Consider the following 267,766-nt stretch of genomic DNA (forward strand, 5'->3'; position numbering starts at 1 on the left):
TTGCAGTCAGTCATTTCTTAAATGTCCTGTAAACATTATACTAATTTCCCTGGTAGATTTTTCCCAGAGAGCGTTGATTGATATGCCGTATCCATGGGTCATTTGGAAGCATACAAGACAAAGACTTCAGGCAGGTAAAGTGGCAGTGGAGTGGCTGGATGGAAGGAGAGATCCTACTTCCTGCATGACATCAGGCTCCCCATGCTCCACCGTTTACTGTTTAATTTGCTGACCATCTCTTAATCTTCTAAAAATAATTTGCTCTGTTTGGTTTGCTACACTGTTTCTCACTCCTCCTACTTTATTTGGTATTTAATGTTAGTGTTTCCCCTTGGTTGCACCATCCCAGATATGCCATATCCATAAAATGTTAATTAATATGTGAGAAGCCATGCTTCGTTGACTTTAGCAATAAGTTCAAACAATACAGTACGTTGGTAGCATTAAATTCAACTCTCTTAAAAAAAAACCTATTAAAACTGTAAGAGCTTGTTGTACTGGTAATAATTTATATAAAACGTTTTATTACCCCTAGCGTGTGTACTGTATGTTTACTTGTGAGAACGTAATGTCTTTATAATATAAAATAAATGGCTCATAATTGGGAATACTCGCTGAAAGCTCTCGCAAGTTCCAGCAAGTCTTAATCTGTCAGCGGCGTTAAAGAGCAACCTCTGCATTAATTCTGTTGGACGCACCTAGACAGTAACTACATAACCCCTCAATACTGGTTACCAAACATCCAGAGCCTGTTGAAGATGCCTCCATAGTTCTGTTTTTCCAAGACCAACTTTATTGAAAGAACAAGGATGTCACAAAACACGTAACAGGAGAGGGAGAGAGAGTGCAGGGGAAGTTAGACCAAAAGAGATGTTTCACTATCCAGTATGAATGATTTTATCTTGTGTGAAACTGCAGAACTGAGTCAGCATATATCACTATCTCACAACAAATAAATATATTCTGCTGTGAGTAACCATTATTCTTTTTCAGCAAAGCCTGTGATGTGACACCACTTTATAAACGTTTAACCATTTCCAGCATAGAATACAATGTCAACTGTGGACAGAAATGACCAGCACCTGATTATTATGCAGGAGAGATGGTCGGATGTGAATTATGGCAAAAGCTACTTTTAAAAATCATGATAACATTTAATTTCATGTTTTATTCCGGGATTATAAAACATAACGGTAGACTCTTCATAGGTTGACCATTAATTGCATGGTTAATGATCTGTCCTCCTGTCTGCATGTTGAAGTGTTCTTGAGCAAAACACAAAGCCCCAAACTGCCATCCATTGCCATAGGTTTGTGAGCTAAAGTTCCATTTAAAGCGCTATATCAGTGCAGTATGTTATAGTAGTATAGTATAGTATGTTAATAGCATCATATTAATAACAGTATATGAGATCATTTCATGAAATCGCAGATACCAGAAGAGACATATTCCCATCCACTCTTAAGATTTGTCACAATTCCTGTGATAATCAGATAGTTGCATTTCCCTGATGCACATTTTGTGTGTTGAACGTCTGAACCTTTTCCAGCTCCGCCTTTAGTTTATGTGCATCAGGTCGGTCTTCTGGCTTCTCAAGCAGCATTAACTTGATGATTTGATTCTGAAAAAAACAAAAAAAACAAAAAACAGTTGTAACAGTGCAAAGGCCTGTATGTCAGCCTCTCTGCTTCTCCATTAGTGAATATCATGATTAGCTGTCAGCCTGTGTGAAATACTGCTCCATGTGTCAAGTCAGTCAGTTATAATAACAATAATCTGGTAATCTACCTCTTGGGGAAAAGTCAGTGAGAAGTCTTTGGGGAGCTTCTGACTTCTGGCATTCGTCAAAACCTGGTAATCATGTAGTGATAAAAGGACATGTTAGTAAGTCTGAAATTCAAATGACGCACTTTTGAATGTTACAAATGAATAAAAGAACAGTTAAACAAGACATATTAAAAAAGGAACAATAAAATTCAATCTCATCTGCGGTACATTGCTTTTTTGTATTTAATATAAATGATATACATATTTTGTTAATATAACACACAATGTTATTGTTACATTCTGTTTATGAAAGACTCACCTTTCCTCTTTCATGGCCACTAGAGACTTTCCAAAGGAGTTCCAAGTATATCAAGCCCAGAGCAAATATGTCCACTTTTTGGTTGTAGGTCTTCTCCCTCTTTTGTGATAGAATAAAAACACAGTGTTGATAGAAGGCTCCAAAACTAGGTATGTTCATGGGGCTTCAGCTTTCAGCTGTTTTTTGCTGCTTAAATTAGCAATTAAGTTTTAAAATAAAAGTTGTAACATGCTGCTCTTTGACAGAATTGATTGAATCCTGAATAAACAATGACAATGACAGATTTGTCCCACATAGAAAGTAAAGATTTTTAGTACTATCATGCAGCGAAGGGCCGCAGGTTGGAGTCAAACCCCTGTCGCTGTGGCGAGGACTTTTAGCCTCTCTGTATATGGGGTGCCTGCTCTAACCACTGAGCCACTGTGTGAGCCTTTAAGCCCATATTTGTTAAAACAATAATACAGAAGATTTTAAAGTTATTGTCAGTTACGGCCATCTCACTTGTTCAGGAGCCATGTAAGATGGGGTTCCTCTTCTCTCAGTTCTGTCCATCAAAGCGTGATCATCATCATCTTTGGTGACCAGACCAAAGTCCCCAATCTTCACTTCTCCATCCAGTCCAAAGAGGATGTTATCAGGCTTTAAAGCAAAAAACAGACAGTAAAACAAATAGTAAACATGAAAAACACACAACAAACACACAAAACAGTGGATTTAGAGCTTGAAATAGATTTTAAAAAGGTAGCTGTGTTTGAACACGGGCTGTTTTGTTCGACTTATGGTCTTAAATCGGTCATGATCCAAAACAATCAAATTCATGTCAATTAATATATTTGTTGTGATTCTTCACTGTAGTGGAAAAATGGTTTATGTAGCATTTGATCATTATAATTCTTATTATTATTATTATTACTTGATTGGGTTTCAAAACCTGATCGTATAGAATTTTTCTTGAATCCTGACAGGAATAATATTTAATTAAGTTTAGAAATAATTAATTGACAGGACACGTCATAAATTTCAATCGCAAACATTTACAAGGCCGAAAATTATTAGTTAAGCAAATTCTTATTTGTTAAACCTTCAGTTCCTGCATGAATTGGAGAGCTCATCAATGAAAATGACCAGCCTGACTCGCAATGAACTAATGTAGAAAAAAACATTAAAGCAGTAATGAACTGTATATACTGCATCTGCATGTCTAAACCAGCGTTGCCTCAACACTCTGCAGCGTGGTCTCACCTTCAGGTCCCTGTGGATGTGCTTTTTGGAGTGAATATATTCGACTCCACTGACTATTTGCTGAGCAATGCTGAGACTTTCTTCTCTTCTCTTGGAGTCTCTTGTTTTCTCTTGAAGAGCGTTCTTCTCAGCAATCCACACTTTTAGTGTTTTGGTGTCACATAACTCCATCTGAATATAGAGGTACTTTACTGTTGAATTATCTGTAGACCTAGAAAAGAAAGAAAATATGTGACTGAATTACTTTTTTAACTCGGAAATAAAAAGTGAAGAGGTAAGTGTGTGGGACTTACTGGGGAGAGCTGTAGCTGCCAGCTGAGCTGCCACCTGAAATGTCCCATTGATATTCTACATCCTCCATCCAAACTGTGAAGTATCTGACAATGTTAGGGTGGAGGAGGTCTGATAATGCCTCCACCTCTCGAAGAGCTTTCCTAATCCAAAGGAGAATGAGACAATTAATCAGTAAACAAAGTCCTTACATAAATAATAGGGCTGTCCTCAATTAAAGAAATTCTTAGTCGACTAGTACTAAGATGATTGTGTCGCCTAATGAATTTGTTAAAACCGAGTTTCTCCATAAAGAATCATGCAAAAGCGCCACAGTCTTGTCTTTACCAGAGATGTGCTCATAAGTTTTTTTTGGAAACAAGCCATTCAATATGAAAAAAGCATTAGAAATTACTGATGGACTAAAGACATTTTGTTTACAAAGACCAAAACCACCACTACGTACTTACTCTTCAAGGCGTACAATCTTTACAGCGAAATACTTCTTCGTCAGTTTATTTCTTGCTTTGTAAACATGACCAAAGGCTCCACTGCCAAGATGCTCCATGGAATCATAGTCTAGAGTGAACCTGTCAAGATTAACACTATTGTTTAATCAAAAAGTAAAAAAAAAACCCTCAACCTTCTTAATTTTACATCATTTATTGGGAGAGAAGTTTAACATATGTATAAAACACACATGCTACAATGCAAACAAGTGTTTTTTCCATACCTTGACTGGACGGATGTCTCATTCTGACTACTTCCCATATTCTTGTCTTTGGCAGCATCCTTAGGGAATTAAATAATAAAATAGATTTTAAAATCTGAACCCTGCTCTAATTATTAAATTGTACTAGGACATAACAAACAGCCAGACTTGCAGCTCTTCATTTTCCTTTAGAAGACAAACAGAACTTTCCTGCTCTCGTAATACAATTATTATTCTGTTGCCCTCTCCACATGTTACAATATACTGTATGAGGGTGGGTTTAAGATTGTGTTTAGAATTTGAGATTGAATGTGCAGACCTGATCCCTGGAAGAGTTTGATGAATCAGTGAATATTCCTGAACTTGTACCCGACATGCTTTGTGACGATGCAAGAGACCCCCTAGGAGAATATAATAAAATAAGATGCATGAGTGCGGCCTTTTCAGCATTAAGCTCTACAATCGGTTTAAATACTAAAGTCAATAAGTTCCTTACAGTGAAGTTGATGACGCTGACATCATAGGTGGTTCGCCCCCTTCGGACACTGTTGATCTGACGGACACCTAAAATGCACAAAATGTTAGACATAATTATTCAATGTAATCTTTCATGTCAGTTAAATAATTTCATTTAAAAGTTTCAAAAGTAGCTGGAGCTTATATCTGCTGCCACCTGTTACTAAAAGGACATATATTTAACTACAAGTGTTAAGCGTACTGTGAAAATAAAAAGTTTTTTAAAAAGTGCCCAAAAAAAGAAAAGAGAAGATCCTTAAATGTTTTATGGCCAGGGTTTTCAAAATAAAAGCACATATGCTGGGGTGAATATCGTCCCTGTGAGCAGTTTGACATTAGAGGCGGAGTAGAAGCATCTGGGAAAATCGCTGATGAGACTTCTACTTTTATACCAAACTACTCTCATTGGGAACAGCTGTATTTGACTGCATTTTAGCTTGGTGCACCTAATAAACTACCAACTGAGTAGGCCTACATATTGTATGAGTTTAAAGAAGTATAAAATATAAATACCTTGCTGTCCCAGTCGGTCTGTTCTTGAAGAGCAGACCAGGCCAGCCGAGCTGCATTTTGTTTGGCTTCCTTGGCAGACTTACCCTCACCCACAGGGTAGTCCTTGTCGTTGATTTTTAATTTGTAGAAAAATCTGTGTTGTGTTTTAAAAAGGAGAAGATAGATTAGATCATTATGGTAACATTTCTATATATAAGATGATCAGTTACAGAGGTTTAGGTTCATACTCACTGAGGGCAATGAGGTGGACCACATCTCCTCTCTTCAACGAATGTATGGCAGCGGCTTGTTTTCTGACAGTAGTTGTTAACAAGTCCGATGTAATTTGTCCCTGTTAAGCTGCTGTCTTTCACACTGAGGTCTTTTGCCCTATCACTGTAACAAACAAGTAACATTACACATGGATGAAGACATGAAAATTAAACAACGCACTGCTGTTGTGATTTACTCACCAGATGTCAGAAACATTTTTATTTAGTTCCTCCTTTTGTTGAGCTGATGGATGGTTGGAATTCTCCTCTGCGGTCTTAAAAATAAAAAATAAATTGAGATGGTTTATACAGTGGCCTGCTGAGTATGTGACACCCCACATCACCATAGGATTTTAGGTCGGATTGGTCTTTCACTTAAAATACCTACAATGCAACATGCTCTAGTTAGGCAAAGAAGATCAATTATCTTACTGTGTCAACTGAGACCTGATGTGCACTCCCGAACAAGCATTTCAGAGCATTTTTAGCTGCATTGTGCTTGGCTTCCTTCTTGGTTGTCCCCACACCATTGGGATAGACTTTACCGTTTAGGACTACCCTCTGGGTGAATCTGTAGAGGAATTGTCAAATATCTGTTTTAGGTAAGATGACTTGAAATTATGTTAATGAGGTTGGGGTTCATTCAATTACGGTACATGAATCTGCACACTACCATATTCCCAGGACATAACTGATCCAGCAGGCCATTACAACCACGTTATCTGCTGCAATTTAAAAAGTTATCAAAACATTTTCTTCTTTACAAACAATATAAAGTTGTGAGTCACTTAGGCAAATATGTGAGCTGACATTACGCTGTCTAAATCATACAATGCTGCTTGATACAGTACATTCATTCTGTATTTAGTCGGTTGTCTCTAACTAACAAGTAGGCTAGTGTTATGGTAGTGTATGGGTTGTAAAATATCCCCAAGCCAACAACATCTCAGGCACTTTTGGAGCATTATCAAGCAGTTTTAACATTCAATCAAATCACACTCCTATCTCTAGTTACATTTTAAACATCCAAAGTACCATTTCTCCCAGTCAAAATTGATTTCTTACTTGTCAAAATGATAATTTCAGACAACCACAACATCATTCTTACTGGTACAAATTACGTCATTTTTGCCATTGAGGAGTATTGTGCTTTTTAAATTCCAGATATTCACAATTATATTTTGAATATCGAGAATTTACATCATCAGGATAACTGTACTGTAATTCTTACTAGGAAAATTGTAGTTGTAAATATCCCTAATGTCAGTTTTTCATTTGGTATAAAATGGGAGTTCTTCCTTGCGAGAATTACATTACAGATATCCAGAACCTGGATATCTAAAAGACAACAGATTCTCGTGTCTACAGAACCTCAGTAACTTAGACTTTTGCAGAGTTTAGTTGGTTTATGCATGGGCTTATGTAAACAGTGTTTCCTCGACGCCTCCATATGACGTCACGTCAGCGACTCCTCACGCCATGGTCAATGGTTTACAGATTAACCATGAAATTTAGGGCAAGAAGTTGGAGATTTATTGAACCACAAGCACTAGCATCATTATCAGCCGGTCCTCCATGACTCATCACCCGCACAACCATTTTGGTTGAGCACTCGAGCTTGACTACGACAGAATAATGTGCAGAGATATGACAAAACTACTGTGAACAGAAATTGTATTCAACTCACGTTTTCCTATGTGCAGGACCAACCGAGCCACGGTCCTCATAGTGCAGACTGGAGCGTGTTTTATCCGCGTGCTCCTTTAGTCTACTAATAGAGTCTCCGGTTTCCATTTAAACGACGAAAATGTCGGTATTTGTTTACATAAATAACATACAAGTGAGAGAACGAAGTCCACAATACTCGTCTCTTCTGATGTCCCGTCTCCTTCTGCGTATAAATCCTGTGTCGTTTCAGCTGACTTGTGAAACCCTTAAGTTTCGATTTCTTCATGTTTACGTCATTCACGTACAACGTTACGTTTTGACTTTGTCTGAACATTGAAATTAAAAACCCAGCCTACACAGAAATTTGCCAGTAGGCATTAGTTATCAATAATTGCAGCTATTGTTTTGTCGTGGTTTGTGCAGAATTGATCCATCTGCCCAGTGGTGTGCACACAGTGGCTCCAGGTGAGGGCAACACTTTTAATAAAGGGGCACCCTACCCACATAGTATTCAAACGTCTTTGATATAGCTTAACTTTTGGTCTAAGGTCACACCAGTGCCTCAACAGTATTGAACTCCAGCTGTAGCCATAGCCAGCAGCTGTGCCCGCTGAGCGAGTGGGCATGGGCACAGGTTAGGCAGGTTTGGCAAGTTCCTGTATTTTGTTTGTAGGCTCTGTCAACAGCTAGCTAGATTGTAGGCTAATGTTAGTCATAATGCTGTGATGAGACGGCAGTTGAAATAATGATTTGATGGTTATTGTGGGGGCTGCTTTGATTAGCAGATCTGGAATCAGAAATGTGGACTTGTAACTGCTGTTTAGATGTAGGATTGGATTCAGACTACATCTTTTGTTTGTGTTTGTGATTGCTGTGATGTTTTTTGTTGTTTCTGTCTGTGTTGTCTTGAAGTTTTAACTGTTGCTGCTGCCTATCTTGGCCAGGTCCATTAACCAAAGCACCAACAACGTAGTCAGTGAAACCCGGAGTTTATTAAAAGAAGGTTTTGAAAGACTTACCAACTGGCCCAGGGATCAGATCCTAGTAAAGTCCATTCAAGTCGAATACCAAAGTCAATCCAAAATGAAGGAGCCCATTGATGCTTCGGTTAATGTGAAAGGACTCTTATCATGCTACTGCAGTATTAGTAGTTTAAAAAAGCAGTTTTAATGCCTTCACCGCGCTGCCCCGATCTATCAGTGTTAGCTGCATTCAGATATTAGCGACTCTCCTAGGATGATTTTTTACACCAGAATCTCACTTTAATCTAAATCGGACTTCACCTGGTTAAATATCACTTACAATAATCAAATGATCTCCACTTGTAATGTTACAAGTATTGAAAGAGTCTCTTAGTACAAATATCTTGGAATTTGGATCGATGACAAACTTACTTTCAAACATCATGTGTCAAATCTGGCAACTAAACTAAGAAACAAATCATCCGTTTTATACAGCTACAACTCTACACCCCTATGACACTGTATATCACTCAGCCCTGAGATTTATTACAGGCGACAGCTACAACACTCATGATTGTGACCTGTATTTAAAAGTTGAATATCCCTCGCTGTGTCTGCCACAGGCATGGCAGACACTGGATTATATTAGTTTTTAAAGCTCTCACTGTACTATTACCATCCTATATCAATTCTTTAGTATCTTTTAATGCAGGTCTCCATCATACATGCTCAAAGGACTGGCTCACGCTGCAGGTTCCCTCGGTTAACACCAAATTTAGATAATCTTTCTTTTCTTACTGTGCACCTGTAACCTGAAACACTCTGCCAAACCACCTGAAAGTTACCACACTCTTATAATTAGGACAATTTAAATCCATAACTGCATCTTATTTACTTCCAACTGCTCCTGTTTTACCTAGATTTCTCTGTTTTTATTTTTCAGTGTCTTTACTTTCTGTTATTTCGGATTTGCTCATGTATTTTTCAAATGTTTTGTATTTTGGTCTTGGTTACATTGCAAGTGAGGTTGCTTCTCAATATATTCCCAAGTTAAATAAAGGTTATAAATGAATAAATAAATCAGTAAAAGTTAAAGGAATGAGCAATGCTGTGACAGGTTTTTATTATGTAACACTAACAAATGTACCTGCAGTGTCAGTGGAACAATTCCACCACAATGCTCACCATGACAAACCATAAGGGCCCGACACTTAAACTGATACTGAACCATATACAGGTATTTTCAACGCCGTAGGCGAGCACTCGGAAAATTTAATAGACAAACTGACCACTAACAAGACGGTCGGAAGTCAGGGAGGCCTCCCTCTAGCTGTATTTTGATGGTCAGGTCTACTGTGTGGTTTCTCTGCAGCCAGAGCCAAAAACCTCCCTTCCCTTTCAGGAACCTCTTGACATTAGCTGCTGTAGAACAGACACAAATAAATCGTGAGATAGGAAGTCATACATTTATGACATTTATTTACAACATTTATATAACAATTATCAATCAATCAATAATAGTGTGGTGTGTTGTGCAGGATTCTCCGTCTTTTATTGGACTTGAGCATCACGCTTCAGAGTCTGCTTGGCTTATGGTTGAACCATCAATTTCCATGCGGTGCATATTTCTCCTTTTGTTGACGGTGAGCTGGTTTGTTTTTTGCAGGTCCAGTTTTTTCCCTTTCATCAAATAACCTGTATAATGAGAATTTATTTCACACATTAGTATAAAGCCTCACCACTCAAAGGAAAAGTTCCTGAGTCACTAAAAGCTTGACATTCAAACCAAACCTGAAGGTGAAAACATCCCAGATTTCATATAAAACACATCAAAGTGTTTGTGCGTTGCTATAAAAAAACGTACCTGTGTCTGTCTGCACCAAGCTCAGGGTTTTGTCTCCTTCCTCTCCAGGTCTTATTGTGCACACAGCATTCTGGGAATCTGCACAGACAATTAATTGTTACAAGTTGTGATAACACAAACGATACAACCCAGGTCTGAAGACATGTTTTGGCGAACTACAAGAACAAATGAGTCCCAAGTTTATCGTACCTGTGTCTGGCAGTGCACCGTCCCTCCTGCTCTGGGTTTTGTCTCCTTCCTCTCCAGGTCGAGTTGTCAGAGTATTCTGGGTCTGGGTCTGGGTCTTTTACATAAACATGAAAAGTGTAAGACTCCAGGATCTTAACATCAACAGTAAATGATGAATACATGGAAGTGATATAACACTTACCTTCTGATATCAACTGGACTGACATCCTCACTTTTCCTTTTATTGGAAGGTTTTCGTTTGTCTGTCAGAGTCCTCTTGACAGTGGTGGACTCGTCCTTGGAGAATATGGCAGGACTGGGTCTGCTGTTTGTCCCGGTCTCAGTTTGGACTCGAGCATCACGCTTTAGAATGCGCTTCACTCTGGTGGTCAAAGTAGCAATTTCCATGGGGCGTTTACAGAACCTGGGCGTAAAGTACGTCTGTCCACTCATACCGTGGGCCTTCTTGTTTTTAGTCTCCGGTGTATGTTTCTCTGTCTTTGATTGGACTCACGGTTAGCATCACGGTTTAGAGTCGGGACCCTGGTGGTCGAACCATCTATTTCTATGGGGCTGGTACAGTTTGTAAAGTTTGTCTGTCCACTAATGATGCGTCTGACCATGGCCTATGTTATTTCTTTCACAGGAGGATCCTCGTGACCTTTAGAATGGTTTGTCTTACCCAGGGTCTGTTTTCAGGCTCCAGTGTATGTTTCTCTGTCTTAGTTTGGACCTGAGTATCACACTTCACATTCTGCTTCAAACTGGTGGTCGAACCATCTATTTCCATGGGGCTGTTATAGGACCTGGTTGAACGAGTACCATTGCTCCTCTTACCAGGGGCCTTCTTGTTTCTAGTCCCCAGTGAATGTTTCTCTGTCTCTGATTGGACTTAAGCATCACGCTTCACAGTCTGCAGGACACTGGTGGTTGAACCATCTATTTCCATGGGGCTGGTACAGTTTGTAACGTTCATCTGTCCACTTATTGTGAGTCTGGCCATGGCCTCTGTGATTTCCTTCACAAGAGGATCCTCGTCACCTTTAGAAAACTAAAATAGAAAATATAATGTATACGTGTTAAGACCATCTGCTATTTCAACCTTAAAAAACTGCCAAACATAATGCATAAAACTCAAATAAATACAACTTAACGTTGTACTCCATAAGATTTTAATCCATTTGTCACTTCTACTTGCCTTTTAGCAGAGTATTCTAATCTGAATGTCTGAGGCGACATTCACGGGCTAAATGTAAATGAGCCGCCATGTTAGTCTGTCGGCCCAGATCCTCCAAGTACTAACTGTTATGCTGCGTTCACTTGTAATCGGAAATCGGAAACCTCAACTTCTGAGTCAGGCTTGTAGTAAGGGCAGAAGTGTAATAGGAGGAACGTGTGTGCGTGTGTGTGTGTGTATTTAAGAGGGTAACGAATAGGGGAAGGACTCGAAGTAGAGGTCAACGTGTTTCAACACAGTTTACAAAAGAGCAATAAATAAATAAATAAATAGTCAACACACACGGTGACCCTGAACGTGACAAGACGGAGGGCTCTGAAAGAACAGGTTCATCTGCAGGTACGATGCCGCTCGAAACAACATATCTCAATTCTTATGGAGTACAACTTTAATGTTGCAGCTGGTACAAGGTGGAAGTTATTAGTCATATTTCATGAATGACTAGGGTTGTGTTTTAGAATAATACATTATAATTGATGGTATTGGATATGAATTTAGAGAGCAATCATTGCGGGAATAACTTAATGTTCAGATGAAGGCTGTGATATTTAAATAATTAAATGATTATTTACTAGACAAGTTTTGCCTTGAAGCTTTTTTACCTTCAGTAATAATACTTGACTGAGGCCTATTCAGAGCTGAAGTGGACTAGAGGGAGAACTGAGTTTTATATGAAGTAACAACGTGAAAACAGAAGTACTGAGTCACTTTGGTTAAAGAGGATTATATGTGAAAGCATTGAGACAGACATATGGGTAAAAAGAGCTCACCCTTCTGCACACCATCGTCACCTCCTGCTCATTCTTACTACACATGTATAAACCAAGCAGATCAGAAGATGACTTCACATCATCCAGGACCTGATTCAAATTTACAAACTGTGCAAATTAAAACAGTACATATAAACTTCACAGAGGATGAATGAAAATGACACACTATAGTTGATGTTTTATTTCCCCATCCATTTCAAAGAAAAGAGTGCATTGTGGCATCACATAAACACATTTAACCATTTCCAGCATAGTATACATTATTTCAATACCAGTTGTCAGAGTAATACACAGGACATGATTGTGAAGTAAAAAATGTTGCATTCAGGTCATACTGTGTCAAATCAGGTACATTTTTTTGTAGTTACCAGGGAACAAACAAGGAACTAACTGTAAGTGAACATTTGCAGTAGGTAACAATTAATTCCTTATCAGACTTCACATTATAATGATTAGTTAATTGAGAAACGAGTGAGAACACATAAAGATCAACTTGATAACTGATGAATCCTTGATGAAAGTACTTTTCTACTAATAATAATAATAATTAGAGGACTACACAAGTTACTAGAGAACAGACTGGGAAATCCTACTGGGTCTTTGAAGACACAGTCAATGAAGACACAGTAGTGGTGAAACATCTGTTTGCAGCCTTTAAGGCTGAAAGTTAGCATAATACTGAGTATTAAAAAGTTGCCTCTTATAATTAATTCATTACTCTGATTACTCACCTTTTGTGTCCCTTGTGCTGTTCTCTAACAACTCATCATTTACTGTTTAGTCCTCCATTAGGAATGATTAGGGAAGTATTAAGGATCATTAAAGATTCATCAATAATCAAGTTGTTTCTGATCCATTCCTCACTTGCTTCTCATTTAGCTAATCATTAACAATTCTATAAAAATTAGATTAGGAGTTACTCTTTTTTTACTGGTTCACTAACAGGTAGTTTCTAATCACCCCTCATCATGCCTGATGCCTGATCTTTCAGACTGTCATAGTTTTTGTCCCTGAGAATATCATCATTATCGCCTCCTAAAAAACATCTTATGACCATTGTATCCCTGTGTGCACCACAACACACAGAAAGCTAGCTTAGGGTCAGCTCACTTAGCTAAATAACATATAAGCCTACCACAGATAGCCATTGTGTGTTTAAAATACACATGATTGGTTGACGTGTCAGTTTGTAACTCCGTGTCATTGTCTTCCATTGAAAATTACTTGTTACAACCGTTCCTTACTAGTGTGGAAGGATGCAACTTTCAGGGTTCAGTATCTTCAGGCATATGACTCCAAGAGCCATTGAATTTGTTAGGGGCACTCACCAAATGGTATACATAAGATCAAAATGATTGAAAGGCACAAGCAGATGTCATAGTTTTCATTACTGGCCCTTGGAAATGGAAGAAAAATGCTAAATGTGTGTTTTGGTGCAGTTCACTGAGTATGCGCATATGAACCTCTCTATACTTCCAAGATACAATATCTGGTTGATTTCAGTTTCTTCCTATTTGTCTTAATGTTTCAATTTAAACTAGATTTAAGGCTTACTATACATAACCGAATATCCATAGGCCTGTATTGAGCATGAATACAGAAACTTAAATAAACGCCATGTTAAATAACTACATTATGGAACCATAATATGGCAAATTCAATTCTTGCCATCTCTTGGATCCTGATGATGTTAGGGCCCTTAAAAATGTGGTACATAAATCAATACTGTGTTTTTCGTAGTGCATTATACATGCACTTTTTTCTCTAAATTTTCAAGGGTCACTGAAAAAATGTGCTTGTGACTTTCAATCAGTTTGATGTGGAGTATACCATTTTGTCTGTGCCCCTATCAAATGCTGTGGCTCTAGGAGTTATATTTCTGAAAATATTGTACCCTAATAATGAGTTCACCGCAAGATGTTTTTCTAGGGGGGAAAACTATAACATTCCCATGGGCAAAAAAATATGTTTTTAGTTTCAAATAGCATGTGCATACAGTTGAATGAAATCTAAAATGTAAACAAAACCTCTAACTGATTTAACATGGAATGACCCAATTCTCTGATTATAAAATGCACAAGGTTAAGTGCCTTTCCCATCCATACTACATAATTATGATACATTTCATCATTTCATCACACCAGTTCATGAAAACGGTTATTAAAATTTTTATGGGATGTGATGCTGAATAAACAGTCATGCTTGTAATGACTGATGTGTTTGCCTGTCGTTTGAGTACTTCTTTGTAATAATCACACAGTCTTACTGTTGCGACTCATATCCTTAAGCATCGCATATCTACGACTGCACTCTTCCAAGTCCATCTTTAGTTTACTTGCTTCAGGTCGGTCTTCTGGCTTTGCACACAGCATTGACTTAATTATTTCGTTCTGCAACAAAGAAATGGCAAAAAGAACAGCTATTGTGGTCTCCATAATATCAATACATGCTGCCATTGTCTTTGAGGCTCCACTTCCTTCAAGCGGGCTTTACTTGGGCAACCTAACAAAGACAATATTTTGCCCCAACAGTCACCTGTCCTGCTTGATATTTAACATTTTATTACATTATACAGAATACAGAACTTTGAAAAGTGCTGCACCGTTGTAACAGTGCAAAACCATATACTGTACCTCAGCTCATACTGCCCTGTAGGTGACCACAATAAATGACTGCCACCTTGTGTAAAATTGTGTTGAGAAAAAGAAAGAATTCTGGTGTACCTCCATGGGAAAACTTTGTTGAAATCCTTGAGGAAGTTTCTGCTTTCTGGCATCATCCCAAATCTGGAAATCATGCAGTGATAAAAGGCAGAAAGAACATGTGTATGTCAATGACACAAATTGATTATAAGCTGTCCAATAAGCCAGTGGACTGTGTTTTGGCACATTACAGTAGAAAAAGTAAAAAAATGAATGATGGCTGAATTCCATTCAGTTTCATGCTCTTTGTATTGTGCACGCTGGCTTACTGTCGCACTGACGTGACTTACTGGGACACATTTATTTATATAACAGAGCCTTTATTACCAGCCCTGACAAAAACACTGGCAATGGTATTACCTTGTGAGTCTGTGTGTGTGTCATGACTTTAGAAAGACCTACTGTAGCAGGAACTAACACAGAGGTTTTTAAGTTTTGAGTATTTTGTCCGGTGTTTATATGTTTGTCTGTCTTTGCACAGATTTAGTCACAGCAACAGCATCCCAACTGTGCAAGGTGGGGAGTTAAGATCAAAATGAAGGTCGGCCCCCTACGCCCACTTAATGCCCTTGGCCTGATAACCATACAAAAAGCAGTGTAGTTAGGGAAATTATGATCAAAATGAAAGTCAAGTTCAAAGACTGAAGTGGTCCGAGCAAGGGCTCTTTGGACCAATACTCCCTTCCTTTGGAGGCCCCATCCTTATCCATCTATCCTCACATGATAGGAATCAACTGAACATTTGTATAAACCCTTTTGTTTTGTTTTTATTAAACCTTCAGAGCATTGTCTAACTGAACTCTGGCTGCATGTCACTTTGTTCTCCGAGATCTGGTAACTGCTTTCAGACTCTGCTCACCAAGATCAAGCCCGTAGAGTAATTGGATACGAACCACAGAACAACTGTAATCCGATTGTTCCACAACACCTATCGTTGAAACCAACTCAAAGCAACAAAACATTTATTAGTTAACAGTTAATATTGACTCACCGCTTTCCTTTCATGGCCAGTAAAGATGTTCCAAAGGAGTTCAAAATATATCAACCCCAAAGCAAATATGTCCACTTTTCGGTCATAGGTGTTCCTGCTCTTCTGTCATAAAACAAGAACACAATATTTACAAAAAGGCACAGTAGCTGTATAGCGATATTCTATAACACAGAAAAATAAAGTTAATGTCAGTACAGAACATCTCACTTGCTCAGGAGCCATGTACGATGGGGTTCCTTTGTACGCTGTTCTCTCCATCAGGTTCTCAGCATCGTCGTCGTTTTCATCAGTGACCAGACCAAAGTCTCCAATTTTCACTTCTCCGTCTTTCCCAAACATGATGTTGGCAGGCTGACCGTGGGGAAGAAAACAAACATGTAGCCTTATGACTGATGTGATGCAATTCATTCTTTGATTCACTTGGTCTCACCTTCAGGTCTCTGTGGATGAGCATCTTGGAGTGAATGTACTCCACTGCACTGACTATTTGCTGAACAATGCTAAGACTTTCTTCTCTTCTCTTGGAGTTTCGCAGAGATTTTTTCACATTCTGAATATTCTTCTCGTCTATCCACACTCTGAGTGTTTTGGTGTCGCACAGCTCCATCTGAATATAGAGGTACTTGACAGCTGAATTACCAGTCGATCTGGAAAAAGAAGGAACAGAAAAACTGTGTGTCACAGTCTGCCCTGTCTTCATTCACCTCCCCACCCAGTACTTTTCCACCGGGCCCCTTCCTCATCATTAGCACAACTCTCCACACCTGTTGCGCCCAGCTGCCTCTGACCACCAGTATATAAGTAAATATACTCTCCTCACTAGTGACACTCTGCCAGATTGTTCTCAGCTCTCATGCAAGACTCTCCAGCGATATCTGGACTGCCTACACGGTTTCTACCCTGCCTGTCCCTGACCGTCCTGTTGTCTTCCTGGATATCACCTCAGCCTTCTGTCCCCGACCACGACCTTTGTCCAGTCCAGGGGTAGGCAATTACGGTCCTAGAGAGCCACTGTCCTGCATGCTTTAGGTTTCTCTCTGCTTTAACACGCCTGACTCTAATGATGCGCTCGTTATCAAGCAGCTGATGCTTGTCACAATTTGATTATTGTTAGACTCAGGTGTGTTAGGGTAGGGAGAAACCTAAAACATGCAGGACAGTGGCTCTCCAGGACCGGAATTGCCTATCCCTGGTCCAGTCCTTCCTGGTTTCCGTCTGCCTCTCTCCTGAGCTGTTTGGTAATCCCTGCAACAGCTCCTGGACTCTCCTTTCGCCTGTCCCTCTGTGTTGAATAAAGTTCATTACTTCAACTGAACCTGCCTGATCGTGTGCTGCCATTGGGTCCCCACTTGACCCGTTACACTGTGATGGCATACCTTCATGTTTAGTCAAATATGTACAGTGTGGTAATTGCTTACTGTGAGGTGCTGCAACTGTCATCTGCACTGTCCCATTGGTATCCTGAGTCCTCCAACCAACACGTATAGTATCGAACAATATTGCAGTTATGGAGGTCTGATAATGCCATCACCTCTCTTAGAGCTTTTTTGATCCTAAGGGGAACAAGAACATAGCTTAGTTCATTCTACTGTAAACATATTTAGCACTGCGCCTGTAACAGATTTGTTTTTCCTTTGAAAAAGGTACTCAAACTGAAATATAATTGATAGTCAACGTACTCTTTGCAGCGGACGATCTTTATGGCATAATATATCTTCAGTAGTTTTAGTTTTGCCTTGAAAACACAACCGTAGGCTCCTTTGCCGAGGCACGTTATGGAGTCAAAGTCAGATGTAAACCTGTTGAGATTAACCACAAGTATTGTTGAGGCCAAAAGGTGACTATAGATATACAAAGTTTTCTAGGTAAATCATTGTCTTTTTCATTGTATATTATTACACAAGTTAAAATCCTGCTTATATAATTTAATGTTTTCATTTTACATACCGTGAGATCACTGACGGGGTTGTTCTCTTACTTGGACTACTTCCTGTGTTCTTATCATTGAAATTGATCAAATCCTTAATGAATAAAATAAAGTACAGGGATTAAAATTTTATACAAAAAAAACCCTGACAAACTATCATGATTAACAACTTCTTAAGTTACCTCTTTGCTGTTTTTGCAGGCATTTGGGAAATTTGCCGCAATTCTAACAAGAAAAAGTATAATCATTAATAACACCCGGTAAAATAGATAATAAAAATACTATGTGCTGTAGCTTTACAGTTGGTATTAGCAGGTGGCTTACCTTATTTTAGGCTTCACATCAGGACATTTGATCTTTGTAATGTGAAGTAGAAAAATATAGCCAATTATATTCAAGCATACATACATTAAACATACATTATACAGTATAAGGTAAGAAGGCACATACTCCTTTTGTCAGTATTCTGAAGAGTTCAGAGTGCAGTGAAAACAAATGTGACTTTGTTTAAGACTTGCTGAGAACTAGACTCATTTATTTTCAACTACTGTATGTTTAGTCTTGTGTGTGTCACAGCATTGATTTGGTCGATACTCGTTTGCAACTACAGATTTAAGCACCCAGGGGGGCGAGCAACAGGCTGCTGACTGCAGTTTACTTGCTGGCTATGGGGATTATTAATTAAGAGGATTACATACCTGATCATTGGGAGGATTCGATGAACTGGCGAAAACAACTGAGTCACTTGTTATCTCCCTTGGAGAAAACAATTAGACACTTTAATAAATATGCTCGACATTTAACTTAACCATCAGTTGCACTTCTCAGTCAGTGCCTTACGGTATGCTCGGTGGTGTGGACAGGCTGGCTGCTGCACCGTCATCAGACACAGCTGAAGAGTTAGATACCTGAAAGCAGGAAGGAAGTTCAGCTGTGATCATGTTACCATGTCTTCTAATGACAGATGCTCTCTGGTATGGAGTCCAACTTCAGTGTGATAATCATTAGAATAACAAGTGTTCAATTGACCCAGCATCTGTTAAGAACTGAGATGCATCAGCTTTTCTGTTCCCATGCAAAAAGATTGTTTTGAACAACCATCATGTCAAAGATTTGTTTCTTCTGATATGTTTGAAAACCTAATATAAAAAACAAACAAAAGAAATACGTGTCTACTTTTAAGTTTGTGGAACATGATTTTAAATGTACATAAAAGAAAACTGTTTTTCAACAAAGTGGTGGGTGCAACTAAGTTTAAAGAGATGCTTTACACATTTCAATCCAGGTCTGTGTCATGGCAGTGTGGGCATTGTGGTCCAGTGAACAGTTTTTGGCCTGTTTCAGTGGCAGGAGTTCCTGCAGAGCAGAGCATCGGAATTCAGCCTTTTGTGGATTTCGGCTGATCTTTGATCACTCACTCACACTGTCCATTTGTAACGTGCCCAGGCACGCTTCACAGCTACAGTCTAGTTCAGGGGTGCCCAATCCTGCTCCTGGAGAGCTACTGTCCTGCATTTTTTAGGTTTCCCCCTGCACTAACACACCTGATTCTAACAGTTCTAACCTGTGACGAGCTTCAGCTGCTTGATAACGAGCACATCATTAGAATCAGGTGTGTTGGAGCAGGAAGAAACCTAAGATATGCAGGGCAGTAGCTCTCCAGGAGCAGAGTCGGGCACCCCTGGTCTAGTTTGTTTGACCAGTTTGAGTGCAACTGTACCGCGCCCAGGCATGGCATTCTTGTCGGCTGCGGATCTGAGCTGATGACCCCCCAGATCTCCACAGACTGAGCTACTACCACCCCCATGATCACAATAAAACAACAGAAAATATCAAAATACCTTGCTGTCCCAATCGGTCTGTTCTTGAAGAGCAGACATGGCCAGCTGAGCTGCAGTTTGTTTGGCTTCCTTGACAGACTTACCCTCACCCACAGGGTAGTCCTTGTTGTTGATCACTAATTTGTAGAAAAACCTGTTTAGGCAGGGAGGACATATTAGGCTTTCTCCATCCTATACATCTAGAGTTTTCAGATCATGTCTGTAGTATCTATTCAGCTTAGAGATGTTCAGTCATACTCACTGAGGGCTATGATCTGGACCGCATTTTTTCTCTAAGACGTAGTCAGGGTAGACATTTCTTTTCTGACAGTAGATTTCGACCATTCCTATGAAATTTGTCTCAGTAAAACCTTCGTCTTTGGGTATCACACTCAAGCTCTTTGTCTTATCACTGTAATATATAAATCAGATACTTATTAAAACATTTCATAACCAAACAGAAACAATGTGTTACCACTGTTCGTGCTCACCAGAGATCCGACGTAGTTTGACTCCATTCCTCCTCTCGTTGGCTTGATGTGCCACTGTCTGTCACCTCCCCCATCTTAAAAACAAAAACAAAAAACATGATTCAACAATTGGAGAGCGGCGTGTCTAACATTTGTAAGATCAATTTGAACATTCATGACAATATTAAAATCAATGACAAGCAAGTCAATGGCATTTTTCTAGGAGTTTCATTTAGCCTGGAGAAACTACTGTGTTATACTACTTACCTCTGTAGTTTTACTGCCACATATCTCATTATATGCAAGTTTGGCTGCTTCCTCCTTAGCTTCCTTTTTTGTTTTCCCAGTGGCAGCGGGATACTCCTTATCACCAACCACAAATTTACAGCATCTGATATCATAAAAACTTTTATTGGATGCATATTTAAATCATGGCAAAATAGCTATGAATTTGAAAAAGGTTAAGAAGCTTACGGAATAGTATGATTCGGTCCCAGTCTCGTTGATTCCACAGCCGTTATAATCACTCTGTTCTTATGACCATATTCATTGAGCCAACATATAAAGTTGGCTTTAGTGATACTTGTCTGGTGAACACGTGCATTTGGAGCTTCTGCTGCATTTTCTTTCTGCCAAGATAACAAGAAATATACATGAAGGTGACGTGTGCAATGAATTGGTCTTAAAGTGGTGCAGTAGGTCAATAAAGTGGTATAATAATCTTATCTTACAGAGTCAGTTTGTTCATCCAACAAGCATCTCAGGGCATTTTTAGCTGCGTTCTGTTTGGCCTCCTTCTTGTTCTTCCCCGCACCATCAGGGTACGGCTTCCCACCAAGGACTGCCCTTACAGTAAACCTGAGAAGAAATGATAAAACAATGTAGTGTGATGGAGGCGGCATTACAAAGACACTCGATTCCCATCCCCACGGGCCTCCCCTTGAGCCTCATTCAGAAAGGTGTATAAAATAACTTATTCCATTATGCTTGAACAAAATTGTGATGTATATTACGATTATATTAATTTTCACACCAGCATTGGAGCTGGTTATCCTTTAAAAAACCAAACACACACGATTGGAGTCAATGTGTGTGAGCTGTATATCGAATCCAAAACATTTTTTTCCAACATGCCACAGAAACAATTCTGTCAATACTTTAACACCCTTGCATCTATTTCATTATTATTAGGGATGCATGATAATATGGGCAAACTATCTGTATCATCCGACATTGACTTTAAAATATATCATCGGATATATTCTAACACCACAGTACAATAAAGCAATAAATAAACAGACTATGGCTTCCTTGATTACATCTGGTTAAATGGTTGATGGCGGGAGCGGAGTACATGCACAGCACGCTGTGATATTTAGGGCAGCTGTGGCTCAGTTGGTAGAACAAATCGGGGAAGACCCTTTGCCCACCTTGCCTTGTATGACTGCTGTATGTTTGAGGAGGTGGTGGGAGGGGCGCAGGCGCTTCTTAGCAGCCACGCTTCAGTCAGTCTGCCCCAGGGCAGATGTGACTACTGTCGTACTTTACCACCACCATGTATGTCTGTGTGAATAAATGGAACCTGGACGCTGCAAATATAAATCCTATCCAGATGTAGGATGTACATATATAAATGGCATGTATGACATAACATGAGTTCAGTGTTTTTCTTATTTTGAATAAGGTATGAATATTTTATAATTTTAAGCTTTGTATTATAATGTTGGCATTTGCCGGTGTGCCAATATAAGATTCGACATAATAGTATAGTTCTAATAATAATAGAATAGTTAATTCAATAGTTACGAATAGTTAAATCAAGTACAGAAGAGACTTGATGATCCCTGCATTTAGGTGTGGGGGAAAAAGAATCTATATCGGCATCGATATCGGTCCAATGAGTTGTAAAAGATCGGCATATAGACTATCGGCAAAAGACCTTATATTGTGCGTCCCTTAGGTATTATCCTCTAAAGCAGCGGTGTCAAACTCCAATCCACAGTGGGCCAAATTTAAAAACTGGGACAAAGTTGCGGGCCAAACTCAATATTTACTAAAGGAAAAAAAAGACTGCAAATGTGCATGTGTTCCCTTCTCTCCAGATGTGTAATGTTGAACCTTTTCAGTGCAGGTCCTTGTACTGGTCGTGGTGTTTCTTATGTTTTATTCTTTGGTTACAGCCCCGGTGGCTCTGCAGACGAGACAAACAGCTCTTTACCTTCATAAACAGATCATCTGCCTCCCACCGCTGCTGAAAGCTCCTGTTCTCCATCTTTCTTTTGGCCGTTTTTGGGGAGGGGTGGATTAAGTTTGTCTGCAGAGACTGGTAGCATGGATGCTCATGTTTGTTAACAGAAAAGTAGACGTGTATGTGCTTTATACTCGCGGGCCAGCTCTCAGAGAACCTTGATATGATCTTGGGGGCCAAATATAATTACACCGCGGGCCAGATTTGGCCCACGGGCCTGAGTTTGACACCCCTGCTCTAAAACCTTTTTTTGAAGTGGTGTTAGACTCATACCATGCCATATTGAAATTAATTTTGGAGGTAAGGCACATGTGGTTTTAATCATATACTGTATGTAAAGACAGCTGACAACGCAAAGAGGACGTAGGCTACTGTAACAAACCTGTGGACACTGATTGGCCCATTCCATGGAGCAACACCCATTCCTAGTTTTTCTTAAAAACATGAGAAACACATTATCCCTTACCCATGATGACTTTTCAGGTCGTGTTGCTCACCAGAAAATTTATGCAACTCACGTTTTAATGTGATCGAGGCCAACACACCCGACGTCCTCATATTTCAGATCCAAGCGTTTCCTCTGTGCATACATGTTTAGTTCAGCTACGTCCATTATAAACGTGTCAACAGACAACTCCAACGGCGAAACAAACACTAACTATACACGTATGTTACACATTGATAAGAATTACTCCCTCCACGTCTTCTCCGGTGGGCTGTTTCACTCCAGCCGTGCCCGCAGTAAGTTTCGTTTTCTCGGCTAACGTCACGTCCAACATCATGGCACCTTCAAATGATGTCGGAAATATGAGAAGTGGTTACTTTTAAACTAAGAGGAAGCGTTCACGGTGGATAAGCTGTGACACTGAGGAACGTGTAGGGACAACCTAGTTAAAGTGCAGACTTTCTTGGGGGTGGCAAACAGGCCATAACTTAGGTAACGTTTGTCTGTTAATTATTATTTTTGACGGATATTTATTTTAACCAACGACTGCTTTAAGTTTAGCTGTCTTCTTGAAAGGTTTGTGGCTCCAATGAAACATGTTCCCACCTGTTATTCAGTGACAAAAACGCATATTTTAGGCTACACGGTGGTGTAGTGGTTAGCTACACAGTATGAAGGTTACAGGTTCGGGCCTGGGCCTTTGTTTGCATGTTCTCCCCCTGTCTGCGTGGGTTTCCTCCGGGTTCTCCGGTTTCCTCCCACAGTCCAAAGACATGCACGTGTTAGGTTAATTGATAACTCTAAAATTGCCCGTGAGTGTGAATGGTTGTCTGTCTCTGTTCGTCTCTATGTGCCCTGTGATAGACTGGCGTCCTGTCCAGGGTGGACCCCGCCTCACGCCCGATGTCAGCTGGGCTCGGCTCCAGCCCCCCGCGACCCCGACCCCGGGATAAGCGGTTGAAGATGAATGAAAAAACGCATATTTTGTCACGAACTACAAGAAGCTGTAGTGCTGTGTGCATACAGCTAAGACTCACGGGATATTGAGTCTTTAATGCAATTTAAAGAAAGAAAGAATCGTTGAGGATGTTTACTCGACGGCGAATGACAGTCGTCCTATTATCTAATTCAGAGATCTTCAAAAGGTGGTCCAGAGTTACTGCAGGGGGTCCACCAAAATGTATTTGATAATCTTCCCAACCCATTTTTCTCCGAAAATATACATTAACATGGATTCAATTTGTTATTAGCAAAGATCATTTTTTGAAATAAATAAATACATCACACAACCTTGCTGATAGGCTTACTGGCTTATAGGCAAGACAGGCACTAAGGTAGTCATGCACAGATACTACAGAGCTGAAGGATTTAATGTGCCATCATAATGTATGTTTCACATTAACACATGATGTATAAATATATGCATTTTGGTAGGACCTTTCAAACAACAAAAAGGCTGCCACTGTGTATTTACTGCTGCAGTTATCAGACACAGAAAATCCAATATTATAGTGAGACAAAAATGGTATTGACATCCATCGTGACACCAGCGGGTGCTGACATAATAATCTGCCACACTCATAACCGAGCACACAAAGGAAAAATAGCAGAATAAGGTTGTAACATTAGGAAATATGACATTTTACATCGTGTTGAATAAATCAAACCCAAAGCTATTTATTGTATTATAAGTAGCTAAAATTAAACAGTAGATAAGACAACAATGTTTATTCTTAAAACATTTTATGAAAACACAGGTATGCCATTGCCCTTGAAACATGTAAAAAAAAAAAATAATCTTGGTACATCTTTTTCAAAATATAAAAATTCAAAAGGGTTTTCTATATTCCAAACAGAATTTATAAATTTAAAGACGAAAGATGGGCCTGTGATGTGCTTTCAGAGATGGTCACCAGATTCAAGTGAGCATGATAAATAAATATTCCTCCACTTCTGATCACCTAATTGTGTGTGATAAGCCCGTATAATGCGGTCTGCACTCACTTCCACATAAAGTGTTTCCAGGGCCAAGCATTTTGAACTGCTTTTTTAAAGTTTATTCGTGGTCTGCTGCTGTATCACCGGGACAGTTAGAGCACAAGTCGTCTTCGTCTGTAAAAAAAACCATATATATCAGCAAAGGCAATAAAAACAGTATTACAACTACAGTGTTGTCATCAATCTTACCATTATAGGTGGTCCCACACCATATACAGTAAAAATGGATTCCTCTCAAATAGGATGTCAAAATTTGCAGTTTGTCAAACGACTGTAGAAAAGGCAGAAAGCACATATCAAATACACTTTCATGTCACTCTGGATTAATGGCTTTATTGCACCATATGGCAGTATAAGGACTGCATACTATACACTAGCAGAATATGCCAGTATGTCCTACAATACCATGTGGGCAACAAGTCTGTGTAGCAAAAGGTGACATTACGGTACATTTTTTTGACAACGAAATTGATCATATAGGATCATGTATTAGGATTGTACATTAGATCACACTAATGAATATGCATTGTTCACTGAATACTAACTGTTAATTCAACAATCTCATCTTCTTCTTCTTCTTCCTCCTCCTCTTCTTCCTTCTCCTTAAGGCCCTCTTCCTCATCATCAGTCTCTGCTTTAGGCCAGTACCAGTCTTCCCTGGGGACAGTGATGCCCTGAAAAGATAATTCAGACAAAAGATTAAAACAGAGAACCCTGAGTGCTAATTATACACCGATGTAGAGTGAATTGTCAAGTTATACAGATTTTTTTCCCACTGCATTAAGGCATGGTCATTTTCATGGCATGTTTGTTTTTAATCTCAGTGCAGAGAGACTGAATAGAGATCTGCATAAACAGCATTAGCATTGTGATGTACTGATGAGCCATAATTCCTCCAACCTTCTGACTGTCGAGCTGCTCACAGGCTCGCTGACTCCTTCTGAGATCTCCCTCGATCTTTCGCTCCTCTCTCTCCGTCCTTACTCTTGACCTGGAATGAAACAGCACACCATCATACACACAGACTATGAGACATTTTATATTATAGGAGGCGGACAGGGATGAGAGGCAAAATGCATCTTGTAGACAGCTGCAAACTTCACCTGAAATCTTCCAGAGACTTTGTCTCATTCTGTTGTTTGGCTCGTGATTTCTGCCGATAGTGTTCAAGTTCTTCCTCTGCTTTTCTTTTCTTCACTTCTTCCATTCCAATGCCACCTCTGTCTGATTTAGCATACAAAAATTACACAAACACTGTAATCCATAAAATTGAGTTACACAGTTACTAAATACATTTGATACAATATCAAAACTGCATTGCTTACCAGTTTTGATATTTAGAGGAATCGGATCAACCCTCCCTGCTCCTGAGGGGGCATATTAACATTATTACACAGGCAATAAATGCATACAAACTTGCTAATACGACAATCAATTAGCAAACTTACCCGCCTTCCCAAGGCCTTGACCAGCTTTGTAACCCATTTTCTGCAGAAGTGCAAACCCCTTGTTCTCGTTGCATATGGAGTTCTGTAAGGCGGCCTCTCTGCTTTCTTTCTCCTGCTCCTTGTAGGTTTTCTGACGGTTCCTGATGTTCGTCTCCTTCTGCTGTGTCTCCTTCTTCATCGACTCTTTTACCCGCCTCACCATGCTCACACCTGGCTTCACATCTTGTCTGACGGACAGAAAACAAATAGAAAAGGTTACCGAGTTAAGGACGCAGTGATAGCTATTATGAGACCATGGTTATATCGTGTGATGCAGCTAAGTGGGGTTTTAAAACAACCAGCGGGCAAACGCACTTACATTTGACTGAGAAACGCATCAGACATGTAGTCCTCTTCCTCATCTGACATGATGCCCGCGCAAAAGAGACAAATGTAAAAAAGAACAGTTACAGCGCTGAATTAATAATGCGATTCCTTCATTTGCTTCAGGCTTTACTGATGTTTGGTTCTTTCACAGATATATTCCGAGTAGCTACAACGTACGCAACAAGTATACAGTTCCGGCGCGTTTGACAGAAAATTCAGATGATGGGATTTTTTTTATGCACAGAGAAAACTGGGGGGTAATGGATAAGCATAATGTAAAAGACTTGTGTTACATTTGTTACAGCAGTATTTTTTCATGAATTGTACTATATATAATTTGCTATATATGTTTGTATTCATTGTGCTATGGACCTTTCATTGTGTCCTGAATACAAATCATTATAACTATTATTATTATTATTATTATTATTTTTACAGCACATTATTTCATTAGTTTCACATCGGATACATTTTAACGCGACACCGCTGATCCTCGTCGTCATTCATCCTGGGTTATCGAAAACAGGTAGGATAAACAATTCTAGCTGCATATATCCATTATATTAGGAGAGTGTTGTTGCACAGTTTGTTTTGAACAGCCGGGTGTGTTAAAAGAAGATTATAGATAGCTAACAAACCCAGTTCCGGTGAGTGTAACGTTGTTGTAGCCGGAGTTTAGCTTGTTCCTCGGAAGAACTAATGTTAGCCTTGGTTGCTAACTAACGTTAGCTCGCCCATCAACAGCTGGAGGCAGGCAGCTGTCAATACAGACAAGAAGAGCGTTAACCTTAACGCTACTCAGCATTGACAGTTGATGGTTAGGCGGTTATACGCTTAAAGGACACATAAGCACGCGGTTTTAAAACGTCTTAAGCAGTGACAGATGCTATAACTTAATGGCTATTGCATAAACCTACTAAAGTCATTGCAAGGACGGCGAGTTAAAGTCCCCCTCCACTCACAAACAGGTTTTTCTTCTCCTTCCTCTTGTTGGATGTTTGAGCTTCACTTTGCCGAATGATGTATGTGCAGAGTTTAGCACAAGAAGGCTGTTTTCACATGTATCTGCTGTTAGTGGAAAACTTCTCTGTGCTCATTGATAATCCACTTTGAAGGGACACACCTACGAACATGATTTGTGGCATCACAAATAATTTCAAAGTCAGCCCTGGACCAATTTGCAACTTATCCGAGTGTGATGTAGAAACCTAAAGCCACCAGCTCATAAACAATGAAAATGAACTTTGCGATTTAGTAGGAGACATCTTGCGTCTTGTGCAGAAGAAGTGCATGCTTTTTAAAGCATTTTAATGTGGAAATTATACTTTTTTTGCTGGAAAAAAACACATCAGACACACATTATTATTTTTTGAATATGTCTTAATAGATGTCTGGAAGGGATCAAGTTAAATGTCAGCAGATCTTTAGTAACTCAAGCGCTGTTATACTTATTTCTAGGTGATTGGATGAAAGGGGGAAGAGAAATCTACTGACAAGACACCCCCCCTAATATAACATTGCAGAGGTGAGGGTGTACAGCACTGTGATTAAAAGTTGCTCACCATGGAGCTGGCGCACAGTCTGCTGCTCAATGAAGATGCCTTGGCCCAGATCACTGAGGCAAAGAGGCCTGTCTTCATCTTCGAGTGGCTCCGCTTCTTGGATAAAGTCCTTGTGGCAGCAAATAGGGTGACTATTCAGATTTTGGCATTGTTTATTTCTGAGTGGGTTTCATTAGAGGTGGTTTTTGACCTTGCTTTGTGTATTGAAATGGCAGGTGGATGTAAAGGAGAAGCAGAAGAAGCTGGTGGAACAGCTGACAGGACTGATCAGCAGTGCCCCTGGACCGCCAACAAGAAAACTGCTGGCCAAAAATCTTGCTACCCTCTACAGCATCGGCGACACCTTCACTGTTTTCCAGACTCTAGATAAATGCAATGAGATCATCAAAAGCAAGGATGACACACCTGCATACTTGCCAACGAAACTGTAAGATCCCATTTAAACCAATGTGTATTGTCAATGGCTAGTTTTTGAATACAGTCAATGCAACATCTTTACATATTCTGCTTGATGTTATACACATTTGCATTAAGATAAAAGCTGTTTAGCACTGCTTTTAGTGTGTCAGGCATATACTGTAGGTCCATCATCAAGGGTATTAGCAGTTAAGCCAAATGTTAATCTGCAGAATGACATTTAATGTTTATAAGGGGGGATTAGGCGTACATGGGCAGATGTTATGCTTTGTTATTTGCTGATATTAAATGAATCTAATAGTGGTTGAAGCTCCATCAGTGTTCTGCAGGATTTCATCCATCGTTCTTTCATACCTGCTTGTGCCACCATGCTGTTCTTGCATTGTTTTAGTAAATCTATTAATGTGTTTGGAGCTTTGAGGTTAAATCTAACTTAGGCACAAGGTATTATGCTCTTATCTTCAAACATCAATAAAATAAAAGCCCGTCAAATAATTTTATATGTTCATTTAAATGAGTTCTCATCTCATTATTGCATTGTATTGTTTTTCAAATAATTTAAAGTGAACTATAATGTAATGTTCCGTTTTAATGCATACAGTAACTTTTCTTGCAGTGCTGCAGTGGCATGTGTTGGAGCTTTTTATGAGAAGATGGGCAGGATGCTCGGAAGCTCCTTTCCAGACACCATTAATAATCTTTTGAAGGCATTAAAGAGTGCAGAGGTATGACTTTTAACAGTGCAACCTAGGAATGGAATGCATTTGTCTTCTGAAAGGACGTCAGATTGTATATGGAAACATAGAAACAGAAGTGGATGACTAAAGAGATTTATCACTCAGGAACAGATGTGACATTTATTTAAATCCTTCTGTTTTCATATACTTTACTGATGTAGTCCCAAGGCAGAGGAGAGATCCTTCTCAGCCTGCAGAAGGTGCTCTGTGGACTGGGTGGAGCTGCAGCTTCGTGTCACAGAGACATCTACAAAAATGCCCGCTCTCTACTCACAGACCGGTCCATGGCTGTACGCTGTGCGGTAGCAAAGGTTGGTCGGAAATGAAAAAAAAAGTTTTTAAATGTGTTGCACAAATCTCTTCCCTATTGTGAAAGGCGATTTCTTGTTTAAAAAAACATGACAACTGTATATTGTACACGTTGAGTGGCCAGATTATTGCAAAGATACGTATAAACTAAGTAACCATATTGTTTGTATGCATCATCCACATGTCTTTAAATGAGATGTGTCCTGCAAATGCATAATGTAGTCGTTACTAACAAGACTCCATCTTTCTTCATTCTTCTTGTCTGTTCAGTGCCTGTTGGAGCTGCAGAATGAGGCAGTATTTATGTGGACCACAGAACTGGAGAACGTGGCCACTTTGTGTTTCAAAGCCTTGGAAGGATCTAATTATGGTGTTCGGGTAGCAGTGGCCAAACTGCTGGGGACAGTCATGGCCACTGCCCTGATGCCCAAACAAGCAGCTGGTATGTTAAAGAGTTGGTTTGTGTATTTAATGTTCGGCTACTTTAATGTTAAATAGACTTGTGTTCTTTATGATCTTAATACTTGTTCCCTCAGTGATGCGTCAGAACGTGAAGCGGGCCACACTGGAGGAGGTGCTCGAGCTGATGGCCACAGGCTTTCTGCGTGGCGGATCCAGCTTCCTGAAGAGCGGAGGGGAGATGTTGAAGGGGGGAGGCTCTGTCAGCAGGGAGGTGCGGGTGGGCGTCACACAGGTGAGGTGAATTTCAAATCTTATTTCAATCTGAGCCGGCATTGTCTGATTCAACCACTTTATGCGTGATCTGTTCTTCTCTCGCAGGCCTATGTTGTGTTTGTGACTACCCTTGGTGGACAGTGGCTAGAGCGCAACTTTGCCACGTTCCTGTCGCACGTTTTGGACCTAGTGTCTCACCCACGGGCCACGCAGACGCACGTTGAGGCTGTGTACTCACGCCGCTGTGTTTCCTTCATGCTACGTGCCACCCTGGGGGGCTTACTGGGAGAGAAAGCACAAATTGCAGCCGGCAAAGAAATCTGCCAAGCCATCAGCAAGCAAATGAGGGCTGTGGGTAAGGAGGATGGGGGGGAAATATCACGGTTCAGAGCATTACAGAGTAAGTACTCATCCATTATTATGACTTTCCGCCCTTCAGTTTCTACACTTATTGCATGTTTTGCGCTTGTGTTGTATACAGAGATAGGTCTTCCTCTCTCCTCTCTGTCTTTTGTTGTGTGCGGAGATGGCTTTCCCTATTCTGCTTTCCTTCTTGCTCTTTGCTTTTTGCTTCTTCCAGATCACTCTCCTCTTTCTTCACTTTTCTTTTTTAACCACAAGCAACATCATAATGTCAGTAACATTATCCATTGCCAGCTCAGCATTTAAGTTACTCATGCCTGCATTATTGCATAGCCTCCATGGCTGTTTGCCATTCTGTTATTGCATTGCAACCCCTAAGGAGCTAACTCTTCTTGACTGTTGACATCTGGCTTACACCAGCAGAAAAAAACTGCATGTGCCACTAAATTCATAGACGCGTAGTAGGAACATGCCATCCTCCCATACAGCACATCAATAATATTGATAATCACATTTATTCCATTCAAAAAGGATGATTCTTACTCTGATTTGCTTTGCAACCCTCAAACTGGTGTCAAACATACATTGTTTTGTCCATATCATTCGAACAGAATTTGAAAAAGATGTTGAATGTCGGTTTCTCTTGAGATGTGGTCCTGGGCTCTTCACTGTACTTGCTGCTTGTAGCTTTTCCAACCAACTGGATCTGTGAGACTTGTGGACATGAGATTTTATGAAATATATATGCTCAAAGTAATGCTAATGTAGTGAAAATGTTTCCTAAAGAAATGATGCTAGTGAGACCTGTAGTAAATATGTATACAGTGTGGAACTGCCACAGTTAAATCTCTTCCTAAAGTCATTTAATTTACTTTTTCCTGTCGTATAATCTGTCTTGACCGTTGCCTATTTAGAGCTATTTTAAGTCCTTGATAAATGAACACATGGTTTACCGTATCAGAGGTTTACTTGAATATGGATTAAGTTTGAATGTTTTTCTCTTTTGTCACATTTATTCTTTAATACAATACACTGACTGTACCCTTTTTGTCCTCCGAGCTCTAAGATCATCTAAGTCCTTAGAGTTGATATGTGACAGCAATACATGGACAAATGTGAACAACCAGTTATGTTATTACACTGTGCTTTTATGTAACATGACAGAAGTATAATTTACTTAATTAAAAAGCTTTGTTTTTGAGAAAAATCTCAGTCTAAGTTGCATTTCAGTGCAGGTCACCTTATCCACGCATTCTTCATTAGTAACATCTTATTTTTAAGGCTTTTCGATCTTGTTAAACATTTTATACTGACAAACCCTTCCTGTTTGTTTCTCTTTCTCTGCTGCATGTTTTTCCAGAGGCAGTTGTGAATGACATCAGTGGGGAGAACAAGGCAGGGGCAGCTGATGTCTCTGCCAGTCAGCATGTTATGGTTTGTGCCCTGAAAGAGCTGGGCAGTTTGGTTCAGAGCTTGAGTGCCACATCTTCACCACTCATCCAGGAGCCTTCTATAGGTGAGGCACACTGCATATTAAATGGGACATTCGTTTCTATGCGTTTTCCCTTCAAGGTTTCACTATCCATTAAACAGAATATTAGCTGCTAACAGCTATACAAATCTTAGATTTACTTCTTTTACTGTCTGAAATACTTAAAGCCCTCACTGTATATGCAATTGTAGCATCCTAGTCTTAAATCAAATACATTGAATCTTCAGAAAGAGGGAATTAATTCATTCACAACTTAAAACCTATTACATGTTCTCTTCTCTAGGACTCCTTGAAACTGTGACCTCAGTGCTGCTCCATCCAAGCATGGCGGCTCGTTTGGCCGCTGCCTGGTGCCTGCGCTGTGTTGCTGTGGCGCTGCCCTATCAGTTGACTCCAATGCTGGATCGCTGTGCGGAGAGAATCAACAACCTGAAGAGTTCCCCTGAGGCTGTGAGCGGCTACAGCTTTGCGATGGCTGCTCTGTTGGGAGGCGTACACCAGTGTCCACTTGGTATCCCCCACTCCAAGGGCAAGGTGTGTAGTCTCAAAATGTAATCTTATTTGCTCCCTCCTTTTTTAGAACTGTACTGTATGCCTTATTTTAGCCCTGACTGATCTTCTGTATGAGCCTCATTGATTACCTTATATAGATTTAAAGGTTGCCTTTGTTCTTTTCTTGTAGTTGGTGGTGAGTATTGCTGAAGACCTCCTGAGGACAGCTGCTCAGAACAGTCGACTGTCCCTGCAGCGCACACAGGCTGGATGGCTGCTGCTGGGTGCCCTCATGACTCTGGGTGAGCCTCTCAGACGTCTCTCTCCCTCTCCCTTATCTCTTGGCTTTGATTCGTTAACACTACTGTCTCCCTCTCTCTCACTGACGACATTGCCACCACATTGTGTTAATGCCCAGGTCCCTCCCTCGTGCGCTATCACCTTCCCAAGATGCTGCTGCTGTGGAGGAACGTGTTTCCTCGCTCCCAGAAGGAGCTGGAGGCAGAAAAGGCCAGAGGAGACTCCTTCACATGGCAGGTCACCCTGGAAGGCCGAGCTGGAGCACTGTGTGGTAAAGAAACAACCCTCCCCCCGTATACCTGCACAGGATCTGTAATGTTAGCAGACACAGTTCTTACCAACACGCCTGTTTTTTTTCCTCTGTAGCCATGCGTAGCTTTGTGGCCCACTGTCCCGAGCTGCTTACAGAAGATGTGATCCGTAGACTGATGACTCCCATTGAATGTGCCATGACCATGATGTCTCAGTGAGTGTGATGCTTTTCAGTATGATTGTTTGTTGACGACATAAAGACAAAGAGTTATTTGTCTTTGTTGCAGGATTTCAGGATTTTGGTACACACTGTTAATTAGTTTTGTTATGTGTGAAATTATTTCCTGAACTTCTTTCATTTCCAGATTATATATCTAATGATTATAATGTTTTGTCAGTGTCCCAGCCATTATAAAGGTCCATGGTGCTCACCTGAAAGCAAGTGCAGCGATGGTGAGGCTCCGGTTGTACGACATCCTGGCTCTATTGCCTCCCAAGACCTATGAAGGTAAAGCAGTCACTTGTGCATTTTTTTTTAATAGAAGTTAAGGACACCTATAGAGCTTGGTATCATCACTGATTTCCCAAATCCATTGCACTTGAATTAGTACCTATCTGATTAGGGACATTTAAATTTAAATACCAGTTTTGCTTTGATACGAAAGAGATTAGCTTAAAGCTGACATGTCTGTAAAAGAGAGACTTGAGGGTACCCAAAGAACCCATTTTCATTCATATATCATAAGATGAGAGGTCAAGGGACCCCTTGAATATGGCCATGGCAGTTTTTCCCTTGCCAAAAGTTAGCCTAATTTTGGAGCCTTATTTAGCTCCCTTCCTGATAAGCTAGCATGTCATAGTTGGTACCAATGGATTCCTTAGATCGTTTAGTTGATGTACTGAAGCTTTAAAAGAGAGCCCAGTACACGCAGTTCTTTGGGTCTCTTAGGGTTAAAATATCGATCTTCAGGGATTTCATGAATCGATGTTTGATGATCGATTTTTAATCTGAAAACCTGCCCTTAACGTTTATGGAATGTGTTTTTAAAAACCAGTGTTCTTCTTGTGCAGGCAGCTTCAACGCCCTTCTGAGGGAGCTGGTGGCAGAGTTTACTTTGACTGACAACTCTGCCAACACTACCACCTCCTTGCTGCGCTCTCTCTGTCACTATGACGACAGTGTGCTCATGGGTTCCTGGCTACAGGAGACTGACCACAAGTGCATCGAGGATCAGGTGAGTAAAATAATCAATGACTCCATAAATCCACAACATTATATATTCTATGCTGAACATTCTCCATTAGTATCTGATGTCTTGGTCACTGTTGATACTACTATTGTTCCTAAACAGCTGCAGCCCAACAGCGCGTCTGGCAGTGGAGCTCTGGAACACGATCCCTCTTCAATCTACCTGCGTGTTCCTGTAGGCGAGGCCATCCCAGGTCCTCTGCCTTTGGGTGTGTCCGTCATCGACGCTTCAGTGGCTCTGTTCGGTGTGGTTTTCCCCCATGTCTCCTTCAAACACAGGTGAGACGTTAAGTTGTGCTGCAGACATACCGTATATTGACATATTTGCATCATGTCAACATTTTGCATCTCACCTTTTTGTGATTGTTTATAATAGAGCCATATCGATGTATCAGTCGATAATATCGGCCGATATATATATTATTATTAATATACTTTTTTACAGAACATATAATGCAGAATGCCTTGGGTGATTTGTAAATGGTGTCATAAAGGCATTTATTTTTATTTTTATTTATTCTTTATTTTCTTAGTTTTCATTTCTATAATTGGTTGACAGTATAAAACATTATGTGTATAATGTATAATAATGTTAAATATTCTATTTTTATTCTTAAAATTCACCCAGGTTTGCATGCCCATGCAAGGTTAGGACTGATTTAAAACCGTAGATGGCATGTTGAGCCATTTTCAACCCATAAAATGCCGATCAATTGATCAATTTGGAAAGAAATGTCAATATTAACAAAATGGCGCACAATCCACATAAACAATTCTGTGAATTTTTCCTCAGCAAAACTGGTATTGGCCTCAGTATCAAAAGTCCTAAATCGGTCGGGCCCTAGTTTATTATGTATTTATATCCACTGTTGAGCTGCTGTAAAGCTCTTTGTGCCATGGTTGTTTACACCTTTGCATATGATTCAGGCTACAGATGCTGGACCACTTTGCAGAGTGCATAAAGCAGGCTAAAGGAGTTCGACAGCAGGCAGTCCAACTAAACATCTTTACTGCTGTGCTTAGTGCCCTCAAGGTGAGAACTTGCTTTATATTCTCTTAAGACAAGAATATGACTCCTTATTTAAGTCATGAGAAGTAATGTATCTCTTCCTGACTAAAGGGTTTGGCTGAGAACAAGAGTACTCTGGGTCCTGAGGAGGTGCGTAAGTCGGCCCTGGCCCTGGTGATGGGAGCGTTGGACAATCCTAACCCCATTCTGCGCTGTGCTGCTGGAGAGGCCCTGGGCAGGATGGCTCAGGTGGTGGGAGAGGCTACCTTCATTGCCAGAATGGCACAGACCAGCTTTGATAAGTAGGCATTTTATATTTGCATTATTTTCTTTAATCCCGCTTTATTCTATCTCAGGTCAAGGGAGATTTGGTCAGTACACCACCATTATAATCAGTTACAGAGAAAGCCTGCCACTTTTTTCTCCACATTTTGTTGTAGGTGAAGGATGTTTTCTGTCTTTGGTTGTCCTCAAAATATATCTTGAACTAAATCTGTCTTGCCTCTCTCTCCTTGGCTTTAATCATGTGATCCATATCTCTCTCCCTCCTCTATTTCCAGACTGAAGTCGGCCCGTGATGTAGTATCAAGGACAGGCCATTCACTGGCTCTCGGCTGTCTGCATCGATATGTTGGAGGAATTGGCTCAGGCCAGCACTTAAAGACCAGTGTCAGCATCCTATTGGCTCTAGCCCAGGATGGGTCCTCTCATGAGGTCCAGGTACAGTGAATTACTCCGGAGCAATGGATTTTAAAATCCACTCACAGTTGATGGAGTGTTTCCGTAGAAACTGAATTATATTTTGATTTATTTGGATGAAAATGTATTGTTGTATTTTTTTTTTTACAATTTCTAGACAAAATATAAATTCAAAAACATCTTCATTTGTATTCTACACAACTAATTCAGAGGTTCTCCATCTATCTTTCATCAGACATGGGCTCTGCACTCTCTGGCTCTGATTGTGGATTCTAGTGGTCCCATGTACAGAGGCTATGTGGAGCCTACGCTGTCCCTGGTACTCACCCTGCTCCTCACTGTGCCACCATCTCACACAGAGGTGCACCAGTGTTTAGGCCGCTGCCTCGGAGCTCTCATCACCACTGTGGGACCAGAATTACAGGGTAACTGTGGCCTTGTATGACTGCGGCTCTCTAATCTCTCATTCTCATTCATAAATGTAACATACCCTTCGATGACCAGCAGGTAGCAGTGTAATCACGCTACAGGACACTGAATTAGACTTGAAGATATACTGTGTATCCTCTTCACTGCTAAAAATGCTGTTTCTTTGTGTCTCTCTTCGTAATCTGTGTCATCGGGTTTGCTAGGAAATGGAGCCACTATCTCCACCATCCGCTCGTCCTGCCTGGTCGGTTGTGCCATAATGCAGGATCACTCTGATTCCCTTGTGCAGGCAGCTGCCATCTCATGTTTGCAGCAGCTGCACATGTTCGCTCCACGCCATGTCAACTTGTCCAGCCTGGTGCCCTGTCTTTGTGTAAGACATAATGTGATATAAAGAGTTTCGGACTGTAGTAGTTATAGTTTGCCTTAATCTTAAGCACAATTTCCTACTGTACATGGTGATCCCCGCAGGTGCACCTGTGCAGCTCTCACCTGTTGCTGCGTCGTGCTGCCGTGGCTTGCCTGAGACAGCTCGCTCAGAGAGAGGCTGCAGAGGTCTGTGAGTATGCCATGAGCCTGGCAAAGAGAGCAGGGGACAACACTACAATTAGTAAGTACAAATCATGAACCTGACAAGAACATTCCTTGTTGATATTTATATGAACAGTAGTTGATATACCTCATGACAAAATCATGACAAAATGGAGGTGACTGTCTTTGGTAACAAGGAAAATAGGTCTGCTGTCAGTGAGAGATCAGAACACATTACTCCAGTTTTAAAATCTTTACACTGGCTACCAGTCAGCCTCAGAATAGATTTTAAAGTTCTGCTGCTGGTATATAAATCTGTGAATGGGTTTGGTCCAGAATACATTAGTGAGATGTTAGTCAGGTATGAACCCAGCAGGTCTCTCCGATCTATGGACACAGGTCAGATGGTAGAGCCCAGAATTCACAGTAAACATGGTGATGCTGCGTTTAGTGGTACAAACTGCCAATAAAGCTGAAGTCAGCATCTAATGTAAACATTTTTAAATCAAAGTTAAAGGCACTATTTTACTCTACTGCCTATGATTGACAGGTTGATTTTTGGTCATCTTGATGGAGTTTAATTCAAAGGTTTCTACGGATGAATTTAAATATTTTTATTTTTATTTCTGAAATTGAATGTTTTTATTCCTGAATTTTAATGTTTTTATTTCTGAATAATTTTAATGTGTTTTTTCCTGAATTTTAATGTTTTTTAATGTTCTGCTGCACCTTTTGATCATGTAAATCACATTGAGTTGCCCTGTGTATGAAATGCGCTATACAAATAAATTTGCCTTGCCTTGCCTTGCCTCAGTGAGACACTGTGACTCTCACTGTGTTGACTTTGTCCCTGGTTTAGAACTGAACATCACAGAGACTGGTTTGGAGGGCGTTCTGTTTGGCATGCTGGATCGGGAGACAGACAGGAAACTGTGTTCTGATATCCATGATACATTGGGCCACATGCTGTCATCTCTTGCTGTGGAAAAGCTTTCTCATTGGCTAAAACTCTGCAAAGATGTCCTGGCAGCCACCACAGGTACTTCTTGAAAACTACAAAATATGACACATTACCATTTTCTAAGTATCGCACTTCTCTTTAAAATCCTAGTATCACAAAAGTGTCCATCTCCTCTTTCAGATGTAGGTGGACCTGTTGTATTCGAGGTAGAAAAGGATGAGGAAGACTCGGAGAAAAAAGACGAAATGGATGATGACACCATGTTCACAGGCCTTGGCGAAGATGACAAGTCCAAGCCCTCTGTGGCGCCGCGCTGGGTGACGCGGGTATTTGCCGCAGACTGCTTGTGCCGCATCATCCTGCTGTGTGAGAATAACAAAGCACACTTTGACCTGGCAGCCGCCCGCTCTGCACAAGCAAAGAACCCCAAAGGTACCAATTGTTATCACCATGCTGCCAGAACAGAGTAGCTTACATTACACTTCAATGATTTGAGATTGATTTATGCTTTCTATGTCTGTGCTTTAAATTGATTTTCTTAAATCATATACCAATATTTAAACAGTTGCTTACATAGAGCAAATGGAACTGATTTTCTAACTAACCAATGATCTGGCTGTTTGTCTAGTACAGACTGTTGTTTGGTTTATAAATCTTTTTGTGACCGGCAGTTCAAGTGTCGGCTGCTGAATAAACCTCCTTCATGTGCTTTTATGTAAAGATGGAGCTAAAGATGAGTAAGCACACGTGGGAGGGATTTCTTTTTACTGGGACAAATAGAGGAGCCAGTATTTATATAAGCTCCTCCGAAGTAAGGCAGCATTCTACAGACCAGACGGTAATGACACTTTGCAACTGTGGAAGCAGCTAAGCCAAATTTAGTGACTGGGATTGAGTGGATGGTTGGTGTGCATGTTGGTGTGTCCAACTAATCCCTTGAAAGGTGCGCTTCAGCTGAAACTCAATTAAATCTCAGCCTCAAGGACAATATCCAATATCTATAACAACTGATTGGTTGTGTCCTGTATTCAGTATTTAGGTGTTAAAAAATCAAACTCGGAGACCTTGGAAGAGGCAACATTTGTACCTTCTGGCTGACGTGCAACACATTACCAAAGGATTACAAAACACACATTTAGCTGGAAAATGGACATAATCTGTGATAAATTCTGTTTTTTTAATCGATTGTGGCTGCTCACTGATGTCACATTCCTGACAATGATTATGAATGCATTTCTATTCCACAATTCTAACAATCCTTGTTTTTGTTTCCTCCAGGAGATCAATTAGTTCTCCATTTGTCTGACCTCATCCGCATGGCCTTCATGGCGGCCACAGACCACAGTCACCAGCTGAGGATGGCTGGCCTGCAGGCCCTGGAGGACATCATTAAAAAGTTTGCCTCCGTACCAGAGCCTGAGTTCCCAGGGCACGTTATCCTGGAACAATACCAGGCCAATGTGAGTAAGATTGCATTAAGATGCAAAAGTCCCAAATTAATACTGATACAGAAAATGTGAAACAAAATTGAAGAAGTTAACAATTTACCAATCATGTATGCATTTAGGTCGGAGCTGCCCTCAGACCTGCATTTTCACCTGATACACCGTCTGACATTACAGCTAAGGCATGCCAGGTAAGGCACCCTGCTTTGTTAATGTACATTTAGAAGAAACATTTTACCAGCTGAGTTGTCTATCTAGCATTTCACTTGGTGTGCCCTGTGGAAGTACAGAGATGCACCTAGCCAGCACCGTTTGTACTGTAACCTTCAGTGCTGCTACAGTGCTGTTACAGTCATTACCCGGCTAAAATGACAGTGCAGAGACTCTTAGAGTGCAGATGTGGGAGACCTAGAAATGTCAGACAGACTGATTATTTTCCAGGAAGGGGACTAAAAGAGACAGGCGCTAGAATGGAGCGTTTCAGACAGAGGGTGAATACAGGTATATTCAGACAGACAGGATACGGCAAAGTAATGTGTTTCTTTACCTTAAAGGCAGTTAATTACCACTGTACAGTGACTCAACATCCCCTTAGAACCCAGCAGTGTGACGTCTTCTGCCTTATTGTGTGACTTATTTGACTGATGTGAAGAATGAGTGACGGTGGAAGATAACAAACATGCCTGTCAGCAGTATTATTAAATAACCCTTCTCTCTTTGTCATTCCCTTCTGTGTCTCTGGGCTTGTGCCCACTGAGACTTCCTCTGTTCTTTCTGAAGGCCGAGAGCTTAATCTCTCTCTTTCTCTTTTCTAAATTGAACGATGAACTTAGAACAACGTATATAAAACCAAATATATACATAATACCTTGTATTCCCAAGGTGGTAGAAACAAAAATACATCATTAAAAAAGCATTTAACCTGTGGATAAGTACACTAGGTACATTTGCATCATAACTCTTTTGTAACTCTACTTCTCCTGCCCTTGACCGCCTGACACTTTAAAAGTTCTCCTCAAAAGGATGTAATCTTATAGTTCTCCTCAAAAGGATGTAATCTTATAGATGTCTGGTCCACATGTACAGTCATAACAGCCCTATTTATTTATAACTGTTCTTTGACACCCCCAACCCCTTTTAATGGCATGTATGATAGCTAATCAACCTTGAATGCCCTGTTATGTAATGTAATGTGTAATTTTAATTTTTCTCATTAGTGTAAATAGAAGTAGTAGTTAAAATGCCATGGGTGTTGTCAATGGTCAATTTGTTTCATCATTTATCACCTCGACCCCTCAATCTGACTACAGGTGTGTAGTACGTGGATTGGTAGTGGCGTAGTCAGTGACCTCAATGACCTGCGGCGAGTCCACAACCTGCTTGTGTCATCGCTGGACAAGGTGCAGGCTGGGAAGGGCTCATCCAGTCAGCTGTATAGTGAGAGTGCCACCACGATGGAGAAACTGGCCGTGCTAAAGGCATGGGCTGAGGTGAGATTGAAGACCCTGATCAGAGTTACTGTCCGTGCAAATGATATACATAATAAAGCTGACTACACACACTGGCTTTCTTTCTCAGGTGTATGTGGTGGCGATGAAGATCAAGAAAGAGGCCGAGTCCAAGCCTGCCAAACCAGTCCCAACTGGAGACGACGACGAGGATGAGGACGATCTGGGTGCCAACGTGCTTCCGCCCGACAGCCTTATCACTTTGGTACAACCAGAGCTGCCCTCGTTGAGCCGCCTGTGGCTGGCCATGCTGCGAGACTACGCTCTGCTCACTCTGCCTGCTGAGTTTTCCAGTCAGCTGCCCCCTGATGGTATACGACAGATTCTTACCTAACAAATACAGATCAAGTCGTGTTCAAATCTCTTCATATGCACAACATATATGTAGAAGAGACGAAGAAGACTTGCAGTGTTTCTAATAATACATGAATGTTTAGCCAATGTCAACCACTAGTGACTTCAATGTGATTTGGACAGACAACTGAAACATCTTACTATTGCACTTGCTTTTGGGGTAAGATGTTCCAACACATTCCTGAAGCTGTCTTAGGGGCACCTAAATTATAATTATTAATTTCTTTACAAATTCAGATGGCCTAAGCATATTTGACTGTCTGCAGTTGTAAACAATTCTATTCCAATATTGTCTGTGTTCAGGTGGAGCGTTTTATACTCCAGAGACTATAGACACCGCAAGGCTCCACTATCGCAGCTCGTGGGCCCCTGTCCTGCATGCTGTGGCTCTGTGGCTGAGCAGCACTGGGTTCGGAGCTGGTGAAGAGAAAGAAGAGAACCACTCAGCTCTCTCCAAAGCTCCTGCCCTCCCTCAAGCAGCCTCCTCCACCACAAAGACATTTGAGGAGTCGGTCAAAGACAGGATGCATCTAATGTTGGGTAAATATATATACATCATTTGTGGTGTGTTTGTATACTGTATGTACAATCATTATTAACTAAACTATTTTTTTATATATTATTATTATTTTACTTCCCTTTTAGTTAACCAGATTGAGATTGAAGGTGTCTGTTACAAAGGAGACCTGGCCAGGAATAAAAGCAACAAACCTTCAAACATAGAAGCACATAGAAAACATTAGAATGATCACATTCTGTAAAACATGTGCACACACAGCTTGGACTCAAAAGATTTCACCATAGTTTTAAACTCATTCAGTGTTACTGCGTCTTGAAGCTTCAGATCAGTCTGTAAATTGTTCCATACAGCAAGTGAAGAAAACATAAAAGCTTTCTTTCCCAGTTCAGTTTCTGACTTTAGGAACAGTAAAATGCAAAAAGTCTTGCGAAAAGTCTTGATCCAAATTTAAGAGAGATAAATAGGTAGAAATTTTTCCCAAAAAAGCTTTATTTATAAAAACCTACAAATGACTAAGATGGTGTGCACATAAGACAGGCCATTTCAAACATATTATTAACTGCCGACTCTGGAAAGGGTGGCGGTGGATAGAAAGAGAGAACTGTGTGAACACACCCTAAGTGCATTTCTGTGTTCTGTTTCTCAGGTGTCAGTATAGAGTTTCTTTGCTTTCCCCGGCCTGAGGAGCCCATTGAACATGTGATGTCCTGCCTTCACGCCCTATTCACTCTGCTAGAATCTCCATGTGCTAAGATCCATATTGCAGAGGACCAGGTAAAAACATGTCAGACAATAATAAGTGCAGAAATTACATATGTAAGGAAGTGAGATATGATGGAAGATTTGTACCACTCTCTTTGAATGTTATTAAAAAATGTATTTTGAATTACACATTCAGTGTGACATTAGAAATAATATAGCCATTTTTATTTCATTTTGACAATTGAAAAACAGCATTACTGTCCTATTGTTAACGGAAACTCAAGATAAACCAGAATTAGAAATTCAACTGACAGAGCGGGAATTCCTGTGATTGGCTTTGTTGATTGCAGATATATTTTTACGAAGCAACAACAGAAAGAAAGAAAAAAGCGTATTTTAAGCATGGCCGCTGTTTTTTTTACACATTGCTGTAGTTATTTTATTGGTCTAGTTGAAGTGATATATTTACCAGTGACTGATCACCACCTTAGTGCAAATATCTAGTAAATATGACAGGGTCACGTGATATTTACTGACTTTACAAGGTGACAAGGATCACTCCATTCAACAATTGACCACCTCACAATGGTTTATGTGATACTAAGGGCTTCAAAGGATATATAGATTAGATCCTACAAATTCAGAAAAAAAGAAGGTTGTATTTCTCAGTTGCATTTGGTGGAGCCAATGAAATGGAACAGGGTTTGTAAGCCCTGTGACGTATTCGGCCTTGAAGTTTGGAGTTCAGAAGGGTCTAGCCCCTGAAATTAGGACACAGCATTTGTCTCTCAGCTGCTTCTGCCACACTGTCATCACAGTCTGCTGTCACAGACCAGAACCACATACTTTGTTTGGGTGCATTGGAGGGATGAGATTATTCTTGCTTTTAGGCTATAATATATTATATATATTAATTTTATTTTATTTTCGTTGAAAAGCAAAAAAAAAAGTATAGAATCGGAATCTGAAATCTTATCTGAAATTTAAAAACATTTACTACTCTTGATAAAACAGCTGCTTGGGGACCTGTTGGCAGTGAATCAGAACAGATGTATGATGTGTCAGGCATTATCAATATCAATGCCCACAATCCCAGTGATTCACAGTGGCCTTACTGTTACCTCTGTTGTAGCTGTTGGCAGTGGAGCTCCTGAACGTGCTCCACAGGCTGCTGTTGACCCGGGACCCTCCTGCTGTACAGCTCCAGGTCACTGCTGTAGTACAGGAGACCATCAGGGCTGCACAGGACCATCTGCAGCGACAGAAGGCCAGCAAGGGTCAGGAACACATTCTGCAGGCTCAGCCCTGTTTACATTACTTTAGAGAGATACTGGAAACGCAAAACTCACTGCTTCATCTGAAAGACTGAACAAAATACTGTCAATATTAAGTCTGTTACATTTTATATTCATAGTAAAGTTGTTTCAATTATGTAGCAGTTTGAGTGATTTAGGTCACTGTGTTATTTTGCTCAGGCAAAGAAGAAGAAGGCGAGAAAGACTCTCAGCCCAGCCTCGGGGAAGGAGGAGACACAGGGGAGCTCGTCCCCGGCAAGTCTCTGGTGTTTGCAGCCATGGAGCTGCTCGTGTTCGTCCTGGTCCGCCACTTACCACAGCTGAATGCACGTGTGAAGGATTCACCCAGCCATGTGCCACGCAGGCCTCAGCAACTACCTGAAGAAAGTGCCCGCCTGGTGGCGAACACAGTTTCCATCCTGGCAGAACTGCCTTCACTCTGCTCTCCTGCTGGTGAGGCCTGAAGCAAACTGTAACAACACACACAGACACCATGAAAAATATGAAAAAGACATTGATTGCAAGTCTCTGTTCCAACTTGGATGTTGTAATTAGCTTGGCCTGCATTGTTCATATTGTAAAATCTGATTTGAAGATGATTTTTGCTGTGTTTTCTTTGTGCTTTTAACCATCATATGGTATTAGAAACTGCTGTATGCATTTGTGAGATCAAGAGTAACTATGGATATTAGTAGTATAGCAATGTTCACTAATTTGTTCTTTTTGCCTTTACAGCAAGCATGACCATCCTACCCACGGTGCTCTTCCTAATCACGGGGGTGCTGAGGGAAACTGCGGTTAAGACAGCTGACAGCTCAGTGCCTGTGACTGTGTCAGCCGCCCTGCAGGGCATCAAGACCATTATCACCTCCCCTCTGGCCCGGGTGGAGGGCATGCAGACACAGTGGACCGGCCTTGTGAGGAGCAGCCTGGCGTCTGTACTCGAGCACTCACAGCCAGGTAAACAAATCCACCTTTTTGACAGTGAGCCTATCTGTGGAGGGGGCAAGAGATTTTTAATTGCATGTTTGTTTGTGTCTTTCTGCAGATGAGTCCAGGCCTGACATGGATCAGGTCAGTATGTTAACAGCGATCACACTCTTCCTGCTGTCTGCCAGCAATGAACTTGTAGGAGTAACTGTCCTCCAGAAGGGCTGCATGGACCGCTTCCGAAATGCCCTTAACTCTAGTGATCCCTGGGTAAGCCCCGTGTATACCAACACAGCTGAAGTATGACAATCTGAACAGTTTGATCAAAAGGTTTATTCCAGATGTGTGTGCCCAAGTTAGGTCAGTGATTTCATTATTTTTGCCTCAGGTTCAGGCACGGTGTTACCAGCTGCTGTTGTCAGTGTTTCAGCACTCTAGCCGTGCCCTGGCTACTCCGTACATCCACGCTCTGGCTCCACTGATGGTGGAGAAGCTGAAGGCAGTGGAGCGGCGTCGGCCAGGGACTGCTGCCGAGCTGCAGGCTGTGCAGGAGGGCATCAGAGTCCTAGAGAATCTGGTTGGCATGGGTGAAGAGCAAAACCGTAAGTATGCCTCCGTTTAATGGACCATGAAAGTAATGTATTTGTTCCATTAGAGTGTTTAGCTCCATTAAAGTCGGTCTCTTAAAGTATTTAGCTCCGTGCCTTTGGGTTTGTGCTGTTAAAGATCAGAGCAACCTATCAGAGCATAAAAAGCTAAATTTAGATCCCTGCACTGATTTACTGTCAGTTTTACTATTGATTTTAACATTAATCTATATCATATATTATTTATTCAAATTATATACATTTTGTATTTTGTTTCCCTGATTATCTTGTTTATTTAGTATTTGTGTTATATTAACATGTGTATTGTAGTTTACATTTGGTGTTCCAGCAGTTTCTATTTGACATGCAGCTTGTGCAATGCTTCACATAACTTAGCGCAACCATAGATTATTTTCATTGTAAATTGATCTGCATATTATTTCCCTCATTAATTGATAAATCTCTTGGCCTGTAAAATGTGAGTAAACAGTACAAATATATCCATCGCCGTTTCCCAGAGTACATAGTGATGCCATTAGAATTCTTGTTTTTTTATAACACTATTCAGTGCTGTAATGTACGGAAAAGGAACGAGGAAAAGCAGAACATTGTCATAATGGTGAAATGAACTACAGTTTGGTTATTATGCTTCAAAAATGATTATTCTGTTATCAAAACCGTTCATTTTTCTTTAGAGCATTTTACATTCTATGATCCAATAATAGTTCCAGTCCATCCAGTGCAATAGACAGTGTGGTGAATCATGATCTGCCAGGACCTCTTGGTAACCACTGTCGCACTGTCTTGGCAACTATCTATTCCGCTTGATTATTGAGTTGGATTTGTGGCATCACTTCCATTTTTGCTCAGTGCAGTGGAACTGTCCCAGCCCTTTTCTGATGAACCACTTAGTTTTGCTGTAAGTGGTCTTGTTTAATGTCTTGTGATCATGTGTTTAATAGGGGTGCAGTTGCTGGCTCTTCTTGTACCCACTCTCGTCTCCTACCTTTTGGATGAAAATGCCATCTCCTCTGCGCCCCAAGTCTCCCAAGGCCTGCATGATTTTGCCCTTCAGAACTTAATGCGGATTGGCCCCCTCTATCCAGCTGCCTTCAAGATAGTAATTGGTGCAGCACCTGAGCTTAAAATCCGTTTGGAATCTGCTATTAGGGCCAACCAGGCCAGCAGCAGAGCCAAAGCTGCAGCCAGGCAAACTCAGCCGACTGTGCAAGCCGCACCAACCATCAAACTCAAGACGAGCTTCTTCTGAGCTTCTTCTCCAGAATGCACTGTACACTGTCACAGCCTAAATTAATATTGTCCTTTAGGTTCTATTTGTTGTCTATCACACATGTACCACATGTCATGTCTGTATCAACGACAGTTTCTTGTGTGTATTTATTTATTCTACATGTCATATTTGTTTTGATAGAAGAGAACTTTTCTTGAAGTTCAGAAGGAAATTATGTAAATATTAAAAAGCCTTTGAATGTTCACTTTTTTTTCTAACAAAAAAAGCTCACTTTACAATCTGTAGGACATTTTGATTGTGTGAATGTATAATTTCTGGACTTGATGCACATGTATAAAGGGACACAATTTACATTTCTTCTTGATCTTGGCCTTTTTTTCTGGTCATTATCCCTCACAGTCCAAAAGTTGATGTTTACTGTGCCATTTTCTGTGATTTTGTATCACCATTAACATGGCTATCATTTTACCCATTTTGATTCCAATCAAAGTTTGTTTAACTGAGCTGGTTTGGTATATGACCTAAGGGTCTGCTGATTGTTACTGATACTGTTTTTTTTTGTTTGAAGAGGTGTTTTTTTTCTCTTATGTTGTGAACAATCCTGCTACATGTTCTTAATTAATGACAAATTACTTTTGATCAACATTTTGAGCCAAGAATGAGATTTGATTGCAGCTCTTTGAATATATTAAATGCAAAATGCTTTCACATTACTTTTGGTTGAAATTGTTGTTCTCACAAAGGCAGTTAATTGGTCTGCTGATAAATGGGGGCATAATACATCATTTAATATGTGCATACAGACGTGTATTGCTTTTATCCATATCAGTCTGTGTAATAGCTACATGAATGGGTGAGCATTGGCTACCATCATATATTGGAGGATTTGTTAAAATGGCCCTATGTTACAATCCACCCCCATTTCTTTGAAATGTTAATAAAGCTGTTTTGACCTCGCAGTGCTCATGTTTTACCCCATTTTTTTGTTTTGTTTATAAATGCTGATACATGATATGTAATAAAATGTCCAAGATGTTACCTTTCTGCTGAAAAAGGGTACAAAAAAAGCACAGTGTGCTTCGGGGAGTCTGGGTAACAGAATCAAGCATCCCAGCCAACATGATGTGGGCGTGGCCGTTATTTCTGACGTCATTCAATGACAGCTAGCTGTCAGAAAGTGAGTTCATTCCCTCGAGCCGAGGAGAGCGAGCGCAGTCGATCGGTTTTTGCCCTTCCGTTGATATCGAGTTAGCACCGAGAATCAGCGAGACAACGGACAGACCTTTCCACCGAGCCCGGCCATGGACGAACAGGCGGGGCCCGGCGTGTTCTTCAACAACAATAATAACTCTGTTTTAGCCGGCGCTGGGAAAGGACCGCTGCCTGATGGCGACGCCGGGGAGGCGGCCAGGGCGCAGTACAGTATCCCGGGGATCTTGCACTTCCTGCAGCACGAATGGGCCCGTTTCGAAGTAGAGCGAGCACAATGGGAGGTTGAGCGGGCCGAATTACAGGTGAAAGCACCACATTTTTATGTATACACGGTCATGTATTAGTGGCACTGCTGGGGCCATAGCGCTGCTTGTTTCTAGTGACTTTCTGTGTTTGATTGTTCTGGTTACTAGGCTAGCTTGTTAGCTTTAGCTCCGGAGCTAAAGCAGCTGCAGCGCCCCTCTGACCCGACTGCACGACGACTGCTTGCGACCTCTTTACTGTGACTTTAAACCTCCAAACTTGCTTGCTCGTCTTTAGGAGTTGAAAGACAGACGTTAGAGTACGCTTATATGAAAAACAATTAATTAAAACATAAACTGAAAGCTTAATTTACTAGCGAACTAGTGAATGTATAACGTTAGTGTTAAAACGTTACCTGCCCAGTTATAGCTAACGTTAAACGTATAGCACCCCGCCTCGTTTTTTTGTATTTTACCTCTCAACCCACAGAAAATGGCGTGATGGAAATGTAGCAGTTTTCTGAAGTGCTTTAATCTCTTCTGAGCTGTCAGTGCAGGCAGACAGACTGTGGACTGTTAACGCTATTATGTCTTGTTTATGAATCTTACGATAAGCTGGTTGCCATGACACTGCCACTCCTGAAGAGAACATTAAACACGCTGTCTCTGATAAAGGCCACAGTGCTTTTAACTGGCCCACTCCTTTAAAAGTGCATTTGACCCTTACTAACAAGTCAAATATTCAGGTATTAACGAGATAAAAGAAGGAGGCAGTAGGGTTTCTTGCTGTGAACCTGAAATTACCAAAGGGAATCATGACACAAAACAGGACTTAGTGTTTTAAACTAGAAGATATTGTCTTGCAAATACCCACGTTCACTCTAAAATCTTTGTTTTGTTTTCTTGTCCAACTACACTTTCGACTTCGCTGTATTACTTTAAGCAGGTGAATTGGCTGTCAGGAGTAATGCTTAATTTATTTAGCAACCATCATCACCAGCCTACATCATTGACTTTTCACATTTAAGAACCTGTAATAGTGAAACTACTTTTGACAGTTGTGGGGACATAATTGTTGGATCACAGACAAGAGCCAACACCGACTTTTTGGTTCTGGCAGCAGGCAGCTCCATGGACAGGATGACCTCATCTAACAAAGAGACGAGAGGGAGACACTGCATTGTTTTTAGATTGGTGACGTATACCCTGTTCACTGTAGTAGGATTTTGACTCATCTGGCCCGTGCATCAAGCTTCCTGTCTGCTATTATGGAGCAAGCTTATCAGCAGCAGCAACTGCGGCAAAGCACAGTGAGGTTGCTAAAGGGCTTATTGGGTGGTTTGTTTGTGGCGGCAAAACATTGCGCTCAATTTTGAGTGTGTGAGTGTTTTTAGGTGTTTTCGTTGTGACGCTGGGTGATGTTTTTAACATAATTTAACCTGCAGTACAGTACTCATTAAAATGTCTGGCTTACCAACAAGTGTACTCTAATCACTGTTGCACTGTATCTGATCCAAGGATTAATTTTCTACTTTGTCAGCTGTGACCATAGCTGTTAGTCTTTCTTATTATATATTTCTGTGCCAGCACAACACTATACCATATTAAGCAATAATGAATAATCAAGCAAACAAAAGCTTTGAAAATACACATTGGATGTAACCTTATTGTGTCCTAGCGGGGTGTGTTGCAAACATATGCAATACTTTTACCCATAGGTATTGGTGGATATCTTTTCTAGAAAAGATAGAAAGTCGATTAGATGAACCTAAATAGACATGTATGAATAATGAAAAGTTCTTGTGGGCATAGAGCCTTAATGGAAGATACCATGCAACATCTACCGTATGTGCTTTTTAGTCCACTTCATCCTGCTGCTACGTGATGTTCATAGTGCTCATCATGAAGTCCACACACTTGTGTTCAGAGAATATAAACTGACATGTTATCTTGCATGCAAGAAGGTTACATACATACTTTACATGGTTCAGATCAAATAACATTAAGAATGTACATAAAGCAATTTCCCAACCCAGCGCATACTCCCCTCCAAGGATTTTTGTTTTGTTGTTGTTGGTTGTATAGCAAGACACCGAATGGCAGACAGTTGAAGCGGTGTCTTACGTCGCTGTTTGGGAGGAAAGAGAACCCCAGGGCTTGTAGGAATGTCGTCCAGCCAGCCTGTTAGGTCATGCTCAGAGCCACTCCTGTCTACTGGTGCAGCACAGTGACTGTACTGTACATGGCCGACTTGTTCTGCTGCTGTGCCTTTTCTGTGTAACGCATAGTCGGCTGTCATTCATGATTAGAATCTAGTTGAGTGGTCATTGATAATCAATTGATTGACTCGATCAAGCTGATTTGCTTAGCTAGTGATAGGTTACAGCTCTTGTCTCTTTCTATAAATGTTATCTTGGCAATGAAAGTGACAAGGCACACAACTAATGAGTATTTCATTATCAGTTAATCAATGTCTTAAATTCTTCAAGCTGTTGTGAAAAATGTCTTGTTTTTTTCTGGCCAGTACTTTACAATAAAATAAAAAAGATAACACATATTTACATTTAAGAAGCTGAAATCTGAGAACGTTCATCAGTTTTGGTTAAAGAAAGAGCTGTTGTGAAAATGGTCATTGATAAATTTCCTGCCTGAACAATTATATGGCTAATCAATTGAGCGCTTAGAGTAACCTAACCCAACCTAACGTGACCCAATTTAGTTAGCACTGTACACACGCCATGCTGCTATTGACTTTAAAGTATTGTTTTGTTAGACAGAGTTCAATAATCACATAGCAATTATATGCCTACAATACTCTGTTGTCCAAATGGTTCCAAGCTAATTGTAGCCTAGTTTAATAATGAAATTAGTTTTTGCATCACATATCCGCAGAGATTTATGATTTAGGGACAAGCGGTTGAAGATGGATGGATGGATGGATGGATGGACAATCCATTGTATTCAATTGGAATTGTCCTCTTTTACAAATAAATTTGCCTACCTTTGCCGTACTGTAATACATCTATCAGAAAAATATTCATACACCACTTTTCAAAAGCTTGATTGGGTACTGTGAGGTGGCTGAGAGGGATATTCTCTTTTTTAATAATATTTCATGCTTTTAGGTTGTAGAAAGTCTTCTTTACTAATCTAAGTTTTTTTTGTATGACATGGTTTTTTGCATGTAGAACAAATAGTTCAACCAGACTGACAATTGAACAGGCAGAAAGAGACAAACATTCCTTGGAGCAACAGTTCAATAAGATTAAGAATAGAAGAAAACGCACAGAGGGTCCAAAGAAAAACAACTTCCCCAAATATTTACAGCACAATTGCACTGTAGTGGTCCAATAATGATCAAGGGTCACATACGCTTTTCATGGCTGGAGCATAAATTAAAAATCAGAGGGCATTCGGGGGAAGAAATGGTTCCAACAGTATTCTCCCCTGTCATGCAATGCTGTGGGGACATTGACTGAATGGAAGTTTAAATAATTACATTTTTTTTATAGAATAGACTATTTTTATTGTCATTGTACAAGTACAACAAGATTAAGATTGCATTACGGGGCCAAAACTATTTAAAATTTTTAAATAACACATTTGTTATCTGAATTATTGTGTTTGAATCTTCGTTCAAGTAGCCATTATTAAAGGAAAAAAGAAAAAACGTCAGTATAACAGGTGATTCCAGACTTTTGAATGGTAGTGTATATTGCGATATTGATTTGATTCATATCCTGCCGTACTGATTAGCCTAGATCTTTTCCAGGCCGGGTGAGGGAGGCTGAGTCGAGTTACGCCCTGTACAGGCCCGGCAGTGCTCTAGTGTGCTTCATCAGCCCTCCAGTTATGGGGAAATCCCTGCTCCATAGGGTATCTCCTTGCCAGAAGTATCTGTCAGGAGCCATAATTTGACACCAGGAGAAGGTTGAAGGTGACTCATGGTGTAAAGTGGCTCTATGTGGGTGCAGACTTAAACATGAACCCACTTATCTTCTCCGGATAAAAGTGTCTCTTGTATTTCTAAAGGAAAGGCTTTTAACATGAGCAAGATTATTATGTGGCTCATGTTATTCAGTTGCTAATCTTCATGTTGGAGATGACTTCAGCTATCTATGGAGCAGCCTCAAATTAGTCTGCCTCAGTTAGATGACTTATTACTGTGATCTCATGTTTACTTTTGCTAATGACAAAGCCGGAGGCATGTTTAGCTCAGTGGTGCGGCAGTAAGGAGGACCGAACCAATGCACAGACATACACTGTCATGCACGTACCCTGGCATTCAGAGATTCAGAAATGGGTGTCACCGTCATTCCACAGTCGACACTACGTCCACCCCCAAGCTGCAGTTATTTTTGTTTGCCCTCCCAGTGTGCGCCTCAGAGTGGGAAAGTACAAAAAAAGTATGTGCTTCCTCACCAAGAATATTCTGTTTTCTCAATGTTGTTGTTCTCAGATAATGATATAGAAGCTTTAGGCTCAACAGATGTTAAGAAAAGACCAGTTCACTTCACAAAGACGCTAATGTAACACAACTGCTCACATCCTTTCTCACACAACCAGGCTGTAGACTGCAAAAAACCATCTCCATCCTCTGTCATAGGTTCAAGCAAGATTGCAGTAATATTAACCAGAAACGCCACAAAGACAGTCATTGCAGTGTATATGAAATATTCACTGTACAGATAAAAGGGCCTGTGTTTTGGCTGTCAGAGGGCCTAAAGGGACCCTTGTTTATTAACTAAATCCTGATCCTCTGAGCTTTGCTCTACTGTCCCTGTTGGACTCACACCAGAGCCTTTCTCTCTGTTGTTGAGCTGCCTGTTAATTCCCCTCTCCTTCCTCCATTCACACTTGGAGCCTTCATCTGTCTATGTGGGTGTGCAGGACAGCTGCCTGGTTGTGCCACAAAGTTGCCTGCCTCCCCCAGTTTTCCAGTCAGTCTGAGGTCGCCAGTCTGTCCGAGTTGTAAATTGGTACACTCACCAGATCAAATTGCTGTTGTCTCTGACTGTGATGAGGTGATATTCTTGTTTTCACACATTCTGATGGCACAACAGTGTTTTTCTTGCTTTGTGGATACATGTACTACATCTACCCATGGATTTTAAGTATATTGCGTAAATTGGTTCTTAGCGGGTAATGAATGGATTTATATGGACATTAACCTGAAATAAGTGAATTTGCAAACTGGGTGCCGCCCAACCCTTACAATTGGGCTTAAAGGAATAGTTTAAGTGAATGCTATATTTAGAATATTTTCACCACTTTACCGTGTTATCTGATGGGGACCTGAAGCTGTTCTGTCCATCTATGCTCTTTTAAAGCTACCAGCTATCTTTTTTTAAGATTCCTTTTTTTGGCAGTTTTCAGGCCTTTTTTTTAGGTAGGACGAAACAGGGTGAGAGAGAGAGCGAGGGGGAGACATGCAGCAAAAGGCCGCAGGTTGAAGTCGAACTCGCGGCTGCTGCCTCTAGGACCTTCAGCCTCTTTACATGGGACGACTGCTCTAACCACTCAGCCACCGGAAGCCCCAAACGTACCAGACTCTTTGACAAAAACAGTAATTTTACCTCCCTGTTTGCTGGTCTATAATAACTTTTGTTATTGTGTGACTCTGATGTTTTTAAAGGTTAAGTTCAGACTCACTGAAATCAGGAGGTGGGTAATACACTAGCTTTTGATATGTACCCCATACAACCTCACTTCAAAGTATACGATCTATCCCTTTTTAAGGTGCCAGTCATGAAGAACAATGTCTGTGGTTCAACTCTGGCCCGCTTTTATTGGGGGAAAATATTTCTTTGTCTGCGCCTGTCCTATTTCTATCAATTCATCTTCCGAAATAGAGCAAGTTCTGTCTGAGATACACTATATAAATATTTTTATCCTTATTGTTTCTTATACTGGCTAGTAACAGGACAGACCTATTCAGACCTACTCTCTAGATTGTGAAACTGTTGTAAATGTTGTTTGCAAAGTGATTCTGTCAGGACCACACCTTACAGTCACACAACCGGAGAAAATGCTGATGTTGAAAAATGTAGCTCTTTGCCTGCATACAGTATGTGAGCGTGTGCATGTGCGCCATGAGCCTTATGTAATATAAATGCAGCAACATGGGATGCAGCACCCTCGTCCTCCAGACGTCAAAAGTACTGCATTTGTTTGCATGAAAGGTAACACTGCAGTGTCAACCTGACGTGAGCTTTGTGACAGCAAAGTGCAAAATAAAGCTCAAGTGGAAACTCGTGATGAGATGGAAACAACAAATCCGTGTCTCTGTGAAGGTTGAGGAAATGAAAGATGTATTATGACTGAGCAATCTGCCAGTGTAAGGATTTTGTTTTTGTTTTATGGTTATTGTACAAGAGGTGAAAGGCACAGTTTGGCTCATTCCGGGCAACTGAGCAGAAATCTTTATCCAGTTTGAGCAGCTCACTGTCTCACCCTGACCCTAATAGCAATCCTGAATCTTTGCCTAGGGACATGAGTAGGGTGGATCGATGTGCAGTGTCTGCATTTGAAGGGGTGAGCTCCAGCCATAATCACATGTCCTCAGTATTTCACAATGTAACTCACTGCTTATGTGGCAGACAAGGAGCAAAATGGAGCAGTGGATTAAGATAAGCAGTTTGTTTGATACTCACACCCGACAGTCAGTCAGATGGTTGTGTAATACGTATATGTAGCTCTTTCACAGATGCTCTCCGAGACAGAATGTGGTTTTGAATAGAGGACCACTTTTCGAGCAGAGACTAAAATGACCCTCCCCATCTTGAGCACAGAAGGAGATAAGAGACAGCTGGATGTGACACCGTAGTTGGTAGTCACTCTATATCCAGGGTATCTGCAGGTCTTAAAGGATTGCAGTAATTCAGCTTCCTAAAAAAACGCCCTTGAAGATTTCAAAGTTTAAATTTCCTACTTTCTACAGAGACTCTGGTATCCACCACTGATCTATTCACAGTTTCTCAATAGTTTTTTTTCCCCATACATTTTTCTGATATTAATATCCTCATATACAATTACATTTTATTTATATTACCGACCCAAAATACAAGCAGATCTAATGGATCATATGAGACTTCTTCACTCTCTGTATTGCATATGTGTGGGAAGCTAGAATTGCTTCATTTAATTTAATTCATTGTACTTAAGGCAAAGACAAGTCAATTAGACCAACATATAAAACAATTTAATTTGACATTGATATTAACACATTTATGAGAACAACAGCATAACAAATAGTGATATAGATCAGTGGATATAATTGGCCACAAATAGTGGTCACACATATTTAAGATTTAGCCTACTTGAAGTGTGCTGTTTTATCCATAAAGAGGTTCTGATTGAACAAATAGAAAGCCATGTCACAGCAGTCCCCAGCAGTGCTGTCTAGCTTCAGTTGTTTTTTTGCCCTTTTTTCTCTTGCTACTAGTGTAATGGCATGCGTGGAATGTACTTGGCAAGTGATCAGGTCGGCCATCATGGTGCTCATTGGTTTGCGGTAACTGTGAGAGTAAATCCGGTGTTCACTGAAAGAAAGGTTGTTTGGATTGTAAATGTGGGATTTACACCAGCCAGTTGCCTTCTTCGGCTGTGACCACGGCCAAAGGGCTAGCATGCGTGACCATTTTGTTTGTGTGTAGGCCCTGAGGTTGTTTGAGTATCCCCTGCATTTCTTTTACAAATGGAGTGAGCTCAGTCTTGCCGCTGCTGAGATGTGCTGGATTTTTCAGTGTTCACTCTGTCTGGATTAAATGGCCTCATTGTGTTATAGATGTCTTTGGAGATGACGCAGAATGAATCTGGAAGAAAACATGTCTGGAACTCACAAATCCCAGACTTTAGGGTCTTCTGTAGTTATACATGGAGGGGATTTTGTTTATAGTCATCATACATTCATTGTAGGGCTGCAGCTATTGAATCTTTTTGTAATCGAGTACTCTACAGGTTATTCCATTGATCAATCGTGTGATCCGTTAAAAAAAAAGCAATATAATTTGCGTTATTTTGCAAAAAAAAATATAATGTATGGGATAGGCCTATTTCGTGTGTGTGTGTGTGTGAGGGGGGGGGGAGACAGAGAGACAAGATGTGTGTGTTGAAGGCAATACACTCACAATTTACCATGAATAAGTTTAATAAGTTTGAAATTCTACGTAATACAGGTGTTTACTTAAACAGGTTTTAAAGATAAATAATGAGTGATAGATATTATCAGGAAGAGCGAGTCGCTCTCTTCCTGTTTACTGTAACAATGAGAACGTACAAAACGCGACTGACACATTTACTCAAACAAAACTATAAAGACTGATCAGGTGGGTAAGACGGTCAAGACAGATGTCCGTCCTCCGCAGAACTGGGTCTGTCCAACATTCCTGCCTGTTCTAGGGAAGGTTTTCGTTGCCACCGTACTAAATGGGGAAATTGTTGGGTCTCTGTAAATCATAAATAAGTCATAGAGTGGTCTATACCATCTCTGTAAAGTGTCCTGAGATAACTTTTGTTATGATTTGGTACTATAAATAAAATAAAATAAAATAGAATTGAATTAGGTAACGTTACGTTTAACATTCATGAATAACTAAGGACAGCTAACGTTGCCCATTCTCTTACTGTTTCTATGTCACTACGGCAACCACCCTCCTTAAATCGGAACAGCGGCTCTCGGTGAAGTGGTGTTAATAACGGGCTGCTTTCAGCTCAGTCACTGAATCATCCATGTCGTGCTGTTGGGGTATAACAGTTCTAGTTTGCAGTGGACACATCGCACCGTTTTGGCTTCTTTTTTAAGTGTGAAATGATCCTTTGCCTTTTCCGGATATAGTGGTGTGCATCCGCAAAAACAGTTTGTGTGGAACAATGATCCCTGCACTGAACAGGCCGCATCACGGGAGTTAGGAATTAAACAAATCATTGAAGCAGAGATTTTGCCTCGATGCATTTTTGTAATCCAGTAACTTGAGGTACTCGATTAATTGTTTCAGCCCTAATTCATTGACTGAAAAGAAGATCTACATCTTTGTGGGATTGTTTTCCTCTCACTCCTGCTGTCTGTGTAATCCACTGCCAACAGTGTGTGCTTAAATGATCTACATGTGAACGTTGTCGGTGTCATTTCAGTGTGAGTACTCTAAAAATGAAGAAATAACAGTTTTCCTGCGCAATCAATTTGACTTACCTCAACCTAAACGGTACTGAAAAGGAACAATGTCTTACACTCACTATATCTTTTGAAAGTCTGTTTGTACAGTTGTATTTGTTTATGTGCTGTCTTCAAATGCATCTCATATTGTGAATAGTAGGACAGGAAGCTGCCGTTTTACTGATTTAATTATTAGTTTTAGTAGAAGAGTAGTAGTAGGAGATTGACAGCCAAACTAGGATTGACTTAATGCCAAAGCAGAAGGTATTATGAAACAACCTTCTTACCTTTTTAGCTAAGCAGAATTTAGCCAGTGTTTATTTTCCTCCCAAGCTATTACCCTATCATTTCTGCCTCGTTTTCCTGTCTCTGAAAACCCTTCACTCTAGATGGATGCCCTGTTCTACATGTCTCTTACTCAGACAGACTAAGGAGGCCTTATCCAGCAGCCTAATAATGCAGGCAGTGTGCGCCCGGGAATTAAATGCTTCCTGTGTCTCTTTATGGCCCCAGTCGACTCTTTGCATTCCTCCCAAGGTTAATGTTTGATGGAGGAGAGATGGCTAGCCAGAGATTCACAGAGCTGCACTCTTCTCTATCTCTGGCACTGAAAGATGCCAGGGGTCCCTGGGCCAGCGCTTCATGTGGATAAGGAAGTGACTGGCACCTCGCTATATCAGTCAACACAGATGTACAGTTTCATTCACAGTGAAACCTGAGTCACTGTGCAATCTCCGTTTTTGACCTGAGGTTGTGTATTAAAGGTGGAGTCTGCGATTCTGGAGAAAGATTGTTGCTATTACAGAGCCAGGCCTGTGTTTCAACAGCAGAGATTTTTAAGCACACACAGACTGGACAGCTAGCAGTAAGGAGATATTTGCTGAACCAATCACAGATTGCACCTCTAAATGCGTCCAAAGTAAGAACTTATAAAGCTGTTCTTTCCAGAGGTTGTGACAGATTTTTATAAAATAATAAAAATAAAAAATATGAAATTATGTTTAAGAAGGTCGTCCATAATTTTGACAAATTAGAACACTGTGGGCGATCTACTGTAACTAAACCATAGCATAAGGAGACTATATCGCTTTAGCTATTGCAAAATGTCGAGTTAAGAAGTTTCTTTAAATATCCCAATGACTGTAATGGTTTCATGTGGTGTTGACATGAAGAGTGGCTGTACGGCCAGTATTTGTTCGTCTTTTCTCTCTGCCCTCTTAAAAATTAAGAACTAGGCCTATTGACTATTACTTATTGAGACAGTTTAATGACGGGTTAAAACACATTATGATGTCATTTTTATAACCCTGTCCGTCAAAATGCTGGACAACAAGAAAGTATAATGCAATCTCTTAAACTTAATCAGCCGTTTGGATATGACATACTTAAGGGCTTTAATGTGTAGCCAAACTGACCATGCTTTTGCTCTAATTGTTTAAATAAGTGAGATATTTTGAAGAAATCATGGCACTTTCTACTGGCAATTTATTGCGTTTTGCCTTTCTGCTTAGCGTGATATCGTTAAGGGGATATGAAAAGACCTATATCGTTATATGAGATTTTGGTCATATCACCCAGCCCTAGTTCAGCTGAACATCAAGAGACATTTAATGGAAAATAGCTCTGCAATTAGCAAAGTCTCACATTGCCGACCTATCTCCACAGCTCTGTGTCAGTGCTGTAGTGTGTATGGTCTAGCTGCACAAGTTAACACGCTGGGATAGGGGGGGGGGAAGCTCTGGCTTATTTGGATATCCTTACACCAATCCCAGTCATCCTGGGTGGCACTAAGCACAGGATGCAGCGACGGTGCCCTTGCAGAATAGCCTAGTTAGCGGAAGGGGAGGAAAATGCCTGACATCCGGCACGGGGGCACGTGCCGCATTGTATCTGGTAAGCCAGACTACAATTAGCCTAATGAAGCATTTGTGGGTTCTGCAGCCCAGTTGCATGTGATACAATTTCAATGCCCTGAGGCAGTGGTCCTCACTGATTTTTGAATGGGAGCCACTTTAGCCAGAGTTATAGTTATTTTGGGAGCCACAGTCTGGCCCAATCCAAACAGTGGTCATTTTCCATATGCAATATTTTCCGAATGCCTTATTTGTGCCCTTTTTGTGCCTCCTCTCCCATCTTCCAAAGACAACACAAAGTTTTTCCTGCTTTAGTGCATGTAAGCAAGTAGTTTATCACTTTTTTTCCCTATTGACACATCCAAAAAGCTTTTTTTTTTATCCACCTACAAATCTATACTTTTCTATACTGTGGCTTTGCTGGCATTTTCTCGATTCATTATCTGTCATTCTCGTTTTGGCTTTCTGTTTTAATGTTCAATGACACTGGCTCAAGAATGTGGAAAGTCAGAATAATGCTTAACATTGTTTACATTGTTGTCAATCCTGAATAGATTAGTATATATCCAGCTGAGGGTAGGTGTACTGTACATGGAATAGGGCAAGTAAGAATGTGGAGGCTTTGTAGAGGTATAAGGTAGAGAGATGTATAGGCTGTGCTGACCCACCTTTCAAGAGCATCAGTTTGCATGCGACTGGTGCCAGCTAACCTGGTGCTGTTACTGTCAAACTGAGAAGCAGTACCCTAAATCCTCAGCCCGCTGTAGCAGGCAGATTGTTATGAGTTCCTCTGCAGAGAACTGTGGATCGTAAGAAATGCTGTTATTAATACGAGGCAGATTGAAGTGCTGTCATGACTCATTATTGCAGGCAGCATCCGCGCTATTCGTGTTAAACTGTGATCCAGCCCACACAAACTCGCACCATCCTCTGCATGTAGAGTGACATGCAGGGAATCAAGTCAACATTCATTCCCTTTGAGATGTTAACGTGTGGTTACAGAATTTGAATCATTCCCAAGAGAAATTGCCTTTAGAAAATTGACAGGTTTAGTCTGGCTTTTGGTGCTTTTCTCTATCCTTGTTTTCAATGGATCTACCATCATGCTGCCGCTCTTCTGTGCTTATGGTTTTCTCTTGTTTAGATTTACTTTTGTTCGCTTTTGTGTGAAACCGAAATAAGTTATATAGCTTGCACTCCAATTATTCTGTTATCTTCTTCTAACTACAGTAGCACTTTGATGTGTGTGTGAATATTGGACGGACTGTGTGGACAGATTTAGTTGTGTTTGGTTTCGGTGTCTCACTGCTCCTCTTCAGACTATATATAGTGGAAGATAACTCCATAAGAATGCAATGCACTCTAAGAAAAATATAAAGCATTAAGAAGAACAAAACGACACAAAATAAACTACGGTCATGCCAGTTTTTCCCTCACAAAAAATAATCCACTTCATTTGCTGCTCAGTTGTCAAAGGACAACAGTCATTGCTTTCGTACACAATGCACTGTAGTAAAAGCCGAAATATAGTGCGCTCTTTCTTTTTAGTGAATGAAGAATTGTTTTGAATCTGGAATTTATTCTGAATTGAATTGTGATATTGTTAAAGGTTACCACCTCTAATAATAACACCAGATGAAGTAGTCCTGCTGAAGCTAACCAGCCTAGATTTAGTATCAGAGAAGAAGGCAATTTAATATATTACTTTTCTTCTCCATTTGTAAGACAGAATGCTTGTGACTGAAATATATTAACAATGGTACAGTGTCTGTCCCTGCTGTAAGATGGATACAGTTTTGCTCAATGTGCATTCTGCATGCTTCACTGTGAACTAACCTCTACGTACAACTCTCATTACAAGTGTGCATGTGTGTACATACTTGTGCATGCTTGTGTGGTACCCAGCAATTCAATTTAATGCTGACTCAGACTGAGTGCGTCAACAGCTGCTGCCTGTTACTGAAGAGAGACAGTGGTGTGCAGAGGGAAGGGATTTTAGAGGAGGGAGGGGGACATTGGTGTGTGGGAGAGTGAGTAGGTTAGATTAAAATAGAATAGTACAGATTGGCTTTTTTCCCCCCATCATGCCACGCATATCGATTTGACATCATCCTATTTCAGTCTCGACAGAAGTAGTTGTTCTCAGATGCTGCCTCGTGGAGATTGTATTTGAAGTCAAGTCTTTGTTGCTAGCTAGTTCATATCATAGATGCCAAAACACAGGAAACATTGACTCTATTTATAAAAGCAGCTACTGTAAATCTTTTACTACTTTAAAGTGTGACCTGACAATCCTATTTTTGTGTTTCCAGGCCCAAATTGCCTTCCTGCAGGGGGAGAGGAAAGGCCAGGAGAACTTGAAGAAAGACCTTGTGAGGAGGATCAAAATGCTGGAGTATGCGCTGAAGCAAGAGAGGTGAGTTCCTTACTACCCACTGCTGCCTCAGCCCACCCACAAATCACACAAATACCTCAGCTAGTCTGCAACAATTTTCTATGTTTTGAAAGTTCCTAAAAATATATTGTTGCCTTTTTAAGAAATACAGAAAAGGAGTCTCACTGGTCAACAAATTAACATGTGCTGCACCTGCACAGAGCCAGCACACTCCAGAGTGCAGCTCTCTGTGAGGGGAACATGGAGCGTGAGTTTAGCCGGAGAATCATATATCGAAAAGAGAGCTAAGCCAGAAGGCAAAGCTCTCGATCTATCGGTCAATCTTTGTTCCTACCCTCACCTATGGTCAAGAAAGCTGGGTCATGACAAATAAAAATAGGAAATAGGTTTTCTCAGGAGGGTGGCTGGAGTCTCCCTTAGAGATAGGTTGAGAAGTTCGGCATTTCATGAGGAACTCGGAGTAGAGCCACTGCTCCTTGGTGTTGAAAGAAGCCAGTTGAGGTGGTTCGGGCATCTGGTAAGGATGCCCCCTGGGCACCTCCCTAGGGAGGTGTTCCAGGCATATCCATCTAGGAGGAGGCCTCAGGGAAGACCCAGGACTAGGTGGAGAGTTTATATCTCCACACTGGCCTGGGAACGCCTCAGGATCCCCCAGTTAGAGCTGGTTAATGTGGCCTGGGAAAGGGAAGTTTGGGGTCCCCTGCTAGAGCTGCTGCCCCCGGGACCCGAGCCCGGATAAGCGGTTGAAGATGAGTGATGAGAATGAGTGTAAAAGGTATGCTAGCAATTTAAAAGAATTTCCAGCTTCCTCTTGTTTATATTCTATGCGTACCAGGCTGATGTCTCAGCTGTTGTCAGCAGAAGCAGTATTGGCCAGAGAGATTCCCCCCCTGAGTCCAGCTGGTATGATGTCTCTGTCAAGAGCATGTGTTGGCATGGAAGCTTTGTTTGCTGTCGGATGCCGATGACTCTGCAGCATCCTCAGTAGAAGGACAGAATTGGAAAGGAGGAGAGAGGAATTCTCTCACCACGCAAGATGAGGTCACCGTCGCAGCTTTCTTTCTCCAGTAAACCAGAAGAATTACATTGTTCTTATTGGCATGTGCATTAGCCCGTCACCGTCATACTAAAGGTCCCTGTTGTAGCTGTCGTTATAGACTTTGCTTTTTCCTTCCTCCTTAAGGCATGGCTGCACCCTGGAACAGAGGTATATTGGTGATTTCAGCACGTCTCTGTTAATGTAACTTTAAGCTTTCATTTATGTTGTTTAAACAGAAGTAGATCTCTACAAGAACTCAAGGAATTGTCCTCATAATTCCAGTTTATTACAAGCTGGGTTATCATTTTTTTAGTTTCGACCATCATTCCCATCGATGATTACACATAATTGCAAAAGTAATTACCAAAAAAAGTCCAACAGGGTAAGATACACGAGCAGTCAGATAATTTGACAGGTTTTAAATTGAATTAAATCAGATTACCAAATTTATTTGGAACAGAAGCAGGAGGCAAACGTTAAAATCGTCACCCAAACTGTCTTTCATTAACATCTTGGTCAAACTGTGACCCATCATATATATCCTAGTTGTGTGTGCGCATAGTGTTCCTTTTTAATGAGGGATTAATATCAATATTTCAGCTGCGTTCCCTGTCATTTTTTACCTCTTAAATCTAGTGGCTTTCTTGTTTACAGCCTGTCTGACCTTGTGTTTCTTTCCCTGTTAGACTTAAGTCGTAATAAACCAGAATTATCTGTTCACGACATAAATCAAATTATGAGACGTAGCTCACATTTTCACCAGCCCCTGCAGGTGTGATGTAATAGTGTTGACGTGTCAGTCACTCCAGTCACTCTCTCCTCCACAGAGGAAGTACCAACAGTAGAAGACTCTGGTTTTGTTAGACAACTTTGAGCTGGGAATGCGTGGAATTCTATGAATGCAGGGTAAATCATTGCTGAAATGAGCGTTAGTAATCAGAAATGTCCTCCCTGGATAAGTAAAGGTTATGAATAGAAAAGTGAAAACTGGAATTGAGAACATATTAAATGACTTCCTGCAGGTATCGTAATTTGAGCTGGGAGCTAGGAGATTGTCTAGGCTAATGAGAACCAACTGAAGCAGGCATGTCAAAATAGGTTAGGGCTCTGCCATTCCTTCACTCGGCTAAAAGGTTAGTTACATTTTGCCAACCTGTGCTCTGAAGAACATCATCATTAAGTTGAGTGTGGAATTGTCCTCAGGCTGTTTGTAGTGTCTATTTAGGCACTTTTGTCCAGTATGATCATCGCAGATTCTGCCTCAGGAGCAACGCTTAACCCAGAATCACTGCTGGTTGCTAAGCAATAGGTTATGTCTCCAAGGGTATCTGAAAGCAATATCAGAAATGGCTTTCTGAATGTAGGGTGTACCCAATTTAAAATGAATTTGATTTAGATGGGGGTTGCTTCCTCTACTCACGGGAGGAGAAGTGTGGCGGGGGCAGTGTGAACTAAAAGGTGTGAGAGCTCTCCTTGTATCGACTCTTTGGCACTAATGTGGATGTGTGTGCAGTCATTGGAAGAAATCTAAGTATTGTAAAAGGCTGAGGAAGATGAAAGCTACACTTTGCTTTTTCTTTTTCTTTCTAATTTTCTAAAAGCATAAGTTTTGTTTATTTTAATCACTTTGCAATTGAATCATTTTGTGATTATATTTGTATATTGCTTTATTTTGTCCAAATTGATAATTCCAAACAAACAGGAATGACAAATAAAAGTGTTTTTTTCTTTGTTTGTTTAATACGTGGGAAGAGTTTATCGCATGAACAAGAATTTGATAATCATTTATTATGTGTTGTATACAATTGCGACTGAAATTGTAATTGCAATTAATAGAAAATTAACTGTTTAAGTCATTTTCTTTGTACAAAAAAAAATCACTGGTTCCAGCTGCTTAACTGTAAATATTTCTAATATTATAATTATTAATAATGTCTTATCTGAATGTCAGAAAAAAACAGGCATAATGAGTATTTCAACTTGGAACCAGGGAAATAACAATAGGAATTTGTCACTGTTTTCTGATGAGTAAAGTGATAAATGGATAATGAAAATAACTGATACTGTAGTTTCAGCATAATACATATTGCTATCAAAAAAAATATTGTGTTTAATGTTATGATATTGGTTACAACACAGCCCTGCTTACAAGTGAAGCTGTCTAGCGAGCAAACGTTTGTGAAGTAGAGCAAGTTAAAGTTGGGACGACTTTCAAAGCTTATGCAGATTCCATGCATAATGAGTTTTTTAAAAAGCTTCTTTTTGATCAGCGCGGTTGTCTTATTTGGCTGTCTCCCCCCCCTTTTTTTTCCCTCACAGAGCAAAATACCACAAGTTAAAATATGGGACAGAGTTAAATCAAGGCGACATGAAGCCTCCGAGCTACGACTCTGGTAAGTCTATGGTGGCTCAAACAGCCAACCCCACCTCTTCATACTAAATCACTGTGATTGTTGAGTTCACATACCTCAAGTGACAGGACTGGTACGCATGCGAAGGCTGTATTCATGTTGGATCTTGTTTGCCTCGATAGCTTTCCTCTCTGTCCTTTGCTGAATGCAGAGTGCCATTGTTGTTACGGATGTACTGAAGAAATATTGAGCTAATTAAAAAGGCAATGTACAACAACTGTGAACAAATTCATTTCAAAATATTGTAGCTCGAGAACGTAAGAAATAAGAGTTTAGAAAAATCATACTTTCACTCTATAAAGGCTCATCTTTGATAGTGGATTGGTTCACCCAAATTACAAAAAAACATTATTTCACCTGCCTCATTTGGCCATGCAGCCATGCAAATAGGTATGTTTTATTTGCCCATGTTTGTGGATATCTGCTTCTGATATTTCTGTTTCCAACCAAATAAGTTGTGCTCAAAACATTGACAATTTGCATATAAGAAAAGTAAACCGCAATGTTTCCAGGAACAGTGTACCTGTTATTCTACATAACCCACACAGTTATGTTACATTTATTTGCTGAAAGTAGTTCAAACACAAGCTGTTAATACTTATTAATACTAGGGATGCACTGATCCGACTTTTTCAATCTCAATACAGATACCTGGGCATTGCATATCGGTCGATACCCGATACCGATCCAATACCAGTGTTAATAGATAAACTGTACACCGCACTGTGTGGAAGAGACTAAAGGCATCAGGCTTGACTTACACATTACTTTGCTAACTTTGTAACACAAAATGTAACAAATGAACACATTGATACAAATGTACGGAATCGTTGTACCCTTTTTATATTATTTTTCCCAGCTGTACCTTAGGGAACGCATGTCTATAAGTAACCAGCTATATTTGAATTGAAAATGTAACATTTCGACTGGTAAAACTTAATTAAAACTGTTGCTTGTTCATGTGGGAAAACATTAACCGGGCTAGATGCTAATCGCGCTAGCGTCTATGACATTTTCAATGTTAAGATAGCATTCATGCTAAATGTCATTTTTTTGTAACTATTAGCACAGGCTGTTGTGAACACATTATAATTTCTACATTTGTATCTTTATTTCTGTGTTTCAGTTCAGTGAACTAGGTGAAATACCTCCATACAGCTGAGTCTTTGCTAGCTCCATGTTGTTGCTTGTGTGGGTGTGAGTTAACCAGTATGCTACACACACGCCTGCGACCATGTAATGGATTAGTCCATGGATCTGGTTAATAATCCGATACCCGATCCAGCTAATTTGTCAATATCAGGACCGATATCCGATCTTAATATCGGATCAGTGCATCCCTAATTAATACAATTAATTAAATGCATACAGTGTACATAAATAAACATGTAACTAATTTATCCACTCAAATCTTAAACATCAAAACACTTTGAAGTGTTCATCTCCTCCGTTAAAGGACTTAGTGGTACCTTGGTATCACTCAAGTATCAGTGCACTACCTGTTCCTTGTTTTATTATTGTAGAATAATTGGCCTCTCAAGTCCTCTGCCGTCATTAAGTCAGATGCCACATTTTCTCTCCTCATCTCTATTCATGACATATGAGGGCTGTTCAAAGCACCCAAAACCCTTGAAGTGTTGATGAATGGGGGGAGGTGAAAGGGGGGAGGTGAAAGGTGGGGGGGGGGGGGTGGGGGGGTATGAGGTGTTTTTTCGTACGGCGTTGCACCTGCCCGCTCCTCACCCTCCTGAATTAGGCATGACCCACTTTTTGAGGCAACCTTGTCTCCCTGCCCCGTCAAATCCACCTTGTACACACACACACTCAACCCATCTAAATCTTATTAACACGTCTCTTTGCAAAATTCCCAGCAGAGCAGAGTGCTGACGTTGTTCAATATCAAAGTAAGTTATAAAGAGTGCGTTGTTCTGGATGCTGCAGGCCCAGGCACACGTCGTTGCTCTTTCCAGTATGTCATGGGACATAGTTGAAGCAGAGACCAGCCATTTTGAAGGTGTCGGAATGCGTCATTAAATGTCAAATGTTGTAGCATCAAGAACAAGCCGTTGCTAATGGGTTTTAAATCGCATCCTATTTCATCTCATTTTACTGCTAGTCCTGTTGTGTACACAGTTTTAATAGGGCAATAGTTACCTGCTGGGATGTAAAATATTTGGATCGAGGCTAGCTATTAAAGTTACATGTTCACAAATTAACAAAAAGGTGAAGTAGTTGGAGCATAAATAATTCTAATACTCTCGGCCACCACTGTTAAAAGAATGTTTGGTTATTTTTGCACTTAATGTGTTAGTGTTATTTCACTGAGACAATTTAAAGAGAAGCAATATCCTCTTCCAAATAACTAATCCACTGTTGCCTTGCTAAAAGCAGCTAAGCGCTGGATATGTGTAGTTGCCAGGATGCTGTGATGCAGGAATGTTCTGGTAGTGTTTGCAGAGTGGAAATGTCTGTGCTGTTTGTGAAGCCCTGATTTGTGTCCTCCTCCTCTCCTGCAGATGAGGCCAACGAGAACGAGTCTTCTGGATCGCTCAACAATCAGCTGTCCTGGAAACAAGGCCGCCAGCTCCTCAGACAGTAAGTGCACATACTTTAATCCTTATGTGACCCAGAAAACTAAATCTTTGCAGTAAAATGGACTGTATCGAGATATCGGGCCTCTAATCACATTTCTCTGTAATAGTATTGTCATTTGAATCAGACTACTGTGCTAGAAGTTCTACGGCCCACAGAAAAACTGTGGGGAAGAGCTCCCTCACATGGACAGCAGCAGTATTACCTGGTCTTTGTTTTGTGTATCCAGAGTTCTCAGGGAAATTCGGTAAACATATCATCCTACTCTACAGTCAGTGTGTGTAAATACACCAAGCTCCCGCCTTTATCCCAGACAGCATCACATAGCCTCACACATCATCTGCCCCAACATGCTGGCTGATCAGGCAGCCAATTTATTCTTGATTCTGTGTCAAGGGACAGATCAATAACGTGCTAAAACAGCCCTCCCTTTCAGTCAGTCGCCTGCACAAATTGCCAGAGCTTCTTCTGCATCCCTACAGGGTAGGTGTTATATTTGATGAGTAGCTTCAGCAGAGCTGATACCATCAACTAGACTGCCAGAGGAAGTGGTACTTTTGACAGTAACAAGTACTCAGCTCTTCATCATTTTTTATTGTGTTGAATTCTTTCTACTAAATTACCTTATTGTAAAGAAGAGTTAATTTAATGGGTCTTTGCAGTATTATTAAAGACTCAGTGACAATGTTTCTGCATTTTCTCATCCAAACTTCCTCTATACTACACTAATATATATATACACACATACATACATACATATGTTTGTCAGTGTTTCCGTTATCACATCATGGCTGTTTTTTGACCGATTTTTGACCGTGAAAAACTGTCCAACATTTTACATCTCTCTAGTCATAATGTCTGGCAAAAATAAGTGTATGCAGCCCCTCTCTGTGTCATTCAATATCCCGCCTAAAGCACTATAAGATTGGGTCACAAGTAATATTCTATCAACACCACTGAAGGGTGTCAGAGAAAAGCTGCTCCACTGAGCGAGTGCAGCTGTGTGTTGAAGGAAGGCAGCAGATGTCACTGAAGTTGCAATAAACATCTTAATCATCACCCTGTGTGTTAACATTTTGCCATCCCAGCAAAACAAAACTCACAAAAGGAAAATATTAAGAACTGGATGTTCAGTTCTATGTGTACTTCAAGAATTTCCCATCCATCTGTCCCACACATTTAAATCTTCCAGGACACAGAAACTGAAATCACGATGGTTCTATTCCTTGAATTACACTTTTTTTAAATGAGGTGAGACCATTTGCAACCAGGTTTAAGTTAATTTACCTTGTTTCAGGTACCTGCAGGAGGTGGGCTACACAGACACCATCTTAGATGTAAAGTCCCAGCGGGTCCGAGCGCTGCTAGGACTAGCCGGGGACGGAAGCGGGAGGACAGGGGAGCGGACCAGTACTGAGCCTTTGGTCAATGGGACAGACACGTCAACAAAGGGCATGGGCACCAGAGGGTAAGTGTTCTCCCCTAAATCTATAGACTGAGCGACTACAACAATACTACAAATACATTGCCTGTAGCACTGTGTGGGATGAGTCTAATATGCTATTGCTCTCAATTTGTTAGCCCTTGGCTATCCAAGCTCTCAATGGTCCATTATTAATTGACGACCACGTTTCTTTTCTTGATTTAGAACTTTTGTCTGGGACAGCCAAAATCGCAGTGTAAAGTGGTCTTAAAGGGCAACATGTGTTGCACCTAAATATGATGGGGTGAATCGGTACTACTACTTTTTATTGGTACTGATTGTTGTTATTGTTCCTACACAGGAAAGGTGAGCTCTCTGACACTAGCGCTGTACTGGAGGCCTTCAAGTTCATTGAGAATGCAGCAGCCGAGTTCAGCGATGAAGATGATGAAGAGGATAGTGAGGGGAGGGACAGGACTAATGTGGAATCCAGGACAGTAAGAAAACTCTTCCCTCATCTTCTGCACTCACACAAAATGTAGCTGTTAGTTGTGGTTCTCCTATTAATAACGACCCTCAATATTTTCCCCAGATCCTAAGGAAGAAGCCTCCGTCATCAACGACGCCGGCCAGTATGGACACCAGTGAGGACCCGGACACAGAAGAGGCACTGAAGGGCTTTGACTTCCTGTCCAGCCCCGACGAGATGGATACCTCACCAGAGTCCAGAGGCAACGGGGACGGCACAGACTGGGGTGAGTCATGAGTCAGTCAAGAACAAAGCAGAATTGGAATTGAATGATAAGCACAATCCTGACACCACAGAAACAGTTTTGGTACCTACAATATCAGAATGTTTATTTTCTCTTGCACAGTGATGGGCTTGTTCAGTTTGGTAACACTGTTAACCAGACTTGTTTAACAAGGACCTTTTAATCTACAAGTGTAGTTAACACGTTTCAGCGGCTCTGAAAATATTACTAATTATTTTATGCTGTAATCTTATTTTTAGCCTGCTTCTCTAAATTAGACCCATTGTTGGGTGACTGTTCATGAAGTACTCGTCATTCATAAATCACGCTGTGGTCATAAATCATGTTGTTTGGATGTTTCTCTGTTTAACCCATAGTTTGTGATCTGTTCCACTGTGTGTTCCCATAGCCAGCCTGTGACCGCAATATCTCTCCCACTCCTGTGTGTCGTCAAATCAACCTGATTCCCTTTTGAGTCACACTTGGTCCTTAGACCTAAAGCTAGAAAAGATGGGCTTGATGTCAAGCTGAGGTGTTTCTTTATATTTGAACATGGGTTTGAGAATTTCAGTCATTTGTACTCAGCAATGTGATTATCACAAAGATTTCACACTGAGGATTTTATGATTTGAGGTATCATGACTCAGAAATGTTCAAATGAAAGATTTCCCCACATGGCATTCATTTCCCTCCTACCACTCTTGATTCTTCCAATAGAAAAGAAACCCTAAAACGCTTAAACAAGATAGTTAAATTCTTCTTCGCCCCCTTGAAGCTAGTTTTGCTAGCCTAAATGAAAGATGTTCATCTCAGGTCTTAAAGGTCTACTAGAGTACGAGTCTGGGAGAGGTCCCTGCATCTTTCCCACCATGCCAGGCCACCCGGGCCTCAACCAAAGCAGTTCCTCAACAGCCTCTTGGCCTTATTTTGTTCCCCCTTTGTAGAGAAGGACGAGCAAGGTCCCATTTCTGAGGCCTGGGAAGTGGACCCGGGCCTGATAACCAAACTCAAGGAGCAGTACAGAAAGGAGCGCAAGGGGAAAAAGGGGGTGAAGAGTAAGTCCTGTCAGGCGTTGCTGCCTCCCTCCTACTCTTCTCTCTGTAGAGCCTGAATTTCCTGAGTTCAGCCAAAAAGCCTCAAATCAAAAACGAAACATTTTGGCTGTTTTTTTCCACCTCCTTCTTTAGCTGCTCCTTATTATGCCTTCTACTTGGCATTGCTCTGTCCTTTTGTCTATCATTTCATATTGAATGTCTCCTCTGTCTTCTAGTGAATGTACTGTACATACAGCAACTTTATTTTCCTACCCAAACAAAGTGTAATGCCTGATGCATGTTTTCTCTGTCCCGTTTAAATGTTTTCATTTATATTCACATTGTCACCTTGCAACACTGTCAATTATCAGAGATTAATGGGAAAATGAGTCATAATAACACATCCATTTCTTTCCCATCTGGGTTAGCACCAGTCCCGCAGTCATCTGTCTACTTCGGTATCTTCTCCAGTCATAACATAATTAACACCATCTTCATCCTCATCCGTCAGCCATGTTGGTACTATAGTTATTTTGCTGCTGTTGTAAAATGATAGCAATTACGAGCTAATTCTGTGACTCAGCTGAATACTACCGCTCTCAAAATAACAGCCCACTTCAGACGAAGCCTTATTTAGTAGCTGAGAGCTCTTAGATTTAACATTTGTGAGGCCCAAGCTCTGCATTGCTGCTTTTTTTTTTATTGTGATTGAATCAGAGATCAACAACTTAGTGGCATCTTCTCCTCTTTTGATTTAAGCAGAAATCTATTTTTGATCCTCACACTTCACACTCTTATCACTTTTGTGAGCGTGTGGAAAAGATTGTCAACAGGTCTGTTAAGGATTTCTTTTATGGCAGTTGTAGATTATGCATATTGTATTCCATTGCACCAGGGTTAATGTTTGATTTAAACGGCCCACATGTGTTAACATGCTTGTAATCATAAAAACCTCTCTCCATACAGCACACACTTGATGATAAACATCTCAACACCCTTTCTAGCTCTTTAATAAATCTAACAAGGATTCTGGTGTTGACTTCCTTTCATTTTCTCTTCTTTTACATACTATCATTTATTAATGTATTGCCTTCCCTTTCAGTGCTGCTTTCCTTCCATATGCATTCTGTGTTCTCTTTTTCAGCTTGTACTCACAGCTTTTTAAAATCTATTTTATTGTTTCATTCTTTTTTGCCTCTCTTTGTTTCTGTCCGCTCTCCATCACTGTGTGTCAGTTTGGTAACAGTGTTGACCTGACTCGTTAAACAGGGCCAAACCGGTCCAAGCTACAGGACATGCTGGCTAACCTGAGAGATGCAGAGGACTTGTCTCACATGCAGCCTCCACCATCCACCCCCCAATCTAGACCCAACGCGGCCCGCTTCAACGAGCACGATGGAAACCGACCAGATGAAGGTGCTCAAGCAAAAACACCAGTAGATTGTAGCGTTCATGTGTTAGCTCATTGTCGGACTGGCTTGGATTCCATTCATCCTTGGTTAATTGTGTCCACAGTGGTTGCATATTTATTATTCATTTGTTCTTTCCACAGTTGAGGCACTGACCTTCCCACCCACCTCAGGGAAGTCGTTCATTATGGGCACAGACGAGGCAATGGAGAGCGAGCTGGGCCTGGGGGAGCTTGCTGGACTCACTGTGGCCAACGAGGCTGACAGTCTGGCATACGATGTGAGTAGGAAGAGGCAGAATGGATTTTTAGAGCCATTGGAACATTTCTTAGAGGGGAAATTATTTCTGTTCACATTCTCATGAAAAACAGCCATCCCACCTTCCTCCTCTAATCTGCAGAAAATTTACCAAGGCACATCACACGCAGTAAATGTGTCAAATGTGCTATTTTTACAGGCAGCGTCAAGGAAACGGCTTTGAAAGTGTAATATTGGAAGATATCAGTTATTTTCTGAGATCACATTAACAGTACTAATGTCAAAGTCACATAACTATAAAAACTTGTAGCTGACTTCAGTGTGAAAGCAGTCATTTACAGAAAAAAAGTGGTGAAAGGATGTTTGTGAAATCATTAATTTAACATTAAAGAAAAATATATAATGTTATTTTTAAACACAGACAGTAGCTGAATGCACCTCCAAATGACAGAAACATATTGCACTGCCTTTATTTTTGCTTTGTTTTGTTTTTTTAATCTATTGTTTCATTTTCTGTCCATGAATGAATTATGTTTTACTGTTTTTTTATGGTTGTTTTTTTTTACTATTTATCTTTATGTTATTTTAGGACTGCTGATTACAGGTTATAACACTGATAGTTGGATGTTGAGTTTCTGATGTGATGTCTTCTCCTCAGATTGGCAACAATAAAGATGCCATGAGAAAAACATGGAACCCTAAATTCACTCTGCGGAGCCATTTTGATGGGATTCGAGCTCTGACCTTTCACCCTGTGGAGCCCGTCTTGGTCACTGCTTCAGAGGACCACACACTCAAGATGTGGAACCTGCAAAAGACCGCTCCTGCCAAAAAGTAAGAATGTCTTCATGCTCTTTGAATACCTCCAAACATTACTCCAGGTCAACCCAGACTGATTTCTCACTGATTCACACTGTTGCTTTTTTTCTCAGCCAAAAGGAAAAAAAACAACAACAGCTGTGTTGTATTGATTAGTTGTCCATTCCTTCCTTGTCGGCTTTGTTAGAGACACTAATACTCCGACAGCAGCAGAAGAACATCATTAGAGAGAAAAACTCTGGAAAAGGAGGATAGCTTGTCTTTGTTGCTGCACTGTGACAAAATTCAGCTGCGGGAAACTGTCTCTTGACAAAGTGACAAAGAACTGACACAAGACTCATTATGTCAAGCCTCTGCAGCCGACGCAGAGTCTGTAGTAATATGATGCATTTTATTTTTAGAGCCAGAAGTCAGGAGTCAAGGGTATAAGTAAAATAAAACAACGTGATACACTATGTGCTACTCAATCCGTATAGAAGCAAGTTGCACACCCATTTATGGTTTGCCAATAACTTTTATTGTAATCATCGACATGTTGAGCTGGCACTGCTGTGTGGTTTTGTATGTTACATTAATGAACACGTTGTTTTTCCACAGGAGTGCATCTTTAGATGTGGAGCCGATCTACACCTTCAGGGCCCATAGGTAAAAGCACTGCACATACTTTAGATAAAAACAATTATTCCATTTTGGCTTCAGACAAGAAATGTTGTTAATTCATTGTTATTTAAACCACAGGGGGGCGGTACTGAGTGTGGTGATGAGCAGTACAGGGGAGCAGTGTTTCAGCGGAGGGGTTGACGGGACTATACAGTGCTGGAACACCCCCAATCCAAACATTGACCCCTACGACTCCTACGGTAACGGCGCTTTGCGTTTTGTTTGGATTTTCAAATCAGATCATGGTGACTGACATTGATGGTCTTTTGTTTTCCGTGACAGAACCATCGATGCTGCGGGGAGCGTTGTGTGGTCACACCGACTCAGTTTGGGGTTTGGTGTACAGCAGCGTGCACCAGCGCCTCCTCTCCTGCTCGGCCGATGGAACCGTGAGACTGTGGGACGCCAACACCACCTCCCCCGCCCTCGCTGTGTTCAACGAAGACAAACGTACTGACTTCAAGCTTGCTTTTTTATTTTATACCAATATTTGCTTAAGTTGAATAGCTAACAAAAATGTACCCGTCTCTCTATGTACAAGAGCTCGGAGTTCCCTCCTCGGTAGACCTGGTGTGCAGTGAACCAGCCCACCTGGTCACATCCTTCACAAACGGGGAGATTGGCCTCTTCAACATGGAGACCCGCCAGCTGGTCCTCAATCTCGAGTCCAATTTGGAGCCAGGTAGGTTTGCCAGCTGAATGGTTGTTGCATTTACCTCCAATCAGCAAAATTCTCCGTTCATTTCTAGGCATGTAGTAATAAAACAGCTGTAGGAAAAACAAATCATTAACAGACACACGTTCTCATCCACTATGCTGCCTGTAAGGTCACTGATACAGTACTTCAGTCATAAGACCTCACTGTGCTCATCATTACATTTTAAGTATATCTTTCCAGTGTTACTAAGTTAACCAGTGGTTTTCAAGTCTGCATCAAGTACAAACTCAATGTGTTACCTGACTGTTTAAGAAAGTCAACGTTAGCGTTAAAATTAAGTTAACATTCTTTTTTTTTTATGTTACAAACAAAAACAGACCAAAACAACGTACACTTCACAACTGAAGGCAAACCAAAGAAACAGACCTGCGTCTTGGACAAAAAAGGAGGAGAAAAAAATAATGCATAATTAAGACAGTAAAAAATAAGGAAAAACTAGCAATTAACATTATAATGACAAACTCCATGGTGTCCAAAAACAAACAGACCGATGGGAACAAAAGAAGGGACAAAAACAAAACAACAATCTCCATCAAAAACTATAAGACACAGCCAGAAATGGGAAAAACTTCCCGCTAATCCTGCTTCACGACGCCTCACCAACCCCCAACCTCAACAAACTCTTTCCACCTCTCTGAATGTTTTTTAATATCTTCAGTTGTAGTTACAATCAATCCTTCTAAAATAAAAGAATGTTTAATAAATCTTTTAAATTGGTTAATATTTATTGAATCCACACCTTCAGCTTTAAAAATAAATCTTTTTCCTAACAGAATAATCAAATTAGTAATATAAATGTTGGTCTCTGTAACATCACTAAAGTAAACCTTCTTAACATCCACTCAAAAAGCATAATATTCCCACAGATCAGATTTTTAGCTGCCAATGATTTCATTCACATTGACGGTCTGTTCAGGAGTTCCCTCTCCTGCTGTGTGGTGTCTAATGTGCTCGTCTGTTTTTAACCAGGCACTCCCTGTCAGATCAATAAGGTCCTCAGCCACCCGACTCTTCCCATCACCATCACTGCGCAGGAGGACAGACACATCAAGTTCTTTGACAACAACAGCGGGAAGCTGATTCACTCCATGGTGGCTCACCTGGATGCTGTCACAAGCTTAGCTGTAGACCCTAATGGACTCTATCTCATGTCAGGCAGTAAGTTCCTCTTAACCGGTGTCTCCTTGTGCCTATAACATAACTGTTTTCTGTTGACACTCTGATCTGTTGTAAGTGGTTATTACACTCATCCATAGCCAAGCTGAATGCTGATGTCTTCAACTCAATGTGCCAAAGCAATTTTTGCATTATAGCCCTGAACACTGTTAAAAAACTACCTCCTTTTTTCCATGTTAAAGGAAAGAATAGCCATTCTATTCTATATCTTTAAATTACACTAAATATCCCAAAATGTCATGCTCACAGTTATTGTATCACAATATCACAATAAGTTACATTTTCGAATTGCTGTTCCCCTACCAATTATAACTTGTCATGTCTTTACAGGTCATGACTGCTCAATCCGTCTGTGGAACCTGGAAAGTAAAACCTGCATCCAGGAGTTCACGGCTCACAGAAAGAAGTTTGAGGAGTCGATCCACGATGTGGCGTTTCATCCGTCTAAATGCTACATCGCCAGTGCCGGGGCGGACGCTCTTGCCAAAGTGTTCGTATGACGCGGAGTTGCGTCTCTCCCTGCAGCCCCGCTACCTGACTCAGCCTCCCATGATCAGGGACCAATAGAGACACAGGAGGGGAAGGACCTACAGGCATGGGTCCAGTACCACCTCTCACAGCCCACTGGTTTCCTGTCGGACTGGTAGACTATGTAGCCGCTAGCCTCAAACAGGCCGTGACTCTCCATAGAGAGCGTCCGCAGGGAGGGCAGTCAGAAGGAGAAGAGCTCTCTCGTTCCCCATCTACAATCCAGGCAGGCCTGGGTGTGACCGGCCACAGCGCCCCCCCCGTTCACCAATGGCAGACTAAAATTTAACCTCCATAGCTAGGAGGCTCAGGACAAGTGTTAGTGTGGAGTAGAGAAATGAGGTTTCAAGCCGGTCTTCTGCCCCTGTGACTTCACGCTCATCCCAAAATCGCTCTGGCCCTCGCCCTTCCCTCTCAGACGAACCATGTCTGGACCCTTTACTCCTAGTCAGGTTTTGTGTTGTGATGTTCCAGAAACGCGGGGTACTGAAGGCGCGCTGGAGCTGTTGCGGAAGCCTCTCACTTCTTCTCTGCTTCCCAGACCGACTCTGCTTGCTGGCCTGCCTTTATTTTCCTTTTTCAAACACGTATTGACAAATGTGCCTTTGCTTTAAAAAGGTCTTGAAAATGTTATTTTAACAAGCTTGTTCTTGGGAACAGGGAGGGAGGGGACGGCGGAGAAATGGAGCTGGTTGTCACAATGTTGTCGATTTTAACATTGGATGTAAAATTACAAATGCTTATAATAAACAAAATATATATTCAGTCTTAAAATTTACTGTGCAGCGTGAGTTTGAGTGCTCCTTTTTGATAAGTGTGGTTGGGGAATCAATTTTGTGCATTTCAAGGCGAAGCTGGTAGAGTGATACAGACCATTAAATATAATGCCTGTTTGTTAGATTCAAGTAACTGTACACTTCAGAAGTAAGATTACAAGCATATGTGTCCAAAGTAAACCATCTTGGTTATATAATTACAATTCAAACTTCTAGCTGTCCATCTTAGGAATAACTAATTGATTTTGGCCAGTTTGCTCTTGTGTGAATTGAATGGTTTGTACTGTATGTAGTTTTCCCCAATTGTGCGGACATGCTCGACTACAATGTGATGTATCATGTCCAGATATTTAAAGTAGTCCAGTGTTTAGCAGGACATTAGTGCAGTACTGTGGGACTACTTTGAAATAATGAGTTGACCATCCAACACTGAGGGAAAAGAAATCTCTTTCAAATTCCCGTTACAGTACTGTAAACTGTGAGGACGAAACTACCCTGGGTTAAGAAAAAAAAAAGAAAAGTAAATTAAGGTGTTGTACGTGTAGAGTACAGCTTCAAATGAGCCATTTTCTCAGTCACTGGTTTGTATATGAAAGTATGTTCAAAATAAAACCTGCTGTAAAATGTTAACTGGGCTCTGATGTTGGTCATTTGAAAAAGCTGTTTGCAACTTGCAGAACGCGGATGTGATCAGTGCAGATCATAGACTAAATGAATTCAAAAACTGTCATGGATTAGTGCCTTACACTATTGGCTACAGCTTGATCCCTGATTTTTATCACAACCATTAAATATATGCCAAATTAGCAATTCCTACTACACACAACTGTCACTGGATTATTGATACTGAAGTAAACTTAGAAACGTGAACTTTCTCAGGTTCTGGAGTTATAAGGAGCGTTTTTGTGGATTTACGGACATTTATTTAAGATGGACATGATGAGAGAATTATATCTAAAAATATTTGTATCATGTTTGTTTACATTCGACTGAGTTCAAGGTCCCATATTACGCTCATTTTCAGGTTCATACTTGTATTTTGGGTTTCTACAAGAACATATTTTACATGCTTTAATGTTAAAAAAACATTTTTTTCTCATACTATTTGTCTGAATATACCTGTATTCACCTTCTGTCTAAAATGCTCTGTTTTTAGCTCCTCACTTCAATCCCCCCTCTCAAAAAAGCGTCTGCTGTGCTCTCTGCGTCATTGCAGCCGGGGAAACGGCTCTGTAGCGACACTCTCTACATATACATATATATATATAAATACATATATATACATATATATATATATATACAGTATATATACAGATTTGTATAGTTGTGACATCACTTGATACAGTATTTATTATGCACCTCACATGCCTTATAATATAAAAATATATGTGTGACTCGATAAATTATGGAGAAAACATCAGCTTTCAAGGTCTCTTCATTTTGTTTATTTTATTACAAATTGCAAAAAAAAATATTGATCAATTATGAACATTGTTAGCAAAAGGCTTTTAATATGCATATGTACAAACAGGACATATCAGGAAGAAAAAAATCATAAATACTCTTTCAACAAAACTGAGAAACTGTTAAAAGCAACCACGCAGTAAGAAAACTAGAGTGACGAGACGAAATGCTTTCTTTACGGAGAATCCCATTTATGATCTGCCATCACTCTATACAAAGATGTGCAAGCACCTCGTTCCTCGCTTCTCACACAAGTCCACTTCTTTCTTGTCGATTTGCCTCATTTCAACTACCACTCATACCAACAGCAATATCAGCACCAGAGGAACTTTAACAATGTCCCTACTATCAAATCTCTCCTATTAGGAAGATTAAAAGCACCAATTCTACGAAAGTATGTCCTCTTTACAGAGAAGTGTATAAAAAGCACCATATTATTAAGTTTATGAATTATATTAAGCCATAAGAGGAAGTGCTAGGCATGCTTTAATCTACATTTCTCTGCAAGCACCATATCCCAGTAAGGTAGCTTTATGTTTGGTTATCATTTTCCTAATAAGGCACCCTTTGTAAACGTTCTGTAAGTTGTGCTTGAGGGCGTTAAGTTTTAAGTCGCCAAAAATCCCTTTTGGCTCCTCTTTTGGTTGGAGCGTGCTTTTCACAGCTTGTAGTTCCAAATTTCCTAATTCAATCACTCAAATATGAAGGTAGTAATTGGGCTGATATAAATTAATTTTGGTCCAGAGGTCAAAGGATGCCTTGGAGAGATTTACACAATGAAGTAACAAGCTAAAAAACAAAACAAATAAGGCTTCAACCCAAAGAAGGATTAACACCATCTACTGTAGGGGTTATTGTTCTGATTAATGGCTTATACCTGATTAATAAATGATATATTAACATGTATTAAACCCTTAACAAGCCTTTATAAAGGGTGACTTATCAGTATGATAATGAAATGATTAGGAATACTTAGGAATTGTCTTTATGGCACCAATAAAGAACATCTGGCACCACAGCATACATGAGTTGTCAGTATGTTACTGTGAATGCAAACTTTGGGAGCAAATGTTGATCAACTTTAAGATTTGTTTTTTCCAAACCCACAAATCCTCACCTAATTTCAAAACCCCTCCCTGTTCAAATAAAGGGCGCTGCAGCCAATCCAGCCCCCATCTGGGCAGCAGAGTGAGTAAATTTACAATCAGTGTTCTGTAAAGACAGTCCCAGGATCAGGGTGTCCTCCTCTGCACTTCCCCTTCCATCGGTGCATCCTCAGTTTCTGGGCTGGGAGTTGAACTCCTGGCAGATGTTGTGGATGATCTTGGGTACAAATTTGTAAAGGCTGTCAAACTCGTCCACGAAGAAGGAGTGCTCCTTGTCGGGGTCTGTGGCGATATACTCCAGCTCATCCTGGGCCGCCCAGGCAATGCCGATAGAGTAGGCGATCACACCTAGATCACAGGAAGGGACGGCAGATTACACACACAGATCTCACATGAGTTTGTCACCTCAAACACACACTGTCTGACGACTCACTGTGGACTAACAGAGTCGAGAGGAAAGACCTTTTTGTATCTTTATATAGTTGATCTGGACCAAAGCCTTTCTCTTCCAAGTTTTAAGTGTTAATGAGCTAAAAGTGAGATTATTTTATAGATTATTATCATGCTTTTTTAACAATTATTAGTGAGGTTTATTTTATAGGTGGAAGGACCTCATCACTGTTTGACTTGACTTATCTGCCTAAAGTCTCCTTATTTTTCAGATTGTATTATGGTCGACCTCTAACCTTGGCGATGGACAGCCAGTGCAGGTGCCCTGACATCATCATAGGAGCGCCCATCTGTGATGACAATCATGATCTTGCGTTTGTTGGGTTTGGATTTGCTGAAAAGCTGCTCTGCGGCGTAGGTGATGGCGGCGCCGGTGCTGGTCCCGCCACTCCAGTAGCTGACGCGTTTGATGGCGTTCAGCAGCTCGGCCTTGTTGTTGTACTGGCCGAAGCCGAACTCCAGCCTCTGCTCGTAGGTGTACTGCACAGCTCCGACCCGTGTGTCGGTGTCAGAGATCTCAAACTCCCGCGTGATGTTGGCCACAAACTGCAGCACCGTGCGGAAGTTGCCGGTTCCCACGCTGCTGGAGCCGTCGATGACGAAGGCGATGTCGTTGGCGTTGAGGCAGGTTTTGCTGCACACCAAGCGGTCCGTGTCACACACTCTTTTCACCAGTGGCTGCACGGCCTTCCTCAGAGCAAACCAGCTGGCCACAGGCAGAGAGAAGAAGCCGTTTGTCCTACACACGGCCTATGGGATGAAGGACACACTTTATCTAAAACTGGCATGTTTATTATTAAAGCGCTGACACACCTCTGTGACAATACTCCACCTTGTCAACAAAGTTGGTCTCAACCAGGTTTTGTTTCTCGTTGTCATCAGGGCCCTCGATGGTGACGAAGAATATGTTGATGCCAGACTCCCGAGCGAGACGAGACGCCTCCTCCACTTTGTCCGTGGGCCAGCCGTCCACCAGCACCACGGCCACGTTAGGAGCTCCACCTCGGTTCCCATTGGCATCACTGAAGAAGTGCTTGTTGATGTAGGAGAGGGCCTTTCCTGTCAGAGCACCAGGGGGCAGCAGGGGAGAGTTAAAATAATGCTACATTCACTTCAAGTCTGTGGACTGCACTTGGGGAAAGAATCAATCTGTTTTTCACAAAGTTGTGTCTCCACAAATAAATAAAAATACACTGTAAAGTATGAAATGAAACAAAAGGATAACTGAAAGAAATCTATACTTTTGGAAGTGCTCATTATGCGCGTTCAGTGGATTTCTTTGGAAGCTATATGTTTTTCCTAACCAATATGTGCAGAAGCAGCCATCTAAAAAAAACACTGGAGCGCCTCTGTATCCCAATGGTTACAGGGCAGGCCATATAACCGCAGCGTACCAGGTTCTCTTCTGGTCTTGGGACCTTGGTTGTAGTGGTGGACTGGTGTTTGGGGTACAGGGTTAAAATAATTAAAAGGGCACCAGCTGCATGCAGTAGGGCAAAGGGGAAAGCTTTGGAGCATGTAGGACAGTGTGTGTGTTTTCACTTTGACTGCATTTTTATCGTACAGGAGGGCACCAGTGCTTTGTTGCATGTCATACCCCTCTCTCTCTCCACCACTATGCCCCCAGGCTATCATCTGTCTAAAACAATTAAAATTGAAAAAACATCTTTAAAAGAAAGAAAATCCACTGTATTCTATATAAAAACATAGCCTGTGTAAAAATATACACGTCTCTGAGTACACTGCTTTAACTGTATATCATCCCAGACATAGTGATATCCTATCATAAAGCCTGCCATGGACTTGTTGGTGGTCTAAGCGATGGTAGAACAGGAGAGGCTCTGTTGGGGACTATAGAAGCTTTTACAACCACTCACACTGTTGTATGAGAGCATGTCTGGACAAACACACACAAACATTATTTGTCTGTGAATGCAAAATTTAGCAAGTCATAAAGACACATGTGGCAGCGCATGCATGATGCTGACGCACCAACCGACGCAGAAAAACGACAATTCTGTGAAAGCTGACCCCCATGGGCTGGTTACACCGAATGCTTTTTGGTCAGAGCACAGGGAAAACGTGGTTTACAGAAGCAGGACTATAATTTAGCTAACAGTGTCTCGCAGCAAATTTAGATTTAATTCTATCCTTGCATGTGAGAATGTGCCTGGCTAGTAAACCATGCGATAATTGCATGGTTCACTAGCCCCCCGCTCACTTTCACACTTCTGTTTGTAGGCATTTACTATATAGCTGGCAGCTTACAGCGGGTCACTCACCTACATTGGAGAGGCCTCCCTTCTGTGCAGTCTTTTCTATGGCTGACTTCACCTCTCTGGAGCTGGAGTAAGACTTAAGACTGATCTCTGTCACAGGGTCATCCCTTCAGACAAAACAACAAGCATTATGTTTTCTTATCTAAAAATGACACATAGTAACACAACAGCAATGAGGTTACCCGTATTGGATGAGGCCCATCATGGGTCCAGCCACACCCACGTTGATGGACTGGGCCACCTCAGACAGGAAGTCTTTCTGGATCTGAAAGCGCCTCTTCCCAATGCTCCAGCTCCCATCCATCAGGAAGGCCATGTCCACCTTACAATCTGCAAAAACGGGACACCACAGGGTGACACAAGAAAACCGAAGTAGGTAACTTTTATTATTTTATTTTTTTAAAGTTTCATATATGCTGAAATTTTCACTATATACTGACAGCACCACATGAGACAGTTAATCTGAGAAGTCTGTGAGCAAGTCAAGCCAAAACACACAAGCCCACTGGCCGGAGAAACTTTCTCATTTTGCAGCTAAACAGTACACTAAAATATGTTTTTGAAAACATTTTATGCAAGAAATAGGCAATGTAGTAGTAGATTATTGATTCACATTGGATCAGCGCTGTCTAGTTTCACAGTTTGATCGCTGTACACAAACAGTCATAGAATAAATATTTACTGAGTAAATCAAATGAGAAGTAGTGTCCTTTTCTCATAGACTTCTATAGTGAAGTCGCCCCCTGCTGGCCATTGGAAACGATGCAGGTTTAAGGCACTTGTGAATTGGCTTCAACTTTCAGGCCTGGAGCTTGGCTAGGGTTAGGCCTTGAGGATGCATACAATGTGTTTTGGTGAGAAACACTGCAATGCAAACATGACTTTGTTTGTTTAATGAAAACAATTCTACAGGGCATACCTTTAATGCAACACACTTTGATGAAGGGACAATGAGATGAATGCTCTGCCCCAATTTTCACCAGAATTGTAAAAATCTTAGATGAAAATCATTTGAAAGATGTAATAATCATACATAAATTCTGTTGACAGTGGCTTTAATTAAGTATGAGGGACATACTTGGGTCTCCCTGTGACACTGGCTCAGGTGCTCGGGGAACAGGTTCCTGCTCCCTCACGTTGAAGCCTAAAAATAAAGAAACACACAAGTCTTTAAAACAGAGGTCTGCTATTCTGATAAAATCTGCTCTTTCGGCTTCACACTGAAGAAGACTTTTCATACATTTCACTGGATATTCTGTGTCCTTCAATGACCATTGACACATGCATTCTGATAATCACAGAATTCCCATCCCTTTTAATCACAAAGCATTTATATGGGGTGGTGAAAAGAAAATTAAATGTCAGCCATTACATTGTCCAACATCTAAGGCAATTTAATCATGTGTTGGAAATATATTTTCCTAAAGGATCTACTTTCTTACCACAAAGCCAGAGAAAAGGTCTGCTTTTGCAGATTCAACATGAAAGTTTGTTTGGTAAAATTAGCATTGAACACGGCACAGTTGCAGCTGTCAGCTTTCCAGAGATCCCAAACGTTAGCCGGTACTTGTTGTGGCAAAATTGCCAAACAGGAACTGGTTTTATCCTCGAGAAACCATGGCATGCAATGACTTAGACTGTGAATCTCTTCAATTATAGGCTGAGTGAAACCCAGATGCCTTTCTTTTGGTAGCCTCGGTTTGGTTTGTGCTTACAGTCCAAACTGAGGACTTACTGGCGAGGAGACTCTCTTAAGGGGCAGAGAAAGAGCAGTGCAAGCTATCTCACCTGATTCATAAAGGTTTGGGTCTGGCCTCCAGGCTTCCACTGGCTCCACTGCACAGATGACATTACAAGCTCAGCATTAGCAAATTTCTACCACAAGCAGCAAGTTACTAATTGACAACTCTCCCAATGGAAGCTACACAAAAAGCTTGATTTCTTTGTCAGGACTAATATTGCATCTTTTTTGTTAGCTCTTCTCATTATTAGAAAGCTAAAGCAGCAGCCGTTAGGAACACCTCGCCACTTACCAAAGAGCAGAGTGGATTAATGTAGATGTTATATGATGTATCCAAGCTAGATACAAACCGGTGTTTGTAGCCATGGTAACCACTGCTCACCTTTAGTGTGGGTTGTGTCCAATGGAACTTTACGGTTGCCATCTGAGTCAGTGGAGCGAGGCACTAAAAGTAAAGACATTATGAGTGATGGCACATGTGAAAAAAACACACCATGGCTTTGCAGTATGCTCCCACTGGCTCCATGTTACATTTGGTTGGATATGTGGTGGTATTTTTGTGGTGCATGCTGGAAATGGCTTGGCCACTCAGTTTTCCAAAACACGTCCCTTCTACTTATTTGTAGATGCTTAGCTGTGTCATCAAACAGATGGAACCGTGGCCTGTAATCTAAAAGTGAGGGCTTTTTGTATGCCCTTATGTATCTTGTCAATGGGTCGAGTGGTTTGTATTTTCTGATATTAAGGCTGTAAATGAAAACAAACCAAATGTGCTTTCCTGTCAAACGCTTAAAGGAATTGTTCAACATTCTTGCTGAGAGTTAGACGAGTCAAACTGACACAACTCATTTCATTTAAAGGTCCCATATTATGCTCATTTTCAGGTTAATACTTTTGGGTTTCTACTAAATCATGTTTAGATGCTTTAATGTTCAAAAAAAACAAACATTATTTTTCTCATACTGTCTGTCTGAATATACCTGTATTCACCCTCTGTCTGAAACGCTCTGTTTTAGCGCATGTCTCTTTAAGCCCCCCTCCTGAAAAAGCCCAGTCTTCTCTGATTGGTCAGTGGTTCCGGGTCTTCTGCATTTGTGCTCTCTGTGTCTCTGCACCGTCATTGCAGTTGGGGAATGACTCTAACGGCACTGTACCCACACTTTCTACCAATATATAGTACAGTTGGCACAGTTTCTGAATACGGACTGTATGCATTCTGTGGATTGAGTGTTTTAATACTTTCACAGTATTTATATAGCACCTCAACCTGCTTTATAATAAAAAGAAGACTCCCTTTTTACAATACGTGGGAACATGAGAGTGTTGTCATGTCTAGGAAGTAGTGTCAATGAGAGAAAACAGCCAAACACATTTTACATCTACAGAATCACAATCCATACATATGACAATATAAAAACCTGAACCCCAAGACTTGTTAGTTCCAAGTAAATACAATAGAAAAACACTTACGGTACGGTCCAAAGTTATAAAACCAGCGCTCATACTCTGAGATATCAGGCCTGTGATCCCGAGCTAGAGAAGGATGTTGTGAAACCCGTTAGTATTCCCACAATGAACTTCAGAGGGAAAAAGCGCACATTTCCATGGTTGTGATTGGTTGCATATTCGTCCCAACCAATCCCAGACCAGTGAAAACCACGGCTTTGTGCAGAATTATCAGTGTCTCTCTGACATGCACAAACAATAAACCTGCCCTGAGCTCTCCTTTTCCACACCACATGAATCTCTCATATGGCAGGCAGATGGCATGTAAAGACAACACATTGCATTTACTTACAGATGGAGCCAATTCAAAACATACATGGTCAGCAGATGCCTTGCTGAATCGGCCACATAAGCATGCCATGTTTGTACATGCAACATAAATAGATACAAAGGGCAGTAACTTGTCGCTATGAAGGGTGGCAATACGCACCAGACTGTCATGTTGTGCTGCCTTACCTGTGATCTCAGGTGTGTCAGTCTCACTCCATGTGTAGCCTGAGTCTGGAGCTGCATAACTAACATCTGAATACAGCAGAGAAGGTGGAGCTATCAGCAACTACAAGGGTTACATTTAGGCTGCTTAAACTAATGATACACGCATTAACCTCTTTGTCTTTAGTGCTAATTAGCCAGTGTTAGCATGGTAAACTAAGATGGTGAACATTATTGATGACACAGAGTAAGTGGGGACATTTTCTGTTTCCCAAGTGACAACAATACAACACAATACAATAAAGCTAATTTGGGTAATGTTTATATATTTACATATATATACAGTATATATATAGAAAAAGAAACCAAACTACATCAGAGCAACTCCAGACTTTACACTTGATTACATCACAAGTTTGACTTCTATTTCAAGGCTTGTAGTCACAAATACTGACTGAACTTTCCCAGGTCATGGAAATAACATATTGGAATTCTTCATTTAGGTGGGTTTTTTTCCCTTTAACACTTGACACCTTATCCTCATGGTTTGCTACAACATGATACAACTGAGATGCTTTATTGCAAAACTATCTTTTGTAGTAGGTTTTCTGCGGTTTCCTTTAATTCATCACCATAGAATAGGCTGTGAGTCGAGACAAAGTCTTACAAAATGTTCCTGACTGTAAGTGAGTGTACTCTACTCTCATGAGGCCATATAGTTGGTATTAGATTAATACATTAAAAGTGTAGATTTAGCTTAAATATTGTACCCATACCAGTCTTACCTTAGTCGTTTTGAACATTAAATAACACATTAATATTTGTAGTAGAATAAGTTTATGCTATTCAACTACATGTTAAATAAGCATGGTCTATTTTGTACAGTATTTGGTACCTGCTGGTCGTCGTGCTCCAGGAAACCAATCAGGACGAGGAAAGGAAGGAGGCGCCCAATCCCTTCTGGGAAAAGCTGTGCGGGGAAAGATTAGAAAGCTGTATTCAGGACAAGCATCAAGGAGGAGCATACTTGTGACCTCCACTAAACCTGCCACGTTATAGTGGGGTATGCACAAGATGTTCGGCCTTGAGTCATACAGTGGTCACTCAGACAGACAGAAAGACAGACAGTGACTGAGCGACAAAAGGTTGTTTTAGTGAAGTTACATTTTTTATGGTAGAGAGACAGAGGAAGCTGTGTTTTCTCTTTTATACCTGCTGTCCTTGGTAGCACAATTTGTTCACTAGGACTTAAAGTTTTATTATATAATTTGGCAAAAACATCAGAATTTGACACGGCTTGAGATTATTTGAAATGTGATTGAACACTAGAAGCCCTAACAGCTGAGCAAAACCATAACAGTGTCTGTCTAAACTGACTGAGCCATGGCAACACACTTCAGTTAACCCCTCCCTGTGGTGGATGGGTAGCTTACACAAACACAGAGCCTGGACTCTGAGGTTCCCATCCAGTGGCAGCTAGTGAGCAGGGCCTTTGTTGACCGGGACGGGACGGGAGTGCCCAGCCAGCAGCCCATTGAAGCGTGGGAGTATTATTCTAAAGTTGGTGTCAAACTAGGGACAGTGTAGATAGTAGGACGCAGAGATTAGCCTAATCTGCTGCTGGTCAAAGGCCCAGCAAAATACAGCAGACAGCGTTGTTATTTTTTTTGATGAAACAGGTGCTTTAAAAGGATTGACTTTAACTCTCCTGATCATACCCACTTCAGTGGTCACTGCGGCCAGAAGGTCAGAGCAGGACCAGGGAAACTGATCCTCACCTTGGGTTGTAGCTCAGTCTGCAATATGTTTGCAGGAGTGTTGGCAATATACAATTTCTCTGAAAGTCTTAAAACAAATTACATTTTAACACCAACGAACAGAATTCGACACGTTTTACAGTTTTTTTTTCATGAATCTTTGTGGTTGTCAAGTGGGCATATCTCATTACAAACGTAAGGTTAAACTGGGTCGTAACATTTCCAGAAAGCTGAGCAATAAATTCGAACATCTGTTTGGGGCAGCCGGGTGGCAAAGCAACTAGTGAGAAAACCCTTTAACTCGTAAACTCCAAAGTCGGAAAGCATCCAACCCTACTGGAGCGTCCCTGAGAAAGATGTCGGATCCCTGCTGGCTCCGGGGGCGCTGCTGCGTAGCTGATCCCCACCTCTGACCTCTGACCTCTGACCTTAAGCCTAAAGAATTTCCCTAAGGGGTTCAATAAAGTATCACATTATTATCCACAAGCTACCTGTTATCAAGCTATCTGAATAGCTGCTCTCCGCACTGACCGGGTTCTTGAGACAATCTCAGCAGAAACCGATAAATGATGCACTAGCTTGAAACAGCTCACACTGCGTTTTAGAATTCATATCATACAATCAACCATCATTTAAATAGTAAATATAGTCTGTCTCATTTTGGGGATGTATGGTTTGCATTCCACAGAGGAAAAAACAGAAGCACATTCTTCAGCGAGCCAAACCTAGCCTGGTTTGACCAGCGAGAGCTTTCTATTCTTGACAGTCTGGAGAGTGGACCCAGATCCTGCAGCGCTGTGGATCGGGTCATACATCTCTCTGGGAGCAGCACTGGGCCACTTGGTTCTGCTGCTTTCATCTCTCTCTCCCTCTCTGCAAGCTTTTACAAGGGAGGGGAAGAGGCCAGACCAGATGGGATCTGTCATAAGATGTTATTACAGCACTGCAAGAGCGTGTTTCTCATCGTGGTCTTATCTGAAAGGTAGAGTTTGCTGCTGTCTCAGAATAGTGGCGCTGTGTCGCAAGATAAATTCTGGATGATGATATCCAATAAACTTCGGTTATCTCTGAAGCATATTGACTCACTGCTCATTTTCTCATGTGGGTTCAGTGTAAGTATGAAATGTAATTCTGCCCGTCGTTTTAAGAGGACTGGCCACGCATTGAACCACAGCATCCCACAGAAGGTAAACATTAGTGTTGCTTTATAAAGCATTTCAACCAGGGTTTTATTGCCCTGGTTGTTCCACTGTTTGATCGGACCTGTTGACTTCTCTACGTCAGTGAGTGCCTCTGCTAGTGCGGTCTGAGAACTCCCGCTCAGTGTCTGGAGATACTTACCAGGGTTTGACTGGCTGATGGTTGGGGTCCGCTCGGGTGGAGCCGGCTGAACTCTGTTAAAAGCTGTTGGTAGCGATGAGAAACAGGCAGATAGAATAAGAAAGGAAAAGGAGAGAGAAGGGGGGCAGAAGAGAGCTTCAGTTCTGGGTTTCCATCCACAAATGCAGCCCAGCTGTTTTGCTTTGAGTGAAGTTGAAGGAATTTTCTCCACAGCATGATATCAAAAACAAAAGGATATATGCTGGGCGTATTTACAGGCCTTAACTCGGCTTCGTTTGCCTCTTTTCATCTCGGAAAATGAAAACACCAATAAGAGGATGTGCCTGATGACAGAGAACAGCGGTTATCGTGAAAGGAATGTTAGCTGAGATTCTTGATGGAGTGGATTAGTGGTGACCCTGGGGTGAAGATCACAGGGGCTTATGGAGTATGGATATGAGGGTCAGCCTTACGGCGGCCTCCATCTCCTAGATTCTTGTTCCAACATAGACATCTGTCCCCCTTGCTGCCCTTGACCCGCATTCCCTGTCAGTCCCACCATGTCTACCTGTTTGTTACTCTGTGTGATAATGAGGAGGCTGACCTGGGCCAACTGGAGAGGATGGCTGTCTTCTGATAGCCGACCCTGCCTCTGGTCTGCGCAGACCTAGGACCAAGATTGGGAAACAAATCATGATAATGATGATGATGATGATGATATACATAAACCGAACATGATACGCACTAAATCCTTGGGTTAAAAACCAACCCCATGTGGCTTCAAGCATCACCGCAATAGAAAGTCCCTCCCCTTCCGGTGGACCACAATGGGACCTTTTTTTGGATAAAATATGTATGGTAGTGAACGGTATATAGATAAATAATGTTTTGATTCTGTATGAATTGTGCTATGAATAACGTATATGATGTTTGTTAATTTGGAAAAAAACATTTTGCTAGTCAAAATCAAGTCGCAGTTTGTCGTAAAACTGTTGAAGTATGAGAATGTGAAAATATATAATTAGAAAGACTACCCACCTAAAATTCTCTTATCAGTAGGCAACCGCCTGAGCTCAAGCTACCATGCCTGTGTGTATTGTACTGGGATGTACTCACATGAGCAACGTGTCTCATGTAAGATAACATTGCATTTGTGCGTGGAACATAGGTAATGTACCTTGTTAGCTAGGTGACGAATTTGTGCAAAACTAGCGGTTTCACTGAGTGGTTTTAGAGTGCTATGAAAAACTGTGACTTTATTGACTTGCAAAATGATCTATTAATTTGGTATCATATGTGCAATTCATGGCACAATTCAAATTGTATCAAAAAATGATTGTCACTCGCTGCTGACTCTTGACTATGACTATTTTTTTCCAAAACAAGGTCACATTGGGAACATATGTGCTATATGCTATAGTTTATAGGCCTAAACATTACAGATAAACATCAGCATGTTAGCATACTGATGTTAGCATTTAGCTAAAATCACCACTATGCCACAGCCTCACAGAACTGCTAGCATCGCTGTAGACTCTTGTTCAAGAGTCATTCTCACTTAAACATTGCATTATAATCGAGATAAAAAGTTAAAAATGATTGCTGATATGGATTATCACTGTTGTATAATCCATATCTGTTGTATTCAAGTGATGGTAATCACTTGAATACAACAGAGTAGAAGTTGGGCTTCTTCAGAATAATCTGGTCTGGCCCTGTGTTAGAAAACTAGTAAAAGTCTTTTAAAGCAACAGAACAAAGATGCCATGCAGAGTTTACATAAATCAGCACAAAAGAAGAGCAAAGAGCAAATGTTAAGACAATCTCTGGCTAAAGTAGAATTAAAAAAAGACACATCAGGAAGATTAAAGCTTGGTTTACCTGCACTGGCACGTTGTGGGAATCTATTCGGATAGGCACTTCCTCTGAATACTTTGAAGAAATGCCATGGTTAAGATACATTGTTGCATTTGGTGTAAAGGACTTTCCAGAAACTGCAGAATCAGTGAGAGAATTGACATACCTTGGCTGGGACTCTTTCCTTGACCATTCTGTAAGTGTCCTATCCCAGTGTTGAGAATAACAGAGTGTAGGCAAATACAGACAAAACAATTGTAATGTAAATAAACATAGTCGTGGATTAAGTATAAACCAATAAACAGGGTCATGCCCCTAATGTTTTAAGTTTTGGGCTTAAAACAAGTGAACTGAATTGATTTCCATTATTAAATAATAAGTTGTGTCATCGATAATGACAAACTTCCTGTGAAAGCAGGACCACCGATACCTTTAATACAGAATCCATGATTAATCCTGACACTATTCCCCAAGGATATCTCCTAGAAACCTATGTTCCAATATAACTAAACTGAATCCTCAATTATGTGTCATGTGAAAAATATTTTCATGAGAACATGGAAGTTTTAGCTGGTTAACGTTGTGAGTTGGAACAAAACTACATAGTTATATGTATGTGTGTGTAATAATATATGGTTTTGGTTCAAATAAGTAGCCTAGGTTTGTCAGTAAAGTAAGTACGTCCTTAACCGCGTACGACAACCACAAACAGTGTGGTCCTGGGTGAGTCTTGTGTTTGTTTGACCCATCCATCCCTCGACCCATCAACCCACCAACCCACCCCAACCTCCTCCATGCACAGACTTTCACAGACTTGTACTTGTGAAACGTCAGACAAACGTAATCAGAGACAAAATATGTTTCCCTCGAAATGTAACTGAGAATGCAGGTTCATTGTATGGGAACGTAATTTTTAGGAGACATGGCTGACACTCCCATATGACTTATGTAACGCAAACGCACCATGCTTGATATATTATTCCTGCATACAGCCCAGAGTAAAGCAACACCCTCTCATGTCACCAAAAAAAAGAAGCCCTCTTTGCTTTGCTTCACTTACTTGAACTTGCGGATGCCACAGAGGCAAGGTATGGGTGACTGCTGCCTGGATAGAAGAAAGACAAATGGGGTGCCAATATGGAGAGGAGAGAGATAATGTTACAGAAGATGAAGGAGAGGGCGGCGGTTGGGAGGTTGTCTGGCACACAGCCCATCTCATTTACACACATACCTTAAGATATTGCAGCATTGTCTACTCACTGTAGCTGCATTTCTATCCAAAATGGGGCAGATGACTCACAGTGATTACCGTCTGATAATGTTTTCATGTAATGAGCGTGATGAAAGGTCTGGTGATCAAGTGTACAGTGAAGTCAGTCATGCGACAGAGCAGCACCATACTAACTTCATCACAGACCTGCTGTAATTTGTCATGATTACAGTTGTGACTTGGTAATTAACAGCTGCAATCATTTGTCTTCATCACGCACTTTCACACAAATAAAAGCTTGTTCTGGCAAACAGTATGTCTAGTTACAAGCTGCTAATGTTAGTTAGACACGCTCTTCTGTATGGATTGGTATTATTGGATTATTAACAGCATCCTGCATCCAAGTAAATACGCAATCCTACACATAACATGCATGTATCCATGGATTAAGAGGAAAGAATGAGCTTTTTGTACATGTATGTATGTATGAAAAAGTATGTATTATTCAAGAGTTTGTTTTATTCACCTGCATCCCTGACTTTATGGACAGCAGCTCGAGGCTTGATAGTAGTGGGTGGTGGTGGAGGTGTGGTGGTGGTGGGAGCCGGTGTGGTGGTGGTGGTGGTGGTGGGTTCAGGTGTTGTAGTAGTGGTGGGTTCAGGTGTTGTTGTCGTAGGCAGTGCTGTGGTGACCGCGGGGGATTTGGCCTCCTTCTGACCTGAAAGAAGACAGATTGAGACAGATTTGTGTACAAGATGGATGGACGGGGAGGAAGAGCGTCTACAGTAACCACTGTGTTGTCATGCATTCTTGACATTCTTCACCAGGCTGCAGCGCTCCGACTCCTCATTCAACCTGAGCGAAGTTCAACATGCCAGACTCAAGCGCGGGGATGTCTGAGTAGTAACCTTTTGTCCCCAGAACACACTGATCTGGTGATTGTAGGCCAACAGATGTCTACATGTCTGGGTTAAAACTGTGCTAGGTTGGTTTAAAAGTTTCAGATTTATACTTAACCTTTGTTTTAACAACATTTTAATGACTATATTTTAATGTGGGAAAAGTCCTAAATAACGGTTGCGAGCTCTTGATAACTACGGGACATATTTATTAATAGTGCATTATTTACGCTGTGTAATGTATTGAGACGGGGCCCCTTTTAACTGTTACTCCATCAAATGACATGTTGTTGCTCACTGGTACGTTCAAGTGCAGATGAAGAAAAGGAGCATAGAGGACTTTGAGCATCAGCGATGTAACTTTCAGAATGTTCCCAGAAATAGCCTCGTCCCAAACAGCTAGCTTTTAGTAATAGGTGTTTTGCTCTGGACTCACAAGTGCAGTGTAGAGTGGGACATTGTTGTGATTTGCGAATCTCGAGAAAGCTGCATAAGCCCCTTCCCAACAGGCACGTTTTGAACAGGCACTGCACTAGCATGCTAAAATATAGGCTAGTTCATTAAAATGCTTTTGAAATAATTGAACATGATTTTTTTATTATTACAAACCACCAAAGAATTGCTTACTGGGTCCTTATCAGATTATCCTAGCATTGTGAAACACTTTCTGTCAATCCACTCAATGACAAACTATATGTAATGCACCAAAATTCATCTAAACGTAAAGATGCGTAATACAAGTGTAAAAAACAACAACCCTCCTCTCACTTGTTTTCACGTAGGTTGGTCTTGAGGGCACATAGTCCAGAGTAGATGGGTAGATCACTCCTCTCTTTGGCTTCCCCACTGAAACACAACAGAGCCAGATATTGGTTGGAGGGATAACTCTAAAGAACTGTGTTCAACATTATTTCTGTCATCATTTATACCTGAGACAACAAACGACTCCCGCCACTTAGGTAGAGAAAGGGAGCGCACTCCATTTGAATTACTGCCTTTGTAGATGTTCTGCCCAGCCATCTTCCTCACTATCACCTTTCCTCCTGTGTTGGTGATAACACCACTGTGGATACAGAATGCATTATCAGATATTGCTGGTAAAAGTCTAATTTGACCGCCATAGAGATGTCTCACATCCATCACTCTACTGTTTACCTGTGGATGGCTGCATTGCAGATGCTGGAGATGGAAGCGAACACGCCAGTCCCATAGACTTGCTGCTTTGTCTCCTTACAATGTGCGGGACATTTGGCTATGAACTCTGGGAGATTGATCTTTCCAGCTCTGACATCACACTCTATGTCTGGAACAACTGTGGAGGAAAGAAGAAGTAGAGCGAGATGGTTGCCAGACAGGATAATAGACAGGTCAAGATCGTTTTCATTAGATGATGAGGTTACATATAACCATTATTTCAACAGCAGAGCAATTAGAACAATTTGTCAACTCATTGATTAATCAGTTGACAGAAAAACAATCTGCAACCATTTTGATAATCAAAAAAAAAAATTTCAAGCAGAAATGCCAGATATTCCCCAGGTTTAGCATTTCATTTGTATTATGGGACAGTTATAATATTGAATATTCGGTGGGATAAATTAGCAATTTCATGACATCACTTTAGGAAATCACAATGAGCATTTTATGGATTAAATGATTAATTGATTGATAAAGAAATAATAGGCAGAACAATCAATAATGATGACAATGATTGTTGGTTGCAGCCATAATACCAATGACTACACTTCAGCAGGTAGCAAATGAATGGGTCCTGGGATATATTCAGGAAATACATATGTATATATATAATACATATAAACTTAACACACATACATATTTCTGCATCATAAAATGTATTATTTTGTTTTATTTACAGCCTGAAAATAAACATTGGAACGATGATGAGGTGATTTAGAAATGATATACTACTTTTGAAAAGTGAATTAAAAGAGACTGCAGTGGAGAGAGCCAATGGAGACAATAACACTGGAAATGACAGAGATTACAAGCTCGCTTGTTGATGATGTCTACCTTGCTTTGGTTTCTTGTTCTTTGATCCGTTAGGCTTGGCCCAGCAAGCACAGGACAGGAGGAGCGCTGTGGGTCATGCGGTGAGAGTTTCACATAATAGCAGTAAGTAACATAATCATCACTGTGTTTACTGTACACACAAAACCTCTCAGACAGGATACTGATGTTTGATGCTGTGAATGAACAGAAAATAGAGTCTGAAGGAGACATGAAACACCGTAGATGAGGACGATATACTGTATTTGAAACCAGCGTACTCCAGCAGAGAGACATACGGGTTGCTCACCAAGGCAGATGGCAGTGAGTGATGTTCTGATCATGATCGGTGCTGGTTCAGCAGATCAGCCAGGTGTCCTTGTCTAACCTCCCAACCTTAGAAAGAATACAAGCAGCAGAGTTTCACTGTTATCCTCTCAAACACATTTCCTGTTTACTGCTCGCTCGCTGAAAGTAATTTTGGACACTTTCCTCAACATTTCAGAGTGGTGTCTGTCAGCTGGAAACAAGACAGAGTAAACTTGTGCCACTGAGATACATTTTCCAGAGATTCTTGAATAAATAGACAGACCGTGGACTGTAACTACACAGAGAAGAAGACTTGTCTAGACAAATCTGGCCAATTAAAAACATTTGAAAACATTTATTGTAACTCGCACCAACTTACACCAGTATTTTTGTATTTCAGCATAGCATGATGTGTCTTGTTCCTATTATTTGGGTTAAAAAAATTGCAAATCAGAAGCTCCACAGGGAACGTCTGGTCTGAGGCAAAACAGTATGCAAGATTCCTCCCTCTATCTAAGGAGTCAGAGTCAATTAAAGAGAACACACAGACACAAATGAATGTGTAAGGAATGGGGAACTGTGTTCAATCAGATGGCTTCTTTGTTTGACACCAACAACCACATCAAGCTGGATCCCAGTTTGAAATACAGTCTGTTTACAGTAGACACAGGACATTTCTTTCCTGTGTCTGTAATTCTGAGTCAAAGGTTATACCCATGTAAAGACATAAATCAAAGTGGAAGCCTGTGTTAACGAGAGCAGAAGTGGGTCATTCCAGACACTGCAGGTCTGTTGTACTAATCACAGTGCTACAACAGAAAGCCTGAACTAAAACAGTCAGCCAGAGAAAGTCTTAAGAAGGCTGGAAGATTAACTAAATATGAGAGCTACCCCAGTCCCTGCTCTGTGTTGAGGAGGTGGGACGGTCCTCCTTACCGAGGGAGGTGATGACTGAGGCCTCCCTGTTAACAGAGGAATGCCGTACCTCCCACGAGGGCGGTGTCCTGTCTGTCACTGCTGCCACACACCAGCAGGTTCAATCTGATCAAGTGGGAACATGTGATCATACAGCGACCTCTGAAGCAGGTTCAGATGTGATGCAGGCTGTGACTGCATGCACGTCAGCAATATGAAGTAGTACTATTGAAAACACAATGTAAAAATCCACCTGTCTTATCCGATTTGTGACAAGAAGATCGCTGATTGTATCCCAGGAGGATAAATCTGAGTGGGGAGTCCCGATACAACTAGCCTACTGAGAAGCCCTTGAGCAAGCTTGGCCTTTGACCTTCAACTGCTGCAGTGAGTTGTCAGGTGTGAATGTGAGTGAATAAGTGTGTAAGTGTGAACAGGTCAAGACTTCCCAGGATAAATAAAGGTTTTAAAAAAAGAATTGGCAACAAGTCATAATGATTGATCATTGATGATTGTAACTGCTGGAATAAAGAGTAATACATACTATACCATATTTTAATCATCAAATAAAACCAGTAAATAGAGCACAAAGTGAGCAGTGACAGAAACATTTCAATTTCTCCAAATTAAATTCTGCTGTCTGATACAAACACTTGTATATGACCACAGAAAAAGACTCCAAAAGAAAGTTTGGGGGAAATTCCTATTTGCATATTTGATGAGAGATAGATGAGGTGAGAACTGATACCTCCCATGCCTACATACTAAATATGAAGCTAGCGCTAGCAACTGCTTAGGTTATCTTAGCAAGACCAGAAAAGAACAGAAACAGCTAGCTTGTCTCAAACTCTGCCTACCAGCTCCTTGAAAGCTCACTAATGAATGCTACATTTACATTGTTCTAATTCAAACAACTACAAGTTGTGGTTTTAAGAGAGGTTATGTGCGGGGCTATCACTTGGCCGGTATCTCCGCAGGTCACCTGGCAACCTAATGGTGACCACAGGAGCCCAGGAATTCACTGTGCCTAGCCAAGAAATAGTCTGGCAAATACACCCCGGTAAAACAAACAACATGCTGGTTTTACACTTTGTTTTTTTTTGCATGGATTAAAAAACGTTGTCTGAGTACCTTAAAACTCAAGAGTGAACTGTCCCCTGAACAACAGCATCCTGCGCTGGGTCTTCATAAAGCAGCATTGGTATAAAGCAGTACAGTCAGGCTGGCAAATAGCCTAAGACATCTCTATTACCTATTCTACAAAAAGTGTGAATGAAATGCACGATTTCTCATAATGATGGTGTTTTTAGAGCGAATACACACCACAAACAAAACACTTCATGTTAAGGTAAAATGAATATAGCTGTGGTTGGGAGTGATAGGACTTTCCCTAATGTAGCTCTACATTTTTATCTGACATTCATGAGCACTGACATGATTTTTTCCAGTGTTGTGCTTTGACAGGCAGCTGGATCACTGCACTGCAGTCAGGACTACAATTTGTCCTCGCGGTGGAAGAAATCTGAGGCTGGGAACAAGCTGGGACAGATATGTACATCTACAGTACAGGAGACACACCTGAGGTGAATCAGCAGGCTTCACTGGATAATGCAAACTACAAAACTGATCTGTCATACACCTGTGAGGAAATCTAAATCGTGAACACCATGTTCCCCAATGTAGAGCTACTTTCAGCGTGCGAATGCTCCAAAAGAAGCCTTTGTTCAGTGAATCTGTTCCTCTGAAAAATCCTTTAAGAGAGGTATAATATCATTGTAGGACAAAATGTGGAGAGAAAAAAACGCGTCCTCCTCAAAGCAGTGAACCGTGGTGCAAATGATATCCTTTGACAAACACTGTAGGGAGTTTCCTGTACAGTAGATAATAGATCCTGAGGGGAGTGGCAGAGATACAATCACACACACACATGCACACACACACACACACACACACACACACACACACACACACACACACACACACACACACACACACACACACACACACACACACACACACACATACAGACACATACACACACACACAGACACACACACATACACACACACACACACACACACACACACACACACTTACATTCAACTAAAGGATCAAATAAACAAACAGAGACTGAGATCTGATCACTTATCACAGATAGCTTTGGAGAGGGCCACTGTATGTGAGGGCTTTCAGACTCACCACCACCATAAAACACAAACAGGGTGGCGTATATACCATGTAGGTGTTGTGTATCTCGCTTACACCTGCTTTAAACTTAACATGGGCTGCATCTATAGCTTCAGCCAGCCTTTTTCAGCGCCAACATGCATTTTTCCCCAAACCCTCTTCTGCATCATATTTCTGCTGGGTGGGGGACGCAACAAACTGAGAGACTGATTTTCACAGTCCCTTGCAACAGATGAAAGGTTCTGTGCAGGGGCCTCAGTCATTGTCAAACCCAGGAGCTCAGACAGGTCACATAGTTTGAGGAATTAAAGCACGGTTCAATTTGGAATAACATTCTCATACGATATGGATTACATGCACAAAACAAGATTACAAGGCAAAGCAGTTTTGTGCATAGAACACTGGTCTGCTAGTGCTGGTGGAATGAACATTATCAGCTCCTACAGGCAAATTTCCGGTGATTTTCCCGTTGAAGTGCCCAGAATCTGATAAAACAGGATGAAAATCACACCTGGCAGGAGTGTCACAAATATACAGGGGGCTATAATGCAAACAGGATGTATGGTGGCTGTCCGTTCATATTTCAAAGACCAGCACACAATAGGTTCTCAAAGCATGGGCAGACCACACACACCTGTGGATGATGCACTACAGTCTTCTTAGAAGTGTTTGAAGGCAGTTGTTGCCCTGATGATAATGCACTGAAAATGTCAACATCTCCAGCTTTTACATAAGCAATAGTGGACTTTGAGGCTGTGGAGCTTCATGCCAAAACACAAGCCTGCATTTTAATCTTCCTCCATTTCAGCAGCACCCACATTCCTTGTCTGGGGCTGGGCAGTGTAAATGCAACGAGCGTAAGTACCAAAGGGGGACTGGGGATTATTCGAGTATCAGGACTTGCGTGGAACTTGGTTTCACAGTGTTCCTGAGTGATGGCATGACTGCAGTGAGCAGTATTTACACATACCCAGTGCCAGGGAGTGTTGAATCCCAGCATTCACAGGTGTCAAAAATGTACTGTAAGCATGTTAGATGTGCCAAGTGTTGTAGCAACAAGCCTACTAAAGAACCATAGAAGAGAACAGGCACACAGGAAAGCCAACGTGTCTCTACAGGGTCATTTCTGTAGCCTTTTGGGCTGCTGCTGCCAGGACAGTATTTGTTTATCACGCACAGAACAGGCTAAATTACTTTAATTCTTGGCACAGGCTCTAGTGCAAGTCAGAGCATGTGGTCGAATTCTGGACACATTGTGTAGAGACCACCTGTGCCTAATCAGGCTTCTTCAAAACATACAGAAAGAGCACTCAAAGGAATGTCAAACATAACGTGTAAGAAATAAAAATAAAGGCTGAATAACTCACTTCTCAGGGTTGCTGATGAGTAATTTCAAATGTAGACTTAGGCTAGCCAGATAGAAGTAAATAAATAAAGCTGGATCATTACCCCACAGATATAGGTTGTAGGCTAGTATGAATGATAGTATAGCTAAATTCATTAATCTAAAAGCCTCACTTTGAGGAGGAGGAAGAGGTGTTCAACCAAAAGAAAAATAAGAAAAATACACCGAAAGGAAAACAAACAGCAGCGGTGCGCTTATTTGGGCAGCCTGTCAAATCTCTGCTGAAAGTTCTGCTGAAATAAACCTTAGAGTCATATGTTAATAAAAGTTCATAAAAAGTATAAACGTCAAAACATCGCGTAGTGTTGGTTAAAATTCCTAACAGACCTGATTATCACAAGGACTAAAATTCGCTTGGCCGCAGAGGGTATCAATTACGCGCGATTACGCACCATTTAAAAATGGATAATTCATTCACGCTACGTAGCAGCAAACACAAGCCCCCCAGTTCAAATGTGCAGCTCAATAATACCTCTCTGTTCCAAACCTCATGAATGAGGTAAACTTACCTGAAAAGGTAAAATAGTCCTCAAGACGTTAAAACAAAAGTAATTCCCTGCGCAGTTTCCCCCCCGAATCCTTACACTTTCATTGAAAATAAATGCTGGGACCAGCGGGCGTGTGTGCAAGCACTGAACTGTTCCACCTGGACTTGTACTCCTGCATGATTGGAGCGCGCATTAAAAGTGAACGGGACGGGGCCAGAGTTTCCCCTCTTTGCCCGTCCCACTTCAGGCACCCAGCTCTTCACCCAGGCACAAGAAGATCAGTAAGCCCGTGAACGTCAGGAGGATGCAAGACCTGGCACTCAGCAACATCAGTGCAATCATCATTTTGTTTTTATATGATTGTTGTTGTCAACAACAACAACCATATACATATTGGAAAGAAGAAGCCAACACAGTTTTGGAATACCCAAAGGAAGGGCTTTGCTTCATAGTGGAACTTTAAGTTGCATATTTTCTGTTATCTTAAGGAGGAAACTGAGCTATGATTCTGGTTCTGTTCTGCAACTAATCTCTTCATCTGTCTTAGAAATAAATCAAATAAGAGCAGCGTGTAAACTGTCACCAGATTAACCACTGCTCCTCCAGCAAATAAACCAATCAACACCTATTTGAGAAACAGACACTTCAAGTCGCATCCACTCTCACTGTGGGGTGTGTGGCTTTTGTCCCCTGCCGTGGTCCCCAAAGAGCCCCTAACACACACACACACACACACACACACACACACACACACACACACACACACACACACACACACACACACACACACACACACACACACACACACACACACACACACACACACACACAAACACACACACACACACACACACACACATGAACATCAACTCTAACAGGGAGAGCCTGTTGGTGTATGCAGATTGGCACACAGGCTGCTGCTTTTATACACTGTATGGATGATTACACTGAAGCTGATTGCCATTTTGATTTAAAGTCTTAAGGCCTCCTGTAAAAGAGCTCATTGTGCGAGTGATTATGGTATTTGCAGAAACCCAGAAACCACCTCGGGAACTTTTTTTTTAAAAAGATTAAGCCTTCATGGCTCATGTAGATAATTGCCCATTGATGTTGCTAGAAATGTGTTGTTTCAGGGTGACTCATTTATCTGTCACCAGTGCCATTAGGTTGAAAGCTTGCCAACAGAAAAAGAAAAAGTTGTACAAAGTCACCACACCCATGGAACAGAGGAAGAGTTTTCACAGTTTTGTGTAATAAATAAAGCCACCCTGCATCACCTGGCAATGCTTCAGTGAATGGAGACACATTTATATAGGTAGGTGGTACAAGACAAAATGTAGTTGGGCATCTATCAGTGAATACATGGCCCTTGGGGGCAGTGGGATAAATGGCAGTGTTGTGCCATCACATGCATCAGTTGAACTGAGGGCAGCTCAATATTTCCAGATGTTCCAGATGATTTTTCTCACTGCATTACTGACTGTACATCTCTTCAGCTGGAGATATTCAGAGAGGATTCAGGTAAATCAGTTATATGTTGTTGTTACCAATTTGGATTGAATGATTGCCGTTAAGCGTTGGAAATGAAAATGTGTGAAATCCCACTTAAGATTCAGGAGATAATTGATTAACATTGGCTACACATATAGTTTATTAACATGGGCAAGACCAAAAAATACAAAAATACTCTTAATCTCCCCTTTTAATTCAAGTGAAATGTCTTTAGAGCCTGTCACACCAGTACTCTGATGTCTCAATGTGTGAGGGCAGGTCAGTGTGGAAGACCCCCTGTGGGTCAGATGGAGGAGTCTGAGGAGGGCTATTGACCCCTGAGTCACTGTTGGCTGCGGCATATTTCGACTCTGGCTTTTGGACGGGAAGTGATGCAGGTGGGGGCGTGGCCTCGGCCTTGGGTTTGATGTTTTGAAAGTGTTGCAGACGCACCAACTCCTTGCGTTCTCGCGTGCACGGCAGCAGCACAGAGATGTCCTTGCGAAACTTGGAGCTCATGCCAAAGTAGATGAGCGGGTTGTAGAAGCTGGCAGACTTGGCAAAGAGACGGGTGATGATGCTGGTTGTGCTTGGCACATGGAAGCCCCAGGCTGACCACATAGACACAACTGCATATGGGGACCAGGCCATGATGAAAGCTGTGCAGATTACAATGGAAATCTAGACAGGAACATGAGGGAACAATTGTCAGGACTGGAATAACGTGAGTGGAGCTTTATTACAAATCTGGCATTTTTAAGTAGAGCTTTAAAGAATCTCATTTTACTTGTCCAATTAACTGTGTCTAATAAAATCCTCAGAAATAAAGAAAAAAAAATCCTACCCTTGTGACATCTCTCTCGACCTTTCTTTGACGGGTGGTGAGGAAACCATCTGCCGACATGGCGTTAGTGCTTTTCACTGTGTTGATAATGGAGATGTAGGAGAACATCATGATCATCACAGGGATGAAGAAGCAGAAGATGAGTATAGAGATGATGTAGGACTTGTGGATGGTGGAGTAATTGGCTTTGGACCAGTCCACCTCACAGGTGCCATAACCTCGATCTAAGGATCACAAGACCAAGAGGTCAGATTAAGGTTTTTTTTTTTTCTTTAAATAAAGTCTTATACTCCTCTCTGTTGTTCTGATGTGAGAACAGACCTGTGTAGCTGCCCCAGCCAAGCAGTGGAGCAACAGACCAAAACATCGCTCCGGTCCAAATGCAGATGAGTGATACGGCAATGGTGTTGATGCTGATACAGTAAGCTGCAGAAACGCACAGGGAACAAGATTACAACATAATGCTCCTAAGTTACGGAACAGATTGGGTGATTGTTTGCAGTTTGAAAAGGTTATGACTTTGGCGAACGCAGGACAGAAAAAGTGAGAGGCACTTAAAGATGCAGCATTCTTGACTTGTTATGAATGTCAAGTTGTGACATTTATTGAACAATGAGCTCTTTTCTCATATTACAGCCTTTGCAAACATCTGAGACTGAAAAGAACCTCTGTTGACAAAGTACACATAGCTTTGTATTCAGGGTAAGAAAGAAAATCTATTTCTGAGCGACGCTCATATCTTATGTCAATATACCACATGAGAAGTGCAGTACAGTTTGTGAGAGAGGAGAGGCAACATATAGCGTCTTTGTTGCTATGGGTTACTCAGCTTTGTTAGGCTAAAAACGTTATAGTGTTGCTTGGATACCTGAATATTTACCTGGCATAAATGATTTTCATTTAGATCAGAAATCATGTTGCATTTGTTTGATTTTCATCTACATCAATATCTGCAGCTGCACTCTGGCACACAACATTTGATGATATCCCATGTGTACCGCTATGGTAAAAAAAACACACAAGTTTATATAGCTTGTGTTTTATGAACAGCCACAAACCTCCTATCCCGCGCTGCTGACAACAGAGGCAGTTGCTCAACCTAATTTCCATATAATTAAGACATTCTTCAGCATCAGTTACACTTGAAAATAGAAAATGTCACCTCAAGTTAACTTAATGACATGTTGGTGAAATGTAAATGAAATTGTTGAAGACAAGTGGTAGTAATTTCCACAGCTGAAGCTTTCATTAGCACTGAAAAACAGACTTTTCTGTCAGATAAGAACAGCTGGAATGTGAGGCGGGCAGAGACGCTGGTTTTAAAGCTGTCTTCATGTTCTCTCACATGAACGCAGGGATGTTAGACCTGACCTTTGTTTGGGTGGCATCCCTTGATGTATCTGGTGACGCTGATAACGGTTAAGGTGTTGATGCTCGCAAGGCCAAAGAGCAACGTGAAGAAACCGTCTACCTGCAAGAAAACAGAGAGAGGGGCTGGTGAATCATAACATCACGTCTTTAAAACGTCTCTGAGTGGTCATTGACGCCTCAGGGTATAGATCCATTGTGTGCCTAATTGTTCAAGATCGTTGTCTGCGTAGTTTGTTTTTGCCCTGGACTTTATCAGATATAGATGCAACAGCTGAAGGGCGCTTCCTTCCTTTTGTCCAATGTGCTCCAGACCCAGAGAATTTCCTCTGATGTGAGCTGCGTGCTTTTTTAACTTGCACGATCAGCATTGGGGGATTTTTATAAAAAGCTATTAATACATTTGACCTTGATTTCCACAAAGATTTGGTGGAGAAAAGGCTCAATGAGTGCCAAATGCACTAAACCATGAAGCTTTCTAGCGTGCAGTCCATTGCTTGGAAAGAGGATCTTTTAATCACAGCTCTTCTTAAAAGGTATTATGCTACTGTGTTTCAGTCTGGCTCCAACTGTGCAAAACCCAGCTCCCTACTGTGCCATTTCCAGGTGACATGGATCAGTTAGGGTCTCTGATTACTCTCTTGATCTTCCTTAGTTCTAATCCCATTACTGTCAGTCATCACGTTTTTTTCACCCTCACATTCAGCAGACTAGTGGACTACCAACGTATGGACCAGTATGATTTGAATTCAGCACATTTTCTATTTAAGAATTAAGGGCGGTGGCTTCTTGAAATTATGTGGTTTGATCCTATCAGATCATTTCACAGAATAGTTTTTCACCTCTGTAGTTTTTTTTGAAGAAAGTATCAGAAAACTAATGATTTTTAAAATTAGAGTATTTTTTATATGCATTGTACACTGCTTTGACAGTCCTTTCTCTATATTCCCCTTTGCAACATCAAAGAGTCCCATAAGGCTCTATCACATTCAATAATGTCCTGCCCCATAGGGTGCAAAACACAGGGATCTGGCTCAACTTGCAACTGGTCATGTCCCATCATGCTCCATGCAGTAATCTGCTAATGCTTCTCACATGCCTGTCTCCTTCACCTTCCTGCTCCTTGCCTCCTCTATTTCTGTCACCTCTTACTTTCCCCTTATTTATTTCTGTCGCTCCCTCTCTCAGCCCACCTCTCCCAGGGGAAGGTGAAATGAGAGGGGCATTGCTGCTATCCCAATATTTCTCCTCCACCTGAAAACCTGAGATTGGATGCCTGAGAGATGAGGTCATCTAGGTGAATGTACTGAAGCTTAAAGAGTAGCAGACCTCAATTTAAAATATCTCCCTTGCTCAGATTTTGGGGGTTTTCACTCCTGAGACTAAAAAGTGTTCTGGTTTCACTAGCTTGTTTTTATTCACTCACGGATATCACACTTTCCACCACGGCTAGCCTTGAGCAAGAAAAACACCCTGGATGGATTCCAAGCTAAAGTATGACAACTATTTCAGACTGAGGCTGTTGGAGGAGCGAACATAGAGATTCTTAGAAATTACACTCAACAACTTAAACTTTAACCGTTCATTCAATGCATGTCATGAAACATAAGAGCATGCAATTTAATCATGCAATCATGTTCGCTACACAACTTATTTGTTTCCTGTTTGGTTGTTGACAGGTGCCATGCTGCTCGAAGTGTTTCCTCCATTTAAAGGCCTCCAAAATGGTAATCTTATTACTGATTTAACCTCCAGCCCACATGGCTACTAGCATAATCCCACACACACACACACACACACACACACACACACACACAACACACACACACACACACACACACACACACACACACACACACACACACACACACACACACACACACACACACACACACACACACACACACACACACACACACACACACACACACACACACACACACACACACACACACACACACACACACACACACACACACACACACACACACACACACACACACACACACACACACACACACACACATACACAGACAGTGATGCTTCCCAAAGATTCCTTTAATGTACTACATTAATTGGCCAAAGAGAGAGTAGATGCATGTGTTTTTTTTTTTTGCAACAGTCATCACTGTCATGCTGTATAAAACCAACGCTCCTTTGATTTGACTAATTGTTATGGCTTCAAACTGCACCAAAATTTTAAATTTCAAGACAACCAAGTAACTGTCTTTGTGTGGCTTTTACCTGACAGGTCCAGATCCAGGTGATCAAATACCCATCATCCTTGAAGATATTGAATATTTCTAGGATCCCTCTGGAGTAGCCAAAGATGGAGATGCTGGCATCAGAGATGGCAAGATTTAAAGTGAGGAAATCCGTTGACTGAAGCGAGGCCCGCTGTCTATACAGGACAAACATCACTAAACTGTTTCCAAACCAGGACAGCCATCCTACAGAGAGACAAACATACAGCATTCAGTGAATAGTTAGTGAACCACATATTGTTTTGGTATAGTATCATATTGTATGTATTGTGGTCTTTACCTAGTTTGTAAAGTGTCCTGAGATAACTTTTGTTATGATTTGGTACTATAAATAAAATTGAATTGAATTGAATTATAGTACAGTATAGTAGTAGGTTTATAGTATAGTAGCCTATAGTATAGTAGAGTAAAATAAAATAGCTAATTTGAGTATTGTATAGTATAGTAAAGTACAAGAGAGTAGAGTTGTAATATAATATAGTGTAGTAATATATTTGTATAGTATATTAGAGTGTACAAGCATCACTAACTGATTTTAAAGTTTAGTATGATAGCATTAAAAGTGTTATATTACATTTTATTATAGCATAGCGTAGCATAGTATAGCAAAGTATAGTTTAATACAGAGTAGTAGAGTAAATTGTAGAACCTAGAATTGTAACCACGTGATTTTAAAGTTTACAATAGTTGAGTAGAGAAGTTTATCATATAATATATTGTTGGGTTGTATACTATAGTATAGTAAAGTATAGTATAGTATAGTATAGAATAGTATAGTATAGTATAGTATAGGATACAAATCCGGACCCAATAGTTGTATATTAAAGTGGCTTTTAATGTAGTATAGTATTATTGTATAGTAGCAATAGAGTATAGTGTAGATGTGGGTATAATAGTGGATAATATTGCAAAGTAGAGTCAATGGTGTAATTTGCTGTAGAGTGGAGTAGAATGAAGTAGGACAGAGTACATGGCAGTGTAATAATATGCTGCATCGTACTGTTCCTAGTTCCTGACCTCTACCATTGTGTTAGCTGCCAAGAGAATCCCTGGTCTTTTTATAACTCAGTCTGTGTTACAAAATCCCTCGACTGCATTAGTATACGTGGGCCAAGACAAACAGTTCCACAAACACAGGTCAAAGTGTAAGCGGTGCCCTGGCCTTTGGAACCATGAGGAACAACAGTTGTTTTTTTTGATGACTTTTAAATGATGCGTGACCCTTTCTTGCTACGGTCCGGCCTCAGAGATTTAAAGGACAAAACTATTTCTGGTGGGGGGGTATGCTTTGCACTACAGAGTTATGGAGGCCACAATAAGTTTGAACTAAGAGGAAATATCATAAGCATCTTGTCCATAGTTCTTTTATGTCATTTAATTAACTATTGGGTGGTTTACAGTAACAATGGATCATTTTTACATGCGCATTCTTAATGAGTTTACAAAATGAAATGCTTCACCCGTACTTTACATTCCAGTATGATGGTTGACTTACCCAACACTATCAGATAAACTCCGATGATGGTCTCTCCTTGTTCGGATAGAGGAGGGTCTGTATGCAGAGTACTGAGGTTATTATTCCTCCATGGAATATTTACGACCTTCACAGGAAAACCCTTCAACGTTATATCCATGGCCTGAGTTTCGATGCTAAGGCATGAATCCTTGCTGTTCTCGACAGTCACTCTGCCTTCCTCTGTTTTCAGCAGACACAACTGTTACACGAGCAGGAATGACCACTTAGTTCATTTTAAATCCAGCTTAGACCCAGTCACTAATACCTCACCACTCACTGACAAAACGATTACACCTGTAATCCTTACTATTTCTTAGCAACTAAGCAGATTTTGGGTGGAAATCCAAGCCAAGAGGGAAATGTTTAGTCAACTCGTCCACTAATGGGAATATTTTTGGAGGGGTTTAATTTAGCTTAAATTCATTATCTCGTAAAACAAGACCCTCAGCAGAGTCCAAACCTACACTAATGCTGAACTACTGATCACATTACAAACTGCCTCCTTTGTAGATAATATTTGTTAATTGTTTTTTTTACTGCTATTTTACGTGAATGTAATTATGTTTAGCAGCTAAATCGGAAGTTGAATGAATCTTTTTTTTAGACATCAATGCAGACTGGGGAGAGCGGGCTAATTTGATCCTTAGGTGAAGTGTAGTGACCCCCTGTTAGACAAAAGAGGTCATCCATTTTACTCACTCTGATGGCGAGAGGCCCATGGAATAGAATTCCCAGTGATTTCTTATGAGTCATTCTTGTGTCTGAACAATTACAGACGTATTTTGAAAAAAATCTCACATGTGTTTGTGCTTTAGGAAGTTACAACATGAGGCTATACTGCGTGACGTTAGCTCTAGACTGCAGGATGATACAAGTTTGTTAAAAATGGTGCGGTTGGAGACATTTGAGCCAAAAGACCTGGTGGAAGTTGGACCAACTCTCACCCACTAAGATTAATTATGATGCATTCTTACATTTCCTCTAAAATAAAGCCAGAAGAGTATATATATATATATATTAAAAAAAAAGGTCTATTCCAAACATCATCCAGGCCCAACAGACCAACATGGGGAGACATTTTGTCACTTTAGATTTTCTGGAACAGTGTGTCACAGGGTTTGTGAACAAGCTGTACAGTCTGGCAACAATTTACATCATGCTAACCATTTAAAAAAATTCCTTTGTAGTTTGCGAATAAGTCCTGCACCAATGATGACTAACCGGCACCTCCTCTCCAGAGACACGATCTGGTTTTCACTTTAATCACTTCCATTGGAACGGGTCACGCAGGTGATGACTTTAGTCCATTTTACAGTACATACATCTTAATACACACTCAGAGTCCAGAGATAATGAATGTATAATGAAGTAAGTCACAAATTCACTGTGCTCTGATGTCAGTGTGAGGGCATCGTAAACCCTCCATGAACACGCACTGCTCCTATTTCATGGATTAAAACCCTTTTGTTATATGTAAACTTACAATTGCACCACATCTCCCCTCCTCCACTCGTCTCCTCTTCACAGTGAGCTTCTCTGTGGCAACACACCTAACGAAGGGGTAACCTGAACCCCCTCCCCCTCCCCTCCCAGTCTGTGTTTAGATCACAGTGTGCACCTTGTTTCCCTCCTCTGGCCACCACAGAGTGGCTCCGCTGGTCCACAGGATGTGGAGGGAAGGGCCGACGCTCCTGCCAGATGCCTCGGTGCTTCCGAGTCCTCCTCATCAAACCTTTTCTTTGAGGCTCTGAAAGCCAGCTCTGGAGAGAGTGACGGAGTTGAGGGGAAAGTGAACCTCTGACCCCAACTGTCACCCGTCCAGCAGCAAACAGTGAACCCAGTCATCGTTCACCCCCACCTTCGTCCAGAGACGCCACACGACACAGACTCAGCTCTGCAGTGGTGCCTGTGTATGCAGCCCAGAGAGAGGAAGGTTTTCTGATGCCTCTGTGGTATGAGTCCTCTGGTTAAAGTGGATAATGTGATAATGGGGTTGTGGGAGGCATCGTATAGAAACCTCATAGCACAACGTAGCCGCACACACTGCCAGGTGTTGAGGTGCTAGTTTTTACTGCATGACAAATTGTTTATAATGGGAAGTCATGGCATCGCTTTTAACATCCTTTTCATGAATGAACCTATGGTTGTTAGGAATACCATCCTCTTACGGTGAAAGTGAGAAGCAAGTGAACAGCACTTCTCGTGGTATCCGTGTTGAGGACAGCTGCTACTGAGATTATGTTGCTGATAAGCTAACAGGTTAAAAGCCAAGAACTTGCTTCAGCAGGTGCTAATGGGCAGAAAGTATGACAAGTCAGTAGTAGATATTAGTCAAATGTGGCATAGTAGTAGTCCATATTTATGCTCTGTTTTTGGCAAACATCCATCCTGACACATATTTACATATGAAGTTTGCAAAGCTAGGCACAAACCTGTGACACGTACTGTACATTGTACTCAGGTGTTTGCATGTTACAGGACGACATTAAGATTACCTTAACCTTGACACGTGTGTTTGCCGATCACAGTGCAGCCACAGTGGGCCACTGTATCATTCAGCTTATGATGATTAGTCTCTCTCTCTACCTCTGTGAGTCGAGTGAAGCCTGGGATGTGAGGTTAAAAGCTCACAATTTTCCAAATGGAAAATCACAGACACAGATACTATTATGAAGGTGTGTGTTAAAGGCTACGAGCTGTCTGAGGGCAACAAAGCCTCTCTTCACAGAGGACATATACCAGGTCAAGAGACCAATACAGGATCTGCTTAAAAAGGTCTACACACTTTCTCTCTCCCTGTCACTAAATGAGACGCACAGGGACTGCTTGTATGAAGGCACCACACAGTATGGAGGTAAATGGCTTCCCTGTCATTTTTTGGGTCAATCTGTGCATGATATTGGTAAAGTATGTCTTTCACAGCAGTACAAATCTCTATACTTCCTTTTAGTTTGCGTTCACAACTATTGCCTACAGTTATCAGGAGAAAATTTGTGGCAACATTAGTTCAAGGACTTTTGTATTTGTTCCCTCTTACTTCTAAACATAAAACTTTCAAATAGCTTTACATGGGTAGATAGAAAAGATGATTTTATGTAATACGTATGTAATATTTTATGTATGTGACGACCAATTTAAAGGTCCCATATTGTAAACGATGAGTTGCTTTATGAAAACTGTGAAAGTATCAAAAATCTCAATCCAGAGAAATACACAGCCTGTATTCAGAAACGGTGCCTTTAAACAAGCCGTCAGGACTTCTGTACAGTTGTGATGTCACGACTATGCTCTATATAGTAAGGAACTGTTGCTACAGTGCTGTTACAGTCATTCCCCAGAAGCAATGATGGTTCAGAGATGCAGAGAAGAAAACAGATACAGAAGACATTGAACACAATGGGTGGTATAAATGACAGAAAGACGTGAAATGTTCACCTGCAAATATTCATACTGGGGATGTCCTCAACCTGCCAGATTGACTCAACAGTCACGCAGTCTATAGCTTTTATTGTGAAAGGTTGAAAAGAGTAATGTTTGCCATCTCTAAATTGACCTTGTCCTGTGAAAAAAGGTGCTGCTTTACCACCCAATCATATTCTCTTTCTTTGTGAAAATGACAAAAACAGCCGTTAAATATAAAGAAGTGCAAATTAAACACACGTAAAAAACACCCAGGCACAGGTACTACAACGGAGTGTTTTGGACAATGGGCGAATAAAGGCATATTCAGACAGACAGTATGAGAAAAGTAATGTGCTTTTTATTTTAATATTAAAGCACAAACGTTAACATGCTCTAGTAGAAACGCAAAATGCAAGTATGAACCTGAAAATGAGCTTGGTATGGGACCTTTAAAGAAACATCCGGCTGGCTTACAGGTGAAGATGGCACAGGTCCAGCAACAAAACCCTATAAACCACTTCTGCCTGCCCACAACATGTTCACACCTCTTTCTCAAAGGGTTTGAATCTTTTAGGAGTAATATCGGTTCTCAGAACTTGGCCCATTTGTTGGTACTTCACAACTTTTCAGGTTACCATGTAAGCTTGATGGTGCATTAATACAACACATGCATGATATTGCACAAAAAAAGTCTACAGATAAGTTTGCATTCCTTTGAGTTATTGAGTCACACGGATATAATTCAGATGATTTGGATATTACAGTAGAGTTTATACACAGTGTGCTCCAGAGATTCATGGTAACTGAAAACTTTCTGAAGAAACGCTCCTCGTAAGTCAAAAGTTTACAAAATCCCTCAGTGAAGCGCACAGTTAATGCAGTGACTTTACCACAAATACAAAGACCGGACTGTGTTTCCTTTTCCCCCTGAACCAAAACAGTTCTCTGCCCTGACAAGGCAAGCCTGCAACAGCAGAGGCTACTGCTTAAAATAAAATAACTTAAAAACAATAGCATGCTGTTAAAGAGCTTTTGTTTTGCTGTCTTGTTGAACTTCAACACAGGAAAAGAACACTTTGTAATGTTGGTTTTATCTGAAACTATTATATTCAGGAGAAAGGGTCTGCACTGTTGTCAAACATGCCTTTTGTATATACATTTATTTACATATATATTTGTAATACCCTATAATAAACCCCACAGGAAAAGAATAAATGAATGGTTCAGTATGCATTAAAAAGAAAGTAGTGAACACAGCCTCTGTGTCGAGCCTCATGAGCGATGTGGATTGGTTTTGTGGCTCAAGATCTTTGGCTCTGAACCACATGCAAACATTTATTTAGGCACTGCATTCAGTTTGCAATTTCTCCTCCAGAGTCTGTTTGCTTAAGCAGGTAACTTATGTAAGTAGGTCTCATTGAGGGTTGAATACACGCCATTCCCCAAGGGGTCTGCACATCAGTTTTGACACAAGGGATGTTTTGCCAAAATATGGATGCGGAAATGTAAATCCACAAAGAAAACTCTGCATCCTGTTAAGATAAGCACAATCTGAAAACATGGATCTTTTCCTAAAGAGAGCACACCCTCATACCTTAAGAGATTACCAAGGATCTTTAATTGACATCTGCCTGGCCAAAAGTTTGAAGTCTGACGGACCGTGGCTTCAACTTACGCTGACACTTACCTGCTTGGCACAGTGGAGAGAGTATGGATAGCTCTTTGCAACAGCCATCTAGGTTTGAGTGAAGGGTGTGTGTTCAGACACTGGACACTCTGCTCTGGCCTTCTGGGGGTTGAGGAGATTAGTGACCTACAGCTGCAGGAGCCTGGCAAACTAGCAAACTATCACACGGCACATCTCTATGGAGCCCACCTGTTCCCCCAACCTGATGTGGTGTAACACATGGACAATGGCGGAAAGGAGTGAACAACCTTGAAGCTGTCAGTTAAGATCAAAGTCACATCAAACAAGCATTTTAAATTTTCTTTTAAAAAGCATGACCCCGTTAACATGGATGTTTTCAGCTGTCCTAACGCCCCGTCAGGGTCGCTGAGTTGACCCCTGTGTGACAGGAGGTTAGTGGGCTGCACCCTTATCCTCTCCCTCAGCAGAAGCTTGTTATCCTTAAAGATGACACTGTGATGACCTATGACACATGCCTGTTCGGGCCTAATTAAGAAGGAACAAAACTTCTTTAAACTGACCTGCTGACCGCTGGGTGAATTTGGCCCCTTCACGGCCCCTCTGAAGCCTCTGGCTATCAGTTACTGAATTTCAGATGTAGTTTTATATGTTGAGAGGATGTGAACGCACAACCAACTGTATCACCCTACTTATGCTATTAGAAGGTCTATTCATTCACAAGTTGTGCTTTTCCACTTTCAAGGGATTTGCATATTAAGCACATATTTAATCTGTTTTTCTATACTTTCCAATGTGTTATTATTATATTGTTTTCGAATATTCAAGAAGACAGCGAAAGGCTCAGGACACAGTTATTATTCAAACTGATAACTACAGGTAACTTAAGGGAATAGACCTTTTTAATGGAATTCCATGGCAACCTTGGTCCTTGTTAACGTCCTGTCAGCTGATGTCCTTCACATTCACTGCAACAGGAAATAAACTAGGACACATTTAGAATTTTTATGTTTACATCTTTGAGGTCCATAGTTCAACGTTTTGGGAAATATGCTTTCATATCACTTTCTTGCTGAAAGTTAGTTGAGAAGATCGATACCACTCTCCTATCTCTGTGCTAAGAATGCAACAGCCAGTTGCCGGTTAGCTTAGCTTAGCAAAAAGACTGGAAATAGGGAAACTGCTAGCCTGGCTCAGTCCGAAGATAAGCAGTTGCCAGACAACCAGTCGTGGCACAATTCATCCCACCGGGTCAAGATATGGTGCTGTTAGGCATTTAAAAAAAAAAAATCTTTTGACAGACCCCTGTGTCCCCCTGTTCCCAGTCCTTATGCTAAGCTAATATAGCTTCATATATTCTGTATAGACATGAGTGTGGTGTAACCCATACGGTTACGAGGCACATATATGCCATTTTGAATGTAGTAGTAGTGTAGTGCTATAAATCTTCTCCTGTATCTCTTGGAAAGAAAGTGAATAACCGTATTCCCCAGAGTATCAAACTATGTCTATAAAGTGAATGCAAATGTGAACATGCAAATCATGGAGATATCTAAAATGTCCTCAGTAAGGACGCTAAGTCTATATAGTAGTGATTGGAAGGTATTGTGGTCCTGCCTGTACACCTGCCTGACCTGTCAATCAATCAATAATCTGAGATGTCAGTCTTGATGTTTCACCCACTTTTATAGCATCAAATAACAAATTAAAAACATATCAGAAAAATTACCACTTGAACATTCATCAGTATTATAAGAACTACCTAAAATGACAGAAACCCTTTTTGTGAAAAATGTATTTGATGTGTACTTTGTTTTTTTTAGTTTGGCCCATGTCCCATCCGCTAACATGGAGAGGGTGGGATATCATAAATGACCTATACTGCAGCCAGGCACCAAGAGGCGATTAAAATGTTCTGGCTTCCCCTGTGGAGCTGTCAAGCCATCCATCTTTATATACAGTCTATGGTTGCGTCATGGAAAACCCAATACATTTTGATTTCTGTATATTGATCACACAAACGTCCACTGATCCCTGTGGAGAAAATAGGTCATTGTAGTGACACCGATTGACACAAGAAAAATACAAAGCAAAGTCACAATGAAACAATGCAAAAATATCACAACCCAATGACATATTGAGCTTGATCGCATATCACGTCACATAATGTACATGAGACATATGTACAGCTGATGTGCAGTGGGAACAATAAATGGACATGATGTCCAAAGATGGATAGATGCACAGTGGTGGATGTAGTGAAACAAATTCTTGCTTGTCTAGTTCATTTCCATATGTGAAGGTTTAACCTTCCAGAGTCTGTTCTCGCATAAAGGAAGTGGTTCAATGACCACCTGGACAACATACCAGGTGTTTTATATAGTGACTCACTTGCGCCAGCCCAGCTGTAGAACACCTGGCAAGATCTGAGCTTCCACTTAAAAATACCAGCCACATGGCATTGTACGTTAAAATAGTCTGCAGCTGATAGAACAGATGAGCCAACAGATCAAATATATATCTTCTGATCTACCCTGTCTCAATTAAAATCGGTCTAATCATTTGTCATCCCAATCTGTTTTGAAATCCAGTCTCATTAATCAAAAAAAGCAACATCACATAAAAATCAGAGCTGCCATAAATCTGAGTGATGAAAGGGGAAGAAAGAAGGATACAATATATTCACTCATCCTTTGCGGATCCCAGTGGAAGAAGACCCATAAATAATGGCTCCTGGATTACATCAACCCCATTAATCTGATCACAGTTAGTAACATAATCCCTTCCTCCCAGCATGACACAATGTAAGAGTCCTATCTTTGGTGCAAATAGAAGCCAAGTAGCTGCAGCAGTTTCTTAAACTCTTTTTCAGCTGTGTATTTTTTGGGGAAATATATCTGGCTGCTAAATGCTCCTTTATGATACAACACAATTCGATACAATACCATACCGTATTATATGATACCCTATGATGCCGTTGAGCAGGATAGCGTAGTGTGTATGGTTTTAAGAGCTTTTTCTCTGAACTTCTGTGATATTATCTGAAGGTTCATCACTAAGAGCGACACTTTTCACATTATCAAATTGTTGTTCAAAGTTCCGAATATCCTCATAATCACAGAAACCTGCCCGGTGTAACTCAAGTGCTTTTCCTTCATGCTTATTACTAATGCTCTTTCAAGATTTTTAAATACACCTCTCACTGTGGTAACAGGCTCTAAGGCTGCCAGGCTTGGATGACTATGCAATATGATGCCAGTTATCAGTAGTACCACTGGGCACATTGCAGATGTTAATTCAGACTGAAATTATATAGTGATTTACACAGGATGCTGCAATGGTGCACATTAAACTTTATAACCCTTGATGCTGCACTACCCTATGATATATCAAAATCCGAAACTAACACATCTAATAATCACTGCAGTCATTTATTAGCTACGGTTTTCTTCCTGTTCCACGTGAGGTAGTCAAAATGACATCAGTTTAAAAATAGTTTCCAGATGCAACTTTCCCTGTGATTCCACCCTTATATATTTATCCAGAGTGACATACAGTATGTTTAGTTGCATATGCTTCTTAACTTAATGTTTACTGTGCCCCAAAGTTTAACCCAGAATGACCATGAAAGATGATGTGATAGATTTTCAAAACAGCAACCCAGAACGACCCCATTCACCGTCCCAATCCCCCAGCAGACACCTCATGCTGATGCTGTGGATAAGGGGGACCTCTGTTTTACAGGTCACGGGACAGAGGTCAAGGTCAGCTCCTCCTAGACAACAAGTCCAGTTTCAGCACAGAGCCGGATCCAGCAAGATTTTCTACCAAGGCAGCCATTCTGGTAATACAAATTACAGAGTTAATTCCACAAAAATAAATATGTTAACATGAAAAGGAAATATATTGAATCACTTGAAGTTACCCCACAGTGCCACAAAGTGACACAGTGTACCACAAAGTAAAGATCTAAAAAAAAAAAAAAAAAATGTGTGATGATGATGTGTGTGTGTGTGTGTGTATGTGTATGTGTGTGTTTTTGTTTGTGTGTGTGTGTGTGTGTGTGTGTGTGTGTGTGTGTGTGTGTGTGTGTGTGTGTGTGTGTGTGTGTGTGTGTGTGTGTGTGTATGTGTGTATGCGTGTGTATGTGTGTGTGTGTGTGTGTGTGTGTGTTGAGTTGTGAGTGGTGGTGTGAGACGCTGTGAGATGCTGTAGGACACAGAGAGATGAAAGAGCTTCAGGCATGTTCCTGGGCGCGTGGCCAGGACAGTCTGCTTTGAAACATCCTGATGAAACTAGACCTCTCCGTGGGCTCATTTCACCAGGACGTCTTTGATAGACTTTGATATATGCTGATATAACATTGACTTCTATCAGGGAATGTAAAATGCAAATAGTCTGAGCTTGTTGTACTCTGGTTTTGTTGACATGTACTGAAGTTGTATTACCGTCATATTTTATATCTGACTATGTTTTATTGAGATCGCTGGGAGGAGGCTTACAGTATGCATGCCAACATGTTCAGATCTGCAAACCTGTGACTCTGCAAATTGCTTCAGTCCTCCTCTGCTGCTAATGCCAACGCAGGAATTTGTGTTTTGTTGAACTCTCTCAATACCTGCCAAAGCAAATCATATTCAAAAGACCTAGATTCCATTGCTTTAATCTTTGCCGGTACCTATCCCAGTAATTTTGTGTGACTTAGAAAGTGATTGGCAATATGCCTATAGTATCATTTTATCAAGAAATGATTGGATGATTGATAGCGGAGTCAACTCAGTCTATTAGCTGTGGTCAGGTTTAGTTTTTAGCCATGCTAGGAACGTAGCTCTAGGGATGGCAGTGTCGATTGGTTGGTCCATCACTTTGGTACCAACTGAAATATCTCAACAACTAGGCTGTTAAATGGATAAACCTGACATTTTGTACAAACATTCATGGTTCCCAGAGGATGAGTCTCACTAACTTTGGTGATCCCCTTACCTTTACTCTTGCACGACCATGAGGCTGACATTTTTGGTTATTAGTGAAATATCTTTAACAACTAATGGATGGATTGCCATGAAATGTATTAAAAGCATTCAAGTTTTCTTCAGGATGAAATCTAATGACTAATGGTGATCCTCTGACTTCTTATCTTGCGTCATCATCAGGTCAAGATGAAAATTTGTCTAATAGTTGGATTTGAATAAATACCTGCAAAAATGAAACATTCATTATTCACACACACACATTGATTCATTAACAACATTCCCAAGAGCCTTAGCTGTACTTGTATTTTGTGCTAATTACACCATTCTAAACATGGCAAACACATTTTCAAGCGTTTTATTATATAGGACAGACAGGAAATTGGATGAGAGAGAGAGGGGGGGGACATGTAGCAAGGGGCGCAGGTTGGAGGCGAACCCACATCTGCTCACTCGAGGACCTTAAGCCGCTTTACATGGGGCGACTGCTCTAAACACTGTGCCACCAGCCGCCCCGAACTGGCAGACTTTTAACCGGCTCAACACCTGGGAACACCCCGCTCTTCCCTCTTTAGCGTTTAGCTTTGACCGCTCCAAACGAGCCAGGTGATAAAACACTATAAGTGTATTTTATGGCTGTGTCACCATAATCACCCCCTTGTTCACTCATTCATTACTCCCCATATAGTGGACACTAAACCATTTATGCTTATAGTGAGCAGTAATTTGAGATGTTGGACACTAACACTAACCGTAACCCCATTTTGCATCATTATCACTGACAGCTGTAGAGTCAGGCAATGGTCATTTCTTAAAAATTAAATGTGGCATAAAGTAATGTACATGCCATGGACACTCTTCACATATGAATTTGTGAGGGCCATATATAGTGTATGCATTAACACACCCAATATTTCAACAAATAAAATAGCAGATGGCAGTAAAAGTAATATGCAATATAGGAAATCCGGAGTAAACTTTGGACACAGCCTATGATGACTGACCGATGTCACAATATAAACTCAGTTACTCTGGATCGCCCAGTGGTGTTCTAGTGCTTTCAGTGGTCATAGCTGTTAAAAAAAAGTGATGATTAAAGTCCTGTCCTGTGTGAATTCATATAAAATGGAGTTGAAGTTCACCATCACTGTCAATTAAAGACATTTGCCAGGTGACTATAACCAATGACACCCATCACCCTTAACATATATAATATGATCATCCTCAGATCACCTTTTAAAAACTATTAGTTGTTTTGAATCCTGGACTCTGAGTACGGGATTCACACTAACCAAGTAGTGTGAGGTGGGAATGGGCTGGTGAACCTGACCGAGGTCACAGGTGGAGGTGAACCATCGCTCCTGTCCTCACATGAATGTCCGGAGGGAAGGGTAACAAAGAGATAAAAAAGGGAGGACACGGGGAGAGGGAAAAGCAATGACAGACAGAGCATTATTCTTGTGGAAATGTTCAGTCCTCACTGCACTTTCACTTTTCATCAACTGTTTTGGCTGCATACGAGCTGAAGGAATGCACCGCGGGGAAGCCTGCAGCTTACCTTGACAGTGCACTGTTCCCCTCAGCATCGTCTCCCTGCCCCTCCCTGCATCAAACCTAAGTCTAAACATGTCCACCTCAGTCCAAGGCCAATATGTATCATGAGCATCATTTGGGGAGGATATTTGTCCACACTTAAAAACATGAATATTCTCTTTCATTAAATACAACATTTTGTCTAGAGGACCATCAGGATGTGAGACTGGAAATAGACCATTATAAAGTTTGTTTTGTGTTGACAAGCTGCACTGACTGATATCAGGTCTCATCTGCACTTTTTTTTTTTATGAAGTCAGAGACAAGGGTTTGGCTCCTGATGAGGTAACTGAAATTAATGGATTTGAAGGTCATGTGCAGACATGATAGCGTTCGCTCCTCTCTGTCCACCTCTTTCTTTTACAGCTTTGTGGCTGCAGGCTGCAGTGGGAGAGAAAATAAATGAGCTTAACTGGAGTTACTCCAAGGTATGCAGACGTTGATAAGTATTTTTCTGTTTTCAAAAAGACTTATAACACATCTAAAATCGCCACTTAAATGAATCTCCTCCCTCTACCGATCAATCATCTACATACATTCTACAACACTTTCAAAAATGTTGCTGCAAGCTGTTTCCCTTCGACCCCTTGTAAAAAGGTGCTTGCGTCCTAAATTAGAAAGTGAGGTTGAAAGACTGGCTATTACTGACCTTACCACAGGCCTATCACTCTGCTAGAGGGAAGATTTAACAGACATGCAGTCAGGGGGTTACGGTAAACTTTTTCCATGGTTAGAAATCAGGCAGCAAAAACAAACATCTCCTCGGGGGTTCCTCTCATTTTAGCTTTGCTATTGCGCCTGGAACTGAGAATGGATGGCATACTTTCATACAGTTATTTATGTTATGTTAGTGGAGCTATTCTCGATGCTCACAAGTGTCTTATCTTACGATCATTTAGATTTAAAGGTTCCATATTATGCTCATTTTCAGGTTCGTACTTGTATTTGGGGTTTCTACTAGAAAATGTTTACACGATTTAATGTTTAATAAACATTATGCCCTATAATAATAATAATAATTATTCTTATTATTATTATTAACATCAGTCCCTTTCACATATGCTACACATTACACAGCGTCGCTATATATGAGGATGCAAATGTCCAAGTCAGTTGGAACAGGCATCAAACAGAGTTTACAAAAACTACTGAATCTTTGAGTGGGCCCATGTGTGAATACAAACGCTCATTCTCAGGCGTATTCATGTAGAGTGAATGGGCCGTGTTGATAGCGATTCTATGATGCTGTGGCCAACGCGGAACAAAACAAATGGTGAAGAAGGCAACGTATATATCTAACTGGAGAGACAATGAGTTTCAGGAACGTCTGGCAGTCAGGGCTGATTTACAAAGTGGGTCCATCTGCGCAATGTAATCCACGTCATTACTTGCCCCTGCACACTTTTATAATATGGAGGCTATAAGGTGTAGCTAGGTCAAAGCATCTTAAAACCAATTTAGTGATTAATTCTCAGTAGAGCACTACAATCTTAAAAGCAAGGAAAATCTAGGCTATCCAGCTGCTGGAGATAGCTTCATATTTTCTGTTGGATTCAAACTTATCAACTAACACTTTCCAAGAAAGCGATAAGCATATTTTTCCAAAATGTTGAAACATTCCTTTGAACATTTTTAAAGTATAAACTTCACAAGATCTAGATATTCCAGTTTTCCCTTTTGCTCTGAACTAAGGCTGACCTGGTATAAAGTATTTAGATACCAACAGCCCCTTTTTCGCTCTTACACACTCACTGATACACACTCACCATAAATGAACCGCAAGCAAGAAAAATAAATTTGCTTATAAAAGACAGATGTTGCCATTGGATTCAAGATTAGACCTGGCTTGTAGGCTCCCCTGAGAGAGCAAGATAACACTCTCATGGTAAATGAAGTTATGTATTGGGTGTGCGGGCCAGTGGAACAGTGGAACAGTAGCAGCCAGTGCTGGAGAGTGAACACACTCAGCCCTGAAGGCTTTCCACTGTGTAAACCCTGAACCACATCTTCAAACTAAGGGCGATAAAAGAGCCAAATCCCAAAATTTGAAGGAAATCCCTTGCCACCAACTCAACATTCTACAATCAGGCTTTTCTTAAGAAATAGCCAAGCTCGCAGCCACACTCAGAAGTTCTGCTACGGTCAATGCACTGCTTTTTAGCATCCAAGGTAGGCTACTACTGTAAGGCAAGACTATAAACAATTTATCTTAGGTTCATAATTTATAACTCTACAAACTCGAATCCCGGCAGCCTTGAAGGGAGACACATGTATTCACTATAACAAAACCCTCCCAATCCACATACTGTTTTCATAATGGGCCATTTGAAGAAACGCTCACTGTTTGCTCAGTCAGTCAGAGGTCCTCACTGTGTTGACTATTATTCTTCTGTCTACAGGGTGGGCTATTTCACTGGAGGTATCAAATGATCACCTATTCTGTTTCCCTTGAGTGGATGTAGTGGTCAAAGCATCAATGAGCCACTGTGGAGGTGCGGGGCTCTGACACGCAACCAAAAAGGAAAGCTGTCAATCATCTCTGAGGTTTAAACCGCCTCAGTAACGCTCTGTCTTCTGTCAGCTTGACAATTTAAAGCCCATCGTGTGTACATATGATACTCGCTCTCTACTGTAATTACAGGTTATTTTAAAAGCAATTACTTTTAAGAATGTTGATATGAGGTGATAAGCTTGTTTTACCACCTGCAGGCATCTATTTCATATTCTGTAATGTAAGTTGAAAGGTGTTGAAAACAACAACTAAATGGTCTTACAAGTTGTCCGACATAAAGATCAATTGTTTACTGTGCAGGATGCTCTCTGTGAAGAGTAAACCAAGAGAGAAAAAAAGGTGAGGATTAAACCCAAACCCCTAACACCCTCCATTCCTGTCTGGCATCATGAAAGAAGCTCTTCAGTCATGACAAGTTTAAAAACACAGTCCATCTAACATCTCTCCCCTGCGGGAAAGAGTCGTCCTAGGTGCTTACAGCTCTGGAGGTGAGTGTTTTGCATGTTTTTTCCCCAATGGTATGTCAAGCGGTGTGGAAACAAAATTCAGAGGACATTTATTAATTACAGAAAATGTTTGTATTTGCAGAGTCTGTTAACATCTGCAGGAAAAGATGATGCAGCAGCTGCCGGGCCACATTAACCACAGGCAACACCACCAGCTGACCATAGGAAGGGCCTTTGGGAGAGAGGTGGGATTGAAGTTAAACTTTTCGTTGGAAGGGTTTATGTAGTGCTCTGAAATACAGCTCTATGACCGACCACAAGAATTTACTAAGCCATGCCATCCCCTGACAGCTTGTGACCCGTCCGTGGTGCAGCCTTGTCATTAGATGTTGGCTTGTTATGGGGTCTTGACCACAAAGCTGCATAATGTTACTTCACTTATCAACACTGTGCCCTTCTCTCTGAGACGCTCACATCTAAGTACAGGAACATGCAGAGGCTCCTACATGTTTAACTATCTGACATGGCCAAAACTGCAGACCTAATCCATTCTATCACTCAACCTGACAGTCAACACAACAGTAATAGACTTTATTTTCTTTAATAGCAGTTTACTGCATTTCACACATTTGTGAAAATACGGGTTGATTCTAGATGCAGTTTGTGCCACGGGAAGGAGTCGTGCAACAGCAGCCCCCTCTACCTACAGATAAGAGGATGTGTGGAATAAAAGTGCATAGTTATATTTAAGCTCTTGTGCATCCCTTTAAACAAATTTGTTCTGGTGCCATAAGAGGACAGAAAAGTCTTTGTAAATAAAAAATGCCATACAATTATATACTGTATTACTAGAGACCATCTTGCAATGGGCTCACATCAGTGGGCGCTGCGGCGGTGGGGGCTCTTGCTCGGACCACACCCATCTTCGACCTCGACCTTCAAGGTGACAATACCACCATCGCTGTTGCAGCTGGTGATAATTATTATTTTAAACTTTCTTTCACTGAGTGAAATCATGTAACCTGCTACCGTTTTTTAATGGAAAGAAAACACCCAACAAAGGTATTTGTCTTCAGTAAACTAAATGCTAGGGGGATTGTTTTATTCACAGTCTTTGATATGTCAATGATTAGAAACATTGATTTTGATACATTGCATCAAAATGCACGGCTCCATAACAAAGCAGCAATAACCCTGTAGAGGGAGCCAGGAAATTTGCTTCCTTGGGGCAAACATGACTGAAGAGTTTGCGTGTAATTATTTGTGCACAGTTTATGATAACCTTTATTATGGAAGCTAAGGTTGAACTTCCAAAATGAAACCAAAAAATATATGCCATATGCAATAACAGACACATGATACTGCAGTTAGTACCTGATTTAAAAGAAAAGGAAAAAAAGCTGGACCACTTTAATGAATGTTTTTATTGATGCATGAGGAAAGTAGGAAGCCATTACAGTCGCTCAATTAAATACTTTAGAGCTGTCATACATCAACAGTTCTACTTTCAAATACAAGAAAAGTATTTGTATCTACAAACTATATGTGCAAAAGGAAAAAAACAAAACTTTCTTATGATACAAATGCACCCAATTTGGTGAATCTCCTCCCAATTGTTATCACTTGTTCATGTGCAGAAGTACAGAGAGCATTTGGTGTTTAATACCATCAACATGTCAATGCATCAGGTAACTAATAGTTTTGTAAATGGATCTAAATCAGTGAGGTTATGACAGGATTTGCAGAAACTTGCTGCCCTCTTGAGGCAAGAGAAAGTTCACTTGTAATTTTGCAGGACATTCTTGAGAATAAATAATGAAATTTCTAGTAGCAAGTGCTTAAGAGTGTAATAATACAGTAAACAAATTCTCATAAGCAAAGCCTTCCCATAAAACAGGAAATGTTTCCAGAAGTCATAATATTTATATAGCTTTGCCACATTACAATCGGTTCACTCAAGGATCTTAAGTTCATTTTTGACGTCTTGTACCCGTACATTAAAAAACAGAGGAATCATCTGTTTTTTTCTGTTTTGTGAAAATGAATTCCAGTGAACTCAATCGAGTTCAAAAAGCTGTTGTGTCTCCAAAATCTTTGTTCCATTTGGTATACATATCAAGAGTCGCTGGGCTAACACTGGGCTTAATGCGCTTCAGGGAATCCTCAAAGTCTTTCATCTTGATGTTACGCATCTGTGGACACAAGTGCATAACTCTACAAATAAATACTACATCATATATACTACACAATGATACTTTAAGAGAGGACATATCTGTAGTACTGTGAAGACTTTTACAGCATTACCTCACTAGCAGCCATACTTCGGACTTGATCTGGTCCCAACTCTGTATAAGAAGATTTTCATATTTAAAAGAAGCAGATTTTGCTCGTCATGGAAGCTGAAATATATATGAATCATACGATAACGTGAGAAAGATGTCTTACCTCTAATTGGTCCCAGAGCAGCATCTTTGGCTAAAGACGTAAGATCACTTCCTGAATATCCTGCAGTCGCTCTATCGAGTTAAATATCCAGGAATTAATGCATATTATTTACATGCGCAAAATAATGCCGTAAATCCTGTACGGCAAGTATAGTATGAAACTCACTTTGCAAGATTGGACAGCTCAGTTCTGCTCAGTGGGTTCCCATGCTTTCCCAAAAGGTTTTTCAGTAGCGTTAATCTTGTCTAGAGGGATGAGAGTTAAATCCTGACTTAATGAACTGAAAACTGTTGAAACATTAACATTTCAAAGCTGACAAAGATCAAAGTGATGAACTGTGATAATGGTTCCACTGTAAATACCTCCCCATCCGGCAATGCCACATAAATCCTTTTTGCAAAGCGCCTGTAAGATTAACATAAGAGGAACACTGTAGCGAGCTTGTCACAAAAGAAATACATAATAATTATGCAGCATGTGCAGTTGCATCAAGTACCTCAGTACTGCTTCATCGAGCTCCTGAGGCCTGTTGGTCGCTCCCATTACGAGCACCCTGTCATCCCCTCCTGACTGCACCTGAAACCAAGAAGTACTGTCGTGAAAATAACACCGGTGCTGTCTGAGGGATAACAGTGACCTCAGCACTCTGGAGCCGGTTCAGGATCAAATTTCAGCGTCTGCTCTTACCCCATCAAACTCAATGAGGAACTCGGTTTTTAATCGACGAGAGGCATCGTGTTCTCCTTCCCTCCTTTCACAGAGCAAGCTGTCGATTTCATCTGAACGGAGCGAAAAAAAAAAGTTCACAAGACGCTTATATATGAGCTGCAATTTGGGGGATAAAAGGGATCACATTTAGCCATGTCTCCTCAGCAACAGCTAGTGTATGTGTGTGGGTGTGTGTATGGCTGTCTGTGCGTTTTCATGGTGTTTCTTTGTTGTTTATGTTTTGTTTTGCTTTTATTTTCTGTGAGGCACTTTGTGCTACTGTAAAAAGTATGAAACGTGCCATATAAATAAAAATGGATTTGATTTGATGATTTGATTTAGCCAATAAATAGAGTAATACAAACCGATAAAGATGACAGAGGGTTGCAATTCTCTGGCAACTGCAAACAGTGCTCGTACAAGCTTCTCGCCCTCTCCCACCTGTAATGGTGGTGACAGGAGAGGTTAAAATAATAAAAACACAAATTTAATTTAGTGTAGGGCGGAGTGCTAAGTGTTTTCTTACATATTTTGACGTCAAACTGGCGGCACTGATGTTGAAGAACGTAGCATTTGACTCTGCTGCGACTGCTTTGGCCTTGTAAGAGAAAGCAAAGGCTGTGTTTGATAGTAATACTGAGGCAAGACTATCAACAGTTACATGACGGTTACGGTTTTGGCGCGGTGCGGAAGGACAGTGTGAGTGCGCCCTTAAAGGTCCTATATTATCCTCATTTTCAGGTGCATAATTGTATTTCTGGTTATTACTAGAACATATTTACATTTTATGCTCAAAATACACATTATTTTTCTCATCCTGCCTGTGTGAATATACCTGTATTCACCCTCTGTCTGATATGCTCCATTTTAACTCTTGTCTCTATAAGCCCCCCTCCTGAAAAAGCCCAGTCTGCTCCAAATGGTCAACACTTCTGGGTCTTATGCATCCTCAGCATCTCTGCACCATCACTGCAGCAGAGGAGTGACTGTAGAGACACTTTCTTCCTATATATAGTATAGTTGTGACATGACAACCGTACAGAAGTCCTGACGGCTCGTTGAAATCACAGTTTCTGAATATCAGCTGTGTGTATTTCTCTTGGGCTTGAGCATTTTGACACCTTCAACCACCTCAACTCACTTTTTACAATATGGGACCTTTAACTTACCAGCATGGTTTTCCCATTTCCAGGCGGGCCAAATAAAAGCAAACCACGTGCTGGTGATCTCAGGCCCGTAAAGAGCTAAATGGTAAAAATATGAAAAAAGCATTAAAAATATAGATAAATATACAAATATGTATGAAATATAGTTAGCAGATGCAAAGATAATCACCTCTGGTCTTAAGGCGGGGAGAATGACGATCTCTTGGAGAGCTTGCTTGGCCAGGTCCTGTCCCGCAATGTCTTCAAAGGATACAGATGCTCCACTGCAATGAACACAGAAAGCAACTTTAACGGCAGCTAAGTTTTTTTCTTACTGTAGTTTACATTCCACTGAGTTAAATTTACAGGTGGTGTAACGTACTGCTCCTAATTAATCAGAATCAGAAATACTTTCATAATCCCAGCGGGAAATTGTTTTTGTTTCAAACTCCAGCTATACAAACAACATATTTAACAACAACAATGTCATACAGATAACATATTTGTAAAAAAAAAAAATTTACCTGTCAACAATTTCATTCATGATCAAGTTGGCCAGTTTGCTGTCCACATTCTTGAAGTTTTTCATATCCCTCTTCGGGGGCTGTTTCATAGTGGCAGGTTTTCCATTTTGAGCTTTTCCCACCCGTGGGGTGACCTGGGCAGGAACGAAGATATCCACAAAGCAGTTCCCGCTTCATCAGAATCAGACATCTTCAAATGAAATACAACTGGACACCTAAATGTAATTTAACAATCACCTTTGGATCAGTGAATCTGGATGAGGGTCTGACAGCAGTGGAGGGCCTGATGTTAGTGGACGCACCTCGCACTGCAGGCTGGCTTTTAGGCACCGGCTTTGGTTGTGGAAGAACATGATTTGAGGTCTTCTCATCCCTCCTCTTTTTAGATGCCATTGTTGCCTCTGTGAAACAAGAACAGTTTTCGGCCTTCAGCGTCCTATTCAGCTGAGGTAACAATATTATTTTGGTAAAAACTAGACTTACCTAACAGATATACAAAATAAAAAGTTTAGGTCCCAAAACCGAGCCTTGTGGGACTCCATATTAATTCTTCATACGCTCTGATGTATTAACAGCAAACTGTATTGTTGTCCATTTTATGAATATCTAGTTATCTAGGTTAGAACTGTGTACGTTATGCTTAGAAATTAAGATGGTATGATAGTATCAAATGCTTTTCTTAAATCAACAAATACCCCTATTCTATGTCTTACTTTCTATTGCTGTATAGTAATTTCTTACATTATTTTCATTAAAAAAGCTGTAGGTTGGTTTGTCTAAAAGCCATACTTACTCTCACTCAACAAGTTATTATTTTCAATTAAAGTATCAATTTTTTTTAACAAACTGTTTTTAAGCACTTTAGACAATTGTAAAAGCAAGGAAACCAGTCTGCATTTCATAAAGCTGTTTTCATCTCCCAACCTTTGCTATTTTCATTATATCTGGAAAAATACTCACCTAACAGAGCGAGCCTATCTCTCGCCATGGTGAGATTGGTGATCATTTTGTCCTGAAGTCTCTTTGCTCTGATGTTTTGCTCACCTGAGAGCGAAAAACATGGGAGTGTAAGGTGAAAGCATGTCAACACTGCACACTGTGTACATCTGGATGTCCGTGTGCATATTACCTTGTCCCGTGATCTCTACTGCAATCCCCCTTTCAAGCACAGAAATCCCCCTCTTGTACCACTGCACAGCCTCCTCTTTGTCTGCTGTCATCGCAGGGAGAAGGGAGTTAAAGGCTGCCACACTTCAACCATCAAACAACAACACAAACCTGAACATGCATCATCGTGGTCAAAAAAACACAATAAAACAAACCTGCATCATCCTCGTCGATCCTCAATGCCTTCGATACATATTCAAACGCCTGTTTATGGTAGTTTTTAATCACTTCACCGCTGTCTTTGCTTTTACTTGCCATTATTTTGGCCGACAGTCGCTCAGGTGCCTCTAACGTCACTGTCTCCTCGTTGTTTAACTCTGTTGAAAAAGGACACGGTCAAATGTGGCTTTGAAGTCGCATTTATATTCCGTTCAACCCGAAGTCATGGTTTATAAAACTATCTTTTTTTGCCACATATCTAACAGTATCTCCCGTGTAGCATCTCTACACAAACATCCCCTCTAGCTTCCGCTTTCCCGTGTGTATCATTAATATTCGTCCCCGCCGAAACAAATATCCGTGTATGTTTTGGCGATAGTGAAACGACTGATCATATATTTTTCTAAGGTTGTTCATCTTGAAAGCTTTCCTCAAAAAGACATTTGTGTCTATGGACAATACAAAAAGATGGCTTTCTTGTGAATAGCCTAACATGCTTAGCCTCAAATGTTATATACACAAATTAAAAGTATATTAAAGTGAAACCTGGATTTAAAGTCATGTTTTCCCCGAGTCTCTTATTTAAAAGCCCTCACATTTATGAAAAATAAAACCAATGAGACCTTTTAGCATCGATGAAGAATATTGTATACGAACAAACCCGTAGCCCGTATATTTATTTTTCTATAATTTCATTTTATGCGCCTGTTCCTATTGATCTTGTGTAAAGTTTGTAATGCCATATCTGTAAATGCGTAACTTTGCAATAATGCTGACACCAGCATAACTTCCGTTTCGATGTTCTGAGTATAACACTTTATAATAAGGATCAGTCACGAGTCATCTATAAGCATTTAGCTAATAAATAAAACAACAAAACATTCTTACATTTTTATGTTGTAGTATCAATAAGTGCTATCTTAACATTTCAATGTGTTGTTAGTGACTTGCTATAAACCTTTAGTAAAGAACAAAATAATCATAAACAAATCGTTAATAAATTATTATTAATACATTATTGATATGTTATAGCTGATATAATATGGATCCCTGTGGTCTGAGGAATAATGTTTCTGTATTAAGCTACTGAATCATTTATTAACACACGTCCCTGCAACACCTAATCTAAAGTGTAAACTATTCATCACATGTAAAAGAGTAAAGCTCCCTATCATTTGTGGATTGGCTGCACCACAGTGGCATGTGCTGATCCCTGAAATGGTATGTTGCTCTTGATCCTCTGACACATAACCTACTGTTTCCTAAAGGCAGGAGTCTACGGAAAGTGGTAGGCCACTCCCCGGTCTGTCACACAATGTCCCCTACTGGATGTTTATTTCTTTCAGTCTTTACTGACAACATAGCTAACCATATCAGAAACCCAATGTTTTACTGCCGACTTAAACGTACACTTCCTTTACTCACAGGGCCATAAGCAGAGGCGATTCTAGAGTCTGCTGGGGCCCTAGGCAAAAATTCACAGGGGGGGACCTCAAAACAGCGTTTATCACCGTTATGTGATAAATAATCTGACACCAATGAAAAAAATGTGAAATATAAACTTTTTTTATTTTCAAAGTTGTTTATTTTCAAAATATGTATATACACATTAAAAATAGATATTTTAATAAAGTAATTCAAACATATTAATATGAAACACAAAGGGAGTGGGTGGAGTCAGGTGGGGCCTCCTTAGGGAGGTCAGGTCTCCTACTGTCATTGCAAAGTTTGCGCATTTTCACTGCGATAGCTTAAAGTGTGTCAGCCCTCGGGTTTATCTGTCCTGGATTACACATATAATGTTTGTGGTATTAAATGATAATTTTCCATGTTAAGCATTTGAGAGTTTATTGTAAGATTGTTCAATGAAAAGCTCTGGAAAAAGCATAATAAGAATGACTCATGTCGCCCATGTGACGTCACGTCATCACGCTTCCCCTCCACTTCTCAACTCTGATTGCTGCTGCTGCGTCTTCTGCCAAGATTACAGATAATGACTGAAATAATTTTTCCATTTCAAAATTGTTCAGGGGCTGAGGTCCCATGGTGTCTACTGGGTGCAGTATTACGGGGGCAGAACTTACCAGCCCTATAAGTAAAAGAATGTCTTATTTTCTCTCCTCCATTCTGTTGTTGTGGTATGTGGGATATTTTTGAAATGTACATTAAATTAAGTATTTTTAAGATGAGCTAGCCCAAGCTAACAGTTTAACACCATAGCCCTTTGAGTAATCAATAACAGCAACGTAGAGCCAATTGCTGTCTCTAGCAATTGCCAGTCCTGCAAGCCCTAATAACTTCTGGTACATCAGCAATGATGTGAAACTACTTAGCTGTTTGTTACTGTACACACTGTAGTGAGTGGCATGCCACAGGGGATCTGTACATGCCTACCAATCCCAGGAGTGGTATGTTGACATGTATGTATATATAAATATATATATATATATAATCTACTAAACAAGTGTCATCTGAAAACAACCCAATAGGATTTTTAACATTTCACATACAGTCATACTGTCATTGATATACAATGATTGATAAATATATGTAAATCATAAATAAGTCATAGAGTGTGGTCTATGCCTACCCTAAAGTGTCCTGAGATAACTTTCGTTATGATTTGGCACTGTAAATAAAATTGAACTGAATTAAATTAAAATTAATTTGGATTAAAAAGTTTAGGTCCCAAAACCGAGCCTTGTGGGACTTCACATTCAGTCTTAATACGCTCCGATGTACCAGCAAACTGTAGGCTTATGTAGTGTTATCTGTTTTCCGAATATCTACTTATCCAAGTTAGAACTACATATGTTATGTTTAGAAATTAGGATGGTATGATCTATATTATCAAATGCTTTTGTTAAATCATACCTCTGTTGCATGTCTTACTTCCTATTGCTGTACAGTAATTTCTTCCATTATTTTCATTAATGAAGCTTTAGATGGATTTGTCCAAAAGCCATACTTTATTCATTTATTTTAATGTAGTCTTTTCAATAAAAAGTATCTAATTTATGTACAAACTGTTTTTAAGCACACAGACACCTGTAAAAGCAAGGACACCAGTCTGCAGTTTGTAACTCAGTTTCCATCTTCCAACCTTTGCTATTTTCATTCTCTCTGGAAAAATACCAGTGCGAAAAGGAAGATTGAAAATAAAGCTTAGCAGTTTGGTGACACAGTTCTTACTTTAATAGGCTACTATAAAATTATTTGACATAATAAATGGAAATTGTATTTTGTTTTATGTTTGGTTATTAAGATACTCCCTATTGTTTTTATTTTTATTTTTTTTAATAAATTCTGGTTAGATTTGAGTAATTTGATATCTTGTTGATTGTATGTAATACATGTGGGTCATTTAAATGGGACCTATTAGTCTGTTTAAAGGCTTTCAGTCAGTGATGTTTCATCTATAAGTGGAAAATGGTACAATATTTAATAACCCTCTAAACATCTAAACTTTCTGGAGTATGTTTTATTTGAATAATCAAATAATTGATCACAATGACACATTTTCTATAGCCTATCTCTCTGTGAATATAGAGATTTGTATATGATAGATCATACAATGGACCTCTGATTTATATAATTACATCTCACATGGAGGGTCGGCAGTCTTGGCCATATGGTTTTTAAACTGAATTTCTATAGTCACAATTTAGAAACCGAGTGGCCAAAGGGTAGAAGCTCCTCCTATATGTCTGAGATGTGAGAATAAAATAAAGATTAAGAAGTAGAGGAGATAGGTCTACTTTGTCCCTTAACACTCTTAGATTATCGTCCACATGTTTTTTTAATACAGAAAACAAGGGTTTCGTTTTTTACTCATTTATTTAAATATGTGAATAAAATACTTATTCTTTATGGTAAACAACACGTGTCACTTGTGAGATTGACATGCTGCTGACAGTCGTGCTTCCTTGTCACACCTGATGGGCAGTGCAATCTTATAAATAAATATAAATTGGCAAAAATGATTATATTATTTAGGCATTCCAAAATCACTCCCTTATGTAAGCAGACCCCATACCCTTTGTTTTTGTTATTCTTCATTCCTTATGTTATGGTTGTATGGAAATACATTTTGGTGGCGTGTATAACTCTGGATCATGTGCGAAAAGTAATGTTTATATATTTAGTCTTTTCAATAAAAATGTTTAATTAAAAAATCACAACTAAACAATCACCTCAGCAGCGGTTACGCCTCCTGGATGTTTTCCACGAATCACGTTCTGTTGGATAATCGTGTAACCAATAACAACGCTTTGACGTCACGGTGGTAACCGTTTACAGAGACGTCCCTTCACCTGGCTCGACAGACAAACCATTAATCCTCGGGTTCAGACTGTGACAGCTCCTGTTTCTGCCATTGCTTTTCTGGCTCTACGATATCGGCACATAACAAAGGATTTGTGTCCTGTGCCTTGCTGATAATAACGCCAGGCTGTCTAACAAAGTGACGTTAGCTGCTCGCTCCGGCTAACTTGTCAACCGGTAACAACAACACGTCCAGCTGACGGGACACTGAGCTTGTTAGCCAACTAACGTTATCACAGCCGTTCTTTGTCTTTCCAAGCAAGTCAGCCAGCTGGCATCGTTTCTCCTCTTGGTTAGCTGCCGCCGGCTTTTGAAAATTTACTTTTTTTCGACTGACAACAGCAAACCAAGATAGGCGGCTTGGGAACCAAGATGTCGAACCGAGTGGTGTGCAGAGAAGCAAGTCACGCCGGGAGCTGGTACTCTGCCTCGGGTAACTGTCTACAGAGCACCGTCCGTGTTAGCTAGTGTGCTAGCTGGCTGTTGTTGTTTTTGCCACAGCAGTCTGTTCCGTTGGCCAGGTTTTTTGCATAACCCTCATTGTCTAGAGATACAGAATTCATGGCTAAAGTCAGGGTTCTAGAGGTAATCCATCAGATGAACAGTGGACTAGCTAACATTAGCTGACAGTATTGACTGTCTCATCTGTTATCCCCTTTGGTGCAAGGTTGGTTTGAGCTTATTCAGCACCTTTCCTCGTCGAGTTGGTCGATGGAAATCTTCCAAAAATAAACGGACATCTGCTGCTCTTTATTTTTGACAAGTAACCAAAATATTTCCACTTAAAAATGGCTAACTTGGCTACTAATGCAGAACTTCCTGGCCTACCTGCTCTCTTGCTGGAATACGAAACTACCGAAACAGCCAATCATTTGAACTTAAGATGTTAGTGTTGTTTTGGTCTTGTTGGTCTCTGACACTGACTCAGTGAAGTTTAGGTGCAGAAAATACTCGCTGCCATGAAACAAAGGACTGGGAAGGGCAGGGAACAAAATTGAAGGTTCATGTCGCACCCCTTCCCCCACTTCACTAGCTAGCTGCTAGTTTGTTTTTATTAAAACCCGAAAGCCTGCCTGTTTATCCCTTTGATGCTCGGCTTACTGTATTGTTTATAATAGCCTTTTGAAAGAGCATAAACCAGCTATATTTGTGTGGCATATACACATATAGGTTCATAAGCTACATGTGAGAGAAGAGCGAATATGGGCTGGTTCGTTTTAGAAAAATAAAAACATTTATACTGTTTACCCGGTAGCCTTAATTGTATAACGTAGTCAGCTAACGTTATCTTTGATGTTGACATAATTTGAGCAGTTCTGGACACTAGTAGGGACCAAACACAGATAGTCTGTGCAGTAAAACCATACAACAGATATTACATGTATATTTAATCAGTGAATTACAATATAATATACAGTTTGAGTAACAATGGCAGTGACGTCCAGTTTTTCATTCTAGTCTATTTCACTTCGTCAAACTAAATAACAATTGTATTATTTGTTTCTTTTTCTCTTACTTGGGTAATATGTAAAGTACATTGAGTACCCTTTGGGTGTGAAATGTGCTTTATAAATAAATGTGCCTTGCCTTAATGACAAGATTAAATTAGCTAACCACTGTCGCCACACTTGGATTTCACCCCTATTTCAGTGACAGTGATTTTAGCGATCTGTGCTTTTAGTGTTTTTGTCTATTAACTCCTATTTGCATTGATCACACAATTTATGTTATAAGTGCTGGCGCACTGTGTCATTCATAGTCTTTTAAGGAAGAATAGAGAGATAAATATGAGTAGGTTTTTTAAATCCAGTGATTTGAAAAAAAATAATTTTAGCCTTTTTTGTGTTTTATTCCACCTTCTCAGGATCCCAGCTGAACGCACAACTAGAAGGCTGGTTGTCCAAAGCAGAGTCCTCGATCAGACCTGCTAGAGCCATCATAGCTCCGTAAGCACACGTTGTATTCATACAAGACAATGTCAAAGGGTATTTGTAATGCCATCTCATTCTAATTTGAAATGCTTCTGTTCGTAGGCATGCAGGGTATACCTACTGCGGTGCTTGTGCAGCACATGCCTACAAGCAAGTTGATCCCTCTGTCACGTAAGTCATTCAGTTCTCATCTCTATTCCTTTCATAAGGAAATGCTTTTATGACTGTTCTTATCTTATACCCCCCCCCCCCCCACACACACACACACACACACACACACACACACACAGAGTGAACAGATAGTATTGTATATAGTGCTGGTGGTGTGCCTATTGTGAAAAGAGTGAATAAGATAAAAATCCTGTTGCCCTTCAGTCGTAGGGTGTTCATCCTGGGACCTTCACACCATGTGCCCCTCTCCCGCTGTGCCCTGTCACCTGCAGAGATCTATAGAACACCTCTCTATGACCTGAGAATCGACCAGAAGGGTAATAACTGTTTTTACTCATGACATTGTGATTCCTGCTTCTTTTTTGTTTGTTTGTCGCTCAATCTCACATGTTTATGTTGTAATTATTTAGGAAGGTTTGTTAAGGGTCATTATAGGCAGTAACATAAACACAATTTGGATTGCAGTTTAGGTTTTTGTAAGTGTAGAATGTAGTGCGTGTTTCAGGCCAAAAACCAAATGAGACCAACCCTTTTTTTTTTTTCAGTAAAGCCGAAAAATGTAATTAAATAAACCACAAATCACCCCTTCTTTGTTGTGATTTTTATAATGGGAGGAGATACACTTTTAATCATCCACCAGGGACCAGATAGTTCCTTTGTCAATGATGGGGGTTTTCATAAATTACTTAAACTTTCTTCAATTAATGTGCAGCTCCAAAAATGCATTAGTCAGTAGACATGGTCATCATACCGTGCACAAATTAAAGTAAAACTCCCCTCTGTTTTACAGTTTATGCTGATCTCTGGAAAACTGGGTTGTTTGAGCGGATGAGTCTGCAGACAGATGAAGATGAGCACAGTATTGAAATGCACTTGCCTTACACTGCTAAAGCCATGGAGAGGTAATGCACATAGCAGTCACATTAATTAAACTAAAGAGTCAACATTTTACACTTAGGCTGAATTCACACAGACTCAGGTAGATCCATAAAAATTGCCACATGGTTGTCTGGCGATGGGAGTGTCACTGGCCCGTTTGTGTGACGGCCTGTGTTCTTTAACCCCCGCTAATGTAACACATTACATTACACGTTACCGTTATTCCCTGGCTGCAATGACCGCAGATACAGAAGACCCACAAATGCTGATCCATCATAGTAGACTGTGTTTTTTCAGAGAGGCAGATGCTAATCTTTACAGTATGAGAAAAATAGGACAGAATTTTTCCACTGAGATGTTGTCCTCAAGTTAATTTAATAATCTGGTGTTGCAGCCACAAAGACGAGTTTAGCATCGTCCCTGTGCTTGTGGGTGCCCTGAGTGAGTCCAAGGAACAGGAATATGGGAAGCTGCTTAGCAAGTACCTGGCAGACCCTTCCAATCTTTTCATTATCTCATCTGACTTCTGCCACTGGGGTAGGTCCCAACAAATAACAGCACTGGAAATGACACTCATTCTCTGATAATATTCTGCCATTAAAAGCATAGTTTTTTTTTATCTGAGTATAATTTGTCCTAAATTATATAACTGAGACGTAATGTATCCAGCTTTGTATTTCTCTGTTGAAGGTCAACGGTTCCGCTACACTTACTATGATGAATCTCAAGGGGAGATCTACAGGTCTATCGAGCATCTTGATAAAATGGTAACTGTCCAGATGAATTTGATTAAGATGTGAGATAATTTGTGAAATGACATATCTAAAGATTATCATCAGCCACATCCACAGCTGTTATGAGAATGCAGTACACGTTAATAAATAGATGATAAATGAATGTCACAATAGGCCGGGCCCATAATACTTGAGTGACATGCCATTTTGAATGCCTTGTGTTCTCTTAATGTGACTATTTACTTTCATATACTTGCTTAGAATACACCATGTTTCAGCAAGTTGGAATACAGAAGAGCAGAGAGTAAAGAGAATATCTTTAAGGGAGCTTGTTTTCACCCACAGCATAGAGAAATTACTGCTTTCTAGAGATCAATTAACTAAGTTCAAATCAATTCAATTCAGTTTTATTTATAGTGCCAAATCCTAACAAAAGTTATCTCAGGACACTTTACAGAGTAGGTATAGACCACACTATGACTTATTTATGATTTACATAGAAATCAATGAGAAATCAATTTAATTATATACAGAAAGGTACCATAACAACAAAACAAATCAAAACGTGACTTCTGACTCTTTTCCCCCTCTGCTTTTGAAGGGGATGGGCATTATAGAACAGCTGGATCCCATGACTTTCACCAACTATTTGAAGAAGTACCGCAACACCATCTGTGGGCGTCACCCAATTGGAGTGCTTCTAAATGTAGGTACCACAGAAAAACAGCCTCACCAGGTGTATCGCTATTTAACATTTTGTAGACATGTTGATGGGGGTTCAGTTGAGTCTTGGCAAAGCTCCATCTCCCTTAGCTACGCCTACTGTGCCTCTATGCCCAAACAAAAGTACTTTTTGATACAACAGGACCTTGATGACAGAAAGAGGGCAATAACAATAGTTAATTTTTAGCTTACAACTGTTAATATGCTGGCAGAAATGACAACATAAAATACCAGATTTTCTATTTTCAACTGACTCTATAGGGACTCCTTACCTAAATGGGTGCTTGAGTGTAGTAAGCTAGTTAGCCATACATGCTGACAATTGAAGCATACAGTAGAGCAGACAAAGACCCTGTTTTATCCATCCCATATGTTTCTGTGCTTGTGTTTTGGTTTGTAAAGGATAAAAAAAAAAACCCACCACCCTCCAAACTCTTTATATATAGAGTATTACTACAGCCATCATCCACACCACTTTTATATAAGACTTTCATGTGGAGAAATCCAAAGCCTCACAGGCCTACCGTGTGTAGTTACAGTAGCTAAGCTATATTGGACAATCACTGCTTATTGACCGTCACCCTTTCCCCCAAACAGTGTCCAACTATTCTTGTGAGGACGACACACACTCCTTATTGCCTGATTAAGTGTGGATGTCTCTGTTTTGCAGGCTGTGGCTGAGCTGAGGAAGTCTGGTTTAGAAATGAACTTCTCTTTCCTGAACTACGCCCAATCAAGTGAGTGCAGGAACTGGCAGGACAGCTCCGTGAGTTACGCTGCCGGGGCTCTCATCGCTCATTGAGGTCGACTTCTGCAGGAGCCACTGCAGCGCCGCCACCCTGTCCTTAATATCTATCGCCATAACCTGACCCAGACACCCTCCCTCTCACCCCACCTCCAAGTTATGCCCACTATTTGCAGGAAGGACCTAGACACTCAAAGCCAGTACAGTCTTCTTTCTCTGTTTCTCCCTCCTCCGCCTTTCTCCACCCTCCTCTGTTTGAAATGTGTCTCAGAACGTTTGAAATATTTTTGCTTGAAGTGCAGTTTTGAGATAATGTAGGAGCAAATGGTTAGAGGAGATGGGAAGAGTGCGTGTTATGATGGTTTGGAGCGTTGGGGCGGAAGGGGGAAATCTTATTTGGGTTTTGTGCCGTTTTGTTTTCTTTGCAAAACGATGGATTTGATTTGTAACAATGTGATCTTTCCATTCAGGCTCGCTGCGATCTGTGCTCATGTAATTTGCCTCAAAAAAGGAATGACTAAAACTCCAGATTATAACGGAGCATATTGAAATTTTGCCGGATGAAAATGACACGAGTGTTTTGACTGACAGCTTCAAGCTACTGGCAACTCAAGATTTTGCAAATGGTGTCATAGGTAATTACTACCATTGCTCAACATATGTTCCAGTTGCTAACAAAAGGGCTGCACCCAACAAAGTTCACTAACCCCCTGCTGTACAAAACCAAAAACATTATTACTCTGTTTATTAAATAGGCTCTTTTATTCATCTTTTTTATTCTTTTTCCTCCCCTTTTTTTGTAGTTTTATTAGATGTGATCATATTTACTCAAGTAGTGTGTAGATTTGAACAAAAGCAGTGTTGTCGGTTAAGCACTAAAGCCAACAACATGGTTTTCCCAATAAATTAGTGTGTGCAGCACAGCTTCCAGACTCCAGTTGTATGCCTGTAGCATTACAAATATGTTTTTGGACCCCAATTCCGCTACAGAAATGTAATCAAAGCTGGATATTGTGTAAATTACTCCAACATGGACACCTCTAGTCTTTGATTACACTGCCACCTTGAATTTCTGTACTTATTGGATTGTCAGGAGACCATAGCGAATATTTCTTTTTCTAGACTTGTAAAAAATGTCTTTTGTTACAAATTGACTTCTATAAGAGCAGTAAAGCTTTTGTTTTGGCCTGATCAATGTGGCAAACGCCTTGATGATCTGCTGATATTGTTGGAATTATTAGACAGTGTTCATTAGGTAGTAAGTTACAACTCTTTGTGTTAATATGCTTTGGTTTAAGAATGCCAAAAGTTATTGGGAAGATATGTTATCCTTATTTAAAGGTTTCCAGTTTTGCTTCTGAGTGTATGACAATTCACCTCACAATGACTCTCGAGGCAGTAAGAGTAACAATTAGACAAGGTTAGCTAAATCAAGTCATAGATGGCCAGCTTTTTAAGATTAGCACAAAATCATAATGCTTGGCTATAAAGTTTAAGAATTTAACCGGAAAAGAGACAGATATGGCTCCCTGCTGTATTTTGTCATTTATTTAAAAAAACAAAACATGAATATCTGCTTTATGAAATGTCAAGCACGAGGATCACAATTATTAACAAAAGTAAAAAAACTTTTCAAAAGAATATGCTTTGTTGTCCTGTTGCCTGAAATACCTCCGAGATGAACAAACTGCAGACAAAAGCTGAATGCAAAAACCTGATGATTTATATTGGCTGTGTAGGATTTTAATGACAATATGATATAGGCCGCACTCACAGCACAAAGTCAGCACTGACTTTTACTGATGCAGTCCTCTAACATTGGTCCGTCCCTCTCGGTACCACAAGAGGCGTCGCACTGAGCATTAAGCTAGCAGCTCTGGCTGAATCGAGTGGGCACAGACTGAAGAATGAATCCTCAGACTCACTTGACCTCTGAAGCTAATTTATGGGAAACTAGTAAAGCATGACACACTGTGCTATTGTGCCTTTTATCACTGTTGCACATATACATATAAAGTGTATTCTCAATCTTATTTTAGAATGTGTTCTTTCAGTTTTTTTGTTTTAGTCCTTGTCACGTGCCCAACAATGTGTCCAGCTCACCCAGCACTCCAGGAGTGTGTGACATCCCCCCCCTCATCTGTTGGTCTAAAATGGCACCAACTGTTATCTCCTCTCTCCAGCAGGGAGTGGTGTTCTCTTTTCTCTGATTCACCTCATTCCTGTAGAGAGACAAAGGCTGAAACTCAACACTGTTCACTTTATGTTTATGGATCTTTGTTTGTCTTTTAGAAATGCTTTTTGTATTATTTTTTTTCTTGCTTAGAGAATGGGAACTTACTCGTCACAAACCTAAAAAATATACTACTTAACTACTCCCTAAATGGAGTTTTTTTTTTTATCTCAGGTTCCACTGACAAAGCATCCCAAAAGGCTCTTCAGATAAAGCTGTGGATTCATGTTACAAACAAGTAAAATGTACTGAAAAGCACGTCTGCTGTGGAGTCTTGTTTTTCAAGTATTTACACATCACACAGAAAGCTGGCATAATATATACATTTCATTTAATCACTGTCTTTAATGAGGATGTGTATTCCTCTTTTTTTGAGTTTCTTTTGAAGTTTGGAGAGTTGAAAAGATATTTTGTTTATACACTCAGCTGCAAGTTTATCAGGTACACCTAGCTAAATGTAAAGCAGTCTATACAACAGTCCTGCAGTAACTCCTACATTTATATAATGTTCAGTTTTTGTTGTTGTAGAGGTGTTGCTCAAACTTTATGATCCTTTTGGATGATGTTTCTGGTATTTAGCCTGCCTTCATTTATATAGGTGGGATGGACAAAATAATGGAAACATCTGTCATTATAACACAATGCAATTCAACAGCTACATCCTGAAAAATGATCATGTACAAAAACTGTGTGTGTGTGTGTGTGTGTGTGTGTGTGTGTGTGTGTGTGTGTGTGTGTGTGTGTGTGTGTGTGTGTGTGTGTGTGTGTGTGTGTGTGTGTGTGTGTGTGTGTGTGTGTGTGTGTGTGTGTGTGTGTGTGTGTGTGTGTGTGTGTGTGTGTGTGTGTGTGTGTGTGTGTGTGTGTGTGTGTGTGTGTGTGTGTGTGTGTGTGTGTGTGTGTGTGTGTGTGTGTGTGTGTGTGTGTGTGTGTGTGTGTGTGTGTTTTTAAAGTTTCATTCTGAAAGACGAATATAGCATGTGACATGTTGGAAAGCAATAAATAGACACGGGCAGGGCCTTAAGCAGGAATTTAGTTTTTTCTTTTTACTTAGGAGCGTTTTCACACTTCACATGACAGTAAACCAGTTTTTGTTATCTAAATATAAGTTTAACCCTTAAATGATTTCTGTATCCTCAGGGATACAGACATTTGGCAGGCTGCAGGGGGGAGGAGCATTAAGTATCTGCACTGAATATCATGAAAAGTCTTAAGGGGGATGGGTCAAGTACCCAGGTCATGTGACTTTATGGCAGCATTCAAAACTATATTGATACTTTTATGTCAAATTTCAAAATGGCAGCCTACGTGGACAGAGACACTGGCCATGAGGTAAGCATTGTTATTTTTCTTCTTAATTATGTTTTGGGGGGGATTTGTTTTTGAGAATATTGTTCTTTAAGGATCATTTTATGTATTCTTTTTAAAAAAAATAATGACTTACATTCACACAACTTTGATAAACAGGCACTGAATGTCTGTATCCTTGGAGATACGTTGTCCAGATAGGGGTATAAAAACAGGCATAATCACTCTCAAATAAACTTATGTTTGAAGCCTACACTCTACAGATAATCAATAATATAAAGGTGTTAAATATTGATTACACTTCATTTTACTTTTAAATGTGTATCACTGATTAATTCACCAGTGTACATATGTTCTCAGGGAATTTCTACCAGTCATTTCCATGGTACAAGAAAGAGAGAGGTGGCATCTGTTGTGTTGCCACCGGATGGTTTATCTGATTCAGATGAGGGAACGAGTGAAGATGAGGAAGATGAATTTTATACAGAGCGCTAGTGTCAGGACAGCAGCAACAGCAGTGACCAGTTTAGTGATAGCTCAATTGATGATGAGGCAGAAGAGGGAGCAAACCACAGTAAAAGAGGGAGGATGTTCAGGTAATTCAGTTAAATGTGTAAAGTAACTATAGCTGTAAGAAAAATTTACTGGAGTAAAGAGGATAACCTTCCATCCTAAGTACGGTTGAGTGGTCCAGACTTGTAAAACAGCAGAAAACAGAAATACAAGACACATTTATAAATAACAAAATACATATCCATACCTGGATAGAAACATTTCCGTATTCTAAAGTAAATGTTATATGTAAATGTAAATGTTGTGTCTTTTACCTTGGGTAATGAGGTTTCTGGTAATAGCCTACCCTAATAGCTTAGCTCATGGACGTGTAGTGTGTTTAAAATTAGAAAAACGAAATTTGAGCACCAGTCTACTGCTACACCAAGTTGTTTCAGTGCACCAGATGAGCTATTCACTCCACTAACATACTTCTCCAAATTCTTTGACGAGGACATCTTTGAGACCATTGCTAACCAGACGACCTTGTATTCATGTCAGGCAGCATCAACACTAATGCCTCTGAAATCAAAGCATTCATTGGAATGAAGTTGATGATGGGTGTAGTGAAAATGCCTGCAGTAGAAAACTACTGGGCAACAGATACAAGATATGACAAAATAGTAGATGTCATGCCACTCAAGAGGTATAAATGTTTGTCCAGGATGCTCCACTTTCAAGACAACATGAGCTCTGATTCCAGTGAAGATCGCCTGTTGAAAGTAAAGCCTGTACTTGACCACATGAGGGGGAAGTGTATGGACATTGATAGTGAAAACCAATTCTCAATTGATGAAATGATGGTTCCTTACAAAGGCAAAAAAGCTGGAAGTCTGCGGCAGTGTCTACCCAGCAAACCCAAGAAATGGGGTTTCAAGATCTTTGTGCGAGCTGGTGTGTCTGGCTTTGTGTATGACTTCATGGTTTACACAGGGAAGTCTACATTTGATGGTTCTACTCCAGACAAAGAGTTTGGGTTAAGTGGAAATGTTGTTCTGCAGCTGTGCAGAACCATCAGAAACCCCTCCAACTGCGTTGTCTACTTTGACAACTTTCTCACATCCCTGAGATAGATAACTCATCTAAAGGAGTCTATGGGCCTCAGAAGTTTGGGTACCATTCAAAAGAACTGCTTGATGGGTTGTACACTGGAAGAAGAGACCTCCTAGGAAGAGGCAGCTTTGACTTTCGTGTAGACAACGATGCAAAGCTTGCTGTGGTCAAATGGGCAGACAACAAAACTGTCACCTTGGTGAGCTCCTGTGCTTCTGTCAACCCTGTTGGCCAAGTGAGACGCTACTCCAAAGAGAAAAAGAAGAAAATAAGTGTGCCATGCCCGAAGATTGTATCTGAGTACAACACTCACATGGGAGGAGTAGATTTGGCTGATATGATGATTGCCCTGTATCGTACTCCAGCCAAGTCCCATCGATGGTACCTGGCCATGTTATGGCAGATGGTTGACATTGCTGTCAATAATGCCTGGCTTCTCCATTGTCGTGATGCAGCCCAACTGGGTCAGAAACGTCATTGTCTGAAGGACTTTAGGTTGGATGTTGCCAAAGGACTCATCTACCCTGAAAAGCAAAAAAGGGGTCGCCCCTCCAAAGGAAACAAAGACAACACACCACCAAGGGTAATCAAACAGCCTAAAGTCCCCAGGCCTGTGGATGATATGAGATATGACGGGATTGACCACTTCCCTATCGTGTCATTGATGGGCCGATGCAGGATGTGCCAGGATGGACAGACCTCCATCGTGTGTCAGAAGTGCAAAGTGAGGCTTTGCATTGTCACTGGCCAAAACCCTCGCAACTGTTTCCACAGCTTCCACTGCCAATAGGCTATGTCTACTGTAGGAGTTTCACAGGGGAGATGTTTGCCTAAGAACAGGAATACGATGTTTTGTGTAATGTTAGTAGCTCGTTGTTTATTCAAAGCTAGGTTTGTTTCCAATAACTTGTGTTCAGTTTTTCCCTCACTATGTTTTAAACGTTTACAAATGAAATAATTGAAAAATTGGAAAATGGTAAATTTATACCCTAAACGGTATATCTTGGGAGATACAAACTGTAAAATGAAAAATAAAGGTCTTATTTTGAAAAGAAATCATGAAATTGTGTTATTTTAGCCTAGAAACATCAGAAAATAGCAATTCATTATTTTTCTAAAATTTTTATATGTGCTTGCCCATTTAAGGGTTAAGAGTTATTTTGTCTGCATTCAATTCAATTTATAGTGGCAAATCATAAGTAGAGTAGGTCTAGACCACACTCTATAACTTATGATTAAAGAGACCCAACAATTCTTTCAATGTTTCCTATATGTACATACTGTAGCCCGCTGCGTCATGTGTCATGAAGCCGCAATTAAACGACTCTGCAAGGGCTTTTAATTTGACACGACAGTCAAGACACATCAACAGAGCTAGAGCGACATACACCAAGGAGAGACAGGGAGACTGATGAGTAAGAGCAACGTTATTTTTTTTTTAGGATCAAGGTCGATTTTTTTTTTTTGTAAGCTTTGCGCCGTGAAAAAAAACCTAAGCCAGTCACGCTGTTTACAGTTATAAAACACCACAGAGGTCTGTTACTAGACTTCGTACATCCATGGATCAGACAGAAAACTATTTGACTCCTTCAACCTCGACAAAGGCGGCGCGGATAACTTCACTTCTTTCTTCTCACCTTCCATAATTAAAGCTCGGTGAAAGTGAATCGTAATACAATAACGTTTCTTTAATAATCCCCAGTGATTCGCCACTATTTTTTAGAAGAAGATCATTGCGAGGAGACCAGGGGGCCCTATGTACCTGCTTGTATTGCTTAATGGGTAGGGGTCGGCTCTCGACACAGCTGAGTAGCCTCATTATGTTTGGACCACAGGAGATGTAATGGTTCTTACTGCAAAATTGTATACTATAGACTAAAGTAACACAGGCAACAAAAGATTAAACATATAAATACAAATACAATGTAAGATTTTAGTTCAGTGGGGAAATTTGCAATAGTGTGACTTGATTAAAGAAATTCTTTGTCGACTAACACTTATATGATTTTGTTAACTAATCAATTAGTTTATTTAATCGACAGATCAGCAAAATTTGAGTTTCTCAAGAAGAATCGTGCAAAAGCATCATTTTAAATCTTGTGTGCACCAGAGTTGTGTTTGTACATATGGCATTCAGCCAGAAAAAAGCATAAACATATATTATCAGATCATAAATACTTTAATAATCCCATGGGGGAAATTATTTAATTATTTAAGAACTCGTAGTCGACTAAGACCGAAAAGATTGATAGGTCAACTAATCGACAAAGAGGGGTCATTTGGTCATTTGACTAGATCAAAAATGACGCTCAACACTATAGTACAATGGTAAAGGCAATGGTACAAAAATGGTACAAAAATGGTACAAAAATGGCTGCTGCTCTGACCATACTTCTATGTTGATTTGAATAGTAATGCCTTCTCTACTCCCATTGTATTTCTATGAGATGAACTAAGGTATAGAGCATGGGTGTCAAAGTCAAGGCCCGCGGGCCAGATCTGGCCCGCAATTGAATGATCTTGGCCCCCGGGATGATATTTGATTAGTATTAAAACCGGCCCGCACGCCACAGCCGCCTGCTGGTGTTTTTCACGCACCAAAACTACATTACCCACAATGCAACGGTAGCCCACAAACTCACTGCATTGCCGCAAGTGGGCCGCCTCGGCTTCATTATTCATCAGCATTCAGGGCAGATGTCAACTTTCAGCCCAATAACTGACAGAGCCGTACAAAAATATTGGATTATTCATTTAGTTTTTATATATAATACGGTACACTGTGTTAGATCTTGGTTCAATAAGTTATATGCAATCATTTTAATATGTTTTAATAAACATCGAACCAGTCCGGCCCTCAGCTTGTAGCAAATTTGTTTTTTTTGGCCCTCTGATGTATTTGACTTTGATATCCCTGGTATAGAGTATGTTGAAGGTATGCGCTTCAAGACCACATTGTAGCGTGGTAGGCCTTGGGCCAAACAACAGGAGTGAGTCATGTCAAATGAGTCATTCAGGCAAGTCAGTGCCGGACGACCCTGTGTTAGGTTGAATCATGTTAATATCACTATTGTACACTGGACGTGTTGGTTGTACATTTCATCCAAATTATTGTTTGATAATTTTTTTGAAAAGTAGTAATGGATATTATAGAATTATTTGAATACTAGTTATAATAGCTGTAATGCCACTACAAATACAACTAATAGTATTATTTTGACAGTGAATATTACAATTAATGATAATATATATGCATAATAATCATAAGAATAGTGATAAAAATAGCAGCAGGAGGCTTTAAGCAGGAGCACAGCAGCAGAGACCTGTGAGACGAAAAAGCACAAGGACTATGGAGAAGAAGTTAAGGGGATCAATTTTGTTGCAGGTTGAAATGGCAGTCTGACAGAATTTGTATTCCCATTAAATTTTGCCAGTTAAGAAGAAACTTAACTGGCAAAACGCCATATTCACCAGGGAAATTAGGCGTAATCTGAAGTAAACACAACATGAAACACTTGGTACTAGGAAAGACGAAATGTCTCCATATTCACCAAGAATGTTAGGCATTACCTGAAGTGAATACAAAACAAAACTCTTGAAGGTAGGGAAGATATTGTGAATTGGAGAGGGGTACCTTTTCTGGCAGGTTGACATTACAATCTGACAAAATTTGTATGCCCCAACCAATTTAATAAGCAGTACACTGATTTCTGAAGAGTTTACCAGTTGTGCAGTGGCTCAGGGGGTAGAGAAATGGAACACTAATGTAGGTAGGATCATTTATATCTGCCCTCAAATACAGTACTTCTAATAATAATATTTAACTTCTCTATGCTCACCAAGGATATTGGGCATGGAATCTCTCTGCATTGTATAGAGGTGATACATTTGATGGCTTGAGTTGCTCAGGAGGTGAAAGGACACCAAATAATCTAGAAGCTTGTTGGTTCAATACATGACCCTTCAGTTAACATATATTTGGGCAAGTTAAGTTACTCCAAATTGCCAAGTTTTTGCATTATAAAGCACCGGATAAATTGAGGCAGACTGAAAATGCTGCTTTACATCATTCATCAGCCTGTAGCTTTTGCCAGTAAAGTAGACACTTCTCCATATTCACCAATGATAGACTTCTTCTGAAAGAATTTGTATCCCACTGCATTCAGTAGCTCACCCCAAGTTCAGCAGAGGTTTCAGAAAGGGACATTTAGTTGATTTAAAACCGAGTCTATGCAATTCTGTTCTTTTCGATCATAGCACTGAACCATACATTCCAAGGTGGAAGGAGTAATCAACATTTTCTCTAGCAGTGTTTGTACACACACTGTGAAGAAAGACACTCCCATTTCAGCAGGCTGACACACCTCTCTATCTGCTTTAGGGGGAATCAGAGAGGCTAACTTCATACAGACACTTGAGTTATAAGAGGAAGACATTGTTGCAAGATGCACTGCTATGGGGACTTGGTCAATTGTTTCTGCTTCGGGATGATCCTGACAGGACTCCGGCACTTGGTCAATCACAGGAAAAGATGTACCTCCTATGGGCGCCACATGGGACTCTCTCCTCTGGTTAGGATGGTCCCAGCCAGACTAGCCTGGTTCCTCCAGGAGATGCCGGCTCTCCTGATTCCCCTGCTTTTATTGTTCACTGTGCATAAACCCTCGAGTACTGGGAAGTACCTGCTGCTCGGGACCTTTTTCGTGCACTACTTTCAAAGGTAAAAGCAAAGACACAAGCCTAGTTGTAGCCATTTAATGCGTATGTGAAGGGAAGTATAAACATGAACTCAGTGTCTTTGGACCCCCAGTCATTCAAAAATAAAAGCAACTTTACACAATTACTTGTACAGGAGGACAGATTTTCACAATTCAGTTGTTCAGTTTAATTTCTCCGACTGATTTGATGATGTTTATAGTTTTCCCTCATGTTTACTAAAATATTTATTTATATATACAAATATATTTACTTATGCCTACAAGATATTATCACACATATCACATGTTTCTTATTTTGGCTCATTTTGTTATAGGACTAATCCATCAGTGAATCAAGAAACAAACTGAATGACGTTTTTTATTGAAACTCTTGTTATTAATGTTCAATGATTGACTGTATCATCATGATGCCATTGCACCTATAGATACTAGATGTACAGTTAGTATTCAGCCACTTCAGTGAAAGCAAAGATCTCCTGCTGTTATAATCTGAAAGCTAAATCACCACGAGGAATGCATTTGTAACCTCTTATGAAGAATGGGGCTGAACCACCTAAGTTTTGCTTGCACTTAAATGCTTAATCATTTGTACAAAACCACTCCTGGCTGTAAAACATGTCCTTTGCATGTACCAACATTAATAAAATGCACTATTATCCCTGTATTCTTTCCACCTGCTGTATCTACTATTTCTTCACCAATCATAGGACATTTGTCTATTCACTACTGACCAGAGGAAAGCCTTTCCCACTGGGTGTGATGGTGGCTGCAGGTTCATTCTGCTCTCTGAATGGTTTCCTGCAGGGACACTACCTGCTGCACTGTGCGCAGTTTGATGATGAATGGTCAGCTGGCTATTGCTATAAAACTGGTAGGAGCAATATTTATTTTTTGTTTTTAATGCATTTATTGGAATGTATCACTTTTAAGGCCTCATTCATTGTGAACATTTAAAGGAATCTTTTTTGATTATAGGTCGACATGCAACATAAATACTGTGAAAGTTTCAAAAAGCTCAATCCACAGACGGCACATATTAAGAAACGGTCTTTTTTCTTTTAGTTTTCCCATTTTTGCGGTATTGCAACAAAGTAATCCCCCTACGGCCCAAAGAAGCATTTCCCCACAGGTCACAACTGTACAAGAGACATCCAACTGTTGACAGGAAACCTTCAACTTCAAACAAGATCGATTATAACTCTTTCTATTATACATTTTGAATCCATTTTTTTTATATTTCTAAAGCTTTCCTCAAGCTGAGAAAAGAGATTTAAAACCTGTGACGTCATCTCATATAGGTTGAAAGTGGCCTCTAGAGTGCCAATACAGTCATTCCCCAGCTGCAACGATAATGCAAACACCCAGAATCGCTGACCAATCAGACCAGACTAGCATTTTAGACAAAGGGGCGATACAGGTATATTCAGATAGACAGTGAGAGAACAATAATTTTTTTTTTTTTTTTTTTACCATTAAAGCATGTACACATGTTGTAGTAGAAACCCAAGTACAATAAGTATGAACCTGAAAATTAGCTTAATACGGGACCTTTAAATGTATTGCCTTTTTAATAAAGTCAGTGACAAGTAAGACTTTCTTCTAGGTTTAATGCTGTTTTACATTGGAATGGCCATTAATATACATAGTGACTATATTCTACGCAACTTGAGGAAACCAGGGGAAATAGTTTACAAGATTCCTACAGGTGAGAAAGAGACATTTCACTTGGATGACTTCTTATCCACTTTGTGCTTTTAGTGACTAGTGTTCTTCTTACTCTGCAGGAGGCCTGTTTGAATTTGTGTCCTGTGCCAACTACTTAGGGGAGATAATGGAGTGGTTTGGCTACGCTCTAGCTACCTGGTCCCTGCCAGCACTCTCATTTGCTTTGTTTACCCTGTGTTTTCTTGGATCAAGAGCCTATCACCATCACAGGTGCCTAAAACATGAATAAAAAGTCCTGACACCACTCACTCAGTCAAACTACCTACATTAATAGGTGCTATTTTTGAGTGTCAGTTGTTCTTATTTTTCTGCTCCTCTGTTATAGGTTTTACCAAGAGACATTCAAAGACTACCCCAAGTTACGAAAGGCTTTGATTCCATTCATCTTCTGAGAGAAAAAACAACTGGCTGTTATCTTGTAGAGAAGACTTTGAACCAGCAGCAGAAATGAATCACAAGACACTGCTCTCCTATTACAAATTCGAGTATACTTTTAGTTGTTTTGTAGTCATTTTGGTCACTTTGTGTTCATTTTGTTTCTCATTGTGGTCATTTTACATCCATTTTTAATCATTTTGTACGTCTTTGTAATTGTTTTGCATCAATGTTTAGTCATTTTGCATGTTGTGGTGGTTTTGCATCTATTTTTTGACATTTTACATTTCTATGTTGTCATTTTGTTTCTCTCTGTGGTCATTTTACATCTATTTAAAATAAATTGTGTCTTTGTCATTATTTTGTCTATATGTGGTTGTTTTGTGTCTATTCTCAATCATTCAGCATCTCTTCATGGTAGTTTTACATCCTTGTAGTCATTTTGGTTTTTTTCCGCCATATTTTGAGTCAGAGCCCCTGACTTTATAGGCCCCGAGGCCTGTTCCCGGTAGGACCGTTCAGTAATCCATTCATGCATGCGTGGTAAACATATGAAGAGACGTTGATACGTTTATTTTTATGCAAATACAAAATGAACAAACTGCAAAAGAACAAAAAACATACTCATTACACTGGATATTACTTGGGTCAGATTTCACCCTCCATAGTGTGTCTTGAAAGTTAACATGTAGAAACATTGAACAGTAGTTCATTAGTTGAACATACCTGTGGTTAGTCTTTGGGTTTTAATACCTTTCATGCATCAGATTCATTTCATCGATTAACAGGTTTGGACTTGTAACATTGTTGGAATGAAATGAAGGGTGGAAAATAACAACCCCCTGGACATTTTTTTTATGTGCTACTGCATGGTGGCTAAAAAGTCTGTGGCAAGGTTGCAGCACCCCCTTGTGCTGACAAAAGGCAATTGCAGCAGAAAAATGCCGGTTTTAGTAAAGGTTTCCTATAGCTGAATTATCATTCAAGTGTTGTTGGCTGGAAGTGGTGGTGAGATGCAGGTAAGAACGAAATGTTGAATAACAAATGTTGAAGTTTATGGAGAAAAGCTGTTTTCCTGCCAAATACCTAACAGAGAGAACACACATATGGGGTATGTGAGTCTCAGAAATTACAGTCAGGAGCCTTTTTTCACACTGGATAAAATGCGTATTGTGCTAGTTCATATCTTGAATTAGATATTGCACATCCAGTGCAAGATTAGCAGTTTCTACAGCAACTTGCAATGCATTGAGTTTAGCTGTGAAGGAGTCAAGCACACGTGGCTGCACAGAAGGGACTCTGGACAGAGGTGCAGGTGAGAACTGTGGGTATTTAGTGTTCAGATAAGTCCACTTCTGATTTGGGCTGCTTTCCATCAGTCCACAGCCACAGAAGCCCAAACTCTCCTCCATGTGTTCTTTCATGACATCTGCAGTGTGAGTCCAGTGGTGAGCATGAGTCAGATCCATTACAGAATTCCCACCGTCGTGCTGCAGCGCTGCAGCCACAGACTCCAAAGATCGGCAGAATCCCTCCACGGCGAGAAGGTACTCTGTCTGTGAGCACCCCAGTGTGTGTACCGTCTCTCTGACTTCATCCATGCTCTAAAATGAGAATATGGCATAATCGAGACATGTTTTAATGAGTTTACTGTGAAGATATACAAAATCAACCAAACTGGTTTAAAGATCCCATATTATGTTCATTTTCAGGTATATACATATATTAATATTCAAACACAACATTTTTTTCTCTTACTGTCTGAATGTCTACTTAAATATAAAAGTATTCATCCTCTGTCTGAAACTCTGTTTTAGCATCTGTCTCTTAAAGCACCCTGCGAATAACCCATGTGGTTCTTCTGTATCTGCGCTCTCTGCAGCCGGGGAATGACTCTAAAGCCTATATGCTCTAAAGGCACCAAAGCAGCACTTTCTACCTATTTGAAGTATAGTTGTGACATCACAACCATACAGAAGCCCTGACGGGTAATTTAAAGGCCTGTGTGCATTTCTCTGTGGATTGAGGCTCTTGATACTTTCACAGTATTTATATTACTATTTATAGCACGTTAATCTGCTCTATAATAAAAAAAGACGTGAAAATTTCAGTTATTACAAGATGGGACCTTTAAGAACATTGGAACTCACCTTGTGTCTGATGTAAGCAGCAAGGTAGGTCTCTGTACATCCACCTCCAAATAAGGCAGATGGTTCTCTCAGGGTGAGCCTCAACACGTGCTGTGTCTTCTGGCACACCACCTTGAACAGACGTATATTAACACATCAGTTGCTTCACATTAATGGGAATTCCAAACTAATGTCTGTTTGTGTGTAAAAACTATTAAAATATTACAATCTTTTATGCCAGTTGATGGATGTTTCAACAAAACTGATGTAGAAAAATTAGATTCCCATATACCATATTTTGAATCATATTTCTGTTTTACGGAATAATATCTAGTGGAGAATGCAAATCTTAAAGGGAGGGAAATCCATCTGATGTTAGGAGTGAATCTATGATTAAACAATAGAGTCCCCAGGGCTCCTCACTGTATCTTACCTTCAGCTCACTTAACATTGTCTCATTCCTGTGGCAGAGGATCATCGTGCAGATCGTCGACTCCCCAGGAGAGGTTAAATGCAGCATTGTCTTGGGCCCAAACTGTTTAATACAGACCTCCCTCACCTTCCCGTAGGCCTTGGCTGGAATTGTAGTTTGCAATGTTGCCACAGGTCGAGCACCTATTCGTACAAGTTAGTGGACAGAAATGAAAGAGGACCTCACACAATGCAAAGTAACAGTACAAGATATACCTGCTGGGACAGAACACTTTTTATTTGGCTTTTAATGAAATCTGCTATATTTGTTTTATTTCCCTTTACTTACTTTGATGATCTACTTATTAATTTACTATTATTATTATTTTAATTACTTACTTGTTAAATTATTAAGCTTTTTATTCACTTTTACGTATGTTTTATGTTATTATTTATTTAATTTTGAATTTTATTTTTTATTTATTAACCTGCTATATACTTTTTATTAATAGTTGACTAGTTTTGTTTTTTCTTTATTTAGTGATTATTTTATCCATTTTACACATAGCTTTATTGATTTTAATGTTTTAACATTTCTTGATCCTCTTGTGTTTCCTCAAAGTGTTGTTGATATCGTTTTCCTCACTTTCTGTTTTATTGTTGAATTGATCCATGCATGTATATAAAAAAACTGAGAGGGTGCAGAAATTGAAAAGCATTTAAGTCGCTTCAAAATTAGATAGAACCTGTTCAGTCATACAGATACATTCTGTCAGGTAAATTAAGTCATGTGGTTTATAAAGGCTTGTTAATATGCTATTAATGATAATAAAGATGTTTCGAGGCCTACCTGTCAGCTGAGTAAGTGGCTCCATGAGAGTGATTCCCAGTCTCTCTATCACTATGACACCATGACTTCTCAGGTATTGCTGCAGGACTGGATGTATGACCTTCTGACATACAAACAGTTTCACCTTATCTTTAACCACATGTTTGCCGAGCTCCAGGAGCTGATCCTGTATCTGCGAGTCTGTGTCTACACCTGGGTGCACCTCAATTATCCCATCACCGAGTTCAGAAAGATCTCCAGAAAGAGATGCACTGAACAACACCATGCACAGTGGATTTGAATGATGGCTCTCTACCTTGTTGAGGCAAAAGGCATCCGGCATTTCCACCAGTAAACCTGGAAACACTGCAGAGTTTAACACAGCGTGACCTTCAACAGAGATGGTCACTATTTGGCCAAGACTGACTATACCTGGGCTGTTACAGGGAACAGTCAGCAAAAAAGCTTGTACGACCAACTTGCTGATGTGAAGTGCCTCTGGCTCTGTTAGCAGGCATGCTGGTTTGCTGGAGGTAATACTGCGAGCTAATGTGATCAAGTTCTGGCTGCTGCAGAAGTCGAGCTTCACTTTGCAACCACAGTCTTCTCTTTGCAGGTAACTGGTGCACAGACTCAGCAAGTGCTTGTTCACTGGGATAGACACGTTTCCCCTGAGACCAGACTGCTTTGCTTGATCAATCAGAGACAAGCAAAGAATGGCAGCGAACAAACCACAGTCACTGAAACGAGACACGTGGTTAAGAATGGAGGTTTTTATCAGATTGATAAAAGCATGTGAGGAGGAAATGGCTGGAATGAGAACTGAGGAGGTTGAGGTGGTTACAACGTGCCCTCCGATGTTGTTATGGACTTGTTTTAGCCTACCTGTCGGACCAAAACAAGATCTCAGAAGCTGCCTCAGCAAATGAAGCTTGTTACAGATATCACTGTTGTCCAGTGGCAGATCCGTACAAAGAGATGGGGATTTCTTGACGAGTCGAGACATCACTTTAGCAGCAATTTCTCCGAGCACTGGCAAGACAAACTTACGTACAGAAGGCGCTTGGCATAACGAAATTTGACAGAACGCGCTTCTTCGCGGCTTCCATGATAAGCCCTTTGCTTGCCACAACTTGGGCAGAGAGGCTTATTGCATTGCCTGATAAAAAAATAAATGAACACATTTGGAATACGCCCTTTATGTAGGACACTAATACGCATCAAACAATATTGATTGATTGATCACATTATCGTGGCTATTGTGTGATGGAATATATTTTTAGATACAGTTCGATAACATAATTTCGGACCAATAAACTCGTTTCCATGGTAGCGCGAACAGCGTTGGGTCCTAGTGGGTCCTGTTTCTGTGAGCAGTCGCATTATCTCGCTAGTGTTTGGAATATTCCACCTAAAACACCACAACTATAAAGCACATTATAAAGTGAGTTAAGTCCATAACCCGCTTTAAAACAGAGACGGACAGTCGCTTTATACAAAGGTATTTTTGGCCTTTGAAGCTCCGACATATGCTAGCTGTGTGGTTGTTGGGCTACAATTTCAAAGTGACGTCATCTCCTGTCGCCTCATCGTTTGACAAACATTCAAAAACCGTTGGCGGTATGAAAGTTGTTGTTAATTTTGATTTACTTACACAACGCTACAAACGCTATTATATCCGCCACTACACTGTTGTAAGGTCATTAACACGACATTTACTGATGACATTAAAGCCGGCATGTTGTTGCTTAGTTACGTACGTTGATCATCCGTTGTTCGAACACAGTTGTCATGAACATCAGTTGAGCCGATAACCAGTATTCGTTAGTGTATTGTGTTGAAAATAACCTAATAAATAAGTAAGGAATTGAATACTTTGTAACCACACATACAAGGTCGTTTTTGCAAGCGCTGAATAACACGGTGGAGTTTTATAGACACTCGACATGTGTTATCAGGAAATGTATCTTGGGAATGTTATAAACTAGGGGAACTGTGTCACCAGTCGGACAGTTTTTGGGGTTAAATTCTATCATTTTTTTGTTTAACCTACGAATATAAATGATAGTGTAATGTTAAGAGTTAATTTAATTGTGTAAAAATGAAGTCTAACGTCTTATCTTTGTAACCAAATATCGTTTTAACGGCCTAATTCATCCTTGTGTTTACAAGAGGGTGAATTAGCCGGTGTGCTTCTCTAGTCGGACATCCCTTTCTCCTCGCCGTAAACACTGGGAGCTGCTGGTCGTCTACATGAACATCGATGTTGTCAAAACACCCAGGACCATACTTCAGTCCTCCACAATAAAATAATATGCTTTAACAGCTCCAAAATATACCGTAAACTCTTCTTCATTTCCATTTGAATGTAAATCACCACCTGAGCCGCTCAGGCTGAGCGTCGCCCAAACTTTCTTACTGCTTTCTCTCATCAACGACACTTTCATTTACTAATTTGACATGTAAATACCCATGTACAAATATGAAACTTCACTTGTAGATTGTGTGTAAATTAATTTTACTTCGGTGGCGATCACCCAGTAAAATAACCACCACGGAAATAATGGAGATGTGTCCGGATAAGGCTAATACCAGCGAGCGTCGTCCGACTGGGGATACATTCCATATTAGCCTGCCAGTGTGTTGTGTTGTTTTTTAGGGTACCATGTGTAATTCATGACTATTATACTTGTTTCAGGCGGAACTAGCTGACTGCTGTGTTCACTGCAATGGCTCCTCTCAAGTTTGTCATTAAGGTAAGTGATTCCATTTTCTTGGTTTGTAAAGACAGACAAACACTGGTTTTATGCCCTGACAACTGTCATTTACATTTCCAAATTATTCTTAATAAACGATAGGCTACATGTTATCAAGTGTGTTATATGTATGTGTGTATATATATATATATATATATATATATATATATATATATATATATATATATATATATATATATATAATTTTTTTTTTTTTTACAAATGAAGGTTTTTGTTGAAGTGCATTGGTGATTTTAAAAAAACATGCTAGTACAGCAGTGGTAAAGCCACAGCAGATATTCTATCAAATTCTGAACAATAAAAAATAACAGAATTTGAGAACAAATCAGGTATTTATAATTTGTTCTCTAATTTTGATCTCCAGTGTATGTGACCTGGCCAACAACATGGTTGTAATTTCGTAACTGAATGTCTTCTGCAGCCTTTTATGCAAGTTTTCTGTTATAGCTCGAGCTACTTAACTGTTAACTTTGCAAAGCGAGCAAAGTAACAACCTATGGTAAGTTTCAAACTACAACAAAGGAATAAACTGTTATGTACTATTACTATAACTACTGTACAATCCTACATAATTGTAAATGAACTGCTTGAAAAAACCTTGTATCCCTTTTACACTGAACTTTAACATCTGAATGGTCTTCAACCATTCTGACAAAATCAGTGGTGCGAAACTTCTGTAATAAGAGGAGATAAAAAGAGAAGTCCCCTGGCTTTATGTTGATTAGGCACGATCACTGCTTCAGATGCTAACTGGAAAACAGGTATGAGCGCATAACCGGTTGTGAGTGCCATACTGTGAGATATGCCTAAATATCTAATCAGCCAATTGTATGGCAGCAACTCAATGCATTGAGGCATACAAACATGATCGAGACAATCTACCTAAAACCTAAGATCAGATCGGGAAGCAATGATTGATGATGCCAGACTAATATTTCAGAAACTGCTGAACTCCTGGGATTTTCATGCACAACCATCTCTAGGTTATACAGAGAATGGTCAGAGAAAGAGAAACCATCTATTGGCAGTTCTCTTGGCGAAAATGCCTTGTCATGTCAGAGGTCAGAGGAGAATGGCCAGACTGTTTCAAACTGATAAAACAGTAACTCATATAACCACATCAAGTTGAACATTGAAGCAGATGGGCTACAGCAACAGAAGACCACACTGGATGCCACTCCATCAGGAAACTGAGTCTACAAATGGCACAGGCTCTTCAAAATTGAGAAGATTGGAAAAACATTGCCTGGTCTGATGCGTCTTGATTTCTGCTGTGACATTCAGATGGTAGGGTCACAATTTGGCATAAGCAACATGAAAGCATGTATCCATCCCGCCTTGTGTCAACGGTTTAGGCTGACGATGGTGGTGGGTATATTTTCTTATCAGATTCAAGGCCCCTTTGCACAAATTTAGCATTGTTTAAGCACCACAGTGCACCTGAGTATTGTTGGTGACCATCTATTTACGACCACAGTGTACCCATTTTCTAATGGATACTTCCAGCAGGATAACACACCATCTCACAAGCTGAAATCATCTCAAAGTGGTTTCTTGAACTTGACAATGAGTTAACCATCCTTAACTGGTCCCCGTAGTCCATAGATCTTAATCTGATAGAGCTCCTTTGAGCTGTGGTGGAGCGGGAAATGTTTATCCATGTATGTGCAGCCAACAAATCTGCAGAAACTGCTTTATTTTATCAGGTCGATATGAACGTTAATCTCTGATCAATATACTCAGCACCTTGTTGAATCTGTGCCATGAGAATCAACGCAGTTCTGAAGGCAAAAGGTATGAGTAAGGTGTACCTAATTAAGTGGCTGTTGAGTTTATGCTTGCTTCTGTAACATTTACAGTATTAATATTCTGTTTGTAGTGCTTTCTGTGTTGGCTTTTTTCATTGTTTTGTCTTTCTCAGTAGCAAATTCTTTGACCACTAGAGGGAAGTACAAATACATGTTTCGCTGGTCTTGCCTCCACGTTCATCCTTTTGAAGACGTTAGGAAGAGTTTCTGGTCACCTTTTACAAATCTTAACTGACTGCCTCCCTGAGAGCCTTGTTAATGGACACAGCCATACTGAGCAGAAGAAACACATTCTATTAAAAAGCCACACTGTTCATCCTCAGTGTGATGCTCTGTCAGGAATAATGCACATCAGATGTTTTTGTTAAGTGCAGGAAAAGCCGCTGGTCTCTGTTTTGTTGATGTTTCATTTATTGAGAGTTTTAGATGAGGGCTGCAGACATTTGCACTGATCTCTCACATCCTCCATAATGCCATGTGTGCCTAGTTGACGAGATATTGCATTCACTCCCTTTATTTGTTTCATATGCATGCCTGCATACAGGCTAGCCCCCCACACCACCACTACCCTGCCTCCCCCGGCTGCCGGTGGGAGAGTAAAATCCTGGAGGTTCACGGAGGGTTCCTTCCCACTGAGCACGTAATGATACTGTTGTGTTTCTTAGCCTGAGAAAAAGCCCACAGCCTCTACCATGCCTAACCAACTAACCACAAACAAGTATGCTAGAATGGATCAGTGTAATCAATAGCATAGAAGGCGCTACCCTGGGCTCATCTTTTGCAAAGCAAACCCCACTACCAGCATGTTCAATAAATAAATTAACTTCTCAGAATATTAAAAAAAAACAAAAAAAACTGCACAGACATTTTCACAAAGGCATGTTGCAAAGTTGTTTTTCCAGCTTGTACATAGAGCAAGGATCATTGGAGCAATTATGAGTTATGTTCTAGGATTCACCATGCCATGTTTAGTAGGCTTTTCAGCAGTGTGTTTTATGATTCTTTCTCCTAAAATGTTTTCAAAGCAGCCCCCTCCCTGCTCTGTGGAACTGCAGGAGGTACTGGTATGCTCCTTCTTAAATAGGCTTAGACTATATAGTGACCTGCCACTTCTCAGACCTCCCGAAAAGGGCCTGCAGGCTAAAGCACTGATCCACTGAAGCGTTTGCTGTCTGCCAGGACATTACCGCCGCAGAGCCCTGCAATCTGCCTTCTATTAACAATATGCACTGCTGACTTTCTAACCATATAATGTAGTATGTTGAGATATTGACCAAAATGTTTTTGAAGAATAAAAAGATTGAGGTATCACAGAGCGGTTTAATGTCAGAGGTTTATGTGCTGTTTAGTGTTGTTGTCACTCTACAGATGAGCTCATATTGGACCACACATCGTGTCTCTGTACAAAACAATTGCTGTCTGATTTAGAAACATTTTGACACTTCCAAACTTGGGGAATCTTTCACAAGAGAAAGCGACACCAATATAAAAAACAGCCCCCTTTTATCTCAGCACTGCCCTACATTGCCTTACAGAAATTTATAATGAGGCCAACCGCTTCTCAGCCTGCTATTTCTCTCTATCTAATAATTTCTCAAGGATGTGTCTGCCCAGAGTTTTGTTTACTAAGTGTTACCTGGAGATATTCCTGTCTGTTCTTGCTAGTGGAATTCCACTCCTGGGTTGTGTCTCTTTTTATTATAAAATAAAGAGGACTCAGGTGTGCTTACATTCACCTGAATGAAGGGAGCTCTGCACACAAAACACTTTGGGAACGATCTGTTAAATGACATTCGCCTCAATAATGATCAAGTCTCAAGCTTCACCACTCTGGCAGTTTGAAAAACTGGAAAAGAGAATTGTCTTTTTTTTTTTCTTTAAAGGGGAAACCCAGGTGACTCACAGCACAGGGAGAGCTGGAACTGAGGCAAATAAAGCCTGAGAGCAAGGTTGTCACACCCACAGATCTAAAGAGCTCCCCTGGGTTCTTTGCAGACTTGCAGAAAGTGGTAGAGAAAGTCAGAAAAAGAGAGACACAAAGGGAGAGTGGGAGAGATGCAAGTTTTATTGAGTGAGACCGCATCTGCTGCCCCTTCTCTCTCAATGTAAACATCTGCGGCTGGTTAGTGTTAGCCTCTGAGCTAAGTGCAGTCCGAGAGGGTCTGGTTCTTATACGGCGCGATAGCAATGGCAAAGGGCATCGGGGTGGGGAGGCGGGTGAAGCTGTTCGTAGAGTTTGGGCCCCGTGCCCAACTTGGAGCAGCACAGGCGGGAGGATGGAAAGCCAGGTCTGGGAGAGAGATAAGGGAAGGTAGAGAGTGTTTTGGGAACTGAGAGTGATATAGTCCAGAGCCCCAAAGACCAGAAAAGGATAGGAGCCGTCGGTGGGTTTGAAGCAGGATTTGTTTATTTGCAGACAGAAAATGTCAAGGAATTTTCTCATGTTGCCATAGACTGTGTTGGCAACTTGCACCTCAAATGTTTCCTAAAGTTTTTGTCTTTGTTAACCCCTTTTTCCCCCCTGCAGATCATGGTTATCAGATTGGCAGTGAGGAGAATTAGGATAGAGAAGTTGAGCTTAGCCTGCAGGAAGACTCAGTCCTATTCATTCAATGTGTGACAGCACACAAAAGATGGCACAATAAAGGATTTGGTATTAAGTAGCGCTTCTTGCCGCCTCTCATTCAGCCTTCAGCCTCTGTTCATAACTCTAAAAAGCCGGTGCAAGACAGAGGACAAAGCAGTGCTGGCCCACTTTAGTATGTATGAAAAGAGTAACTTCCTCTAGAATGTGGCCCTTTATCAAACCTTTCTTTACAACAACAGTGACAGTTGCACCGAGTATTGCCTTAAATGTGTCAAAGCAAAGTGCAAAAAATAGAAGAGCTCATGAATTTGATAAATGAATATGTGAAGTTAATAAAACCCTTCAGGGTCCTGTTGATGGTGCTGTAGAGATGGTGTTCTAGAGACAGGCATATGTTGTAAGATTTGCTCAGAGACTGCTTTGAAGTTGTTAATCTTGCTTTATGTAAGTTTTCACTATTTCAATGAGCATTAAGGATTGTTTAGGCACTTTCAATTTGCTTTGCTCAAGAAAGACGAGGTTTGTATTACTGCAGCTACAAAGTATTGGAGCTTGCAGCGATCTCACTAAAGACGGGCGTAGCTGGGGTTATAGTTCATGGCAGAGTTCAGCTGAAAGATTCACCGGTCAGTCTTTGTGCTGGGAGATGACAAATTTAGATCATGTGATGTGATTGTTGTCAGAGCCTTTGTGTAAAATTAGATTCATTCTGCAGCTTTTGTGTCTTATCTGCCACACAACACAAACTTGCTTTGTAAAAGCCGATAGTTGCGCCTAACTGTGTAGCCTTTACTCATAGATTGACACTTCAGCTGCTGCTACCAAATCCCCAGTTTTTCTGCGCAAATGTTCTTATTAGTCTGATTGCATTAGTTTGCTTTCCTGACAAAACACACAGTTTCTGAGAAGCCCAGGAATGAATCACATGGTGTTTTTGTGTAAGGGACAGACCAATGTTTATCATTAATGTCCAGTTCCCAGTTGAGTCTTGTCTGCTGCTCTAATGTGATAAACGGAAGTTAGTCGAAGGCTTGCTAGATGGCTGGCTTTCAGTCCAAAACATAGACTCAATCAGAAGCTCAGAAACCACTTTTGTGGATTCACCCACAAGGGCTGCGCTCGATAAACAGCTTCCTTCATTCCAGAATATTGATCAAATTAACCTTGTGTCGCTCTTTAGAGCTAGATCAGCTTGTGTAAGCAGAATATTATAAACACCTCTCAATTTAAAGTAGTTTGATGACACAACACAACTTATTATTGACCTCAAAAGGGTGAGCACATTGTCAACATTATATGTTTCATAAGATTTATTGTTGTGATTAGCAATTACATTGTCTAAATTGACAATAACAAGCACATTAAGTCAAACTTCTCAGAAAGGGGGCATTGTCTTGCATGAAAATTGGGCTGATAGGGAGACCATTGCAGTGCAGGTGTTTCATGTTGCTGAAGGAGGTTCTCATAAACATTTGCATTCACTCTGTCATGTAGCTGTACAAGAGTCCCAACTCCTTCTGCAGAAAACATCCCCCAAACCATGACATGACATTGCTAAAGTTCAATTAACTTGGGTCTGATGGGAAACATTATGTTCAACGTTGAACTGGGTGAAGACTGAACCCAAAGTGTCACAAGAAGTCAGTTAAATTTGGAGAAGGAAGTGTCAGAGTCCAGATATAAACCTCATAGGGACCTCTGGAAAATCCTTGGAAACAAAGTAATGTCCAGGAAACCCACTACAGTTACTGAACTGTGGAAGAGACTGAAGAAGAATGGACTAAGATCAAACCAGAGCAGTGTGAGAAACTAGTGATCTAGCAGATGTGCTGAAGTCATTCAAAGCAAGGGCCTCTACACTTCCTGTTCATTTTTGAATCCTATAGCTCTAAGGAAAAAATGTTGAAATCTTCTCTTCTGACACAATGGTTTCTGTTCTCTAATTTTACGCTTTATGTTTATATCCTTACACATTCTCTTAATTTTGCTGTTAAGTTCTTAATGACATGAGGAAATACTAGTACTTTTAAATGATCAGATATTTAATTAACACAGGAGTATACAAATAAGGCTTTATCATGTAGTTATTTCATATAGAGTATTTATTTATTGAATTACCAGAGAACATGCTTTATCGTGATATATATCATTATGGAGATATGAAATATAACCTATGACCATAATACCCAATAAACTGGTAACTCACGCATAATTCCTATTCCTATAGTCATCCTTAAAGCCATTCTGAGGTCTCACACGTCGGAGACTAAAGTCAGGCCACCAAAACCCATCCAGCTTGTGTCAAGTCAAACCCCAAGAAACCACTGTGGAGTTCATCCATTCGGTTCCTGTGTTTTGATTGACAAGGTCTGACCCTCTGTTGCTAGGCTTTCCCACACACTGGTAATTGTTGGAGGCAGTCAGCTGAGGCTACCAGTCATCCGTGGGCTGCTGTGAGACAAAGGGCAGAGGATGGAGAGAATACTGATCTGTAGAGACGAGCTGATTCTGACAGGCAACATGCATACATTTTATACATGAGGAGCTTGCACATAAAGGGGGCTCTGTTTTGGTTCATGGCATTCTTGTCTTTGTGAAAGCATTTTTTTCCTATAACAACCTTTGTTTATATGTTTGATAATTGTACAGTGTCCCATATTTAACTGTGTTCAATTTGTGGTTTTCACATCTTGATATTTGGACTTTTGTACTCACATATTTCAAGATATGGAGTAATGAGTCAGAGGATCACAGATAAATGGTTTTATGAGATACTTAAAATAACATTCATGTCCCATTAGTCTTGGTAACACTGATGCAGAGACATGCTTAAGAACAAGTTAGGTGACTTGACTTATCCTACAGAAGAACAGTGCAAGCGATGACTGAAAAATTCACTGCTCAGTCTTAAGGGGGCGCCCTCTCCTCTAGTTGGCCTGCAAGTAGAAGTATGTAAGCAGTTTTCAGTTCAATTATTATTTGAAGAAAGACCATGAGAAAGGAAAATGCTCTCATGGGGGAAAAAAAGAAAATATTTGTCTTTTGATTTGCCCGGAGTCAGTATTTAGCCTTTTAAATGTCATGTAACAAAAGGTTGTGAATAAAACTTTCAATCTTTTTCTTTGACTAAGGAACTAACATAACTTCTCTCAAACAAGAGGAGGAGACAACTGGAGAGAGTCGGGAAGTGTAGGCTTGTGTCTAGAATTAGTAGTGGGGGCCTTCCCCCTTACACACCCTGTTAATTATTTTCTCACGTCATCCTCAGAGCAAGGCCGTAGGAACATCCCTCAAGTCTGGGTTGTAGAGTTTAGTCATTCTGTCTGCAATACTTTGGCCCAGGGGACAAGCTTGGCCCAAAACAAAGCTTTTAGTATGCTTAGGTTTTCCCTGTTGCTAAATGAATAACCTCTTCTGTTTGTACACACTCTTTTCCAGCTGTGAGCCTGAAATCTGTGTCTGGTTTTGTCTTTATAGGACTTTGTTTTTGCTACCCCATTCAGTTCAGTGCTTTTTTGCTGCATTATCACTGTGGGTTTTAGGGCAGTTCTCGTTGCTCCTCTGTGTCATGTTGTGGGTGGTCTCAGTCCATCCATTACTTCCTTGTCCAGCGAGAGGCGAAGTTCACACGAGACCCACATCCATTTGCTCTTTGCAGCGGGCAGCTTTTGCACTCATGTGTAAACCATAATCAGGCTAGCCTGAGAAAGATGTAACAGCAACTTAACCAGCCGCGGCATTTTTGGCCTCCCTGTCCCTTGTAGCTTATTGTCATTGACACAATGACGTATTGCTTCAGGAATCCACTCTGCACCCCTCTACTCAGCTTTCTACAGCACTCAAAAGTTGTAGTGCAGAAGTGCAGAAACATGCGAGTGATTTGGGGTAGATCTGTGGAGGTTTACCACCACTGTGGTACAAAGTTAGGATAATCCTAATTTATGTGGTACATAAATACTTCATACTTCTTTGTGCAGCCTGTTGTGACCTGAGGCAGTGACTGCACTGCTGAAGCCTATAGAACAGGAAAATACTTTTTACATTAAGAGAGGGGAAATATGAAGAGACAGACTTTTTTTTAAAAATAGTTTGTTAAAGAGATGGCTAGACAGAGAATATGGAGGGAGGGGACTGCTGTGAGAGGCCTGGGGTGATGTTTGAGTACACAGGGGGTCGTTGTGGTTTGTCTCGCTGTCAATCACCCACACTCTGATTTTCTTTGTTGTCTGTGAGCTCAATGCCCCTCAGCAACCTGTGGCTGTCCTTCCTCTTTGTGTTACAGTGTGGGAACTTTGCTGTGCTGGTGGATCTCCACGTTCTGCCCCTGGGCGGCCAAGAGGACACCAGCTGGTTTACTACGGACCACATCGAGGTACAGACACAGGGAGAAGGGCGTGAGTTTGAATAAGTGTGTGAGTGAATATGTGGCTTCTGTTCTGCTGGGGGCCTTTTTGAAAAGCCAACAGCAGCGTGGAATCTAAAATGACTTTGAGCCTTCTGTCTGTTCTTCTTAGGGGTTTTCATTATTGCAAAGCTGTTCTCATCTCTGGAGTTGCCTTACTGATCTTTCTCTTAAAACTTCTACTGTCCGTTATCTACCTTTGCTCATCATTTATACATTATTTACTTGTAAAGTAAAATACCAACTTGTGTTGTCTCAGCAGTTCAGAAACATGTTGCTGTACTGAAATACTGTATGTTTGTAGGAGGTTTCAGCCCAGGTTCGAGAAGCTGTGGACCGGAGGGTTAAGCAGTACACGGAGTTCCTCCACAATAGAAGACAGCCCAAACAGAAGAAGGAGCTGGCACCTGCTTCTGCTTTTTTCGCAAAAGGTGACACACCATCTTGTGACCTTATAACACTACCACAGAGCCAAATAGTCCAGTATGTATTATGCTAAAAGTTATTCCTTTATGATCCATTATTGTGTGAAACATTGTTTCACCAATGTGTTTACTTGTAACATTAGTTTTAATTATTTATTAATTACTACAAGTTCTATTTATTCTGTTCGATTTCCCGGTGGCTCATTCCTGGGGAATGTAGTCATCTTTGTCTTTTCCCTTTCCATGTCTTAGGTGTGTCTAGCATCAACTCTTGAATAAGTAAAATTGTCTACTTTGGTTAGGAATTATTCATTGTTCATTAATTTGGACTCAAGTGCAGAGATATGACTGTGTTCATGGAGATGGGCCACTGAGCTCTGTGGAGGACTGGAATGAAGAAACAAAACAATCTAAGAAGTATTCCACAGCTACCTTTTTAAGGAGAGTGTGGGAGGAAAGACAACAGAACTAGTTGGGACACGGTGGCGCTCTACGCCCAGGGTGCGACCTGGAGGCAAGAGCTGATAGGAGTTTTTATATTGTGTTGCACTGTTTAACTTGGCACAAAACACAAGTCCATTAAAATGGCTAATGTCTGTACCCTCTGTTTAATGTGGTGTTTGGCACACCTGTGTTTATCTGTACTTGAAGTTAACTGGATGATATCAAAAACAGTTGCCCTGACACATACAGTATACATAACCATATACACATAGGGAAAAATAACCAATAAATTATGCTCCAATGTAAATAGGCCAATTCAATTCATCCCAGTTTATCCAATTCAAGTACATTCCCCCAGCCACCCACACACATGCCTTTGAAGCACTGTAAGCCTAGCTTCAGAGGAACCCCCAACTGCGTGTTGTAAGGCAGACAGGTTTGTCACAGGTAGCAGTTAAGGGCAGTTAAACTAGGCTCACTCAGCAGGGCAGGCCTGACTGAGAGTGGGATTACAGGGCAGTTGGCTCCATAAAGTTTCTCCTGTGGCTGCAGCTCTGCCTCTCACGCTACTCCCCATCAACTTTAGTGCTCTCCTCCACTAAAATTCACGTGTGCATTTGTTTTCATACAGACGCATACATGTGCATCTTATTCCATCTTATTTTCTTGTTAAACATATAGTCATGCTAAGCAGGCAAACTGGTTGCATGCATGCACACTAACAGGCGCTGCTACACGTCAGAACCAGTGAGAAATCAAAAGGATGAATGTGTTGGAGAGATATATCCTCCCCCTGGGCTAGGTGTGAACAGGCTGACAGTGTACGGTTACTGAAAAGCCTGTGTCATATTACCCGTGACAGACTGAGGAGAGACAGACATCTCTAATGATGGAGATCACAGGCTCCACACATACACTTCCGCACACACATTCATTCCACTGTGTGAACAAGGGGACTATCAGTATTTCAGCGGAGAAATATGCATGTAAAAATGATTAAGCTCCTTGCAGCTTTGCCAAAAAGAATGTAACCATTGGAACATGACTCCATACCATACTGGAGAATTTTCCCCTCTCAGAACATGAAAAGGTATCGCGCCTCAAACAGGCCCACACAGTTCATGCGCTCTAGTCCTATTAAAGGTCTTAAGTGAGTGTAATCACATTCTTGGTCTTTTCATTGTCCCATGTGAGAGAGGCAGCAGAGCAGTAAAGGTGGAGACTATGACTGTGAGAAGTAAGCGGGCAGGCAGGAGCCATAAAAAGGGAAGGACAGACTATAGACTTAGGGAGGGAAGCCCAGCAAACCTCAGGGTGGGTATTAAGTATTGGGGTCGCCTATTCTGCAAGCAGGTCAAATGCTAACATGCTAATCCTCACAGGACTTTCAGACTGCCCGTGGTAGGGAGTGGAAGCTGGTCTTCTGCGTTTATCTGTTTCAGCAGAAGACCTACTGTATTTGCATGTGTGTGTGTCTGTGTGCAGCATTATGCTGTATAAACTGAATATGGAGTGAGACGTGTATGCGTTGAAACACGGGCTCATGCATGTTGTGGCACATAGGTGTCAGGTGGGGTGGTACTGATGTCCTGGTCAAGAATAGGCGGATGGAGTGTGGTGCTATGTGATATGGTATGGGAGGGGGATTGTGTGTCTTGTATTAGGCGGTGTTTGAGCTGGTGCCAGTATGAAATCACAGGGGCTTCCGCCAACAGACAGCAGTAAGAACAGCGTAACAGCCTCAGCTGTTGGCACTTCAAATGAGCCATCAACAGCTTTTAGCATTCCAAGGCCCTTCAGTGCAAGTGTTTGTATCTGAGTTATCTCTATGGGTTATTGTATTTATGTATGTATGCTATGTTGGGTGCATATGTGTGTGTATAGCACCCAGTGAACACGTCAGAGAGGGGTTTATCCCATGTCTTCTGCCAACATAAATCCAAGCCTTTTCTTCATATCTCAGCTGCAGAGGTCAATTTCCAACTGTCAACCCCGAGCCCCCCTCTTTTCTTTTTTTTTTTACCCAGGCTACTTGAGACTTCATGATTAGCTCATAGTGATGTGATTTATTTATGTTTTTAGAGAGATGAACAGAGGGAACTTTTCCCACCAAACATCTTGGCTCTGGAGAAGCAAAATGGACATGCTAGACTTTAGAAGCCCAGAGAAGGGGAGTCTTGGGAGAGGTCTGTTGCATTCTCCCTGGTAGACCGTGTTGAACACACCCACATTTCTCTGAGCAATTATACATTGAAAATGAGTGGATAATATGTTCTCTGTATTTTGAGGAATACATTTTTGCCATTTGATATGGTATTTGAATAAGGAAGCTGGTGGTTATGCTCTATGACAGTGAAAGTGTCACAGTCCTCATAAAGATGCCACTGCTCTGCAGGAAACATGCCTAGAAGAAAGGAAACCTTTTTACTTCAGACATGGCCCTCTTGGACAACACAACATACTGTACAGACTGCCCAAGCGATTGTTTGCCAGACATTACAGACATACTTCTACTTTTTGCACTAGATTATATTTTGTTTACTTAAACTGCTGATTGTGTGCTATCTTGATTTTTATTTGCTCTTGCATTAGTCTTGTTTTACCTCAAGGGGATATTGATTTTGTAGTTCATGGTGTATATATTTGTGTGCCTGTGTAGAGCGTAAACTGAGAAGGCCCATTTTACACGGATTTGGTTAGCTTGCCATTTCAAACTGCCAAAGCACATTACCAGATGTCTTACATGTACTATAAGTATTGATACAGCCACAGTTATCTCTCTGTGTGAGGCAGAGCTCCAGTATAGTATAGCCTGGTGTGTGAGAGGCTTCCTATCAGTCAGAGGAGTTAGAGGAGCCCTGGCATAGTGGTACCTAGAGTCCATTTTAGCCCATGGCAGAGCTGGTTCCTTCTTCCTCTCCCTGCACAGGTGCCAGGGCTTAGGGGGAGGGAACACCTGCCAGCCTGTTTCCCCATGGCCACGGCAGGCTGGAGAGGCATTTTCCCAGGCTCCCCAGATGAATGGTCACTAATAGCCGTGGGAGAGGGCTTTGCGAGTGCTGCACAGTGTACCACTGACTCCTCTTGGCAGCCCTATGAAGGGGGCTTAAGGCAGCCTGGCCACGGCCATTGCGGGAAAAGCACAAGTGTTGCTGGATAGCTTTACTGTTGGAGAATGTGTTTACGAATGACCATCTCGCTCCCAATAAAGAATGCAGAGGATGTGTAGAGACCAAAGGGGAGATGGTTCATTTTTGCAGTGCCTAGGCTTCTCTTGCTCTTTGAAGGCCTTTAGCCCCAGGCCAAAACAGTCAATCAAAATGTGAGGGAGATTTTCTGTGCACAAAATGCAAAAACATATTAACTTGTGTTTGCTGTATTGTAGGGAGATTGATACATGCCAATCATTCAGCCTCCAAATGTGACAGTTCACAGCACTTTACTGAAGACACAGAAGTACTTTTGTAGTGACAACCTGTATTAACCCACCTTTTTTCTTCTCAGTGCTACCAAAGCTATTACTATTTATGTGAGTGGCTGTTATGTGGGGACTGGTCTGTAAATAGAGAGGCATGCCTGTGGCAGAGTTACCTGCCCTGCTCTGTGTTACTGGGTGTAAGGCAGGCCGGGATTAAGGCAAGGGGGAAACAGAGACCTGTGACAGGAACAAAGGAATTCCAAGGCCCAGGCTGGAAATGGATCCTGATCAGAGTAGCCACTCTAGCCTGCCTGCCCCTCTCGCCCTCCCTCCCATGGCCCCTGCTGGGCAACCCCCTTTCCCCTGGTGCTTTGTGGTGTTTCTGTGGCTGTTTAAATCCTTCCCTTAAGCCCCTGGCCTTACTCAGCAGCAACACATAGGACAGTCTGACTCCAGCGTTAACCCCTCTTTCTAATTGTTGCACACTACATACACACTTTTGTTCTTTTTCTTTGTATTTTGCATTTTTACACATTTATCCACCCTCTCCTCGCCTGTACCCTCCATGTCTACTCTTCTCTGCTCTACTCATGTTGTCTCGTTTTCTATTCTTCCCCTTCTCTGCAGGGTCAGCTGCAGTCTCTTAGGACACAACCACAATCCCCACCATAGCTGTCACACCACACTCTTTTCCCATATAATTAGGGCCTGAGCCTGAGCCTGAGCACGGATCACATTCATGTGACTGTTCCCATTTACCACAATCTGGTCTGGGAGATGGCACACACTGTCTTGAACTCATGCTAAGTGTTCAGCATGACCAGAATGCCTTGTTTTAGGAATAAGGTTACAGAAGATGTCGTTGCTTCTCTCTGCTCTTTGCTTTACTTTGAGAGAAATGGGCCCATGTCATATTCTCTTGTGAGCTCTGTGGTTTTTCCTGTGGACAGATGTCGTTGTAGTGCTGTGTGCCAATTTGACATTGTGTGGTCAGTAAAGGCCAGCCTAGGATGGCCTTAACAAAAGAAACACCTTTTAATTGTAGATATTAATGCTTTTCACGCCCTTCATTTGCAAAAGGTAATGACCTTAAATGGGACATATTATTCTAATTTTCAAATTCATACTTGTATTTTGGGTTTCTATTGAAGATGTCTACATGTTTTAATGTTCAAGAAACAGATGATTTTGCTCATACTGTCTGTCTGAATATACTTGTATTCATCCTCGCCCTGAAATGCTCCATTTTAGTCACTTTAATCTCACTTTTTATAACATAGACCTTTAAATAAAATAGATCAAATTCAGATTTTCTGTCAATTCAACACAAACATAAATCTGTATAGAAATGCCTTGTTTGCCATAATTCACCTATTCGGATTTATAAACACAGGCTAACAGAAATGCAGAGAGCCCAGCAGGCAGAGACAATCTGCTTCCAATGAGACTGTGATCTGCGATTTAAAAAGCCAGAACACTGCATAACTCAAGTCCACAAACTACTTTGCACAAATAATCCAAAGGAGCTTAATGCAAAATAAGCAGTTTGTATCCTCTTCGTTCTGAATGCTCTTTAATATAAACAGAGGCTGCACTTTGAGAGATTTGTGGCCTCTTGGGCTAATTAAGATATAATGATGATTGAATATGACATTTTGTATTGTGACTGCATTTCTCTCATCAGATTATGTTTCTAAGAAATAGATTTTTTTTCCCTCCTATAATTGCTCTGTGCTCCAAACTGCTCCCCACCACTTTAGTCACATGCAGCATTTTGGGTTGGCCTGAGCTACCATGCTGCGGCATATTTTGTAACTGTGATGAAGGGGTCACCCAAATGTTAAATTGAACACTCATGTGCAAATATTGTTTCAGGTGGACGTTGTGCAGGATGATAAGGCACGGTGCTCTTCTGCAGCCATAGTTACAGTTACACACACAGAGAGTGATGTCCTTCCAGGAAAGCCCCCACTTACATATGGGTAACTTCCTCATGCTCTCTCATCCTTCTCCACTCTACCCCTCTCCTTCACTCTAAGCCCCAACTCTCCACCCACACTTGTGGACGGAGGGAGGGGGTCCACATCAAAGCATAGATGTCAGAAGAGCAGGATTCTCAGGCACTAATGTCTGACTGTCCTGCTGATTCAACTCCTGTTCATAAAGGGGTTGCGTGGGAATTGCAGTTTTCCTGACACATAGTCATTACATTTATGTACACACGAGAAACATGGTTAATGGGAGAAATTGGGTTACTGTAGGAAATTGAAGAATGCCTTCACATGCACTGCAATAACCAGGTTACTGTATAACCTGCCTTTACATGCAGCTGGTGGGTAGTCAGATTTCTCTCCTTCTCATTGCCATGTTTTTAAAGCAATGCTGGCATGATTTAAGTGTATTAATGATATATAATACTGCAGCCTGAAGAGTTTTTTTTTCTGTGGAAGCCATCTTGTTTAGTCTTGTTTATTTCAGATTTTATTTGGAAAAGGCTTTTGATTCAGGTGTTTTGCATTCAAAGATGCATCACTATAAATTATATTTCCCTCCATCAGTTGGTACAGCTGCCTTGCCATTATGATACTTTACGTACTTGTACTATGTGTAGGAAGTATCATCATGCACATCTGCAAGTTTCCTCCAGCAGAAGTCAAGCTTTGTAAAACCCGTTTCTTTAAGGTTTTACCCTGATTATGGAAACATTTTTTTCTGACAAGTGTTAAAGAAATCAGGTAACTGCAGGAATCTTAGTGTAACCAGGTAACTTAAGTGCATGTGAATGCACTGTGAGAGGACCATTGAGAGGACTAACAGTGTAATCTTCCTGTTGAAGCCCTGGGCCCACCGTAGTCAAGCTAATGCACGGCCAGGACCTGCTAGGAACTTCCTGCAGGAATCACAACAGCATAGGTTGCCAGGAATGCAGATGGCAAGGAGAAGTAGGCTATGTTTTCTATGGCTGTTTTAATGATGTCCTCAGGATATAACTGAAGTTAATGAAGTCTGTTCCATGGGGGCTTACCTTTGACCCTGGTCTGAATGCTTCTCACCCCTTTCTGTTTCATTTTACAGTCCTAGTCACTCTGGATGCCTTTTGGTTTGTTGACTTTTCTTTCCTCTCATTGTTTTCCCAGGAAGCGGTGAAAGCTGCAGGGATGTGTGCGTGCTTATGTGTGTGTCTTGAAAGTACAGTATTCTAGCCTTGGCACCAGGCCTGTGGAGTGTCTTTTTTTCTGCAGTTGTTCTGTGGTATATTACAAGATGGTATAAGTATCTCCATACAAGTGGTTATCTATTTCTGAAAACATGTCGTGCTGGCTTGTTTACTGTTTGATTTAACCTATCATAATACTGTTGTGCATCAGGTTTCAAAACAATTAAGCAAGGCCATCTTCTCTTGCTGGATGTACAAATGAAACCTTTAAAGTCTCTACTCTGCAGATTAGGGTATTGCACCACCATGGGCCACAGTTGCCACAGAAAGGGGCCACTCATTCCCAGAGGAGACACTAGCAAACTGTTTGTGAGAGAGAAACATGAATGTAAGCCTAGCACAAGAGATCCTGGGCAGAGGGCCAAGAGCAACTATGCGCTGTGCAGGACGTTAAAAAGTTGGAGCAACAGCTGATGTCTTGGGCCATGGCGTTGCACTGGTTCCCAACTCTGTGTCCAGACGTCCCTGTCAAGCTTGTCCTGGGAATTGGCAAGCTTGGCCCACCAGGGAAAGAAATGAGAATAGTTGTAAAGCTAGTCATGAGGCCAAAAAGTCTAATGGACAAAGTCAAAGCTTCTAAAAACATAAAAAAGCCATGAATGTGCAATGAAAGATGCTTGCTCCCTGGTCCCTCCTGGACCCAGAATGGGCAGAGAAAACATAACAGAGATACAGATCTGCATTCCTCTCTGGGTAGACATCCAGAATGAGAGATGGATGACCACTGCTTTGCTATTTAAAGAAAAATAGAACATCTGAATTTCTTTCTAATATAGGAATACTGTTATTGTTAAATATAAACATTCTCAACATACCATACAGTGTGGTAATACAATTTCCCTTTGGGATTAATTAAGCACTCTATATAAAGCTTCATGGCTTATGCAGTGTTACTACATACTTTATGTACATCAAGTATTAAAGGGACAGGCTTCCAAGGATCCCAGCTGTAAATACTTTGGTTTTCTTTGGTGGCACCTATAGTGATATGAGGTATTTTCAGGTTGTTTTTGGATCTCACTTACCCTTGTTTTTGAAGTTGTCATAGACATCTTCTGTAGACATTGCTGTTTTCTTTGTTTGTTTGACCAGAGTAACCGTTTACTTGTAACGCAAGCAGAGACAGGAAAAAATGAATCATGAATCTGTTCTGTTAGGTTTGCCTCTCATCTTTGGCTGACGAACCACTGCTGGGTGATGGACCTCATTCAACAATAGATAGTGACTGAACAGACATTTACTGTTTTTAAATGGAACTCTTTAAGATTATGACGTTAAGCCCCAAAAGCCGGCCAAACAACCACAAACTGAAGATGGCTGCATAAGGAGGCCTGGAGAAGCACCATTAGAGACATTAGGCGTGTTTCCACTAGCCCTATAAAGTGGCCGCTCGGAGAGTTTCAGGGCATTTTTATTTACGATACTCCGGAGGTGACGTATGACATATTTGGATGGGTTTCGATCGCCGGTGATCAACTGATCAGTGATACAGTGGTGCACCACTCTAAAGTGAGTGTGTGTGTGTGTGTGTGTGTGTGTGTGTGTGTGTGTGTGTGTGTGTGTGTGTGTGTGTGTGTGTGTGTGTGTGTGTGTGTGTGTGTGTGTGTGTGTGTGTGTGTGTGTGTGTGTGTGTGTGTGTGTGTGTTGTGTTTGTGTGTTTGTCTGTGTGTGTGTGTGTGTGTGTGTGTGTGTGTGCGTCTGTGCGTGTGTGTGTGTGCATGTGTATGTGTGTGTGTAAATGGGAAAGAGAGAGAGAGATAGCATGCAGAAAAGGACCACAAGTCGGAAATTCAAATCAGAATCCACGCACAGATCATTTTCTGCGCTGCGTTCTACTACACCACTGGATTAAGAAACTCTACTCTACTTCACCTGTTGTTGTGGCATCTGTACTACCACACGTCACATCCTGCTGAGAGTTACATCCTATCAGCAACCAATCTTCTCTCAGGGTTTGAGCGGCCGTTTGACCGGGTGGAAAATGGCCCTGTTCTCCGACAGGGCCATTTTCTACCCGGTCAAACGGCCCCCTGAGCGACTCACATGCAAATTAGGGGCGTTTTTGGAGAGATAGGCCCACCTCATTCCGCCAAGCTGATGTCCGTGCGAAACGCAAATGATCTATATTTCTTATGCAAATGATTTGAAATACTAAACATTTTACTTCATGTATATTTATGTTTGTTTAATTTCATTATAGACAACAAAGACAATTATTACAATCTTTCAGTGTAATGGGGTAAAGAGCCATTGCTGCTATACTTATAGACTGGACTGTATTTAAAGGAATAGTCATAGAGTTACCTGAGTACTTGGTTGACAAAGCAGGATGCAAAATGATTCCTTTAAATCACTTTTTCTCATTTACCTCAAGCTTTCTCATGCCCCCCCTATATCATGGCCCTACTGCTGCGGGGCAGGGTTTCCCAACGTGAAGCTCCTGGAGCCCTACTAATTTAACATCTTCAGAGCTAAACAAATGCTTTGAGTTGGTGCCCTGGGTATGAGTCAGTTCCTGTTTAAGAAGGCTTAAACCATCACTGACAAAAGAAGTCTCCTTTTTATTGTGCACATTGGAGATTTTTTTTCAGTTCTGTCTCTGAGAGACATTCATTTTTGTTCACAAATCTTGATTAAGCTGTCTGACGTGAATTTTGCTGTAGGCTAACGTTCCAGTTAAAAGCTTTTGAGGATCAGACGTGTTCCCATAGGCAATAAACTGTCAAGTGTTATAGCATGTCATCTAGGTGCCAATTTTACCCTATAATCCTTAGAAAAATATTTATTCTAATTGCTTAGTGTCATAGTAACAAAAAGGTATCCATATTTATATATATTTATAAAAGCCCTTTGATTTCTTCTCACTTTATTTTCATTTTAGCTAGGCTTAACTTTTAAATGTAAGGATTTATTCTTTGTTGACAGAGCTTGGTTTTGATTGAGTGTTGTATTTATCTATTCCTCCTTTCAATTCTATGTTCGTATGTATATTTTAGCAATTGTGAATTGTGTTTGCTAAAGTAGTGACCCTGGTTGCTTATTCAGTCACAAATGCAAAGAAAAAGAAAGCCATGGTGGTGCCATTAATCTCTGGCCAGTGGTCTTAAGAGTATACCTGTCGCAGTTTTGTGACACACTGTCTGTAATTGCATGTCATTATCCAAAGAATCACAAGACAGCTTCTTTTTGAAGACAGTAATAAACTGCTTTTAGTTGGTGCTGTGAGCACACCAGCTAACAGAGAAAGGAGAATGTTGTGAAGATTCCCTCACACTTGTGTGTGGGCCAATGATGTTAACATGCTGTTTGCTCTGTGCTGTATACTGACATATTTGACCTCGTTGTAGATCAACTTTCAGGAGGAGACTTTTCCATGTTTTTGCCAAAGGGTAAACACTTTCAAAATGTCAGCTTTTCAGAGACAGACAGACGTTTTTAGCTTGATGACAGTGCATATTTGACATTATCCAGGGAGTTCTGAAAGAGCCTTGAGTGCAAAAAGTCAGGATTTTTCTCAAACTGTTGAAGATATGTAATCCTTTAATTGAGGTTAAAATACTAAAATCCCTACAGTTAGCAATTAATGAGGTAATGAAAATGCCCACTAAGAAAAAGGAAATAATAAAGTAAAGTCAAGCAGGGTATAGATTTACACTCGCTTTATCAAGAAGAGGAAAAGGGTACCAAGAAGATACCAAAGGGTGAGCAGTCTCTGTGAGCTTCCTAGAACTGTTGTCCTGTTTTCAACTGGATAGCGTGTTAGCAAGACCCTTTTTTAAGTCAACAAATTCCTACCACATTAAGCAACAGGCCTCTGTTTCTGCCCAGCACATGTTACATAGCATGACAAATAGAGCAGCCCAGACCAGGGTTTCTCTGCTTGTTCTACACTGGTGGGTCAGTTAAATTAAGACAAAACGAATAGTTTCTCACTCCATGGATGAGTTAGATGGTTTCAAAATTGATGAGATGTGCAGTATCTTAAGCATATAGAGACATAAGGGCAGTTTTCTAATATGAACTACAGACAGTGTCTGACGAATCAAGTGCAGAGTTGCCCCTTTACAAATGTAGCGCGCGTCCGCATTCTCACTTACCAGAAATACATCTTTGGTTTAGATGAGGGTTGGCGTCTGGGTATAGCATGCCCATCTGTAATTTGGTCATAAACAACTGACTTGCCGTTCATTGAATTTGTCTGAAGATTTTGCCGTTGGCAGTTACCCAAAAGAAGTTCAAGAATCTCGTAGTCTCTTCAGTTAGACATTTTTGTTGGCGTCTCTGTGTATATCACCCTTCTTATTCACCCTCAGATGTTGTTTTCTTCATGCGAGCCACATGGTAGAAACTTCATCAACATGTTCACCCGTTGAATTCTCACACATGGGCTCAGTTGGAAATAACATGGAATTTTTACTTGGGAGCTGGCAGCATAAAGACTGTGTAATGTCAGTTCCAGCTGATTTGGACATTTGCATTCCCACATACTGTACACCTTCTCTGAGTAATGTCTAGATAATTCATTTTTTGTAGGTGCTTTATTTTTACAAGTTTGTTCTCTAGTCCTGTATTCTCTTTAAAATCAGTATAGCCTAGCCAAGTATACATACGCAGTATATGATGGAACTAGTGTCAGTTGTGGAACTCATCATATTTAAGGCTTTAATTTGGATAAAGAAATATTTTCATAATATGTCCTTTGGTTATCTACTTCATCTTCAAGCCTTGGGAATAGTGTCATGCGTTTTACTTATGTGTCATTCTGCTGTTTTTTTTTTTTAAAAAATTTAAATTTTTTATCCTTAACTGCATATCTGTTTTGTTTTGTTTTTTATAGGGAAACACTTCAACCTGGTCGCCAATTTTCTGAAGCGGCACTCCAACCTCAGATGTATTGTCAAGCAGCTCTATGGGGGTACGTAACCTCCATGTTTTCAAAGAATCAATTCCCAGTTAAATGAATCAGAAATAGATGTCTCAATGGCTCAGACTCGGCCAAATTTCCCACAGAAAGAGCAAGTCATCTGTGGTCTAAATGTTGACTTTTCTCCCCCTCACTTGTTTTTATGTCCTGTCCCTACCTGCTTGGGGTGTAGTTGAGAACAGGCAGCCATTAAGTGGTTCCCTTGAGAGGCTACTGAGAGTGGGAGAGAAAAAGAGGGCTGTCTATGGAGGGCAGTGAGAATCTATCTCCATGGCCCATCTAGTGCCTGTGACCCTTGGCCACCTTTTTCATGGGACCAACATGGCTCTTTTCCTGTCAGTAAAGTTAATATCTGTCCCCTAGGGGCCTGGATGTTAAGGCAGCACTGACCTGCTGCAGACTGAGATGACGGCTTCTCTCAGCAGGTCCGTTACGCATCAAATTAGACCCAGTCTCCTAAGGTCAAAGGTTGTGTAATTCGGTCCACTGAGTAAGCTGTACATAGTGGTCTAGTCAGGTAAAAATTTCGATCAGCTATAAATGGTCATGAAGTCTTTATTCTGGTTGGCTAAATTGGCTATACATGGTAAAATGGTATGTTTCAATCAGGAAAAATACAAAGCTAAAACATCGACTTTTTAAAACTGTTACTGTAATTAGCCAACCAGAATGCAGTGGTATTTTCTGATTTAGCTTACTTTCATTTCACCCCACAACACACATTTATATTATTTTTTAGATAATTGTGCAGAATCTGTAGATGAATAGCCTATTTTAGTAGACGTTCAATTTTGACTGGGATGGGGTGGCTCAAGAGAACAGCTTGTGGAATAATCAAAATCAAAAGGGTTTCTGGAAAACACAAATATGCCCTGTATATTTTATTGCAATCTTTTTATTAACGTTTAGTCTGTTAGCATTTTATTTCACAGTGCACGGGTGAACATTTAGGCTTGATAGTGGCCAAGAATTCCTCTCCAAAGGCCAAGAATTTCTACTGCAAATGTCGCTGTAATCTGTCAAGTAGTTGTTGAGTAATCAATTGAAATCCAAACCTACCCGCCGACATAGACATCATTGGTCGTCCTTGTTACATACTCGACACAAGTTGTACATACACTAATGCGAGTGTCTGGTAAATAGAAGTTCTGTGCCTGTGTTTATTAACCACTGATCCTCACTAGTGAAGCAAAACCAATGTCTTCAGAAATGGCCACTGAAGAGGAATATGAGCTTTTTACAGACTAAATTACCCACAGCTGTAAACCTTTTAAACAGAGGGTGGTAAGCTAAGTGGATCAAGAATGCAACATGAAGAATACTGCAGTATGTTGTAATGCTCCTGTTTTTTGTTCCTGCAGGGAGGTACTTATTCATCAGTATTTCCATTAAGCATGACGTAATGAAACACATGACGATGCACCTACAAATGTTGGACTTCCGTACAAGAGGCTATGTAACAGGCCAAAGGTCAGGTCTTGGCCAGTTTCTCTGTCCAGTTGAGGTGATATGTTGAAGTCAGTTCATCTGTAGTTCATGCAGACAGTTATATTTTATTATCATGATATAATACATGTAATAGTATTGTTCTAGTAAATGGCCTTTGCCTTTGAAGCCAATAAAACAGTCATATTACTCCCAAGAGCCGTTGTTAACATCCAGTTTTCTAATATTTCAAGCTGTTTACACAGCTCATAAAGCTCAACAGTTATCTGTAAAGTGCCATTTTCTCCTCGGTCTGAAGGATAGTAAATACTTGTTGTCTGTAGATGAATAGTCAAACCTCCACCACAATTCCCTCTTTCTGACTTTAACTCATAATTAGAGGTGAACCCGCATTATTAACTAGCATGGTCTGTGCTGTTTCTTTGCCTGCCTTCAGATTTGCGTGTGTTTCCTGAACGCTATGTTGTGTGTGTGAGCTGTCCAGAGGACGCCTCAGAGCACCATGGAAACCCGAGCCAGGCCGCGGTGAGTGCTGTTTATACTCCTCTATTTCCTCTTCCAGTCGCCTGGCAAAAAAACCCTGCATGGGTCTGTGTGTTATTATAGGGACGTGTTGCCAAATTGTGCTCTCACTTTATATATGCCGATCCTCATTACGCGAGGGCTGAGAGGGAGTGGGGGCTGCTCTGAACCTACTGGACTTATTGAGGAGGAAAAAGAGGATGGTAGGGGGTTAGACGGACTGAGGTCAGGTCCAAAGGTGCAGAGTCACCCCTTCTTTGAAACTTTATTTCGCCCACATTCTGCCAATTCACCCTAGCTGTACATTTTTGGTTGTTATTTTTGTCAAACGCAGACATGGGATTGTTGTAAACCTCAACATTAATGGGTAGTCGAAAATCTAGCCAAAACAAATTTTTCACATTTTGCTCTTGGGAAAGTCTAGATACTTCTAGAAATCTACTGTTATCCAAGCTCATTGTGGCACTGCAGTCGATGTTGACATTGTCAGAATATAATTTTCATCTTATACTGGATACAAATCTGGATATCTTCTATCCTTTAACTACCTAACTATAAGTGTAAACACTTAGTAAAATCATTAATATATCATATTCTCCATTTTACAGCGTATCATTCATGGCTCAAGAAAACTACAACACTCTTCATCATTTTGGTGCAGGGAGAATTGAGTTAATGTAATTGCGTGCAGTTAACTGTCAGGTGCCTTGATTGATTGATCAGATACACTTCAGATCAGATACAGACCTGTAAGTCCATGCTGTGTATATTATGTTTTCTGCCCATGTCATGTCAAGACCTTCTTCATTTTTGTCCATTTATAGTACAGACAACTGTCCTTTAGACAGTGCTCATTTCATCCCAAACTCCCAAGAGTACTCTGGGAAATGGTGATAGAGCCTCTCACCTTGGCACTCACATCAAGGACAGACATCTCTCCCATCACATCACATCCCATGATCAGTGGCCTGCTGTTTTTCTATGGGGTTTTTGCTATTGTTTCCCTTTGAAATGCCTCTGCACTCTAAACAGTTTGGCGTCCAATGAAAGCAGTGATTGTAATATTTTTAGTGGAGCAACACAGTCGTCAGTGAAAAGTTCAGATTGTGTAACCAATTTTCCAGTTCAAGGAGGCATTGCTGTCGATTGCGTTCCTCTCCTCAGGATGTGGTTCTCTGGGCTCATACAGTACAAGCAGAGGGAATTGGAGGGTGGGAGTCTTGTGGTGGAGCTTCCACTAGCCCAACCTCGAACGTGGTTTTTAAGGGAAAGATACCAGACGTCAGGGCTAAAGTTTTTCACATGACAAAAACAATTATTTGTTTACATCCTTCGCTCTGTTCTAATTTGTCAGAAACAGAGTTTTTGCAATTTCAGTCTTGCCAAGAAAATTGAAAATCTAAAAGATGAATCACTTATGCTGTGAGTCACAACTGATGTAAGGCATAATAATGTCGCTGTCTAAAAATAATGGGGCCTTTGGAGTTCTATGTCAAAGTTGGTCATACGCTTAAGAAGGGGTCTTTTATTCCACAACTCTTGACAGCAAGATCCTGCTAGTCCCAAAAAAATGCCACATTTCCCTATATTTAGGGAGGTTTCGGTTTTGTCGTTAGGATTCAATTTGTGTGACTTGTTGAACAAAAATCCTTAACCGCAGTGGAAATGTAGACTCATCAAATTAGCACTTCTCATAGGGTCAGGGGGTTATGTTGTGAGGGAACTAAGTTGACATCACGGTTGGCCTTTTTGTCTTGTGAAAGCCAACGTCTCAGTCCCACGCTTGAGCATGCTGTGTGTCTCTGGTGTACTCTTATTAGTCATATTTTCAGCTGTGGTTCAGTTTAAAGAGGAGATGGTGAGATTTAGTCATTTCCATTAGTGTAGAAGGAACAGGGATATCTATTATTTTTGATTTTCGGTACTCAAAGTCAATACCAAAACCCACATTTTTCGGTTGAGGCTATGGTTTGTAGATGTTTTATGCAGATTTACCACATCTTCAACAGCATTAAGGATCATCAGAGGAGATTCTAACTCTCAATTCTGACACAAACAAATAAATAATTAATGAATCCATTTTTTTTAATCAACAATGGTAGAGATGATCCGATAACATTTTTTCCCTACAGATTCTGATACCTGAATTTGCGTATTGGCCATTCCAGTACCAGTGCATTAAAAAAAAAAAAATATATATATATATATATATTTATATATATATATATACTGTATATATATATAAATAATTTTGTTATTATTATTTTGTATCAGCTGTATACTACTAACCCTGTATGGATGTGATCATTGTTGTTTGGCCTGGTTCAGGTCAAACCCTTTGTAAAACATGAACAAATACATACAGAGGATGAATGCCATAGAACTTTCTTTATCTAGTTTTATTATCTAGTTTGACAGTCAGTCATAACAGACTAGAACATAAATAAATTGGGTAGCTAGGGTTAAATTACAATGAATCGGATTGTTGCAGAGACTCGCATACTTACAAATACCAGCTGTGTAGTCAGCATCGGAGGCATTTCCGATACTGGTATCGGCATCGAAACAACTCAAAACAATGGGTCAAATGGTTACGTTTAATGTGAAGGGCTTGCTCATAGTGATGAACCCACCTGACATTTCCAGCTGCAGCAGGTACCTGTTATTCAGCAAAATAATTGGTTGAGATACCAACATGTCTTAAAGGAGAGTCAATATTACACACAACTTAAAAGGTAATAATACGTCAATGTTGGATTTATAGGTTGATTTCTCTTCCCCCAAGTGCAGTTTTAAGGTATTTTTTTTTTATCATGTCTCCCATCATGATGGAAGGCACAAGTGTTTAAAGCTGTCCTTAAACAGTCACACTTGAAACTGGGGTGAAAAGCCTGCCGTAATATTTGTTGTTTGAGAGTTTTTCATAGAAGGCATTCATATTGTTACACTAAGTGTACACACAAAAAGTGAAAGAAAAGAAAAAGTTTTGTCAACAATGAAAAAAAAGAGACTTGAGAGAAAAGTTCTAACTTTGTTTACTTTCTCACCTTCACACACCTGGCCAATGACAATGACAGAACACTGAGGGCGGTCTACCGTAACTTTAAGCAATTCAAGCCTGTGTAACTGGTACCGACAACATTTTCTCTACTTCACCTGTCTTCACTGCTCAGCTATAGTGACCTCCATCGTCACTAATGCATAATCTGTAGGCTTTTTTGGTACATCTTAATTATTAACCCTAGAACACTATCGCTCAAATTCAAAACACCATCACTAACGGCGGGTGATTTTTACCCGAGATAATACACCCAATACAAAGTACTTGTCATCAAAATATATCAAAACATGCCAATACATTGCAAACTTAAGTAGAGTTATTTTATCTTAAACTCTCATGTCTAACAAAATAAAAGAAAAACTTCACGAGTGGACCCTATAAAAATGCTCCAAAACTACTGGAAAATTAGAAATTTGGGAACAAAAAATTCCTTAAAAAGATAAATAAGATGGAAACTTCCTTGAGAAGGCTCATTGACCTTTGCACACAAGTACCACTTTCCCTGGGCAAAATCCACCCAAAGCCTACTTTACCTTCTATCACTATTGCTGGGTGAAAATCACCCAAACATGTGCCTGTAGGAAAAAGTGTGTTTAGGATTAGGAAAACACCCATGCCATCAAAGATTTCAAAGACAATGGTAGCAATGGTGCTCTAGGGTTAAAAAAAATATACTGTATATAATGAAAGTTAAATTTGTTATGATCATTAAATAAATAAAATGACGATAATGGTAATATTGGATGATGACAACATTTTTACAACCCTCTCCATCAAAATGATAGACAACAAGAAAGTCTAAGGCAACCACTGGCCAGAAGCTGCTGGACGCAGCGCCTGGGTTCCATGTTGGAAATTAGGCTCGGGTTTCATGCACTGTTCGACCTAAAACAAGTGCTTTGGTTTGAGCATGCTGACACCTTTAAAGGAGCTCTACTTGAAATACTGTGGTCTAGGATTGCCTCCATATGGCTCTCACCCCAATCGGTGGAAAAAAAAATTCATGGCCATTTGCACTAACATGCTCCTGGGGCCAACCGTCTATCAAATGAGCATCACTCCACTATATCTTCACATAGAAAATAGCTGTTTGCTTCAATATTAACGTCCTGAATATTGAGTGCCTTAAAATCATGTCTGAAGTTGTTGAGTAAAATGTATCCTGACATCCACCTCATCCGTGACTGTAAATAATATTCAATCGATTAAGATACAAATATCAGCCTGATGTACTGGGTCTGTTATAGCCTAGAAACCTTGAACCAACTGTTGCTCTGCAGAGGATTTTTCCATTGAAACTACTGCTTTTGAATGGGAAACAAACAAAAGGCATCTGTCAGAGAGTGTTTTTTTCTTCTTGACATTTGAAGATTTAAGTCCCTCATAAAAAGTTGCTCTTTTTCTCCCCAACAGTGACGAGGGCAGCATGGGAAGTAAAAGCTAGTGTTTAGGATTGTGGCCGATGTTTTCTAGTCAGGCACAGAGTGGGCAGCTGAGGTGAGTGGCGTGCTGGGCCGCAGAAGTTTGGATCAAAGGCAGAGCAGATGTGTTTCCAGCCCCCCCCCCCCCCCCCCCCCCCCCCCCCCCCTCTTCTGAGCTGTGGACGAGGCTGTGTGTTTACTCATGACCTCAGCACGCCTCTGTTCTTCACAGCTCGCAACAGCTAGCAGCAGCGCTTTCCCAAGCCCCCAGTGTCTGCTGATCTCCTCTCCACTAAGGCCAAATACATGGCTGTGATCTCTCTACAGCACATGATCATGTCCCTTCATTCCATCCTTTCTTAAGAGGCTTCCATTGATTTGCACGAAGTGAATCCAAACTGTTAACAACTTTTCTTAATCCTTAAACATGGGTGGATCCAAAACCATTTGTTGTTGTTCAGGGATAAGAACTGTCCTCTATTTTAGACAAGTATGTGCCCATGCATGTTTTTGACTTTTTTTCGGGGTAGATGTGGTGAGCTTAGACAAACAGGGCATGTTTCCTCTGTGGGCGGAGGGAAAGGGGTGGAATCTGTGGACTAGTTTCACGAATATCTATGCAGGAGGTATTTCTGCCCTGACAGTTAAATAGTGTTGTTGTTTCTTGGTGACAGTTTGAGGATTGTGTGTACTTAGTTGTGCCATTATAAAACTGTTTAAAGTCTTTCCAGTGGAAAGAATAAATCAGCTTTTATAACTCAGATCATTTTAGGGATCCAAGCATAAGTAGTATGAATCATCTTGTGTGTTAGGTGAGATACAAAGACATTAGAGTAATCCAAGAACAAACAGCAGATCACAAGCAAACATGAGCCGATGGTTGATCGGAGCTTCCCATGCTCTTTTACCTCTTCATCTTGTTTTTTGTTTTTTTCTGGTAATTTTCATATGTTAACTTCAACAATAACTTTGCAAAGTCTACGTGATGGGTCAAGAAAGATCTCGAGCCTCTTTGGCTCTTAGAAATCCTTGCAAAATCAATTAGATAAACTAAAAAATGCATAGTTGTCAAGCTGAAAAAAAAACCCATTACCCTTGGTTCCCTGAAAAACTGGATGTATTGTTATTGTATTGAACAGACGATGACCATGGGCATATATGTAGAATATATAGAGCAAATAAGATAAGCATAAGATAAGATAGCATAAGATACTTAATAAGAAATTCCTTTGGAGCGAGGTTTTGTCACCCTATGCATCAGTGGAGTATTTTAGACTCCTCCGAGACTTTTTAGCCCTGGCAGTGCATTACTTTCCAGTGCAGCTGCCTCAAAAGATAACCAACATAATCGTCCTATCTGTGTTCCTACCTTATCTTAGATGACAGAGAAGTAACTGTTAATTCCCTGTATTTTATGGAGCCTGTAGTTGGTTATCTTTTTGAAGTTGTTTCCAGGAGTTATTCAGAGTTAGGGCAAGCTACAAGGAATCTGTACTGGTATCCTTTAAAACCAAATCATTCATTGCCTGTGCTCTCGTTGCCCTTTAGCCAGGCTTATCTCTATAATCTGACATCCAGATGTACTGTCTTGTTGCAGCTCCCGTGGTGGAGCCATGTTGTTTTGGAGGCTCCGGGGCTGGGGAGGGCACTGTTGGTCTGCTCTCCGTGTTGCATCACGAGAAGTGTTTTGCAGCTTTGTGTGGGGGCGAGCAGACTGGCTGGTGGTGGGGGGGTTAAATCCTTGTTGCTGAGGGAGAGGTGGTGGCAGCGGGTAGAAGTTCCGACTAAACTCCTGTTTCATGGGATGTTCTCCAGCTATGAGTTTGCATAATTCCGTACAAGATTAGGCCACCTCGGTTCCCACACAATACTTAGGCCTACTGTTTTAGTCACGTAACTTGTGACGATTATAATGTTGTTCATGAACCAGCTCTCTCTCTCTCTCGCTCTCGCTCTCGCTCTCTCTCTCTCTCTCTCTATCTCTATCTCTCTCTCTATCTTTAATCCTTCTACTTTCTTTTCTAGCTGCTCTTTACAGAATGTACATCCCTTGGAGATAATAATTCATGCACTATCTCTCTCACTCTGTCCGACTTTCTATCTCTTTTTTTCTACTTTCTATGTATATCCATCCTCTTCCTCTCTTCATGCTTCTTCCTTTCCATCACTCTTTCTTGCTCTTTTGAAGTCGTGCCGACAGAAAACAGAAAGGCACCCAACTTCCCCAGCGAACCTCCCATTGGCTTCTTGTTGATTCTTCTTTCATGTTCATTTTCAAACAGCATTTATTCATATTAAATAGATGGGAATACATATCAAGGCATTACAGTGCAAATGAAAGCAACCCACATCTTTCTCAGAATTGTTGTTGTTGGGGTGGGTGTGTGAGCGCGTAGGCAAATGCAAGTTTGTATGTGTGTCACTGTCCCAAATCCAAATCCAAGGCTAGCTGTAGCTCTGGATATGAGAGAACGCTCTGCCCACACTCTAGCATGACTCCATCTCTACACAAAGGGCAGCCTGTGGAGAACTTCCTGTGTGAGGATTCTTGTGTTTGTGGGCATGCTGTAGAGACTGTTGAGGTCAGACGATATGACTCTGGGGGGTGCCTCTTCTTTTGTTACACTCCCCTCTAAACGCTCTCTCTTTCTCTAATTCATTCCGTAGTAACTTCTCCCATGTTTCTTGTCGTCTCCGCCTACTTCCTTGTTGCCCAGCCTCCTTATTCACTCCCCTCCCTTTGTCTGGCCCCTTTATTCCGTCCGCTACGCCACAGACCAGAGTGCAGCTAGGTCTCAACACCCAGTGCAAAGCCACAATGCCCCAGATTGCCCTTGCAGCTTGGGACAATTACTCCTTCCCCCTTGTGTGTCGGGTCATATGTTGTCACTGGTATCATGACATGTGTGGAAGAGGACATTATGATTATTTCTGTTCACAGCAACTGGTGGAGGCCAGAGCTTACCACATTTTTATTGTGTTAGAGTGCACATTTATAATTTTACCAACAGTTTATGGAATAGTAATAATCTGAAAAATTACTGATATTAAACAAACATCGTGGCCACAACCTCAAATTTTCCAAGGTTTAACTTCTGTCTGGTTGTATTTTCCCACTGCAAAAGTCTGCTGAGTGTCTTTAGCCATATTAGCCACATAGCTCTGTGGATCGCAATGTGATCCTCTAACTTTTCCTCTAGCTCCACCATAAAGGTGAGTGAAATGTCTCAACAACTATGGGATAGATTACCATGGAACTTAGTAAACACATGAATGTCCTCTCAGGAGGAATGTAATAAGTTTAGTTATCCCTTAATTTTTAAGCTAGTGCCATTATCAGATCAAAATATTTTCACAACTTTGGTTTCTTACCAAATGCCTGAAAACGTATATGACATTCCCGTCAACTGTACTTTGTGTTTAGTGGTAATTAGCATTTATTAGCAGGCTATGCCAATGATGGTTAACATGGTAAACATCATGCCTGTAGCAGGCAGCAAGCACTGCTGTTTCTATAAGCACAGCTTCATAGAGCAGAGCATCACTGTGGGCTCCTATTCTTGTTAGTTTACAGTATGTAACTCAAGTCATTAAACTCTTTCATACCTTCTCTAAACCAGAGCTACTCGGTATTCTCCCAATCAATTTACAATAAATTGTCGGGCTCTCAACCTTAAGTTCTGCTCAATTTTACCACCAGCGTCTCTTGTTCTCTCATAAATCCAGAGTCTGTTCTAGGTCAGCCAAGGAAAAGGCCTGTGATTAACCTTCATTAGTGGCCTGTTGAGGGCACATGTGGTGAGATCCAATCTGTGGCCCGTTCCCTGTTCTGCCTCAATGGGTCTCCTTAGCATGTGGGTATATTGAACTTTCAACTGATATTTGACCATTTTAGCCAACTAAGAATGTAGTTTTTATAGAAGCCCAAACGTATAGTGCCATAAAGAAGTAGCCTGCATTTAAACCTGCAACTCAAAGTGCTAATTTTTCCATTCACATGCCTCAGTCCTGTCTTCCTCTTCTTTTCCTAATTATTTTATTAGGATAGTTCTTTAATCGTGGTTTTAACTTGTCAGCATGCTTTCACCGTTTAGTAATCCTGCCCCAGGCTATAAGCATCACTCCAAGTCTCAGACAGCAGAGACTATGAAACCCACGTCACACTATGACAAGCCGGTGATTATTTTCTAAAACCTTTGAGTGGTTGCTTTGGACAGTATCAAGTGGGGGACTAATTACTTGTGCTAGCTGTGGTGTTACAAAGTTTCTCTAAAGGCATTATAGAAAACATTCCTCTTGTACTGCATCATAGTTCAAACAGTGAGGTGGACACACTATGTGGAAGTGGATACCTTTATATAAACTATCTTTCTCATATTTGGATTATTTTGACTTTTAATTGTATTCATTATCTTATCATTGTTACAGCAGTCTAGTGAATGTTTTTTAATGTCTGACAATGCCAGATGATGACAGCAGTCTACTGTGGAGCCAAACTTTCCAGAAGGATGCCAGCAATAATATTTTTTGTTTACACCGATTCTGTTTGTCCTCTCTAGACTGAACTGAGCGAACAAAGCCCGGTCGGAAATATTTTTCCAGAGTGGGTGAAACCCAAGAGCCTTTAAACAGCTCCACAAAAACAAAGAGGACTGCTCTTCAAAAGATGTAAGTATGAGCTAATGCAGAACTTTCCAACCCCACCAGTCAGAGAGGACACTCAAGTATCTGTTCACATCCTCTTATCCTTTAACTTTTTCAGAGCCAAACAAGCTAGTGTCCAGCGAGAGCTTGATGGCTTCAGTGTTGGGAACAGCAGACTGACCAGAGAGCCTGTCTCAAAAGCAAAGAGGTGAAGCAAAAGCTGACTGTCAGAGTCAAAACTAAAGGAGAGTTTGTCCAGCTCTGGACAGAAGAGCTTCCCAGAGGCCGACAACAAGATGCCTTGCCCCAGTGCCTTAAATGAAGTCGTTGCTCAGATTGGAACCACTCAAAAGCAGGGCCTGACCCAGGAGCAGCAGACTGAGAACAGTCCTCCAGACAGTATCAACCCAAATGGGGCCTCAGTAGTTTTCTGCCAACATGAAATCAGTCAGGAGACAAGAAAGAGCAAAAGGTGCAAGCCAAGCGATGCGGGGAACACCCTCACCCACAGAGGGCCAAGAGGACGTGTCTTGGAAGACCTCCAGCCACAATGCAAACTCACTCCACCGAGTGCTCTACACAAACTTCCAAGCATGACCTTCTTCCTCTGCCGCCCCTTCCTCTAGTGAAGCCAAGGCAGAGTCCAAGGCTTTCCCAGTCTCCGAGCACAAGAAAACCACACTGGAAGTAGAGCTGCTTACTCCAGGGAAACGGGCCCAGAGGCTCCCCCTCACAAGCAATAACACGGCACAGACAAACCAAACAGGCTGGCCGCAAGTCTGAGGGGCCTATCTGTCAAGCCTGCATCCTCAGGCTCCTCTATTAGTTCCAGATCCAAACTTGGTGAGGAGGGAGCGAAAATGTGCCAGAACCTCTAGATTACGGCGACTGAAGAGGTCTAGGGGGAGAGACAAGCTACAGTAAAGATGCCTGACGCCACAGAGATAGAGATGATATTGTGTCAGGCTACATGTTTACCTCACATCACATGCATTTGTACACGTGTCACATCTAACTAGCATATCTATTCTTTTCACATGTGCTGGTCATACAATGCACGCCCCCACCCACCCACATATCAAATACTGAACACATTATGGCAATTGATACATGAGCGTTTGAGTTACGCTTTGTCAAATACTTGAAACAGACTTTGCCTCCACCCATAAGTAGTGGTGGTCAAGAGAGGCTCGCAATGAAAGTCAAAAACCTTAATTGGAGTTTAGATTTGGTTTTGTGTTGAAGATTGGGGATTTCAGACAGGCAGGAGCCATGCAGTACGTCATGGCTTTCAGTCTGAAATACTGGCTCCTACGTGTCTGAAAACTGTCCAGTTTCCCTGCTGAAGCTCTGCTGTGATTGATTGCTGTTTCCAGATTTATTTCATCACCCCATTCTCAAAAATGTACTTATGTCGTTAGATTTCATTCATATACAATTTGCTCAATGCTTAGTTGCTAAGCACCTGGAATGTATCTCTAAATTTGAGGGTATTATGCAGCTTTCATGTTGAACTTGTAATATGTGTGTGTATGAGCAGTATTGGTTTTATTTGGAAGAGAAGCAGGGCGTCTACAGGATCATAGGTTAAAATGCATCTGCTGTCGTTGCCCCGAGACTCGACAGGGCTGTTTTGGATCATTCAGTTGGCTTTGGCCCAGAGAGCATGGGGCAACAAGGGGCCAACAGTCACTCATACCCCCATGTAAAGCCAAAATGTTCCACTTGATTACATAATGTTGCCTGAATACATTATCCCTGCTTTTTTAATTTTTAATTCTACTAGAAAGACATTTCGATATAAATAAATCTGTTTTTTCCCAGGAAAAAGAGAAATCTCTAAATCTTTGTGGAAATATGCTAATAGGTTAATTTTCTGGAAGCAGCCAGCATGAAATAACATGTTGATCTCTGCACATTGTTTTTCTCCCACACAGTCCAGACTGGCTGAGGCTCATGGCAATTTGACAGTGATGATCTGTCCAACAGTGTTGTTACTAATACACCAGCGCTTCTCTGTCTGTATTAGTGGGTGTAACCTGAGATGAGTCACTGGCAGGAGCCAATTCTGTTCTTATCAAGACAATGTGGATTAGTGAAACTGACCCTACTGTTTTTAAGTCCTTATATGGTTTAAGGTCATTCTCAAGAGGTGTTGATAATCTCTTGCTTTGGTTTTAATCCTTTTAAACAGATTCTGCGGAGTACGTTTTAAAATCAGTTCATCTCGACAACATGGGCTTCTCAGGCCGGCTTGTTTTAGTTAAGCCTGCTACTTAAACAAAACCAACAAGGGCAGCATTGTCTGAGGAATCATGAGGAGCAAGGGTATTTTTGTCTACAGGGTTGACCTAATACAAGAATGGCTTGCTACAACATAATTAGCTGTAAACACATTTGGACAGATCTTGCTCAAGACTATGATGTCTCTCCAGCAGCAGTTCCCACGCCAGCTGCATGAGAAACCTTTCATATGCTCGGACATGTTTGGCTTGATGCATCACAGACAGACTCTGAACTCGCTCTCCAGAACAAAGACAACTTTAATTCTTGTTTCATACAAAATATTTAATAAATATGACTTTCAAAAATATATTGCCAGATCAACACATAATTCTCAAGTTCATAACACAAAGTCAAAAATAGAACAAAATGTTGCCATGATCTCAAAGGGTTAACAAATGAGATAAAACATGTTTGTCTTTAAGAGCCTCATTTAAAAAAAAGAAACTAATTTGCACAGAAACAAAGCAGACTCTCGCAGAGCAAGGCAGTGTATTTGATCGGATTCTACAGCGTCCCCATTGCCCCCCTACTGTTCAAGTACTCACGGTCTAGCTTGTGATTTTATGCTGACTAAAGCAGATGGGAATTCTGGCGTGTCATATTGATGTTACTTGCCTTGCACGTTGGTGGATTGTGACAGCATTTGAAATATGTCAATGGGTTCAACTGAAGCTGCTGAAGGATTTTTGTTCCCTTAAGTATTTATCCATTAGTGGCAAGCAATATGTCTGCCACCATGTCCATCCCTCGCAGCAGCCGTGATCTTTTGTTGTCCTAACCTCACTTGCCTTCAATCAAGGTCCTGGCAACAAATAATGAAATGTCAAATGTGTGAAAAAACAAACAAAAAAGTGTTTCAGGCCAAAAGTGCCCATCTTCTTTGAAATTCTTTGAAATTTGGCTTTTATAGAATGCGTTGAAAAATTAAGTCATTGAAAGAAATGGTAGGCTTCCACAGCTATCAAAACCTTCAAACTAGACAGAACATATAAATAATAAGGAATGATATCTTAAGGCTCTTGATTATTAAGTTAATAAATCAAATATACACAATGATTAATAAAAAAAAATGTACATATCTACATGTTCTAAATCGACATAAATTCTTCATATTGGCAGCAACTGCTGACATTGAACCCTTCCCTCCCTCCCCCGCCCCCCCAAAAATAAAAATAAATAATAAAGTTGATCTTTTTTCTCATTTGACAGTTGCTGAAGTCTAAAGCTGAAAAGGCACTTTCTCCAAACAGAACTAGAAAGAATTCAAACACAATGAAAATAATTTGCTCTAGCGTCGAACACGTCGGGTAGTTTTAGTCATTGTACAACAATTACACCAGGAGCCCCTTCCATGTGTCCACTAAATAAAACAAGAAGGGAAATGAAATGCAGTGGAGGACACTTTTGCAACTAGCTCTACAGTGAAATGTATACCAGTGCCTTGTGTTTCCAGCCAACCAAAGCAACTGTCACTGCCAGTGTAAGCCAGCTTGTCAAAACTTAAATTAACACGGGGAATATCTGGAAATACTGTGGGGTCACGACTGACATGACAGTTTGCTAACTACACATGCCAAATCCCCCGTTTCACCCACCACCGGGGTGTGAAGGCATAAGTCTTGGTTGCACAGCAACACAGCTGTCTGCTATACAATGTAGTCCATCCTGTTTATGCTGTTAGCTGTCTCCAAGTCTCTGTTGTCCTGTTTATTAGTCCAATTAGGGTGTTTGGATGTGGAGTTGGGATTGGAGATGGGCGTCTTCTCGTCCCTCTCCACCAGTGTGTATGCTGGCTGTTTGGCAAATCGGCTCTTCTGTAAGTGCCTCTCCTTGTCGTCCTCATCCCCCTCGGGATGATTTGTCCTTATTTTGGCAATGATGGAGTTCTTGTTTTCGTAGTCTTTGATGGCCACCGTGAGGCCCACGTGCTTCTCTATAGGGTTCTTAATCTGGTTGAGCTGCTCCCGCACATTGTTGGTTGTGTTGTCCTCTGAGCCGGTGGCAGATGTCCCGTTGTGGTTGCTCTGTTTCCGCCGGCGGCGCATGCACCACAGCAAAATGGAGACCAGCACGAGGACCCAGATGACGATGAAGATGGAGCTGAGAAGGGGCACTAGGTAATCTGACAGAAAAAAAGAAGACGATCACAGGTCAAAGTGATGCCACAAGTGTAGAAGTAAAAAGAATTAAAGGTCCCATATTCTTCTCATTTTCCGGTCCAAATTTATGTTGGGATTCTGCATTATGAATAGCATTATTCTAATTGTATGTCTGAATATACCTGTATTCACCTTCTGTCTTAAAAGCCCAGTTTAAGCGCCTGTCTCTTTAAGCACCCCTCCTGAAAAAGCCCAGTCTGCTCCGATTAGTCAGCATGTCCAGGTTTTCAGAATCTGCTCTCAGTGTCGCTGCACCATCATTGTATCCAGGTAATGACTAACAGCACTGTAGCAGTAGTATAGTTGCGACATCACAATTGTACAGAAGTCCTGCCGGCTCGTTTAAAAGACAGTTTCTGAATACAGGCTGTGTGCATTTCTCTGTGCATTGAACCGTTTATATAGCACCTCTACCTGCTTCATAATAAAAATAAAATCATATTTACCTCATTGTTTACAATAGGGAACCTTTAAAGCCCAGTTAAACAATACACGAAAGGTACCATTATATTACTATGTCAAGCTTGCTAAATTATTAGCATGCTTTTGCCAGTGCAACCTGACCTCTGAGAACTGGACAGGGGAGGAGGCTGCTTATATTTGGCCGTGGCGGCAGTCTGCTGTCACTGTGTTGATGAATGGCGGACACATGCAAGAGTATTACTGCCTGTCCAGCCAGTCGCAGAACGAGCCAATCTAAAGCCACGTAGCCAAGCATCTCTGCTCTTTCCATACTGGCTAGATTCTTTTTAAGCTCCATTACAACTTCCCTGAGATGGCAGACCTGGGCGGCCCAAGTTATGTTGAAGGATTAGGAATTATTTTTCACACATGCACTTTTTTTTTTTCTTTTGGGTGCTCCGCATTGGTCTCATATTCAGGGCTTGGCTCTATCTCATCTGATCTACTCAAAAAAGCAGAATCCTCCCACCCACTGTGTGCAAGTCTGGAAACATCACAGAAAACAGCTCGAGATTAGAGGCGGTATATACCAATTTTGGTGGGGCTTGGCACGCGCACTTCTGCGATGGCGGTGATGATGGTGTTGTTCCCATTGCGTTTGCTAACCAGGTCGATTATCCTTTCTGTGATCTCTTTAATGGGGCTCCGATCCAAACGATGGTCCTCCATAGACTAGAAGTGGCAAAAAAAAAAAAAGGTTAGGTTTGAATTCTGTTGGTTTAAGTTCTGTCTTGTATGTCATCAATCGTGTTTGCATGGTGTCTGCTGTTGACACAAAACAACCAGTCTTAATCCACCCCATTAGAGCATGTCTTAATGCTGCTGAGAATGCATGCTGCAGGCTATAAATCAAGGAGGATTTTTCGAGTATGCATTAATAGAGGCAGACAAACATATGGCAGACTGGGAGTGGGAGGAGATACTTACGATGCAGACGTGGATTTCGTTGCTGGCTGAGAATGAGGGGTCACAGGTTATGGACACAGAATGCTCCAAGGAGAAATTCTTCACTACGTACAAGCGCCTCAGCTGCTTACACACATCCTCCACAGTCAAGCTCTGAACGCAAAGAAGAAATGAAGCAAATGTCAACGCGCATGGAAAAATAGAGGGCAATCAAGAGGAAAAAGGAAGAGTGAGGCCTCTAGGCCGGCATTTTGGCAGTAGGTTCAACATGCTATCTGGTTGGGATCCACCTCATTTAGATTAAAGACCACAGCCTCATATGCTTGTCACTATCTGCTGTCATGCTTGTTAGGCAACTGGCGAGTGATGATCCTATGTGGTGACAGAGTCGCCAGTGGTCCTGTTTAGTACAAATCCATATGATCCTGAAATTAATCTTGCAGTGCGGTCTAGAGGGGATTGGCATGAAGTTGTAAATGCCTGATTCTCAGGAACATCAAAACTTGGATGCACAAACAAAGAGGAGAAAAAAAAAAAAAGAAATATCCCCACATTTTTTTTCTTCGTGGAACACATTTTAAATGCATGACTGAATTGTTCAGGCGTCTTAGACTAGAAATCCTTTTGCACAGGAGGGATGGTTGAGCACTTCCGAAAACCTGATCTTTCACAGTTTGCTGCTCCCATTCATTTAAGAGCAGTGGTGGGGGAGTGGCATGAAAAATGACCCTGAAACCCTTTAATTCAATCTCTCCCTCCCGTGTGCCTAGGTAACTCACTTGAGGCATGGTCTCCTTGTTGAAGGTGAAGGTGATGTTGGCGCAGCTGTTGTCCTGGTAACTGGAGCTGGGGTGGCATTTGGTGGGACGCGGGGGAGGGTTAGAGTGCCAGCACTCTCCAAGGCCGAGGCAGGGCTTCACAAAGCAGTGGCCCTCCCTGATGGGGATGCAGCTCTGGCCTGAAGGACACCCACCTCGACCTTTGGCACCCAGGTGGCAAGATGTAGGGCCACACCACATCTGGAGAGAAAGACATGGCAGGGAAAACAATATTAGATAATGTCACTTAAAAGTATAAAACAGGACTAGGCCTGATTGTATTTTTCAAGCAATTCTAGTGTTGAGGCTCTAGGAGGGGCAAGGTCTGCTGGTTGACCACTTTGGGGTTTAATAGTTTTTGAGTTACCGTATTTCCTCAAATAAAGGCCGGGAGTCAAATAAAGGCTGTGTTCTGAATGATGGCAGAACTCAACTCAAAACAAAAAAAGGTTGATGGAAAAAACAAGGGTGAATAAATTCCCAGTGGCTGTCATATGTGCATGCCAAATAAGCACAATGAATATTTCAATCACAAGGATTCATTCTAAAATATGATAAATTATACTTGTTAAACAGGGGGAAATAGAAATAAAAGCCTGTGTAAAATAAAGACCTGTAGTTGAGGTAAATAAAAGGCCCCAGTCACCATTTGAGGATATACAGTATTTCAGTCAGGACCAGAGATTCAATACCCAGCCCTAAACCAAACTGTAAGCAGATTTTTTTTTTAAAACATTTTTCCCAGTCAAGGATAATAATGGCTCTGTAAAGTTTAATCTCTCTCCCCTGCATGTCAAGCTTCTGTAATCTGCATGAAACACATGAGCTACTGTCTGTAAAACCCACATATAATTGTGTTCCCATATCAAACTGTTGAACACGTCATCCTGTACCTTACAGCCCTAGATCATTTTTACACCATGATGCATTTTCTTCCTGAAGGGAGCAATATCAGTGAGGGGCCATTGTTCATCTGGTGGTTTCACGAGCATGATGATAGCACTACTTCACGCCTCTACTGTATATCGCCCCGTCTTCACCCGGTGTGACTTTGGGAGATTCTGAGCTGGCACCTGACACCTACAGTATTTCCAACAGTGCCATTGTGTCTCTTTTCAAAACGAACTGCATCTGCTCTGTATACAATTTGACACTCCCGGGCAAACTCCACCCTGTGACACAGTGTTGTTGTTGCCCGACATGGCCCTACCTGGAGACCCAACCTTTCCCCATTACAAAAACAATGATATTGTGCTTCACAGCTGTACAGCGCCATCATAAATACTTCACTTTTAAATTACTTCTAATAGGCGGTTAGTGTGTTAAGACATACCTTTGTGCACACGACTTTCCCATTTGAACAGTGGCAAGTGTTGCAGTCTTCATCCCATCTGACTCCATCAGGGGTAACGTGTCCATTAACGGAGCAAGGTTTTCTCGTCACTGTGTTAAATACGAAATCACAGTCAGAGATGGTATGCTTATTATGTGACTTTGTCCTTTATTATCTTGTGACTTACCTTCTTGACAGTAGAGTCCAGTCCTGTCTGGTGGACATAGGCAGCGATATCCGTTGATCTCATCCACACAGGTGGAGCCAAAGGCACATGGAGAGGACTGGCACTCATTAATATCTATCACAGAGGAGAAGAGTGACAGGTTAGAAAAAATGCCTCCCTTTTGGAACTGCCAGACAGCACAAATATTGGGTTAAGCAGTCTGCACACAAATCTAATTCCTAGGCTAAATTCACTGGAGGTCATGTGTCATTTGAACAGTACATACACATACACACCAGTTAATAAAAACAAGCAAACATGCTTTAAATCAGTCCTGGACTTTTTTTTTGTGCCCCATGCAGCTTTATTAAAAGGCAGCATCATTAGCAGGTATGCAGGAGCTAAAGGCTGGACTTAGCAGAACAAAGGGTTTGCAATGGGAAAGAATGTGGCCATCTGAAAGCCTTTAAGAGGGAAAACAATCTGTGTAATCAGTGTCAGAGAGCATGGCTGATTAGCTGTTGGCCTGCTAAGCCGGTTTCCCCTGGGGACAGCAGCAGGGCCCGGTGGAGTGACACTGAAATGGCTCGGCCTGGCCCGCAGCCCAATGCACAGATAATTGGCCGGCTAGACCCTCCATTTGGAGCGACTGTGATGGTCCTGCGACCCAGGCCTGCTCTAACTTAGGGCTCAAACGGGGATCAGGGACAAGTGGGAGGCAGGGTTAAGACTCACTGATCCTACAGTCTGGACCTGCGAAGCCTGGGGCACACTCGCAGCGGTACCAGTTATCCCCGTCGACGCAGGTTCCGCTGTTGTAGCTGCAGAAAAAAAAGAGGGGAGTGAGACATTTGTATATCACGACAGCCTCGGGCATGTTTTATAGGCTGACATCTATCCACACATATCAACCCATTTCAGGCTGGAATTTTCTCACCAGTCGACTATAATGATTTCTCATAGGCAATTAAGGAGATCAGACCTTTTTTTTTTTATTTGACAAGTGTGCATGTGTTCTCCGCTGGTATGTGGTTAAATAATAGTCATGCCTGGGAGTTGACAAAAGAGAGAGTGAGCTTGTTGCATCCCAGGAATGACAGGGAAGGGTGTATGCCTAGTTCTCATCATTGAGACGGTGAGAGAGAAAGCCTGCAGGTGAGAAACTACGATACAGGAGGAGCGCCCTGTTTACATGTGTCTAAATCTACAGGAAATGTTTGGCTTCCACTTACCATGGGTGGGGACTGCAGTCGTTGGTATCTAAGAGAGAGAAGAAAAAAAACAGAGAGGGAGGGAGAGAGAGACAAAAAGTGGTGAGTGTGCTGTTTGTTTTCTCTCTCATGTATGAGTGTTTAGTGCACATGACAGCAGAGAGCACGTCTGAGCTTGCGTGTGCAAAGGCGTGTTAGGCCGGTCGGGCCTGGACTCCGCGCCGCCCGATTACTCTGCCTTATTGACAACACAGAGCAAACAATCAAGTCGACTCTCTCCCAAAAAAAGTTCCAGCTTCCCCCTACCGCCGCCGCCGCCAACCCCACCATCGACAACAACTCCACACCCTGGCTGTTTCTCCCTCCCCTTACAAAAGTTGGGGAATTCATGTTTTAGAGTATATGCATACAAGGGCAGGGATCCCAGGGAAATGGAGGAGGGCTGTAGAACAAGCCGACATGTCACTGTTTGGACAGGAATGCAACGACGAGAGGGGAGAGACGGGTGTGTTGGACAAGGAGAAGGAGGGGGGGATAAACATCTGTCTTCACTTTCCTGAGCCCCATTCTCCCTCCTCCTCTTTGTCCTCTCATGGCCGGCAGCAGCCAGCGAGAGAGGAAAGATCTCCTTTTTTTTTTAAAGTAAAGATCAAGAGCGGACGGGAGAGTCGGGTTATAATCAAATGCAGGACTTCACCTCCACACTAGGTAGCAGGAGGTTTATCATATTTTAATAGGAATAGCTGTCCACCCTTATCCTTATCCTAGCCACAGTTTAACAAGCACTTACTCTGGGTGCACGTGGGACCCTCCCAGCCTTCCTTGCAGACGCAGGTAAACGACTCCCCGGTCACCACGCAGGTACCTCCATTCTCACACGGGTTTGGAAGACAACTTGAGTTTTTGGCTGAGAGAAAAAGAAAAGAAAAAAGGAGAATTGTAGTTTCGTCAGTGAGATTTTCCTACAACTTAAAAAGAGGATTATCAGTCAAATCAGTGGTTATAAACCTTAAAAAGCAATCACAGGAGGCCGCTGTTGGTTTGGATTTTTTTTTTCTGTCGGGTTTCCCTTTTTCTCTGAGGGAATCTGCATTCCATGACTTTGAAGTGTATTGTCAGTGCAATCAGGGATTTTAAGCGGATATCTGTCAGCACTCACGGGAGAGGGAGAAATGGGCGAGCAGGAAGATGGGAGGAGAGGGAGCGTTGACAGAGTGAAGGGATAAAAACTGTTTGTGGACCGAGTGGATCTGACAGATCTGATTAATATCTGAGACAAGACGGAGCTCTCCCACAAAGTAATCTTCTGTGTGTGTGTGTGTGTGTTTGCTTGCATGTGTAAGTATGGAACATTGGCTCAAACCACTGTGACTGCGTGACTCACCTATGTTACACGTCGTACCCTCCCACCCTGGGGAACACTTGCACTGAAAAGTGTCGCCCTCATCGTGGCAGGTGCCTCCGTTGTTACATGTGGCTTCATCGCACTGACTTTCGCCTAGAGGGAGCATTTAAAATCTTGCTTAAGCTGTGCATTCACATGATTTTTCAAGAAAACTACACACACAAACATACCCCATATAGAAGATTGGGTAATTATATACAGCCATAAGCACATACCATGAGCCTGCACAGACAGACTACACGGGGTGTGGAGAAAAAAAAACAGAAAAAAGGACTCTTACGGGAGTGGCACGTCTTTCCCTTCCAGCCATTCTTGCATTCGCAAAAGAAATCAGTCACCAGGTCTCGACACGTCCCTCCATTATGACAGGGGTTGGTGCTGCAGTCATCTATGTCTGGTGGAAACATCGGATGGGAGTATGATTTATGGGCGGCATATCAAACACGTCGCCATACTTTTTTTGTTCCAACAAGGGTAGAACGTCCAGAGAGGGAAGGTGTGGGTGTGATTTAAGGTCATGGGCAAGCAGTCCTACTCACTGATCTCGCAGTGGTCGCCCTCCCAACCGTCGCCGCAGATACACTGGTACACGCTGACTTTGTCGATGCAGGTGCCTCCATTGCGGCATGGGTTACTCTCACAGTCGTTGATGTCTAGATGTTTTTTAAGGTGAAAGACAAGAAAAATGTAAGATTTTTTTTCAGATTTGTGTTTTTGCAGAGGCCAATCTGATATACAGTATCACAAACACTTGTATTCTGTTATTCTTAGTGAGTGAGTGAATGAATGAGTGAGTGCAGTCTGGTCTTACTCTCGTGGCAGTAGGTGCCTCTGAAGCCCTCCTGGCACTCACAGCTGAACTGACCCCCAGCCTGGCTCCTGCAGCGGCCGTGAGGTCCACACACATTTGACGAAATGTAACGCTCACCTCCCGGTGTGCTGTTGGATGCCACGGCAACTGTGCAGCTGTCAATCACTGGGGAGCGAAGAGACGGTTAGATGGTTAGACGGTTAGACAGTGAAACAATGGACGAACAAAACAAACCCAATAATAAAATGCGGTTTGTGATAATTAGGTGAGATCACAGCAACCGTCCATATTTAAAAAAGAGTGAGCAAGAGAGGGGAAGAAATTAGGAAGGATCTGCAGATGATAACAGGTTGGGTTAAAAATCCCCATTGGCTGAGAAAAACACCAACAGTGTCATAATGTGAAAAAAAATGAATGCTGGGAGAAACCGAAATAAGCTATTGTGCTTTCATAAGCAATTCAAAGTGATCGTTTTCACTCTGCACTGAAATCCCTTTCTTTCCCCTTGTCTGATCAGGTTAGGAGAGTGGGGTTGAGTTTTCTCTCCTGTAATCACTTCATTCTTGCCAAGAGCAGAGAGAATCTCACCGTCTGGTATCTGACTCAGTGGTTGGTCCACTCACTTAATTACACACAGAAAAATGTGCAGTCGTTGAGGGGGAAAAGAAGAGGTAGCCCACCAAGTCATTACTAAGAACACACACAGTGCTATCAGACTTTTGCCAGATTTTCAGGGAACTCAGGAGGGGAGAACCATTGGAAAAGCTTTGCTGAGGAGATGGAGGGGGGGGGCAATTATCAAGGGAGATACACTAAAAAAAAAAACAACAACTGCTCACCTTGTAACTAGAAACTTCAGCGTATGAAACTAAAATATAGGTCTTGCCCTTATGGGAAAAAGGTGGGCAAAGTGTTCAGGTAAAGGGTGAAGACCTGACCTTATTCAGCATTTTACTACAGCACAATATGCAGATCACCTTACAGAAATGTTCTGGAAAAAAACAAAGAGTGAAAAGCTTGTGGTTATTGCAGACAGGAAACATACCTTTACATGTGGTGGTGCGACAGTGGTCTTTGAGGTGAGAGCAGTTTTTGCCCTCATAGTCCTCCGGGCAAGCGCAGTAGTAGTCTGTGGCCAGGTTGAAGCAGGGCGCTCCATTCTGACATGGGTTGGGGGAGCAGTAATCGATATCCAGCTAGGGCAGAAAGGTATTGAATAGAGAGTGGTGAACCTGATAGCTGACATGGTTTCTGCTACACTGAACAGAGCAAAAAACCCACAGCATCCTCCCTACAGGCTGTGCCAGGAAACAACACACGCACAGCACTTGGAGGAAGGGGGAAAAACAAGGCAGAGACATAGGAGCCGTCCTCTGAGTCTGGGCTTCAGCACTGAGGAATGTATCCCGCTGTAGCCAGGAGCAGCTTCAACAAAGCACTCCCTTTTAAAAAGGAGGACTGTGGAACAACGGCCATTTAAGAGGGTGGGGCAGGAAAAATTAACAACGAACCCAAAGATACAGCAATGCTGGCAGAACGGGGGGCAGGAGTGTTTAAGATGCCAAATGATAGCTTGGGGGGGGGGGGGGGGGGGCATGAGGGTTCATGATCGTGGTGGGAGTTGTGTCTCACCTGGCAGAGATTTCCTGAAAAGCCAGCCAGACACAGGCACTGGAAGCCGTTCACTTCATCCTGACAGCGGCCGCCATTAAGGCACGGCGCGCTCGCGCACTCATCGATGTCCCTCTCACAGTGTTCGCCGGCAAAGCCAGGGGGGCACATGCAACGATAGCCGTTCACCAAGTCCTGAGAGAGAGAGACACACCACGGCTTAACCTCATGCAGCTACAACTTTGATCAACTGCTTTGACAGGGTGGGGTCCAAACAATAACTGTCAAACCTGGGAACAGAACAAAGAGCAAGGCTGAGAGGGAGGGGGGCATGCCAACTTTGAAGGGACATTATCACAGCTCCACAATTATTTCAACACATTTTCCTGGCACGGGCCCAACACAATAATGTTTATGGTAATTCAATCTAGAGTGGTCAAGGAACTTGTGTGTCCCTCCCTCAGAAACCCCTCTGAACCCACTCCCCTCAGATTTGATTTCAGAGAGGAATTCCATAACAATTCCACTGTCGGTTAGGAGAGAACAGTTTACAGCAGCTATTTATATAACCACTGTAAATGTCTAGGGCTTTTGACAAACAGACAATAAAACAAACAGGCTGGCGAACAAAGCCTCGATAACAGAAAACTAGCCGTTTTTTGACCCAACACGTACCTTGCAAGTCCCTCCATTCTGGCACTGGTCCTTGCAGTCGTTTATATCTGCACGGGAAAACATATGAGGATTAATTCTGAACAGCTTGTCTGAATAGTCTGTCTTTGAAAACGCGCCTGTGTTTTATGTTTCCCATGCTAGGGGCCTTTAAAAACATTGTCAGAGCGAGAGAGGGTTGGATAATGTGGCTGCAGAATCAGTGCAACACGGTATTGAGCAATCCTGCCTGCTGCCAAGTGAAACTAGTCCTGGGATCGTCACTACAGCCGTGGCCACACACAGGGCTAATAATGACATGGCAGATTAATTTACACTGCTGAAAAGTTTGCACATGTCCAACTGTTTGCTTTACACCTTCATATTACAGCTCTAATTCAGCATGTAGAGAATGGACATAAACAAATAAAGGAGGCAGGAGCTGGACAGGTGCAGCTGACAGCCTTCAACTCACTGATGTCGCAGTTCTGCCCCGTCCAACCAGGGACACACTCGCAGAAGTATCCACCAATCAGATTGCGGCATGAGTTGGCATTGACACAAGGCTTGCTATCACATTCGTTGGCATCTAGAGAGGGAGAGAAGAGGGTTAGTGGCATTTGCATGTGCAGTTGACAGGCATGACATGGTGGAAAGAGGACAGGAGGCTGTGTGGCTCACCGATCAGACATGTCTTCCCTGTCCACTGTGAAGGACAGTGACACTTGAAACCGTTGACCAGATCCTGGCAGGTTCCTCTGTGATTGCAGGGGTTTGGAGAGCATTCGTCAACATCTAAGCGGAAGAAGGCGATTCAGGTTATTCAGCATGATTTTTTTCCATGAGGGTACAGGCATTTAATGGGTGCAGGTAGAGCCATATCTTACTGATGGTGCAGGAGGGGCCGCTCCAGCCTGGCGCACACTGACACTCGTAGCCTTGACTGGTTTCTGAACAGCTACCTCCATTAGAGCATGGATTGGATAGACAAGCATGTTCCGCTAGAAAGAAAAATAATGTAGAAGAAACAGATCACACACACACACCCATGTGAGTCACTTTAAAAAAGGAAAAATCCACTCTTGTCAATTTATGAGACTTGTCACTTTTTATTCATCTTTTTGTGATTTTACCCCATTTGGGTAATCTGATAGTTAGATTGATGTTTTCTGCTATTGTAGCTGCCAGGAGAATATTTTACTTCGAAATCACATGGTCTACATTTGCCCCATTATTCACAAGAAAAACAAATCAGATGCAAAAATGCTGCAATTCTGCATCCGACTCGCCATCCTGGAGGCAAGTTGACCTCTGGGTGTATTCTAGTGACAGGATCCAGGTTGAGGAGTGCGGGACCTGTCACTAGAATACACCCAGAGGTCAACTTGCCTCACCCATCACCTACTCCTCTCCTCCTCCCCTGCCCCAAAACCCCACTCAAAATACCCCCCCCCCCCCCCCTCTCATTACCCACCTGGCAGACCACACCACCAGGAAATCATCTTTCATGCTAAGTTGACCTGACCAACGCACCGTGACTTCCCTCTGACTCCCCGCCATTCTTCTTCTGAGAAGCAGCACAAGATGGGAGACTGGCGGGAGGGCAAGCGGGAGAGGGGTTCTGACTAGGAGTTTGTCCTTTATGGACAAGTTAAGGATGAGTGGGTCCCAAATGAATCAAGAATGAATGATTCACTCTGGGAATAACTAGGTGGTTGGAGGTGATCAGTGGACAGCCCTTGGTATGCCATGGGGAGTAGGAAGGTGAGAGGATGTAGTACTGCACCCTGGGGCCTCTGTGTTACAATAGCCTGACGTATCCCCCTGGTCTGAGGGCCTCCTGTTACGAAGGGCACGGTTTCCTGACATCTCTGCAGTTAAGCTGTCAGCACCCTGCGAGGCTCAGATTTAATGAGGAAAAAACCATCATCTCCATGGTAAGTGTTTGCAGCAGCTGGACCTTAGCACCACACCCATCTGTCTCGAGTGGCTGAGGAGCGGAGGGATGACCGGCCCCTGAAGATCAAACTGATGGATTACCTGACTTGGGGCCACTCGCGCTGGAGTGGAAACAAGATTATTGCTGATTCCCTCCGATTACAAACTCAAGGCACCTCTGACCTTCTGTCTGTAAGCTCAGAAAACTGAGAACCTAGCCACTTATTATAACTGAAAGCAGTAGTTTGAGGCCCCATGAAATTCAATTTTGTATTGATGATTTTAGTTTCTATGTGTATATTCATTTTATTAATAAAAAGGTTTCATTCTGGGAATCTTGGAGCCTCTATTTTGTTTTGTAAAAAATGTCCTTCAGTCACTGAAAATCTAAGAAGCCTTAAAGGGGCAGTCAAGTGGTGACAAGTGAAACAAAGAATGGTCGAAATTGAAGCAGCAGAGGACAAGATATTCTAACTATTAGTCAGTCTTATGAGTCAACATCCACAAAGACTGATTCTGACATTTCCCACAATGCCGCTTGATATTGTTGCTCAATAGATCATCCACACCTGGTTAATGCCCACATCTTCCAAATACCACACAACCAGTTCATACTGGTAAAAATAATCTCAGTCTTCTCAGGCTTTAGAAAGCTCCACAGGGCTACAGATTGAACTGTTTTCACAAGCCAACTGTACTCATGACCAGTAAACTGTAAAATGAGGAGGAGTGACCTTTAATGCTTGCTAGCAATAACAAAGACAGAAAAAAAGTTATCTTGCAGGAGATCACGGAAACTCACCTCTCTCACAGTTGGCACCAGAGTAGCCCTCTGCACAGGTACACTGGTACTTGTCGGGCCCTGTGTTGATACATGTCCCTCCATTCAGGCATGGCTGGTGAGTGCCACAGTAGTTCAGATCTGGAAAAGGAACATTTCACATAGCTTTAGTTTGTTTTGACAAAACACAGGCTGCTCCAACAACTGCAAGTGAAATTAGAGATGGGAATTAACCTTTATCGCAAAGGTGGCCGCCCCAGTTGGTGTCGCACAGGCACTGCCAGGGTTCTACACAGGTGCCATGTACACAGCCAGGATGGGGGATGCACTTGTCACAGTACTGGCCCTGCCAGCCATACAGACACCTGCAAGACACACAGAGAGCCATGCTGTCAGCCTCAGAAATGGGACATAAAATAACAATCAGCCAGAATACACACACACACACGCACCATCTACACATGCAGGAAAATTCACAATAATCACAGCAAGGTCAGATAATCCCTGTGTTATCTGAAAATACTAATACCTTAATCTATTTATTCCAAATTCCTTCACTAGCAGCACAGCAATAATCTGAACTTAATTACCTTAGCATATGCAGGATGGAGCTGCACAAATAAAACAAACAAAGAGCCAGTATTCTTGCCCTCAACACTGAGCCGCATCTTAAAAGACCACAAATGAATCTTAAGTAGCAGGGGTGTTTATGCAACAGCTTTCAAACAATACTAGGAGACAGGGAAACAGAGGAGTATTTAGCATTTTACCAAACCAGAAAAAAACAAAGCACTAAATTACAGTTCCAAAGGGACCTGTAGCACAGCTAACATTAGCATGCGGCCAGACGCTCCCTTTAACAACACTCTGCCTGTGGCTTGGCAATAGAAGGGAGTTCAGCTGTTACACTGCTCCTCATCCTGGTTCCCATGAGTCAGGAGTAAGTCTTGTGCCCCAAGGCTGAGGAGGGGAACACAACTTGCTGACCACTGAAATGTCCAGGTCCATAATTACACTAATAATGCTGCTCTTTTCTTTCTGGGCTCCATACTTAAGAAGGCAATCCAGCTTCACTGATAAGTCTGCTCTTAAAAAAAGGTGGCGATACGGTTGCTGCTGTGGAGCCTAGTGACAGGAAACAGTGTCCCTCTGGGGGGAGCGGCTTGCTGATTAGCCCCGAGAAACGGACGGACTGTAAAAATAAACGTGGTGGTTAAGTAAACCGCTGTCTGTGATTAAGGAGGCTATTCTTAAAAAGTGTGCTAATCCTCTCCATGAGAAGCGGAGCAGGAGTCCCCAGCAGGATCCCAAATCATTTAAAGTTATTACACAGCCAAATTACTGGGGAATGTGACATTGTGTTGTGCAGCACTGCTGACTTACATAAAGATTTTAACCCTCAACATGAAAACAGACCTCTTTTCAGAACCTGTGTGTTGGGGCTGTGGGGTTATTGCTTTTCAAACCATTTTTTCTACTGCTGCAATCTCGGTCCACAGGTGCACTGTTATTACTCTATTAGCAACAATGAAATACTGTGGGTATCATTAAAAACTCTGGGCTAAAATAAAATCCCATGGTGCGTCATTAGCTGTGGCACCGCTGACATAAAGTTGGTGACAAGGAGGCTGCCCTAGCCTGCAGCCAATGTTGCTATGTACTGCTGTTGTTTAACACTCTGCAACAGCCCAATGATGGGAAAATACTCAGCAACTACAACAGTAGTGGAGCTTGCTTGGAGAGTTTGTTGGCAGAGAGCATATAAACAGGGTTAAACCCAGAGCTTAAAATATAACCACACCTGTGCAGAAACTAATGCTATTCAACCTCTTGTTCTGCCAGTGGCCACACAAGCACTTACAAGAAACCTGATGATGTCAAAAGCTTGGGAAAAACAACAAAGCTGCAGCAGAAAATGAACAAACCTGATCGTCCTTGTGCTTGATTTGTGGCCAAATCTGACAACTAAGAAAGCAACAAATGCGGGGCAGTGTAGGGGCCTCCTCCAGGATGAGGATGAGATATAACTGTTACTGCACACAATGCCCCAGCTCTGATATCCATCTGCGCCTGGCTTTTCCTCTGGCTGTGATGCATAAACAGCATTAGGAAGCCATTAGCTACACAAACAATACACTTTGAGGCTCATCCGAATGTTACACATGATTTGACTGATAACATTTAGCCTCATTAGAGGGAAACACATAGGCTACATTTCCAACATGGAGTCTTGGCAGTTGAGCCTCTCCCTTTTCTCAGACTGGCAGCTCTGGTCAAAGGCTCCATGTGAGATTTACAGGCAGCTCAGCCAGCATCTCTGCTAAAGCCCTGGTACTGATAGTCTCTTGGCCAGAAAAGCAAGCACATACAGCTAAAGATCCATGCCATGACACAACTGGTGCTTGGACACAATCCCAACATATCGGAATGATCAACACCACAGGCTTCTGGCACCAGGCTCCATAATAAGTTAAGACACTTGAACAAACCATGTTTGACACTTTACATTGTAAAATTGCAGTTAAATCAATCATAACAGACTAATAAATCATACAGAGCTGCCTCGGTCACTTACTTGCATCCACCTGGCTCCTTACATGATCCATGTTCAGTGCTGCAGCCTTGTCTACATATAGCTAGAGGAGGAAGAAAAAGAAGAAGAATCACTGACCGGTAACTAGATTCAAAAAGCTCTATTTAGCATGTTTTAATTATAGCAGTAAATGATATAATCACTACCCTCTATGACAAGTCAGCCTGTGAGAACAAAAACTGCTGTTGACAAACAGCCAAGCTTGCCCTGCCATGTAACACAATAAAATATTTATTAAGAAATGAATTACTGCCCAGGCTAATTTCCTGGGGATACAAGTTTATGTTTATTCCTGGTCACATTGGTAATGAAAAGTTTTATTTGAATAGAAAAGGAATGAGTTCAGAAACAAAGCCTTCCATTCAATACAAAACACAGAGCAGACAGTGTATCAGCATGAATCACAGATTACAGTCTGGCTGCTTGTTTTAGAAGGCTCATTCATGGTCATAAATACCAATCAGACTGTCTTAAGCAGCTGTCTTGATCAGTGTTTTCATTTTGAAGTGATGTCACCCATCACTACATGCTGCCATTCCAGCGGGGCTCACCTGTGTTGCAGTCAGGTCCGGACCAGCCTTCCAGGCAGGTCTTGTTTCCATTGTAGTCGCATGTATAATGCCCGAAGAACTCATCCCTGGGTCGACAAAACTTGTTGCAGCCGAAGCCGTAGTAGTGCTCGTCACAGCTGACCCGGATTTGGTACTCAAACTGGGCCACAGGGCCGTTATGAGTCAGCTTCTGCCAATGGGGACTGGGGTTGATCATGCCTGAATGAGAGGCTTTCTCTATCAACTTCCAATCGGCCCCTAAGAACATCAATTTTGACACGATCAGCATAATGAAATGTCTTTTTTATTTTTTCTCAACTATGTTAGTGTTCATCAAATGTTTGAGTCAGGGAAAGAACAGTGGAATGCATTAAATCCTCCATTACACATTTAGGAGATGCAACGCTCGCCGTGATCATACAGTGGGAACCCAAATATGCCCCAAAAATTCAGACACAAATTGTAGGAGATCTCTCAGATAGCAGATTATATGTAATTAAAGCAACTAGAGAGGAAGAAAAGTACAAGGAGGAAATGCAGAAAAAAGGAAAAGGCTGCCTGTAATGAGCACCCTTAACTGCTTTTTTTTCTCACGCTCCCTCTCAAACTCTCCCTCATTGGTTTCTGATTCTCAGGTTTACAGCTTGAGGATATTACTGCTCTCAGATATGGCCCTCTGCATCTGCTCAGGCGAGGACAGAACCGCAGCCGCCATAAATTACAGCGTGAGGACACTGATGCCACCGTCTGTGCTGGGAGGCCTTCCATCAGCCCTGTTTTTCCTATCTCTCTCTCTCATGCATTCTTGAACAGCAGTCAAAAAAGATATTGAGTCAACTCTTTCAGTATCTATCTATCTATCTATCTATCTATCTATCTATCTATTTATCGGGAGCAAACGGCCGCCCTATGTTGTGACCAAAGGAGAGACCAGAAACAGACTTATTTTTATGCCAAACATGAAGGGGTCAAAACTCTGTCAAAAGGGCAAGGACCAACCTGGGGGCTGTAATGAGCCTAAACACAGAGCAAACGCATTCAAACTTGACAAGTATGCTCCAGACACTAAACGGTACACATACATATAAGCCCTGGGCATTAACTCCAATCATGCACTCGCATTACGTAGCACTCTCTACTTGATATCTAAATCTTCCACCTGGGAGAGAATGAAAAAATATGTCAAAGCTGTTATTTACTGTGCTCACATGAGCAGAGGTGGCTGACCGCTGGGTGAATCGCTTCTCTGTGTAGTATGATGCAATGCAATGGCCTGCTGTCATTTATTTACTGTGCTGTGTATGGCGGGGGGGTTACTGAAATCACAGTGCCCAGTAACATTTCACAGTGGTCTGGAATCCAGAGCTCAGCTGTGTGGCATTTCTCTACCGACTGCTGACCTGCAGTGTCAGGAGTAGCACATCCTTGCTACCTGCTGCCTGGCTTGGCGCTACGCATAAATCAGAGGAGCTTTATAAAGCTTGGAGGGGTCATGCTCTAGCATCAAATTCATTTTATATTGAGAAAATCTACATCGCTAAGCCTTAAAAAAAAAAGGGGTGGGGACTACTTTTCTCAAACACTGGATGTACGCTTGTGGATAAGTGCTCTGGAGTAGGAATTAAAATGAATAAAAGAAAGAACATGTACCAAAGTATAAAACTAAAATCAAGCTTTTGGTTGTGATTAGGAATGAGTGTGCATTTAGACATCAGTTAGGATAGTCACAACATATGAAGCCATTAGAGCTGGGAGCTAGCCTGGTGGAGCTCAGAGGGGCTTAACCAGCATTGACTGTGTACATTCAGGGGGCTTTTCACACCAATGCCCTAATAGCTCTCTGGGGAGCGGCAAATACAGCAGAAAAGACCGAAACCTTGTTGACCTCGAAACGGACCTGCATAAACAAGTGTGGAATAAGGCCCTCCCCTCCGCTGGAATCGCCACACTGTTTCCGATATGACCGCCGACAAACAGGAAGCAAAGTTAAAGGCAGAAACCAACTGAGCAACCAGAATTTAGATTTGGCGTGCTAACACAACAATCTGAACAACCACAGTCTTTGTGTAGTAAACTAAAAAGTCTTCAGCTTTGAGCTTAGTCAACAGCCCACCTGTGCCAGAGGTACTGTAACTTTGACCTAAGGGACGGGCGAGCTCAGAGGCTTTTGGCCCCTACCGCACTGACGCTGCAGGCTAGTCGCAGCAGCGCGGCTGGGCAGCCGGATGAACTCTGTGTTTCACGCCTCACCGACAGTGAGAAACTGTGACCCCGACCCTGGCTGGCAGCACCTGCCATCAGTCATCGGCCAAATGAAAACATTTTCATAAGGGGTAGCGTGGCTCCCTCTGTACTCCTCCTGTCCCCTCCTTCGCCACACTTCCTTCTCTGTCTGCAACCCCCCCCCCCCCTACCCCTTCCCCACATCATCTTCTTCTTCTTGCCCCTCGCTTCCCTGTCCTGCTCTCCCAGGCACCTGTCAACACACTGTCTTAACACAGACACACACAGACCCAGTGGACCATGTGGAAGAGGGCAGGGGGTTCAGGAAGAATAAACTTCCTTCTCTGACCTTCAACACAACTCCTCCTAGACGTTGGGGGTGCAGGGGGGAGAGGAGGGGAAGCAAGATGGAGATGCCAGACAAGGACGAATACTCACCACTGGTTTCATTGTTGGAGTCCAAGGCTTCCACTATCAAAGTGTAGGACCTCTGAGGAAGACAAGACAGAAATACAAGCAGTGTTAGCCAAGAGCAGGATCACCAAGCAAACCCTGTGCCATGAAAGTAAACTATAAACATTACCATATATTTATCCTTTAACCAATATCATGTTGTGCATTTTTAATACATTGATATAACATAAATCATAGTCACCATCAGGTAGTCATTATACAGTCTAGTTTGATTGTATATAAACAAAGGGATGAATACATCTTATTCATCATCTTCAGTACTAAAAGTACTTCAAATAAACTCAAAATCCACAATTTTATGGTTTCACACAACTTCACCAGCCTTGCCAATGAAGTTTCATCTCCCTCTCATTGAGTTAGCTTACAACTGGGCCTAAGGACAGAAGCTAATAACTGTTAACTTATAACAATGGTCCTGTTGATCTGATTAAGAGAGATAAGCTTGTGGTGGTGCAGAGGTCCACCCAGCAGGAGGGTGTCTGATGTACCAGAAACCAGCCAGATGTAACAGCGCTGCACTGGACTAATGACCAGAATAAGTCAAAATAAAACAAATGGCACATAGAAAAAAATACTTCATCATGTGATGCCAAAAAAAAGTCTTCATCTCAGCCACGGTCTGTGTTTTCCACATATTTATAAAATGTGGTGAGAGAAGTCAGTGGATGGTTTCCAACGTTCTGAGAAAGCGCACAGTTCTGTTTTGCAATGTATATGGGATTTTCAATTTGATGCCAACTTGGAGAACTCTAGTGCCGTGTGCTATGAATGATGTTAATAATCAAACGAGTGCTTAAGGACACTTCTTTAAAAGGCAAAGTTTAAAAAAAAAAAAGTGTATTTGACAGAGGGTGAGGAAGAAAGGCAGAGACAGAGAGACTGAATGACTGCTACACTCTGGAGGGCAGGTCTTGATTTCAGCACTCCCCAAAAAACGCTTTGTCTGATTCAGGGTCGAGAGCGCTCACACCAATATCGACTTACACACTCGCGGTGCTCTGTGCCACAGTCATGAAGGAGAGAACAATTCTTCTGCAAGCGCACATGACAGTCAGAGAGAAAGTATGTGAGAAAGTGTAATCCACTTACAGTGCTCGAGCATCCACTAGAAAACACCTACTCGTTATATTCACACACATGCTTGCCCCTAGCAACGCTGCGTGGAGGCATTTCAGAAATTTTGCGTTGCTACTATGGCCCTCTTTTCTGCAATGACTTCATGGTAAACAAACATTGCTACAAGGAAACCCCCTGTTCACTTTTCAGAGAAAAAAAAAGGAGCTTAGACTCACTCCTGGACCGTTTGTCATGGCTTTACCATTGGAAGGCATTTTTCTCATCCTGTGCCAGCGTTTCACTGCAATCAGGGCAGCTATTATTTGAAATGCAGGTCTCATCATCGACGCAGGCTTTATTTACAGTAAATACTGACTCAATTAGCTGCAATCATTTGCCACAGAATTTGAGTGAGTGAGTGAGTCAGTAGCAATGCGATACCTACTCGCCTACTACTATGTCCCAACTGGAGGTGTAAGAACATATCGATATACTTGAATATCGCAATATTAAGTTCTGTGATACTGTATTGATTCACTAAAAACACTATGCATTTTTAATTAACCCTTTGAGACCTGCGGGACTGCCGGCGATGTGTTTTGTAGTGGGCACTGTTTTAAAGCTAGAGTGAAGATATTGGTATCATATGATATCATACAGTTAGGCAAACTATTTGGCGAGGGAAAAACTGGCATTTATTGTTTAGACCCCGACCAATTCATAACAGTGCTGTAATGCATATTCAACCATTTGACTCTTCCACTCCAACTAAACGGCATATGCATATAGTGATGTGTTCTTTATTCTGACAGTTTTCCTAAAATTAATGAATTAATTTAAAAATAGCTTACTGTATCGCAATAGATTGAACTGTAAGTCATATATTCAGCACACTACTGCAAAAGACCTTTAGCTTTCATTTCCCATTAAGGGAATCATATCCCCAGCCTGTACGACTTCACCTGAATGCATCATTCCAGTATCTTCACTCCCACCTTCATGTAGACCTTTGAAACATTTTTGGGTTGGGTCATCCATCTGAGGGAGCCACCCAAAACAAATCCCACGTATATGACACAGCACAGTGAGCATGGTGAGCTCATCCTAGAAACGGGAACTCAAATGCAACATCGGTGAACGCATGCAAACTGAGTATATTATCAGGCTCTCAAAATTGTAATGTTAGTCATCATTGCGACATTGAATTCACATGGATGGGACTAAAATGAGAAGTAGGAGAAGCCATAAAAAAAAGACTAGAAATTGTATTCTTCTAGAGTTGTCTTCCCTTCAGTGACCTCTCAAACAATCTGAGCATTTTTTAACAGCACATTATCAGTTTACAGGCAGGTACATTAGGAACAATACTGGATGTCTGCCAAGTGGAAAAATCAACATGCCTGGTTCACCCGCATGCCATGTCAAGGATTTAAAGGGGGATTAAAAAAAAAAAAATCATTTTTTGGTGGACTATTGTCAAGAGGCATAAAGTTTAATGGGTTAGTGGCTGATTCATTTAATGGCAAGTCTACAACAACATGAAAACACACCCTATCTTGCACGATTTGGACTTGTCTCAACATGGAAGCTATTGCAGCAGCATCACTGCCACAGACTGAACTTGAAGTAGTACGACAAACGTGATTAAGGCCCAGACACACCATAAAAACGTAATCCAAAATGTTAAATACAGTGGCCTTAGATTGCAATGTTTACCGTTCATCTATTTCTGAAAGTTGCTATTCACGTCAAGTAAACTCCAGCTGGAGATCCGTAGCCACACCATTATTGGGATGCTTAGTTCTAGGATCAAATAAGTGCTTCCAGAAAGTGCGATACTGCCCGACTCTTCATTCACTAACACTCCATAAGTCTCTGGTGGTTATCAGCTTGGAACCGTCTGCCACTGCCAGGTTCACTTTTCCCAGGCTCCCAGCTGACTCACAACTTCTCTTTGAACTACAGAGTGAGCGCAAACACACACACACACACACACACACACACACACACAAGTGCAATAAGTGTGGCCATATGTCTTCTTATCTTTCCTGGCCAAGCAGACACTGTCCAACAGACAACATAAGCGATAAAGATCATTCCAGATTGAATCACAATGACTTGCCAAAGAACACTACTGAATCCTCTCAGTAAGGGAAATTTCACAACACACACACACCTCACCCTGCCTTCAACTGAAAATGGAGCTATCTGATGTACTATAACAAGGTATTCTAACAAAATAAAAAAGAGGCATGTCTCACGGAATAACAGGCAAAAGCCAAAGGTCTAAATAAAGGCAAGGCACAACGGTAGATTAGACTAGTCCAGGCCTACACTCAGCACACAGGAAATGTAAACAGTCCAGTCAAAGGGATGTTGACCTTCTGTATCAGTTTCCCCTGAGTCAATCACTTCAATAGTATCAAGCTGAGATCTACTGCTAGGTAACACACCCCTGTTTGCCATAAAACCCAGGCTCAGTCATGAAAAGACAACTCTCATAATCACTTTCTAAGCCACTGGCTGCACTGGTGGACTGGGAGGGTAGGAAAGAATGCATTGTTTGGCAAAAGATTTTCAGCGCAAAGTGAGCTGGAGAAACACTGTACAAATCAACAGCTCATTAAATAACCTGCAGAGGTACGTCAGCCCGGGGACACAACAGAACCTCACCCAGACGAAAGAATCTCACTGTCTGCCAACTAAAACAACATGGAAAACAGATATTGAATGTCTCACAATGCAAACAAGGTCAAAAAAATGATCCCAGGACCAGGAATGAAAGTCATATCAAGCATTTAAGTTGCCAGTCCGCTATCTTTTGCGAGGGTCACCAACTATTGAGAAAACAAAAAACAGGGCACAGGTGATCCTCGGCTAAATGCTATGCATGTCACACGTACGGCTTGGAACGACTCTGATAAGCAGCAAAGCTTCAGAAGCCATTATGCAACGTCACACTGACACAACACTGAAAAGGTCCTTGCTAAAGTCGAAGACAGGGTGAGGTAGGAAAAAAAAAGAAAGAACATGTTTCTTTCCCGCTTTCACTTGAGTAATTTGCACGCAACTGCCACATCAGAGCAGACTATATAAAACAAACATGTCATTACCCCCACAGCCTCCCTTCAAGGCTGAGCTGACTATTATTCTGCGACTCACCTGATCCTAGCTCTCAGACTGCTCTAACCTGTCAACAGATCAAGCCCAGCGATGCCTACATGTCTGAGAGAGAACACACCAGCGTCGTTAGATGGAGGGAAATTATGCCAATAAATGTGGGCAGAATTAAATCAGATTTGAGCAGAATTAGGGTCGCCAGATCAACTAGGGCTTGAGATGGGGGAAAATAGATTAGTCACAAAAAAACTATTGGGAAGTGAGCAGACGTGCTTATGAAATCTCAATGGGCCCAATCCAGTGAAGAAAAGGTCTTCCCTGTCCTTGTATAGGTGCAACATGGGCAAATATGCTGAGGTGGTCACAGAGCGAACTTCATCACTGCTGAGTCTACTACAACTGCTTCCTGTTGCTTGCCCTGCACTGGCATTACAGCTGCACTGCCTCTATTATGCTCTGTAATCCTCACTGTAGTCAGTGAGGGCACACCATTGTCCCTGCTTGATACACTCACTGTGAGGGCCCTCACTTCTCTGTGGAATAAAAGCACGAAGCAGACATTGGCAGTCCATACATCGATGATGATGTGCTAATGTTAAAGATGTTCTGCCGACGGCACTCAGATGGATCCCTCCTGGCTCTCGCCCTACCTGATCTAAGCACATGTGTGTAGCCTCATTAAATGCAGCAGTTACTGTGGGTGGCAAGGTTAAAGCGATGAAATGCCTGTGATCCAACCAAGCGTGACTTAAACAAAGCCTTTGGCCTGGACAAGGGGCCAACTTCATGCAGCTCACAAGAGAGGATGAAGGGGGGGGGGGCTTCATGAACTCAAGAGTACCCAACAACCCAATTGCACCACACTGCCATCTGTCCACAACAGCCAATCAACTGATGAAAAGGACAAAGAGTGATATCATACCTAACCTGACGATTGTTAATGTGCACTGAAGTAAAGCACTGGAAGTGAAGGATGAGAGAATCTAACAAGCAACTCTGTTCCTTCCCAAAACTCCAAACTCCTGTCATCTACAATAGTGTTGTATGAATTTATCTAAATGTGACATTTTTTAATTGATACAGTGATGGAATATCATTATCTACAAACTGCCAATATAACTCCCTAGTTTTGGTGTTCCATGGATGTCCAGCCCTTAATGACAAGAAACATCCTCCATTAGGTCTAGAGCGTGTCATCCATTTACATTTCATCAATGTGTCAGAAAATAAATGAGTAAAGCCAGCAGAGTCCTCAAACTTGAAATGGCACCAGGTAGAAAGGCTGCTCAAGTAGAAAGGATTTTCAACCAGTAAGATGAAACTAATCATGCTCTGGGCTTTCATGCCAAGTTAGTGCTACCATGGCGTGAACATAAACAGAAACCTTTGTCTTTTAAAATAAGGTGTGAGGCGCCAGTGCCAGTAAAAAATACAGAATATCAAATTGCATGCTACCCTGCTAAGAACATTGTTTTACTGGCCCTCAGATCACAGGGAAAACACCAGTCTAAGTGATCTGTTCAGCCCCACAGGTAACACAAATACAAATGTACAACTTCAAAAGAAAATCACACAGGACCATCCAGTTGTTTCACTAATTTGGGCCATTTTCAGGCCATCACCGGTTGAAATTACAACAAGAACTTCCATCAAGATTGAAGTAAAAATAGCCTTGATGTAATTGGACACACACATACATACCAGCGGACTGTGCCTTTCACCCATCAGGCACAGTGGGAGAGTTTGCGGGCCAAGCTGTGGGGCCAGTCAGTCTGTGCACAGCTCTACTTTTTTCACACCATCGAAATACGCTCCAGCATGGCAAATCATCCCTCTCACAGAGCTACAACTCTCCCACAGCACAGGCCTGTCGGGCCCATTTATTGACTCTATGAAGAAGAGCTGACACTTGAGGAAACCAGAAAGTGAGGGTTTTTTTCACTCTGGAGTTACTGAACTGTGCAACATGAGCAGCTGCCAGTGAGGCATATGAGGAGGAAATCTGGGAAAATGCAGCTCACCCACCTTTTTCTCTCTATTTTTTTTTTTTATTTGTTGAATCGAGACAAGGGGAAAAACATTTACAAGGACCATTTCTTGCATTGTAAAAAGTAGTTTACAACTCATTTAGGGAAGAGGGGAAAACTCTCTCCTGATTTTTATTCTTATTGATGGACGTTCTTTAAGCGCAAGTTACCTTTTGAGATTTACAACCGCATTCTGAACAAGGAGGTTTTATGACGGTCAATAAAGTGATTTTACATCCTAACACTGTTTATGGAGAATACACAGGACTAATGGAGAAAAATACCTGCACCTGGTTAATTGGCGCAGATAATGAGGAGGGGGGGGGGACTTTCTCAACAGGATAATTCACAGAGAGCCAACTACCAAAAGAGCCCCTTTTCTAAAGAGTGAGAATGAGTGACGGACAGTAATTGCACTTAACTGCACTGCAAACAAACATCTTCTCCCCAGGCAGAAGAAAGGAGAGAAGAAGCGGGGAAAACAGTTTAAAAAAAAAAGAAGTCTGCCACTCACCGGCCAGGCGAAACTGAAGGGCAAAACTATCCTGGATTTGTCATTCCTGACAGAGCTCTTGAAAGAAAAGGTATTCCCTCCGAGGACAGGCGTAGCTCCCATTCCGAAGCTGCAGGGCCCTGCAGCAGAAACTCTCGACTGGTATTCCTTCAGGCAAACTTTGAAAAACGTATCGCACTCGTTCCGCGTGCACTTTCTATCCGCCGTGTTCCGCGTGCCATCACAACACATGCCGTTGAGCAACTCTCCGTTAACATTGTGCATCGATAAGATTTGCAACTCGAATTGTCCCGATCCCTCTGACACCTGTTGAGGACAGAAGAGTGAAGGCAATGAAAAAAACCCAACAACTTTGACCTCATTATATAAAGAAAGTTGTAATAATTAACGGGCTATTCGGCCGTTGGTTAAAACACAGTATTCGCACTTGTAACATGCTAACTTAACACTATTTCGCATGACGCATGGTTACATATAATGTTAGCATATAGCAGTGCACATAAAGGGCGACGCGTGCAAACAAAGTGCATCCCCACAGCCGAACTGAGTGACCCTTTTCACCGCCGTTGAATCCACATACCTTCGCCAGAAAGCAGAGTAAAAAGGCAGCAACGACTGAGCCCCGTCTCAAAATCATGCCTCCGTCCGGACTGCTGTTGCCACTCGTTTGTTACTTGTCGTCTGGCCGACACACGGCACCAGAGCTCTCCTCTGGTTTAAACATGCACGAGTGGGAAACAACACTTTAATTGGCGGAGCACCGGGTCCCGAGTCATAGGAGAAAAAAAACACTTCCTAGTATGTCCCTCAACCTCTTTGAGTGTCTGCTCTTCTCCGTTATCCGACAGTTTCCCCTTGTTGTTGAAGAAAATTTACACAGTGGCCATGCGGCAGCCGAGCCCACTGCTGACTGACTGACTGACTGACTGCTGGCCCGAGCTGGAGCTGGCTGCACAAGTTCAATAGGAGGGAGTGTCTGCGGAGCCCTAGGCCTTCATATTCATGAGCAGGGCACAGTGAGCCCGCCCCCTCTCACATTAGGATAATCATACACACAAGATTGCTTGTAAGGACTTTTTTGGCAGTGGTGTGATGGAAAAATAAAATTGGAAATGACCTGCAGTCATATTGATGATAATAAGCCATCACAACCACAAAACCTAAACATAATTGAATTAGATGTTTAAAAAAAAGCAGCAATTTACCTTTAAAAGACATTATCCTTCTACGTCCTGCTTCAAATGCATTATACTCACCGCAATGTATACACATTTTTATCTCATAAAGATTAATGTCAGTTTAAAAGGTGGGTAGACCGAGTTTAGCTGGTTTTACTCTCCTCCACATTTGAGCATTAGGTAACATGCTAAATCATGGGGGACTGCGAAATGAGTGTGCATCAAGGCCTGTGGTTGAGTCCAAGGCATTTAGTTAAATTTGTGGTATGTTAGACATCTGTCCTTGTGTAATGTAAGCCTTGGATAAAGACTGTCGTATTCCATAGTAGAAAAAGAAACGCTCAATATCTGCACATTTTCAGCATATTTTTCTGTTTTCCAAAAATACTTTAATTTTACATTTTTGGGATTTAAATAAACGCTGAATGTGAAAGCTGACAACATGGTGTCATCAGGAGTGCACACAACAGTGCCCCAGAGTGGCAGACCTGCAGGTTTTATGCCATCCTGAGGAATGTCACACATTTTAAATAAGGCTGTTTCAAACAATCCGTTTTCAAACCTGTAGTTTATGCTGCAAGGATGGATATTAGTCCGATTGACCCCCCTTGCTGACCAGATTTATAGCTCAAACACGGAGGAATAGGCTGACAGACTGCTCAGAGATATTATTCCACCGGCCTATCCTATTGGTGTCGAAGGGCAATTGTGGCTGGGTGCACCTCTGCAAGAAGGTAATCTGTGAACTGGATCAGTGACTACACACACACACACACACACACACACACACACACACACACACACACACACAAACATTCATATGAGAGGATGGGAACCCCCTCTGCCCCTGTGGTTAGTGATTTGTGTGGACCAATTACACAGGTCATGCAATGGGTCACAATCAAGGAAACACAGTTGGGAACTGCGGCTCTGCAGAGAGACGATCGTATCAATAAGTAACTATGTAATGTTTCACCATCACACTTTATAGCTTTTTATGAGGGTGTCACACATCTCACCTGTATGCGTTTAGACTTGATTAGCGGAAAGGTCTCACCTTTTCTCACTATTTTTTGTTCGAAACCATACATGAAACCAATGTCTAGTTCATTGTTTTCACCAAAGCAGCAAAGCAAATAGCTTATCTTATCTTTAGTTTAGATGCCTCAGTGACACATATATGTGTACGGTAGCTTCTGCAGAGATAGCCCCAAATGTCCTTCAGTATTTGTCTTGAAATACATTGTTTATTAGGAGAAGTAGTATGTAGTATTGGAATTAAATGTAAATATATTCAAAGAGGGAAGGTTGTTAGTGCTATTTCCACCATCTTAAATCACTGCTGTCAATATTCAGATTTTCACATTTCCTGTGGTTGAACTTCAAGATGAAAGGTATGGCTTCCTCTCCGCCCTCCTCAGCTGCTAAACTGATAGACATCTCAGGTTTCAGGCCTCATTGAAAAGCTCTCTCTGGGTAATTAGGGTTAATTGGAGAAGTTTTAACCCTAGGGAGCTTTATTTTTTCCCCCTTCATGGCAAAAGCTAAAATTGAGTCTAGAGACTGTCGATGGCTTGAGGGGGGGATGTGTGACGGGATCCCCTCTACCGTGACCCCATGACCTCGCCAGAGGTGATGCTTGTGTTGGGATGATCACAGGAGTGGGGGAGAGTAATGGTGGTACTGAACGTCAATGAAAGAAAAAAGGACCATTTTAACAATAAAATCCTGTTGACTTAATCTATTGGACAGCAAGAAATATATTTCTGAGAGAACATTATATGTCATATGTCTCTATTTTTGGCAAAACTACATTTTGCACTATGGACAAGCCAAGCTTTCTCCAGCTCTTCCACTTGACTGTCAGTTTACCCATCTATCATACAGCTACTAGGTATCCAAGAAGCGTCTTCACTGTTCCCTGTAAGCATGGTCCGTAGTCGTCATGCAGCACAGACAGGGTTTCTCCTCTGAGGCCACTGTGCTAATCTCCTGCAGCCTTAATGTGATTATGGTAATGATCACACAAATGACCCCAGGGGCTTTGGGGGGATCCGTGATTCACACATCCTCACACAGCGGCTGCACAGGCACTGTGACTCCACTGGCCCGCATACGAGACCACCAGACTGAGCCAGTCCTGGTGGCCTGCCCTTGTTCTTCTGTCCTCGCTGGGCTTGGAAGAGTAGAGTGAATGGCCAAATAAATTCCAGCCAGCAACAAAAGAGCTGAACGGCCATGAGAGAGATGGATATCTTTTGTTGTCTGACACTCAATGCCGTATTCCAATCCAATTACCTCAGCCTTTTGCAACCCCTCCTATCACAGTGCATGGCATTGAAGCCTGCCTGAATTCAGACTCGGACCCCTAACAAGAATGTGGTGGATTAGGTGCTTAGTGAGCATTCCCTCCCCCTCCTACCTTTACTAAAATCTCTACTGCATTCTCTCCTAAAAAGATTTACAACTACCAGCCTTCTATTTAAATAGTATCCCATTTATTTTAATGACATTATTGTCTGGCTCCAAAGACAGAGAACAGAATATTTTCCTCTTGTATTCATATATGCAAAACTGACTTGCATTAACAAGGGCTTGTGTGGTGGACAGTCACCAGCAAGAAACAAGAAAGCACCATGTGACACAGTAAAGGCAAATGTATGTTTCTGCATCAGGAAGAAGTGACGTACATCACGAGCTTAAGCATGCCAAGCCCAGTCGATTTTTCTTCAACACTTCTGGCTTTAGATCGTACCGCAGTGAGGCCGTGTTGGGGCAAGTTTCCAGGTGAATATGTGAATATGGCCCTCCGTTTACCCATTGGCCAAGCAGGGCTACCGTGGCCTGAGGTGGAGATGAGAGTCTCTGGGTTGAGGCTGGTACAGCAGCTCATTTCTCATGATTACTTATTATCTAAAAACAGAAAAAAACAACTGACAGTATTGGTCAAATGAGGACATTTGGGTTCGTCCTATCTGGGCAGAGGAATAATAAACCATCAATTGTAAAAATGTGTCAAATGCATTGTCAAGGCAGACATTATCTGGGAAACGTCACCTTAATTTACACGGTCATGGACATAAATTGAATACCGGATTATGTTAAATCATGTTTAATATCAGCCGAAATAAAAAAGTATTTCTTTAGGTGTCATACAAAGTCGGACATTACGATTTAGGAATATCAACTGTATAAAATCAAGGATGTATGTGAAGAGTTTGACAATAGAAGGTTGTCTTCACATTTATCCTCAGAAGAGAGAAAGTGTATCCGCGCTCACCTTAAATATGAGTTTAACACAGACGTATAGAATGAATTTGTGATTTTGTTTTTAATGTCATGAAACATGTCAAAATGAGGGGAGGGGGCATTTAAAATATGCTTAGTGATCTACAGTTCTTTAATACAGTGGTGGTGGAATAAAACTAAGTGAACTAAACTACCTAACTGTATGTACAACAGTTAAAACTGGCTACACTATGACCTGCTACAACAGTAAATGCTACTTACAGAATGCATTGATGCATCAGTGGGCTACTACTGTATTAATGTTATTTATTACAAGATTTAATTTCAGGCAAAACGGGTACTTTTATTATTATTATTATTACATTTAATACTACATTTAGCTGATAAAAGATATATATACTTTTCCTTAAGCAGGATTTTAAATGCAACTATTTGGTTCTAATGGAGTATTTTCACAATGTACAGGCTAAGGCAACCAAATCTCAAGAAGATTTGGTCTTAGAACCACCCATTCATTTTCTCGTATTTGAAGCCTGGTTTATAATTGCCCAGAGCCATTTATTGGGCGCTACGAATGTCTATCAAATGTGTCTGTACGTAGCTCATAGCCAATCCTATTCGCCCAATTGCCTTAGCCACTAACAGGGCTAGCTTACATATGAGGCTTTTGCCAAAGCCAGTTGGCAAAGACATCCTTCTGGGTAATAAAAAATACTTTAATGCCTTTTTTTATAAACTACTTAGAACACTATCTAGGGCTGCATTGAAAGGTAACTTTGCTTCTGCTGCCATGTTGGATCCGTAGATGTAAACAAACTAAAAGCTTCGGTGTGTTGCATAGACGTCGTCATCATCTTGCTGTCCCTCCATGTTCTGTGATTGGTTCCCTTGCTGAGGTGAAAATTGGATTCATGGAATCCAGGCTGCCAAACAGGGCGAAATGAACCAACTAGCCAACTAGCCTGGGTATACCCAGGCTAGTTTAGTTCAACTTAACTAAATGGTCCAAGTACATCTTCCACCACTGCAGACATGATGAGGAGATATACAGTATATTCTGTCACGTAAAGTTGTTTCCAGTAAAACCTCCTCTGCACTCTTATAACAAAGGGAATGAAAGAACAGACTGTAAACACAATCCCTTCAGGTTTACAGTGAATGCACGATATGGCCTAGTAATGTCGGACTAATCTATGTTGTGTTGTGGTAGGTTGACGATCAATAGCTAAAATCTATGATGAACAATTTGTCGTAAAAGTATCATGGTGGGAAAGCCAGAGGCGTGCAAGCATTTTATTTCTTTATGCATGAATTATTTACACAGTAAAGTCAGTCTATCTGTGTGTGAGTGAAAAATGTGCGAGGTGAAGAAGCACATCTGAAGAGGACACGAGTGTCCAGACCACTCCAGAAAGGGAAGATAATTCTGTCGCTCAGTGTTCATCCCATTTCAAAGTATCACAGTGTTTACATGGTGTGTTTATGGGAGCTGCTTTTACAGACCGTGTTACAGATGGAATCAGCATTTGGTGCTCAGATAAATATTATTTTACACTGTTAAAGGTGGCCACGTTGTTATTTTCAACGTTTACCCGAGACCCGTTCTGTGAGGTGATGGTATTTTGAAGTCTGACTGTGTTTGTGGTAAGTACCTCAATGTGGTTAGTGTACAGGGAGTCCAGCTGCTATAAAGAGGTTAAGTAAAAATTGGATTATAGAGGGAGCAGGTTGAGAGCATGGGTTTTGATTATCCCTGGTTCAAATTGTGCTGTGGTGATGCTATGGGTGACTCATATAAGACATGTTTATTACAGTTGTCTATTCTTCTTTTAATTTTTATTCTAAAAGTGGTATTGTGTATGTCATTGGCTCTAGGGAACTACAGGAATTTACTTTTGAGCGTGAACATCAATAACGTCACAAGAGACGACTGGATCAGCACTCTGCATTAAGAACCTGTGAATGAGTCATTGGCCTGTGTGTGTGTCCTTGCACATCCTTAATGGCCAGGGAGGTGTTTGATCCTCTGAGGGGAGGGAAGGTGAAAGGACTGCAGCCAGTGAGACAAATCAGATTATCCCTGCTTAGGCTAGTAGCCTATACTACCCACCAGTGTAGCATTTCCACCTGGCTAACAATACCAGGTCTCATACTGCTGAGCTGATCCTTGTGATCATGTGATGAAGTGATGAGTGCGTAATATGTCATAGCACAGTTGTTTCACTGTGGAGAGTCAAAGTGTAATCGATTAGATTAGCGGAAAAGGTTTGAGAAGAAGCTGCAGAGGAATGTTTACAACTTAAATCATTGATCAATGTGACAATGTCTCAGGTGGGAGGATGCAGACTACTCAGGCAGGAAGATTAGATCCTTTGCCCGTCACACCATCCAAGGTGGTCTCCCAGAGTTCGGAGGGCTTGTGTGTGTTGCCCTCAGGATCAGTGAGTCAGATCAGTGCTCTCTTCAAACAGGATATTGGCCCTCGCATGAGGTGAGTGCAGCTAATTACCTGAACTTCCTATCTGGAGGAGGTGACACTGATAAAACTCTTCCTCTCTTTTGTCCCTGTTTCTCGATCACGTTACACTTTGGATCACGTGTGAGAGGAAAGAAAGAGAGACGGTTATTCATCTTATTGTAAAGTCTCAGAAAAATGACCTGCAGACTTGTCGAGAGGAACTTGATGTACTTAAGCCCAGTCAAAACGACATCCATTGCCAGCCTTGAGGGAAAATATTGATGCTGGCAAAGTCTTGACGTCCCCTGTACCATGACGTAGCGGTTTTTCCATGACACATTTGATGATTGCTTCCAAATGGACCTGTCAGTTTTAATATAGGCAACCCCGGCATTTCACTTTCCGCTAAAGTAAACAAAATCCACCGGCTCTTCCCCATACACACACACACACACACACACACACACACACACACACACACACACACACACACACACACATACACACACACACACACACACACACACACATACAGAACATGTGATCCCACACCACAAATGAGTCTTGAGATAGAACAGGCATTCACAAGCTGATATATGTTTTCATGTACAATCTTCTCACTCTTTAGTGAGGCGGTGTGAATTGAGTTGTTTTTGTATGTTTTGCAGATTGAAAGCCACAATGTTATTTCAGCATAACGGGATGTATGACATTAAAAAGTAACATGTGGTGTTAGGAAGTAAAAATATGACCAATATGAGGTTTAAATTCAATAAAAGAAGCCTGCCAGAATGTTTACTTTACGCTTTTCCTCACAGTAATTAATTACAAATAGTCCAAGTCTGTTCTGTTAAACAACAACAAACACATTTCTTGTCATGTACTGCACAGTGTTGGGCTTGGACCCATTGCCAACAGTTAGTGATTCAATATACTGACAATTAGATTATACAGTGTCAACTAACATGGGAAGGACAATATTCAGTCTGTTTATAGATGTGTGTCTGACTGCGCTACAGAAGAAGCGGAGCAGTCACAAAGAACATGGAAAGATGTGGGAACAGCTAACTTACAAGACACATGGCGAAGTTGAATATTGGACGGGTCCAGTTCATTGGAGCATGTCAACTACCTGTTAATGTTAAACTAATGAGCCTACATTCATTCCCATTGTGAATGTGCTCCTAGTTTAAACAATCTGACACATGATGTGCAAGTTTAGAACAGAGATGACTGTTAATGTGTTGGATCAGTTCTTTTTGTCTCAACTTTTCTGTACTGAAAAACTCATGTGTTACAACTTTAAAGGTTCCATATCATACTTATTTTCAGGTTGATGCTTGTATTTTGGGTTTCGACTAGAACATGTTTACATGCTTTAATGATTAAAAAAAAACATTTGTCTGTCTGAATATACCCGTATTCACCCTCTGGCGAGTCAATTGTATTCACCCTCTGTCTGAAACACTCTATTTTAGCACCTGTCTCTTTAAGCCTCCCTGCTCTGTCATTGCAGCCTGGGAATGACTCTAATGGCACTGTAGCTGCTACAGTGCCATTCGAGTCATTCAATCGTTCTGTGAATTGAAGGCGCTTTCACACCCGATAGTCCATTAATAGTCCACTTATGGGTGTGCACCAGATGCGAAAATTAATAGATATTTTTTTCCAGCTGCTCTGGTTCTCTTTCAAAACCTACTCATTTGATCTGGTCCGCTGAGAATGTAAACAGAGTGACAGCAGACAAAGCACCCATCACAAGTTATGACACATGTCCCAAAGGAGAGACAACCGCGGGTGTCGATTTTGGCGTTGGTCCTCCTTGGTTGTTGTTGTGGTGACAGGGGGAGTACTTAATCATTACCTAAATCACGTAGCTGCCTACATGAGCTGGGTTGGTCCAAAAATGTCTTCTACCAGGTCTGGGTCCGTTTATTTGGTCCACTTCCCACCTGCACAGATGAACGGTAGCAAATGAGGGAATACACTCCAGTTTAATTCAACCATCTTAATAAGGTTGGTGTGAAAGCGTGTGAAGAGTGTTTTGATGCTTTTGTATTTATATTGCACTCAACCTGCTTTATAATTAAACAAATCATATGGAACCTTAAAAGAAATTGTTTGATATTTTGGGAAATCCACTGAACTGCTTTCTTGGTGGGAGATAGACTCTCATTTCTGTACAATAAGCTACATTCAGCAAACTGTTATCTTACCTTAGCATAAAGCAAGATGCAGCTGCTTTTTTTCCTTTTGCAGATTAAGCAAATGAGGTGCAATGTGTTAATTTGTGAGCTGTTGAGATGGTAGACTGACTTTGCTACCTTGGATAGAACCACGTTTACTTTTTCCCCCTTTTTAGAGCTAATTGACTGCTAGCACTAGCCCCACACAAAACAATAAATAATAACTGATTTTCTGGCCACTTGGGAGCAGGAGAAATCATCACACACAGTATTAACTTGATATGGTATGGATTTGTCACTACAAGCAACACTTGTCATATACAAGTAGTCATGGGATCCATTTTTAATATAGAAATATTGATTATACCTGCTCAATCTGTATTAACTCATGCTTTGTTGGATCTATTTTCCTGTTCATTGTGTGTGTTCCTACTTTGTTTATACTTTCGGCATATATGAGCATAGTTTCCCAATGTATTGATAAAACGGCTCATTGATTTATAATCCGGATTCAATATACGTGTAATGGCAAATAAACTGACTAATAAGGAGAGACGTTTGTTTTACTTTAAACTGGGTTTGCAGAGAGGCAAAGACATTTAACAAACTTGCAACTGAATAATGTACAGCCAAGTTATGGAAGCTGCAATACTAACATTGGACTGTTCACTTTTTTGACTTGAGCTGACAGACTTAAAACGTATATGTTGTTACCCTCTTTTGAAGACTGATTAGATATTTTTCAGACAGTTGGTGAAGACAAAGACCATCCCGTGCTTCTGTCCAGTCTTCACTCGTGACACTCGATCAATTGTAAACCTCAGTATGGTTAACTGCACTATAGCTTATAGGCAACAGTTGGGTTTTATTGCCATCTCTTTTTTTTCTTGGGTTAGGGTCATAAAGCTGTCAGTGGGAGCAATATTTTCCACACAGTTGATGACAAATAGCATGTAGGCGATGCATGCGTGGGTGTCATCCAAACAACATACCGTACTGTAATGTGTAATACTTTTTCAAATGATCAGTTTGGCTCATTGGGTTGTAATCTTAAGGCTGCTTGTTTTGTTAGTGTTGGAGAAAATAACAAATAACTATCTGGCTAGACTATCTGGAGTATTACATTACTACATTGCTATTGCAACTTTAAATGAAAAAATGGCCAATTCCTTTATCCTCAAGTAAATCCTCCATGTTTCTGCAGTTGAACATGTTGGCTACATACTTTTTCCTACATCATGTGAAGGCAGGGAAATTCTGTGCATGACATTACTGCATCCAAGGCACCATGAAAAGTAAGAAATGGGAATGTTCAGGTTCATAATTTCCTTCTTCCTACACCTCAGAGCATTCCAGTGGTTGAAGTGGGAATAAAATAGACATGGTGAAAAAATGTGTTGCATTTATTCGGCTGCTTTCAGAGTACACAAGTTAAAAGAAAAAGAAAAAAAAACGGATGAAGACCGCATATGTATTACAGTATTCTGTTCTATTAATTAATCTTGAATTAAGCCAAGTATAGACACTTAAGTTTGCCTGAAAGTCTAAAACATGCTAGTTTTTCTTCCTTTATAGCACTGTATAGCTAAACATCCACTCAGCTTTAAGTGTGAGAGCAAGTCTTGCCTTTTGAACTCAGGTCAGAAAGAGGATACCTTTGCATGCTTGGCAGACTCACGGCCCTTTGAAGAGGTGTCAATTTGCAACAAACTGGCATCTCTGCCTGGTTCTGTCCTCTCGCGGTTACTCCACACTAAATGGTCCAAAACACCAAGCAAGCAAGCAAAATGTTCCAATTAGAAGCACACGGGAGAGAGGAAATATTGAAATACATTTATGAGCAAAGGCAAAACGTGACAAGTCTGCACATGTTAATAGACTGACTCAAGGTTTTAAAGGTCCTATATATGCTCATTTTTAGGTTGCTACTCGACCATGTTTAGATTCTTTAATGTTCCAAAAACTCAATTTTTTTTCTCATACTGTCTGTCTGAATAAACTTGTATTCACCCTTTGTCTGGAACGCTCCGATTTAGCGCCTGTCTCTTTAAGCCCTCCTCCAGAAAAAGCCCAGTCTGCTCTGATTGGTCTTCCACATCTGCACTCTTGGTATCTCTGCAGCTGTGGAATGACTGTAACGGCACTTTCTACCTATATATAGTATAGTTGTGACATCACAACCAAACAGAAGACCTGAAGGCTCGTTTAAAGGCCCAGTTTCTGAATAGGGTCTGTTTGCATTTTTTTCTGTGGATTGAGCTTTTTGATACTTACACTTTGATATATAGCACCTCAACCTGCTTTATGATAAAATACACGGCATGTCACTTAACTTAACAAAATGGGACTTAGTAGTTTTGGTGAGAGTAATTAAAAGATAAAGGGTGCAAGGAGGAGGATCACAAACCATTTAACAGTATAAATGTATGACTGTTCACTGTTGTTGGCTTTGCTGCTTTGTTGCCTTACACTGATGAAACATATTTCTCTTTTAATATATCGCATATGTTGTCACAAAAGAACATATTGTATACATACTGTAAATACGTATGTCAGTGATGTTGAGGGTGACAGTGTAACTGTGCCTTTCTGCATGCTGTCTGGGGCTGCCTATAGGCTGGCAGCAGCAGACAGTGTTTTGACATGAGGGTGCCTGTCTGTCACTGGCTGAGTCTACTTGTGCTGAAAGAGAGCGAACCGCTGGCAAGTCTCACAGGATCTGTGAATCGAGGTCCGCACAGCAGAAGGGGCCCACTGTTTTCTTAATTCACTGACAGACACAGCTAACTCTGTTTATGATGAAGGCTAAACAAAAACAGTCTGGGAACCATAGACTCCAAACCTTGTTTTAATTATTTTTATTTGATAATCTTTTTCAGTCTGACCTAATCAGAATCCCTGAACGCATTTTAATGTGGTGTGCATATGCTTGAAAGTCTCATCTCCCTCACTGCATTATGCTCTATGTAAATCAGAGGGGAAAAAGGAGATCTTTTGTGTCAGCACATCTGACATTCTTTTGTGCTAAGTTAAAAGCTTGTCTAGTGAAATCATGCTTCACTGCTATTATGGACATGTGGTTTGTGCACGTTCATTATGAGGAGCATGCGGGTGACATTATGTTAGTTCTTGGGGTTGAAAGTGAGAGGTTGTGCTCATTAACAGGCTCAGTATGAGTACCAGTCTGGGACAAATCTGTGCGGTCTTAACGATCATCCACCGCAATAATGTTAGCTATGCAAAAAAAATTAATTAATGGAGGACAATGTGAACATGTAGTCATGGTTACGTGATGCCATTAACAAGTTTCCTTGCCAACTCATAAAAAACGCTAAAAACCTCATATTAATTCTGGCTCAATTAATACAGAGTGCATTCACGTTAACCAGCAATCATTACGCTCCAGTGATCTAAAGGCCATTGTCACACAGGCACTTGAAGAAGTCTTTTGTGTAACAGAAGAATGGCAGAGTGACCCCCGGCAGCGCAGACCAAGGCCAGGGAGACGTTTCTTCAGTCCCACCGCCCTCTCCTCTCAGAAGCCTGGAGTAAAATTTCAGGGTCCGAGTGGCCATGAGTGTTGCTGAGTGATAGGCACAGAGAGGAGACCCTACACCCAATAGCTTTGATGATTGAAACAAAACACAGAGCCCCCCTCCCCGACTAAAGCCCTCAGGTCTCTGACTAAGAACTCTGTCATGCTTGTAGGAGGGCTGCAGCTTCCAGAGTTTGAGTATTTGTGCCCCGTTCTTAGTGTATGTGTTTAGTCTAGATGTGTTTACATTAATAACTCAAACCCAAAGCTGCAAACAAGACTCTAGTATGGAGTCCACTCTCATCAATCAACATGTTGCAGCAGATTCACTGATGGCACGCAGAAGACCAGACAGTCTTGACAATGACAATGATTTTGTGAGGTCAAAGTTGGATCTGCTGGGTCACAATTCTTTGACCTTCTATGAGATAAAAAGCCCTGTTTGTGTATCAGCTCCATCTCCCCACATCAAGGTGCAGCCCTGTCTCCTACAAAGTAAGTTAATATATTCCAATTTACTTTGCGACTATTGACAATCAGTGTTGGAGTTGTTACTCAAAAGATGTAATAAATTATTCGATACTCGTTACTCTTTTTAAAACTAATTTCATTACTTTACTTATTACTCTGTGAAAAGGTCATTTGTTACACTACTTTTTATATTTCTTTCCGTTACTCCTAAAAAAAATCCCCAATCCTGTCCTGTTTGTCCCGAAAATGAACTATTATAGTCTATGAACAAGCTAAAGAGCTGTCTGTGTGCTATTATATTTGACTTGGCTTGAGGCTTAAAGGCAAAAAGTTAGACTTAAGCTACTAACTAATTTGACAGTATTATTAAAAAATGCTGCACTAAAAGCACATATGCCTTTCGGAGCACTGTCAAATTATCCTGAATAATGAATAACATGATGAGATATGCAACAAACTGCTGCCTTCACCTGAATAAAGCAGACCAGATGTCGGCAGTTGTAGAGACAAAGTTTATATCTTTGAAAGCTTTCTTCAGCTCAGCTTCCATCAGAGTGTATTCTTTGTCCAGATAGTTCGCAAATTAAGTTTTACCTGGGAGTCTTCCGTCACCTGCGGCCGGTATTTTCTCAAGGATCTGTCGAAAAGAAGTCAATTGTGGAGAGGGGGAACATCTCATCTACCACATATCCAGCCATCCTCTGTGGCCACGGAGGGCTCATCGGTGCGGGGAGTTTTTCCACCAGCTTCAAGTTACTGTGCTGTCATAGCAGGTGTTTCAGGAGGTTTGAGGTTGTGTTTTTCACAGTTGAAAGAGTCTTGTCACCCACAAACAATTTACATTTGACCACAATGTCTGTGTGTATGTCACAATTGTCTGATTTTTTTTTATTAGTAAATCATTACACTTCTTGATACTGGGAAAAGTAATATTATTGTGCGTTACTAGTAACGCAATTCTGCCTAACACTGCTGGCAATATATTTTCCAATCCACAGAGTGAAGATGTTATTATACTGCACAGAATACATAGGGAGGTGGTACAGAGTATAAAACTGGTAACTGGGGTTCGAGTTCTGTATCCCACGTGTTGTTAAAGCTCCTAATATACACTAAAGATTATAATAAATAAAGATTAATGCTCTTCATGCAGGTCAGGTGTCATTGCTCTGCTTGGTTGTAGGACTATCCAATTGTGTCTGGAGGCCTTTTGGACTGTTTTTTATTGATAACCCCTTTTGGAAATCAAAAATGAAATGACAGTTCCAGACTAATACACATTTGCAAATTAGTCTGGTTATATCGGGCATTAATGAGTAATTTACGCTTTAGTAGCCAGGAGCCGATATTGTAGGGAAAACATAATTACATAATTAATATGTTCTGCAGGTTTAGTGTAAACATTTCACTCCTACCAACTTGAAAACGAAACAGATCTCCTATTGGCAAGACGACATCATTTGTCAGTGACACTTATTTCATGAAAATAACATAGACATGTGGGAAGAAGCAATAGATTGTCATGATGTGCTAGAGTAGAGAAGCTAGTAGGCCCAATGCATTTCTGCAACTCCCTCTGAATAATAAACAGTATAGTTGATGCATTTTTTTGGCCACTAGAATATTTGTTTACCCAAGACATGGACGTGATAATAGTTTCCATATTTTGAGGGATAAAGCATGTCCTGTGGGTGTTTCCTATAGGTGTGGTGACCAGCAGTCAGCTGGGTTGTGGCTATTGAGGTTAGTGGCTGTAGAGTTTGGAAATCATAGCATACTAATGCAGAAAGCAATACGAAGAAAGCAAGGATTAGCATGCCTTTGACTCAGCCTCAGGATGCTGATTCAAAGCGGACAGCTTATCAAGATAAGTGGTGTTTGGTGAGAGGTGGGAGGGGGAAACGTAATGGTAGTAACGATAAGGATCTTGCTGACTCACAGTGAAAAGTTGGATTTTTGTTTTTCTACACTTTTTGGTCATTTAAGGTAGCAAAAACACAAAAACAGCTACCTCGATAGTGACATTTTGTGTTGGAAGTGGAGAGTTTGCACCTAATATATATATATATCTGGGCAGCAATATGGTGGAAACAAATGTTATAAACGCGATTTCGAAGGTGTTTTTAAAAGGCATTACAACTGTACAACTGCTTTTTAGATTGTTGCTCTTTGACCTGGATGCAGTCTATATTCACTGGTATAAAATGAAAAATATTTAACATCAAAGGCTCAACAAATCTGAATCTCTTTGAGGGTGGATTCTGCCTTAAAAAGAAAATAATTCTCGGAGCCTTTCAACTCCACCGCACGCTCCACATCTACAGGATGTATGAGAGAGAGAAAACATTGGATGGTAAAATGTTCCAGGTTCATGGGATGTGTTTAAATCTGGTGTTGCTCAATCCAAGAGCAGATAGCGGCTCCTTCTCATTTTATTACTCTTTAGAACCGTCCTCAGAGTGTTATGTTATCAGAGTGGGAAAAGGGAGGGAGTACACAGACAGCTGAACAAAAGCAATGCAAACAGCTGTGCCAGTGCAAACAACAGTCAGATTAGTTGTGAGTGAAAAAGTTAGGCAGGCCTGAACATTTTTCTACTGTACTGGGTTGAGATTAGTCATTAAACCAGATTGTAATCACTGGTATCAAACGTGAATAATTCAATGGCTCATGCCTGCACCAATGCATTCAGAGGATGGTTCTCAGACTCAAACGTTTCTCACTTGAGGTGGCTGGCTGCAGTAGGAGGACCAGTGTTGATACAGCTGATCTCTGTTATTCCAAGTGAAATATATGGCCCTGTTTGTTTTCAGAGATAGACCTAACGCTTTGCTTCAAGTTCATATTTATCTATCAAGGGAAATATGTCAGTGCAGATCCAGTTTGTACTTTTTAGTCTCTTCCACTCATTATGCTACTGAAGAGGAATTTACCTGCCTGTGCCTTTATTACATACAGAAACATCTGCTTTGAAAGTGTCATGTTTCTTAAGGGATTATCAGATTGTGTTCAAACTGTGACTTCTCACCTCTGTCTTCACATCATTTAAGCTAAAAATACATAAAAGAACCATACTTAAATACAATTATTCGCCTGTGAACTTCATATGATGAAAGGTGGATTTTATGAGCCGTGCTCTAACAGATATGAACATTGTTCTGGGCCTGTTTAAAAATGACATCCCCGCAACACCCTGAAGGTGTTGAAAGTGTGCCAGTAACAGTGGATAGCAGTAATTTGGTTTGCACTTTGGAGTTGCGTGCAAGAGAGTATACCTCGTAGAGCTGCTGCTGCACACCCATGTGATGGATTTCCCCTCATGAAGGTTTGATTGGTATCTATCTGAGAAAACATGAAAATGAATAAAAAGCAGTGTTTCGATACTTTTGTCAGAAGTTAAGATAATGCTTACTGTTGGAGAACTCTCAGCAGAGGTTTGTTTAGATGCAACAATAACCCAAGAACTATGGAAATGTCATACCTGTAAAATTACTGAGGACAAATTGGTCTTTGCCTATACTCTCACACAATGTGGTTTGGACACTCAAGACGATATTCAGGTTAGACTTTGCTGAAGTAATGATATTACCTCAGTGGTGCATGAGGCAATACAGTATTCCTCTACGTCTTTGGAGGGAAGGGGAAGTCCCCGCGTCTGTGTGCTGTTTGACTGGACTGGTTGAGTAATGCAGCCTGGGATTAGGTGGAGCAGCCTCACAGCAGAAAACCCTCCCTCACACTGATCTGTCTGGACCCACACAAGTGAAAGGCTGGATCAGAACCACAGCTGGCCCCCATCCACTGTGTCAAACCATTCATACACGGATCTTAAAGCTGGAACATAAAGGTCTTTTGTGTAGTTATAAGTGAAAAAATGAACAAAATCTACAATACATTATCAACCATTGCCAAATTTGTATGAGAGGACGTATGAGATGTATAAGCCATTTGATTTATGTTCATTGGCTATGTTCAGATACAGGAAGTGTAACATTCTTGTACCACTGAGGATTAGTCTTGACAATAAAACATGTAGTTGCAGCAGTTTCCCACAAAATGGCAATGCAAATTAGTTGATTATGAATGTATTTTTTTTAGGAGACAGAGTTTACATTCGCTTGCTGTGCCTCTGTGACTTCATGTGACTTTGTGTGTACATTTCTAACTCCCCCGTCGGCCATGAACTGTTAGTTTCCACCTGTTTTACGAGCATTTTAAATGTTGTGTAAGAAAACCTGACTGGAAATGCTAGTCTAGTTGTGAGGGCAAAGAGTTTGCATATCACAGAAAAGTACACTTGGGAAAACAAAGATTTGCAGGAATAAATAGTGAGATGAATGAAGGCGCATTTGTCACTGTTTGAATGTTCCTTATGAGAAAGGATTAGATATTGTTTGCATCATAGCAAAAGTTAAAACAAAGATTTGTAGAGCTGTAAAACCTTCACTTGCTTGAGTTACTGCAAAGCCAGTGACAATTTTGTTGCAAAATCCTGAATGTTTAACATAAGTTTGGCCAGTAAAATATTTGTTTACCCAACACATGGATGTGGATAATATTTTCAATATTTTGAGGCATAAAGCATGTCCTGTGGGTGTTTGCTATAGGTGTGGTGACCAGTCAGCTGGGTTGTGGCTACTGAGGCTAGTGGCCGCATAGCTGGGAAATCTGAGCACAATAACATATGCAGAAAGCAGTATGAAGCAAAAGGACAGCGAAGATTGACGTTTCTGCACCTTGGCTTCATGCTAATTCAAAGTTGACAGCTTATCAAGATAAGTGGCGTGTTGTGGTGGGAAGGGGGGAAGAAACGATAATAATGATAAGGATCTTGAACATTCTCACGTCCTTTAAGCAGTCTGGCTTGTCATTGTGCTTCCTATAAATAAAGAGTACTTTTACTATCAATGATTTGGTACATTACTTTACCCATTGTGGTTATTTAAAACACTCAAATATATAAACTGGAGTAAAGGGCCATACACTTTTTTGGCCTGACTCTCCAGACACGCTCCTCAAAGAATGTGCCTGAGCCTCACCATATCAAATCTAATATGGCCCGGAGCACTAATTTGGTTAAAATGAATTACGCTTTATCAGTGGCAGAAAAACAACTCAATGTGTAATGTGTCAACATTAAATCATTAGACAGATGTTTAGGGTTGCAGTTTAAAGGCACAGTTAAAAAATGATTCATGCTGGGATGTGACAGAACGAGAATTAATGAGCAATCCAATCATACAAGTGGTTAAACAAACCACCAAAGACAGAAAACACCCCTCATTTAGTGTTGAAAGACAGCAGCAAATATGTGATAGCCCCCTCCCTCCTTAGCCATCCTCATTGCTTTTTTTGCAACATCTCAGTGGAAAACTAATCAAACTGTAATTTACAAATGTATAATTGTGTATACAAAGAACTGTGTTTGCCTAATTAGAAAAGAAACACTGATTAGTCTGAGACAAAGACGAGGGTGGGTGAAAACTATGCAGAGCATCTTGATGAGAACCTTTATTACATGGTTGTTTATATTGTAGCACTGGGGCTTGTCACATATTTTTCATAAAGTAGTGTGATACTGAAGGAAGGAGTGGACTGCACTGCTAACTCTGCACCAATCAGCTTTATATAACAGGGTGAAAATTGGCTGTATATTATCAAAAGATTACAATCTAAGCATGTTGGTGTATGCATGCAATTCATGCCATATCCTGCAAATGCCTGGAGTTAAACAGGCAGACTTAAGATACATGAACGAGACTTCAAACAGTGTGAGGCCCAAACAGCATACAGAAAAAATTCTCTGCTGGCAGTCTATCATTAATGACATTAGTTTAGATGGAAAAGTAACAGCAATTATTGAGAAAACGTGTAAGTTACAGTTTGTATGGTTTTGATTGAGAAATTTTCTATTTGAGAATTTAACACAGCAATGCCATGATGAATTCAATAGGCATCAGCGAGAGCAGGTGAGGAATGAGGTGATAGATTGGGTGTGTGTGTTGCACAGCTGGTTTGTGTGTTTCTCCTGAGGCGGCAGTGGCAGCCTCTCTGGGGTGTCTACAGTGTAGTGTCCTTGGAAAGGCTCACATGGACTCCCACGATCTGGTCCAGGCTTTAGTCCCAGCATGCAGCAGTGTGGAATGACAGATTGGAACGTTGAGGGAAGTGTTTAACCCTTGCCACCACTCCAATTAGCCAACTTGTGTTCTATTTCCTAAAAGATCTCGAAAACATTTTTATCATAGAGGGGACTTTGTTTGGGCATGAAAGAAAGAGAGATCTTCGTGTCTCCACTAAGGTTCGGTCGCAGAGTTTTTGCCGGATGGTTTGGTTTAGCATAGGAAGACATCTTTGCAGTCCTCAGGCTTGGGTTAGTAAATAAGAGTCAGACTTAAATTTGTTTAACCTGCTGCTGGGATTAAAGGTTGGAAACAGCATCTACGCTTCAAGCCTCTGGGTGCACATTTCCCATAAAACATGGTAGTATCAACATCTTTGGAGCACAATGACTGGTGTATGTCACATGGTACAGTTTATCCTATGAAGGCTACCATTTAAGTTTTGAGGAATCTGTTGTTTTACAGCAGTAAACATTCCATTCAGTTTAAGTACAAAATGGAAGCTAGTTAGCATTAGCATTAATTCCCGCTAGATGTTACTTTACATTCATGCTAATGTCTCTATAATAATCTGCCCAATCTTTAACTGCTGTTCTGTCTTTCATAGGTTCAGATGTGGTGATAGTGAAATGACCAGAATGACAAAATACTCCATGAAAACAAATGATTACCTGGAACTTCAGCCCTCCATAAGTTTACCCCCTGATTAGAATCACAGCACGGAGTAAGGTATGGAGAGTATTCGGTTGTTAAGACGTGACGTAACACCGTTTCAAAGTATGATATCTGGGTCCAAACCGTTCTTGGCCTCATATTTCAACGTCGCAGTGCCGTGTTCCCCGTTGTTTGAACAGATCTCAGTTTTTAAAAAACAACGTAATTGTCATTTTACCTTTTTCTTATCAATGAAAAAGATGTCTAACTTACAAAAGTGGTGAGCGTAATTGTTCAGATGTTCGGCCGTTGTTGTCTTTTTTGTTTCAATGGAGCGTTTGGACCCGGAAATCGTATTTTGAAAGGGTGTTATGTCAGACTTAACAGCAGGATTGTACGGAACACTTAGGGCGCACTCACACTGTCCTTCCGCACCGGGCCAAAACCGTGTTTTCAGCTAAAGCCTAGTGCGTTTAAGCAGTGTGAGTGCACCCGCGGGGGGAGGGGGAGGGGGGACAAGTACCCTAAAGCCCGGGGCGCGGTGCGGAAGGACAGTATGAGTGCGCCCTGAAATCAAAGGCCGCACTCACACTGTCCTTCCGCACCGCGACCCGGGCTTTAGGGTACTTGTCCCCCCTCCCTCTCCCCCCGCGCCCCAGCCCCGTTTGTACTCACACTGCCTTGGCCTCGGCCAATGCTTCTTGCTGTCCATATGTCATCACGCCGTAACACGTCACACGCATTGATCGCGCGTGTGTGGCTTTGTTTACAAATATTTCCGTAGACCTCAGAGTTTTTGTGCGTCTTGTCGACTGTTTTTGAATATTTTCATCCGACCAAATCTGCAGTAAACACTCAACCTCCGCATCACACCAACGTGAACCTTTCACCGCCATTGTTGTTGTTGTTAAATGTCCGCGCATGGTCCGTCCTTCTATTTACATGTCCGAACAGGCGCACATACTGCTACCGCCGTAGGGCTCGTGCTCGTGCTCGTACACGTGCGCATGCTCGTGCTCGTACATGTGCAAACGGCTCTGCTAAAGCCCACCTCTTTCAAGCGAGCTGTGGACGGCCCGCTGTCCGCAGTTATGCGTGGAACGGGTGCACTCACACTGCTTAAACGTACTAGGCTTTAGCTGAAAAAACGGTTTTGGCCCGGGACAGAAGGACAGTGTGAGTGCGCCCAAAGATGGGGTTAGCAACAGCGTATTATGTTAAAAACCATGAGCACTGATATGGGGAAAATGGTCACTGTCAAAACTTCAAAAAGTATTTGTTTTGCTGATTAACATTTTGACTTAACAAGTCACAACAGCCAAGAATATACTGATTTCTTAGCCAAATTAATTCTAATTTCAGTTTGACTTTAAGAAAGTTTCCTTCCTCTCCTAGGTGTTGCTGGACTTGAGAGGATACCAATTAAACTTCTCAACACCTGATCTCAGTGCTGACACTGACAACAATAAGGAGGAAATGCAGTGGTGTTCAGGGATAATGACCCTTTTCTCTACAGGTTTTCAAAACTCTTAAAGTCTCCCAAGCTGCCAATCAGCACCTGATTAACACCAAAGGCCACCCTTCCTGCTTTCATCTCTACAATGATCTACCCTTTGAGTGAAATGGAGACTGTGGACTTGTCAAATCCAAGTCTGTGGACAGTCTGTGTCTTGTTATTAGCACCTCAACAGGTTTTACTGAAGCCAAGAAGGAATAAAACTTGGACAAACTCAGGCTGCTTTTCTCCCCCTTTTCTCCTCAAAGCTTAAAGCGGCAAGGAAATGATCATTATGCTCCATCATGACCCCAACGTGTTTTTTTGGAAAAATGTTCAAACCAGCTTTTACATTCTGTTATTTTCTTGGACCATTCTATCTACTCAACATGATTGCTTTGAACTTAAATGTCAAAAAAGAAGAAATTCAATCTGAACCACTCAAATGCTTTTCTCTGACAACTGAAGGAAATTCTTGCAGGTTAACGATAGGTCAGCACTGAACGGGAGACTTAGGCTGATACATTTACAGAGTCTCAGGAGAGGGGCTATCTGATGGTCCATCTGGTTACAAGGTATAATAGGACTGGGTCACAGGTGAGCCACAGATGGTAGTGGTATATGTATCAGTGTGGCTAGATCATAATGGTGAATGATTCATGAACTACTGTTCTACAGGCCGTAGGGTTATTCTAAATAAACACTAAGCTTACAGTATTTAACTTGCCTTTTTAATTATAATGTACAAGATTTGAAATTCCACCCTAACACCTAATTTTTATTTATAGTCATTGTGTAGGAGGGGCAAGTAAAACAGAGCTTCATGTTTGTTGATCTCAAAGCCAAAATGATTTAATGCATCTTGATGTCTGAGGTATTCATTTCCATTTTACAATACCTTTGGGGGGGGGGGGGGGGGGGGGGGGTTCTACAACCTTTGCCCTAGTCATCAAAATTATGTATGATTCTCATTCCAAAGTGTTATGTTCCCAAGTAATCCACACAGCAAAAAGAGTGAGCGAGACACAAGCATGAATTTTACTATGTACTCTGTTCTTTTTCTTCTCTGATTTCTTTAGTGACTCTAGCGAGTATACGGTTACTGAATCTACAACACAAAGCAACTTTGAAGTGAAAGCAAATTAAAGCAAGGTAACCTTTGCAGAAACCATCCACAAGTGATGATTATGGAATAATGCTACATGCTAAATGCTACTGTAACAGTAGCACAAGTGACGAAGAGTTATAGAGTTGCTAACATTGGGTCGCGTCTAGATGGTAATCCAAGATTTGCGAAACTCTCATAGGATGGTTAAAGTTAGACATTGACCTAGAATGGTTAAGGTTAGGGCAGGTCGTAGGGCAGCGGGTCGCGCAAGAGTTTCTGCAAAGCTATTACCATCTAACTGTAACATTTACCACTTTAAGCGACTGGTCATACCAGACGAAAAAAGGCTGTAGCAGCACCCCTGAGTGTATTAATTAAAGCAAGGTGTCTTTTATTACTTATGAATTCAACTTTCCATCTGAAAGAGGAAAAATATGTCAGTTCCTCTTTCAAAAGCTAAATCGTCTCGCTTTAAAGCTAAAGCAAAACAACAGATCAGAGGTCAAACTTCAACTGCTCAGTATTATTTGCATGTTTGTTTATGCGGCCCCATGGGGCTCCCACTTCAAAAGTTAAAAACATAGAAAGTTTTGAAGAAAGAAGACATGTTCTTTATGTTGTCACCATTGAACTATTCCCATATGCGATGTCTCCTTCATAAAAACCTCTTCAAAGCATGTGCAAGGATGTAAAAACACACACACACACACACACACACACACACACACACACACACACTGAGCACACTGAGTTATATTTCTGATGACGAGGCACTTTCTGTAGGTTTGCCACACTCTGGTCTTTTAGGAGCATGTTTATTTGAGTCCAGCTCAACAACACATGCATATAGTATTTTATTACTAAAGCATCACCATAGGACGTTAAGGGGAGATTTGGGGTGTGCTTACAGGAAAACACAACCACTTATTAAAGTCTAGACGCAACATGAAACCATCAGAAGTCCTGTAGTAAGAACTCATAGGCTCTCATGGACAGAATAGTCAGTGTCTGCTGTTGTCTGTTCAGTGAGTTAGGAGAAATTTAGTGCTATCATCAGTACATTTATTGTTAAGCATCACCATAAGCCAGTACATTACATGCATCATACAGAAGTAGGACAAGAGGACAAACAACACCTAGGTCATGTTCCTGTCTTGATGGTAACCCTAGATTTGTAAAAAAACTCATAAAAACTTTTGCGAGACACGCCTCCCAATGACATATATTCATCTTAACCATTAGAGGTCAATGCCTAATCCTGACTATCTCGCGAGACTCCATGGTCATTGTCTTATCCACCAGTTTAGCAGCTGTAGTCATAAAAATGCAAATGGTCTACAAGAAAAGTATTTCTAACACAAAAGTGTAGTCGTGAAAGTCTGATATGCAAACAAAGAAGCATAAGTCCGTTTTTCTTGAAGATGACCCATATTCACTTGTAAAACTTACAACTCTAACACTTTTTAACTTTTTATTTCCCTCGCAGCAGAGCCAAGACATTCCACAATATCCAGAGGTCTCCCACCTGCAGCACAGTGATGATATCTAAGCTAGATTTACAAGCTCTGAAAGTGCATTCTGGTGGCTGAACCTCCATGCAGAAGAAAATAAACCTGCAGGCAGGGCTCAAGGGAGTAAGAAACCTTTAGTTTTAAAATAATTTCCTGTTCCATCATCTCCTACAGGCAAGTACACGGAGGGCTATATCCACCACACAATGGGTTCTCTCATAAAGATAAACCCACGTGTTTAAACAGATCATCCTAATATCATTAGAATTAGTCAGGAAAGCAGGAACTCATTTTGGAGTCTCAGCTGAGGGGTGCAGTCCTTAATTTGTGAGCTGCTTATGTAACCATAACACTTAGGTGTCCTAATTGGTAATGCTATGAGCCCCCCAAAAAAGCTCACTTTGCAAAAGAGAAAATTGATTATACTACAAGTAAGGTGCATCTGATGAGTCTGCAAGTATGAGTCTTGTCATTTTGAATAATGACTTACCATTACCATGATCTTGTGACCTTTAACAAAAGAGAGAAGAAAATTTGAGGGCTGTTTGGCTCAGCCTCGGGCAGTATCTCAACATTCAAAGAGAAATCGTGAGCACTTTTGGAATGAAAGCATTTCTCTAATCTTTTAGCGAGACATTGAGATAGAGAACATAGCAAGGTGAAAGGAATGGGGCTGCCTGTGTCTCTGCACAGGAACAGGTCTCAGGAGTCCGGAGGTCTGGCCCACTCTTCAAATGGCACAGTGTTTGTTGGGGAATGTGCAATTATGGAGGCCAGGCCTTTGATCCGAGTTTTCCATCAGGGCTAAATTGTCCTCACATTGAGCGCTGCAGTGTATCTTTGGGCACTCCTTTATATTCCGCTGCTCTTTCATGTGCACCCCTCTGGAACTCAAAGCATCCCCTCTTGAAAAGTGAGCTTTGGCCTGTCCATGCTCCAGTGCAGGACGAAAGGCCAGTGTGTGTGTGTTTGTGTGTGTGTGTGTGCGCGTGTGCAAATGACAATACAGTATGTAACAAGTCATCTTACAGAAAGACTCAAGAGTTTGTTTAAGAGGCGAGTTGTGCGGTAAAGAAAAAGGATATAAAAGTGCTGGTGTATATGGATGTGTTTGGAAAGGTTTGACTTTATGTTGCATGTGTTTAAGTGTGTAAAAGAAGTGTTTGTGACAGGAAGTTTGTGTGCCTGCGCTTGCGTGTGTTTGAGCCTGTGATTGTGATTCTTTCCACATGCTCCCATGTGTTATCTGTCCTCTTCATAATAACCACCTCTGTCAGATTAACCAGAGGGACTTTCTCTCTTTCTTTATTTTTTCTTTAAGAGAGTGACCTTAGTTAATCCTTTAATTCAAACATAAAGGTTGTACGCTTCTTATGCTTTCCTCTAAAGGATTCCCTCATAAACTGATTGCACTATGAGTTGATGTGAGCAATTGCAGAGGGTATTAATATCAGTAGACACCTCAGATCATCACAGATTGGTTCCTCAACAAGATGGAGATAATGTGTGTCCTCATGTGACTTAATCGTCAGACACTAAATGAGCCGCTATAATAATGAACCTAAAGTGAGACCAGATGTTTTATAAGGAAGTCAAATAACAGTGCCCATAGACATATGCTTCACGGGAATGTTTTATTTAAAGCCTTCATGTGAGTATTTTCCGGCGTTTTCCATGTTTTCATTTATAATGGTAATCAGTCATTGGCTGTATTTGCTGTAACTGTGTGTAATAATTTGCTCTGAAGGCTACATGAATCAGTGGATGAATACATTTTTTTTAAAAGAATAGAACTATGAATAATTCAGTTTTATTCAAAGTGTCCTAGGGAGAAATGGAGTAGCATCCAATAATGTTATATTTCCAGAAAATTTAATAACGTCTGAAAATTTAATAAAATGTGCACTTCCCGACCAAAACTGTAGTAAAACCCAATAATGTAATACTGTAACTGTAACAATAATGTAGTAAAATGCCTTGACTTTTTATATCATTTTTTCGCTTTGGTAAAATGGACAATCCTTGCACAACAACTAATCAGCATGGCTATGGGCTTGTTCATAGTTGTTAAACCTAAAATCTTCATCACAGCAAAAGCAACAAATCTAAAAACGAAAACATCATCCAGCTTCAGAATATTTTCTGTCTGTCTGTTGGTTGGTCCACCACTTTGGCCTGACTTAAATATCTCAGCACAACAACTAGTGGATGGATTGCATATACAATTGTGTTCAAACGTTCTTAGTCCCCAGTTGATAAACACTTTGGTGATCACCTGACTTCCCCCTCTAGCATCACCATTAGGTTGACACTTTTGACAACTATAGAATGGATTGTCATAAAATTTGGTACAGACATTCATGTCCACTTCAAATTATTTGTATTATTTTGGCGACCTCTGAAGCTAGACTTTTTGTCTAGCTTCAGATTTTCATCGTCCAATTCTTTGGTTTCAAACCACATGCCTGAAAAGCTAATGCCATCATTGGCCCCAGGTGTACTTTGTGTTTATTAGAAAACGTTAACATGCTAACACATTAAACTAAGAAGGAAACAGTGATATAAACAGAGCACCTGCTGCTAGTATGGCTGTAGACTCAATAAGAAACAAATGCTTATTAATAAGACTCCACATAGCCTACCTGAGGTGTCTTCTATTAAAGTTTGTGAATCATCATGTTCACCTATAAGAGGTGTGTCAATGTAAATAGCTACATGGTGAGTACACATGGATCCAAAAGTGACAAGCTTCTACTTGTCATGGACATAAAAATTATATGCTACCATTCAGATTGCTTACCTCTAAAATGTTAAAGATGAGGACACCATGTACCAGAGGGATGGCTTCTAGGTTTGTACACATAGTTTCTACTGATTATACTGTAAGTCGCTCCCTCTTTGTTCCACTGTGGAATGAGACGACAGTGATATTTGTTATCACTCTCATCTCATGGTGTCTAGAAACTTTAAGTACGAGATAAGAGTTTAGTAAAAAAAAAAAAAAAAGACCTGCTCAGGGACACAAAGCTCAACAGGAGGCTTGATGGATTTAGGAGGTATTATATTTCATCTACTTCCTGTGGTTAAGGTAATAGCTTAATCCCACAGCCCCCCGCACTACATCAGCCTTCTGCACCCGACCGGTTCAACTGCTCTCGGATTTTGGAAGACCTCAGCTGTTGAGCTGTGTTGAGCCGCTGTGTTAAATAGTTGCAGGAATGTGTTTTAAGTGGTCTCTGCGTTTTGGATGAGACGAAGCCAGGCTCCGCACTTAAAAGCCCCTATTTGCTGGCGAGGTGCCAGGCTCTGCTGCAGGGTGGTGGGTCCCCTCTGAAGGTGATGGTGTGAGAGTGTGTGCGCCTTATGAGCACGTCGGTTGGGACGGGCCTTCGTTAGTGGCTCCCACTGTGGTGAGAAGTGCTCTGACGTGATGTCTCCTGTCTCTGGAGTCTGGTTCTTTGCTCTAGTGTTCACTGTCACTCAGCTCCAAACTAAACATGTATCTTCTACACACCCAGAGACCACAGGTAACCTGCACCATGTCAGAATATCCAACTTGCCTTTCAGTAGATTTTTACTAAGTTTTATCCCCCGCCAGCTGCTCATTAAATGCTCCAGTTCTACAACAGAGGAGTGAAGACAGAGAACTTAGCGTTTTATCTCTCAAGGGTATAAGCCACTATGAGTATTAAATAACAATTAAATGGACTGGACATCACACAAACTTTGGTTGACTGAGACAGCCGCATCTTGTTTGGATTTATCATCCTAACCACACAAGCCAAAAGAGATCCTCCATGCCTTTGCTCTGAAGGTTTCAGGAAGCGTGGAGTGGAAAGAGATATTTCAATCCTATGAGACACATTCCCTTCTGATAAAAGTGCATTACCACAGACAAAGGGAGGCGCTTGGTAGAATTAGATCGGACTGGGACTGGTGCCGACGAGAGCTTGGCTGGCTGCCCTGGAAAGCCACACATGAGTGTATTTAATTGCCAGACAGACCAGAATAATTCTTCCATAATCTGAATTTATACAGTCACTTGAGTGGGGCCATAACACGCTGACAGTGTGTGTTGGGTATCAAGACAGAGCAGTAGAGGCAGAGAAAGAGAGACGGATAATGTGGTTATTGTCGAGGCGAAGGGCCCCATCACTGTACCAGCGACTGTAAAAGCCGTGAACAAGCACTCCTTCAGAGCCGACTTTCCCTCAGACAGCGACAGGGAGACATAAAAACAGCCCTCAGCTCTCGACAGAGCACACTTGTCTGGAGACGGCTTTTCAATCTGGTTATCTTGTAATGCAGACATGCGAGGGCCTCCCTGTGCCCTGCAGAGTCCGTGGTAGGAGTGAGAGCAGCCTTGCTTCCTCTCAAGGGTCTTCTGAGTGCCACATTCATTAGAGACCTCCTGTCATGACAAAACCATAAACAAGTGTGTGTATGGGAGATTTTTTTTGTGTGCATGTTCAGGCATGTGTATATATGTGTGTGTGTATGTCTGCTAAGGTGGCAACATCTTCAGTGAATGATAGGTACCCCGAGTAAGGTCAACACTCCCCTCCCCAAGCGTCCCTGTGTTTTTTCCTTGACCCTCCAAAAGGTCGCCTTGCCTTGTTGCATCTGTCCCACTCTGGAGACACTCAAGGAGAGCGAGTGCTTTTTAAAAGTCAGGATGCAAGGCTAGGTTTCTCTTCCAGTTGTAGATCATTCATGCCTGTGTGGCTCCGTCCTTGAAGAGCCATGAAGGATTATTCTGTGTGGTCTAAACTTTCTCTGATGACACGTCTGTCAATGCAACATTTTCCCCCGGTTCCTTAAAATGCACCAAGAAAGATTCTTGGGGCAAAAATTTAAAACAAATTTAAACTAGTGCTTGGCTAAGGGCACATGGCGCTCATTTAGATGAAATGATATTCAGTTATGGTCAAACTCCAACCTGCTGGCACTCTAAGTCCTGAAAGATTTCTTAGAGGGCCTTGGAAACATTCTTATTTCCTTCTTAGCTTCAGTTATTTGCGTAAAGGGCTGCAGGGGAACATTAATATTTAATAGTGAACACAATGATTTAATCACTGCTAGTCTTAGTTTATTATATAATTCATTTTCTTTTAGTATGTTGAAAAGAAAGCCAAAAGCCTTGACGATCACATAGAATATGACTGTGATTGTCCAACCAACCCAGTCACCACAATAAAACATTGGTGTGGTACATTTAAAATATTGCAATGTACATTTCTGCAAACCACAGATATGTTGAATATCAATGTTTCACCAACACTTTTTGATGCTCCACAGACGCAGTATTAAACACATGATTAACATTGTGAATTGAATCAAAATCTATTAACATTACTTAGGTTTGGGCATCAAAACTACATAGGTTCAGGAAAAAATCATAGTATGGGTTAAAAAAAGGAAGCAGTTATTTAATTAAAGGATGGGACACAAACCATGGTCACCCGGGTGTATGTTTGACCAAACCATTCACCCTTACCCCCTCCCTAAGCAGAATTTAAGGCTTATTATACTATGTCACCTGACTTATGGAGCACTTGCTCTAAACGTATTATATTATTGTCCATAATTTTAGATTGGAGTCAGTTGGAAGCCTAGTACATTGGCACATAGACGTAAAAAGGGTGCCAAAAAACATGAAATATTAATCTTCGTTTTGTTTGCAGTAACTTACGATGTCGATATTTTTTCTGGCGGCCCAGCTGTTGCCATGCATGTTTTTTTTTCAAACTTTAATCTGACCACTATCTTTGGCGGAAATTATTATTTTAATTTAAACTGAGCATCGGTTGCTTTACAGTGCAATTGAGACGTTTGAACCTGTGTATAAAACTTGTCATCTGGAAAGTACATAATAGAGGTGCATCTGCAGGTCCATCTGCTATCTACATCCAGCTCAAGCCCGACATTAGATATTATCTTCCGGATGAGGTGGATGTGTTTGGGGTTTAGAGGCAATCTGATGATTTTTTGACTTACTGAACATGTATTCTCCTTGACCAGAGGGTATGTTTTTTTAATCCATTACTCTTTTACTTGTGATGAATTGTTTGGCCCCAAGTGAGCAGCAAGTAGTTTTCATTGCTGAAGGCGGTGCACAGCACCTACTGCCCAGGCAGAGTTATTGCTCAGTGCCAGCTATTCTGCAGTCTGTATGTTCAACTGAAGGTAAAAGATAAGCGTTCATAGACCTCCCCCCTCATGCATTCTCGGAACTAATCTATCCCCTGAGTATCGGTCCTAATTAGAGCTCACTACCTCAGCTGGCCCATCAGTAACATAATCCCATCCAGAATCACGACTAATTGAAGGTGGGTGACCAGAGGTGACTCTAAAGCTCAGCTTTTCCAATAGAAATTAATTTAGCCTGCCATTAAGCAATTGCATAGTAATGCAACCTTTGCAGCTCAATGACAAATTCAATTGCAAGCTCTCCATCTCCGACCTCTAACAATATAACTCTGAAAATATCAAATATACTAGATATTATTATTATTCTATTATTGAGGTTAGCCATGAAATTGCAAACTGAATTTTCCGGAGTTGTACAACTACATGATAAATGTGGCTGACACAAACAATAGCTTGCCTCCTGGAAACATCCTTGCAACAAGGAGCAGAAACTTGAGGCCCCAGTTGTGAAGTGAAGGACTGGACGCTGCACAGGAACCCCCTGCTTGGAAACAATTAAGGCTGAAGAGATGCACTCTAAATCATCTGTCTGTGGCCTGCAACAAAAGAAAAATGGACGTTTGCAACGACAGCCTTCCAGTATGCTAACCCTCTGATCTCCGCAGAAATGCTACTTTCTTTCTTAAGCTAATAATAACACACAGAGATGTTTCTTTCCTGTATTTGGGCTGTGCCATGTGGCTGTGTGTACTCTGAATGAGTCAGCAGAACCATTAATATTGTTAGACGCTACAAGGATTTCCAAATACCAAATGCAAATCTCTTTTACCATGAGACTAATAGCATCTATTTGATTTGTTGAATTAGAAGAGAGTCGAGACAAGAAACAACAGCACATGAAGGGAAAAATAACACATAAAGGATTGTGGAATGTTTTAATTACAGTAATTTGGAGGAGGAATTACATGTGGCTACTGCGCTCTGGGTGAAATGTATTGTATGCACTCCGAAGCTAAGCTGTCATTAGTGAATGTGTGGGAGGACCTTCACAGCACGGAGCTGACCTCACACTGTAATCAAATGGATCCATAGGTTAATAAATATTCACTGCCTAGCAGCAAAACAAAGGCGGTTTGCAAACTTCTAAAGCTACTTCTAAATCCCTACTTTATCATTATGGGAACGGTTTGGTTTTGTCTGCTGTAACAGTTTGGCCACAGTGTTTTACAGCCCTGATGTGTTGTATGTGACAATGTCAAAGTTTAAAATCGGTCACAGGATGTCAGACTGTGAGAAATCTGCGTATGAATGAATACATGAAAGCAAAGGAGGGTACTGTGGTTCACAAAACTACATATTGTGATAGAGATTGAGAGAATGAGGACACAAGCGAGGAAATGGGAGAGAGGAGGGGAGAGTTCAACAGTGAGGGAGTTAGTGGGGAGGGCAGAGGGAGGGATAAAAGCAGGAGGCCCAGACAGGCTAGAACAAGAAAGCAAAGAAAAATATCTAATTGGAATCAAGTGTCCTGACAGAGTGCGTGGGCGACTGAATTCTGCAAAGTGCGCTGCTTTTCCACTTGCAAAAAAAAAAAAAAAAAAAAAAAAAGAGTGTAAAAGAGAAAGGAGGAAAAAAATAATTGAAAATCCCCTTGCATTTGAGTAATTTTTTATTTCTGGGCGGGTTTGGTTAAGACAAATGATAGAAGGGTGTGGAGGACAGCCACAACAGCCTTTCCATTTCAAACTCCTTTTTGCCAACAGGCATTGGACACCACTCTGCCTGTGTGGTTGGCTTTTAGATGGAGGAAATGCTACCCAATGACAAACTGAAACCACTAATTAAATTTCCAGTTTCTAATGAATCCAAACTGCTAATAAGGGTAGGGAGTGTGTGTTTCTGTGTGTGTGTATGGAAGTGTGTTCCTGTGAGGAAGGATGGAAGGGTTCAAAGGGCACTGCCGCCTTTTAAGAGGTCAGTTTACGAGACAGTTTTCTCTGATTATATACTCTCTGCTGCTCATCTGGACAAAAGCTAAAGAGGTATGATTCATAGGGGTTATTCGTGAACACGTCAATCTTCGGATTAAATTCATAATTACAAGTGAGGAAGACCATTTGAAAACATAAACCCTCACTAAAGGAATAATTCAACATTTTTGTAAATAGGCCGATTTGCTTTTTTAGAAGATTGATACCGCGGTCATGTCTAAAGAAAAGTAAAGACGCTAGTGGTAGCAGCTTAACTTAAAGACATAAAGACTGGAAGGGGGGGGGGGGGGTATTCATGGGGTATGTTATATCTCTTTTGTTTAGCTAGCTGAGACTTGCATTGGCAAACAATCTTGTCATCCAACTCTTCACAAATACATTTCTCAAAATGTCAAACAATTTCTTTCAAAGTAATGATGGATGAGTGTTTTAGTGTAGAGACGATGTTGAAACCATCCCTTTGGCTCAAGATGATAGAGGTGAAACCAGCCTAATTTTTGTTTGTTAAAAAAGACCTGTAGATCATGCGCATGAATACAGTAGATATTCACTGCTGTATGATCCTCCATGGCACATCCATAAGTCTTCATGCATCCACTGATGTTGTTAAAAGTACCAAGGCTCTGAGCTGTAGTGTGGAAATGATTTCTCAGCCAATGGGGTGATTTCTTCACTGTCAGTTGACCCCTGCTTGTCCAGGGTACAGCTTGCAGTTTGCATCCAAGTCCTGGTGAGGGACTTGGGCTCCCGCAGACACTCTGCCTGACCACCAGGCAGAACCACAGGATATAGCTTTACACATGACATATCGCAAAGGAAGCCAAACAGATTTAAGCATCAGAGTTTTTCTTTTTTCCTGTTATAACGGATGAAAATCAATCCGTGGATGTTTTCCCGTCTCGCTGTTCTCTACAGTTGTTCCTGCTGTGTGGGCTTCCCCTTTAGAGTCCTCTGGTGAAGCACCATGGCTCTCTGGTTTAAGAGTCCAGACACAATACTCTCTCTCTTGTCTCATACTCTGAATCTTACTCTTATTCTCTCTTGTTTTCGAAGCTCCTTGAGAGGGAGGTTTGTGTTCTACTTTGGTGGCTTGCTGCCCCCCAAAAAACACATGTAATACAGATGATTGTGGAGAGAAAGAAGGGTGGGTGGGACTTCATAATAATGTGTACCCCAAGACCCCCCAAAGCAATATGGGGCCACCCTGGCAGATGCTAACCGCAAGGTGACAGAAACTGACATTAGTAAAGTGTTAAAGATCGAGTTTAGGTGAGATTATTGAACAACTATTAACTTGTAAGCATTATGAAAATTAGCATCAATCTTTCCACTGAGTTCTGTATTTACAATATAATGTGTGAAGATTAATATAATGCCAGTCGACTGTATTCTTTGTTAATGCTGTGTGTTAGTTAGTCCCACTTCTGATGCTGTAATTAGTGGTTAGAAGCACAGCTAGTTCAGAGTGACGGCGCAGCAGGAGTTACATTTGTAACCATAAAACATTCCAAACAAATAGGGGCTCAGAGTCAGTTTTTCCCACATATTTCTTAAATGGAACACCAGGTTTTGCCCCTCCACTTACATCCCACCACCTGTGACAGGGGGAGCGATCAGGGACCACTTTGAGAGTGTAATTGAAAACCTAAGGCTCTCTCTGCGGTGGACACGCTATTTGAGGCTCACAGGGCACAGAGGGAAACTTAACTCCAGTTATTGTTCGCTGTATAACTATAATTAAGGGAACACCCTTTCTCACTATAAAGTCAAAAATAGTGGTATGAAGTGAGAGTCCTCTGCTGATAAAATGCATTACGTGCAATATATAGTTATTTGTGGACCTTGTGGTTAGTCTGGAGAAAAAAAAGTGAATGGAAATCTAGTGTATCAGAGCAGCTCTTTGGGGCCACTCGTTCACCAGTCACAGACAGGAGGGCATTTTTCATTAGACGGTGTTGCCGCTGCATTGTTCTGCGGCATATCTACACTTGACATTCAACTCTGAGCCGTGAGGCAGGGTGTACCTCCCTTTCTCTCAAAGAATCTCAGCAGAACACTCTCATCCTGACACACCCCTCAAAGCATAAACATTATGAGATTCCAAGCTGATAGCTAGACAGTCTTTCTCTGGGAAGGCCATCCTTCACAGGTCATTCATCCTGTTCAGGTCAAAGAAAAGTCTTTGGAGGCTGGTTGTAGGCCATGTAAATTTAGAAATCTGGCTGGGAGGTGGCTGGGAGTGAAAAACATACTTTTTCTTGTCACATATTACATTCAGTAAGATTGTATTCTTATAAGTGAAACAATATTTTCTTTCTACATGGATTATTAGCAGCAATGTCATTTTACATACTGAACTACAGAATTTAAAAAAGAACTCTGAGCCCGGCCCCCTGAAAAACAGTCTTCACATGTGTTTTCTTAATTGCAGACAAACACGCGTAAAGACCCCCCGATTTAACTGGAGTGTGCTTATGACAGCCAAATTCAAATTCAACTTCGACCTTCTCACAGAAAGGAAGCACGTCCCCACTTAATTATAACCAAAAATTCTCACTATGTAAAAAAAAAGACTTTACATAATAGCACACTCTCAAATCTGCACTCCACTGAGCCTCTAATTGTATGTTTTTCTTGTGAAAAATAAGAGGGACTCTCTGCTCCATGTAGACCTGTGTTTCCAAATAAACCAAACTCAGCTCAACTGTGCCCTAATATGACTTTTAATAAATCTAACTTAAAAGTATAATATGTAACTTGATGTGTGCTAACATTATCCCAGATATTTTGGACAATGTCCAAACCATAGAAATCTGCAAATTTACAACTGTCCGTTACATTTGTCATCTATCAGTGGCATCATATCCCCTCTGTTCATGTGTCAGCGTTGTGGTTGTCTGTCATAAATTGACTATTTATCCAAATTTAAGTCACATCTTCACAATACACTTTTAACACCTTTTTAACAAGATGAAGGATTTTAGTCATCAGACCTCCGGACCTTAAGTTATCAGAGAAACAAACTGCGCAAATATTCTTGTCAGCTCAACTTGCAGTCCCTCCAGGACGTCCTGTGTCTGCCAGATAGCGTCAGAGAGAGTGAAAGTTTTTTGTTCAATGTTTTTACCTGTTTTAATTACCTTGTTTATATGGAGAGGAGGATAATTCGGCTCCCGGTAAAAACCTCTTGAATGATGATCACCAAAGGCCAGTGTTGTGCCTGAAAGCATTCATTGAACGATAGTTCATGAACTCCTTCATATTCTCGGCGAACGTGAAGTGAACATACTGTATTGCTGCCTGATGCTGTTACTGTGAATGTGTTCATTCTGGTGTCTGTTAACGGCAGGCTCTCTCAGTTTAACTTCATTCAATATGATGCCAGAGCTCTATAGAGCTGGCGAAACCCTGGCTAAAACACACTGTAAACAGGCCTCAATATGTAGCGCATGCGTCATCAAAACAAAAAAGCAGCATGGAGGCGACAGCAGCATGTAGCGGACAAAGCAGCAAGGAGGCGTGTGATGATCCTGATCCTGATATGATTATCAGGATGGGAAAAATCTTACATTTCTGTGCGAACTTTGCCTGCCAGCTTAAAAAAAAAAAAATCTGCAGTCTTCAGTCATATCCACAGAAAAATTGAAACGGCACGTTGAACTGAAGCACCTGGCTAGCCTTTCAAGGTATGTGCAAGCAAATAGTTCAAAATTTTTTAAATCTTAAATTTGTCAACTGAACTTTGAACTAGTTCATGTAGAAAGTGAACATTGCCAAAGGCATCCTAACCAGGGGAAGCTGACTGCAGTGACGGCGGCAATTGTGGTGAAGGCAACAACTCCCATTATCCAATGCTACTTCACATCATGTGCTGGGTGTATCCTGTGGATACTGTTTTCCTGAACACAAACACGGATATAATATCTTCTCACTTGATAATCTAATAGACAATCTAGCTTTATAGACACTCAACTACATTTTTATGAACAAAAAGGGCTGTTTGAAGTTTTGAAAACCGTCCTCTACATGTAACACAACCTCGTCCAAGCTTATTAAACAGTCACACATCACCTCTTGCAAAGTGTTAACCAGGCTGCACTCATCATCTCAGCCATGCCATGGCACATAATCAAGTATAATGTTTGTTTCTCTGACCTCTAAGGAGAGCTCACAGTGTCTGTTACTGTAATGGCAAAGAACCTGCGCTGCCTTGCCCCTAACCCTGTCCAGATGGGACGTCTGAGCATTGGTTTGGAAAAGTTAAAAATAGTCCACAAAGTAACACTTCATCTATCATTTCTGGGGCCTGTGGCAACCAGCTGAAAGAGAACAAACCACGTCACTTTTTCTTAACAACGAAGGAGATGCTGGAAGAGCTCTGACATTTACAGGGATGTTTTCTTTTTTGTGGAGTAAAGAAAAAGGAATAGCTTTTAATTCAGACCATGTCTCTTTTAAAATGTCACATTCAAGCATGATGAACACTGCAGCGTTTTCTCTCCAGCACAGTGCAGTATACTAATTCATTAAATCCAACATGGAAGTTTTTTTGCTGTTAACACTCACACATTGTGGGGTAAAACACTGTTGCCAAGCTGATTCTATTTAAGTAACTGTTAAATTACATGATATTCTAAAAGGGAAAGTGAACCACCATTTTTGTTCTCACTTGCTTGTGAAGTGACTCAGGCTGTGTATACAGGAGTTGCACGGGGGCTCTGTTTTAACTCAGGTGTTATGGTGATGTGGGCCTCAGGCACAAAAGTATGCTATTTTCAACAGAGTGCATGTCTTGACATATATTTGGTGCTGGGTTGGTTGGTTGGATATGCAAAACGGCTGTTGCAGGTGTGTGTGTGTGTGTGTGTGTGTGTGTGTGTGTGTGTGTGTGTGTGTGTGTGTGTGTGTGTGTGTGTGTGTGTTTCTCTGTGTGGGTGTGTTTTATGGTGTTATCTTGCAAGGGAGGAAGAGAAAAAGGAAGTGAGAGAGGAAAAGCGAGAGTCGGATTGAGCTCAACACGGTTCACCACAGATGGTTATTGTTTAGAATTCCAGGGTCGTGATCTCATGCTGCGCTCTCCCTCTATCTCACAGACCCTGTAGGCTATGAATTAATCAAACGAAACACAAGCCTTGATATTGTAAGTACTCTCCTATCAGATTACCTACTACAGCCCCTGTCATCAGAAATCGGATTACTTCAGCAATAGGCAGAGACACTTGTGATTATAGTTGTAGCCAGTAGTGCTTTGGAGAAGAACGCTAGCCCTGCCAAGGTTTAGGAACTAATCTATAATACATAGAAGGACATTTGCAAGCATCTCACCTTAAGTCTGTGTGACAGAGGAAGACTTCCTTCTCTCTCTTTCTACTATGTTTACTTTACTGTGAACTGGGGGGGGGGGGGGGGGGGGATATCCTGTCGAGGCACTCTCTCTTTATTCTTTCCCTGTCTTCTTGGCCAATCGCAGTCACGGGCGCAATGAGGATGTCAGCAGGAGAAGCCTCGGATAGATAACGCTCCAAAAAAGCCTCTTTGTTTGCAAAACACGACCAGCAAAAAAAAGCCTTTGATGAAATGAAGTGTCCCCGCCTGTCATCCACCACCTCACACCTCCCATTATCTCTGTCTCCTCCTCCCTGTGTGGGATCCCCATGCAAAGCGACACAGGACTGAAGCGTTTAGCTGCTGTCAGTCAGCGAGAACAGGGCTGCTGAAGAGGACATGGAGGAGCTGTCTCGGCTGACTGCTGGCCAACGAGCGACAGAGGGCCCATTACTTTCCCTGCTTGTCAGGAAGGAGTTAACCCCAGGGGGGAGGCCAAACATTAGGCTCAATGGTAACTGAGTGTGTAATTAATGCCGCAATGTGTCCAGTCCCCAGGACCTTCTCAACCTCGGGACCCTTTCTCAGACTTTGTAAGAGAGGGAGAGGTCAGCCAGAGGAGTGGGGGGCATCCGGGCCCCCCTTATGCCATTGCATCTGTCCAGAGAGGGGATATAGTCTCCGTCAGGGCCTCAGGCGAATGACCCTTGTCAGCTATAAAGTTATGGGAGACAGCAGATTTGTCTCCGATGACGGATGTGTGGAAGGAGGGCACTTCATAGACCCATGATTTACACTGACTTCTAACTAAAACAATTGATGTTTAGTAGAAAATTGATTTAATAGCTTGATTGCAGCAAATTAAATCCCTTTGGTAATTGTCTTCTTGTTGTTGCTTGTGAAACCATTTTCAAATTCCTTCTGGTGTATAATTTATGCCAGCTTTTAATGAGCTCTGTTTTAAAAAAGCTATTTAAGGAACAAGCATCATTTTGAGGTTACAGTATGAATAATAGATCCATAGAAATATTTTGGCACAATTGCTGAATGTAACAAATTACTTTGGCTCTATCTCACTGGGCTATTGATATTAAAATAACAGACAGTCCAATCATTGCAACATGAATCAAGCCACATGTTTTTCTTTTTGCTAGGACACACTGTAGATACTGTTAGTTGTGTTTGATTCTGCCAGTTTGATTGACTAAGTTTGGGCATGTTATGGCTTGGGAAGGACAGGTCATGTCCTGTCCAGTTACATAAAGGTAGAAGACAGCAAACTACTGAGGAGTGTGGGCAGATAATTGGTGGGCAGTATGAGTTTAGGGCTGTGGATAGTCTGGCTGGTTTTGGGTTTAAACGTCTTATTGATGAATGTCCTTAAATCAAAGGCTGATCTTATCATGGCTCATATTTTATTTGGCATCTTGCACATATTCCTTAACTTCTCACTTGTTCATTTTTTGGCCAAACTGTACATTTAAGGCCAAACTAGTGGTGCCAGAGTTGACTTCGGCCGGTGAGAGCATTTTTGAGTCGTATAAACAAATATGGAAGGATGTGCATAGAATTACACTCGATCTTGGGAATATTGTTGTCGAGTGTGCCATTCCATGTTTGTTACAGATACTGCTAACTGGTGATTAAGTGCATTTTTGGCCCTGACCGAGATCAGTCAGCCAGTAAACAATAGTGTGATTGGTTGCTTCGTCAGAATTCGAAGTAAACAAATAACACGCTTTAGTAAAAGACTTGAGCCAGAAAGGAAACTGGCATCTGCAACCACGGCCTCAAGTCTTGAAATCAAATGGCCTCCTATGTAGCTCTCCCCACCAGGAATCTTGATGACCAAAAGCCATCTAACTCTCTTGTCAATGGTGGTGAGAGCCGCTCCACCACATGTGAGCATTCCTGGGGCACCACGGCCTCGCCACAAGCTCATATTTATTGTGTGTGGTTGAAACGCCACAGAGGAGCCCACAGCCAACACATAGCTCCAGGAACACACACACATGCTGTATGCTGTCTGGCCTCGCTCTGCCATGTCTCTGCAGCTCATCTCCTCTGTAATATAGACAGAATCAGCAATATTATCAAAGTCAGCAGTCCAACTCCTGTAAAACAAGTCTGACAGCCATGAAGTCACAATATGAGCAGCCTCCCATCAAGATCAGTGTGCTGTAACTTGCTTTAAGGCTGACCTACCAGGCTGGTACAGGGTAATTACTGCTCTTCCAACTCTTTTGTATTTTAATTAACCCAAAGTTAATGGAGTTTAATCACTAACACCGAAAAAGTTCCCTGTCTTTACAACGCATGGAGTGTGTGTTATAGGAGATATAACGACTGTCAGATCGGTTGTCTCTGACACACACAGGCCATTAGCAGCCAGTAAGAAGTGCGGGGAGTCCTTCCTCTGGGCCCTTTGATTGTGGACTGTCTTAGTAGTTTTAGTGGTGCTCAGCTATTATCATCCTCTAAGGTAACGTGCAATGGTGCTTTTATGTTTTCCCTGAACTTTGGACCCAGCTGGATGTGTTTAGAACTGTTATAATGTAACAGAGGTTCAAAAGATTTCACTACCTTCCATTAAGCTCTCCTGCTGACACTGTTGGGCCACTTTAATATGCTTCCACACTGAGTCTGGATCTCATCAAGGCCATATGGGGGTAGGGGGAAAGGTGGGTGGGTTGACAGGGGGGCTGGCTTAACAGGGAGAATCAATGTGATAAAGTACGGATCCATTAGCCACAGTGGTGGTGAAGCCTGACAGATACAACTGGCTTGTGGGCTGATTAGAACAAGTCAAGAGGGTGACATTACATGAGGGACATTATGTTGTGATAATTACTATCAAATGCGGCGCAATCCTTTGTTTTGACTGGATTTAGTAGCGTATTTCTGCTTTCAAAGTGTGATATTTGACGACAGTAACTTTTGGAGTCATTTGAAAGAAAACCAATACCAAAAACCACACTTTCACAGTTTCACGATACCTCACAGCCAGCCCCCGACTTACTGCACCAGAGTGTCAGCCCAGGCAAGAGTACAGAGTATTTTCCTAGGCCATGGCGTCACTTTCCCCTGGCCTCTCTGGAGAGTGTGGTGGGACGCAGTAAAACTTTACTGAGGGGAGTAGTGCGACATGGGAGTGTCTCACCTCCATTAAAGTCCTTGCCAGGGTGCTGTGGCATTTAACCACTCATAAATAAATAACGGTGAGATCTACAAACCCCTAACATGGAGTTCCCCAGTCTGAGGGGGAACAGCGGGGGGGACCGCAAGGGGCACGACAGAAAGGGAAGGGTCAGCGGAGGCGTCCTGGTCTGATACCAAACTAAATTACTCCAAAAAAACTTTACAGTAACCACTAATACCCACTGGCCCTCTGTAGTTGCACAAAGCCTCAGCCAAGCCTCTGCTCCCTGGGAGAACGAGGCCACCAATATAGTCATCATAACCAGGGTGTTTTTCTTACTCTTGTTTTACAGGCGAGGGGTTAAGTCACCAGCATCTGGAGGCCCATGCTACAATTGAAGGAAGGTCAGCGCAGGAGCAGGCTTTTTCAATACTGTTAAATACATTGCTGAACCAAATAGTAATGCTGGGAGTGGGTGAGGGCAGATTGCACAATGTAAATGTTCGTCAGGTGTGACATTAACAGCCTATATCCTGCTCTTGGCAGTTTGAGTTTGTGCCTGATGTTGGGAGAGTGACGAGTGTGTGGTGGGGAGCCATGGATTCATTTGCTGGCAGGATTGACATACAGAGTGAGAGGGAGAATTGGAAGAGAGTGACAGAAAGCTGTTAGCAGCAGAGCAGGCTGACATCACCATTGCTGATACAATCAAAGTTCTGGTTTTAAACGAGCCCACCAGTCCAGAGTGGAGGGACTGGTCTATGTCAGCCTCCTGAGGTAATGCACACTGCTGTGATTCCTGTTTGCTAGGCACGAGGAGGATTTGGAGGGATTTTGGGTGGGCCTTTGAATGTGGCGTCCCCTCTTGTGTCTAGATGGCCGTGCTGGTGAGGTGAGACAGATATGTGGTTGCAGCAGTGAGCAGAATGAAAAGTTAAGACAAACGGAGGCCCCTGAAATGGCCAATGATCTTCATCGGATTACACAGAGAGACAGAGGGCGAACAGGACAAGAGCTAGAGCATAGTGTGTTTACCCAGGTGTGTGTTGTAGCTTGCCAGCTGCTGTGGAACAATATTGAAAGCAGACTGAAAGCTTAGCTGTATGTACAAACCTGAGCAAGAAGAGTGTGTCCTTTACAAAAATGGCTTAGTTTATTATTTTCTGAAGGCAAATCAAGGCTGGGCTCTCCCTCAGAAACATGCTTTCCTTGCAACCCCTGCTCTGCATTCCCATACTCCTACCTTTTCTTATCGCAGCAAGGGAAATTTGTGCAATTGAGATGATTTAGATATGTATGTTATGGAAGGAATTACAGTACGTTTGGTCAAAGTGAGCACAGGCTTTCAAAGTATTCACAGGAGACACATAACTGAATTGTAATTTCAATTAATCTAGGCAGTTTGGCCCGCTATTTAAAAAAAGGTTCCAACTGTGTTATGCTATACTTTTCCACAGAACATGTATTAACACATAAAGCTGCTCAGTCAATAGGACCAGAAATGCAGAGGTGGTTTTGCAGAAAAGCTTCTGGCTTGCCTACTTAGTGTATATCTGTAACACTGTTGATTCATATTCCCAACCCTACATTTTCTCTCTGCATGAGAGAAGTATTGCAACAGCTATTGGCAGAAGAGCCTGACTACAAGCTCCTTTTTCATTTCAGTGTATGAAAGTATTAGTTTGGTAGTAATGCCAGGAAAAGTTAACCCTCCAGAGCTCCGTGCATGCACATAAAAGTGGGTGCGTGTACATTAGCACATGCATAAGTGCGTCCTTATAGATGTGTGTATGCAGACGGAGACAAATTCAATCTCATCATTTCAGTGGGGTATTTCCAGCAAGCCCACTGCTTCTAATTACAATAGGCCTTGCAGTCATTGTCTATTTTCTCTTTCTTTCATTTGTATGCCATCTGCTTCATATGGTTGCAGTTTGCATTAATTCATATGTGGTCCACATTTGTGTTTGCAGCCTCAGTAGTTTAATCTCAGCCCAATCACAACAGAAAGGTATGTTCCGGATGTTTCTAAGAGTTATTCCATCCCTGCCCTCTGGATAGAAGACCAGCTATATTCTCACATGCCTCTCCAATAATAGCACACACGCACACACACACACACACACACACACACACACACACACACACACACACACACACACACACACACACACGCGCACACACACACACACACAGACACACAGACACACATGCACACACACACACACACACACACACACACACACACACACACACACACACACACACACACACACACACACACACACACACACACACACACACACACACACACACACACAAACACACACACACACACACACACACACACACAATGTCTTTGTGCTTAAGCAAGACAGAACATCACATTATATTGTTTTAAACAAAGATGATATATTGAAATGAGAGTAGTTAGGGTTTGCAAACTGAAAAAGTGTCCATATGGAAAAGGCGTACATAATGTTTTGCATTGCAGGGGTTGTTGAAAGCTGCAAACATGTAGGAGGATATGCCATTTGCATTCCAAGGACCCTACAGAATTAAAACAAACTTTAGCGCAGGGATTTTTTTCTAGCATTATATATACCATATTCTGCTAAAAAAATTAAGGGAACACTTCATCTTCACAGTATAATGCCAAATCAGTTAAACTTCATGGATATCAATTTGCCCATTTAGGAAGGACACATAGTTCTTCTGCTAGTGTCCTTGTCACTACTGTTAGCATGAGGCGATACCTGCAGCCCATTCCAGGTGGCACTGGTAGTTCAGCTCCACGACGTCCTCTAGTGGGACCTGTGCTCACAGCCCAGCACCGTGCAGCTGGATTGCCATTCGCGACAGAACACCAGAATTGGCAGGTCCGTCACTGGCGCCCTGTTCTCTTCACTGATGAGAGCAGGTTCACTCTGAGCACATGTGAGATGTGTGAAAGGGTCTGGAGATGCCATGGTGAAAGTTATGCTGCCTGTAACATTATCGAGCATGACCGGTTTGGCTGAGTGTCATTGATGGTCTGGGGAGGATTATCATTGGAGGATCACACAGACCTCCATGTCATAGCCAACAGTACCCTGGCTGCTGTTAGGAACCGGAATGAAATCCTTGGAGCGATTGTCAGACCTTACGCTGGTTTAGTGGGCCCTCTGTTCCTCCTGGTGCAGGACAATGTCTGGCCTCATGTGGAGTGTGTAGGTAGTTCCTGGATGACGAAGGCATTGATGCCATTGACCAACCCTCATGTTCCCCCGGCCTAAATTCAATTCAGCACCTGGGATGTTATGTATGGTGCATCCGAAATAAGGAGCATGCCCAGTCATTGTCAGGAGTGCATACAGGCACACAGGGGCCATACACACTACTGAGTCACATTATCAGTTGCTGTGATATAATTCATGCATGTTGGATCAATTTTCACTCACTTAGACTTTCGGTGTGGTTGTGAATCCAGCTCTAAGTGGGCTCAGTGGTTTACATTGACTGTTGTTACATTATTTTGTTCTCAACAAATTATACAATGTAGATCAGCAAAGATCATCAAGATCTGATGTGTGTCTTCCATATCCCTGCAGCAGGCAAGGTCTTGCTGTCCTTGCTCTAATGTAAATCTGTCAGTATGTTCTGTTCAAGTCTGTATATCGTCCATTTGACTCTGTACTAATAGCGCCAAGAAAAAATTCTGAACATTTATTTTTCTTGGCAATTAATGTGTCTTTGCTCTTTGATTCAGAAAGTGGTAGTCAATGCAGTGCAGGCCAAAAATGTATTTAATCCTCTGGCCAACAATTGAATTAGACAATGAAAAGAGTGGGATTGTAGGGAACCAGTTCACTTTATTGTTCTCCTAATGAGGGCCAATCAGGGCAATAATGAATGTTACTGGAGCTAGGGAAGTGCTGCATGCTGCAAATGTGACAAATTGGCTCTTAGAGCGCACTCACACTGTCCTTCCGCACAGGGCCAAAACCGTTTTTTCAGCTAAAGCCTAGTGCGTTTGACCAGTGTGAGTGCACCCGCTCCGCACATAACTGCGATCAGCGGGCCGTCCACGGCCCGCCTCAGAGAGGTGGGCTTTTGTAGAGTGCGTTTGCACATGTACGAGCATGAGCGCGCGCATGTGTACGAGCACGAGCACGAGCACGATGCCTACGGCGGTTCTGACGTCATTTATGTGCGCCTGTTCGGACATAGAAAATAGAAGGACGGACCATGCGCGGACATTTAACAACAACAACAACAGCAATGGCGGCGAAAGGTTCACGTTGGTGTGATGCGGAGGTGGAGTGTTTACTGCAGATTTGGTCGGATGAAAATAATCAAAAACAGTCGACAAGACGCACAAAAACTCTGAGGTCTATGGAAAGATTTGTAAACAAAGCGATGCATCGCGATGACGTCAATCAATGCGTGTGACGTGTTACGGCGTGATGACGTATGGACAGCGAGAAGCATTTGCGCGAGGCCCTGGCAGTGTGAGTACAAACGGGACTGGGGCGCGGGAGGAGAGGGAGGGGGGACAAGTGCCCCAAAGCCCGGGGCGCGGTGCGGAAGGACAGTGTGAGTGCGCCCTTATAGTCAGTGCGGCTCTCCACAGAGCTGATCTGACTTGACATTCAAGAGGGTATTCCTCATTTGGAAGGGACTGTGAAAGATAATGACTGCCATATTACATCAACAAAGTTCCATGCCAACTGCTCAACAGATGACACATCCCATGATGCAAAGCTTTAATGGACTTCCCGTCAATGGTTGTCACACGGCTCTCAATATTGGTTATTTCTTAAGCTGTGTTGTAACAGATTGCTACACAATGATTCTATTTTCAAATACATAGAGGGATCCAAAGGGATTATAGAGACATTAAGTGCAGATTTCATTTCTATTTAATTTGTCTTTGTAAAAACATGTATTAATATCACTATGTTAGTCTTCTAATTCTCATATCACACATGTCTGCAAATCAATTTATGTCATGTCACTCACTCATCACTCATCTCCAACCGCTTATCCGGAGTCAGATGGCGGGGGCAGCAGCTCTAGCAGGGGATCCTAAACTTCCCTTTCCCGGGGCACATTTATCCCCTGTGCGGTCCAAAAAGAAATAGAATAAGAAGAAGAAAAAAAAGCTATGAGAGCCCCAAAAGAGCTCACATTTTGCTGCAGAGTTTCATTCATCACTTCACATGGACAGAGTTGTTGCTGCATCCCAAACTCTGACTTACCTGTCGTTTTGAAGTGTTACTCAATATTAAATGCAGTTGGAACACATATGAGGGACAATAGTTAGAGAAGCTAATGCTTTTTGAGCACAGTGGTTATTCCCTGTGACAATATGATTTTTGAATTACCTGTTATCAACTACAAAGTCTGAAAACTAAGCACAGAAACCATCTGCTGAATGCTGGTAGGCACAATCAATCTTGAGGAGAGTTTATTTCAGGTCTTGTTCCATTCCAGAGGAACAATGCAAAAAGAAGATAATTCTATTTACTCCACATCCACATTGATAATTCCTGCTCTCTGGTTGGATTTAGTCTCTTGGAAACTATCAGCATTTTGCTTCCCTTGTGAGCCAGACTGCCATACATTGTATACTATTGTTTGAGCAAAAATAGCTCTCAAACTCCACGGCGAGTTGTTAAATAGTTATCCTTACTTTTCAAGAGTGAGTAAAAATCAAAAAATCTAATCCCTGTTCACTTAATGCCTCCCTTTTTATTGGATATTACACTGGGTTGTCAGGTGTGGGTGGGCTTGGCTGTTCTTCAGCCTATTAGCTTCCAGCCACAGACTCCCATCTTGCCAGTTTATAAGTCACAGTAAGCCAAGACAAGGTGGTGGTCTAGATTTCCAGAAATCAAAGCAGATTGTTGTAAATCGTGATCATCACTTCCTTTCTGCATCCAAGGAAAGCATTTTGGAGGTGGTAGGAGATTATTCTACCAGACGCTGTTGTAATGTAGTATGTTTGGCTTTACCTATCCATCTGGAACGCATTACACAACACAAGGTACACACTGTCATGGCAACATGGGCAACATGGTCCCAGCACCTCAGCCAGATCATTGAGGTCGAAGCTCAAAGAAAACAACTGATGTCACTCAAAGTGTGGAGCAGAGATGCCTGCCAAGTACATTTTAGATTAGTGAGAGGATTAACACTTGTGCGCAGTGTTATCTTCTACACGCTCATAAACAGAATACTAGAAAGTACTGTAAAGTTGCATAAAGTGACCGCTGAATCTGCTAGCTCAGTGGCTGTGGTGTGCAGATTCCCTGCTGGGTCCTGTTGGGAAGGGGCCACTCTGTGGTTAATTAGCGGGCAGTGATTTGGCCCCAAGAGGGCCAGGTCGGCCCACCAGTGAGCTCACTTCCCCTTGTCTTCACACTCACATGCACGGCCGCTCCCCAGCTATGAGTCAGCCCGTGGAGAGTGAGAGAGCGAGAGCGAGAGACAGGAAGTCATTTTACCCACATCGGGCCCATCTCCAGTCTCATCGCCTGCCAACTCTGAGTAGTGTGATTACAGGCAAAACTGATTAAAACAAAACAACTTAGCCTAGTACACCCCAGACTCCTCCACACACACACAGTACACACACACACACACACACACACACACACACAGTCAGGAGAAACAGGATGTTAGCAGGATCCTGGATGTGATCTTTTTAGACTCTAATGGCATCCTGATGGAACACAGGTGCCTCCTGAGAGTTGCGGCACTTACACTGAATACACATGAGATGACTCAGTGCCTGCTTTCCTGGTTTAATCATTTAATTATTATTATGTCTTTAGGTATTTCCTCATGCTCATGCTTTGGTACCGCTCAGGAGCTTCAGTCTGGTTTCTTAAAGACAGAGTTAAAAGACTTGATAATAAAGTGATGAGAAAGCGGGTCTCTGTTGCAGCCACATAAACATGCCTCTGACTTTTAAAGGATTTTCCCTGAGACATCAGATGCGGATGCTGGGCAGAGATCAAAGAGGCCATGTAAAACCTACTTAGTTTGAGAACTCCATGAGAGCTGATTTATTCAGCCAGTCCCACTGTAAAAATGCCCTGTAGTTTGGATGAGGACCTCCAGTTAATTATGTTGTATTCATTCAGAGCAGTTAAACAGAATTATGCATTTTCTTTCACTGTAATGGAAAAAAAATCCCTCCGGGAATCTTCTGGTCACCTGTGTTGGTTTTCTAATATTTAATGACTAAGTATGGAATGTACCATAATTCCGGGCGTCAGATCTGATACACTGTCTTACATTTTCTTTCTAAAGTACAGTGCATCATGGCACATATGGTTTTAATTGTGCAGCACTTAGAGCATGCACCAATATACTACAGTACCTATCATTGCCATGTGCTCACGGCTGGGGAATTTTGCATTTTGAAAAGTAAATGGAATGCACTCAGTGAACGCAAAAATGTCACACTTTTTTCATCATGACGCCAATGACCTTGCCGCACCACCTACAGTATGTTTTTAATGTGAAATTTCAGCTCATACTGTAGAGCAGAGTATTCGGTCAGAAATGGACCTTTTCCAAAACACAGTGAACATTTGCTGTTCGCTCATCAAATCCACCAAACAGTCCAACCCAAGGCAGTGAACCAGTGAGGATGAGGAAACTATCGGGCAAACAAATAAGGCTTTCACTGTAGAGCCTCAACATTGCCATGGGAACTGTGTGTTTTACTGTGCAAATCAAACATAATAATGTATAATAAAGTAGGTTAATACTAGTGTACAGTACTGCAGTAGACCAAAGTGCATCAGAACAGGGCAGAGAATGGACAAGTAGCGCCAAAAGGGTTTTAACTTGTACAGCAAAACCCCAAATACGTAGGTGTTACTTTTGCATGTTCAACTTGCTATGCAGATGCATCTATGTTGAAATCCTGTGTTGTGAAAGCAACCGGATGTTTTTGAAACTCCCAAGCAATGCTGCATGCTACGTTAAACACTAAAAAAAACATGACTCCACTCTATAATCAAAAAGACCCTCAAGGAAATTAATCACATAATACCAGGATCATCTGTTTCTCAGGCCCATCCCTGGGGTGATATTGCCATGCCATTTGTGACTCTTGGTTTTGGCAAAAGATGGTATGCAATCATTTTTGACCTGCCACTACATGCTTGATTTTCCACACAATCAGTGGACGTAATGTCTCGTTGCATCATAGGCATCAGGATGGCAGAACAAGCCCTGGTGATGGAAGCATTGAGGTTCAAGTTGTCGAGGCAGGCATTGGCACTACTTTTTCCATTACTGCACAATATAGTGCTCATTCAAAAACTTTCTGTTCGAAGCAAACATTCAGAGTTCCTTGAAATAGTCCGAACCATGTTTCCCATTCTCTTCAAATGAAAAATACTCTCACTGTAATTTCAAGCAGTTTTTTGACCTAGGATTTATCCTCGCGGTATGTTTACGCCAAGTACTTAGAGTTGGCTTCCATGTACACAGATCCTGTACGAGCGTCTGTCAAAGTGGCAATAAATAACATTTATTTCGTGGAGGCTTCCAGTAGATAAATGTCTTAAACAAACTTACAAATCTAAAGCAGTGGCCTGTATAAACATATATGAACAAACATTACACACATGCACTTTAACACTACGCTTGCATATGTAACACAATGTTGTCACAAATCTAGATACACCCTACTTCACATGGGTGTATCACTTCATGTGTATTGTAGTGAAAATTAAGCTGGATAGATTCCAGACACTCCTTCAACAATGCTTGATATTGTACTCAGCACTACTATAGGGAGCAGTTGAGAGCATGAGGATCACAGACCTAAACACTGCAAACAGAAATGAGATCGGTCCCTATGGATGACATGCACCCAGTCATTATGGAGCTTAAGGATTGGCTTTGTTCCCTTGTCATGGTGTTTTAAGGCTGAAATCCTCAAGACTGTGAGCTGCGTCTTCTGACAAGGCCTCCTCACCTCAAACACCACCCAGTCTCATATCATGTCAACATACCATTTCTAATGGTCACCCCAGGGATGAGTGGATTTTCTGCCTGGTTTGTCCCCAATGCAGCCTCCTGTAACTGCTTGTATCCCCGCTGAGTGAATGCTTCAAAGACATCCTCATAGGTATTTGACACAGGATGACACCAAGCTCATACTACAACGCAAACTGTTTTACCACGAAGGGCGACCCAGAGGGGAAGCGCTTCTGAGAGGAATAGGGCTAAATAGGGGACACAAAGCAGCCGCTGGCAGTGCAAATATTGTGGTGAGAGGGAGAGGAAGCTCGCAGGATCATTACCTGCAAGGACTGAACTTCTTGTTTTGACATGCACAATACATACCCAAGAAAGGAATACTAGAGACATGAGGGCAATGGTGAAGGCTGGAGTGATTGAGCACCTTCATTCAATGTACAGTCACCTGAGTA

At 41.3% G+C, this 267,766-nt stretch overlaps 12 protein-coding genes across 15 annotated transcripts; 5 read left to right on the plus strand and 7 right to left on the minus strand.

Moving 5' to 3' along the window:
- Nucleotides 1–824: 824 nt before the first annotated feature.
- On the minus strand, nt 825–23,142 carry eif2ak2 (eukaryotic translation initiation factor 2-alpha kinase 2). Its single transcript, XM_083923216.1, has 35 exons — nt 22,936–23,142; nt 20,901–21,027; nt 20,644–20,798; nt 20,437–20,560; nt 20,191–20,264; nt 19,962–20,111; nt 19,721–19,853; nt 18,720–18,787; nt 18,578–18,635; nt 18,204–18,235; nt 18,062–18,104; nt 17,900–17,973; nt 17,632–17,751; nt 17,371–17,505; nt 16,383–16,599; nt 16,160–16,303; nt 15,953–16,054; nt 14,983–15,045; nt 14,514–14,649; nt 10,085–10,162; nt 9,033–9,054; nt 6,023–6,161; nt 5,792–5,865; nt 5,571–5,714; nt 5,340–5,472; nt 4,807–4,874; nt 4,630–4,711; nt 4,332–4,390; nt 4,069–4,188; nt 3,622–3,762; nt 3,329–3,539; nt 2,588–2,725; nt 2,087–2,185; nt 1,789–1,851; nt 825–1,621 (listed from the first exon to the last, which is right to left on the minus strand). The coding sequence occupies exons 1-35, from the start codon at nt 23,028–23,030 to the stop codon at nt 1,490–1,492; spliced, it is 3,753 nt and encodes a 1,250-aa protein (XP_083779342.1). The 5' UTR covers nt 23,031–23,142; the 3' UTR covers nt 825–1,489.
- Nucleotides 23,143–24,458: 1,316 nt separating this feature from the next.
- On the minus strand, nt 24,459–26,806 carry gpatch11 (G patch domain containing 11). The gene is made up of 8 exons (XM_083922630.1): nt 26,667–26,806; nt 26,309–26,535; nt 26,186–26,227; nt 25,964–26,084; nt 25,761–25,851; nt 25,406–25,534; nt 25,050–25,131; nt 24,459–24,974 (listed from the first exon to the last, which is right to left on the minus strand). The coding sequence occupies exons 1-8, from the start codon at nt 26,714–26,716 to the stop codon at nt 24,919–24,921; spliced, it is 798 nt and encodes a 265-aa protein (XP_083778756.1). The 5' UTR covers nt 26,717–26,806; the 3' UTR covers nt 24,459–24,918.
- A 1,346-nt stretch (nt 26,807–28,152) lies between these two features.
- On the plus strand, nt 28,153–47,650 carry heatr5b (HEAT repeat containing 5B). The gene is made up of 35 exons (XM_083922357.1): nt 28,153–28,363; nt 28,452–28,663; nt 29,270–29,378; nt 29,552–29,701; nt 29,970–30,141; nt 30,236–30,393; nt 30,480–30,774; nt 32,098–32,253; nt 32,513–32,763; nt 32,912–33,023; nt 33,140–33,292; nt 33,388–33,487; nt 33,672–33,781; nt 34,345–34,508; nt 34,626–34,801; nt 35,450–35,555; nt 35,643–35,833; nt 36,092–36,251; nt 36,466–36,655; nt 36,863–37,032; nt 37,131–37,269; nt 38,050–38,229; nt 38,332–38,583; nt 39,430–39,611; nt 39,719–39,787; nt 40,907–41,086; nt 41,175–41,415; nt 41,762–41,998; nt 42,625–42,752; nt 43,813–43,957; nt 44,156–44,428; nt 44,711–44,935; nt 45,024–45,175; nt 45,294–45,507; nt 46,455–47,650. Exons 1-35 carry the CDS (start codon nt 28,238–28,240, stop codon nt 46,760–46,762), a joined length of 6,186 nt encoding a protein of 2,061 aa, XP_083778483.1. The 5' UTR covers nt 28,153–28,237; the 3' UTR covers nt 46,763–47,650.
- A 298-nt stretch (nt 47,651–47,948) lies between these two features.
- Nucleotides 47,949–77,819, plus strand: LOC310954010 (striatin-like). 2 transcript variants are annotated; one of them, XM_083923286.1, is made up of 17 exons: nt 47,949–48,258; nt 61,518–61,621; nt 64,959–65,032; nt 67,567–67,645; nt 68,940–69,110; nt 69,427–69,562; nt 69,658–69,820; nt 70,762–70,872; nt 72,121–72,267; nt 72,404–72,540; nt 73,177–73,352; nt 73,935–73,982; nt 74,076–74,197; nt 74,280–74,447; nt 74,539–74,679; nt 75,685–75,873; nt 76,222–77,819. In XM_083923286.1, the coding sequence occupies exons 1-17, from the start codon at nt 48,046–48,048 to the stop codon at nt 76,389–76,391; spliced, it is 2,349 nt and encodes a 782-aa protein (XP_083779412.1). In that variant the 5' UTR covers nt 47,949–48,045; the 3' UTR covers nt 76,392–77,819. The 2 variants fall into 2 exon arrangements, with proteins under 2 accessions (XP_083779412.1, XP_083779413.1); XM_083923287.1 differs by lacking the exon at nt 70,762–70,872.
- An 805-nt stretch (nt 77,820–78,624) lies between these two features.
- Nucleotides 78,625–100,705, minus strand: vit (vitrin). 3 transcript variants are annotated; one of them, XM_083922765.1, is made up of 23 exons: nt 100,549–100,705; nt 95,534–95,619; nt 95,248–95,313; nt 94,372–94,528; nt 94,146–94,279; nt 93,985–94,062; nt 92,844–93,035; nt 92,168–92,212; nt 91,274–91,312; nt 91,132–91,182; nt 89,855–89,917; nt 89,272–89,334; nt 87,069–87,143; nt 86,198–86,263; nt 85,706–85,768; nt 84,618–84,680; nt 84,283–84,330; nt 83,573–83,638; nt 82,677–82,824; nt 82,498–82,601; nt 81,048–81,274; nt 80,452–80,965; nt 78,625–80,113 (listed from the first exon to the last, which is right to left on the minus strand). In XM_083922765.1, exons 2-23 carry the CDS (start codon nt 95,565–95,567, stop codon nt 79,935–79,937), a joined length of 2,475 nt encoding a protein of 824 aa, XP_083778891.1. In that variant the 5' UTR covers nt 95,568–95,619; nt 100,549–100,705; the 3' UTR covers nt 78,625–79,934. The 3 variants fall into 3 exon arrangements, with proteins under 3 accessions (XP_083778891.1, XP_083778892.1, XP_083778893.1); XM_083922766.1 differs by lacking the exon at nt 85,706–85,768; XM_083922767.1 differs by lacking the exons at nt 91,132–91,182; nt 91,274–91,312; nt 92,168–92,212.
- Nucleotides 100,706–102,249: 1,544 nt separating this feature from the next.
- LOC310953559 (opsin-5-like) lies at nt 102,250–108,128 on the minus strand (the record flags this gene model as incomplete). The annotated part of the gene is made up of 6 exons (XM_083922632.1): nt 102,250–102,699; nt 102,863–103,086; nt 103,184–103,288; nt 104,234–104,333; nt 106,475–106,680; nt 107,990–108,128. 6 exons carry the CDS (start codon nt 108,126–108,128, stop codon nt 102,250–102,252), a joined length of 1,224 nt encoding a protein of 407 aa, XP_083778758.1.
- Nucleotides 108,129–124,009: 15,881 nt separating this feature from the next.
- Nucleotides 124,010–129,033, minus strand: spast (spastin). The gene is made up of 16 exons (XM_083923475.1): nt 128,723–129,033; nt 128,530–128,613; nt 128,361–128,444; nt 127,638–127,801; nt 127,401–127,534; nt 127,067–127,160; nt 126,901–126,975; nt 126,258–126,329; nt 126,097–126,172; nt 125,711–125,802; nt 125,520–125,599; nt 125,386–125,428; nt 125,189–125,268; nt 125,024–125,094; nt 124,883–124,923; nt 124,010–124,770 (listed from the first exon to the last, which is right to left on the minus strand). The coding sequence occupies exons 1-16, from the start codon at nt 128,823–128,825 to the stop codon at nt 124,645–124,647; spliced, it is 1,419 nt and encodes a 472-aa protein (XP_083779601.1). The 5' UTR covers nt 128,826–129,033; the 3' UTR covers nt 124,010–124,644.
- A 4,076-nt stretch (nt 129,034–133,109) lies between these two features.
- Nucleotides 133,110–140,663, plus strand: memo1 (mediator of cell motility 1). Its single transcript, XM_083923431.1, has 9 exons — nt 133,110–133,482; nt 134,914–134,995; nt 135,083–135,151; nt 135,356–135,468; nt 135,942–136,053; nt 136,425–136,567; nt 136,721–136,797; nt 137,366–137,470; nt 138,158–140,663. The coding sequence occupies exons 1-9, from the start codon at nt 133,422–133,424 to the stop codon at nt 138,287–138,289; spliced, it is 894 nt and encodes a 297-aa protein (XP_083779557.1). The 5' UTR covers nt 133,110–133,421; the 3' UTR covers nt 138,290–140,663.
- A 7,148-nt stretch (nt 140,664–147,811) lies between these two features.
- Nucleotides 147,812–150,515, plus strand: srd5a2b (steroid-5-alpha-reductase, alpha polypeptide 2b). Its single transcript, XM_083922807.1, has 5 exons — nt 147,812–148,095; nt 148,801–148,964; nt 149,697–149,798; nt 149,878–150,028; nt 150,144–150,515. Exons 1-5 carry the CDS (start codon nt 147,821–147,823, stop codon nt 150,208–150,210), a joined length of 759 nt encoding a protein of 252 aa, XP_083778933.1. The 5' UTR covers nt 147,812–147,820; the 3' UTR covers nt 150,211–150,515.
- An 853-nt stretch (nt 150,516–151,368) lies between these two features.
- On the minus strand, nt 151,369–154,568 carry mkks (MKKS centrosomal shuttling protein; the record flags this gene model as incomplete). Its single annotated transcript, XM_083923491.1, has 4 exons — nt 151,369–151,797; nt 152,344–152,454; nt 152,756–152,937; nt 153,584–154,568. 4 exons carry the CDS (start codon nt 154,566–154,568, stop codon nt 151,369–151,371), a joined length of 1,707 nt encoding a protein of 568 aa, XP_083779617.1.
- Nucleotides 154,569–156,291: 1,723 nt separating this feature from the next.
- slx4ip (SLX4 interacting protein) lies at nt 156,292–189,582 on the plus strand (the record flags this gene model as incomplete). Its single annotated transcript, XM_083923217.1, is given in 14 exon segments — nt 156,292–156,318; nt 165,017–165,106; nt 165,441–165,567; nt 177,478–177,555; nt 179,447–179,535; nt 188,574–188,594; nt 188,597–188,682; nt 188,777–188,823; nt 188,826–188,883; nt 188,885–189,144; nt 189,147–189,278; nt 189,281–189,415; nt 189,418–189,511; nt 189,513–189,582. Coding segments are annotated over 14 exon segments (1,314 nt in total).
- Nucleotides 189,583–191,183: 1,601 nt separating this feature from the next.
- Nucleotides 191,184–218,665, minus strand: LOC310953767 (protein jagged-1b-like). The gene is made up of 26 exons (XM_083922958.1): nt 218,335–218,665; nt 217,755–218,060; nt 211,002–211,053; nt 208,341–208,598; nt 207,772–207,832; nt 205,431–205,561; nt 205,218–205,337; nt 203,365–203,478; nt 203,159–203,272; nt 202,953–203,066; nt 202,502–202,548; nt 201,848–202,021; nt 201,261–201,411; nt 200,216–200,380; nt 199,944–200,057; nt 199,685–199,798; nt 199,384–199,497; nt 198,790–198,906; nt 198,021–198,048; nt 197,524–197,609; nt 196,810–196,923; nt 196,623–196,732; nt 195,251–195,490; nt 194,493–194,624; nt 194,096–194,237; nt 191,184–193,066 (listed from the first exon to the last, which is right to left on the minus strand). The coding sequence occupies exons 1-26, from the start codon at nt 218,389–218,391 to the stop codon at nt 192,591–192,593; spliced, it is 3,651 nt and encodes a 1,216-aa protein (XP_083779084.1). The 5' UTR covers nt 218,392–218,665; the 3' UTR covers nt 191,184–192,590.
- Nucleotides 218,666–267,766: the final 49,101 nt, after the last annotated feature.

The sequence above is a fragment of the Echiichthys vipera genome (assembly GCF_963691815.1).
Source record: "Echiichthys vipera genome assembly, chromosome: 11".
Lineage (NCBI taxonomy): Eukaryota > Metazoa > Chordata > Actinopteri > Perciformes > Trachinidae > Echiichthys > Echiichthys vipera.

Excerpts from the sequence above, each read along its gene's own strand:
- eif2ak2 (XM_083923216.1), bottom strand. The coding sequence starts at position 23,030 with ATGGACGTAGCTGAACTAAACATGTATGCACAGAGGAAACGCTTGGAT. Across the intron at positions 16,600-17,370 it reads GACAGTTGCAGCACCTCACA|ATCGACTGGTAATTCAGCTG; the intron begins GTAAGCAATTAC and ends TTCTTTTTCCAG. Across the intron at positions 2,726-3,328 it reads ACATCCACAGGGACCTGAAG|CCTGATAACATCCTCTTTGG; the intron begins GTGAGACCACGC and ends TTTGCTTTAAAG.
- gpatch11 (XM_083922630.1), bottom strand. The coding sequence starts at position 26,716 with ATGTCAGATGAGGAAGAGGACTACATGTCTGATGCGTTTCTCAGTCAA. Across the intron at positions 26,085-26,185 it reads TCCTCTAAATATCAAAACTG|ACAGAGGTGGCATTGGAATG; the intron begins GTAAGCAATGCA and ends ATGCTAAATCAG. Across the intron at positions 25,535-25,760 it reads AGCAGCTCGACAGTCAGAAG|GGCATCACTGTCCCCAGGGA; the intron begins GTTGGAGGAATT and ends TTATCTTTTCAG.
- heatr5b (XM_083922357.1), top strand. The coding sequence starts at position 28,238 with ATGGAGCTGGCGCACAGTCTGCTGCTCAATGAAGATGCCTTGGCCCAG. Across the intron at positions 33,782-34,344 it reads GCCTCCCAAGACCTATGAAG|GCAGCTTCAACGCCCTTCTG; the intron begins GTAAAGCAGTCA and ends CTTCTTGTGCAG. Across the intron at positions 41,416-41,761 it reads CAGTCAGCTGCCCCCTGATG|GTGGAGCGTTTTATACTCCA; the intron begins GTATACGACAGA and ends GTCTGTGTTCAG.
- LOC310954010 (XM_083923286.1), top strand. The coding sequence starts at position 48,046 with ATGGACGAACAGGCGGGGCCCGGCGTGTTCTTCAACAACAATAATAAC. Across the intron at positions 72,541-73,176 it reads CTGACAGTCTGGCATACGAT|ATTGGCAACAATAAAGATGC; the intron begins GTGAGTAGGAAG and ends TCTTCTCCTCAG. Across the intron at positions 74,448-74,538 it reads TGTGTTCAACGAAGACAAAC|AGCTCGGAGTTCCCTCCTCG; the intron begins GTACTGACTTCA and ends TCTATGTACAAG.
- vit (XM_083922765.1), bottom strand. The coding sequence starts at position 95,567 with ATGATCAGAACATCACTCACTGCCATCTGCCTTG. Across the intron at positions 95,314-95,533 it reads ACTCACTGCCATCTGCCTTG|CGCTCCTCCTGTCCTGTGCT; the intron begins GTGAGCAACCCG and ends CATGACCCACAG. Across the intron at positions 91,313-92,167 it reads TGTGGCATCCGCAAGTTCAA|GACACTTACAGAATGGTCAA; the intron begins GTAAGTGAAGCA and ends ACACTGGGATAG.
- spast (XM_083923475.1), bottom strand. The coding sequence starts at position 128,825 with ATGGCAAGTAAAAGCAAAGACAGCGGTGAAGTGATTAAAAACTACCAT. Across the intron at positions 126,976-127,066 it reads TCCCCGCCTTAAGACCAGAG|CTCTTTACGGGCCTGAGATC; the intron begins GTGATTATCTTT and ends TTTACCATTTAG. Across the intron at positions 124,771-124,882 it reads GAAGTATGGCTGCTAGTGAG|ATGCGTAACATCAAGATGAA; the intron begins GTAATGCTGTAA and ends TTGTGTCCACAG.
- memo1 (XM_083923431.1), top strand. The coding sequence starts at position 133,422 with ATGTCGAACCGAGTGGTGTGCAGAGAAGCAAGTCACGCCGGGAGCTGG. Across the intron at positions 136,798-137,365 it reads TCGAGCATCTTGATAAAATG|GGGATGGGCATTATAGAACA; the intron begins GTAACTGTCCAG and ends CTGCTTTTGAAG. Across the intron at positions 137,471-138,157 it reads CAATTGGAGTGCTTCTAAAT|GCTGTGGCTGAGCTGAGGAA; the intron begins GTAGGTACCACA and ends TCTGTTTTGCAG.
- srd5a2b (XM_083922807.1), top strand. The coding sequence starts at position 147,821 with ATGCACTGCTATGGGGACTTGGTCAATTGTTTCTGCTTCGGGATGATC. Across the intron at positions 148,096-148,800 it reads TTCGTGCACTACTTTCAAAG|GACATTTGTCTATTCACTAC; the intron begins GTAAAAGCAAAG and ends CACCAATCATAG. Across the intron at positions 149,799-149,877 it reads AGTTTACAAGATTCCTACAG|GAGGCCTGTTTGAATTTGTG; the intron begins GTGAGAAAGAGA and ends CTTACTCTGCAG.
- LOC310953767 (XM_083922958.1), bottom strand. The coding sequence starts at position 218,391 with ATGATTTTGAGACGGGGCTCAGTCGTTGCTGCCTTTTTACTCTGCTTT. Across the intron at positions 199,498-199,684 it reads GGGAAAGACGTGCCACTCCC|GCGAAAGTCAGTGCGATGAA; the intron begins GTAAGAGTCCTT and ends TGCTCCCTCTAG. Across the intron at positions 196,733-196,809 it reads TGGACTCTACTGTCAAGAAG|TGACGAGAAAACCTTGCTCC; the intron begins GTAAGTCACAAG and ends TATTTAACACAG.